Genomic DNA, 271834 nt, shown 5'->3' on the forward strand with positions numbered 1-271834 from the left:
TTCTTTATTTTTGCATCCAGTAGTCCGACCTCCCACTTCTCCGACTTAAGTAGCCCTAACCCTTAACCTTACCCTAAACCTAACCTTAACACTGTAGAATGGGTAGTCGGAGAAATGAGCCGTCGGACTTTTGGGCAGTCGGACTGACGTATGCTCCCCTACAACAAAGCCAGCGAGAAAGCAATTCATGGAGTGGTGGATAGTCTAAAGCTGTTTAATTTAGGTAGAAATGTAGCATAGTTGAGCTAAAAATCTTTAACACCTATTTTGCAAACAAGAAAACAAGGCAGTACTTTTACTGACTGCCAACAGCTAGCTTATCCTTAGCTCTCCTGCATGCAGCCAACAACAGCAGCTTTCCTTCCTCACAGCATCCACAGAACAGAGAACATGTAAATATACCTTCAGAGCTAAAGGGAGTCAAAACTCTCAGACTATTGACCACCAGAGCTGTTCTATCTGTAATTGTAGGTTAATGCAGGTTACAGTCTACTGTATACTACACACTCTGTAAGTTTTGTCTGCCTTTGGCCCAGTAAACTGTTGTACTCTTCCTCTGTCACGGGAGTCTGCTTGGATCCAACTAAAATTTCCTCAACCACTGTGTCTTTTTCCGGTTTGTGCTAAAATGGCTATGTGATTTTGTTTTTTTTTCTCTCTCCCCCACTTTTCCTCACTGAAATCACCACAGAGCTTTTTAGAAGCACCACTCCGTAAGCTGATCCAAGTGCGGCTCATCCCTGCACGCCCAGAGGATCATCACCATCCTCACCAGTCGAATCCAAAACAGCAAATAACACAAGTCACTTCTAAGACTAAAACATTCACACTGCACTTTGCATTTCCTTAAACAGCAGTGACAGCAATGTTATCTGTTATAATGGTCCAATTTTAGCATTTTTTTTCACCAGCCTGCCCACACTTGTTTACTTAGCTTGCAGCTGGTCTCCTCTCACATTCACATCATATCGGGGGAAGCAGAAGCATGGACTTTTCATTGTGACAGCTTGAAAGCGTTCCTGTGTTTCGCTCATTTGAACACCCACATCAGAAATCATTTTTTATGTATGAGTTTTGTGTATGAAATCAAATCTAAATGAACTAGACATCTTTTGATTATTTGGCTGAGAGTGAACACGACAGATGATTGTGATTTGGCTTTGACTGCCAACATTTTTTGATTCCCTGTACTCCTGGTAACAGACATCCATTATTTTTCATGCCAAACGACGTTATTCTCAAAAGTAATGTCCATTCACCCATTTGTTACAGCTTTCCTTATTAACTTCACTTATGTGATTATGTGCTCCGCTAATATGGCATATTGAAGTTTGTGGCTTAATGAGAGTCTTCTCAGTAGATTCAGTAGACTACAACCAAGGCCATTACGGTTTTTGCCATGTCTGTGGTAATTATTTTTTGAGGAGAGAAGTAATGACATTAGCTCGTGTTGACTACGGTATATTCACCTCACGTTTACAAAAAGCTAGTAGTCACGTCCGGATAATGTGTTTTAATGTTGGTTACGTTTGGAGAAAAGATGCTGAATATCCACAGAGTGATGGATTATGTTTCTGGCCATGTGAAACATTCATGTCACTAAACTTATAATAAACATATAGGCAAGAATGAAAAATGTGAAAGCCTGTATTTCATGACAAACATAGGGAAGGGATCTGAGTTTTGTGTGCAGCAATGTTATGACCAAAACATCACACAGCATAAACAGGGTTCTTATACATAAATGTAATATGATTTTGTCAGGCTAGAGGAGGACTTTCATAAAGGAGCGTGTGATGGCAGGGAATTTTTTGTGACGACGCGGCGGTTGTGCAGCGCTCATTAGTTTGTCAGGTAACGCGTTCCCTGTGGGGATGTGGCAGCCGCCTCCTGCATTGCTAAGTGAAGCGCTGACAGCTGTGACATCAAATCACTGTTTGAAAGCGTAACTCATCGCTACGACATTGTGTCATCATAAAAAGGAGGCCATACCTGCTAGTCTTGGTGCAACAAGCCTCACAATGTGACAGCCAGCTGCACCAATCTGCAGCATGAAAGAGGTGGGTGGCAGGTGGGGGCTAAAGGATCTGCGGCATTGAGAGGTAGCGGGTTGGGGGGGTGGAGGACAAGAATGAGAGGTAAGATGCACAGGGAATAGGAGTGGAGGATGTGGGAGGGCAGCGTTGAGTTTGAAGTATTACATGGAACAGGGGAATGAAGACATGAGAGGAGAGGAAAAACAAAGGAGAGAGGGGGGGAAATGGCTCTGAGAGAAACAGAAGGGGTTAAAGCGGAGAAAACAGATGGATGAGGGAAAAAAATCTGTCTGAAGTTTGAACAGGCAGATTTCTGTAATCTCATCTAAAACAAACGCTATTTGAAATGAATATTTGAAATATCTATCTGTATTCATTCACATTCAGCCACAAAACGCCGGGACCGGCAGCGTATCATGACAATCTTCAACACTTTGTCCGATCACAGGCTTCGGCAGGAATTCAAAAGGAGCTGGCTGTGATCTGGTAAACACGGATCAATGCCAGATCTCACCCGAACCATCCAGATGGCCGCTGGTGCATTTTGATTCCTTAAATGCTCCAAAAACAGAGATTTATCAATTTGCACCGTGACACTTGTGGCGTCTACCTATTTGGTGCTGAAAAAGGAAAATGTCAAGGGAATGTGTTTTTTCTTTTTTAAAGCGAAATTAGTACAAACTCCTAGGTGATACAACTGCGACACCGATTCAGAAAAAAGGTGCAAATACAAGATGTACTCCTCTGCTGTTATGTCCTACAGCTTGTTCTTGACATGTGACTTTCAAAGAGAACAAGTTTTCATATGAAGTCAGCACAGTGATTTTGACAAGCTGAGACTCCAGCTCGGAGTGTGCGGTCTAGCTTCTCTAGCTGCTGCGTTACTGGAAAGCGTGTGGTTGGCTTGTCTGAACGGTTACAAAACAGCAGGGGGTGCCAGGCGATACCCTTGGGTGCTTTGCCTTGCCACCCCCCAATTTCTGCACGTTCACTGCTGAGCTCATTCAGTCAAGTCAAATAATGGCCACCGTTTTGAAGTCAAGAATAGGACTTCTTGTGTTGACAGAACTTTTTTTTTTAAAGACTTTGATTCACCAGCTTGTCATGTCAAGTCAAACACATTATTCTCTCCAGATGAATTTGAAGTATCATCCTGATAGAGAGACAAGACAGACACACTCATCTGCAGCTACCCTCAGGATTTTTTCCCCCCTTGAGTATAAAAGCATTTTCCCACATCTTCCAGTTCGTTGAAAATGTTTCTAAGGCTCGGTACATCATGCAGTGCTGTGTATTTGAATATTGTTCAAACATGCTGTTGCCCCAGTGCAACAGTTGTGAGTGTGTGTATGTGTGTGAGAGAGAGTTGCAGCAGAAGGTGTATTTCAGAGCTCACATACCAAACAAGGCATACAGGTGGTGAAATAACAAACCTGCTTGATGAATAAAAGTCTGTTTACAGAAGCATTAGATTCTTCATCATAATGGCTGATCCACATCCAGCCAAAGAGATTTGAAGCCAGGCCTGCTCTCATCCAAAGCCAGCAGAGGATTTCACTGCAAATTGATGTGGTCCCTTTTACAATGTCCCAGCCTGAGCACTGATAGAGCCCCAATAAATCAAGGCAATCACAAGGAGATGTTGGAAAGGCTTTGCAGTAAATCCCGCTGGGATCATAAATGTACAGCATCTAAATGTGTCTGTCCACACTACCTGTCCCTCTGTGTTTCACAGCCTTGTCCCTTTTTTTGTTGTTGTTGTTGTTTTTGTTGTCCTTTTTCGTTTCTTCGTTTCCTCCGTGATTTTGAACACCCACATGTCAACATTGATCCTATTCCATTTCGGATGTGTGCTTTCATTTTAAATGTTCACTAGCTTCCTGGATGAGTCTGCCAAACTTCTAATGGAAACCAGAAACAGCAAAGTCATTCATAGTAAAGGGATTAGAGTGCACAGTATTACACATCATTGGTTCTGGCTCTCCACAACCATTTGTTGCACTTGTCACTTGTGGGACTTATTCCACTTTGACACTGTGGTTGGTGCAGTGCACAGATTTATAGAGGAAGCATACTCAAGTAGCCACCTTGCAAAAATTCACGACTGAGAATCTATTTTTTTTTTTTTAAACTTATACATATCTTGACTATTTTTTCACAATTGAGCCAACATTTGCTACAGTTACATTCTGAATGTAATCTTACATCTTACAGATTCATGAAAGCGGATAAGGAAAACTGTTGACCTTGGTGACCAGCAACTGATTGGTTGGACAGACCAAGATGCTGAGATGTGCACAGACAATGCAGCCATACTTTGCAAAGGGTTCTCACCGATGCTGCAAAAGGTAAATGCTGCGGCTTTCAATTGTGCTCAAGAATGCATCACCCTACACAAAGGACATGCAGTGGCCTTCAGACTCAGCTTCTGAAGCCTATGTGTCAATGGTCACATGGAAGACATGCACCTCATATAATTTCTATTGGTAGAATACACATTGGACGTCCTTCATCACCTGATATGAACTCAAGTCTGGTTTATGAGTGTCATGCTTAAAGCAGAAGTAAGCGGAATGTTTGTGTTAAGTCTTAAATAGTTATATCTTCCGACAGCAATCACTTATATAGAGTGTTTGGTCTGAAACACGGGTCTGTCAGTCACTCTGCTCTGCTGTAAGCCGAGGAGAAAACTTTCCTTGTATCCTACAACCTTTATCCAATGAGGAGAGAGAACAGCATAAAGGGGCGGTCCTCTCATGTGCATGTGGTGACGTAGGGACGAGGGCGGGGACTGCTAACTCCATCGGCTGACAGGAAGTTAGCCAAAACGACCGGATCGCTTACTTCTGCTTTAATTATCAGAAAACCAGTTTAGATAAGTGATACTTCAGTCAAAAGCAGAAAATTAGTCATGTGAAGATGCAGTTTTAGCAGAAAAAGTCTGTGGTTGCTGAAGTGTTAAGTTTATATTAGCAGGTACGATGACTTACAGTTACTTGTCATGGAGGTGCCACCTTCAATTCATTGCTGGACGGGCTACAAAGGACCCCGAGCAGTCAGCAAGAATTACAGCGACAGAGAGTTTTTGTGAAAAGCTGAAAAAGCAGTGCGCTTCTTTCACTCGTCTATTTTTATAAATAAATTGTTCCTTTAGATCACAGAGCTCCCCTGAGCGACACCCCCTCATGGAGATGACCTACGCCTGATGAAATATTCCAGACAGTTTTAGCACCTCTAGCCTTCACTGTGAATCACCGCAGTCAGCATTTACCAGGATGTCCTGCTGTGGGGGCCGACTGCCAAGTACATTTAACACCATATCGATGATATTGTGTGTATTCCTATATAAGCGACGAATGCAGGTGTTTTGCTACCCTCCACCTGGATGCCTAAAGGTGTAGTAATGTCAGTGCTGTGTTGTTAACGGACATGTTTTTCCTGTCAAATGAGATTGTTTCACCCGAGTCTGCTCCACATCTGGAGTTAATGGTGGTGTGTGGTGCTTCTCCTGACCAGCAGATGGAGAAGTTTTATGGACTTTTTTGGGATCCTCCAGCACCCCCACACCCACACCCACCCCAGTCCCTCCCCCTGTCTGCCTCATGTTGCCCCTGATGAAAGGAGTTCCTGCACAAACTTCATTCCACTCCACATAGGGAGAACACATGTTGGAGACTTAGCACAGACAGAGCAGAGAGAGAGAGAAAAGGGAAACAAAGCACTAGATAGAGTTTTCTCTCTTGTTGGATTACTTATCTCAAGTCAGGGTCTTCATGTGTTCACATCTCTGTGTCAAAGTATATGAATGTGAGAGTATAGATGTGATTGTAACTTCTTACAGACATGGATACATCCTCTGCTGTGACATCCCTTCTCCTGGCCTTCCTTCTTTCGTTTCATCTGCACTGCCACCTTCTTGTTCGGGCCGCAATGGACTCCTGCTACGACGAGGAGGGCGCCCTGAGCCGGTGCATGCCCAGGTTTGAAAACGTCGCCTTCAATCGCACCGTGGAGGTGTCAAACGTGTGCGGCTCCCCACCTGAGGACTACTGCATGCAGACCGGCTCGACGCGCTCGTGCCACTACTGTGACGCACAGGACCCAGAGCTGAGCCACAACGCCAGCCAGCTGACAGACTTCAACAGGAACGAGGAACCCACATGGTGGCAGAGCCAGTCCATGTACTATGGTATCCAGCACCCCAATTCTGTCAATCTCACCCTCCACCTGGGTAAGAGCACACATCCTTAATTCATCCACCTGAATTCTTCAGTTTGATCTCAGTTGTGCTCTCTCTATTCTGATAATGTTACATAGTATAATGCGCTGTTGCTTTTTAACCTGCACAATAGCTTTTTATGTGCACTGCATCCGCTGTGTCCAGGAATAGACTATGAGGGTCATTTTTGTGGAATTTAAATGTCATCAGTTTTTCCACTTTTATGTTTGTTTGAGTGTTTTGTTTCGTGTGCTGCAAGGCCATTGATAGGGAAACAACCTGTAATGCAAAACAGATGTCCGGCTCTGAGCTGTCTTCATAAAAAAAAACCTTTGGCCCAGACATGGCTTATGTGTGAGTGCATAACCACAAGGGTATGTCTGAGAATTTGGTTGGATTTAAAGGGGATGAGGAGGGCACACAGTTGTATCTAACATGCCCAGATAGCAAGCAAGTGATGGCCCACGTTTACTTTCATCCAGCCCACATACTGCCATGGAGCATTGGAGAGGAACCCATCCAAATCCTGCTGCCACAACACAGTCACAACCTCCAGCTGCTGAGGCTTTTTTAAGGTGATGATTTGACGGCCATGACATACAGCCATTATTAAAAAAAACCTGTCTGCAGCATGACTAATGCTAAACCATGGCCCCAAATCAACATTTGTTTAACGTCTATGTCACTAAGATACCAATCCAGCAAACATACAGCAGTACAGCTGATTGTAAATGACAGAGAGGCTGCTTAGTATTTGCTGATAAATCCCAGGTAATAAGCTGCTGCCAACCTGCAGAAACAGCCTCAAGTTTGACAGCAATGAGTCATTGATAAGGAAACGTGGTCCAACTGAAGTTAGTCGGATATTTACATAAAATGCAGTTGGAATTTAGAAGATATTTACTTTATATTAACAACCTCCAGCCAGAGTTTTTTTTTTTTTTTTGCACAGCCATGCAGGTATTTGGTCAGCAGATCTACTGTCACTAGAAGTTATGCTCTTTTCCCCTTCACCTGGATGAAAGTTTTCTCAGAACTTTTGGAGAGAAATCCCTTGTGGTCAAACACCTTCAGTTTGTACAGTTACTGTCAAAGTCAATTGCAGTCAAAAAAAAAAAGAAAAAACTTTAAAAATAGATCTGTGTTTTCTAAAAGAACAATGAGATAGCACTTGAAAAGCTTTATGCAGGTGAAACATTTATATCGCCTGTCCAGTGTTAAGGATGAAGACGAAGGTCGAGGCGCTTATTATCACACAAGATCATTTTTGGAGATAGAGGTCAGTAAGATGAATAAAATGAGAAAACTACCACCAGGAACGTAACTTCACTTGATTTGTGCTTCGAATTGAACATCAGCCTCCACAGTTCAAAGCAATAGCCATGCACCACGTTCACTACACTGCATTATTTCAATGCTAGTAAGACAATTTTAAGGATTTCCTCCTTCACACACACTCTTCTCCCTTGAGAAAATGCATTAGCCTCACTTTTTTGTGCACTGCGTACATATTTGCATTTGAAGACATTCCTCATTTTACAAAATTTTATGAGATCAGCTTGAGCCATTAGCATCATTATCCCATTACCATGCTGTGGGAAACGGCTGGAATAAGTAACAGAGCACATTTTTCACTTTAACTGAATTAAATTGTGGCGATTAATGTTACAAAGAATTAATACAAGTCTTTCTATGAAATTACCTTTTCCACTTTCATTTATTTGCTGAGCTGTGTTTGGGTGGGAATGTGCTGCTGGTGTGTGTATGTGTGTGTCGGCAACAGTGGTTTTCTTATCGACAAGGGGCCCCCTACAAAACTATCGCTCTGGGCCTCCTTTATTATTGGACTACATTTAATTAATATTTTTAATAAAGTGAATTTATTCTCAGTTTGAAGAGGCTGAAAACAGCAGTTCCCTTGCTGTTTACTCTCTTGTCTTTCCTTTTATACACACTCCTCTTCTCTGGCTCTGCAAACGACAAATAGCATAATGTCTAAATACTGAATATAGAACTGAATCAAGACAAGTCGGCGGCGACTTTCCTGTATTGTGCCAGAGGCAGATTGCAACCAAAACAGCACACCCACAACAAATGAACCTACACAGTCAACAATTACTGCTCTGTTTAATCTTAGAAAGGATATAATACATTTCAAGAAATGCTCTTATTGGTTTTCATGACAAGAATGAAATAAGATGATCATATTGAATGATAAATTGACTGTTCAGAAAATGAATATGAACCCAGTGATTGAGAAGTATGGTATGTAAATCGACTCCAAAGGAGTTGACACTTACTAGAGTTTAGGTAATCCATCACGGCGAACATTATTAACGCCTTCATTTTCTCAAAGTTGTGTGACTATGCGGTAGGCTAATGTAATTGAAAGTTGGTTGATAGCTATAGATAAATTGCTGAAGTGGTTATTTTCACGTGGTGGTGGAAAACCCCTTCAACTCATGCTTTAAATACAGGAAGTACGGTATAGGCTAGATAAAAATGAGTTCACTCCAGTGATAAAAAAGAAAAAAAGATTGCCAATAGCTTTTACCAGAATTAAGTTGAGTTTCATGCAAGTAGCCTAGTTAAAAGGATAGTTCAACATCTTGGCAAATTCACCTATTACCTTTAATTATCGGTGCATGTTGTTTTGAGATCCCTAAGCAGCTCAGCGAACACAATGGAGGTGAACGGTAGGCTACAGGTCCTCTGTCCCTCATCAGACTTATCAAATAGGCTACACAATCCAACAACTCCAAAACACTCTCATGGACAAGTTGTGACCTGCACATTCACCATGCTATGAAATAATAATGTATCATTGCGAGACTGAGTTGTTTTCGAGGCAAATGCAGCCGGAACTACATTCCAGATTCCAGAGACGGCTGCTGGGTGGAGTGATTTCAAAAGTAGGCCTACAAGTAGTTCCGAGTATTTGCTTCATGTGTTGCTAATGTTACATAATTATATGATTATTTCATAGTGTGGCAAATGTGCAGGTCACAACTTCTCCACAAGGGGGTTTTGGAGTTGTTGGATAATTGTGTGTAGCCTATTTGATGAGTTTTGAGGGACAGAGGACCTGTAGCTACCGTTCACCTCCAGTGTGTTCGCTGAGCAGCTCGAGTCTCTTCCTCGCGGATCTCAAAACAACATGCACTGATAATTAAAGGTAGGCCTAATGAACCGACTGCCATGATGACTGACTACATGGATTATGGCAAATAGGCGAATTTGCCAAAAATGTTGAACTATGCCTTTAAAAGGGATTTTAAGTGATTTTACCTGTACTGCGGTAACTCTTTTGGCCACAAGTGGGCGGTGAAAACAAGCGCCAATGCTCCCAACGCAGCACTCGACATAGCGACGTAAAAAAGTTAAAATAGCTAACTTAGTAGCACGCAGTTCGTTAGCTTAACCTCACACACGCAGCAGACACCGGAGAAAAAACACTGTGGAGGAAAGTTTCCGGCCTTCTTTGCAAATGTAAGTCGACATTTTCCTCCTCGTTGTTGTGTGTTTGCTTCGTTATCCCCCTGAGGGAGCGACCCAGCTGTTAGCCGCTAACTGCTAACTGCTAACTGCTAACTGCTGTGTGGATGCTGAGGGTAGAGATGTCAACAGTGAGTTTTTGAGGATTGCTTAGATTAGATTAGAAGCTCGACTGTGCAATAACACTCAACAGAGCAGAGGGGAAACTTTAGAGTGAGGTTGTAATTCTCGGTGGGCTTGTACTTTTATCCACTGTTGTTATGAAAAATATTGATTATGGCAACTTGAATTGTGGTTAGAATCACCTTCTGCATCCTCCTTGGAGAAAAAAACAGCACTAAAAATTAAATTGATGGTAATTTTCAGTTTTATTAATCAACTTGAGACAAAGTGCAGCAGACAGAATCAAACAGCATTTGGGGGTAAATATCAAATTAAGAGCTTAAAAACAAGTCTCCAGGTAGCTACATACCTGAACATAGCTTTTCCAAGTGCTTGACATTAGTCTTGATAGAGAGTTTGCCTTGGTTCCTCTGAGGGTTGAGGGTGTCTCAGTGTCCTCTACCTGATCATATATCCCCAGACTGACTCTAGGGTGATGAGACAATCTGCTGCAGGGCTGCCAGTCCTTCTTGTCACTTGTTTTAGGACCCTGACTGTGTTTTTGGGGGCCTGTTGGCTGTTGCTGCCCCACTGCAGAATCAATGAGGGGGCCGATCAGATGCCTCCCCCATCTGATACAAGAGCTACCATTACGTACCTTGAGTCTATGCGTAGTATCGAGTGTGTGTCTGTTTTAACTTCCAAAGGATCAGGCGAGGGAGGGAGGCAGTCCCTTTTCAAAACCTGAAATTTTCTTGACAGGTCAGATCTCCTCCTCCGATAGTGGGTGCATCCCCCCCACCCCCCTTCAAAAAGCTTGGCTTCAAAGGAACAAGAGGCAGGGACAACATGATGACAGAAGTTGAAAATGTCAGCGCTTCTTTGACCACAGATGAACCGTCACATCACGTGCTATATGAAAGCAGGAAGTGCCTGTGTTAAATGTACAATATTGATTTCCAATAGCGAGCAGATGTTTGGCTGTGTTTTGAAGCTTAGTTGTTTATAATCTCCGGCTATAGTTGTTGTTTTCGGAGAGAAAGGTGCTGCTGCTTGCTGCAGAGGCACTGCTTGCTGCAGAGGTATGTCTTGTGTGTGTTGTCTGGACGGTTTGTTATTCTTCCAACAAACTGAACTCCCACAAGCCTGTCTCGCTCAGACTAAATTGACCTTTGCTCCCTTTCTGCTCTGCTCCCAAACACGTGTTTGTCTTTACCCCGTGCCGTCGGATTATTCTACCTGGGCTGAGTGATTTCTTTTTTAAAAAGAAGCATGATAAATGTTTTCATAACACATCATTTCATGCAACAGAATATCCTCCAGTGCTGTCATATGTGTGTGTGTGTGTCTTCCTTCCTTATGGGCCATATGAAAGCTCTTCGATCCATCTGGGCTCCTGGTGGGGGGTGCCTTTCCACAGTCCCTGCTTTCTTTTGCCTCTCCAAACAAAACAACCTCTCTCTAAAGGGAATACAGGCAAATGCTGGGATGATAAACACAGCAGTAGGATGGAGGGACGCATATTGCAGCCAGGTCAGAATGGGTCCGTGGAAGAGTAGAAAGAGGAGGGGGGGAGCCGGCCTGCTTCAAGGGGAGTAAACAAAACATAATGAGGAAGAAGGGAGAGGGGGGTGAGTAAGAAAAAAAAGTAGAAAATGCTGGGTGGTGTGCTGGTGAGGAATTGGGGTCAGGTTTTTCCCACAAAGACTTGGTAAAGAAACACACACACATGGATGTCTACAGCTGGTTCTCATTCAGCGCCGTCAAAGAAAAGCAACATCCTGTCTCCGATGTAAAACAATGATAAAAGTCTGCCACAGTTGGCATGACGCTCTCTCTCACAGCCGGATTATCGGTTTGCATATGAGACGGAGACGCTGTTCTCTCTCTGTGAGGAGAGCAAGAATTCATTTTTTTAAACTTGCAAGATTAGAGGAGATAAATCCACTCATCTGTGTGTTTGCCCATCACAAATATCCCAGCTTGAAGTAAACAGACTGTAAATATTGAGTCTGAAGCACAAGTGGTGAGTTTAGTCTGAGGAGCGCGTCTACGTCTGGTCGGACCAGAGCAGCTGTGTTACGGTGACACGGAGAACGCAGAGCGGGTCAGGCGCTGGTCTAGTGCACCTCCCTGAAGTGCTCTATGTCCAAACAACCCCCCATTTTTTTTATTACTGCGTCTGTCTGTGCACGATGTGAAGAGCTTCGCTTTGATTTGTGATGTCACAAAATTCCGCCTCAGCCCTGTAAAGTCGCACACGGCTGTTTTTTTTTTTTTTTTACTGGGTTTCCAAACTTGCCTTTAATTTTCAGAGCTCAAAGAGAAGCCACTGCTTCAAACTGAGATATCCAAGCTGCGAACATGAACGTGTGAATTCTCTCTTTTAGGTTTTTTTTTTCCCCCCTCTTTCTACTCGTGTGTTACTTAGCTTTGTTAAAAATCCAGGTTGAAACCCCCCTTCTGTTATGCTTATATTAAACCACTGTATGCTCTCATGAAAGAGAAAGAAACACGAATCATTAAACATTCTGCATAAAAACATACAAATATCCTCTGCAATTAGTCTGCAGCTCGTCACGGGGGATATCTAACAAATGTTTCATCTTCTGCTTCTTTTATGTTTTTTGCCTCAGTCTCAGCAGGGCTGAGCTCACCTCACGCAGGGAGTAAATGAAAGCTAAATGATCTTAGGGCTCCTAAAGGAAGGATACCATTAGAGTTTGCTGTAGAGAGATGAGAGACAATGAGGCCTGTTTCTGACTTGGCAGAAAAAAAGCAACAGATGTCATTATGGCAGCACCAGAGGATGGCATCCCTCTATGAATGTGCAGAGTGGCAGAGACATGGTATCTAATGATGTAGAAAAAAAAAAATCCCCACGAGCGTTGCATTGAAGAAGGCTGCTAAAGAGAGTTTCTACATGTTACCTCTGATATTTGCTTCTCAACACGACTTCAGTTCGTCTCAGCTCAGTTAATCCCCCTCTTTTTCAAGCTGGCGCTCTCTGAATGTGTGCAGTGCACGCCGGCACGCGTGTGCTCGGGAAGTGGAACTCTGCAAGTGTCTCTGATACGACTCCAGGATTACTGTTTGTGGTGTCCACAGTGAGCAAACAACGGGAGGAAATGACACCACTCAATCATCAAGCGGCATCGATTCTCTATTTGCCTTGAGATTAGGGAAGATGTCGACTTTCTTACAAAACCAAATAAGGATGCTTCAGTTTCCCCCCACACAGGAGGAATCGTGTTGAAAAATGACACCATCAAGAGTATACAGTTCCCTAACGTGGTTTATTCTCAGTTAATTTAACATTTACCCAGGCAATCCTGAAATTGATGCATAAATCTTAACTGCAACAGCGAAAATATAATGTGAACAAATTATGATTTCCATTATCAGATTGGGGGCGGATGTGTTGTTAATTTATGTATTTTGATGTAAATAAATTCATCTAAATAGTTTCTCACATACAGTATATGTGCACGAGTTTGAAAAGTAATGTCAAGGAGAGAAAGGTTCGACCTGGATGACTCGTGCCGCTGCTTATTATGCATCTTCAGAAAGTATTTTACAGACATTTCCTCTGTTACAGTGCAACACCAATTACACTGCAACTTAGTCTGATCTGCTAAATCCCCACCGCACCCCCCCCAACACCGACCCAAATGGAAATCCGGGTACATCTCCTCATTTGCTCCATATCCTGCAGATGCACAGATTGTGCTCTGAATCCCATTTTCCTTTTTCACAGATTGAAGTCAAATCACTGTTTTAGGGGAGAGGGGGAGAGAGGGAGGGAGGGAGGGAGGGGGTACAAATCTATGAAAAGTCTTTCTTGCCATCTCTTCCTCTCCGTTCTTCGCCGTGCCCCCGAACGGCACTAAAGCCTCACCTCAGGTTGCTTTCTTATCGCGTCTCGACTGTTGCATCAGGCCGCGTTTTTACAGGCTCTGTTCCCTTTTGTGAGTTAATATAAGAAACAAGACTTATTTGACTCTTTCCCTTTGACCTATGCTTCACTTCTGAGGTTCATTATGATCTGGATAATGAGAAAATAATCCTGGGTATTCTTCTGCTCCTGCAGGAATGACATTCATTTACCCTGCATAGAGACTCAGGAAATTAAGCCTATCCCCCATTGTTTTCCTTCCGTCTATAATGCAATTATGTCAGTTTTTTTTTCCTAGGCTCCTGGGCCCTCAACTATCACCCCACAGTATTTGTCTCTTACATAAGCAGCCCCCATCTAACTGTTGACTACAATGGATGCCGTCCCTGACAGTAATTCTTTTCACTGATTCCATTCAGAGCTAATCATGTCTTGTTCTCCACAGGGAAGGCCTTTGAGATAACCTACGTACGACTCAAGTTCTACACCAGCCGGCCGGAGAGCTTCGCCATCTACAAGCGCACCGAGGAGAGCGGGCCCTGGCTGCCGTACCAATACTACAGCGCGTCTTGCAGGAAGACCTATGGGAAGGACGCTAAAGGCTACATCCGCCCAGGAGATGACGAGAGGACCGCTTCGTGCACGGACGAGTTCAGCGACATCTCCCCCCTCAGTGGAGGAAACGTGGCCTTCTCCACCCTGGAGGGACGGCCCAGCGCCTACAACTTTGACCAAAGCGTGGTCTTGCAGGTGAGGCTACATTTTGTTGCGTATTATTATTTACGCATATGTATTTTTTAAATTGATTTTATTTACTTTCCTCTTCACATTTTGGTCGATGTGGCACTTTTATTTGAGTTGCTTTTCTGCAGAAAGCATCTTGACTAACTAAAAAGCATAAAAACACTCCATTAACACAGAGTTGAACTGTGGCAAATTAAAAAATGAGTCGTTTAAAAAAACACCCTTTTTTTCTAACAGGACCAAAACACAGATCTTTATAAAGATTAAACCTGAAAAAAAACATTGAACTGTTTACTTCTTTTTAACACCTGTTGTTTGTCTTTTTCAAGCCCTTCACAATAATCCATAACGGGTGATAGATCTCGCTCGTGTTGACCTTTTACTATATTTTCCCATCAATTCGTGGAAAAGGATTCTGTCTTAGTTTGATGGTGTGAAAAACTTTTCTTCAAAAACCACTGATTATATATCTCTAGACACAACACACACATAGCACATAGTTGTAGCTGCGCTTTGTAACTGAAGTCTATATCTCCATGTAAAGCTCCCGGTCAGACCCCCATAGGGTTGGGTGGGGTGGGGGTGGGGGGAAGGGGGGACCCAACCCTCCACACTGCACAACATTTTCACATAAACAAACATACTGTAGCCGTACAGATGCTATGACTTTTTCAAAGCCGCTGAAGGGAGTCTAATGTTATGTTTAGCTCTGATTAACATTGATGAGGTCTTGAGAGGGCTGTGCTGAATTAATGGCAGCCTCTTGGGGGGAGGAGGGGGGGGTGAGTATGGGAGGGGTGGGCACAATAAACCGTGGCTAAAAATGGGTAAATAAAGCACTTAATGCAGCCACTCCTTCCCCTCTGACGGGGCTGTGAGCAGTGAGCACACACACATGCATCTGTCCATGCATGTTCTCTGCATCGCTGGAAAACTGGAAGAGACTTCGCTAAATATTAATGATTTCTCAGAGCGTCTTAACTGTTGAGACTGTGTGTGTGTGTACAACTCCCATATTGGGAATTTACATGCTTAATGCAGGTCTCAGTGATGCCTGCAGCAACTTGTAATGGACCAAAATACAGATGGAACCTCGTCATGACAGTTTAAGTAAGTTGGCTAATTAGGGCAGAGAACTTACAGGGACATCTATGTCATGATGCAAAATATATTAATCATAAGCAATATCTCCATGTCTGTGCATGAGACATGTGTGTACGTGGACAGAAACAGTAAATTAGGATTTTGAAAATCAGATTTCTTGTTTCTATTGACTAAGGAAATCTATTTGCAGCAGATTTTCAGCCACCGAACAAAATCTATATCAATATTCAGTCACTTGCTGATGTCTCACTTTCTTTAGTTCAAATTTGTAGAGTGTAGAGTTTAATGATTTTATTGCTGTGTGCTAATCATGCTAATTTGATTTGCCAAGTGGAGAAACTTTTGGACGGAAAAGTTATTTCTACCTGGATTAGATTTGGAAGTACTTTATTAATCCCTTGGGAGGGGAAATTAAATGTCACCTCCACACAAAGACAGCCAAAAACACGCATCAAGGGAACATATACAGACTCAGGCAGGGAGAGATAAGTGCAAAGCATCGCATCAACATCACACAAACAACCCACAGCACTCAGCAGTCAACAACAATGTTCATTTAAAAACCTCACTGGAGGAATTAAGGACCTTCTAAATCTTTCTGAGGAGCATCTTGGCATCACTAGTCGGGCACTAAAGGAGCTCTTCAGTTCGCTAAAGACGTCATACAGTTGGTGTTCCTTATTGTGCAGGATGCTCCAGGGCCCAGTGCCACCTTTTTGATTGAAATTTCTTTACTTGGATTAACAAACATGTTCTCAACAATACAAAACAAAGAAACAAAAAAACAGTCCACAACAATAAAAAAAGGACAAACCACAGTTAACATAATGACATTGGAACAATACAACCGTAAGAAGAAGGCCACAATGGCCGACACTGAGACTGAGATAACGGTATAATGATTACTTTCAATACACCAACTCAAAAAGAACATACAGCTTCAATGAAAACAGGAGCAGGTCACCATGAGGTGAGAAGACAGAGCATGTTTGAAGATACCAGAAGAGGAACTGGATCTGATATTAGCAGGAAGGTTATTCCAATCTGCTGGTGCTTTAAACATAAAGGATCTTCTACCAATGACGCCTGAAATAGAGCAGGGGGAGAAACATGCAGTAAAGGACACATAGACCCAGGAGCCCAACTACATTTTTGAAAGGAAGAAAGTTTTGCTTTTTTCTCCCACACACACCCTGCAGTGGTTGGGGGTGTATGGTGAACATGCAGATGACTGTACAGGACATTGTTTAACATTGGGAATCTCATCCTGAGTCCATCAACACTAAGTCATGAGTTAAATATTGATAAGATATCCTGTTTTGTGCCTCCAGTCATCGTGGAATTAATAATATTTAGCCAACAAAACTCTCTTTCCTTGACCTTTACTTGACTTGATTGTTGCCACGTTGCTGTCAAACAAAGCGGCAACAATACCATAAAACAAGCCGTTTATAGGGCCAAACATAAATGACCCCAGCAGGAGGAATGTGATGAACAAACCTCATTCAAAATCTAATTTATCGTCCTTTAGTGGAAGTCCTACTTAATCAGATCCACGGGATGTGGACGACATCCTGGCCTCCCACTGGTTGAGTGTTTTCACTCTGCATTTTTATTCTTTCCGCTGTCCCTTACACTCGCTGCTATTTTTATTTCCTGCCACTACAACAACACCACCACCACCACGAATCCTTACCCCTTCAGTGGACTACGTGTGTTTTCTCTCGTTATTGGAGAGGTTTACTCTGCAGTGGTCAGTTCACAGTAATGCCCCGCACCTGCTATAGGCAAAATGCTCCTATGACAGTGACGCTGTTGTCTGACCTCCCTCCTGAAACACTGTGTAGAAACAAGTCTGGAAAAGCAAGACGAGGAAGCTGTCCTCCTCCACATCATTAAATTAGAAGAGTACGGCTGTCTTTTGGAGGATAGTGTGGAAGATATGCGGTGCATCCCTGCATAACCACAACCGGCTCCAACCTATATTAAAGAAGACATCTTCCCAAATTTAATAATGTAAGAATGAGGGGAATTTTTTAGAGTAGGCTACGTGCAACGCCCGGCGTGCCCATGCATTTGCTGTTTAGCGTAAATGAATGCTCTGAACCAATTTCAGCCGATTTTTCTATAACAAACACAAACCCCAATATTTCCTCCCAGCTCTCGCTTTGTGTTTTGAAACATGTTGTGTTTCAAATCTCCGAGCAGCACACACAGTGAGAAACTGCTGAAGCCTGACTGCAGCAGAGAAATGGCTTTTTGTTCATCACGCTGGTGGATCTGAATAGTAGTTGATTCATCCCCCAAAACAAAATAGATTCATTTGTGAATAGCGGTTGTTTTTAGTAAAGCTAGGGTTTGAAATAAAATGAAATTATGAGTAAAAGTAACTTTATTTGTCAAATATTGACTTTTGTAGAAAAATAAATCAGATGTTTCTAAAATATTGTATAATTTCATTTGACTTTGAGCTACGTATGGTATCTCTGCCTGCACAAATACCTTACCCCTATCCCCCTTCCACCCCTAACACACGCATGCTTTCTTCGCCGGATGCCGTCTCCTCATAAACCCCCCGCAACACCACCACCACCACCATCTCCCTCGCTCTTCAACCACGGCACTTTAAATGGGTGACATATCTGCAACCTCCTGCCGAGCAGAAAAAGGAGACAGCCGTCCCCAAGAGTGATCCCATTTTAAACTGTGGATGGGAGGATGGAGGGAAGACAGAAGTGGTGAAGCCACATCAGCTCTCAAGCATATGCTAAGCTGCACTGAGCAGCAGGATAAAGACATTTTCTCCTCATCTCTGCTATGCGAGGTCCCCGTGCATCTGCAAGCAAGTGAAAATAGAAAATAAAATGCACTATTGGATTAGCTTTTGCGCTGCTGCGAGTTGGACACATTGTGTGGCAGGCTGCTGTCAGTAAGACGACATACAGCCGCATGAAAGAGGAATCTGCAAGCAGGACTGAATTTGGCTCCTGAGCTCCAGAGTCCAGAGATTTCTCTCCGTCTGTCTCACAAGGACAACAAAGACAGGAGGGTGAATCTAAAAAAATACATTTCTGTGGTTTAGCAATGGCCACTAAACACATACCCAATAAATAAAAACACCTCTGGAAGTTTCCACAAGTGATCGTTTCTCTCCACCCCATTATTCTCTGATTCATCCCTTTTCCTCCTGTAAAACTTTGCTTCACCTCCTGCACTGGTGGTTCTACATTTTTTTTGCATGAGAGCAGTTTTAAAGTGCTTACAAGAAAAGGTAGCTGCAGCCCCAGTTTTCTAGTTCAGAGATTATTAAACTGTCCCTTTCTGATTAATCTCTTCACACTAGCCCTTTACCACTGTGCTATTTCGGCCCCCTCAGTCTCCCTGTTATATAAATGCGGTCTCTAGCAGGCTGGGACAACAGCAAGCCAGAGTCTAGGTTTGTAGGACACAAAGGATTGAGCCTGGTCTGCAGAAATCTGGTGAAGGAGAGCATTATGTTTTGTAGTTGGAAACACATGCTCCATGCATGAACAGAGTGTTTTCTCCCTCACCATGACAGGATTATGCGGGATTAAGGAATTAAGGCACTAAGGATTATGAGAAAGAGGCATGGCAAGAAACAGGTAGCCTGAGAGTCAACAATAGCTTGATAGGAAGAAAGGGCATTGTGGTCAGGGTGGTGGAGGCTGGGCTGTATATTTAATGACCCGGGTTCAGTTTCAAGTCATAGTAGGAGAAAAACATTCTGTAATAAAACTTCTTGTCCAAAAACTTCCCCAAAACTTTAACAGGATGTTTAATCGAAGTTTATATTTAATGTTTTGCTCATTTTGTCATATTTTTTGTTTGTGCTGCTGTCATAACTCAGTGGAGGTGGCATGTGATTCCTTTCCGTCCCCAAGACTTCGATTTCATCTTATTTTTAGCCCGTGAGTGGTAGAGTCTCCTGATGTGATAATCACATTGTGTGGTGCAGTGTGTTTTATTCTAACTTCTGAGGTGTTATTACGCCTCAGGTGTAACAGGAAATTATGCAAAAACAATTGTATTAACTTTAGTCATCCTTTCAACTTTTGCTGAAGCACCGTTATCAGGCCAAATACCTGAAACATTAACAGCTGTACTTTTTTTTTTGATACTAATAACCACATGTTAGCAGCATGCTGACATGCTCCATTAACACTTAACATGTTCAACATAAACGGCAGCAAGTTGTCACTGCAGTGGTGAACCTGTCACCTGCAGATTATGGTGGCCCCTGAGGACAAACATGAATTACAGTGAAAACACAAATAATAAGGAAAGAAAAAGTGACACCTTTTCAATACAAATAAGGAAATCACAGCAAGAACTGCTACACCAGAACAACTCAACCAGAAGGGTTAGATAGATGCTTTATTGTCCCAGAGGGAAATTTTTTTCTCACATGTGACACACAGTACACGACAATATGCACACCACAAAAAACATAAAACCCACCAGACACATTATCACACACTTATGAAGAGGGGTCTGTACAACAGGTTACAGTGGGAGTTTGTTGAGTGCAGATATGGAGAAATGTTACAGAAATGTAATGTTTTATGTAATCAACCCAAATCCTTTTAGAGAGTTTTTGATGTCTCTTCAGGAGAGAATATATATGCTCAGTTCATCTAACAGTGTCTGTTTGGAAATTGTGTCCATTGTTGAATGAAGATGTGGTGACCTGTCTGGCGGCTGAAACCAACGGTCGTCTCAGCATCTTGCAGAACGGCTCTTGAGGTGACTGATGGGTCATTGTACACACTGAAGACGGTTCACACATATATCACTGAGCTCGTTGGTAATTTAAGGCTCTGTTGTTTGTTTGTCATGTTTAGAAAATGTTCTAACTCATGAGAAATAAAATTTGGTCTAAGAGTTGTTGAAATAGGATATATGGTGCTGCCAATGTGATAATGAATCCAGCTTTATTGGCCACTGTGGCCACTTTGCTTTTGTGTGATTTCCAGATGAACTAAATGAACATAAACACATGAGACACTATATTTCTGATCATAATCTCACCGTCAATTATTACACAGTAACGTTGCTGCTTATCTTAAATGAGCCCGTCACTGCCCCCTCTGGTCCCAGAGCACTTCTGGTGTAAGCAATTTCTGTTTCTGTTTTATTATTTGTCGCATTTTTGGATCTGGTTCACATTTCCCTTTACGCCTGCGGTGCTCTGACTGTTGCCTTTGTTTCAGTGTTTGTGGTAGTTTGTAATTTGGAGCACATTTCCCTTGATGTGTGTTCTCACGCTTGTCAATGTCTAGTCTTTATCAGCCAACGACTCCAAGGCTGAACTTTTGACCGGATAGTTTGATTTAACATCTTCAAAAAAAAAAAAAAAACTTCTGATGAAAATCTGATAAAAAAATTATACTCAATCCTTTACTGAATCTCACTGAGTACAAGATGTCTTTTTGCAATAGAGACCTGACTGCAGCATTCATGACAATGTGATAGACGACAGGGAGTTTGGATTAGAGTTCTCACTTGCAAACCTATCACTGTCTTTTGTTCTGGCCGCTCAGAGCGGCAGCGCTGTGCCGATAAATACCCATATGACTCAAACATTTGAACTGGTTTCAGGTTTCAGAAGACTCATCCAAAAAGTCCTCCGTCTATTTATTTAGGAGAGCTCGATTCCCAACAGTGCGTCTGCGGTCTGTTCCTCAGTCAACATATCTGTGTGATCATTCCTGCTGTTTGGTGTATGGAACCACTGCGACCAGCTGGATGGGAAAATCAATCGATTAATACATTGTTTAGTGTGTGGGGAGACGCTCGGCAGTGTTCAGACAGGAAAAAAAAAACATTAAAAAAAAAACAACTAAGTCGGTATACATATGTCAGTCAGTGCTGACTTATTGGTTCCCTGCCTGTTTCATCCATCCCTGAAGAGTAAATCTTCCTTGAGAAAAAAGATAAAATAAGATGACATAAAATACTATCATGAAGAGCTGAATAATTTATTTTCTGTATATGAATTAATTAAGAGCTCTATCAAAACTCACTGTCAGATTTCATACTATCAGATGTGAAAACGTGCTTTTGCACATAAAATAATTATGAATTGGAAAAAAAAGATTAAATTTAGAGTGAAGTAAAGTTAACACCGGTTTTACGGAAGATAGTCTTAATTATTGTGTATAATTATTAATGAATGACTGACCTCTGCTGTGGGAATTTTCTGTATGAAAGAATCTCTTTACTGATAAGTTATTATGCTGCTTTGCTTCAGTTGAATAAAAAATAATCACATCTTTATTTGTACTGCTAAATAGTTGTTTTCTCTGCACTTTAATTCAACAATTTAAGCCTTTAACTGATGTGCCATAAAACACAAGCTGGGTCTTTCGCTCTTTTCTTTTTTACCCACCTCTCACCATTTCCAAAACAGCGTAAATACCAGCAGCTACTGTAATTTGTCTTTAACCTATTGAAGCTGTAGACATTTTTATCTTCCTGCTGACGCCATGCCACAAACATGACGCCTTCGTACGGGCGCACGAATGGCCTTTATTTACATTAAATCCTGACTTACTAATGGTGCTGCTGGCTGTATTTCAGTATGTTTTGGTTGACATCGACCCACTGATTTTAAAGCTGTGGGGGATCAATATGAGCCAAGAATACATAGATTGGGTGGCAAATCTCTCAACAGAGCTGCCAAACACCTCTCTCCTTTCGCCCCACTGCTCCCTCTCGGCCTTCCTCTTAAACAACAAGATGAGAAGACCCATAATTGACTGTGATCTCTTCTCCCATTAGAATAAAAGGCGGATCAATTGCACCATTTCTTTCATTAAATCTCTCATTCCCCCTCTATTTTAAGGGTGATGGGAGAGATGGGTATAGTGAGCACAGACAGAAACACACCAGCCATCCTCTTTGAAGCGCAAAACAAAGTGAGGGGAATGCAAAAGAGTGTTGGTTTTCCACACAGTGAATCTTAACAATAAAAGATGAGGGCTACTCTTCTTTAATGGTGACAACAGCATACTGGATCCTGCTTGAGCTGCAAATACAAGAAAAACCAGAAGAAGATGGACAACTCGATACAAAGCAGTAGAGATGATAGCAGCACTAAAAAAAAATGCCATTCTCACATCAGCACCACTTATTGAACACGAGATGAAGGGCATGAAAAAAGGAGGGAGAGAAGGGCAGCAGGGAGGGGAGTGCATACAAGCTATTTGTTTTAGATAATAAAGCAACCCCTTGCAAAAATCCAAAAAGCCCTTTCCCTCTGTTCTGTAAATAGTTAAGAGTTTACTTTAAGTCTCCAGGATAATTCTCCCAGTTTCAGTGCTGCTTTTTCAGGGAGTCCTGGATACACAGAGTATATTAGAAACAAACAATGAAATAATAAGACACTTGACGCACATCAAATACATGGTCCTGGCGACCAGATTCTAGTTTCCATTTCTGTTTCACCATCGCACTGTTTTTGCTATTATCACTGGAACACCAGGGACGGGTGGTGAAGGCCACCTTGATCTACAAAGACCTTCTCTATTGTGTTATACTGCAGCACTGATGGGATCTAGGCAGCTTTACAGTAATCGTATCAAGAAGATGGGCACTGTAAATGATGATGATGACTTTACTCATTACACGTCTCCACTCTACCTATTGCAGTCAAACCAGCAACAGAGTGATTTTTTATTTTAACATGGACCTTGGTCTTATCTTAACTTCCACCGTAGGCAAGGATCAGACCAAAGTATGCAAACGAGAAGCTTGCAGATATTAATCCCATGGCTAAATGTCAAGGAGTTTCTGGTGCTTCAAAAAAAAAATTAAAGCCAAGGAGCATGGATTTTAGTTTTTTGAGGGATTAGGAATAGCTCATTAACTTTAAACCTACATTTTCTGGATCTTGCACCAGGGCTTCCTGACATTTGTCTGTCGTTTTCTTTGAGGAGTATAACACTGTATCATCCGCATACGCATGGATTCTGCACTTTGTTAGCTGTGATTGAAAGACATTTGGTATATACAGAACGGTCCAAGAATGGTTCTGAGGTATGTCATAGCTACGCAGGGCATTGTGAAAATGAAAATACAATGTTTTCCTTGTATATAACGGACAAACTATATCAGTTCAAAGCAGATCTTAGCTTTTTTTGTCACTAAAGTCAGATTTTGTTTTGTCTGTTTAATATTTTGCACCTCTTAAATGGGACATATTATGGAAATATCACTTTTTGAATGGCTCCTTAACACATATTTGGGTGTTTGTCGTGCCTTCAGGCCCCCCAAAATGTGAGAATTGACAAAAATATCTGTAATGTGCAGGCTCCCGAGGTTGAAATCCACGTGGTTTTACAAGCTGTTCCCTCAGTTGTCTTCCAGTAATGTCACTAGGATTTGAATTTTGCAATACCTCCCCTACTTGGGACCGGTAGAAGGGGCAGTGACAGGCACTGAAACCAGCCGTTCTGAACAGGGCTGTTCAGTATGAAAAGAGCTGTGATGTTTGATCCTTGGGGTATTTTGACCAAAGCATGTCACAGATATGTCTTTAAGACACCTGGGAACTATTTTAATTTGTGGAAAGGGGGCATAATATGTCTCCTTTAAGAGAAATCCATTTTGTGTGAGATGTAGTTCTTGAATAACGTGACTCCTAGAAAAGGCAACAAGACACTCTGATCATGTCTTAGTCTCCTGAGAGTTTAGTGAATCCTGCGCGTATTAGTTTACACATCAAGTGCACATCTGTTGTCATCTCTAGCTGAATCTGGTTAATTTTGATAAACAGCACTTTGCCAGCAATCACACTCCCTGAAGAAGCCCTTTATCATCACACACCTCTTCATTAAGCGAGACCTTCTTGGTATGAATATGATTATACCGCCATATGCAGGGGATATTGGCTGAGGGGAGGCTGATATGGGAGAAGGCTAATAAATGGAGGATAGGTGTCATGGCTTTATCACCTTTATGGCTCTCTCTTCTACTTCCAGTCAGTCGCATGTAATGCCTCTTCTTTGTCATTAGTGTGAGTCGCCCTTTTCTCATGCCAAACCCTGGTAAAAGACCCTGAGAGAACACTGTGTGATCCCCAGTGGTTAGCTGACATGGATTGAACTCTTTTATTCTGCAAAATGCAAACCCTAAAGAGCTCTTTCTTGCACAAGCGGAGGAGAAGCGGGAAAAGATCTCAGCCTTGTGATTGTAATCAGTGATTGGCTTCTATGAAAACACAGCTATAAAACAAGCCTTAATCTCTGATGTTGTGAATGCCGTTGCTCAGGCAGAAAGTGTTTTTCATAAAGTTGATGTAATCAGAGTAAATGCCCCGAGCACTTTCTACACAGTTTTTATTTTATTTTATTTTATTTTTCTGAGTTGTTTGTAACAATATTGCATTTCTCTAGACATGAGCAGTGATCCAGCTAATGCAGTAAAATCATACCTCGGAGGTATGATTTTGATTTTGAGGTATGACATATGAGGCCGTAGCCAAACATATTTTATCTGTCTGTCAGCGTTTGTTTTTTTTTATCATCAGGACATTTCAACCCGTGACAGTTTATGCAACCACAAGACAAGCGATGCATTTTAAATCCAACATCTTCATCAGCGAAGCGAGCGGTCTTGAACAAGTCCTGATGCACATACTGTTCATTAAGCCGAAGAGCCACTTCTACTTATAATGACATGTTTTGAAAAACCGCCGCAGTGACAGATAATCGTGTCCAAAGAGCACTTAAAGAAATCTTTATTCCTAGAAATCACAAATCAATTGGCTTCTCTTACAGCGAGGTAAAGACTGGGCATTTGTGTCAGGGGTTAAAATCCCACTCTTTACACACAAGATTGTCAACAGAGCATAAAATGATCCCTGTTCCTCTCCGTGGGATGTCAGTTTGCCATTTCCTCTGCATATGGCTCATACGGAGCTATGCATATTTTATGAGGCTTAAAACAGGAATTGCATCCTGCCTGTTTTATTAGCATTTTAATCCCTTTGCAGATTTGCTACTTGTGCCTCAGTGTGAGGAGCGCGTACTTTCAATGAGAAACTTCACACGCTTCATCTACTGCTTTTAAAATATATCTCCTTGTCATACTGCGAGGTCAAAGCAAAATTACATTGGGTGGTGGTGGGTTGGGAGGGTGAGGGAGGACAGACGACGAATGACACTTAAATGTGCAGGTGTTTTTGTCTCTCATGTCTGTGTCATCTGCATAAAAATAGTGTTGTGTGTTATACGAGTGATCCAGTGCATTGCGTTATGTTCACTTGCCGAATGATTTTGATTTGGAATAAACAACAGTCACCTTGTAACGTGGCATTTGGATGCTTTCTCCAAAGTAATGGCTTACTTCAAAGAGGCCTCTGTTGTCAAGTTTGTAAAAGCTCTCTTTTTTCAATAATCAGGAAGGAGATGAAAGCCGCTGTATGAATTCAAATTTAATTTGTTCAGTCATCCATTAAAACGGTTTGTCTGTCTCCCCTGCCACCAGTCCGTCCTCTCGCTCTCTCTCTCTCACAGCCGCCCGCACGGCCTCTCTCACTCTCTCACTCTCTAGAAATCTGTGTGGCAAATTGCAGCTCCAGCATTGAATGACAATGAGTAAAAGGGGGAAAAATACATATTGAGGGCACAGTGAACTTAAGCAATTATATTAAAAAGTTATTAACTTTGGAATGAGGGACACAGCTCTCTTTCCCGTCACTGCCTGCCTGCAGCCGGAGGCTTCAGAGTTCAGGGAAACGTAGTGAACCAGTGTGAAGAGAAGAGGGGGGAGGAAGGAAAACATACAGGGCAGGAAGAGACAAGAGAGATTTTCTAGGCGAGGGTGAAGGTTTGTCAGCTCCTGAGTGGAGATAACCTTTAAAAACAGTGTTTGATATCATCAGGGACTTGATGTACATCTGCCGACTCGTGAACCCACTCATTTGATCATTAGGTCCGTTATTGTCTGAAGCAAAGGACTGGCTCGTTGCCACGACTCTCGACGCCGCTGCCGATCCCTAAGTCAGCATCATTGTAGTATTGTGAGCCCAAATTCCAAGGGAGAGAGAATCAAAGTTAATTAAGCTTTTGCTGTGGTTTGCACAAATAATAAGTAATGGGCTGACTACTAATTAACCCTAAGAAACTACTTCCTTTCAGTGCAGTAAGTGATATTTGCAACTATGTCTGCTTTTCCTTCCACAATTAGCGCTGTTCCACCAAGCATAACTAATAGCTCTTCCATATGATAATGGTCTCGTACTCTATGATAAATGGAAAAGGCAGCGTTGTTGCGTTTAAGGCGCGTGAGAATTTTTGAATCGCTAACAACGCATTTAAAACATTTGTCATCCATGTGTGCGTGTGTGTGTATGTGTGTTAAAGAAAGAGAGCCGGATGCAGCGCGGCGACGTGGTACCGGTGTCCACGAGGTCGCCTCATTAGTAGAGACATGAATCTCATGCATTTTAACTGTAATGATCATCAGTTTGTGCTAATCATTCATTTAATAATTTAACTAAAGGGCAGGTCATGTCAGTTAATGTCCTTATCTTGTTATGCATCGGAAACATTGAATTTCAATTGATCACACAGAAAGAAAGATTGACTCGCCCTGAGTTTTGTGCAGATGTTTGCGGTTCCCAGTGGATTCTGGTCTTGTGATCCCCTGACTTTTCCTCCAGTCGGTGGTGGTAGTCAGTGCCATTAGCAGGTTTTTTTTTTTTTTTTTGTGCCTCGAACTGAAAGTCTCAATGTCTATTAGATGGATCGACTTGAATCTCGGTGATATTCGTGCTCCCTAGAGTCCCGCTTAGGACGGCTTGTAATAATCTTGGTGATCCTCTGATGCACTAAGCTGAAGCTCTGACTTTGTGGTATCATGTTGATGATGTTGTTACCATGGTCACAGTTTGCCTGCTTCCGCTGATTACCCTTGAGTGGGCACCTTGTAAATAACCGTGAAAAAGGCCGACATGGCCTAACCCGGTCTGCCTTGTCATTGAACAACGCTTTGAGGACGAGCCGGTCGAGCCTTTTGTCCTTTATGATGTTATCACCACAGTGTTTTACACTTGCGTCAGCTAGTTTGAATCTTTTAGGGGGCAAACTGAAGTCAGAGAAATGAAGATACAGTATGTATTAGTCTTTACACAAATACCAGTCCACAATCTTCCCCCCAAATCAGATTCAAATTTCAAATGCTTCTTATGTTAAAGGGATAGTTCAACATTTTGGCAAATTGGCCCATTGCCATAATTGCTATAGTCATAGCAGTAGGTTCGTTACCTTTAATTGTCGGTGTAAGCTATTTTTAGAACGGCGGAGTGAAGCAGCAGGCTGCTCAGAGCTATGCTATGGAGGCTAAGGGAATTTCTTGGTTTCCCTCATCAAACTCATCAAATACACAATCCAACAACTCCAAAACGCTCTCGTGGACAAGTTGTGAGCTGCACATTCACCACGCTATGAGATAATAACGGAACGTTACGAGACGGAGCCGTTTAAGAGGTAAATTCATGCAAAACTGCTGATGCGCGTTGTGTTCAGGGATAGTTTTTCAGCAAGCAGACTCTGTATTTACCCTGTATTTACCTCGAAAACGGCTCAGTTTCGTAACGTTCCATTATTATCTCATAGCATGGTGATTGTGCAGGTCACAACTTGTCCACCACAGCGTTTTGGAGTTTTCGGATTTTTTATTTGATGAGTTTGATGAGGGAAACCAAGAATTTCCTTTAGCCTCCATAGCGTAGCTCTGAGCAGCCTGCTGGTTCGCTCCGCCGTTCTAAAAATAGCTTACACTGACAAATAAAGGTAACGAACCTACTGCTATGACTACAGCGATTATGGCAATGGGCCAATTTGCCAAAATGTTGAACTATCCCTTTAAATATTCAAATTATATTTGAATTTTTAATGTGTTTTTTTTTCTTTTTAGTTCATTATATACACCTATACCAGCTTATTATTACGTCCTGCGTCCACTAAAGGGCATTCCAAATCTGTTATGTAACATTTGCAACACACTTAAGTTTTACCAACTCAATATAAAACTTCAAGCAGAGAAATCGAAATATTATAAGTAGTGGTGCAACGGATCACAGTTGATCCGTGATCGGCACATAAGTGATCCACAGATCGATCGATAAAAAGAAAAAAAGGTGTGCGACTGTGCGTGTAGTGTGGGAACATGTAGACACGCCGTCCCAGCCGAATAAACGGGCAATTACAAAAACTCTGCTCGTAAATTTGAAGCTGCAGCTCTACGTCGTGCACAACAACAACTAAATTGTTTGTTTTATCAACATCTTTACTTCCTGAAGTCGCAACGCACAACGTTAATTTGCGTTGATGTGGAAGGCACACGTTCGAACGTCAGTTTTCACCTTCGAATGTTCTCATTTTGAAAATAATTTGAATTCTGTTCGAAGAGCGAAGTTCGATCTGACAGCCCTAGTCAACTGTACGTCTACCTCTTTGCTTCCCACAACATTGCTGCTCTCTTTTTCTGTTTATGTATTTCCTACACTGATTGAACACCCCTCTTATTGTGCATGGGGAATGCACCATAATTATGAGGACATTATGAAGACATTATGCTCACTTTGATTGTATTCTAGGAGAGCAGGCTCTGAGATTACCCAACACTGGGCGGAAAAGTGTGTGCAATCAAACAGAAGACAAATATGAAGACATAAATTGAGCATGTTGTACAGGTCGAGAATCATTTCTTATCCCATGTGCATTCTCTCGGTTTGTTGTGACCACATCTCTCCTCTGGAAAGTTAAACCACTGTATCTTTTTTTCCCCCTCTCCATTGTCTTTAACCTTAATGCCCCTCATTTTACCTTAATTTGTTACCTTGCAGCTAAGTCTCCCTCCTGAAAGTTCTCAGCTCCGCTCATAAACCATAGATTATGTCATGTTCAGATAAGTGCAACGCAAAATGAAAAAAAAGAGCGTCTAACTGCAGTGCATCAGGGTCATTCACTGTTGTCCAAACCCCATTAGCCAGCGGAGTCATGTCAAGGAGGGGCAAAGTCGATAAGCAAGTGCCGGAACAATAGCCAAGAACAGCCAACTGCACTCAATTCTGCAACACTGTAGTTACGGTTACTACAGAAAAGCAGCTCTATAGCCCTCAATGGGCTGCCAAGGCACAGAACTGTCTGCAAATCCTGAAGTGCACTCCAGTCGGGGAGGGAGGGGAGAGAGGGGGGAGAGTGGAGGTAAAGCTGGCAGAGGGAGAGGAGGGAAAATAAAGAGGCAAGCTATAAGGTAAAGTGAAAGGGCATTTTGGGTAAGAATACCAAAGGTGGGATGAGTCAGAGCTGCAGAACAGACAGATTTTTTTGCTGAAGGGGAGCCAACATTCAGTCTAGATAAACCGAAGAAAAATCCATATCTTCTTACAAAGGCTTGTTAATTAGATATTTCTGTACAGTGTCGCTGATTACACGTTGCCGACTCGGCTCTGGAAAAAAAGTCTTCTTGTTAGACTTAGACGGACAAAGCTTTTCCCACAGGTGGCACTGAAAGGCGGTAGTCACGCTGACAACCGTCCACATATGGGTTAAACCAATCAGGAACATGTGTAACGCATTCGCACCAGATGTTCCAATACGGGGCTGTGACCTCTCGATGCCCCGGCAGGACGCCTCTTGGAAGTGCAGGCACAGACCAGGCAGGTGGTCTGAATCACCAGGACCCTCGCCTTTGAAACAAGAGGACGGCGGTTGTGCTGACAGATCAAAAAAAAGCCCCTAAGAAGCACCTCTTCTTCTTCTCCTCCTGGCTCCAAGTTACCAGCTCAGTTCTGAACTTTTACAGCAGTGCTATTTTTAAGCAGAGACAGAGATCATGTGTGGTACCTGTGAAGAAACCCTGGGAGGACTCAGCTGTGTCATCTTTGTTATATTTCTTGCTACTAACCAATTAAGCCTTTTTTCCTCGTTTGCTGAACAGAGTAAAACTCTCTTACAATAGGTGGTTTAACTGTAATGACGCCGGAGAAAGGAAGTGTCATTACATTGGCTCATTGTGCACTATATGCATATTTTTATATTGTTTTGTATCTTAAAGGAAAATAAGCAGTTACTTCCAGCTCCAGAGAGCTAGATTGTTTTCTGTCTTTTGGCTTTAGTATGAAAATCAACAATGGGAGTTTTAAAGCTTGTTTGAGATTTGTAATGGGTTGAATTCAGCCACTTTAGCTGTTGTCATGGCATGATAATGCAGTTGTCTGCAGGGACTGTTTACAATTTTTTTTGTGTATTATTTTCCCCCTACACTCAAGAGCACAAGCTGCAACAAAAACAGCCACCTTTTTTTAAATTCATTTTCTTGTTCTTTGTATCTTTCTCACAACATCCTTGTTTGTTTATTTCTTGGAAATGCATAAAGCAAGAAACAGGCGTAGCAAACCGGCAGTTAACGTCGGAAGTATCCCTAAATGCCCTACTTCATTTTCAGAATGGGTGCTGCTTTCGGCTGTGTTTCCGCATTAACAGTACTAACTTTTACAAACACGTAAGCAGGACTATTTGTTCGCTGTGATAGATTGACTCTTTGAAGTGAGGGGCGGAAGAAAAACAGTAAGAAACAGTGTCGGGGGAGGAACAAAATCAGAAAGATTAATCATCTGCGGAACATGAATGTCCATCATCTAGAACCGTACTGTTAACTCATTGAGTGCCAAAAACGTAATTTTACGATTTTTAAATTACGAAAATAGACGCTCTAACACACCTTATGTGTGAATTTGGGAACTCTATGATGAACAAAACTGAAATAGATGACGATCATCTCATGAAAACTCACGATCTGGACATTTTATCATAATTTGGCTTTTGATGGTTGATGCATTGGGTCGAATCAGTGGCGCGCATGCAACCCTCTGCACCAAACATTGCTGAATAAAACTGTCCATATCTTTAAATCCACTACTAGTTAGTGAGCACGTTCAGCTTCAATCCTGACGTCATTTGTGTCCATATGCTTTATGCAAAATATCTGAGAAAAAAGAGCACAGCCGCTCCACTTTCACTCGCGATGCTCCCGCAGCTTGGAGCTGAACAGGAAGGGATCTCGGCCGGCTGCTCAGCCAGCAGTCCCGCCCAGTCTAGCAGTAGTTGTGTTAATATTGTTGTTTTGTAGCACCCCCCCCCCCCCATGGTGGTTTTGTGAATAGAACAACAATGTCTATCTTACACAAGCCCTTTGACCCAGAAATGTAAGTGTCAGAAGAGCGACAGGCACCAACGGCGCATATTTCATAAAAGATGCTGTATCTCCATTTCTAGAAAACAAGCAGGGATTTTTATGAAAACTGGCCACTGTTTAGCTTGGGGTTGCTCAGGAACAAAGGCATGTAGAAATAAATGGTATGTCCCCATTGGAAGCAGAAAGTTTCACCTTTCAAACGAGCCATAGTATTTGTCCATATAGCTATAATATAGAATACCCTGTGGCAATACAAAAATCATCAACAATGTTAAAATATATATGCTAAATTGTTGGCATCTGGATTAAAGCTTTGAAAAACAGAGCAGCACTCAATGAGTTAACATGGCAGAGGTATATCGTAATGTGTATGCCAACAGGGTAAAATATTTGTATACTATATTTCAACGGGCTGAAATAGGTAGAAGCCAGTCTCACCTGATAGGTGGTATTTGCTGGGCTTTAGCACTACAAAGACAAACTATAGCGCCTGAGAAAACCATGACTGAATGAACTCATCACACATGTTTTTAGTCTGAGGCCCATCCGCCGCGGTCTCTTTCTCTCCCATTGCCACACTTCAAAGACACCTCTGGGGAGAATCTTCAAAACGTACAGCATTACAAGCTTTTGCAGGACTGCCACAGAGTCCCAAACCAGCCAAGAAACAGACAGAAAGTTTCTCTCCAGCTATTTGTTTTAAAGTTGGTTCACAGGTAAGAGATTCCTCATGTCATTTGTTCTCCCTTTACCTGGCCTCGCTTTTATCTTCCACCCACTATTGCGCTTCCCGTTTGCTTTTCCTCTGTTTGTGTTATCCCTCTTCACTTTCTTCTCCCACTCTTCATCCTGTCTTTACCTTTGCAGTGGGCTCAAACAGAGGAGCTTAAATCATATCAGGGATAGGAGCTTTGCCAAGTGCCATCCATTATACCGAAGCGGTGCTGCACTGTTGTCTCTTTTCTCATGTGTTTTTTTTTCAAATTTTGGCTTTTGTCTCCATTAATCCCCCTCTTTCCTCACCCTTCTTTCTGACATTAACTCAATTTCCTACACCATACTCATTATCTCCCCATTACATCTGCTCCTTTCCCCTGCCGTAACACCGTCACCCCCGTCTCCGTTGAAAAACACCAACTCTCCACTCCAACTTTTTCTTTTCTTTACTGTGTCTTTTTTTGTTTGCTATCTTTACAAATCGCTTGCTTCCCTGGTCTCTCTTCATTAATGCCCACTTTCTGTTCTTCTCACTCCTACTTCCTGTCTCCTATACCTTTCCGTCTCCAGGAGCAACAGCCAGCCAGCCAAACACACTGCCCCCCTCTGGCTCGCTTTCATTCCAATTTTGTAAAGTGGCTGACATCAAAAGGTGTTTTCTAACGTCCCTCTCACCATGCTGGTCCTTTCTTCTTCCCATCCTTTTTTTTTTTTTCTTCTTCTTCTTTTCCAGGAATGGGTGACAGCCACTGACCTGCTCATCTCTTTGGACAGGCTTAACACCTTTGGAGACGAGTTCTTCAAGGATGCCAAAGTGTTGCGCTCCTACTTCTATGCCATCTCCGATTTCTCTGTGGGTGGCAGGTAAGAGCCACCAGAACACGTGGCCTCTAGGGCAGCAACCTTTCTGAAATGTTACCACTGAATCACTTTAGAGTTTTGACCTTGAGGTTTGCCCCATGAGACGGCGGGTGAGTTGAAAACCAAAAAAAAAAAAAGTTTTTGTGATGTTGAAGGGTACTTTAGTGTATTTTTTTTTCTACCAGATACATTCACTGTTTGCCAATGAGTTTGCAGATGCTGTGTATTAAAGATAAAAATGTCCTTGTTATATTGATAGGAAAACATTTTCAGGAAGAATCGTCTTCCCTTCAAAGTACATTTGATAGTATATATTTGCTCTATATATACACAGTCGTTAGTGAGACAGCTGTTTGCAGAGCTGATAAAAAGAAATAAAAAAAAGCACCGTGCTGCCTGTCAGGTTGCCATCAGATAGGGTAAACCGAGATATTCCTCCGTCCTCCTTCCACTTCTTTTGGTTTATAACTCAAAGTAATGAGAGAGGACGTGACGCCAAAGGCCAGGCTGCACCTTCCCGCTGCAGATAGGAGTGGACAATTAAGCAGTTGAGATGAAGCCTTCAGAAAGAATATAAACTTGATCCGACATCTGTCATAAACACTTAGGATCACCGCGGCGGCATGACAAATTACCCATCAATGTCACAGCACCTTGGGAAGAGGCCCACATCATGACAACATGTTAGCTTTGTACCAGTGCTTTCAGTGAAAATACACATGCCTTCACACCGCCAGTGCTCCACCCCCCCCGTGATTTACTCTTCACCACTGATGCTGTGAAAGGCTCCATGTGATTTGCTGCAGCGTAACCCAAAGTAGAAATAAACGCCCTTGAATTATGGTGGTAATAATCATCACATATATAAAAAATATAAAAATGCTGTTTATGCATCTGTTTCGTTCTAGTGTAACATGAGGCCTTAACATATTGCATATCGCTTTTTTTCTACTGCGCATATGCTGCCTGTACAGCTTAGGTCAACCCCTGTGTATCATATTGCGTTATAATTATCACCGAACAGATAAAGTTTACTCCAGCTGATGTGTGGATTCAAAGCTGCGCTTGGTTGTTGTTGTCTTGATGACAACAGAAATAACTGGGTCTGAGCTTCAGGCCAGAGGAATAAGTCTGGATGCGGGACAGCTGGCTAAATCTGACAGAGCCTGCCACTCAGGGCTCATGTCCCCCCTATCACTGCCACTCGACAGAAGCAGCGACACTGCCAGGAAGCGGTGCACACACCCAGCGAGGCATAGCTGCTACCGCGCTTTATAGGAAATGATAGGCTTTCTATATTCAGAGGGAAAGGAGGAGAATGGTGTTATGAGAATGAAACTATATTGATGTGGATGCACAAAAAGGATATTTAGATCACTAAACATTGTTTAGGTTTAATCCAAATGCACATATTAAGATTCATATAGATATTGCACATGCTTGTTGCTGCTTCTAATAGTCTGGGGCAGTGTGAGCGTATTAGCGCTGACAGCACAGATGAATAGCGCAGTTGTTGAAGGGGAATGAAAACCCCACCTCATCTCAGGCCATGTTTATTTCTGTGAAAGATAATAGGAAGTGACAACTCCTTACAGTGGAAATACCTTCTCACTTTACCCTCTCGTCCGCCTTCTGCTGCAGACACGGCGCACATAAGCATGTCTACAGTCGAGTCAGCGCGTCAGAGAGGGAGAGCGTATATAGGAAAAGTTGTACTCGCAGCCCCCCCTTTTACATAACTATCTGTCAATGTTTCCCTTAGGTGTAAGTGTCACGGTCACGCCAGCGAGTGTGTTGAGGGGGAACATGGTGGTCTGGTCTGTTCCTGCCAACATCACACAGTGGGAGTGGACTGCCAGAGATGTCACCCCTTTTACCAGGACAGACCCTGGGCCAGGGCCACTGGGGACTCCGCCAACGAGTGTCTGAGTGAGTAGCCTTGCCTCTGGGCCGCTGTCACAAACCCATCAGGTGCAGCCTTCTGCAAAAAAAAAAAAAAAAAAAAAAATCCACAGGGCAGTGTTGAATTCAAGTGACAATCTCAGGCTGTCGTTGGTCCCGAAACATCCATCAGTGCAGCACCTTTCATCTGCCCCCCTTTTAAAAGTTTGATTTCCTCACATGGAGCTTTTGCATTAGCCGCAGTGAGAGAGCGGATACTACAGCTTCCATTACTGTGGAGACGAAAAGATTACAGTCAGGAACAGCATGGCAGAGCAGCAACTGATTGATTCTCATTATGCTGTAAATTGAAAGGTATTGTATTATGCTGAACTGAGCCTCACACAAGTGTTTTTTACCATTTACCTCCCACCACATCTCAGGTATCGCTTATTTAAGTAGAATCCAGCAATAATGGAATGAATGTTGTGGCAGCGCTGCAGAATAAAGCCCATAAATATTCTAAAAACATTGCTAATAACAGCTCACTGCGTCTGCGTGTGTGTGTGCACTGTATGTAAATCTGCACTTATTAACATACGTTTGTGTTTCTGTATGTGTGAATTAGCATGAGCATTATCAGGTTTGGCTCATCACTCTGCACTTTTACTGAATGCTGTCGAGGATGAAATGTAATTGGCTGAGGGATAAAAACCATAAAGGAGAGCGCCTCGCAAATTGTTTTTGTTTTTTCTTCTTCTTCTTTCTTTCTTTTTTTTTTTTTTGCTGAATTCTATTAAGCCGTGAGCTTGTTTTAATTACTCTTACTCATGGTTCCAAGCAGATGGTGTCTTAAATAGAGTACTGTGCCCAACTTAATCAATGCAGTATATTAATAAATAAACGCACGCCATATAAAAGAGACACGGAATGTGGAAGCGGTAAAATGAATGCACTGTGTAATTGCACGTCTCTATCTGGCTTGGAGCTCACTCTGCCACACCAACCTTTCCTATTTCCTCCATCATAATATTCTCACTGTGTTTGGGCAAAAATATTTTGACAAAGACATAATTTTATTTGCTGATGATTACAATCAGCAAATCTGCGTGAGCGTAATTAGATACATGAAATACACCAAGTGGTAAAATGTAAACTAAATGAAAAGCCTGTGTGTGTGTGTGTGTGTGTGTGTGTGTGTGTGAGAGAGAGAGAGTGTGTGTGTGAATATGTAGAGCCTATAAACAGCAGAAATTGTGTTATTTCCATGTTTTAAAATAATCTACGGTAATAATCTATGCTTCTACATTCATGCCATTGATGGAATACAGGTCTCCAGACTAACTCTTTTGACTAGGAGCACAGTGGCCCCTAACTTAAAATTTTAGGAGCGCAAGCAGAAAATTTAGGGCCGCACACCGAAATCGACTTGCAAAGTAAATTTGCACATTTCCTCTCATTTTCACTGTATTACTGATAAATACTGCATAAATGCAGAAACTATAATGTTTTAAATTCACATTTTATTGTGCAACAGTTTAAATATTGAAAATATAAAGTTAATGTTTAGGCTGCACTGACCAATAACAGAACAAGTAGACACACCACTTGTGGTAAACTCATCCTAGAACAGACCCCCCCCCCCCCCCCCCCCAAGGTGCCTGTGTAGGCCAGCCCTTGTTGGCCTCCTTGTCTGCTGACCCTGACTCGTCGACACCCCCCCCCCCCCCCAACCTCCTCCGCACGGCCAAAAAAAAAAGGGACCTAACGATCAACAATCAATCAATCATTTCCGAGCCTAGTCTGTGCAGCCCGTTCTGCTTCGTTGCCTTGTGACGATTTGAGTACCGCTGCCGAGAACGCGAGCATATTATGGGATGTTTAAGGTTTGTAGCGAGCCGTCGAAAAAAAAAAAGGAGGTGACACAGCACACACACACGCAGGTCACCGGTCTGTGTGTCTCCTGCTGTTTCACACGGAGCTGCGCTGTGGAAAGACGTCTCCTCCGCTCCGAGATGTAGAGAAGAGAAACACACGCTTCTTTTCACACATTAGCCAATCACAGTGGTCATTAAAAAAAAAAAAAAATCGGCAAATTTACTGGTCGCACATGCGCGAGTAGATGAAAAATTTACTCGCACTGTATCAAATTTTAGTCGCAAAATGCGACCATTTAGTCGCAGTCTGGAGCCCTGGAATATGAATTAAAATGGTTAATTTGCTTTGCGAATTATTACCTGGTTAACATAGGATTAAAAAAATGTCATAGAGCACAGTCTAGCGTCGGATCTAACTACATAATCATGCCATGGTTCGGGTATTTTGTAGTGTTAAACAGTTTTGGATCAAACAACATGTTTTTTTGCTGTATTTTAAAATCATTTTTCGATCGAGCCTCGAACTTTCAAACCTTTTACAAGAATCTGTGGTGGTTCCCTTGGGGTGAGCCATAGGGAGGCAGACGATAGGTATCATCAAGTCTGTTAGAAAATACAAACACTCTGAAACCTTCCTGAGACGACGCGAGGCAGAGAGGAGCGTAGTAGTCGCCAAGCACCGCTAATGACTGGAGAAAAAAAAAGAAAAAAAGTTTTCCCCTCCAAGGCAGCCGGGGCATAAAGATGCACATATGCCCATATGCATCTTAAACTCCAATCTCTACTCTTATTACACCTGACATAGAAGTATGAGTCATTCTATTTATTAAAGTAATCGGTTACTCGAGTAAGACCAGGTTAGGTTACTCGATAAGAAAATTACTCGAAATGCCCATGCCTACTCTGTACAGTGTATGGGGCACCTGCTCAACCCAGTGAGCTATACGAAGTCCCAAGCTTTCCACTCTTTTTCTCTGTTTTGGTGTATTTGTGTGGCAGTTTTACAGCACCACTACAGGCCTGGCATATGAACGACAGCGTATTGAGTCGCTGTCAGTTAGCAGGGCGCCTATTTAAGCAAGAGACACAGGAGCTCTGTATATAGTACACCTGAATATTTGTTACCGTATTTATCATCCATCCATCCATCATCATCACAATATTGAACAGTGTCATCATTGCACATTTTACTGATATCGTGCAGGCCTGGTTAATATCATCTCATCAGTCGTATCCTGTTTCTACTTCTAAAATCTAAATAAATAGGACACTGCATTGTTGTACCAAACAGTACGTACACATACTGTTATTGTTGTGACTGCAGAGATTTTACACAATGTCAAGCTGGTCGTTCTACCTCTCTGCTTACTTACTAGTTATGGAAGAGATGTCTTCATTTGCACACATACGGGGCTGAGCTGTCAGAGGTCTCAGGTTTGAAATATTTGTGGGCTTGAGGCGGCTGAGACAACTTGTACCAGCGCTTTTTGCTGCCTGCGACTGTAGACTGCACTGAAATAAGAGAAAATGGGTAAGATGCATTTTCAAGATATACAATAAAGGTCTAATCCAGGGGTTTTCATGTTCCCTCAAGGAGCATGATCCCAAGCTTTGCAGGAACTAAGAGACACAAGATTTACATTGCCTACAGTGTATCCGCCTGCCACTTGTTCCCAGCGCTGTAGCATGTGATTGTGATCTGTTATGAGTCAGTTTTGAACTGGGAGAAAGAAATAAAAAAATCCTGGAACCAAAGAACATAAAAGCAGAGGTAGGCAGGTCTCATGTGACACGTACATTGTGTATTTCATTATTCGGTGTGTAACACAGCAGCTGAGGAAAATGAATAATTACGACAAAAGAGGAGCTTAATGCAGTAGTTTTGTCTTCAGCTGTAGTTTAAGACTCCACTCTCTGTGGGAAATGCTCAGTTTTATCAAGTAAATTGTATTTTTTAGTCGTTGTGATTAACTTGAGGTGTTTTCTTTAAGCGCTGCATGTCACACACTGGCAACAAGATAACACCTCACATTGTGTGTTTTTTTTCTCTTTCATTCTCAGCTCTCCTGGTAATCGCAAAGATCAAAAGTGTGAGATTAGCATTGGTGTAACAAGTATCTGGAGTGAAAGAATATATTGCTTCTCTTGTAGCATGACCTTTTACTTCTTTATGAGGATATGTAAAAACACTATTATTACCACAGCTTTGAAGTGGGTGGAAAAAAAACAGCAATATTACTAATGCCGTGTCATTTTCATAATGGAGATGGTCAGTGCTGTGAGACCTTTAAGACTTGCACATTGACATACAATTAGCAGGTAATAGGTGAAGATTTCACATGAACAGGGTCGGTCACTGCACTGACGTTGTGAATGCCACTTAAGACTTACTTTATTCTTTATGTTTTTTGTATAGTATAGTATGTATATCTGCCGTCAAACACTCTCCCTCCCTTCCTCTGTTTCCCTCTGTTTCCCTCTGTTCAGTGTTAACCAGTGTTCATTTAACCGGACAGGTGGAGGTGAAAGCATCTTAGCGGAACAAACAAAAAAAAGAGTAGCACTGTCTCTGGCAATCCAGGTCACTGCTGCCCTCTGCTCCCACCAACCCTCTCCACAGTCAGCTTTTGGGGTTCAGTCTTTTTAAAACAAGACTCGGTGTGTAAAGTTCACAACCTGCCAAACTGTTGATCAAGCTGCTGGAAAAATAAAAAGCAGTGAGTTGACTTTAAGGCGACGCCTCTAAAAGTACTAATTAAGTGCTAGTTTGTGCAATTACTCCCCCTCTGACACAGCCAGGCTCATGGATTCACAGTGTTTCCAGCTGTTGTGCTAAGCTAAGTTAGCCTGGTGCTGACCTGAGACTGTTACGGCAGAAGAGCACATGAACATTCAGTAGTGAGATATCTTTTTACAGTGCAGGGCACAGAAAAATAAATTATATTTTTTTTTAAATTGCAATTCATGTCATAAAGAATGTAATACAATTATAATTGTTATAGTCTAAACCTTTTAACCAGAGATATTCCAGTTAGGCAGCACCTAATTCACAAACACTTTGCAGCATCAACTCCAATTACTGTGATGCAAAAGAAAAAAAAAAACATTGTGAAATGAAAACAAAACACGTGCAGTGAAATGATATTGGCTGTGTATGATGACCGCTGCCTGTGCTGATGGAAACCAACCATTTTCCAACAAATCTGGCAAAAAATGCTAATAATAACAACGATGATAAGTCTCACTTTAGCAGGGAGAATAAACTATAACAGACTCTTGACCTTTGGAGGGTTAGAAAACCATGAAACTCAACAATATGAGCATAATTAAGATAAACCCTGAACTGTACAAAATAAAACAAAGTCTTTTGCCTCTTTACCTCGCCAATTTTAAATCCTTTTTCACCGTGCTCTTACTGTGCATGCAGTAAATCTAACAGTGAGGATTTAAAACTTACTTCTGAAATTAATTCTTTTCCACACAATTAGCCCTCTGCATCATTTTACACCTTCAGCCTCGTAAAACCAGCTGCGAGTACACTGCTTGAAAAATTGGGTTTTTTATCACAGTCAATGCAGCATGTGTTTGGATATTTATAACTGTAGGCAACTGATATGACTCAAGCATCAAATTTCTCAGTTGGCGAATGACAATCTGCATCAACCAGGATGCCTGAAATAGCAGCGAACACGTGCAGCAATTCAAACATATTAATGTAAAACCCAGCGGTGACCCTTGATGGAAGATGTCAGTATAATGTCTCGGTCAATGAGGCATAATAATATATTCATCCTATATGCAATGCCGTAGATAGAAGACAGAGAGTGGTTCCGTCATGTTCTTCTACTAAATACCACATGACGGTAACATTTATAGCCACTTCCTGCCATTAATGTGAAGCTTTGAGAACAGAAGGTTGGTTGACAGCAAAACAAGATATATTACTGACCCTCAGATAAAAATAAACCCCATTACTGACGTCCTTTTACAATGAAAACACAACTCTGTCTTGATTGAAATTATTGTAATTCAAGGAAATGATATGTATAGCTTTATGGGGGGTTTTGAATGAGTTTACATACATTTTTTTTATGTGCAATTTCAGTATCAGTCAAGGTTGTTTGTCAAAAGTGAATATTGGACTGCTGATTTGTTTGCTTGCTGTTTGCTTTGTGGTCTTAAAATAGGTGTGGAGAAATATGCAAAGGGCTGTTGTACAGGAGATGCTGTTGTGTGTGTGTGTGTGTGTGTAATGGGATGTCATTCTCATCAAGATTCTCCCCCTCTGAGACTGAAATCATTTATAGCCCGAGCAGGTTGCTGCAGGTCTTCATAATTTTTGTTGTTTGCTTGATGTTGTCATCAGCGTAGCCTGAGGCTGTTCCAGTAGGTAGACACTTTAAATCCTTTCTCTGCCACTGATTTAAGGTTGAAGGCTGCAGTTGTAGATGGGAGGCTGTGATCATTTTCTTGGATATCAGTAACACGGTTCATAATACTGTAGATAAATCAGATACTTATCATCTAAGCCTCCTGGCAGTACTCCTACTATGAAATAAGATAGATATACAAGTAGATTTAGGCCTAAAATCTGTTTAATCTCTTGTGTTTGCTTGGTATGCTTCTGCACTGGCAACAGCCAGGGCCAGAGGCATTATTTTGTGAGCTCGCCCATCTATCCGTCCCATTTTCTTTGAGAACGCCATGTTTTGGGAACACCTTGAGGGAATTTGGCAAAGTCCGTTTGGATTCAGGGATGAACTGATTAGAATTTGGTGATTAAAGATGAAAGAAACACAAAACTTAGCTGTGACTCCCACTTTCTTTATCAGCAACTTCACCACCCAATCCCATTACCAATGGATCTCCATATAATAGGTACAGGATACAAGGAACTAAAGTTAAAGGGATAGTTCAACATTTTGGCAAATCGGCCCATTGCTATAATCCCTGATTTAAAACAGACTTGCAGAAGATGAGTAAGGAACTGTAACAGTTTTGGTGATTTCAGTGCGTCGTTGGAGAGACACTCAATGCCCGGGGCTTTTCTCAGTTTAGCGCACTGTTGAATTGTGTATTTGATGAGTTTGATGAGGGAAACCAAGAAATCCCATTAGCCTCCGTAGCGTAGCTCTGAGCAGCTCACGGCTCTGCTCCGCCGTTCTAAAAATACGTAGCTTGCACCGACAATTAAAGGTAACGAACCTACTCCTAAATGTATAGGGATTATGGCAATGAGTCAATTTGCCAAAATGTTAAACTATCCCTTTAAGCAATTCACAAATTCAAATGTTGATTATTGCATCTCCTTGAATCTGCCATCGTTTGCCAAAATAGCACCGTCTGAAATAACAGCGCCTCCAGCACCAACCATGACCTCTCAGTCTCAACCAGTTCTGTCAATGTACTGTAAGTGGTAATCCAACCAAGGTTTTGTAAACAAATGCAAGAGCCACCATCTTTGTGGGAGATTATGTTTATTGAAACATGTTGATTTTGATGCAGAGGTGTCGTTTTAAGCGTGGCATGGTGGGAGAGCATGGCACAGATAGATCCACTGCAGAATGAGTCGCACAAATCTCAACCCAGCAGCCCAGAAGCCTCACATCTGTGAATCCCTACATCATTCATCATTCATATATCACAACACACCATGTATATATTTAAAGCATGGTTGTACAACAGCGATGCACCAGCAGCCTCACACACACCATCAATTTTAATTTTTTTTTCAATGTAAGTGAAATTCAAAATGACCTTTACCACTGCAATAATGATTTATCTGTGTATCGTTCAGACCCATTCCCATCACACATGTTTTGTATAAGAAGCTGTAGTTTAGCTGATTTCAAAGGAACACAGAAATCAATCCAATCTTCTTGTCAAAGTGGAAAAAATTTATTTCAGCATCAAACACTGACTGAAAGCTCCTCCCAAAAAATCAGAGATAAGGAAACGCCGTCCTAAACTGGTGATTTGCCTTTTTTTTTTTCCTTCATTCGAGCTGCAATTTTTTTTTCCTGTTGAGTCAGAGGCGATCAGTTCTCCAAGGCGCTCAGCATTCTCTTGAGTGAAAGTGGGAAGTTTTAAGCCTGGGAAGAAAAAAAAAGAGAAAAACATTCACATTTAGCTGTATTTAATTATATTTCAGACCAGTATGGCTCAGAGCGAAATGTGCAGAACTCTGCGTTTATTTCCATAAGAACACTTAAGCAGCGTCTGCTCGGAGCTAATAGCTGTGATATTTTTCCACATTCCTACAAATTTCAGAGCAGGAAAGGCAAGTTGGGTTTGAACCATTAAAATAATGATTTCTTCTGGTCTTCTATGGAGTTGGGATTCAGCTCATGTTCTTAGTAGGTTATTCAGGTTCACTTTGACTGAATCAATTTTCTTGTTCCTTACATCAGTGGAAACCAACCTTGTAGCGATCGTGTTGTAGCTCTTGTAAATCACCCTCCCGTGTGTCTATTATGCTCAGTTCTTCGATTAAGGTGAGAGGAAAAGGAAATTGTTTTGCTTCGAACATAAACTTTAATTGCACCACACTGGACAGAGAGACTCCTCTATTGATATGAGAGTCTGAAAATAAACACTTTTCACTTCAATAATTGTTGTTGAGTAACATGGTGATTCAGCCTTAATAGGAGTATCAGCTTGTGTAAACTCGTCAGATAAAGTGACAGGAAAAGTCACAGCAGAGGTAATTTGGGAAAACAAACCCAACTTTGCATGTTTTTCTCTATTAAAGTGTAAGAGTTACAATTTGTAGTAATTAAAGTGAGTTAGTAATTAAAACCCCAGGTCAAATTAGTAACCTAGCTTAGATCAAAGAGCCTGAAAAAGCCTGTTTGTAGTCATTACACAGAACAACATTGCCAGTAGAGTACAGTACAGTGTATGACACAACAGTAGAAGCTGCCTTATCTTAAAACAGCTTTTGTTTTAATGGCTGATTCATCACCTTGTTCTTCTGACAAGACTGCTAAATGCTAACAGCTAATTAGTTCTAGGAAAAGTTGAGAATATTGATGAACATTATTTTCATTCTCTAATCTTTAGTGCAGTTTTTGTTTTTGTTTGTAATGGGTTGGCTATGACTTCTCCTTTAATCCCAGCTAAATATTTCCTCTAAAATGAATCTGTTCCCATGTTGCATTTACAAGGCAAGGCGAGGCAAGTTTATTTGTATAGCCCATTGTTACAAACAGTGTGTCTCAAAGGGCTTTACACAGCATCTTAACAACATCCTCTGCCCTTAGACCCTCACATCATCTGAGAACAAAACCCTAGGAGGGGGGGGACGACATAGTGACAGAGGCAGACATGTAAAGTCATACATGTTGTGTACAGACAAGAAAACATGGAATATGAAATAACATTGGAAAGAAGCAAGTGATGCAGTCAGACCTACTGTATGTTTATACAGATTAATGTAAAATAATTATCTTTTCCTTACATAATGCTAATTATAAACTGTTAACATAGTCCCACTTAATTTTCCTTTCAGGGGTCCTTTTCCCCTTTTGCCTAAACTGTTTCATGGTTGAGTGAGTCCACATGAGTGTACACTGGGGGACAATGTCTTTTCATTGATTATAATCAATAATACATCTCCATGGTAAAGGCACTGCACCTGTACATTCACAGACAAAGTAGTTTGCGGCTCATTCACCACCAACCTCATGTACCACCAGAGCCGGTTCAGACCTCCATGGGGCCCTAGGCAAAATTTTGCTAAGGGGCCCTCCTAACTGAACTCCACTCGCACCTGACACCCAGTGCTTCCGCGCATCCCCCCTTTAAACATAGGCTATTGCACTGTTGGTCTAACTAAGAATAAATTCAGAACAAATCAAATTGTGTGTGAACAAACAATCATACAGTCTTAAATGTTGGGCATGTAAACATGTTAATGTTTGTAATAACTCACCATTAAATAAAAGTAAAATATAGATACGGCTACTATTAATTCAGCTCCATAAAATTGCTGCACTCTACTTTCATTTACTTCAAATGTAGGTTTAAAAAAATGTAGGTAATTATTTAAATTATTATTTATTATATATTATTACCATTGTCATAATAGTTCACAAGTTTTATTTATTCACTAATCTGCATCTACAATTTAGCTATTCAGGCAAACAAAATTCAATCTTAGTCAATATTTATCCATTACTTTCCATTTTGTATGAGTGCAGTTGTAACTACACTACAAATAAAATTATAGAGGCCAGCAAGATGCACACAGAGACCGGGGTTCACCCAGGGCCCACCGCTCTGTTAATGCAGGTCAAACACGGGCTAGTCCCTCCCACTCTCCCACCCGGAGAGGAGAGTTACCTGACTGCTGTTCCTGCAGGTCATTGTCAGCTGTTTCTTCCTCCTTTTTTCATTCCCCGAGGGATAACTCCGCTTCATCGTGACGTTTTTAACGCTGTCTTGCTAGGCTGGATCAGGCTGTATGCGCTGGGAATCTGGCACACCTGCGCGACGGACGGTCACGTCGTCAGGTTTTGTTTTGTTTTGTTTTTTTCCCCGCGGGGCCTCTATCAGTTTGCGGGGCCCTACGCAACGTGCGTAGTGTGCGTATTGGGTGAACCGGTACTGTGTACCACCAGCCCTATGATTAACAACCCACTGTTCCCACTGTTGCACTTCTGCTCTATTATATTCATAGTTTATTATTATAACACATGAACACTCGATACATGGGTTCAGGTGACTTTAAAAATCTCCATAAGATACTGTACAGCTTTTAGTGTGTTTAGATTAATGTGAGAAAGCTGACAAGTGTATAACTGCATAACATCTATGTTGTTTTAAGTATAAAAACTGCAGTGTGCTGGACTTCATTTCGTTCATGCAGATCATTTAAAAACTTGAAATCATAGTGACTTTAACCAATGAGCTGAATGAAAGTCCTGCTAAGCCGTTTGGATTAATTGCATCAAACAAAGTTAATTAAGGAACAGTGTTGTCTAATTAGCATACGTCCCATCATGCATCGTAATTGAATTAAAATGCTCTTTCTTCTGGTTTGATCAGCGATACGTGGTCGAGGCTTGTCTGGTTTTATATATTCTCACGTTGAAGATGATTCCTCTGAAGTCACTTGTGTTGTGAGCAGCCCAGACATCATCGTATCCCTGTCTCAGTCCTGATGGCAGCAGAAGTTGTTGTGGTTATGTAAACATATGAGTAAATGGCCCTGATACTCCCACAAACCCTTGCAGTGACAGTAGCTGTGTACGTAAGCATGTAGAGCCTGTCAGCATAACAGAGCAGTTGCTAATTATTTTCTCTTTGCAATATTAAACTGTAAAAAAAAAAAAAAAAAATGAAAGATTAGAAAAAATATATAAGATAACAAGACTCTGTTCTGCATAAATCACCGTCTCACACATTCCTTTAGCATGAGTGGAAAGGAGAATTACACAATTATGAGGATTGCACAGTCTTAAACCCCCCTGGTGCTGTAAACAGTGTTGATGGACGACTGAGATGAGGATTGCAGAAGCTAGCTTTTTGGAAGACAAAAAAAAAAAAAATCACATTTGAACCTGAAAGGCTGAAAAATGTGTGAGCCATGCGGAGGTCAGATGTGTTTGTAAAGCTACACTAAAGGTCGTACAGATATATATGTGCAGCGCAGTCCCTCATGGAGCGGTTTCTTATCACTGCTGATGTTCTACTCTCCGCGCTAGTCCGACATCCCATTCGTCTGGCAAATTAGATGTAAAAATGAGAAATCATTGTGCCTGCAGGGGGTTGTGCTCCCTGTCTGCGGCGTCTTCTGCAACACTACTAAGAAACTATTCATACAAAGGGCATAAGACAATAAGATGTTGGATTGCATCACCTCAGAGGTGCAGCGGCAAAACCCCGCTTGACCTCGCAGAACCGAGCATCGCTGCTGAAAGACGACTGGAGCCGAGTTCAGTGAATTTGCCGACATGATTCGATCAGGAAAACTTAGTGTAGCTTCATTTGTCACTGATGTTTTTTCTTTTTTTCTTTTCTTTTTAATTTCACAGCCTTCATTGACCGCTGAGCTTGCACAAGTCCAGGCTTTTTGCTGCCGCCAACATCCAAGTAGATAAAAAATTGTTCGGTTTCAATCTGAGACAAACATGAAAATATTTTCTCATGTCTGTCATCGTCTATTGCAATTTACATGGTAATTATGTACAATTATGTTCTCTTCATGTTTGACATGTGTTGTACAAGACAGAATGTGGTTTTAATGTCCTTTGATCAAATATTTCATAACACTCAAGATTGATGTTGAACATTCAGGGGGTTGGGGGAGCCGCGGTCTCAGGGTTATTATCCATCTTGTGAGAATTAAACCAGCCTAACTTTTTTATTGCTGGCATGATCACTCCATCATGATCGGACCCAAATATTTCTGTGTTCATTCTGGGATTTAAGTGTCTGTGCACTAGTAAAACCCACTGGAGACAAAGAGGAACATGGCTTTCACTGTACACTCAGGCTAATCTTCTATAAGACAAAGCCCCAAGGAGCAACATGAGGGCAATGTCCACGCCTAAATGGGCATGGTATGCAAATGGGGGGAGAATTTAAAAAAAAAACCCTCAGAAGCCTTCAGCAGGAGTCTGAAGAGCAGCAGGACCGGCCCCCCCAAGAGAGGTTAGTGCCACTGGCTCTTAGTTCATCCCTTTTTATGCAGCAAGTTTTTTGTAATGGATTCGTCCACCGAGAGTAAAGTTGGTCAGACTCTAATGAAGGCTTATTCAAATGGGTTAAGATGGAGGCTGACCTTTTACTTTTCTTGACTTACTGTACTGACTGCAGTTACCACATGTATGACAATAGATAATGAGTTTGTTGCTATGCGTAACAGACAGGTTGTCACCATAGACACCGACACTGTCTCCTGGAAATATTTCTTTAGATAAATAAATGTAATTGCTGCTTGTGGGAGGTTTGTTGTACAGTGAATGAAGGGTGTTTGTACTTTGACCCCTTGTTCCACCAGTCTTTTGCAGTCCAAACTGCTGCTTTGGCTGTGATATATTAATGTGTGTGAATGGAGGAATTCATTTTGTATTGTAAAATGCTTTGAGTGGAAAAGCTAGGGCTGTTCTGACTTTAAACTTGAGGTCTTATTCTTCTTCTGTAGAAAACACCCTAGGGTTTATGACGTCATCAAACGTCATAAGCGGGAGACGGGGGTACACCATCCGTCTACTTTTTCAGCATGTTTAAAAAATAACAAATAAAATCATATCATCCAGGAACTTGCTCAATAGTTTCGGCTAATGAACCTTGTCTTAAAATGACAGATCACCCGAAACGAATAAACGATAGCGATGACGTCAGTAAACATCTGTTGTTGTTGACAGTGTGTGCGATGTGACTTGAGCGTGTCTCTAGGCCTGTTTTGTTGTAATGAGTAGTATGTGTGCTAATGAGAAAAAAGCAGTCCAGCACACATCTTTGTAGCTACTTAGCTATAGTTTACATAACTGACAAACTTTACATTTTTATATGCTTTTTTTTATGACAGCATAAACCATGTCTCCCTCCCACTAAAAAATTGCCACTACACCACTGAAGCACTCATTTTCATAGTTCATTCATTTATTAATTTAACCCAAACTATAACTAACAATTTTCTCTAATCATAATTTAAAGGAGACATATTATGCCCCCTTTCCACAAATTAAAATAGTTCCCATGTGTCTTAAAGACATATCTGTGACATGCTTCGGTCAAAATACCCCAAGAATCAAACATCACAGCTCTGTTCATCGTTCAGAGCGGCTGGTATCAGTGCCTGTCCCTTTAAATGCAAATGACACTGCTCGCCCTGCCCCACCCCTTCTACCAGTCCCAGGTAGGGGTGGTATTATGCAATTTCGAAACCTAATTACATCACTGGAAGACAACTAAGGGAACTCATCCACTCATAAAACCACATGAATTTCAACCTAGGGAGCCTGCACATTACAGATATTTTTGTCAATTCTCACATTTTGGGGGCCGGAAGGCAAGACACACACCCAAATATATGTTAAAGAGCTTTCAAAAAGTGATATTTCCACAATATGTCCCCTTTAAGGGTTGTTATTGTTGCCCTTCCACCATAACAGACCTGGTGTAAAGATGCTCTTTTTCGTTTTACCTACAAACACGTCCCTGTGTCTTTGTAATTGAGAAACATAGCAGTGCACTAGTGGTGAGCTGCAGCCTTTACAGTACAGTATATTCCCAGTGTGAAGTATTCTTCCTGTAATCCTCTCTTCAGTGACGGTCATCTGAAACTGTACGAGGCGTAGTGTTTGAGGAGGTGTCTCCATCAATCACAGCAGAGAGTCCTTTGTGTAGTATTGCACCGAGCGTGGAGCTGTGTCAGCCTTCGTACCTGCATGGAGCCTCCACAGTGGCAGTGATGCACATGCTGTGTGGTCACCGGGACGGGGTCGAGGAAAGCAGCATGTGGAAGAGGTGGTTGTGGGCGGACAGACCTATAAATATGATCAAGATGGCCGAACACGTGCTATACAAAGCTGTGTGTAGTGGTCCTTGTGTTAAACTTGTTGAACAAAACAGCTTTAAGTGATTTGCTCTGTCTCACTTCCACTCATTTTGTGTGTGTGCGTGCGTGTGTGTGTGGACTGCTTGTGGCAGTCTTCATCCCACATACACACACCACCTTTAAACTGTTCTGCTGCTCTTAGTAATCACATCTTTACCGAGGTGGAAAACAAGCAGCGGCTCTGTAACATGCTTATGATAGTGTGTGTGTGTGTGTTTGATGTGTATTCATTCAAGACAGGAGGTTGACACGGCCAACATGGCATCAACATCAAAGGCTTCTGATGTACACCATCGCATTTTAAAGAATGCATATATATAGGTATATTTTAAAAATACATATAAAACAAAGTTGGATTGACATTTTAAAGTCCTGACAACCAAATCAAATAGCAAAATTATAGCAAAAAAAGAAAAAAAAATGTTATATAAAAATCAGGTACCAAAACAGGAGCAGTAAGTAATTAAAACATCAGCAAATATAAATTTGAACTTGCTGAAAGAGATCAGAAACCAGATGTTCAATTTGCTCTGAAACTCATTTCAGGATGATGAACCATAATTAAACAAACTCATTTCTCCACTTCAGTTCACACATGAAGAAGCTTTTCGACAAAACCTATTGAAAAGACCAGAAGTCACAAGAGTGAAATATCATTTTCAGATAATTGTTCACTTTAAGAGGGATGGCCTCTGACTCATATATGCTCCTCCACATTTAAGGGATAGTTCAACATTTTGGCAAATTGGCCCATTGCCATAATCCCTATAGTCATAGCAGTAGGTTCGTTACCTTTAATTGTCGGTGCAAGCTATTTTTAGAACGGCAGAGCAGAACCGCCAGCTGCTCAGAGCTACGCTATGGAGGCTAATGGGATTTCTTGGTTTCCCGCATCAAACTCATCAAAAACACAATCCAACAACTCCAAAATGCTGTCATGGACAAATTGTGACCTTCACATTCACCACGGCAATTTTTTGGCAAGCGGTCTCTGCATTTGCCTCTAAAACAACTCATCTTGTAACAGTCTGTTATTATCTCATAGCGTGGTGAATGTGCAGGTCGCAACTTGTCCATGACAGCGTTTTGGAGTTGTTGGATCGTGTATTTGATGAGTTTGATGAGGGAAACCAAGAAATCCCATTAGCCTCCATAGCGTAGCTCTGAGCAGCTCGCGGCTCTGCTCCGCCGTTCTAAAATAGCTTGCACCGACAAATAAAGGTAACGAATCTACTCCTTAAACTATAGGAATTATGTAGCCTCGTAAACCAGCCTCTCACGGAAATGCATTTCATTTCATTTCTCGGGAGAGTCTGGCCTCATTCCCCCTGTAAGCGTTTGGGGTGGGCGGGAGCTGGGCGGGAGTAGTAGCGTTGACAGACAACCCCATTCAGCCAATCAGCAAGTTGGTGTAGTGACGGGGCGTTGCACCAGTCGGTCCCTGATTGGCCAACGTGCTGTGTCAATCACAGCGGTGGCGCTGATTGGCTCGGCCTTCTGAGGGTTTCAGGCCAAACGCTTACAGCAGGGATGAGGCCAGACTCTCCCTCGGAATGAAATGAAATGCATTTCCACGAGAGGCTGGTTTACGAGGCTAGGAATTATGGGCCAATTTGCCAAAAATTGAACTATCTATCCCTTTAACAATATACCATACGTCACGGGCTTCTTCATATTTAGAGAGATGTTATCAGAGTCAGCTTTGCACCTCGAAAAAAGACAACACAAAGGCTCGGGCAGTTGTTGACACTCCTGCTACCTGGCTAGCAGCTAGCCTGGCCAGCAGTGGCAGCACAGCTAGCTGGCAGCGATACAGCCAGGGTTGTGTGGATGTGTGCTGGAAAGTGGAGCCAGGCCCCTCGGTCGTCTGTGTGTTCTAGTCGCCCGCCAGCGGCAATCAGAGTCATGCTGTAGCAGCCTTTCTGTGTGGAGTGTCAGGTTTTTTCAGATTCTGTTGGCCCGTGGGCAGAGGGACGGCAGATGTGATAACAAGGGACTCAGCATTTGTCAAATGATGCATGTTGTGTTCAGGAAGGCTACTCCTAGCAGTGGCGGCTGGTTCCCGCAGTGTCCTCCTCCTTTTTCATCCCTCTCACCTACCAGTTCATGAACAGGATGCTTAAAGCTGCAGCGATCAATATTTTCATATCAACAATGGGTCAGATTATTACCATGTGTGATGTGTGAGGAAGCGCTTGTTGTGAAAAAAAAGCCACAGAGAGCGATCACACGACTGTGCAGTGCGGCTCAGTTCAGCTCAATGTCTTAGTTTTAAGGCCCATGACTTCATTGTTGTGGCTCATACTCACTTGATCATATTCAGATGCAGAGTGCAAGCTAAAAAACTAATAAATCACAAAGAAAAACAAGTGTTTACTCAATAAAAAACAATTTGTCACAGTATTTGTTTTTGTACATGAGCCAAATCTCTCATATTCTGTATTTAACACATGTACAAATAAAAGAAAAAGAAGAAAGAAAAAAAAACTGTTTATTTATATAGCACATTTCCTGCCAAGGGCAACTCAACAAGCTTCACAACCAAAATACAAAAAATACAACACAAATAAGCAAAGCAAATAGATTGTACAGTTCTATACAGATAAAACACAGATATAAACATAAAATGTAAGTGTAAAACCAGACTGTACAGTAGTTTGAAGCATGAAATATTCATTAAACACCCTCCTATGATGAGAATTCAAATGTAGCATAGCCGAATATTCTTCCATAGTTGAAACCATGTCTGGAGAGAAACTTTAACTGTGCTTTAATAGCTGAGCTCTAGTGCCTCTCATTACTGTAACATGTTACTGTAAGGCATAACACTGCTGCCCAGCACCTAAAAACAGAAAGTAAGAGTTAGCAGGTGAACACAGTGGAGCAGTGAGAAGCTGGAGAGCCAGATAACTTCCCTCAGGAGACGGTGGAGATCAGAAGAGAGGTAAAAGAAAGGGAATATTATTGGACTCAGATTCATCAGGTTACATGACTCCATATAAATGTTTTATGCAATGCTTATGCAAATAGTGTTTGCTATTATGTTTGCTATAGAGGCAGGGTAATTACCAAAAGGTTACAGCCTGTGTGGATCTGTATTTACTCATTAGAATTTCATTTATGCAAAATTAGTTGAAGGCAAATGAAACGCATAACTCTTTAAGTTTTTTCACGACCAGTCCCAAGTCTGTACAATAGGTTTCAAAGCAACCGGTGATCCTTTTTCTTTCTTTTTTTTCAACTTTTTAAATAAGGTGAACCCTGTTGAGACTCTTTATTAACAGGAAGAAATAATCATATAGTTATTGCCAGCACAGCAGACAGCTTGATTCATAATAAAATGGGCAATTTCACCTAAATCCCCCCTTAGGGTAACTGGTAAACTAAGGAGGGATTTGATGTGAGGGGTATGAGAGCTGTGATGGTGTGTTATCAGCTGAGTAATTTGCTCTTGTATAAACATGAATTACTGTTATCTAAGTGCCCCCTGACAGCCGATTGGCTCCTCATTAGGCCTGTGTGAAATGAGATTAGCAACGAGCCTCTAAATTATGATCCAATCCCAGAACGCATAATCTCTCACACATATACCCTCCCTCTCCGTCTCTCCCCTTTTGTCTATTTCTGTCTTCTCGCTTTTTGTACCTCTTCTGCCTACTTCTCCCTTCCCCTCTCCCCTCCTCTCCCCTCTCCTCCCACCACCCCTGTGGCTGCTCTTTCCTCGTCTCTCCTCACTTGACCTCTTGCTCTCCTTCCCCCTCCTTCGCTCACACACACACACACAGAGTGCAACTGCAGCGGGAGATCAGAGCAGTGCGTCTTCGACATGGAGCAGTACCGCAGCACCGGCAGTGGGGGGCGCTGCCTGAGCTGCAGAGACAACACCGCCGGGCCCCACTGCGAGCGCTGCAGAGAGAACCACCACAGGACGTCTCCGGAGCAGCGCTGCCTTCCCTGCAACTGCAACGTCAATGGTAAACAGCAGACACAGAAAAAAAAAAACCTTAATTGTTTTGATAATAACTTAAGAGCCCTAATTATAATCCACGCCAACGTTATTACTCACTACTTTTGTCTTCTCTGGTATGAGCAAATTTAATTATGGTTCAATTGGAAAGCTGTATTGGCAACAATAAGGCACCATAAGTAAGATTTAAGCTACAGACCAAATGAAAAAAAAAGGGACTCCAAAGATTAATTGTTGCAAATGTTATGGCCAAATGTTTTTAAATCATTAACAACACTGCTTTAATATTTAGTCTAACTCATCGACTGCTCAGCTGCCAAACCTTGTCTAAAAGTAGAATCTTTTCTAATCCATTATTTATACAATCTTGTTCCGCTCATGTCTTACGCATCTCATCAGATTCATCCTCGCTGTAGCTTCCCAAATGACCATTAAAGAAATCCATGACTTTCCTCAGCCGCACGCTGTTGTAAATTGATCCCGTTGACTCACCGAATGTTATCAGCGAAAGAGGCTCATTCCCGTTCATTAACCACAGCCTAATTTTGGGTGAAGGGACATTAAATGTTTGGCCTCCTAATTACGCCGTCCTCAGAGTAAAGAAGAGAGAGAACCAGTGGGAGAAATGAACAAATATACATTAGCTATCTTTTTCCTCGGACTGTCCTAAATAGCGTAAGGTGATTGCACAGAGCTGTTGAAGTCCATTATATTGATCAAAGGTTACAGCAGACTCCATCAGCCTTCCCTTTTCTCTCTCAGCTGGTCTTTTCTCTCCATTAACTAGAGATAGAGTCTACCAGCGTACAGTATATGGTTCAAGGTAATAGGCTACAGTATGGTTATCTCTGGGTTCCGGTACAGGCCGTTCTGTTATCCACACCACGGACAAATTATTAATGATACATATTGACTCATTTCATGTAATTTACGAATAACATTTCACGGCTTCTGAAGTAGTCGATTTTCTTGAAATAGTCCTCTTCTTTCTCTTTTTTGTCCTTCTTCCATTTGTATACCCTTTACCATCTATTTTCTCCTTTTCTTCCCCGCACGATCCATCTGCTGTCCCTTTCAGGCTCGGTGAGTCTGCAGTGTGATGCGGAGGGAAGGTGTGCGTGTCGTGCCGGCGTGACAGGGGAGAAGTGTGACACGTGTCAGGCCGGCTTCCACTCGCTCGGTCCCGGCGGCTGCAGGTGAGCAACACGCACGTTCGTGAAAAAAAAACAAAAAAAACACAGACGCACTGACGCTACTGACACGCAGGGAGGGCGCACACACAAATAACAAGACAATAACAGGTTTAAAAATAAACCAAAAGACGTGGCAAAGAGATTCAGAGAAAGGAAGAAAAGATGTAAGTAGTCCAGTGAAACAGATAGATAAATAAATCTTCCCTGTTTTGCAGTAAACACCTAACTTTCCCCGAGTCTGAATCCATCAAACTACAAAGCAGCGGTAAACAAGAGGATTCTCATTTCTCAATGTGACGCCACTGTGAATTAGTGGCCTTCTTATCAGTGGGCACCAGGATGTGCCAAATACAGTATGAGAGTTAGAACCGCTCTAACAGCACAGACTGCTGTAATTTCCCACACGGAAACATGAACTGTGGGTAAATCAACGTTTCGATTCAATCAAGATTTCAGCAAACATTTCAGTCTGACTCAGTACACCGTCATTTCATCTCTGAAATTCCCACATCCTCCCTGACGTCCTTGGTCATAATGAACATATTTTCAGAGTCCTTTGATCAATATTCATCTCTTTACTACAAATAATGCCCATTACATCCATCCCATCTGACAAGATAGCAGGACAGTGTTCACCATCACCCAATCAGATCAATGCCCATGAATCCACACTGCTTTTTATTTGTCTGTATTGAATGAAGCAAACTTGACATATGATTGTTTTATTATGTAAATCTGTATTGTTTGCATTTCATTTCTAATGCAAACATTTGTGCTAAACATTTAAGGTAATCCATAAGTTGGCAGTAGTAACTGGTTTATTATCTCAAATACATTTTATTGTACTACAAATAAGAAATTAGCTGTAGATCAAGATTTATGTATTGTGAGGTTTAACTGTGACAAACACACAGTGGCGTTGCCGTGGCCTCCAGCTGCTGAACGCTGTGGAGCACTTAGCAGCTAAAAACTAAGACAATTATTTGCACCAGAAGTTGATGGAAAACAAAAACAGAGAATAATCCACTTGCATAGGTAAAGCCACCAAAATCAGAGCCAAATGAATGCTATCATCTTCTGAACTTTTACATAGTTAAAATTTTAAAATTTGTTTGTTAGATTTGGCCTTAGAATCCAAATCTTTTGAAAAAAAGTTGTTTTTCCACATCAGAACAAACTTTTCTTTATACTTGTACAACCGTTTTGTTTGTATCACAGAGGTTTGACCTCAGTTCATTTCCATTATCACAATAGTTTAAAGCAGAACAATGCAAGTCGGCCGGAAATAGCTCGCTCCTTCGTTGGTTTCTCTTTTTTTCCCTCTCCGGAGCTCCCCCACAGTTCTGGGAGGCACATGTCACTGTCGTAAAAAAAAAAAACTCGCCGCCGCCACCTCCTCCACCCCCCCTACAGTGCTTGTGTTTACTGCTGTTTGCTAAGCCCTGCTAACACCGAGCTAACGCTAACGCTATGCTAACACGGAGCTAACGCTAACACGGAGCTAACGCTAACACGGAGCTAACGCTAATACAGCCACACACAGGCACAAAGACACAAAGACACAAAGACACAGACATACACACACAGGAATAAAGGTTCCAAAACGCGAAGGTGTGTGTGTGTGTCATGATGTATTACATTATCTTATAAAGACCCATGGTGTGTGTATCTGTGTTAGCATTAGCTCCCCGTTAGCCACAAGCTGAACTTCATCAGTAAACATTTCATGTTTCCATGGTTTCCTCCGACTTTCCGAACTCAAACCAATCACGATTCGTGACATGCATGACGTCATGTGCGTTCTTATCTCGTACTGCCGTAAGGCAGTTTCTCGCGATACTTCTATCCATTGACGAGATTTGTAACACCGAGACGGACGACTGATCTTGCAAGTGCGGTTTTCAGCCAGTGGGGGGGTGAGCGCATTGGCCTAGACCCCATTCACTTCATAACAGGTCACTCAACCATCACAGTGACTCTGAGCCACAATAATTACAGCCCAAATCCTGCATAGTTCCGCTTTAAATTTATTTCATTATTAGATATATTACACAGAATTATAGGGTTTAAGATCCCTGTTAGCTGCAGCAACAATTACATTTACAGAAACATTCTAAAAGCAAAAAAACAAAAGAATCAAAAACATCAATACATTACCATTATAAAGACTAAACTAAAAACAATGTGAGGTTTTTGCTTGATCTTAGGGAAGGAAAGCTAACCTCATCACAACAGATCCCACCCTGGCGAACAAAACCACTTATATAAGAACACATTCATTCCCATAGCTACAAATATCTTATGTACTCTGATGCACTATACCACTTTACACACTTTACTTTTTTATGCTGGTTCTTATATTTGCTTTTAGGAATATACACTTTCTATTGTTTGTTTTTGTGTGTGAGTGTTGCTGATTGTTTTATCTACCGGCAGCGTCAAAGAAAATGTCCTGTCAACAGTAAAGTTTTCTGACTCTGACGTAAATCAGACCACCACTTCTTTGTTATTGTGATGTTAAACCAACACAGACCTGCTGCTGGTCGCTCTGAAATACACACAGCTCCAACTTTTTTTTCTTTGCTGTGTGTGAATCCCCCTCCTGCTGCATGTTGTCAATGTTGCGGCCGGTCGGCCGGCGGTTCTGACCAACAGGAGAGCCAGATCTGGCGTTTGAAGATTACTTATGTACCATGTGGTCTCCTCTGTTACCATGGTGACTGGATCCGGCCTCGGTTGCCTTCAGAAAACTTCAGAGACGAGCTTTAGCTGCAGCCAAACCTCAAGGAGAAAAACCTAGCCTCAAAAACTTCTCTTCATGGTATAATTGAATGCTTAATGATTTGTATCCTAAGGTTGCTTTCTCTGACCAAAGTCCCCATAGACTATTCATAGATCATTGACGGTTCAAATTAGCAATACTTTTTTCTAATTCATGAATGACATTGTGGTTGTTGTCGGTAAATGTTTCCACTTCCACGTTTGGTGTTTTCTCTCAGACAAATTAATTACTGATTGGAAAAATATCTCACAGTTGTCAGATTGAGCGGCTGATTACATAATTGAGTCGGCGGCGCTCTGAATAACAGCAAAATAGAAGAACATTTATTGAAGTATTGTTTTTCTGCGTTTGTGCTCGGCTCTGATTTTCATTGCCTCATTATGCTACAGAAGTAAGCTCAGTGGGTTAAACTGATTTTGACGATATCCGCAGTTGCTTTCTTTTCTAAGATATGAGAGTGATTTACGTCTGGAGGCTTTGCACACTGACTTACGTGGTTGGGGTGGTTTTTTTTTCTGCGTCCTTTGTTTTGCCGCGTGCCGATCTGCCACCTTCATTTTGATGATGAAAAGAAAATTCCAACTTTCTCTGACCCAAGCACTCTACTACTAAGTGTGTGAGCAAATTGGGCAGCATTTAAATGCATATTGTAGTGTATGTGTGTGCGAGAGAAGTATGTTGTAGTATTTATATTCATAAGAAGTCCAAGCTGGCTCTCCCTGACCCCCTCCACCTGCCTAGGGAATGCTAAGTTGTGTTGGTGCTGAATCGCATATCAATGACTGTTTGGTGTTAATATTATTTCTACCACAGCGTAACTGTGCATACTGTGACAACAGGTAGCGCGCTGACTGCTAAACAGACACTTAGTTTTAGCTTTGATAAACAATATGGATGAAAAGTTTTGATATTTATTCTTAAACATTTTTTTTTTTACATGAATAATGCATCTAATGACGACACGTAGTGTGAGAAGGATCACTCATCGTCATGACCCCACAGACAATTACCTAACTCTGCAGGTTCCCCCGGCTCTGCTGCGCTTTTTAGCATCTCTCTGCTAATTGTTTAGATTTTTTTCCAACCGCCCCAACTTCACCGTTCAGGTTCACTCTCACTGCTCTCGTTAAGTGTTGTTTCCAGGCAGCTAATAGCTCGAAAAAAAACCCATTATACTCCACTCCCTGTCCAGCAGCAAAGTTAGTGAGTAGCTTGCAAACTTAGTGGAACATTTAAGGAGACACTAGGTAAAGATAAAGAGACAGATATTTTTCCCAGGAGCTGTCGAGTTTACTCTGTACAAGAGTTCAAGAAGAGTTCAAGAGTTCAAGATTTCTTTTTGTCATTATGCACACACAATAAGATTTACTTTGATTCCTCTTGGCATTTACATATACATGAGTTACTCCATACCTGATTGGGAGTTGTTAGCATATTTGGCTTAATACGGTACATGAGAACATGTCACTGCTGTTTTAACACCTTATTTCCACCACCCAAAACTTGCTAAAAACATGAATGAATTTAGTTTTAGCGCTGTATATGGCATGGCACTCATTTAAATGCTTGGAAATTCAAAATTTCAACCATTATTGAGGTTATTAAAAGAGTTATTTTCAAAATGTTTCTGCAAATCAAGGTCACTAAAGTAACTATGTCATTCTTCACCCTTTAAAGGCACCGATAATACTTTTTCCAATTAAGTTAAAGGAATATTTATGAATATGGTACATCAAAATTTGCAGAAAAAATTGCAAAAATACTTTTTCTTTAGTACTTTGATTAAACTTAAATAATTTATTTTATCTGTCAAAAATAAGTTACCTAATGTGGTCACTTGCTCAATAAAGGGTTAAAGCAGTTGTTTCTAAGTTTTGTGTTTGCTACACGGCCAAGAACTGGTAATGTTGACTCTACCTAAGTCAGTTAGCCTCAGCTCGTCTTGTGACTTTCCAATAACGACTCAATGTAGTTTCAAATCTCCTCTTAAGACATAGCACTGCCCAGAGGTGGAATCACAGGCTCTTATTGTACTCTATAGATAATGATCGCTGAAGTTCTTATCAAGGGAAAATCACCACCTGCTTTTGCCAAGCAACCTTGTTCGACTGCAGAGAAAACTTACAAACAGCCTCTTTAAAGTGATGTTCAAGAAAGCGATAGCTCCAATGAATAAGATCCTAAATTAAGCCGCTCATTTTGTATAAGTAACGAATGCATAAATCAATATGTGCAATACTGTAATTGAATGTTACTTAAATGTACTACTCTCTACAATGGTTTTTCAGCACATATGTGTATTAGGCCGGGAGCCAGGTCCACCCCTCAGGATGTTTTTTGCTACCTTTTTTTCACTATTATTTCTTGTTATCCCATACATTGGGCCATCACAAGTTGATAACCTCCACCCCCAGCAAGGGGCCGTTTGGCCCCAGGGGCCAAAAAACCCCCTTTTTGGGAAAAGCTTCTGGCGAAATTATGTAATGCCATATATTAGGGTACAGCAACTGCATACATGGTCAGATAACTCTGAAATTGTGCATAGTGTATCCTGACACATAGGGGAAACTATCAGAATAATATTCTGGGGCTTACTGCCTTTCTATTTTCAAATATCACCCTCAGTTTATCCCAAAAGACAAAAAAATGTGTTTCCGCCTGACAAATTGTCATCAAATGTGATCATTTTCAAGCATTTTATTACACATATCACTGCCTTAGATGGATATGAAAAACTTCCCACATTTGTAAGCCTCAATTTAAGCCCAAGATGACCTTTCTATCTCGAAGATTACACCTGCTATGACCAAAGTCTTCCAGTGTCCTACCTCAAATCAGAGAAAACGGAACTTTCAGCATTACCATTCCAAATGGGATTAAGCATGATTTCTTGCACATAAACTGTATCTTAAACAAGATTGGAGACTTAAGTTGTAGGCTACTACTATACCATCTGAAGTTAATTACATGAAAAGTGAATAATGTTACACCCCCAGGTGGAACAGGGTATCAGGGTACAATATAAAAGTAAATGCTAACCGATTTACACACACCAACACACTAACCAACCGACACACTTTAACCAACCAACTAGTCTATGGGCCAGACCAGATTTTGGTACCACTCAGGTGGCAAAATCTAGTAACATTTTTTGAAAAGGTACATGTCCATAGATTATATTTTGGTATGATAACCCATCCTAAGTGGTAGCTTTATGACAGTTATCAGCTCATAAAGTTATCAACCCCCTGCAATAAATAGGACTCTGAACGCAGGGGGCATATCTTGTTTTGTGCTCATTTTCAGACCGTTACTCATATGTTATGAGGGCATGTTTGGTAGCATTTTAAGGTGTACAATCCTAGCTTTCATTTAGACCACGTTTTGGGCCTATCTAAAAAAAAAATAAGGTTCACATGGTCAAAGGTCAATCTATCTCAACAACTATTTTTCCACTATTTTCGCCTAAACAGTCTTTTTTATAGCACTGTGAAATGTAGGAACAGCACTGACACAAATAACAAAAACTGAAATACTCACAGGACTGTAACAATTCAGGAAATGTATAATCTTCCCATAATTTCCTACTATGAGGGATGATTATGGGTCTTAAAGTGGAACATCGGCCCAGGCGAGAATTGTCAATAACTGCTTATTCCTCTGTATTTCTCAAAGAGTTTTTAAGTTTTCTATATATCTTTGCCCTAATTATCATCGTCATCATGATTATAGTCCAGAGTTAAGGCAACTTCTTCATCCTCCTCCACCCTCTGATTTGTGCATGTTTGCATATTTCTGCATCTACTCCTCCCAATATTTTGCACGTTCTGGCAGAAACGCCCATATTTGCATATTCATTAAGGCAAACACGCTAAATGGATTGCACGTGCAATTTTGACCGTTTGAGAGATGCAATCCTCAGTGCGCCCGGTTAGTAGATCAGCTTCAGCATCTGTTTGCGCGTGCAATCAAGTTTGCACGCACAAACACGTTTTAATACACACAAACCTTTAGTAGATCCGGCCCATAGTCAGAAGTTAGTGCTTATACAGTAGCTCTGTACACTGAACATAAGAGTGGTTAAGAGCTTTTCAAAGTGACTGACCACAAGTCATTGACCACTGGGGGGGCACACAGGGTGGCCAATCAGATTTTGTGGGGGGACAGGTGCCCCTCCATGCCACCATGGCAGACCCGCCCCTGGGTGTGGCAGGAGAAGTCTGGAAGCCTACAGGTCGTTGTATGTGGTTGAAGGGTCTGATGGCGCTGAGTCCAGGCCAAATTTACCCCCAGGGGACAGTAAAGTATATCTACAGTATCTATCTATCTATCAACCAGGAGTTGTTGAAGGTCAACCAGTGTGGTTGTGTTGGTCACTGTAGCATGTACAGCAACTCCCAAGCTGATCCCACAAGAGTTCAATTGGGTTGAGGTCTGGACGCCAATCAGGTACCAGTCATACACCTGTGACTGAAACACACATGGCAGCACTTGGAGCTCAGTACAAGAGTGAATACCCACAGGAGGATATTGCAGTGGATTTTGGTGTTTTTGGGGGGCGCTACCCACTCATCCTGACATCCCAACTCTTCTTAAAGAATTAACCTCAACCTGCGTGCTTGATCCCATCCCATCTAGCTTCATGAATAACTGTCTCTTTATCATCACTCCTCTCATCACTTCAATTATCAACACCTCCCTCACCTCAGGCTTTGTCCCTCCCTCAATGAAGCTGTTGTCACCCCCATCCTGATGAAACCTGGCCTCAGTCCCAACATCATGAACAATTTCAATCTCAAACCTTCCATTTTTCTCTAAAATACTTGAACGTGTCATTTATGCCCAACTGAAAGCCCATCTCAGCTAACAACCTATTTGAACCATTTCAATTTGGATTCCATAGACAACATACAGGCAGCTCTTTAAAATCACCAATGACATCCTCCTCGCCTCAGACTCCGACCACCTCACCATCCTCATCCTTCTCGACCTCACCGCAGCCTTCGACAGTCACTCCATCCTCCTCTCCAATCTTTCCTCCACCCTAAACATCACTGGAACTGCACTCTCTTGAATTCAGTCATATCTCCTCCTCTACAGGTGTCCCAAGGTGTCCCCCAGAGTTCAGGGTTTGGTCCCCTCCTCTTCATCCTGTACTTGCTAGCATCATCCATCGTCAAGGTCTCTAGTTTCACTGTTGCGCCAATGACATCCAGCTTTACATTTCTACAAAATCCATCACTACTACCAGCCACACCACTCTCATCTCCTGCCTCAACAATATTAAATCATGGATGCAACACTACTTTCTGAAACTTAACTATGACAAATCAGATATTCTTCATTGATCCCAAATCTCTCACTAAATCTACGGACAACTTCACCCTTTCCATTGACAACATCTCCCTAACTCCCTTCCTCCCACATCCATTGTTGTCCAACGTTGGAATTTCCTTTGACAGCACCCTCTCCTATGATCGTTACATCACCCAGATAGCCCGGACTGCCTTCTTTCACTTTCAAAACATTGCCTGATTTCATCCCTCCCTTCGTCCTAACCGTCTCTGCTGCTGAAACCTGTCACCACCAGACTTGATTACTGCAACAGCATCTTTTATGGCCTCTCATCCAGAACCCTCAATAAACTCCAGTATATCCAGAATTCTGCTGCCTACCTGCTCACTCATACTTGTCCCCATGACCACATCACCCCCGTCCTCCAAAACCTTCACTGGCTTCCTGTTTCTTACCGTATACAGTTTAAAATCCTTCTTCTCACATTTAAAGCACTCCATAGCCTGACTTCCTCCTACATCACTGACCTCCGCTCCTCGACCCCCACTCTCCTAACCGCTGCCTCCACTCCTTCGATGCCAACCTCCTGTACTACGCCCCATGAACTGGAACTCTCTCCCCAAATCCATCTGCAACTGCACCAACCTGTCCACCTTTAAGACCCTTATCAAAGTCTTTGAAGCGCTTTAAAATAAAATGTATTATTATTATTTAGCTGTAATGCTCAATCCCAGTCCAACCTTGTCATAAAGGTGACTTATCAGACTTTCCAACAATAATTGCTTAGATTTATTTATCGCTTTTTGGCACTCAAAGCACTTTTACACAGTAACGGTGGCGATACACTGTAAGCTACAATTGTAGCCACAGCTGTCCTGGGGCAGACTGACAGATGTGTGGCTGCCAATGTGCACCAAACAGCCCCCCTGACCACCACCAAACATGCATACACATCACACGAGGCAAGGTGGATAAGATATCTACGTCTACAACAGCGACTGGGACGGGGCGGAATTCGAACCTCTGGTTATTGGACGACCCACTCTACCTCTTTAGCCACTGTCATCCCAATATAAAATACAACACCAGCTGTATGTGAAATAATTGACAGAAATAACATAATAACAACAATTGTCAAGCTATGTTGTCCCACTATAAGGTTAATTGAGCCACCTAGAAGGAATGAACAAAATTAGCTAAGCAAATAAATTACATTATACTGTATCTGATAGAGACAATCCCAATATGTATTGAAAACAGGTATAGCCTATGTCTAGAAAAGGCTATTTATAACTCATTTATCAATTATTATTTAAAGAGCTAGGATGCTCAAACCTACAAAGCTACATACTTTGGACTGATGATGATGATGATGATTAGGGTAAAGATGTAAAGAGAGTGCACAAAAATGTGCAAACTGCAAACATGCACAAATCAGAGGGTGGAGGAGGATGAAGAAGTTGCCTTAACTCTGGACTATAATCATGATGACGATGATAATTAGGGCAAAGATATATAGAAAACTTAAAAACTCTTTGAGAAATACAGAGGAATAAGCAGTTATTGACAATTCTCGCCTGGGCCCATGTTCCACTTTAAGACCCATAATCATCCCTCATAGTAGGAAATTATGGGAAGATTATACATTTCCTGAATTGTTACAGTCCTGTGAGTATTTCAGTTTTTGTTATTTGTGTCAGTGCTGTTCCTACATTTCACAGTGCTATAAAAAAGACTGTTTAGGCGAAAATAGTGGAAAAATAGTTGTTGAGATAGATTGACCTTTGACCATGTGAACCTTATTTTTTTTTTAGATAGGCCCAAAACGTGGTCTAAATGAAAGCTAGGATTGTACACCTTAAAATGCTACCAAACATGCCCTCATAACATATGAGTAACGGTCTGAAAATGAGCACAAAACAAGATATGCCCCCTGCGTTCAGAGTCCTATTTATTGCAGGGGGTTGATAACTTTATGAGCTGATAACTGTCATAAAGCTACCACTTAGGATGGGTTATCATACCAAAATATAATCTATGGACATGTACCTTTTCAAAAAATGTTACTAGATTTTGCCACCCTGAGTGGTACCAAAATCTGGTCTGGCCCATAGACTAGTTGGTTGGTTAAAGTGTGTCGGTTGGTTAGTGTGTTGGTGTGTGTAAATCGGTTAGCATTTACTTTTATATTGTACCCTGATACCCTGTTCCACCTGGGGGTGTAACATTATTCACTTTTCATGTAATTAACTTCAGATGGTATAGTAGTAGCCTACAACTTAAGTCTCCAATCTTGTTTAAGATACAGTTTATGTGCAAGAAATCATGCTTAATCCCATTTGGAATGGTAATGCTGAAAGTTCCGTTTTCTCTGATTTGAGGTAGGACACTGGAAGACTTTGGTCATAGCAGGTGTAATCTTCGAGATAGAAAGGTCATCTTGGGCTTAAATTGAGGCTTACAAATGTGGGAAGTTTTTCATATCCATCTAAGGCAGTGATATGTGTAATAAAATGCTTGAAAATGATCACATTTGATGACAATTTGTCAGGCGGAAACACATTTTTTTGTCTTTTGGGATAAACTGAGGGTGATATTTGAAAATAGAAAGGCAGTAAGCCCCAGAATATTATTCTGATAGTTTCCCCTATGTGTCAGGATACACTATGCACAATTTCAGAGTTATCTGACCATGTATGCAGTTGCTGTACCCTAATATATGGCATTACATAATTTCGCCAGAAGCTTTTCCCAAAAAGGGGGTTTTTTGGCCCCTGGGGCCAAACGGCCCCTTGCTGGGGGTGGAGGTTATCAACTTGTGATGGCCCAATGTATGGGATAACAAGAAATAATAGTGAAAAAAAGGTAGCAAAAAACATCCTGAGGGGTGGACCTGGCTCCCGGCCTATATGTGTACACACTTGTCAACATGTATGCACACTCACACATACACACATACACACATTTTTCTCTCATTCAAGCAGCAAAATCTGCCTGTTGAGTTGAGGTGTGAATTACTCAGACCACTGGAGCAGAACCAAGCAGCGACGGCTTGCCTGAGGATAATTGAATTATTCGTAATAGCACGTCATTAAAAAGTAGATTCTGTGTTACAGTTTCAAACAAAAGTAATCAATCAATGAAGGTGATCAAACGCATTTCAACATAATCCAGGACCCCGCTGACCCGCGTTACCTTCTCACTGGCTTTTATCAAGGTTGTTTTCGGCGCAGCCTCTGAATTTTGCATGATGGATTGTGTGCTATCAAGCATCTCGCTGTTGATCATTTTTAACAAGAAACACTTGTTGCGTTTTTAATTCAGCGTGAGGATGACACAAACACATTGTCAGGGTCAGCTCAGTTGTTTTGGAGGCCCAGGTAGGTTCAAACCTCAAGACAAGACAAGACAAGACAAGGATCCCTGTTGTTGAAGAGTCCTTGAGCAAGACACCCCACCGGGTTGTAGAGTTGCTGTGGCGGAGCTGACCATCTGTGATGTGGGGGTGGGGGGTTGGGGCCTGCAAACAGAGAATACCCGGCCTTATGCATAACATTAACTTGTCCTTGTCTTAGATATTCTTGGTTCTTCTCTCACAACAACCCCACACACCCACACACACACACACACACACACACACACACACACCTGCACTTGATTCAAATCTCTCATCTTCACATCACACTCTGCTTCCAGGCCGTGTGAGTGTGACCCCAGCGGGAGCGTGGACCACTGCTCTCCTCTGGATGGACGCTGTCACTGCAAGCCCAACGTGGAGGGACAGGCCTGTGACAGGTGCGTTATAACCATAAGCTCGTCGCTTGCGTCATCAATGTGCGTATATGACCTGTGGTTACCTAGGCAACTGCACAGTGGAACAATTGGAAGACAGTACAAGTGTTTCATCTATTTTTTTTCCTTTTTTCTTAACAGAATCTAATGGTTTTGATCATGTCTTTTTGTTTTAATCACTTTGATTAGTACTCCTAGATTCAGTATTCATGTCTAATTTGTTTATTTAAATTATGAATAAAGTGTATCACACCCAGTGGGTCCTACAGGTGCAGCAGAAAGACAAAAAGAAAAATGATTTGGGGATTATTTGTTGAAAAATGTTGAGACTATCCATCATTTTGACTCCTTGGACGGCGGCTGTGACTGTTACAATATGTCAATAACCAAGTCTGTGCTTCTCCCTGTCTGTTTCTATCTTGTTCTCTCTGGGATGCAGGATCAAACAGATAAACTCACTGTGACATTAGCAATACACACAGCCCCAGGTCTCCAACTACTGAATAATTCTGTGCTCCCTGTTTGTTGACTTTTTTTTTTTTTTTTCTTTTTTTTTTGCTGATTTCATGGCTCGTTGAGCAGGCCCCTCTCCTGTGTAATGTGACTAGTGTAGTGGCTGATTTTTAGCAGTGTTCCCCTTCCCACCCATATGCCAGCTAGTGTCTGTAGGTCAGAGCTCAGGGTCTCTGCAGCTGAGCTCCATTCGGTCTGTTCCTCCTTAACTCCGCAGTCTGCAGCAGCGACCGGCATCCCCCCCCCCCACACGACTGCTGCAGCGAGAACAACTTAAAGAGATTAGTGAGAATAACACCACGCCGGCGAGGATGTGGCAAATAGCTGCACTGAAACGTGTGTGCAGGATCTGCATGTTAATAACTTTTTTAATGCATGAGACTTTATGTGTGTGTGTGTGTGTGTGTGTGTGTGTGTGTGTGTGTGTTCCTTACAGATGCAAGCCTGGCTTTTTCAACTTAGAACAAGAAAACCCAGCGGGCTGCCAAGCTTGTTTTTGCTTCGGCCACTCCCTGGCCTGCTCGTCGTCGGGTCACTACGCCGCTGTCAACATCACCTCTGACTTTATCGAAGGTATAATGTCACAGGCTCGGCAGCCATTAGTCAGGTCCTGTTGTTAATGAGACACTGAGATGAAATTAACAAGACCGGTAATGTTTCTTTTGTTCCCTCTGAATGATCGTCCTCATAAATCAGGAGACAGCATTAATCAGAGAGTAAAACAGTCTGGACACATTCCCAATTAAAACACAAACACTTATACACATATTTATCACATACAGGCTGATGTTCATTGATTTGAAAAGAAAAAAGGATCAGTGATTCATGTCTTGACGTGTCCTCTTTAACCTCCAGATCAGGACGGCTGGGTGGGAGAGTTCACTGGGGGGCAGGAGCATCCCCTGCTGTGGAAGGAAGGTGAAGTCTACCTGCTGCCTCTTAGTGAGGAAGACGTCGGCTTCTACAAAGCTCCCGGTGAGTCGAGAAGAAAAATTAACAGCGAATTTGAATTGGATAGATGAGGACAAATCATTCCCTCAGCTCGGGTCAAACAGATGGGTCACAACCCCCACAAGAAGACGACGTGCGAGTGTTTCCAACATTTGTGCAATTAGCCGATAAATCTGCATTTGTTTCTCTTCTAGCAAATATGTAAATTATATTAGTGTTCGTAGAGCATCTGTAATAACCAAAGCTTGTTCCTGTTGTTCCTGACTGAGATTAATCATGGTCTTTGGCAGTCGGTCATACGGCGGTTATTCTGACACCATTTCTTCCAGGCCCTTATCAGAGCCATTAGAAGATAAGGGAATAATCTGGCCCAGCTACAGGACTTAGGGGCCATTTCTATCAGCTGCCCCTGCAGCAAATGCCTGATGGAATTGGATGTCTTGGCCATGCTGGAGAAGCAACAAAGTGAAAATTGGCTTGGTTTCTTCTTGTCCTGCACTAAGTCGGTTCTAGGCATCAACTCGCATTCCCCTTTTGGCCGCCGCGCAGTGAAGTCCTCCAGCCAGAAGCAAAACAGGAGCAATCTCATTAACTCCACATCCTGGAGGTTTTAATGCCCCAAAACGCGCAGCGATCACAAAGAACGACTCCATTTGGAGGCATCCTTTTTTTAGAACGATGACATGCTCGCAGCTGAAAAGAGGATGTGGCAAAGCCTGGTGGTCAGGCATAATTTGCAGAGTGTCATTAATGAATGCACAGCTAGACGAGCAGAAGTTGTGTGTGTATATACACGTGACACGAGCACAAGACCATAATGAACACTTTGCATGCTCTTCCATATATATGTAATTATAAATGTACATAGTTAATAATGTGTTTTTTTTAAGTTGCTTTCTTCTTCACAGAGTCTATGGTGATGTCTCTGTAGGCCACACAGATTAGTGGCCCAACTGGCCAAGAGCAGCTTTGTGGCAGGCTGCTTATCTACTTCGCCCAGTGCTTGTTTATGTTGTTTCTCCACATAATAAATGCACAAATCTATTGCCTTGCCATCCCTATTAATGATCTCATTTTCTCTCGCCTCTTTCTTTTCCTTTTTTTTTTCCTGTAGTGGTGCATGTGTATAGTTACTTTAAAGATTAGACCGGAGCGGCAGAGGCTTTGGAAGTATAGCTCTGGAATTCTCCCTCACGCCGCCGCCGCTGCTCTTTTTCGCTTTTAACTCTGAAATCCCCTCCACTGTGTTCCTCAACAAAGTAAAGAGATAATTCTGAGTGACAGCTCCATGTCAAACATCATACGAACCGCAACGCCTGTGATTCCCATGAACGCATTTGTCCCTGTACAGTAGTTTGTCGTGGGCTTAAGCCGCCACATAGAGGGACGGGATTCAATCATCGATTTTTTTCTTTTCTTTTCTGAGTGTTTGGGAATCTGCGTTGCTCACCTGGCTTCAGAAATATTAGCTGATGTCACAGACTCAGGGAGACAGAGAGAGAGAGAAAGCCAGATGTGAAAGGAAATAAGGCGAGGCAATGGATTCCTCTTGACAGCGAGGCCGGTGTTGTGCCTACGTCAGTCAGGCAAGTCGGAGTTGCTCCCTCTTCTTCCTGTGTCTTCCCTTCACCACCAGTGTGTCAAGTGATAAATCTATGTAGGTAGGTTCGTGCGAATGCGAACGCCAATGTTTATGTGCATGCTCCTGGGAACACTCCTGATCCTGGACATCTGCTTGACGGTTGACACAGGCGGAGTTCGAGTCCCCGCGGTGACTCGACAGCCTGAACACTTGAGCGCAGCTGCCAGGAACTATCATAGACAAACATGAAGTACCTCCCTAAACAGTTGCTTTGACCTGCCTCCAACGACCGTGGTCACCACTTGAATCTGCTGGACAGTAACCGCAGCGCTCTTGGCTGAGCCGGCGCTTCACGCTGAAGGGGACTTCATCGAACATGAATCCTTAGAGCCATCTGTTGGGGAGCTGGGAATGTTGATCCTTTTCCGTATGTGCTGCACAGGCCAACCTGCTAAGCCCGGAGCAGCAGGGAGACTGAAAGAATTAAAAAAAAAGAGGAAAAAGCAGGAGAAGAAGAAGAAGAAGGGAAAAAAGACAGAATTTTAATGAAATAACCCTCTAGTAGAAGGCAAGACAGCAGCATATGGCTGCTCTTGTGTTCAGCTGGAGAGCAGAGGAGGGAAGGCAGAGCAAAGATCCACGAGAGCAGCTCCCGGCTACCTGTCACTCCGATTCAAGCGGCAATTGCTGCTTCACACAACCTGAGTGCTACCTGCATGCAGGCCTGCATGTAATCCAGTCTGGAGGCCTTGTCAACTGGAAGGATTCAGCAAAACAGAAAGGAGACGCACCAAAGGGAAATGAGAAAATTGAGTGGGTTAGGATCAGAGCTGGAGGAAGGGAGAGAATAAAAACCTGGAATATGGAGCGCCGGGGAAAATAATCTGGGGTGAAGTCAGCTGGCTCAGAGTGGAAGAGGAAAGAGTTTGATATGCTTTAGTCGACACAAACTCAGGTGTGCAATGGTTTATCAGGTTATATTTTGAGGTCTCTTCATATTGCTACATAGCCTACCTTAGCATTAACATTATCTTGAAGAGAAGTTGCAAGTTCAGCATCAAACTTCATTCCTCTCTCCAGCAGTGGGAAGCAACTTCAGTGTTAAAGAGACCCAGAGGAGTTTGCTTTTGGTTGTAAAAGAGTCTCATATTAATGTGGATGAATCTGTTACCCACACTTGTTAATGGGTCCATTTTCGATAAATATATCTTGGTCTTTATAGTTATTTTGATATTATTTAGTGGTTGACGCCCAGCATTTCCTAGTTTCAGTTTCCCGGCCGCCGAATCACTGTTTATGGTCGGAACTACGACGGTATCTGATCGTCTTCGAACCTGATTAATGAAAACATTCTTGGCAAATATTTTCGCTTTTGTGCGTCTTGCAAGAATTTCACTGTGCGCGCGGAGGCTCACAGGAAATGTAGTGTGAAAACACTTTACTCTCTGAAACTCCTCACAGTCCCTTTAACTCTTGTCTATTCTTCTACTGAAGTTAGTCATCAAGAGAGCTTTCCACAGTTCGTCTCATCACTTCCCAAACAAAGCGCTGCTCAGGTGATAATCACTGCCACTCGCTCCTGACGAGACACCACAGTTTTTGGCAGAGAAAAGTTATTTACACCCCCCTTAATTACATGAATGTCAAATTCCTGCGTAACTGTGTTTTAATTGTCAAGACAAGTTAAAACAATCACAGACATAACAACTTTATGAAACCTCTCCTCATAAGCTTTAGTTATGACTGAACTTTTGACTTGCACCTGTGGCAGCGCGCCCACGCCAACAAAGCACTTTGAGGTCTACACACACACACACCCTCTATTAAAAGAACAGTATGACTCCCTCATTTGCATTTGGGCCAAACCTCTTTTGTGTGGGTTGGACGAGGACCCTCAGAGCCGAGACCAGTCCTCAGAGCTGATCTCTGCTCCCACTCCATTCCTAGTTCACTCTGCTCTGCACTCCACCCTCCCTCCTCCGTTACCTACAGTTTCGTAGGCGCTCTGCATATGCATGTGTGTATATGTCCTGTATATTGCTCCGGCATTGCCCTTGAATATGAATGAAACTTCATGAAGTATAATGAGATTTCGGGTCACGTATGCCTGTGTGACTGCAGGCGGTGCAGTGTTCAGTGTCCTGACAGTATTGGACCTGTTAAAAAAGTTTAAAGTTTGTCTGTCCAGTCTTTGCCCTCAGACTGTCTGCACGGTGGTCGATGTTAGAGCCTCAGTGGGACTTTGAGTTTGTGTGAGGCGGCTGCGATTTAATTGAAATGGAGTTTATTTAATTTGGTTTGAGCAAAATCTAAACCCCGGATTGATCGTGAACTCCTCCACCGCTCCCCAAAAGTTATACAGGCATCTATCACTTGTCGGGATGGCAGCTCTCTGTGTTATTGGGTGGGAGTCAACAGCAGTGCACTCAGTGGACTTCAGACCGATCATAGAAAGAGAAGGGAAATAGAGCAGCACAGACTGATGCATTGGATCATTTCTCTTCTATTCCTCCATATGTTTATTCAAGTAAATGCATCTTTTATTTGGACTAACCCTGGACTGCAGCATTTGAATTTATCACCAATTAGATTGTTGATATTTTTTCACTTTTAAGAGCCCAAGCTGTCATTTTAAAGGAGTTAGGTTTAGTCCAAACAGCAGTCGCAAACCCAAAGATCTTCACTGTGCAATAATAAGCCGACAGCAAACAACAACTGGAGAAGCTCAAAGCAGAGGATGCTTTGTATTTTGCCTAAACATCTTTAGAGTAACCACAGTAACCACCTACCTCCGCCTCTAAAGCCTCATAAAAATATCATATTCTGTTATTTTAATCTGTGCAAAAAAACCCAAAGAGCAAAGACGGCAAGTTTATACATACCGGTGTGACTATGTTAGGCACACTGAGTACCCCTGTCTCTAACAATTTATTTTTTCTTCTGGTTTAACACATAGGATATGACCCTAGGAGGTGCTTGTTGGCAGGTTCCCACCCTTTGATAGAGCCAGGCTAACACTGTTTTCCTGCTTCCTGACTGCATGCTAATCTAAACTGATGACACTGAAGTGAACTAACTCAAAACAGTGTGAATCTCAGTGTTTTGTGTGGAGGAGGTACAGTACATCCTCACCCAGCTTGCACACTGTGGTATATTTAGAGATTGCTAAACTTTTTTTTTAAAAGAAATTCTCTTTCTTATTTGTCACATGAATTAAAATAATGAATATAAATCCATAGCAATGCACGGACAGCAGATCAGACTTACACATGAATAATCCTTTCATTGTTTCTTATAGTGATTCATTGCTTTAGCGAGGGGGGCCTGCCAGTGGGCCCCGTTCTTGGATGGTCTATTAGGGTTGTGAGTAATTATTGCTTTGGTGCTTCTGTCCTCACAGACAGAAAGAAAGAACATCCCGGAAACCACACTGACGCGTAACAGAGCCCGGCAGGGAGGCTTCACCTGAAACATAACCAGTCGCAACCATAAGGGAGCAGTTTAGGAGAGAATATTAGCTTAGTCACACAATAGTATTACTGGGCTCATTACCCACCGTTATGCAAGGAATACACAGTATATATTTCCTATTAATCATTTCAAAAGTAATATCTGTTGACTCTTATTTTCCGTGAACACGAGTTTCTTGCATTATTCATTATTACAGTGCGTCACTCCCCAAATATACGTAATTGCCTCTTCTCTGCTCCCCCCAAAAAAAATAGTGGCTCTGCTCAGACTGTTTTCATTTATAAACTTAATGCTACAATGATCATCTGCTGGCAGATGCTGTTCTGTTGAGTGCAGCTTAAGTAGCTTGTGTGTGTGTGTGTGTGCGTGTCTGAGTGACTGAGTGCAGAGGCCAGATTTTATCAACAGCGACTCAGAGACGAGGGCACAGAGATGATGTCTTAAGTTATTTTGCACAAAGTCAAAAATATAACTGAATGCATCAATAAAGAATTCACTTAGTTAAATAATAAAAGTGGCAGAGTAGATATGAAGCTTAATGTCTTTCTTTTAAATCCAACTTTGTCTATATTTAATAAATAAAACCTTGAGGTTTTTATGCTCCTATTTATCTACTTGTCTTTCACTTGCTCTCTCCCACTTATTGTTTCACCTATTTTTTTGTTTTTGTGGTGCAAGTTTGAGTAATGTTACTCATCTCTCTCTGTCTTCCAAATGAATAAAAGTGCTTATAATTCATACACTGTGTGGACAACCTGCAAACTCTGGTAGCAGTAATGTTGACCACAGTGTTTGAGCTGACAACTTAGAACAAAAACCACAAACAGCATGTTACATGAAGTAAGAAAAATGTTTTTTTAGTTTTTGTTAAATCTGTCATAAAATTCAGGCTTTGTTTAGCTCCAGTCAATGCATCCTATTTACAATGGGCCTAAATTTTCCCTGGTAGTATGAACTGCAGCTTGTCAAACGGAGGAGTGCGTATTGATCGGGCTTTTCATTTAGAACCCACAGCCTTTACATAGCAGTTTTGTTTTTCCACTGGTGAAGATGTTTAGATGTGAGAGGGGCTCATTGAAAGCATTCCTGTCTAAGTGGTGACGGATTTAATCTAAGCCTCTTCTCTTCCAGAGTGGGTGATCTATTTATTTATATATTTTTTTATTCCCTGTCATCAATATATATTGATTGAGAAACTAGACTGAGATCTGTGACAGCTCATTTCACTTGAGAAAGTGTTTTGTCTTTCACTGGCGATGATTGGTGACTGGCAAGCCGCTCCCCTTGCTCCTGATTGGCTGTAATTATCTATTTCTATTGATTCTGAAGTCACATTAACATGAATAATAGCTTATTGGAGAAAGAACAGAAAGTGCTATTGATCTGTCATGTAATTGAAGCCTTTCCTCTTTCATCACCGCCTGCTTTTCATTTCTACAAATACTGATCCCGGCGCTGAATGATGAACATAAAGAACTCTGTCTTCATACAGTATATCCTCGCAATAGAAATGAAATGGTTTAGAAAAGAAATGTGACAGACGCAGAGTGTTTCATGGCGTAGAACTGCTCAACTTCCGAGTTTGGTTAAAGCTGGCAGCTTGTTAGACAGAAAGAGATATTAATATTTAAAAAAAAAGATATAAAGTAAACGTCTCATTGTATGAAAAAAGATACGTTATAAACCAGGTTTAGGTTCAATATTAATACCATGGAAGTGTCAACATCACAATATACAGATAAATGCACACATATTCAGAAACTGAGTTTTTAACCAACGCCTCTGTAACTTTGTGATGTCACAACGAAGCTATCCCCTAAGCCCCGCCCACCTGTACTCACCCTTCCAGTCTTGTAGGATTTAGTTGCTCAGAATATACAATTGAGATCTGCTAGGACTTAATTAAACCACTCAGAAAACAGTTGGCCAATCAGAAGAGAGGCTAACAACCTTCTCTCCTCTGATTGGCCCACAGACCTGTTGTTACTAGAGCTCCAGAGAGAAGCCGAGAGAAGAGATATAAAACTGTACTAAGATGGTTTTTGGTTTTTATTACCACACATTTATCACCTAACACTTTAAATAAAGCACAGAGAAGTGTAAAACGCGAGACCTTTAACTGCTCTACACTGGTGCCAAACATTAAGCAAGAGTCACTCCTGCTGGAAAAAGGAGCTGAAAGATAAATAAATACTGTTATGTATCAGACCATGAAATTATGAAACAGGTTAGACTTCTTCAGATGTAATGCTTTTTACCCAAAAAAAAAGAAACAAGTTATTAGTTTTACACATCATTTAGCACATTAACAACAGCAGCGAACAAACCGTTGATGCAGAGTTTCATAAAAGTTTGGTCTTTAGCAAAGTGTTGCAGGTCAAATAAAGCCATTGATTGATTTGGCTGCAGATGTCACAGTGAGAGTGGGCTGTAGAGACACGGAGGGATGCAGCGTAGATGATAATGGGGGGGGGTGCTGTCGGCTGAGCGAGATATTAGACGCTCAGACAGTCGAACTGCTCTGAATGACGCCAGAGGCCCCTCACAAGCAAAATCACCCACTCAAGTCCTTAGCCCTCCCAACCCCCAGAAGAGCTCAGGATGTACTTCACACACGATTACGCTCAAAAACAAGGTGGCAACCAAGCATGCAACCTGTCAGTTTTGCCCACTCACTCACCCAGAGCTGGCAGAGAATGGCGGTGTGGTTGGTTGTTTTTTATAGAAATTGTTATGATTTGTTCATTTCGAGATCATAACAACTGATGCTTTCTGTAATAGCATTGTTTACATTTTTCATATTCCCATACTGAGAGTGGGTGAAGCTCCTGTCTGTTTTTTTTTTAATATCAGAAGTAAGTGTGTGTTTCTTCTCCTTTCAGACAGTTTTTAAGGGGTTAGGGGAGATGGGGAGAGGGGGGGGTAAGATCTTTGAAGTCCTGTTAATGTGCTGTAATGAGCTAGAGATGAGAGGGGGAGGTAATTACGCACAGACTCCTGCCGTGCTCTGTGTGGGCTCAAAAAGCCTGAGCCCTATGCCCTCGCAAATGCAGATAGAAAGAGGAAAGAGCAGGGAGAATATATCTAAATGTGCACAAAATAAATTCATCTCCCACCACCACCGCCACTACCACACACACACATGCCTACATACAGCTCCATGTCTGTGTGTGTGTGTACACTCCTCGGATTGCAGAGAGTTGGCTGAGACTTTAATAATAAGGCTGACTCCTCTTTTTCTCCTCCTCCATTAGAGAAATTCCTGGGTCACCGATCCCACAGCTACGGCCAGCTCCTCTCCATCACCTTCACCTCGGAGACCCCCGAGCTGCTCCCCGACCGCGTCACCCTGCTCCTCCAAGGCTCTGGAGTCACCCTGGCTGCCGACCTCTCGCCGCAACCGGTGCTTGACCGTGACCCCGGCCTCGCTCCGCGGCACTCCTTCATTGTCAGGTAGGAAGGATGCAGCCGTGTGTGTTTTGTGTAGCTGTTGTTGTTTTTCTGCTTGTTTAACTTGTGTCTCTGTGGAAAATACCAAAGCTTCTATCCGAATGTGTGTGCATAAGAAAAAGGATGTTGGGAATGTTTGTTTTCCCGCTGCGCTTATGAATCTCCCCGCTGCCTGCCTCTGACTCGTCCTTGTTACAATATATATAGAGTCTGCAGAGTACAGACTATCCAGGACACCCATGTACTGATTACACCTCACCCACATTGACTGTGACTGTGCTGTCATGGTCCCAGAAGAATGTCGGGCTGTGAGTGCGGTGATGAGCCAGCTCCCCCATGCGCTGGCTGTCATGTAGATGTGGCAGGTACAGGGGCAGCGGCATTACATTTCCATTTTTTTTTACATATTACGCATTTAGCAGATGGTCTCAACCCGGAGTGATGTGAAAATGTGCGCGGCAGTGGGAAAAGTCAGCGAAACCACAAGGAAATGATCCTAAAGCGAAGCAACAGGCAAATTTGCACACAGCTGACACATTTCCTTGTGGGGGCTTAAATTGATGATCATGAAACGGTGCTGGTGCAGTGGTAAGCAGTGTTGTCTCGCAGGTTTAAACCTGGCAGCCAGCTCAGGCCTTTCCCTATGCGGTTCCTGCATGGGTTTTCTCCCAAAAACAAAGACATGCAGGTAAGATTAATTAACGGCTGTGACTCTGAACAGGTGGGTCCTCATTGTTGGCAAGGACTCAACAACCAGCGCTCCATGACTCCTAAAGATAAGCAGTATAGGTGAAGGAACGAATGAATGGATGATAAACGGTAAGTAAGGAAGGACATATTCCCATGTGATCTTCAAAAATAGAAAAAGCCTACTTCTTCAGCAGATAAAGCTGCCGAAGCTGTGCGATATTTTTACTGAAGTGGGGCGGTCACTCCACTGTCAGGCCGCAGGAGGCAGAGGAAGGGAGGAGGGGGAGGAGGAGGAGGAGGACGAGGGGGTGTGTTGACCATGTCGTAGCCAGGGAAAGAAGCGCTTAAATGGATCATAGCGACGACATGCCGAGCGCTAAATGGAGTGCAAGGTGGGTCTGTGGACTGAGGGGAGTGGTCTCTATTCAGCCAAATATGCCAATACCACGGTTTCATATTGGAGACACAGTTAGCAGATCAAATGAAACTTTATTGAAACATTGAAGATGGAAGGTTGAACCAGTTTTTATTCAGACAAAATGTAGACTTGTTTTTTCAAAATGCAGATAATGCTTTATTATATTATTATTTTAGGAACATAAAACAGTATTCTCTATTTCTTTTCTGGCAGCTAAACTTCTGAACGTACATATGGGGAATAGAAATGGCAAGGCTACTATTACTACCAGATACAGATAGTAGTTCTGGATCACACCCGTAATAGGCATCAAACGTGTAAAGGCACACATGTACTGTGTGTAGAGTTTAGTGTGAAATCACAGGTCTGTTCTCATAGTTAGATGGTGAGAAGGTATTGTTTGTGATGGTATTCCTAAGGGGGAGTTACAGTGTGTGTGTGTGTGTGTGAGAGAGAGAGAGTGGTGAGTTTGCTTTTAAGGGTGACCAGAGCTCTGCAGAAACGTACTCTGCATGCATACAGTATGGCAGGGGCAGCAGCTGCAGCCCACATGCCAGGATTCAGCTCGGCGATTTTCTGACTTAATGGCAAAGTTAAGTTTGAACTAAATATTTAGTTTTTTTTATCTCTGACTCCACGAGTCAAAGTATCTTTGACCAGCCGCAGCACTTTGCTGTTAACAGCTGCAGTTTTAAATGAGCTTTTACACATGTGAGTATTATGCACACCTAACTGTACTCTATGCACTTGTGTACTTTTAATAATCAACTCATATTCATACACCTCCAGTGTCATATGCACAGAAACGTACACACATATAAATATAAACCTGCAGAGCAATTTGCTTTCCATGCATATTTTTTATTTGTTTTACCGGTGCCTCATGTGGCGAGGCCCAGTGAGTCTTCTCATTATTATTTTAGACCTCGCCGGTATAGGTGCAGTATGATGTTTATTATAATTTGAGGACAAGTGCACCTCTGTGAATGCTGCTGCAATCAGAGGCTGGATATTGTGATAAAGATAACAATCAACTTCAAGCTGCGACACAGTTCCTGTCACACAGAGCCGGTGGTGTTTACATTACGTGTAGCTGGCTGTCTGCTGTTTGTTTCTTGGTGTCGACTGTTGATTTTATTAACTTGTGCACGTGTCGTTCGATATGATTTGTTAATGTTGTAGACAGTTGATGAGCACCAGTATTAAGGAGCTGAGAGTCAAAGAACTGGTTTATTCTTGTGCCAACCGACAGTGTTTCTACTGCATCATATCTGTAATTTTACATGTTTCTAGTCCATGTTGAGACATTTTTTGTGTTTTTAACCTATAGCTGCATGGATACAGTTCAGTTAAAGGAGAGGTTTACAATTCCCCCTCTTCTTATGAAGAGATCCCTGCATGTATCTGGGACAGGCCTCATTATTTGTCATAAAAACTCAGCATTATTAATTTGATAAATATGTCGGTAACACTTTGACACCTATCTCTATAACGCATTATAACCATACTTATAATGAGTTATAATTCAGTTATAGCACTGTCTAACTGTAGTTATAAACACTCATAAATGATCATAATGCTTTATAACAATAATCATAACACACTATAAAGCATTTTATCATGACTTATAAGGTCGTTGTAATTGTTAATAACTCGCTGACAATGCCTACATCGATAATGCATTATAAATATAGTTATAATAATTGGCTTATAAGTGTGTATAACTAGCTTTATAAACACTCATAAATTATTATAAGGCTTTATATCAATAGGCATAACACATTATATGTAGAGAGTGCTATAACTGCATTATAACTCATAAGTACGGTTATAATGCGTTATAGAGATAGGCGTCAAATAAAGTGTTACCAATATGTTTGACTGACTCAGACTGCTGAAGGCGTTGCTTTTGACTTTGGCTCAACTTTAAAACACATTTTTTCTCATAACAAGGACTGTGGGTTTTGTCCTTCATCACTTAGACTGGAGTCAAGATAAGAAGTGAAAAAAAAAAATCACATTGACCAATAAGCGTTTCACAGACTTCCATAAACTGAGCCATTGCGCCACGCTTTTTGATAAAATCAGCCCTTCCCTTCTGGTCGTTCAAACCCAAAAAAAGCAGATTGTGCAAGAACATTTATTTGCTTCCTTCAGTTTATTTACCATTTTATGTTCTCAGGTCAGTTCAGTTGATATTGAGCCTCAGCCAAATGTACGATTGTGCAACCAGCGCTCCCCTCAGCTGGAAAGCGTCTACCAGATCTTTCATCTCTCATTAGACCTCCAGTGAGTGGTTCTCCTGGCTCCACTTTGCTTCTCATGCTTCACGGTAAAGTGGTCAATCCAGAGGTGGGAGCGACGGTTGCACCCTGATGTGACAGTTTTGTGGGGAAGCGGTCATGTAATCAGGCACATTGTTGTGGAGAGGTCTCATTAGGGGCTGTCAGACCCGGGGGGGAGTGGGTGCAGTTGGCCTGGTCTCCACGTTGAACCTGGAAGCAGCAGCAGCAACAACAACAACAACAACAAAAAACACTCACTCTATTTTTGTTCTCTTCCTCCACTTGGCCTGGCGTCTTGTAGCCAGTAATCCTTCTCATCCCACTCAGCACCTCCTTCATACTGTTTTGTTGCAATTTGTCTTCAGCTCTGCTGGTGTGTTTCTATCTTTAATTCTCCTCCTTCAGCACCCGCAGACCAACTTCTTCCCTGTAGCCAGCGCTGGAAGCCCCTTTTCTTATTCTGCTTCTTCCCTAAAAAGGGATTTAATTTCTTTGTTTTCCAGGGTTTGTTTAAAGTGAATGGAAGAAAACAGCAAACTGTTTAATGTAATTTAAGAATCCACATGGACATTGACATGTTATCCAGCGGGGAAGCCTTTGCATTGTCCTCTCCATTGTGTGCTGTTCCAGTCCATTAGTCCAAAACAGCTCTGTAGAGCCTCCACATACTTCTGGGATCATTGCTGAATATCAACAGGCCCGGCCCACCGCTGAAAGGTTTCTATAAAAGCAGCGGTACTGTATGTTAAGTTTTGTTGTTGTAGAAGTTGTAGACAAGGTGTTCTTGTTGCTTGTGTGGAAGTTGCAGGTTGCAGCAAACTAATTCAGATGGGGGATGATTAAAGCATGAGCAGTGAGCGAGTGAGACTCCTGAGTGAGGAAAAGGTCTGACTTGATGAATGTGGTGAAGAGGAAGCCTGCAGGGTCAGGGTGTGATTGCAGCGAAGGCTCCACAGAGCAGCCGGTTGTCTAGAATAATACTACGATTGTTGGGGAGTTTGGGCAGGAGTCAATATACCCCAGCTTTTGTCTGCGGCGGCAGAAAACAGAATTTGACAAAGGACAGGTCAGTCCTGTTGAAATTGGTTTTTGTGTGCTGGATAAAAGGAGAGATTCCTACTTGAACTGAAGCATCAGGTGATGGAAGAGAGAGTGAGAGCGGTACTGACGGAGCGTTGAGGTGCGATGGACAAAATCTGTCTCTACATTAATGTATAAGTATGTATCACTCAGATCCTACATTTAAGCAAATCCTTTCTCTATATTCCTCTGTATCCTTTTGTGGTTTGTATTTTTGATCACCACACAAAAATGAACACCAGGCAGGGCCGACAGACACACAATGGATTGCTTTCATTCAGACTGTTTGTGTTTTAGGCAAGGTTTGGTGATATTGAGATAAACCATTTGTCCTTTTTAAAAATGAATATTTGGATGCCATTGACATTTGGGTGTCTTGACAACTGCCTTCAAGTTAAATGCAAATAAGTCAGAGGCTCTTATAATTCAAGCAGTGTGTTGCACCATCAAGTGTTTGTTCTCAGTGTAATGGACGTAATGAAATTTCACTGTCTCCGTTTTGATAACCATTGTCAACCTTGAGGAGCATCGCTAAATTAAGACATGTGGTAACCAAGGCTGAGATGAAGATATTTAATCATGTAGGATATTTTTTCTCTTTAACCTGTTTGAACCAAACTCATTTGAACCATCTACAAACTGTCAAAATTGCAGCTGCTGGTCTTTTCACTAGAAATAATAAGAGATCACATCACTGCAATCTTATCCTCTATCGATTGGCCTCCAATTCATCTCCACATCCATTTTTAAATTACAGGAGCTCTGCATGGTCAATTACTGACCTTCTTTCTTACATGACCAATCAGGCTCTTATTCTTTTGAACAGACGTCCCTCAAACCCATTATAAAGTATAAAGGTTATCAAGTTTTTCCAGCTCTACTCTAGGAACACTCTTCTCAGTATTGTTTGCAATCTCCAGACTCGCTATGAAATGTTCATGAAGCAGCTGGAAAGCTTTTTATTCACACAAGCTTTTGGTTAGCCTGTCTGAATAGCTCCTCCACTTCAATTTATTGCTTCATACATACCTATTCCCCTGTCTTTATTTGGGATTTTTACTTTTTTTTATTTATATAAAGCACTATAATCTGTTATCAGTCAATGGTGCTGTACAAATAAACTAAACTCACTTACCGATTTGCTTCTTCATGTACAACAGCTGGGCACAGCATCCTAAAGTCTTGTCTTCACTGCGAGGTTGCCAGGTTTGGTACCATAGGGTCAAACCCTGTCCTCACTGATGTGTCTCTCAGCCTGTGCTGCACAGACGTACGGGTCAAACGATAAGAGCTCTGTCAGGCTTTATCTAGAAAGGTGTATTTGTAGGTCCAATTATTTGGAAGCTTCCCAGGTGTCCATACTGGGCTGTCAGTGACAGTTTGAAAAGCTTCTCAAAGTGTGGCAGAAAATAAATGTAGTTTCAACTCAGAAGACACCATCTGCAGCACTGAGCATCCTATAACATACTTGGCTGCAGCGATCCACTTAAACCGAGTCAAGATGTATCACATTAGTCGTCATCAGTTATCGTCATCAGTCTCTTAAGCTGTAACGGGGGAAAAGCATCTCCGCGGTAGAAGTAGTTGTAACCAAGCACAGACTCCATAATGTGAATTTATTCGCTTGGAAGATTATCTGATAGTTGTCCATCATGTGTCGAAGTGGAAAATCATAATTCATACTGATAATAAAACATATCAAAGTTTACCAATGGAATGAACACCTTGGATGCCGCCTTCATTGATGATAGATATTTCTACCCCTCAAGTGGAGCCCGTAGTGTTGTGTGTTCATGTCAGGGGTATGGGTATTGGATGAAGGGGAACGGCTGAAGAGAAGAGGGTAACACAGTCTTTTAAATGAAGATTTTTTATGACCACACTGCAAAGGAAGGAGTATGACAGATTTCCTCGAAGACACCAGCAAGATGGCTGCACAAGCAACCAAAGAAAGATAATAAGAAACATACGTAAATAAGGAATTTAAAATAAGGACACAATCTTGTGTCCATATATTATGACACAGGTCTTCATAGAAAGGTTTTCAAAATTCTAGTCTGGTGTTTGTTACATTCGCTAATGTTGCGGTACATTGTTTAGCTGATTTGCACACCAGTCTGTAGGGGTGTAACGGTATATGTATTCGTCCCGTGCCGTCACGGTACGGGGGTCACGGTTCGGTGCACACAGTCACACGACGAATACGTCTGAATGAATATTAAAAAAAAAAAAAAAAAAAAGTCGAGTCCTCACTCGAATCCAGGTGGCGGTAATGAGCCTCGAAGCTGCCTGCAGCCGTCATAGCAGACGAAGAAGAGAAGTGATGAGAGAGTGAAGTTAGAGGAGGAGAGCTGTCTGCTTCATTCATGTCACTGTGGCTTCTCAATGAAACAAACGGCGGCGGCGGCGGCGGCTCGCGACCATAATACATCCATGCTCGCGACTGGTCCACCGGACAAAGTCCGTCGGCAATGTTTCACGGATGCGTGGTGAGTCGCTAGAAACGCATCAAACACGTAGCGCATGTTCAACCCGATATGTCAATCACTGGTGCAAGGAAAAAGACAAGTTGTGTGCAACAACTTATCCCGCAGCTTTTAAGCCTCTTGACATGAACACAGACAGGTGAGGAGAAAAGGAGACCGCACACTATAATCAGACACATTTTGTCTGATGAAGGGCTGACGCCCGAAACGTGTGAGTGACATTAAACTGTCACGGGAGCTTTTAACTAGTGTGTGGTCTCCTTTTTTCCTTACCTGTGTCTTTCTTGGTGGTCCAGCACCTAGTCTTCAGTTTTTTGGGGGATGTCCGTGTAGCTGCCTAATATGTTTTATGAACACAGGCAGGACCAGAAACATCACCAAAGTAACTGCTAGTCTAATTTAACTGTGTAAACCAACATTGATGTCAGTTTATTGTTTTGTTTTTTTAATAATATTTTTTTAATAATAATAATAATTTAATAATTCGAATAATAGTTGCCAGTTGTCAAGTGCACGTTTTTTTCCCTCTAGAATTAATGAATGGCATTATAACACTCCTAATGCACTTGTTTTATTTTGTATTCTTTTTTCTTTTAACTTTTATAACACAAGACAGATTTTAGTTTTACATTCAATTAGTGTCTGTTGTACCGAAACCGTACCGAACCGTGACCCCTGAACCGAGGTACGTACCGAACCGTGACTTTTGTGTACCGTTACACCCCTACCAGTCTGGCATTTGTATGTATTTTCATGTCTGATGCAGCAGATGATGTTTGAACTTTAACTTAGGTCAAAAACTGCAGTAAAGAGGGTGAACTTTATTAACACGTCTTGTCTGATATCAAGGCATCATGACGCACATAATGATCTATTAGAGTACAGTCGCGGTGTCTCAATTTGTGGGAGAACATCTCTGCCTTTACCACTTGCTAAAGAGTGGCAAGGGCTAAATGGTGAGGGTAAGTGATGGAGTATGAATGAGAAATGTGATTAGGCCTTGGTTCTGGTTCCTGTGCATCAGCCTATTGCTTGAGGCTGTTTTTGAGTTTTAAGATTAAGATACTTTATTGATCCCAGACTGGGGAATTTCTGTGTTACAGCAGCAGGCAAATGACACAGAATGCAAATAGAAACAAGAAGAGAACGAAATAAAATAGAAACACAATTTTTGAATAACAATATGCATAATGTAATGTAATGGAGGAGTAATGGTTGAGTAATATGTGCAAGTGAAGAGGACACTATCTTACCTGCTCCATCAGTGGATCCAGCCCAGGGACTGGGACAGAAATTGGGACACAGTTTGGGTCTCTCCGTCCCCCTCATAGCCTTCCACTGCACGCTCCGGTGTGTGTGCTCCAGTAATGAGTCTCCCCTCGGCACCAGGAGCCCGGGCTGAAGGTGCTCTGCGGTTCCCTCACTGAGAAGCACTGGAGCTTGTGCGGAGTGCGGACAGAGACTGTCATTAAATGTTCCTCTCTGGAGAAGTTCTCTCCAGATCTCATTACACTTCTCAGGTACATGCACAGATGCACCTCAGTGCCGTGCTTTGTGTCAGTCCTTCTTACTCGCCTCTCTGTCTCTTTCTGCTTCCCTCCGTCACACACACACATACACACTCACAAATGCAGACATGTCAAGAATTGGAGCGAGCTGTGGCCATCTGGCAGTGTGATTTGCAACAATCAAGCGAAACATATTCATCAAAAATAATCATGTTTCGAAAAAATGGAATAAGTGTTTCATTAAAGGCATTTGACAGTATAAATAAACATGAACAGCAACACACACACATATTTCTCGACTGGCAGCATCTGCATTCATAGGTGGTAAATATGGCAGCCTGTTAAATGCCGATGTGTTCCCACCTGGTGCGAAGATCACTTCAGAATCAGATGAAGGAGAAATACATCATAGCAGAGGGGATTGATGAGAGGAGGTGAATGGTTTTTATAAGGAGGCATCCACTCTCTGATGCTCTCCCCCTCTGTTCACTCTCTGTTCCCTGGGAACCAGTAGGCAGGGACGTTTTATTGCCTCCCTTGTTGCTGCATGAGTACATCTGCCATGCCTTGTAAGCATATTTATGCCAAAAGTCGCCCTTCGCATGCTTTTTTTTTTTACAATCGACTGATAAACCTCCGTCGTGCAGTGATTCACCGGCGATCAGCTGCTCGACATTCAAACGGCCAAAAGGAAGCGACTTTAAAAAAGCAGCACATTCAGCACAGCACTAGTGGTGGTGTTGGTGTTGGTGTGGTCCACCTGGCACTGAGCTCATTCCTGTCAGGCTTTCAAAGTTCACTGACTTTGATCATTGATCATGGTGTGCCAAATTGAGTGAACACACACCAGACTTTGCTGCCATGAAAAATGAGAAAGAAAAAAAATCTTGCTATAGGTGACTGAGTAATGCAAGAAGACACATGGGTTTACAATGTGCTTGCAGGAAGCCTGTGGTTTATTTATGATTTCTAATAACCCTTGCAGTGCCGGACCGAAAGCTCCATAGTACGCTCTCCAGGATAACCACACAGTACTGTAGATGTTGGGGATTTAAATTTTTCTTAGATATATGAATAACAGCATCTCAGATCTATGGATTATATACTGTACTTGTAGAAAATCACAGTGACATGCTAATTAGGAAATGTTTTGTTGTTTCAGGCAGCAGCTGTGGGCCTGCCACAGCTTCGCGCCAGTTAGTGTTTGATTGATAAAAATCAACGATGATGAAAAACCATTGATGATTAACAAACAATTACTTTTGTGTTCATTGGTCTCTCTATCTTTTTGGGAGATATGCAGTCTTCATCCTCTGTAATGTGATTTTGTTCCAAGTAATGAAACAAATTGGTGGTATTACCTCAGGTCACTATGCATGTTGCATTCTGGGCCGAAAAGGGGGGAAAAGGAGAAGGATTCTAGGGACCCATGATTAAGAGAGGCCCCCTAGAATACTGACAAAAAATAATATGACACTAAATTATTAACTAACTTATAATCACAAATATATTTTATTTACAATGTACTAGTAACAATAACCAGAACCAGCCCCAGTGCTGTCAGATAAGAACAAAAAAACAATACACACAAAAGATATAAAAGATGAATCTATTATTATGGAAAAGATTAATTAAAATGAATGAAATAAAAATCGCTCTGAACAATTTTAATGGTTTAAAAAGCATCTAAACTTTATAGTGTGTCAGTGTTGCAGCAAAGAAATGGATCTAAATGAATTCCATTGTATTCAGAGTGCTCAGTGCTTCCCCTACTTGTCAACTGTCATGTTGTTGTTTTTTTCACAAATATGGAAATGATAGTTAAAAATACCATCAAAATGTATCGTTATATGTAAAATAGCATAAAAAATTTTCACCAGCTTCCCTACTGATCAGTCACAACTAACCCGTTCGAGTACAACAACAACATAACCTTATGAATGGATGGTTCACACATGTCCAGCGTTTCCAGAAATCTCAGTTTTAGAAGCTGGAAAACGGACGGAGTCGAGTGGATGCCGGCGTGCACGTACTGTAGCAAATATGATGTATTTTAAAACGGATCAGAGTGGACGTTGCCTGAGGCTCGGTGTTTGCACTTGTGTCGTCCAACTTTGCTTGGAGTGAACGCAGACTAATAGCAGTTGGCACGTGACTGAGCACGAGGTTGTAATTTTTTAAAGGGGGGGAGGGTTCATGAACGCGTTGCATTAACCCTGAACCAAATTAACCAACATGAACAAGACATACGTCGGTGAGAGGTTCAAAATGTCTCTTTTCATACGTTTCCGCGGTTAATTGCTCAGCCCTGGTCCCTGTGCATGTTTTATTTGTGTAACTCACCTTCTTTCTTTTTTTTTTTTAATTTTACAATCACTTACATGCTTACTTACCCTCTTACTGCCTTATCTTGTCTTTTTTTCTCCTTCTCCGTCTTTCACACACCATTTATATCTTGCTCTCTTGCTCTCACCTCGTATCTTTATCTCTGTTCTCCCTCAGAAGGTACTTGTGTGTGTGTGTGTGAGTGCATGTGCATGTGTATGTGTTTGCATGTGTGTGTCCAGTATTCTTGTGGGCTTTTCTCTCCTGATGATCTCCACTCATCCTCCGCGGAGCAGGCTTAATTACAGTGTGGCTCTCCGCGCTCTGCTTGGTGCTGATTAAAAGGGACACTGATGCTCCATAGGGAAAGCATGACTGGGAGTTTGTTCACTTTCATGCACACTCTGCTTATCGCTGTCTGACCAGCTCCATTACCATGGCTTTGAGGCCCAGTTTGTAATTGCCTCTCTTTATTACTGTGCCTACATGTCAGGCCAGGGAACAAGGACCCATCGCTTCAATGGAGAGTCTGTGTGGCAAGCCAGGAATGCACACACTCACACATACAGTGTACTCACATATGCACTGATACGGTATACACAGTGTAAATGGGAATATAAAACACAAGCTGTGCACAAAATAAAACATTCTGGAAACGAGGCGGAGTCATGCTGAGAACATTTGACCTAATAAGATAGAGGCCAATGAACACATGCATAGTAAAAGCCCGACTTTGGCTGATAATGGTCAAACATATTAAAGATTTATACTTTATTCTTGGAGTGTCCTTTAATTGCAAGGTTTAAATATGGTAATTGGAAACCACTTTCAAATACAGTATCCTTTTTAAATGCGGTTGAAACAGTGGTGCTAAGGGAAAAGTCAAGGGTTCATCATCTAAGGATCATGCATGTATACAGGATATAGAAGCTTATAATCATATATCCCATAGTTTCTGTTTGACTTTGGACAAAGAAGAGGGCACTCATCATCATTCTTATAGTTACAACTAGGGATGTCACGATTACTTGTTTTCACAATTAATCGCTGTATGAAACGCTACAATTATTTAATCGTAAAGGTTCCTAAATATCGTCACTTTCCAGAAATGTCATAACCATGACGGCAGATCAGCGCAACGCATATGGAACGAAATCAAAGTTACACAACAACCGCGTGTGCACTGAACTGGTAGCAATTTCAATGTTAGCGCATCATTTGTAAGAAAAAAAAACAATAAAAAAATTCAAACATTTGAATATTTCAAACATTTCTGGAATTAAAGGGATAGTTCACCCTAGAATGATATTTCGCTCATTATCTACTCACCCTCATGTTGACTAAGGGCTGGAAGAACTTTCAGAGTCCACCGTCCCTTCTCTGAGTTACAGGGGGTCTTGACGTAGCAGTGCATTTCAATGCAACGGTTGTAAAGGGACACCAGATCTCTTCGTAAAAAAACACACACAAAAAAACATCCTGAATAAGTCCACATTCCAAGCATGTTTGTAGCATTAGCTCCTAGTGTTGTTGTCCGGTCTTCCGCTGCCAGCGCGCATGCGCAAGGTTCGCACTGCTACTGAGACCGACTAAGACTCGAGTCGGTGTCAGTGCGAACCTTGCGCATGCGCGCTGGCAGCGGAAGACCGGACAACAGACACTCCGGAGCTAATGCTACAAACATGCTTGGAATGTGGACTTTTTTTTTTTTTTTCGGGACAATTACGCAATTTGGGGCTTCAGCACAAGACGGACATTACATACGAGCAGCATGGAGGTATTTGGATGTTTTTTTGTGTGTGTTTTTTTACGAAGAGCTCTGGTGTCCCTTTACAACCGTTGCATTGAAATGCACTGCTACGTCAAGACCCCCTGTAACTCAGAGAAGGGACGGTGGACTCTGAAAGTTCTTCCAGCCCTTAGTCAACATGAGGGTGAGTAGATAATGAGCGAAATATCATTCTAGGGTGAACTATCCCTTTAATAATTGGTCCTATATTAATAGATACTTAAAATATTTTGTTTATACAATTAATAATGTGACTATATTTGATTTTACACATTCATATTGTTGTAAAATTCTTTAATATAATGATCGTGATAATCATGATTATTTCTCTATAATCGTGACATCCCTAGTTGCAACCCATAAACCCACTTGGATCAATACCCATTTATTGGCTCACTAGAAATAAATATATAACGAGAACCCCATTAACGGTTTGAGAGTGTTACCTTGTAAATTGTTCTGCTGTTCACACAATATTTTCGTAACATAGCATCACCTGCTTTGGCGCTGACTCGGCACCTGTCACCAAGATGGAAAGAGCGCATGATGCCCGGAGTAAAACGGGCAGATGTCAGCTGCACAGCCCGGCCTCGCAGAACATCCTTCAGCAGATGGCAGAGCTCAGTGATCAAGACCCTGAATATGTGTTGGAGTCAGCACATTTAATTTTTTTTTTTCTCTCCTCCCTCTGCTGGTCATGCTCTGGATAGTCTACCACGGGGAAGTGAAGCACATGTGTGGCACAGCGTTTCATATCTTCTTAATTACCAGTGGGGAGAAATAAAACTGCTTAAAGAAAATAATAAAAAAAACACTGCAGCAATTGTTCATGGATTCAGCACACAAGCAAATTTACAGTTTGGATTTTTATGCCTTCATAATGTGATGTTTTCACTGTTTAATCAGAGTTTATTTGCATTTGAATGCAGCGCACAAACACACTGCAAATGATGTGTTTCTTTTCTCTTCTCTTCGTTTCACAGGCTCCATGAAAATGAGATGAGATTTAAACCTCAGTTGTCTGCCTTTGAGTTCCAGAGGCTGCTTTACAACCTGACCGCTGTCAGGATCAGCAACGCTGGAGGACAAAACTGTAAGTGTGTGTTGTTATTAAAGTGTGCAACACAATTAGCTTGGGATCTGTTGCAGTTGTTATTTTAAGACTTGCTTTTTCTTTTAACCTGAATACCACATTCTGCACTGACAGCACAGAAGAAATCCGTCTTGTATACACCTGAGGAGCACGGCTGCTTGTACTGTACCGTATGAACGTATTTAATAGAAAAAAAACAATAGTATGTCATATTACAGTTGAAAACGTGGTCATTTTTAAGTTAAACTAGTAAAAGCACCACAGAAAAACTCCAAACGTTCACATTTCTATCAATAAAATATATTTCCAACACACAGCACACAAAGTTGCACCAAACAGACTTGCAGAAACAAAGTCAGTGTTTGTATTCAGGGAATAGTTCACCAGTTCCAAATCTGGCTTAGCTGAAAACGGGACATTTATTCCCAGATGTTTGTAACAACTTCTTGAAATCCTCCGTCTTATTTTTTATCGTGTTCTTCCTTCCCCCCTTGCTATCTGATAGTCTGCATAGTGAAGTACAGGCAGGATCTGAGAGGCATTACGGCGGATTAGAGCACCAAGAAGACAGAACAGCTGGCCAAAATCACCAGCTCCCTCACACTAACTTACTCCATTTTAATTAGTTGCAGGCAGCGCGGGCAATGTGACACACACACACACACAGACACACACACAGTTTTGCAGCTCTGCGACGTTGCATTTGCACATGGAGGGAAAAGCAGCGGCACAGAAGTTTGCAGAGGCACAGTCATGCATATTCCATCAAAACTGTTTCCAGTAAGCACCCACCCACCCACCCTCATGAGCGTGCAAACAGAGTCAAGCACACAGTTTACACTGAATCCATTGCACATCACAGGGGAGAGAGTCTTAATGATTTGTGTAAGGTCTCAAACTCGTTCTCAAACAGTGTAAGACGTGCCTTATCGCTGCGGGCTGCGTGGCAAACTTTAATATCAAAATCCCATAAAGCTCTCCTCTCATCTTATTCCTCCCTCCGTTCTCCTTTCCTCCTCAAATGTCTGTCTGCACTGCGGAGACACTATTATACCAGAAGTGTATTATTTAATGACGGTATTGTCTTTACACTGTAAAGGCGTTTTGCAGCAGGCACACCACTGAAGGCCTTTCATTTTCTCTGCCGCTAAAAAAAAAATAAAAAAAATGTTGAACAGAGAGCAGAGTCGTATTTGAAGTTTTGAGAGAAAGCGGCGGCTTAAAGACTTAATGTACAGGTGGAGACCTGAATCATCAGCGTGGGCAGCATCGGGCCATTAAAGGGAAATAAAATCTCAACTGGTCTGACAAGGTTTCTTGGAGAAAAAGGATTGATGGAGTGGACTTGCGCAGCGTGACTTAAAACCGAAATGTTTTTAATTAACTGAAATATGGGTTCAGTGTCTGAAAAGTGTTTTAATTGCACATTTTCCCCCGTTGAATGAGCTAATAGAATTCAGGAGGTAAGAGGAGAGTGGAGGGTAGAGGCCAGGCCGAGTGCTGGAGAGGGAAGAGGACAGGCATGCCTACTGATTATCCCTCAGAGGTGCAAATGAACTGGGTTTCATCACCGCTGAAGGAATGGCTGGATCATGACTTGTTAGAAGTCAAGGTCCATCCTCTCCTCTGGTTCCTCCACTCACATTTCCCTCATTATGCAGCGGCTCATTCACACTTGGTTTATTTCTTATCTGACAAAGCTACATAGTAAAACGTGCACAGCATGTTACATCTATCTATCTATCTATCTATCTATCTATCTATCTATCTATCTATCTATCTATCTATCTATCTATCTATCTATCTATCTATCTATCTATCTATCTATCTATCTATCTATCTATCTATCTCTATCTATCTATCTATCTATCTATCTATCTATCTATCTATCTATCTATCTGTCTATATCTATCTATCTATCTATCTATATGTATGTGTATATATATCTATCTGTCTATATCTATCTATCTATCTATCTATCTATCTATCTATCTATCTATATGTATGTGTATATATATCTATCTGTCTATATCTATCTATCTATCTATCTATCTATCTATCTATCTGTCTATATCTATCTATCTATCTATCTATCTATATGTATGTGTATATATATCTATCTATCTATCTATATGTGTATGTATATACAGTATATATACATACAGTATATATATATATACAGTATGTATATATCTATATGTATATGTATATACAGTATATATACATACAGTATACAGGTAATACTCAGAAAATTAGAATATCGTGAAAAAGTTCATTCATTTAAGTAATTCAACTTAAAAGGTGAAATGAATATATATATATATATATATATATATATATATATTAAACTTACATAAAATGGAAACACACAACACATTATACAAAATAATACATATAAACAAAGTACGAGATAAATAGACTTTTAAAAAAACTATAAAAATCAATCCAGTTTATTTCTAAAAGGAGTTAAAAGATAGATCGGGGGGGGGGGTCTAATATAGGAATTGCAATGGACTATCTATCTGTCCATCCGTCCATCCTGTGCTGTCAAAGAGCGGGAACTAAAGTCATTTTGTGTTCAGTGGCTGTGGTTCAGAGTAAAGGGTGAGAGGGATTTGGTGGTTCAGGATGGTCTGTCCCCATCACTATTCATGAGACGAGAGTGGGCTCTGGAAACCTCACAGGAGCTGCACGTCTGACATACCTCCACCGAGTCTCCTGTCTCCTTTTCTTCTCGTCTTGCTCTGCTGCAGTGATTTATTCATTTGCTATATCAAAGATTCCCTCGGTGACGAGTGTAGGTGTGTGTGTGTGTGTGGGCCCAGTGCTTGTGCGTGTGCAAGTGAGCATTAAGTGTGGCATTTATGGGCATGTGGGTGGAGGAATCTGCTATTGTGTGTGCGTGTGCGTGTGTGAATGGATGTGGGTGTGGGTGTGTGTCAGACTGTAAACACAGGCCAGAACCTATAATGAGACAGGGAGGGAGGGGATCGCACTGCAACAAATGCTAATAACCCACTTACACACACACACACACAAACACACACACACACTTTCCCCACTCCCTCCAGAGAAAAGCAGGTGCCTCAAACACTTCAGAGGCCTCTGAAGCAACAATTATCAGTTTACTCCCGGCCGCAATAAGCATTTATTTTATGACAAAACGCTCTCCCTCTTCCTCTTCCTCCCCAGACACCTCCCAGCTCGCAGGTGTAACCCTGACCTCCGCTTTAATCTCCTCCGGTCCCACCAACGCTCCCGCTCCGTGGGTGGAATTCTGCTCCTGTCCCCCGGGCTTCGCGGGCCAGTTCTGCGAGCGCTGCGCCCCAGGATTCACTCGGGAGCTCCCCCAGAGAGGACCGCTCTCCTCCTGCATCCCCTGCAACTGCCACAACCACGGCAGCTGCCACCCAGAGACAGGTAATAATAAATGAGACGTTTACTTCAATTTTTTTTTTTACTCAAACACAACTGTTTTACTCAAATAATAAATCTGGGAAGTGTCAGGAAGGGGCATGATGGCTTTGGTGCCACTTCACTGACAACCAATCAGCAATGTTTCTGTTTCAGTGACTCTTACTGAAGGAGAGGAGACTGAGCAAGCCAGGGAAAAAAAGTAAATTCATAAATCAACTGCAGTAAATTTTATATCTAAAGGAGAACTTCGCCAATTTTTCACAACATGCCAAAGTCAGCGGACGAGTCATCGGGAGAGGGGGAGGGCGGGGAGGGGGGGTTGCTGCTCAGCCGCGTCTTTGGCTTTGGAGGAACTTTGTCAAGTCGACGAGGTTCATGCCAGAAAGTCAAAACCAAACAACCGTGGGTGTCTCGCATCAGATTAAATCTCTTGTTTGAAGGATTAGTGCACAGTATTGGATTCATGGTCAATGCACAGAATGCGTAACCTTTACAAAGTCAGCTCTGTTGTTGAGGTGTCCAGCGAAGTTAAAGGGGACACATTATGGAAATATCACTTTTTGAAGTTGCGTTTGTCTTGCCTTCCAGCCCCCAAAATGTGAGAACTGACAAAAAAAATCTGTAATTTTTTAGGCTCCCGAGGTTGAAATCCATGTGGTTTTTTCAAGATGTTCCCTCGGTTGTCTGACAATGATGTCATTAGTTTTCTAATTTTCATAATACCACCCCTACCTGTTAGGGCAAGCAGTGGCTCATTTGCATTTAAAGGGACAGGCACCGAAAACCAGACGATCTGAACGGGACTATTTTGAGTGGATGAAAAAAGTGCTGTGATGTTTGACCATTGAGGTATTTTGACTAAAGCATGTCACAGATATGTCTTTAAGACTATTTTAATTTGTGGAAAAGGGGCATAATATGTCTCCTTTAAAGGAATTGTTCCTTTTTTTTATGAGGTGCTTTGATTACGGGACAGATGGGGAAAAACATGAACATAGTGGGACATAGAAGACAACTTATTACAAGAAATTGAGAAGACGACTTCGACAAAATAACAAAGACAAGGGTTGTGATGTTAGTGTGTTGTACATAAATTCTGGTGGAAGGTGCATATATGTATGTGAGTATGTGTGTGTTAATGAATATGTGCGTGTGTTGGAAGGAAAGGAAGGAATCGTTCCTATCGCCACCATCCTAACTTGAACATATGCAGCAACAAAAGATGCCCATCAAAGTGGCATGATGGGAAGTGAAGGATCCAGCATTTTTACCTATTTGACCTATAATAGAAACTATAAGTGAGCAGACAGCAGCTACAGGTGCATCAACTTGCTCGGTCCCACCTCCATGCCGGTAATAAATGGTAAATGCGCTGCACTTATACAACTCTTTCCCTGTCTCATTGACCACTCGAAGCACTTCACAGTACTTACCGCATTCACTCACATTATTCATACATCAGTGATGGAGCAGCCATTAGGGGCAGTGTGATGTCGGGTATCTTGCTTGAGGACACTCCGACATGCGGCCGGGGAGGAGCCGGGTGATCGAAAACCACCCAGCGTCTGATTAGCGGCTGACCACCTCCTCCTGCAGCTGCTTCAGTACAATGCTGAAGTGCTGGAGTGAAACAGTCTTTTTGAACTGAATGAAATATGTGAAGTTGTAAAGAAACCTTTAAATTCCTACATAACACGGCTTTAGAAACTTAAAGAGAGTTTTTCACAAAGCGATTTCATAAGTCACTGCTCAATACTGCTGCTGCTCTTGGCTCTCGGCCCTGACAACACGGTTTGCTTCTTGTTAACGGAGCTATTTAGACCAGCACTGTGGCATTATGGAGTATGCAACAGATCTGAGCCGGTAGTTAGGCAATAAAGCCGTCGGTCTCTGTGAGGCATCGAGCCAGCGTAACATGAGATGAGGGATCATCAGAGGTTGTTGAGACAATGTTTTCTGTCACCGAGCCTCTGAGAGAGCGAGGAGGGAACAGAAAGATGCAGGCTGTTTGACTGAAGCATTTTTTTTCCTTCTGTCTTTTCTAGAATTGACATTCAGTCATCATTGCTTCAAGGGAACATAAGTCAGTTGTCCCTCGGGGGCATTGGCAAGCTATCACTCAAAGTGAGAACTGGATGGCTGTGCTAACACGGCGGCATCTTCATCTCACGCAGCTAATCTTCATAACAACTGCTTAAACTACAAGCGCGACTTCTTAACGCACCTGACGTCTTTTTTTAATGGGAGATGAGAACGGCAGCTGCGTTATCCCATCAGCTTTGCATCCCCGTGAATGACAGAAGTGAGAAAACAGGCAGCTGTTAAGTCTGCAAACAAATCATCTAAACCTCCATGCAGTTTATTTAGGTTGTGTGTCTGCAAGGGTGAGTCCTCAGCAGGCTATCTCCCCCTCGCAGCCTTTAAAACAAGGCGTCTCCGTCTCTCACCACGAGCAGACAACGATCCCATTCAGAGTACCAACCTCCATCTTTTATCTTTCCTCAATCTCTCTTCCTCTCCATCTCCCTCTCCTACCCTCTCCGACTTAAAGTCTCTGAGATCTGACCTAGTTAGGAGATGCCTGAAGCTTTGGCTGAGAGTGTGAGTTATGTTTGTGACTCCCTGTGTGTTTATATGAGTGTGTGTGTGTCTGTGTGTGTGTGTGTCTGCGGTCCGGAAGCAAGTCTGGTATCACTGCCTGCCTGCCTCCCCCCTAATTAGACTTGTTAACCGCCTCTTGGCTAATGATGTCTAATTTGCTTGCAGATTTCCTGTGTCTCTTATGTCTCTTCTCAATCTGGATGTCTCTCTCTGTCTCACGCACACACACACCCACACACACACACACACACACTCTCTGCCTCCTCTTGTTCCCCAGACTCCCTAGTCAGCCTCTTGCTTGCTATCTTCTGCTTCCTCCTTCCTCAGCTTGGATTGCACCTGCTCTCCCCAGTCACCTTGACTTTGTTTTTAGCATCCTTACCTTGACTCCCTTCTGTGCTCGCTCTCGCTCTCCTCTCAAGTTTCCGCTCCCTGGTTATCTCCCTGACTTTTCGTAGGTGGATTTCCTTCGTATTGATATCTCACCCAAGAGTCGTACAGTGGGGATTCTTGCGATGTTTAATGTGTAAGAACAGGATTTAGTGTCAACAGTGAAACCTGAAAGGAAAAGTCTTGATAGCTAGATTAGTGCATACTGTATGTGTCTACAGAGATTTAAAGTGTCAGATCCGGAAGTCTTCTGGGCGGCCTCAATACAACAGAAAAAAAAAAAAAAACTCCCATCATTCAATAATGAACTTGTTTAACTGTTAAACATCAAAGCAGCTTTGGTTCACACTGCGCAGGTCGGGCTTTGCAGCATTTAGCATCGTAATAGAGTTCACACCTGACAAGTCCCCACAGGCAGTGGGGATTCACACACACACACACACACACACACACACACACACACACACACGCTCGCTTTTCAGGATGTTTAAAAAAATATATTTTTAGTGCCAATGCAAATGATGAATGAGTGTTAAATATGGAACGCGATGTGTCCTCTGAGTCACGGATCAGAAATTCCTTGTGCACTGTGTCCTTTGGCACCGAGGCACTCTGGGTTGAATAGCATTAAACGACTATCAGAGAAGAGAAGCTAGTTAAAATTAGCCTTTATTTTTCAACCGGAGGATGGCATGTCATCTTCTGAAGGCCTGCTGGCTTCACTTTAATAAAAAAAAGAAAGAAAGAAAAGGGGCGAAGCAAACACACAGCAGAAGCTCTCCATAAATCCATAAGTTCAGGTCAAGGGGAACTATCAAAGTAAGTCGATTAGCGACACCCTGTTCATCATTTGTCACCAGGAGGGCGGACCAACCTGCTGTTTCTCCTATCAGAATCTTAATTGCTGTATAATTACCTAACGATTTGTATCATCGTGCAGGGTGTGCCCACAGACAGAATTGGGATGGAGTTTATTCACTGGCTGTCGAGGGAAGCTGCAGCCAATGGTGCTTCATAATCATGATTTATTAACACTCTCTCAGTCGCGCCGCTTCTATTTGCTGTAGCGCAACACAACAGATTGGAAATGTTAATATTTGTGGTGGAACAAGCAAATTGCGATTTTTCTGCCGAGTGCTGGCGCTGCAGGGCTGATGAAGTCAAACATATGTCCTTTGTATGCCAAAAAAAAAAGAAGAAAAAAGTGTCTTCCACAGCTGTGTGGACATAACTTTGATTTCAGTGTATCACAACACTGGGTGTGCACTGTGCACTCTGTTAATTGCATGCACACCATCCATAAAAACAAGCAGAGGCCATAATTTATAAGCTCAAGGGAGGGTGGTGAGGAAGAAGAGAGATGATTGTAATGTATAGATAAAACGGAGACACTCAATTTTCTCCGCAGCCCACACTGTAGGCGAGCGCTCATTAATCACCTAAACAAATGAAACACATGATGCTCTCGATAGTGCACTCTCTGCTGGATACCACGGAGCTTCCGAGCTGCTTCTGTCGGCCCCGGCGTCCTAATAGACCTGTGTTAGTCCGCGGTGGTGCGCCGCACATTAGACGTCATCTGTCTTCAGAGAAACTATGCCATCTGGGAGAGGTCGTCGTCTGTTCCGACTGATATGAGACTCGGGGAAATGGATGTAACGCGACGCTCCTCAAAGTCACATCACTGGTCGTGAGGAAGCTCTGTGCAACCTGGGAAAGTAGTTGTGCAATGTGCTTTTTATCAGAGAAAATTCATTCAAGCGATAATGTTGTTTCAAACTGGGGGTATATGGAGTCTAAACGACGTGGGTGTTTGATGAAAAGTGTTTGATCTGAGTATCAATCTGTCAATGGCTGGAGACTTTAAGAGATTAACATTGAGAAAGTACAGTCCAGCTCAGATGCAACGTCTTTAAATGTAAAATATCTTTTAAATCTGTTTCTTAAATTGAAGATTTCTACTTTTAACATTTAATATCGCCACTACGTGATTAGTTTTTTCTATAGGTTTCTTATCTTTCTTGCTGCTCTTACTGTAGGCGAGGAGCAACTTCCTCATTCTCATTCTCTTTGGCAATCCACCAAGTTTGTTATGCTAAATTATTCTTGTCTAAACTAATTTCACCCAGGGAAAAGGTTGAAACCTTTTCAAATCAGCCATCTCTGACAGTGTGGCTAGAAGCAGACAGTGTGTGCACATTGTCTATCTTTGTGTGTTTATTTTCGTGTAAAATAAATGCACTGGTTGTGAGGAGATAAGTAAAGCATACTGAATGGGATCAGCAGGAGAAATTACATGGTAAGATTCATTCTAACTGACTACATCTGTCTTTTTGCTCCTTCTCACTTCCCTCTTCCCCTCACTGTCGCTCCTCATATCCCATCGCGCTGATACGGGCCAGACATCTCAGGGCTTAGCCTGCAACAAATACAACCCACCAGAGAGATTAGGGGGTTGAATAAGCCAGCGCTAGAGCCAGCTTCACTCCCCATCACTTTGTCTGCCTCAACTTTCTCCCATAGATTTTTCTAACTAATGACCTTAGAGAGCTGAAGATGGCATTTAAGCAGGCATTTGGGAAAAGCACGCCCTGGCTTCCTCCGTCTCATTCTGAAGCGCTCCTTTTGTTGGTAAACACTGACTCACAGTCTCCTCCATTTTACCCTGGCATTCTAACGAGTATTGTAATGAGCAGCATGTTTGGTCATTTCTTCATCTGTACCCTAATTGATGCAAAGAGACAGGTACTCTGGGTGATGGCCTGGCCTTTATTAGGCTGACTTCAGTGTATTTTTGCTGCAGGAGCCCCTGGTGGTCCGTTTTCCCCTTCACGGACCAAGACCAACAAAAGCCTCCGTTTTCTTGACCTCCACCAACAGACTGCAGTGGGCGTGACATTTAGCTATGCAAAAACCACTGTGCATTATTCAAAAATTTGGCCCCGCACAAATGTCAAAGTGAGAAACAAGCATATGCTGTTACGAAAGAGAACAGAAAGACCTTATTTATATGTGGAGTCGTTTGCAGAGCAGATGCACATGCAGCATTCAGGTACTTGGAGTCAGCAGAATGCAGCTAACTCCTTTATGGATGGCCTCCTTCATCGCCGCAAGGTTATATAGCTAGATCTAAAGTGAGTGGTGAAAACATGTGGTTTGACTGGACGTCTATATATTGAATTGGATGGTCCCAGTGCAGTCTGTCTGTTAATGTGGATCCAGCACACACAGATCACTTAGATCCACATCGATCCGCTGCTTCGAAATCTTTAACACTTTAAAGCGCATCGCATCATAAGGCGGCATGATGGGCTTTTGAGCAGCAGATATATTGGGGAAAAAAAGGATGTGCAGTTAAAGCGTTTTTAACCTAATTAATGTGTGGTTGCTCATTAATAATGTGTCATTGATAAGGAGAGGAGAAAATTAATCAAATGATTCCCTCGGTTTGGTTCGCTGGAACAGAAAAGCACCAGTGTTGCCTTTGATTGCGTGCGGCTTTTCAAAATCAAAAAATATTAAATTACAGTTTTGTGCTAAATTAGCTTACTATTGTGTATGCTAATTATAGCCTATTGCATTATGTAGCAGTGCTTATGGTTGAAGATAATGGGGAGAGGCACTGAGACAGAGACAGAGAGTCTCTCTACAATAAGTATTGTATCATCATGAATAGGCTGCATTTAGACTCTTTTGACCCACTTACAGTAGAATTAAAGTATTAGTATTAAATCTGTATCAGTGATTTAAAGGAGTCTATGGCGAGGCTAGCAGCTCTGTGAAGCTGCACTTAGGAACAGTGGCCTTCAGAGCTAAATGCTAATATGAGCATGCTAATATACAAAAAACATGTTGATGTGTAGCATATATTTTACAATGTTTACATTGTTAGTTAAAGGTGTTCAGAAAAGAAAATTGAATTTGATCCCACTATGTGTCTTAAAATTAGTGTAATCACTCATCTATCAGACGTTGTAGCCCAAACTATTTTCAAGTAAATCCAGGGTGAAAGTGGGGTAGTTTTTTGCATTGGATAATGCAGGCGCGGGATTTATGCGCCCCGGTGTTCACGATTCATCAGCCAATGATATCAGGATCCGTCATCCATCAAGCAAACGTCTGAGAAAAACCAGGAAGCTTTGATAGCGAGTAGTAGCAGATCCCTACGGTCCATCACTTAGCCTAGCTAGCTAAGTTAGCAAGCTATAGCCTACGAGCTAACAGTAAGCTATACTCATGCGCGTACACACCCACACCGAGCTGGACAACATCCAATCAAATTCCTTCGAAACACTGTGTCCAACCCGGTCCCGTCCCCAAACAATGAATATCCCGCCCACTTGATAACGCCCAATCAAATTCGTTTTCCTTACTCGGGTAAACTCGTGTGGAAACTCGTAGTAGGCTATTACAGGCATTTATCATTATAATCTGAGTTAAACTGTCACCCAGTGATGGAGCTAAATGAAAAGTGAGTTACCACAGTTTCTCCTGAGGGGGAACATAAATGTCTGCACTAAATTTCATAGCAAATTATTCAACGTTTATCAAAATATTTCACTCAAAAACACAAAGGACAGCCCCATAGTGCCACTTTTGCCACTCAGTGTTGAGTGGCTTATCTCAATCACCTGGGAACCGTGAAAGTCTGCACAAAATTTGAGGCCAATCCACGTCCGAGATGTTGAGATATTTTACAGGGAATGTGACAAATGTGACCTGCTGCTAAGAGGAGATAAAAAAGTGAGGTCATCTCCACTGTGAGGAGGACTCCTCTGACCACCGTGACCTCTGTCACCACAGATCCAGCAGCTTGACTAAAAAGGACCCGAAAGTAAGAAGTATTTTCATCTCTGCCGACTCGAGTCAGTGCCATGACACCTGTCACAAGTGCAATTTCATTTCCCGGGGAAAAGTCTCACCCTGGGGCCTCATTTATCATTGTGGATACACGCTTTTTTACACGCTCTTTCCCCCATTTTGTGCGTACGCACTTTTCTCCGCCTAATTTGGGATCTATCAAACCAAAACTTGTCGGGAGTAAGTGCAAAAATTTACGACCAGTCCGACCATGGCGTACCGGCATTTACACGCTTTTTGAAGAACAGGAGGAATTGGCGACACCGCTGCAGAGTCAGAGAACTGCAGTGTGAGAGGGAGAGAGGAGCGCGGACACTGTTTGAAGTGTTGAAGTAGCAAGTGGTGGTGATGATGACCCCCCCCACCACCACCACCACCACCACCACCGCACACGTGTTGACGTCGGCACTTTACATGAAAAGCACAGCGACTCAGATTTTTTCCCCTGTGCATTTACACTAGTTTGCTCCTAAATACTGGCTTTATAAAACGAATTTCGTTTTCTTTTGATATCATATTGATATTTTCACCCTGCATGTAGGCTACACCTCTTCCACAACCAGTCTGTCCAGTCTGGAAAATAATTTCTGCGACGTGCCTGTGTTAAGTAGCCAGACTGGACACACACAAGCAAGCAGCAAGCACAATAATGTCGGCGCAAATCAAAGCAAATGAGAAAACATGATCGATATTTTTTGTGTGAATATTTATTGTATTTAACAAAAATGGGTGCTGCCCAACATCATTTTAGGAAAAGTCACAGACTGGTGGACTTCAATGTTTTTTTTTTTTTTTTTAATATATAGCTATGCACAAATGAAAATCAAAGTCGTCCAGTGAACGGCAGTGGGGGGTTAGTGGAAAGGGGTGCAAAGTAGTACTGACTGGCAGTGGAAACCCTGCTTTAAATTATTATGACATAATCTAAAATAAGGGGCAGAATAAATATGATTCTTCTTCTTTCTGTTCTGTTTCATTTAGATTTGGGAGTTTTTTGTATTTATTGTAGCCTTTCAATGCAAGATGATGTTTCTGACTGATATTGCCGTGTTACCGTGTATCTCGCTTTCAGAGAAATTCCGCTTCTGTCTCCGCTCTCCGTCCGTCTGTTGTCTTCACCGTCTTCCACTGACGTCATTCCACACGTTTCCAGAGTGCACATGGCTACTTAATATGCACGTAACTGATTTGCATTGACCACATATGGTTGTATGGGGCCGTTTAGGGGGCTGGGTATGAGGCGTGTTCTCATCCACGCTTTTCTCAGGTCCGTGTGATCTATCAAGGGAAATACCGTGCAGCCGTGTGTACGCGGAGTTTGATAGATCTGAAAAGAGTGTATATTTTTTGGTCGTACGCACATTTTGCCTTTCCGTCGTACTGAAAATTTAAGAGGACTTTTACACGCTCTTTGATAAATGAGGCCCCTGGTTGTTAAATGAACTGAATAAAAGTGTAAAAGTATTCAAACACAATCAATCAACTCAGAGGCTTCCTGCATCAATCTGATGAGTGCGTTGACATTTGATCAGAGTAAAATACACAATAACTGGTTTATATAGCTGCTCCATAGCATTTCAGTGACCCAGAACTGTGGCAAGACAACATGAGCTACAGCCTCTGCTGCTAGAGTTCCCATCCCTGATACCCGAGGGCCTTGGCCATAACAATTTGGCTGACAGCCTCTGTACACAAAACAGGAATTGATGCATTTATTTTCCACAGTCAGACTATGACAAAACATATTTCCCCAGTCATCCATATTGTGCACATTATGTATGGGGGTGGACAGAATATACAGCCCCTCCTCTTTTTCTTTCAACATCCTCCCTCCATCCTCTCTCTCTCTGCTGCAGTAAGTCCAGTCGTTCAGACCCCTCTGACTCGCCACATCTGCAGCGGGCAGCCGGCGCTGGCAGCCTATCTGTGTTAAATTAGAGAGTAACATCACCATCAAACAGTCCTGCAGCAGATTTACCCCAACTTCTACCCTGAAGGCCCCCGAAGCTGCAGACACAATTTTCTCTCTCTGTGTATGTATGTGTGTGTGTGTGTGTCTCTCTCTCTCTTTCTGCCTCTCTTTCTTTCTGTCCTGTTTGCTTCTCTCCTTCATTAAAACAGGGTGTTCACATGCATTAGTAAATAGAGTTCCTTAGCCTCGAGCCTTTTAATGTTCCAGTGGGCTAAAGAGACAACCCTCTTGGAAAATAAGGAGGTCTTGAAAAGCTCATGTTTTTTGACATCACATCCTTGTTGTAATTTTGCTTTTATTACGCAGAGAGGCTCAAGAGTAGTCTAGACTTATTTTGTCACAGTTTTCTTTTCTTTTTCTTTTTTTTAATGCACCGCTTTTAAAGGCGTTTGTTCTTGTTGTGTGCAAAGTGCAAAAGTGGCACATACAGTCACATCATTTATGCAGCCACATGTTGCTTTTGAACTCGTGTGACTTTCATTATTTACGTCTACAGTATCTCTGGGGTTTGCACGTCATCAAAGACCCCACATGTTGCCCCCCGCACCCCACCCCCTCCTCCTCCAGAGAGACCTCCCAAGACGGTTGCTGAGTGACATGTGGTGATCTTTAGAAACTCAATTTGGTCAGTAAATAAATCTGGAGGGTTTGAGGGCAAGAATGTAATAACAGGAGAGAGGCACGCTCTGATCTCCCTCTAAACAAAAACATACTTATTTAAAAATCAATTTCTCCGTGGATTTTTTTCCTTTCCCCATTTTTTTTACGCGCATCTGGCGTTAAAGCTATTACAGGCTTCTGAAAACAGTCATATCCACTATCTTGGGAAAGAGGCGCTCTTCACAGTTGCTGGAGAGGAACACTGAATGATGCAGTATTAGCACGCTGAATAAGAATGTGAGAAAAGGTGGACCGCTAAAGCACCTGTCTTTTCATTCTCTCTGTAGTGCCTGTCCGTGCCTCTGCAGCTCTCACGGACTGATGTATTCCAATGTATTCCTGTCCTCCACAAGTGGCTACCTTAATGAAGTGCATTAGGCCTGAATGTGTGTGTATTTCTGTGGAGAGAGTACAATGAGGAGCACAGTGGAGGGATGAGGTACAGGTAGAATGAGCAGCGGTAAATAGGAGCTCTTTGGAGAGTGATGTGTGTATGATAGACTCAGACTGCTTGTGTTTCCCATACAGAAAATACTTTGCTTCGCCATCGCAGAACAGACAAGCAGGTTCAAGCACAGAGCGGCGAGCTGGAGTGTGTAGTGGCTGGAAAAAGGGAGGGAGGGAGGGAGGGGGGGGGGGGGGTGTTGCAGGATAGTTGGATTGTGTGGATCTGTCAAAGTGTGCAACTCCAGTGGGAGCGTCAAAAGAAATCCCAATTCATTAAGGCGGCGCAATGAACGGTCATTGATTCATTGATAAAATGATTCCGCGCTGGGTGTTATGAAGTAATGATGATTAGCGTGACGACGAGGAACACCAGCGCGCCCCGGCGACCGGCGCTCCTGCCATTCGGCGGCGGGATTTTGTGATGCATGCCGTTAGCTTTTCGGAGGAGCCGATTGGAATGATAATAGTGTCAAGGAGGCCCTCGGTGGCTCCACTGCCTCATATCACGCTCAGTCATCTTCACACTCAGTAAAGTCAGCACATTTCTGCTGCCATTAAATTTACTATGGCTCATTGGGGATTGACACTGCACACCATCAGTGTCATTGTAATGCCTTGTGAAATTCGAGAAAGATTCACTTCTTTATGCGAGGAACAATCATTATTACCAAATACTCATACAGTGCTCGATAGTCATGTATTATTCACCTCAGCTCGACGAAGAACTAATGATTTTTATGCAGAAGTCTATACTTCATCAGGCAATTGGATAATTGTTCCTACTAATGGCTGTGTGATCAATTTATCTTAACTGTGGTTATATTATTCTATCTCATACACTTGACTTGCAGTGCCGGAGTTAACGCAGCTTCATTTAGATGTTCACGCTTAAAGCCTTAAAGGAATAGTTCACCAAAAAACGATTTCTTTTTTTTCACCCTCATGCTGATTATTACTCCGGATTCGTTTTTTATTCCTCAAGTGCATCTTTAGACCCGGGAGGGGGGTTCGTAGTCCAACGAAAACTTTATATGAGATTAATAGGGCCCGACACAAAAACATCCATAAAACTACACAAAAACCATTTAATATTCCTCCACACTGCTCGTCCACTGCAATCCAATTGTCCTGAGGGGATATAGTCCAGAGTTTTCTCGAAACGACGTCATTTAGGACATTTTTACAGCCTAAACAGTCCTGTATTGGAATTGCCTGGGACGCACTCCCGCGTTCACGTGATGCATGTGTGTATCGTGCCAGACACAAACAGGTCCATAAAACTACGCAAAAACCTTGTAATATTCCTCCACACCGCTCGGCCGCGGCAATCCAAGTGTCTTGAAGGGATATAGTCCAGACACGTCCGCGTGCATTGCGTGCACCAGGCAAATTCAATACAGGACTGTTTAGGCTGTAAAAATGTCCTAAATTACGTCGTTTCGAGTAAACTCTGGACTATATCCCTTCAGGACACTTGGATTGCAGTGGAGTAGCAGTAAGGGGGAATATTAAATGGTTTTTGTGTAGTTTTGTGGATGTTTTTGTGTCGGGCCCTATTTTTTTTGGACTACGAACCGGCCTCCCGGGTCTCCAGATGCACTTTGAGGAATAAAAAACTACTCTGGAGCATGAGCATGAGGGTGAGTCATTAATGACTGAATTTCATTTTTTGGTGAACTATTCCTTTAATTGGTATTTCTTTCTAGATTTGATTTTCTTATGTAGCCATTCACATTATCTTTTAAATTTAGGCCAATATCAGACTCGACTATAATGTGAACAGGTCAACACCCTAATGTGACCTACATGTGCAACAAGACATCACGTGCAGCAGCACGGTGTTTACGGAAGTTAATCGAGGAGAAGAAGTCGGGAATAACAAACATGGAGGCCACAGATGTGAGCGTCGATGGTTTGATCTTTAGGTTATCGTGCTGTCGGAGCAGGTGAACATGGAAGAAGATGAACTTATAGTGTAATTATGGCTTTTTGTGGAGATTTTGAGAAGAAGATCTGAATCCATGCGATTTCTTCTGTCCACACCGTCATTAATAATGGGATCTGGGTCACACAGGCAGGAGGAGAATCTGATTCAGGCTTCTCGTGGCCTGCTGTGTGAACTTAGCCTTTGTGATGGGAGTCGGTGGTTGTCAGTGACCTCATAACAACAGGCAAGTGTTTTCTTTACTCCAGCATTCAGTGGTGTGAGTTGGTTTTAAAATGCACATGGGGAAGAAGAGCTCCTCTCTGAATCACACCGTAGGCTAGGAGGGAGTGATGGGAAATTTTAATGAGGACTGTACAAGCTGAATCCTGGCAGATTATTCGCTATATGTATCGAGATCTTATTTGTGTTTTCTAGAAGAAATCTGCAAAGTTATTGTTGGCAACAGATGCTGAAGTCATTTAAGAAAGTTTTGAGATTTATTTAAATTAAAAAAAAACAAAAAACAAGAAATGATTCAAATTAGTGTAAGCCGCCTGACACGGATGCGCTCGGTGAATACCAAGAGCAAAAAACATCATGCGGTGCAAAGGAATGCTAAATATCTTCTTGCAGTTGCACACCACAAAACAACAGCAGCAATTATTTTGTTACGGATTAAAATGCATAAACGGTGATTAAAAATTTAATGAATATCTGCTCGTTGTGATCTTACCATGAATTTAGTTGGGTCGGTTTTTTTTCTCTCTCTCTTTGTGATTTTCCAAGAACGTTAAGACTTATTACTTTGTGCTGCTCTTAAAGCTTTAGTCAGTCAGTTATTAAATTAGAATGCCACATTATATTATGTCACATTCTGACTGTTTCATTTCAGAGGGTGCTGTTGCACAAATTGAGCCTGCACCAGAGGAGGTTGTGTGTGTCTGTGTGTGTTTGTGTGTCCTATCATCTCGGCTCATGACGTTGGAGCCACAGCTGGTCACTGAACTTGCAGCAGGGAGACGCTGGCGGTTTCAATCTAGATCTTTTTGTTGTTGTTGTTGTTTTTACAGTTTCACTATCCACTCATACACAATGTCAGTTTCCTCGCTGTTGTGTGGTATTTTCTCTGATTATCATGTTGTATTATTCAACTCTTGCCCGTAGCGTACTGGATTTGAAATATTGCACACAAGAGGACTGGGAAAATCTGCTCAATATAAACTTGAGCAGGATTCATGTGGGATTCGGTTCCTGTACGTGTGTATCAACACATGTTGCACGTGAACGAATCCTGCGAGTTTGTTTTTTGTTTTTTTTCCGAGGCGTTCAAAAACAACGGGTTTCTTTTTGAGGACATCACAGAATTGGTAATCTCTCCCATTGGTGAGGGAATAGCTTTACTTCTTGAAGGTCTTTCGGACTGCGTATGGCTCCGATGTTTCCCAAAGCAATTATAGTTGGGGTGAATTTAGTTGTCTTCTGCTCTCCATGGTGGGCTGTGGGGAATGTTTCTCCTGCAGGGTTGGGCTGTGGAGTGGAGTGGGTTTGTATTGTATGGAGGAGCTGCAGCCATGGTCAGAGACACAGCGCACTCTGCTGGAGACGAGGCGAACACCACCTTCTGTTGTTTATTTGTATCAGAACCAAAGTGTGAAAAACACCCAGAAAAAAAAAAAAAAAAAAGACCTGACATATATAAACAGGTGTGTGTGTGTAACAGCAGCAGTGTGTAATTGTTGCACTCTCCTCTCTCTCTTCTCTCTCTGTGTCTGTGTGTGTGTGTGTTTCAGGTGCGTGTGAGTGCTCAGACTTCACCACTGGGATGACCTGCGAGCGCTGCCTGGACGGTTACTATGGCAACCCCTTGATTGGCACGCCCGGTGATTGTCAGGCTTGCCCTTGCCCGGACCGTACCAGCTGTGCCCAAATCGCACAGACAGGACAGGTAGTCTGCACCAACTGCCCGGTCGGACAGCAAGGTGAGACGAACCACTGACAGTTACAATCATTTTTTTTATTTATTTTTTTTTTCTGGCACATACCTCCAGTCAATAATAAGCTTTGAATCTCGAGATGCTGAAGCGACTCGTGGCGCTTTAATGCAGCTTTCGTTTGCAGTGGACTGTCATTGTGCAATGCAGCCCTGAACATCCAGACGCTTCCAGCATGAGTTTTTAATGTAGTGATAACAGACACTGGGGCGAGATGGGACTGACCTCCGACAGAGTCCCCGGCTCAGTCATCCATCTAATTCCTGCTCATCTCTTTCACCTTTCGCCCTCCCCTTGTGTAGGGACGCGCTGTCAGATGTGCGAGGACGGTTACTATGGTGACCCGCTGGGACAATCCGGGGCAGTTCGACCGTGCGCGAGATGCGACTGCAACGGCAACGTGGACTTCAACGCGCTGGGAGTGTGCGACCATGTCACCGGCCGATGTCGAAAGTGCCTCGGACACACGGAGGGCTTCCACTGCGAGCGCTGCCAGCAGGGTTACTACGGCGACGCCCTGAACCAGACAGCTGCCCAAAAGTGCAAGGGTGAGTAACTGAGACGCATAAACAGATACAGAAGTACAGCAAGTGTGTAGAAATAAAGAAACAAATAGAAAGTAGTAGAAATTCATCAATAAATGTAAAAATACAGCATTTTTCTTGTATTATTTATGGAATAAATTGTACTTTTGTCATTTTATATCATTTATATCTGTCACTTTATTCAATATTATGTACAGAAGAAGATATTTTGTTGCTTTAAAACAATGTTGCACTTTTACTTGTGCAGGACGATGCCATTTTTGTGCAAAATTTGAAGCTAGAAAAGAAGAAGAATTTTTAGTGTTTCTGTGCAGAAGATGTGGCCATATAAGCAGGATTTACTTTAATGACTGTCCAATTAGGGTCCAAAAACTAAACCTGCATAAATGTGGTGTCTAAACTTGAAACCTCCAGTGAATAAACACTGTGAATGCACTTTAAAGTGAAGAGGGAGATAGCTTTTGCCCAGTAATTAAAGTTTTTAGATTGACAATAATTCCATATTTGCATATTTTGGACTCAGTGAGGAAGAAGGAGCATTTAAACATGGTCATTTAACTTTATTATAGAGAACTCATCATTTACAAATGGAGTATTTTATATGTTTTAAGTAAACAAAGGGTGTTTTTAAGGATCCTTAAACGCGCACTCAACACGATGACACGCCATCTGAAATCCTCTCAGGATTCAGATTGATCCGTTGTTATAAATAACCAGCGGAGTCAAGTGATAGTCCAAAGAATATTCAGGATAAATTCCACGGAGAACCGCGCGGCCCTGGGTTCAGCTTTTTTAAATGAACCCGGTGAGCGTAGCATTGAAATGGACTTGACTAATCAATTCAGGAGTTCAGATTCGACAGGTGTAGCACTCCGGAGTGATGAAAGAGCAAAAGCTGAGAACGCGGCGAGCAAATGGTTGTGAGTCAGACAGATAGTGACAAAAGAAAGAAAAGGAAGGCGAGAATCACAGGGTTGGGTGAAGGCCTAAAGTGAATGAAACCCAGATAAAGTTACAAAATGCAGACAGAGACCCAAAGAGTAATGGCAGTGATGGGTTCATCCTTTGATTTTCTTATAATACTTCAGTTCCACCTCAGAGCCCAGGGTTGTACTTAACTGAACAATGTGAGAGAGGGATCCATGAGTCTCCTTGGCACTTTCTGCCATTTATTCCCGTTTCCTCCCCCCGTCTCCCTCCCCCCGAAGCGCTCAAATCATTGAAAAAGTCCTCCAAGCCTTGGGGGTAAAATCTAAGATATTAACAGTGTTTGTTTTAATTATGAATCTGTTTTATTTGTTCTCCCTAGCCTGCAGCTGCAATCCTGCTGGAACCTCTGGGCATGCAAATGAATGCCACTCTCAGACAGGAAATTGCAGATGCCTCAGTCACGTGACCGGGCGCGACTGCAGTTATTGTGAAGTCGGCTTCTTCAACCTTCAACCGGGTTTAGGATGCGAAAGGTACACAACACAACGTCGTGTCCTCCCCCGGTGCAACACAGATGATAACTGAGCCCACAACAAAACTTGAATGTGTTATTGAGATATTGTTTTCTCTCTCCCCTCCCTCAGGTGCAAGTGCAATCCAATCGGCTCATCGTCCGCCACGTGCCACCCAATCACAGGACAGTGTGTGTGTCGCTCGGGGGTGGAGGGGACACTGTGTGATGTTTGTCGCGTGGGCTTCTTTGGATTCTCGTCACAAGGTTGCAGAGGTGAGGGAGTTTGCTTTTTTTTTTTTTTTTTTTGAAATTATCTTTTTATTTGGAAAGGCAAGTTTCCATCACATACATTAATTACAGCCTTATAGTCATTCAAGGACAGAAGAAAGGATGGATGCAGAAAGTTTGAGTGATTATGTCCGTACTGCCCTTCTGGGATTTTCTTTTACGGACCACTAATTATTCCACATGAGTGCCTTTTTAACTTTTTAAAATGTTTATCTCTGTCCCTCCGCTTGTCTCCCATGTCCTTGTGCTCTCTCATCCCACTGTCCTTCGTCCTCTCCTCCAGCCTGTAACTGTGACCCTATGGGCTCCGTCTCCATGCAGTGTCACAGCAACGGCACCTGCCAGTGTCGCGAGGGCTTCGTCGGGTACAAGTGTGACAAATGCGAGTTGAACTATTTCCACAACAGAGCCACACACCAGTGTGAGGAGTGTCCTGTTTGCTACGGCCTTGTCAAGAAACAGGTGAGTTCATCCATCCAGTGGGTTTGTTGTGTGTCTGTGGTGAAGGACAAAATCAGGAATTTCAAACAAAGTGACTTAAAATATACTTGGGAATTTATCAAACTGTTATCAAACTGTATCAAACCTAATCTAATCAATCACATATTTACTCACTACAAAGGTAATTACATAACTTTACTAATTAGTCAAAAACAAAAATGATGAACCCCACACGTCACTCCATCTTTAAAGGGATAGTTCAACATTCTGGCAAATTGGCCCATTGGCATAATCCCTATAGTTTTAGCAGTAGGTTCGTTACCTTTAATTGTTGGTGCAAGCTATTTTTAGAACGGCGGAGCAGAACCGCGAGCTGCTCAGAGCTACGCTACGGAGGCTCATGGGATTTCTTGGTTTCCCTCATCAAACTCATCAAATACACAATCCAACAACTCCAAAACGCTCTGGTGGACAAGTTGTGACCTGCACAGTCGCCACACTATGAGATAATAACAACGGTACGAGACAGAGTTGTTTTCGAAGTAAATTCATGCAAAACCACTGATAGGCATTCCCGTTGGGGGCAGTTTTCCGGTAAGCAGTCGAGAACAACTCTGTTCCGTTATTATTTCATAGCGTGGTGAATGTGCAGGTCACAACTTGTCCACCAGAGTGTTTTGGAGTTGTTGGATTGTGTATTTGATGAGTTTGATGAGGGACAACCAAGAAATCCCATGAGCCTCCGTAGCGTAGCTCTGAGCAGCTCACGGCTCTGCTCCGCCGTTCTAAAAATAGCTTGCACCGACAATTAAAGGTAACAGACCTACTGCTATGACTATAGGGATTATGGCAATGGGCCAATTTGCCAAAATGTTGAACTATCCCTTTAAACGGAGATGACCAGCTAAAGGTAGCTTAATGTTATATTACTATCACTATTCAGTATTACATATCATCAGTTGCTAATGTTAGCTCAACAGCTAAGAAGACACAATACGTAAATACAACTTCAGAGTTACCAGGAGTCACATTACTCCTCTTGTGCTAACTAATTGGGCTGCGCAATTAATCAATATATAATCAATTCACACTGTGGCTCAGAGCAATATCCAAATCACAGGAGCTGCAGACTGAGACGCTGCACAGATGCTCCGGCCTAAAAATAATACGCACATGTTTGTTTGGTAGAAGACTTTATGCAAATCACATCCTATCATGCAGATGTATTAACTAACAAATTGATAAACAAGATTATTGACTGTTTGTGTGTTTATCAGCTAACTGATCATTTATTTTCAGCACAAACCATTTCACTCCTCACATGTAAAGACATACTGTATGTAACAACAGCTGTCAGATTCCCTTTGAGGTGTAATAGGTGAAAAAAGGTTTGGCATTTTACAGACTACCACCCTTAAGTGAAGCGTCAGTATAAAAATTGTGAGTACACTGAGTACGCTGCTGTTAAATATGCTGCCTTTGGTTTCTCTGTGTTCCTCTTTAGGGGTATCAGCGTGGCTCTGCTGCACATATTGTTGCACATGTCCATATAAATGTTTTTGCAAACCGACATCGAGTACGGATTGTGTCTTAGCTCTCGCCATTATGAGGTGCAATTTGTTCTCGAAATAGCACATTCCTCCAGCACATCCTGCCTTTGTAGACCCTTGTGACAGCCATATGGCTCCTTTGTATTTGTAGATTGCAAGTAAACAGTGGATGTGCAGTGAAACAGAAAGAGACATTTGCCCTAATGATCTCCTGTGCAGCTCCTTTCTGTCCCTTTAGATTTGTTGCAACCCACATCCGCATGCTAAGGTACCGCGTCCCGGGATTCACCTTCTGAGGCCAATCCAATACCGTGTTCTGTCTTTTCTCTGTATATATTCTTGTTCCAGGTGAAGTGGCTGTGTGATCTCTCCGGACCAGCTTGTAGCTGCGTGAATGCACGCTGTGATTTCCACAGTGTTAGCAATTCAGTGAACATCCCGAGCCTTGTCTGCTCTGAACACCTGCAATTACTCTCACTGTCCTCAGTCTCCCCCAAGCTCTCCCTCTCTGCCTCTCCCCGCTCCCTCTATATCTTTCTGCTCACATTTTCCTCTGGCTTAGGCACAGGAAAAGGGGAAAAAAAAGGCTAACAAGCACCAAATAAAAAAGGGAGAAGGTTGAAAAAGACAGAGATGTGTGATCGATGATCAAGAAAGGTATTAGAGAGAAAACCAAGAAGCGGCAGCAAAATAAAGAATGGGGTAAGATAATGAAAAAGATGCACGGTGCTTGGCAAGAATGAATCACTGCAGAGAGGGGACATTGTTTTTTTTAAATATAAAAACCAATGTGTTTGGAATGACTGGGCTGAAGATATGAGCTCATTAACACCTTGTTTGCTAACTAATGAGATCAGCAGCCGCCGATCCGCCACCTAATAGAAAGCACACGCCGCCAGGAAACAAACACGTATGCGGCATCGCGTGCAAAACATGGCTCTCACTCTGAAAAAGAGGTGCGATCACAGCGGGGATTACAGGCTCTTTTTATATGGTCTGGACCATTTAAGTGCCAGGGTCAACAAATTGGTGTGAATCACAACACCTTGATTCCATTTTGAGCCCTGGACCTCCATTCTCTCAGAAGTCTAATCTAGTTATCTCTTGAAAAGCCCTTTCCCACCTCGGCCGCATGCTATGCAGAGAACAGAGTGAGTGGATGTGGATATGAAAACCGCATTCTATCCTTATCCTGTTGTTTATATTCATTTATTCATTGCTTTTGTTGAAATACTACATTTTGATGTTATGGTGTACCAAGAATCAGCATCCTATCTCAATCCCTGTGTCTGAATAAATAAATACAGATCTTTTTTTTCAGATTTTTTTTTTTTTTTTGGGTGGGGGGGATTGTTTGTAGTTGAAATCCAAAAAAAAAAAAAAAAAACTGTATTCTCATTGACACTGTCAGTGATAAATCTTGGTGCTATTACAGGCGGAAAAGCTGAGGACTCGCCTGCAGGATTTGGAGAAGCTCCTGGCTCACTTTGATTGCCGAGGTAGATTTGGGAAGCAGCACCACCTGCTGAAGTATCACATGGCCAGGCTTTACGAGCATGAGCACCAGAGGGAGGATACTCTGCCCAATGCTCTGGAGGATTTTCTGGCCTTCCAAGGTAACAGCAGCACAGGAGCCAAGATAATTCCACTTTGGCCTGTCACTCCTTTTAATGTTTCCTCTGTGGTCATGACATCTGAGGAGCCGCTCGCTTGGCAGGCAGCCGTCTCGCTTTTGTTGAAACCCGAAGCTCCTTCGCCACGTTGCCATTGTTGAGCACTGTGTTTTCACATTTTGGCTGCGAGATGCTAACATGCCATATCGGTGCATACAAAGACCGGCGAGCGTGGCGAAGAAATTTGACGTGAAACCGCCCCCGGCGTTCTGCAAAAAATGGTTCTCTGGCTCGGTCTCTGTGTGTGTCTTTTTTTTTTCGGTGTGCCACTGTTGCAGACGCAGCACAACAAAGCGATTAAATCAGGAAGCGGGCAACAATACAAACCTCTCCCAATTACTTTAACACAATGCTGATATATCGTCATTATCTTTGGAGGGGAAAGGGCTTACAGGCTCAGCTGCACAGGCCAAATGGAGACAAATCATAACAATATAGAACAAGGCGCCGTGTGACCAACTTAATCCCTATTTATATGACAGGCAGCGCATCTCTAATCCCTGGTTTATTATGATTATAGTTGCAATCACGATAACGGTTGTCTAACAATACCCCTCCCAACACCCACATACTTATACACACACACACACACACACACACACACCCTCAGTTACCAGCCGTGCTCTTTGAGACATTGGGTGGCCCAATAATGATTTAATGAGTCCTTGGGAGTGACAGGGCTCACACACCGCACACTGCGGCACGCACACACACAAACTTGTTATCTCTCATTTTATAAGACACAAAGACAAAGAAGAAAAGTATGTAAATGAAGCAGCAAACATCCAGACACATTGTGCTAATTGTATCAGCTCCGCACTCACTGTGCAGCCAGATCAGAGTCACAACAGCTCACAGCACCAAGTCAGACTGTGACAACAGTGTTAACATCTGGACAGTTCCACATGGGTTTGTTTTTTTTTTCCGCCCTTGTTCTTTTTTTTATGACAACAAACAGATAAACAGGAAGGATAAGAGTGTGAATTCCTGCAGTAACTGAGAAAGAGAATCATTGAAATGCTGCTTACGAGCTGCGAAGACGTGGAGGAAGAATAATATCCTCTGCGAAATAATCCATGAAGGTCTTAATGTGGTTTTATTTGCTTTGTGCTCTTTTGTTCTTTCAGAGGCACGAGAGGCCTTCATAAAACAATTTTCCCTGCTGGAAGCTTCCACAGGCACACTCCTCGCCCAGCTGCATGGCATTACAGCTACTTTTAACTGCAGCATCAGTGCAGAGGGGAAGGAGGAGAGGAAGGACGAAGTGTGTCAAACCTTCGAAGACACTGCGACGGTGATCAGAGCGTCTCAGCAGCAGCTGAAGCAGGCAACTCTGGACCTGGACAGCATGGTACACAAATGAAACGCACTCAAAGTCCACAAATTTGTGTTAATTGTCTTATGTGGTTTGCAGATGTTCCAGGTGTCAGAATCAAGAATCAGAATGTATTTATTTGTCGTTGCACAACAGCACAACGAGATTAAAAGCTATAAACCTTCAAGTGCGACCACACATAGAAACAAAACGGACAATAAACAGTAACACAACAATCAACAATCCACAATTATGATCCTGAGTATGTGTATGGATAAAGTGACAGTGCAAGTGCATTGATGACTAACAGGGTAAAATATGAGAATATAAAAAAAGTAAATAAATAAGAGCTATGTATATAATGAATATAGCCATAGGCTGTCAGTTCATATTTGCATTCAGTATTGTGATGGCTTTGTGATAAAAGCTGTTCTTCAGTCTGTTTGTTTTGGTCTTGATGCACCTGTAGCGCCGACCAGAGGGAAGCAGGTTGAAAAGGTGGTCGGCCTGGGTGTAGCTCTGTTTGAGCAGCGGGAGGTGTAGATGGACGGTATGGTACGGTGGCCCTGAAATGCTCAAAACACACAAACGCTCTATAGATAAAGAAAACATGTTCAACTTGACGGCGCCTGTGCTGCAAAAAACTCACTATCTGGGGACACAAAAAAGTGACAGACCCAGCTAAAGGCTAATGCTAAGCTGACAGTACATATCTGAAATAATGGGGGGCAACTAACATCCCACCAGTCCGACATAGGCCTCTAATTGTCTAAATGGCAACACTATTCCCATTATATATTATATTATATATACCATTTCCACATGTGGTTTTATAATATCAAATATATATCAAATGTCCCATCATTCCGACAATTTTTGCCTCCTATGGTGGGAATGACGGTATTTTTTTCTTTTTTTAAACATCCTGCCTTTCCAACAATTCCTTTAATAGCCTATTTTTTTCTCTAAAATATTTTTGCACTGGTTGGGCTTAGGCAATGATGAAAGGAGTTTAGTAAGAAGACCAGGTAGAGGCTAGACAGGCCAGATAGATAGAGAGAGTCCAGATAAGCAGGAGGGAGTCACCTGTTGAGTAATGCACATTTCCTTATATTGAAAGCCTTGTCTTGTCGGTGGTATGTTGGAATAGCGGTGTGTCAGAATGGTGGTCTGTCTAAATGGTCGTATGTCGGAGTGGTGGGATGTCGGAATGACAGCATGTAACCGAAATAATACCTGAGTCATCTGAGATTGAAGTTTTACCAAAGCCAACAAACTCCGTCTCTGTAGCCGTCTTCATAACTTCTAACGTCAAAAAGGACTGAACTGAAGCTCGTCCGTCACCTTTCTGTGCCCCCACTGTCCCCAGAAACATTTCAGTTGTGTTGTGTTGTATTGTATTGTCAAATTGATGAAGCTGTTTTATAAATTCGCAATTTGCATGTGTTTTCCAGGGCCACAGTAGGACAGTTGCAAAAACACTCTATTTATTTTGTTCCTTTGCCTTTGTTATGAGAAGCTGCTCTTTACCACTGGGGCTTCTTTGTGTAGATCGACAAAGATCCCTCAAAGCAAAACAATGTTTCTTTCCCACCTTCACACCAGCACCAGCACCACCAGCAGCACCTCCTCCTCCTCCCCCCTCCCTCTGAGTGGCAAACTGAAACCCAACGTTTGATGGACGCTAAAATTAACAACTTGTTCTTCACCCACCGCGAGGCTTTTCCACTGTCTCTCCACGACGCTCGCAGGAATCTATTATGGATACTGCTGCCACGTTATTTAGGTTCTGGGAGATGAGAGAAGTTGTTTTGCCAGTATATAGCTTTCTCTCTATTTCTGATTGTGTGTATGTGTGTGTGCAGAACTACCTCTGTAGCCCTTATCACTTGGGTAAGCCTGAAGCCGCTGCAATTTAATTCCATATTAATAAGAAGAGCAGCCCACCCCACCGCACCTCCCTAAAAAAAATGAAGAAAAAATGCTGCTGTGTCAATTGCTGATTTAGTTTTCCCATTTTTATTTGCATTTTCTCAAATTAAATGTCACTCGGGGACGGATACTGCATTCGACTGTGTACACATTACATTTATCAGGACCAAACTTCAGGGGATTTATTTAGAGGGAGGTTTTACCACACGCCCCCGCTTTGAACACTTTTTGATTACATATATTTAAGTGGAGAGGTGCATTAGATGAGTTTTTATGGTTTGTTAGCAAAGCCCAGACCAGCAGCATTCGGAGACAGACCCATCCATGACTGCTTTTTTTCTGGACTGTGCCCAGATTTGTCGAAAAAGCCTTCACACGGATCCAAAATTCTCTGAGCAAAGAGAGAGAGAGAGGAAAAAAAAGAACTCTCCAGTCAGCTGAAGTGTGAAATCTCTTAATTATTAGATGGAGACTTTGGTTCACATGATTTAATTAAACATGTCAAAATGGTGTGAAGTCTCTTCAAGGCCTGAAACCTGCTTTCCCCCTCTGCCTTTTTTCATAGATTATTCCTTTTGAGACGGTGTCAGGACCCAACAAATGGAACATGATGGTCAATGACTCGCAGGTCCTAATGGAAAGGTAAGAAGACGTGATCGCCAGCCACGGACTCTTGAGTGGTCAAGTCTAAGGAAATATCACCGTGGAGACATTTCCTTTGAGCTTCGTAACATTGTGCTCAGGCCTCAGTGCATCAATGCCCTCGGCTGCTCGGAGAACGCAGCGTTATTATGTGGTAGTTACAGAAATCTGCAGTGGAGAGGCAGCGAGGGGAAGTCATCGATGCTGAAATCCATTTCATCTCTCCTTAGGCAGTTGTAATGGTCTGTTATGTTCCTCGCTCCCCCCCCCCCCGCCCCTCCCTTCCTTTCACTTTGTCTTCCCTTATTTTATTTTATTTTTTTCTCCCCCCTCCTCCCCTCCAGTCACAGGGAAGCAGCGGACCACATTGAGGCCGTAGCCAGCAGGGCAGTAAGAGCTTCAAAGCAGACCTTTGGTTTCCTGATGGATCTACTGCAGGACAACTCCACTGAGGAGTACATCAGGAGCCTAACGGAGCAGTGAGTGCAAACAAAAAAAAAAAAATCAACCCAAACACACGCCCCCACAGACAAGCACAAGCAGAAAGAATGTTTCCCTTTCTCATAAAGCATCCTTTATTGCGAAATCCCAACAAGCTGCATGACTCCCTGGATTATAGTGCTTTTGCAGTATTTCTAACAAAGTGCACCTATCCCTGTATTACAGCTGAAGGTCCTCTTCTTCACAGCAGCCTCTTAAAGCACATTGGAGTTTAGGAGTAAGACATTTAGCCACAGGGGGACGGCTTCTCTCCACTGTAAGCCTATTGCTTTCTTGGATTTGCCGCACGCTCGCTGCATCTCCTAGCGTGTGATTGCTCTGAGGATTATCCTGAATGCTAGACTGAATGATGCAAAAAGCCCTCCGGTGGCCATGATGAGAGCAAGAAGCGAGGAACTCGAAATTGATTACCCCCTCCTCCTAACAGTAGTCAGCTCGGTTCAGGACAGTTCTGTTAATCTTCGGAGCTCCGCCGTACGACGACACTGTATGCATGCACGTGTGTGTGTGTGTGTGTGTTTGTGTCACTTTAGAGGATGTGAATTGAGCGCAGATGGGTGGCATAAAATTGCATTTCCCACACATAGTGTATTTCCCCATGTGGTGGTGCTTAAGAAAATCAATTACACTCTGGTGATAGGACAGAAAAATGACAACAGTATTCAAGACGTCAGTAACAATGGCTCTGCACTACGACGAGTGGAGGAGACTGTTGACACCAGACGCGCTTATTTTTTATTACTACTTATTTTATGTTGTATATTTATATTCAGTGGCAGCAAGACAGAAGTAGTGAGACATGACTTTCAAACTATTGAAATCTGAAAAAAAAGAAAAGAAAAAAGATTCCTCCTTCCAATGTGATTAATCTTTCCATGATGACCTGGGCTTATTTTATGACACTAAAGAGGAGAACTTCCCTCTGGGTTTACAGCTGTTAAACTGCTCTAAACAGCTCTAAACTGTATATAAAGTAGTTGAAACTGGTCCCATATTGATCAGCAACTGTAGTAAAATGCATCAATGCATCAGTATGAGCCATTTAATTATATAATATACTGTATGATAAAACAACTTTTTATATTGTTGTTAGTTAATTATATACAGTAAATGTTTCTTCTTTCATGGGCAGTTGACATCCCACCTCCTTTAAGTCATATTTGTACTCTTAAAGGGATAGTTCAGCATTGGCCATTGCCATAATCCCTATAGTCATAGCAGTAGGTTTGTTTCCTTTATTTGTCGATGCAAGCTATTTTTAGAACGGCGGAGCAGAGCCGCGAGCTGCTCAGAGCTACGCTATGGAAGCTAATGGGATTTCTTGGTTTCCCTCATCAAACTCATCAAATATACAATCCAACAACTCCAAAACGCTCTGGTGGACAAGTTGTGACCTGCACATTCATCACGCTATTAGATAATAACAGAACGTTACGAGACGGAGTTGTTTTAGAGGTAAATTCATGCAAAACCGATGATGCGCGTTTCCATCAGGGGCAGTTTTTCGGCAAGCAGTCTCTGTATTTGCGTTCTAAAAATAGCTTGCACCGACAATTAAAGGTAACGAACCTACTGATATGACTATAGGGATTATGGCAATGGGCCAATTTGCCAAAATGTTGAGCTATCCCTTTAACATAACTGTAAACCTTGTTTACATGTCAATATGTGGTGAATAATGACTGAAGTGTTAAGGTTAGGGTTAGGGTTAAATGTCAATACCATTAGTATGGGTATTTCCACCTTTGAACTGCAGTGAAGTCAATACAGCCAGTGATCCATATGTCACAAACAGAAGAAAGCAAAGGAACAAGAGTTTGCATTAGCACAACCACTAACAGTCAGTTAAAGACCAGTTACAAGCAAACAAACAACATAAACAAATGCTCAATGTGCTAATTCTTCTAAATTGTGTCTTAGACGCTGATGTTTGTGCACAATTTACTCCTATTGTCTATGTCTCAGAAGCCGAGTCTCTCCAGTTTTCCAACAACCATCCTGAGAAGCTCTTCCACCTGCCAGTGTAGCATAAGCAGCAGTGGTGCCAGGTGCACACGAGGCCTGATCCATTTATGAGGCAAAAACGATGTTAAACAATACAAGAGAGCATTTTTACATGTCCGGAGAGTAGCGTTTAATTAAGTAGTTTCAGTGGCCTTTATTCAAGCAGACATTAGCCATATGGGTCGCTGTGAAAGGCGCTCATACAGTAGACAGCCTGTTAGTTATTCATGAATGTGCCTTTTTGCAATAGCCACGTCTCGAGCACACAAAAAAAATACTTCAAAGCACAATATTGCAACATCCTGGTATTCTACCGAACATATTAAATTAATTATTGTTAAAATGAATTATTTCTTGCGGCCCAAGAGAACAGCGTGTGCTCATTGTGTGTGTGTGTGTGTGTGTGTGCAGTATTTGAAGTGACAAAGTACTGTGATTTTTCAGGAGATCTGTTCTGTTAAGGTAAAAAAAAAAACACAATAGATATCATTACAGCTGTGGAGGTGTTAAAAATGACACTTCAACATCCGCACTGCACTGCCCGGCGTACACCTTCCTTTCAAGAATTCATGAAAAGTGTGATACGTCCTATTGTGTTGTTTTAAATGAGTCTAATCTGAGATATGAAAATGAGTAATATGACATATACTGTATGTGATGCTAATGAGTCTGCAGCATAAGATCTCCTGTCATCATCGGAGCACTAAATCAAATGACAGCCTGATATAAGTGTATTGTTTTGTTTTTTTAAGATGTTTTTTTATGTTTTAACTACTTTTTCTCTGTTTCCTTATCCCTGTAATCTCAGAATTACACAAATGCAGCAGCAGAAGGAGAATCTGACAGCGCAGGTGAACGAGACCGTGGCCCAGCAGCTGGCCCTGGAGGAGGAGGCTGCTGGTTTAAAGCTTGCCCTGGGTAACATCACATCATCCTTATATCAGCTGGCTCTGACAGATGCCAGCCCATCGCCAGCGCCCGACCAAACACAGCTCAACCGAACGCATCCCACTAACCACACAAGAGAGGTCAGTTTGGACAGCACCTGCAGGGAAACGAGTGGAATCTGAAGTATTATTATCTCACATTGTGGGCCAATGAGTGACTCATTTAGTCTAATTAGAGCCGGTGTGATAGCTGCACATTTTTATATAAGAAACCACTTCGGGTCATTCAACAGGGATCATGCAGAGATACAAGCGTCTCTCATTTGTGAAGAGTGGGCAGTTCACTCCAGTTCATTTTTTTCCTTGGTTTAACATTTGGAAAGGCTGCCTTTAGAGGGGAGGGGAGGGGGCACTGAGTTGGCACAGGAGAAGAGATGCTGGCAGGGTCTGCTCCTCATGGGGGTACATGTTGTTCCAGAGGAGGACGATTAACCACTGCAGTGTCTCTGGGCAGACAACACACTGTAAAACGACACAGAAACAGGCCAATGTGCCCCCTCAAAATAGCAGCAGTAAAAAGGGTTTCACAAGACAGAAGAGTGAAAACAAATTGATGCTGTTTTCACCAAAGCTTGAGCTGAGTTTGAGTGTTTTTTTGTCCCTGCTTCCTGTTTAGTTTGGTGCGGAGCTGCGCCGACGGACAGAAGAGCTGGAGCGGCAGATTCAGACCAAAGATGAGCGGATCAGTGAGATCAGAGAAGGGATGGAGTCAATGAAACGGGCTGTCAACAAGAGCCTGGAGACGATGGGTGACAACAGTGAGGTGACGACAATTACTGTCACAATTTTCCTTTCTAATGCTGAATGTAAAGACAAGCAATTTCCTCAGATTTTGCATTAAAAATCCATTTGGATGCTCAGGGGTCAAGGGTCAAGGTTACACAAAACAAGTTCCATTCACATATTATCAAACAATTTTTTTTTAACATATATTTTTGGGCCTTTTTTGCCTTTATTTGATTGTATAGTTGAGAGAAACAGGAAATGGGGAGGCAGAGAGAGGGGGAATGACATTCAGTAAAGGGCAGCCTGATGCGGGATTCGAACCGCGGCTGACTGCAGTGAGGACTGTAGCCTCTGCATATGGGGCACCTGCTCTACCTGCTGCTCCACACAACACCCCATTATCATACAATTTGACACAGTTAAGGGTAAAATGAAGAAGTGTTGAATTTATATGCAAACCTTTGGTTAGCATCATTGTGACATCACAATGTGCAGCAGAAACACCACTGGTCATTACTCAAAACTACAATTTAGAAACAGAGGGAGATTTTTATTGCTAACTATCAATGCTAACATGCTTACACACTGAACTAAGATAGTTAACAAGGAATTATGTAAGTCTGGCCTTTTTTTGCTAACCTTCCTCTCAGCCATGTGCATTTGTTTACAACGAAGCAGGCGAGGATTCAATCAATAGAGTGGTACATAACGTTATATATCATATACAATGTTACAAATTTATATTTGTGTAGTTTAATCCATCATAAACAAGACATTATGGTCTACGGGGCACATTTGTGTCACGGTGCGCAGAGACGAGAGCTGGGACAGCGGCTCTGATCTTCCAAAGGTGCTACTGTATAAGGCAGAGCGCCTCCATTCTCCCTTGTAACAAGTTAAGCCATTTATCAAACCATCACAATTACTCCAAAGCTGTTTAATTAAGGTAAAAATGTAGCATGGTTAAGCTACAAATCCTGCATAGTTTCTCTTTAACACGATTAAAAAACATCAGTATTGACATTTTCAGCGTGTTAGCATGCTGGCGTTAGCTTTTAGCTCAAATTCACTTCTGTTTTCCAAGTGCAGCTTCACAGCCGCCACCATGACTGTGCAAACACCCCCAGTTTACTCAACATTCAATATTTGGATATTGTTTGAGCAGACCTGGCTCCACTGAAGTCATGTTTCTTTTTTCTAAAGTTTCAAGCTCGAGCTGAAGAGGCAAAGGTTGCAGCCTTGTCAGCCGTGGTGTCGGGGAAAGAGGTGGAATCAGAGGCCATTACCCTCCACAGAGAACTAGGAAGTGAGTCTGCATCCAGCCTGTTTATCCTCTTCTACTCTCTTCGCTGACTCTGTAGCATTATTGTTTTCGTTGAAAGTCTGACTGAATTATTCCACTCAAAATGAAATGTCAAGCACCGAAAGACCAAAAACAAACAGAAACAGAGCTGCACACTCAAGTATCACTAATGATAAACATGTCGCCGCTATTGTGATGTTCTGACCCACTTGTCATGTATTGAATGCAGCCACAGCTTATGTGGAAAATATGAGAGGAATGTTTTGAGAATTTTTAACACCATAAAGTTCATGAGCGAAAATGCCGGTTGTTTATAGCAACATGAAAAGAATCTGAAGTAGTTTTTGTTTGCTCAGACTTTCAATGAAACAGCAAAGCAAAGAGCAAAACAGAATAAAGCAGATGTTGAATAATGAAAATATGAATGTTGATCCAATGTCAACGTAGCTTTTTAAAATTCAGCCCAACGCTGATTCTGTCTCGTCTCCAATCCCCCGCTTTCTTTCGCTATATCTGGACTCAGACATGGTGAGGGAGTGGCCCCGTCGACAGGCCCAGACCAAGGCTGTGATGAAGAAGGAGAAACCCCTGGGGGAAAAGGTCCTGGCCGATGTCAGGAGGAAGCTCTCGCAGATCGAGAAGATGCTGGAACCAGTCGTGGAAACCGCCAGCCTGGCCACCAACGCCACGAAGGAGCTGGAACGGGCAGCACAAACTTTAGCAAAGGTATGAGTGTTTGCTTTAAGGGGATGGCGTTGTCATTTTGCAGCACCGTCAGTCACTCTGGTCCAGACTGAAATATCTCAACAAATATTTGAAGGATTGCAAAGAAATTTTTTGCAAGAACCATAGTAATTTAAGGGAAAGCTTCACTTCCCACTTGTTCCTCCGTAAGGTTTACCTTTGTTTTTTGTGTTATTTGGGGAGCTGCTGTTGAATCAATAGCAATGACATTTTGTACAAATGACACACGTGATCCACACAAGATGAATCCTAATTACTTTGTTGATCCATGCAGGTTAAATTTCCATTTATGCAATGAAATATCACTGCCATGGATCTCCATGACATTTCAGTCACTCATGTACTGAATGTTCGTAATTGCTTAACTTTTCATTTAGCGCATCATCAACTTTAGCTTTTTCTGTCATTTATTTTAACACCTTTAAACTGAGGATATTCCCATCAGCCTCAGCCCAGTTAGTATGGAAACGGTTCACATTATATATACTATATCTGCTAAATATCAGCATGTTAGCATTTATCTCAGGATACTGTGTAGCTTCAGAGAGCCTCCAGCAATAAACTTGCTTCATTTAAGAGTCAATTGCCTTTTATCTCTCCTTCTTTCTTGGTGTGTGCAGGAATCCAAGGCCACTCTGACCCAGGCCAAACACACCAGGACTGCGTCAGCTCACCTCAGCTCCCATATAGACTCTGCTTTACAACAGTTGGCTGAACACGAGACGCTAACTGACACAGCAAAATCCCAAATCACCTCGGAGGTACAGCCACATAACACGTTTTGAAAGGCAGAATCTATGAATATTGATCCGCGCTTCCTGTGTGCGCATCTTAAAAGAAGGTTCCTAGTCCGTGTCTTCCTCTTGTTTCCCAGCCCGACGTGTCCCTGACCAGCGTAAAGAAAGACGTGGAAGCAGCCAAGCTCCAATTAGAGGCCTATTCTGTCACACTAACTGACCTAATCAGCAAGATTGGTAAGTCACTCTCTTATAGATGATTTCCACTATGGCCACTTTTTAGTCTTGTGTCCATAAAAAGTCATAAATCTTCATTATACCTTAAATGTCACATCGCTGAAGAGCTCTGTGCTTTTTAATGCCTCATTTAACATGGAAATATTTCCCAGATTTTTATCCCCATGATAAAGGAAGACTAACTTGTTCAAAGGGCCCAGCAGTGTTTTCTAGTGGGCAAATTTTTAAGTGTATTAAAACAATTCAGTTGTACTGTATATCTCTGACTTATTATAATCAGGTCTTTTCATTCAAGTACAGTCCCTGTTTAGCTTGGTAGCGAGGGATCTGGTACTTTGCACCCAGTGTGTTAACATCAGACATCAAGGATAATGACCAAATCACTATAATTAGGTCATCATGGAGGCTGATCCAACGTGTGAATCACTCATTGCCATTTGCAAGCCACAGAAAAAAAAAAAAAACAGAAACTCATGATGCCCCCCCTTTCTCCATCCATCCATCCCCTCTCTCTTTTCCCCTCCGTGGTCCAGATGCCAACGTGCCGCTGGAGCGCTTCGACCGGATCTTAAACGCGACGGCGCGTCGTCTGAGCATGCTCCGCGGCAGCGTGGAGAGCCCGACGCTGGGCTCCAAGATCCAGAAGCTGCAGTCGGCCGCCAAGGAGCAGCAGAGCCGGCTGGTCCTCATCGAACAGGACATACAGGAGATCAGGGAGGAGAGAGACAGTCTCAGGGACATTACCTTAAACTTGCCTGAGTCCTGCCCCCAGGCCACAGGTACGGGTAAGGGGTAAGATGGAGAGTGCAGATGACGGGGATCCAGTCGGTGATAAGACAGCTCAATGTCAGGAAATGTCTTGCAGGATTTTGTTAACAAAAGAGTCTGGGCTTTTTTTTTTTTTTTCTTTTTTTTTTTTTCAAAACAGTCAGTGATATCCTCTTTATATTCTTCCTCTTTCCACCTTTAGCCCAGAGGTACAATTTACCACCACAGTGCATTGACACACACACATTTCCACCAAAAGCCACAGCTTTCTACCCTGTCTCCCATGATTTATACCTAGTCTTCCTTTTTGTTTTCTTTTCTTACTTTCTTTTTTTTCCCACCAATTTTTTTTCTCCCACTTTTTTTCTTTTCAGCAACGGCATCCAAACTTTAATTTCATCATGAATAATACTCAGCCGTTCTGAACTGCTGGAGTGCGCTGTCAAGTTTAAAATAATGCTGATTTTCCTTTGCGGGGGTAAAAGGTGTGTCTGAGTGCGCGTCCGTACTGACACATTCATTTACACTTGAGCTCTTTTTCATCAACCAGGCTTAATTAACAATTAGTCCTCTTGGCCTCAGTGAGGTTCAGGTGAGGCTTCAACAGCACACGACCTGTGTTCAGGATTCTTACAGTGCCTACCTCCCTGTTTTTGTAGTTTCTCTGTGTTTCTGTCTCTGTCACTGGGTGATGATGCTCACACCTGCCTTGTCTTTGGGGTCACAGTTGGTCACACTGTCTGGATCTAGGTGATCAAAGTGTAAAAGCAAATGCCAATCAGTGGTTTACAAATATGTTAATTACAGGGCCTGTGAAGTGATGAGATATCTAAATATATTGTACCAGACACATTTTTCTGTTCTTAAAAATGCTGAATAACTCATTAGGCATCAGACAACAGACAACCAGTTACACATCTGCATCTACTCATAGTAATTCTAACCATATTTAGAGTATTTAAGTTTCAAATAGAAACCGTTATACAGTGAAGTGCACTTAAAGGAGTCATTTTGCCGACCAGAATGTTTTTAGTAGACACCAATGCAATTTACAATGGATGTGGTGGAGCTACTCTCAGCAGATGAAAGGCTTCAAATTGTAGTGGGTGGTTCAAGGAACACTCAGAAAAACAAAAAACAATAAAAGAAGAATCCAGTCCTTGGGAAAAAAAAAAAAAAACATGATTGTTGTTTGTGAATTTTTCAACAGTCAATTTAAATTTGTATTTGCACCTATCATGGGTATCATTTTGTTTGTATTATACTGTATATATTGTATTCCTTTTGAAGTTAGCATGCTAACCAGCTAGCCCAGGTCCATCTTTCCATTCTCCAAAGCAGAGACCAACTTATAACCTTTTGTCTTGAAAACATAAGAAAGAAAATTTCAAACGTTTCCTGTATCTCCATTGAACAGCCATAGTGAAATCAATATAGGATGTTGGATGGTTGGATGGATGGAGTGCTCAACCCTAAAACCGCTGTAAATATAATTTTTCATCTGTTAGATCAACCAAATGTTGTACAAGAAACAGACAAGCTCCCTTTGAACCCTCCAACAAGATAATCAATTTTGCAATTTTGGAAAAGAACCATAATTACGACCAGTATTCCAGTTTTTGAAGGAGAACATTCATGGGAATCCGTCATGTGGATAAATTGCAGCTCAAAGTTTTGGAAATTAGTAGTAATTTTCACTCAATTTAGCGGCTCAGTAGAGATAAGTGTCATTACCATATGAAAATGAAATCGAAATTCATGACTGTTGAAAGCGTGTAGATAGGGAATAACCACAGAGTCATTACTTTATTAGAATATTCATGTTTCATATTAGCACTGAATATTGCAGGATTGTTTCCGACCGGGTGAAGTAATAATAGCCGTGTTCAGGTGAGTTGTAATGCGAGTAATTTCTGATTTAATATCCAACAATCAAAATAATACATGAAAGTAATATATTTTTTAATATGACATCTGATATTGGCTGGAGTTTTTGATGGTTTCGTGATCACGGGTGCTGGTGCAAATCACAGCACGAGTCATATTCAGTTCTTCATCTGCTTCATCCACATTAAACACAGTAGTGCAGAACAGCATTTTCAATTTATAGAAATATATATATATTTTAAAACACACATGCCGTTGCACAGGGTTGGTTTTAACAAACACGAGATGAAACATCATAAAGTAGACAATTAGAATCTGGTATTCATGTTTTTACACCAGACCTGTTACTTGCACTTCTTGGTGATGGTGTTAAAAAGGTGGTAAAAAAAACATGAAGAAACTCTTTGAAACAAAGTGTTTGTCTCAGAGAGTCACAGAGACTTGAGAAGACTTTGTTTTGTTTTTTTTAAATGAAAGTTGGAGAAGAAAGACGGGAGCATGAGAGGAACACTCACTTCACTACAGTATGATCTCACTTTTTTCTTTTTCTTTTTTTGCCTGTTATTGAGCAGCTCGCCTCCGTCACCTCTTTCCCTCACCTGTTGTAGGGAGGCTCCCTGTTCCTGTTGATTTCAAACCATCTCTTTCACCTTTATTCTTTAATGAGCACACTTTTGTCTTTCCAGTGTAAACATCAGCCGTTTCATTGTAGCGTTGCCTCAGAAGATGGGGAATTTCCTAAACGCTGAAAATCATTTTCAAGAAACAGGATTGTCGTCTCTCGTCTCTGATCCTTGGATACTGAATTGTATATTCTCTGATATACAGTATATACACTGTATGAGGCATTCAATGTCAGTTTTATTGGGTATTAGACAATATACAGTACATATATTTTCTATATGAAATATGTTCCGTGTTTTGTTTTGTTTTATTTTATATATATAATATAAATATAAATCCTCCCAAATGACTGATATCACCAAGCCTGAATGGCATGCTGTTAGGTTGCTTCCATCATCCTTCTGTTTTATTAGTTTCAGATGAAGGAAAGGAAAATTTAGAAGCGAAACAGGCCCTTCAAAATGCAGCTATATTATATTAATTATTTGTATTGTGATTTTGTAGCTGCTTGTTTAACCGTGTCCTCCTTGTCCACCCTGTGGCTGCATGTGAAGGGCTTATATGCAGGTTACAAGGATGATGGCACTTGATTTACATCAGGTACTAGTGGTATTTATAAATGAGAGCCCTTGATTTCAGATAAAAGGAGGAATCTCTAACAGCAGCCAGTGATTGAGCTCAGTCGAGACTGTGCGTCCCTGGTAGATTTCATCAGCTTTTAGCTAGCTAGCAAAAAAAAAAGAGAAAAAAAGTAATGGAAGTAATGTTACTTCCATGTGTTGGTTAAAAATGCATTCTGCTATTGACTTTTAAAAGTTTCCAGCTAACTCCAGAGCATTTTTTAAATAAATGTGAACATGCATTTGATGGCTACATAACATACATGACATCATGCTAAATAAGGGCTAAAGCTGCATGCCCCTGGCAAAAAAAAAGTCAGCAACCTTATATACCAGTAGATTATTCATATAAAGACATGGAGCTTACATACTTTTCACTTTTTACATTACAAGGAAAGGCTTTCAGTACGAGGACTAGCACGACATTGCAGTTTGTCCCGGGGGGTTGTGCTAAGGATAGATTATCAGAATAAAGAACAATGTGCCTTATTAATTCCCTCCCTCCCTCCAAAAAAAAAAAACATCAGTGTCAAATTAGCTGCATTAAAATCCACAAAAAGCTGGTAAATCCACCAAAATATAGTACAGGCCGACATGGTCTGAGCAGGCAACACAAGTGCAAATCCTTAACATCAAAGATAGTTGCTGACATACACCCCACTGTGCCTCTCGTCCCATTTCACAGCTTGTCTTCAAATGAGTTCGGGAAAGGAAACTAAATATGTTTTGCGCGCCCCTCCCCCCCCCTTAAAAAAAAAGAAGGAAAAAAAAACCATCTTCACTTTTTCTCCGCAAAATCCTGCCAGAAAAGTCGAATTCAAGAGCTGCCGTCTCCCTTGTCTCTTCACTTGCTTTGGCATCAAGCCTCCACATGGCAGCTGGGAGTTTGAGAGTGTTGTAAGTATGATGTATAGATTAAACAGGCGCACAACAGGGGGGAAAATGAATGAGCTCTCATGTTCAAAGAAATCTCACACAGGCATTCGGCATTCAAACTTTTTTTTCCCAGTAAACTGTGATAACTTATAAATGCAGAAATGGTTCTGTATGTTTCTGATAACTGCAGCATCTTTGCCAACCCGCTACGCAGTTTTGTTGAAATAAAAAAAAAAAAAAAATACAACAATCTGCCCTATTTTCTATCAGACTGCACAGCATCTGTACTCCACACATGCTACGCTAAATCACCTGTGTCATTATCATCTGCTGCACCAAAAGCTGTGCCAAGATGCAGCTACTGTATACATGAACTGGTAGAGGGAGTCTTAGAAAAACACAGCTATTCTTCCTCTAAACATAAAAATTCAGCGTTCAAGTCGGCCCATTGTTTTAATAAAGGAGAAGTCGGGCTGCAGCGTGACAAGACTGGAAATGAATCCGCTCGCAGCGTTGCAACAAGTGGAATCATTCAAGTTAAAACTATAAAGAAAAAGGTTTTTGCATGATGAAATAATTGTAACCTCATTTACAATCACACCTCATGCCTCCAGTGCTGTTGGATTTCCCACTGAAGAACATACTGTGGGTCCTGTTGGGAATTGTTGAGCCTTAACCGAACCCAAATTAATTATGAAAGCTATGGATATGCAGAGAGCCGCCGATGTCTGTCTTCAATGGAGGGAAGATGCTTAAAAGAACTGGCAGATGAAACGGGATTTAGATCAAAAATAATAAAGACGAAAACAAATCTTTTTTTTTTGTGGTAAACAAGTTACATATGGTCCCAAATTGACTCCACAGGGAAGTCTTCAAAAACACAGAAGAGCCTACGGTGCACATGGATGATTGACGGGAAAGCCAGCCAATAATTTACCTTGTATTGCACTAAAAACATGTTTTTCTTTACCTCATCTTATGTACTGGAACCTAAAATTATTGATTTCCTGTCCTCTTGAAAACAAAAAAACACCACTGACGCACCATCACCTTAGCATCACCATGACGACCATGTTGGCTTTGAGTTTATACATTATATTCATGTGGATTCATGTTCCTTTCCACCTGATGATCAATTATTTGCTGTCCATTTCTGGTATCCTCCGACTCTAGAGGGGGAAAAAAATAAATCCAACTTAACCTATACCCAAAGTGCCATCTATGGTGTTAGGGTCAGTTTTGACCCGTGTTTTAAATCAGCTCTAAAATACACTAAAAACATTCAAACATTTTTTTTTCATCCAATCTGTTTTTCTTACATTATTAAGCTTTCTTGCCCATGAAAAGGTTGGTTTTGCACTTATGATTTCAGTTTTAACTCTCATTCTTGTTCTTATCGTTATAACCGGATCAAAATTGACCCTAACACCACAAATGTCGTAATCTTAACCAGAGCATTTTAGAAATGTGTGGGAAAAAAGTTCTATTTGTTTAAATAGAGGTTCCTGACAAAGTCAAAAGGCCTTGATGCTATAAACTAGGTACTTTCTATGCATTTAAAACCTGAAAACGGGTCATTGGTAACCCCCAACACAGATGATAGACAAGCTGTCCAAGAAACTGTAATAAATGTGTGTAAAAATAACTTCAGCCTTATGCTCAAAAGAAAAAAAATGTAAAGTAATAATTTGTTTGTCTGACTCTTGACAAGAAAAACACAAAGTTTCTCCAAAACAATCAATAAATCAAACTTAACCTATACCAAAGTGCTTAACAGATGATAGATAAGCTGTCCATGAAATTGGGATACATATGAGCTGTAAAAATAACTTCAGCCTTATGCACAAAGAAAAACAATGTAAAGTAATAATATGTCTGTCTGGCTCTTGACAAGAAACACACCAAGTATTTAGCAACCTGTCACCAAAGTGCAATGTGACAACATAACACACAGCAATTTGATTTATTATTAATATAAAAATATGATTGGTGCAGCTTTTAAGAGAAGCTATTCAAGACGAACATGGTATGAAAGAGTCCTAAGACGTAAAAGCCACTCAAGACACTAATGACACAGATTGTTATAACTGTTAAGAAGGAGAAGTTATATTAAGTCTCCAACACACAAAGTGCAGATAATTATGCACTTACAAGGTAAGTACGTGAACTTTTCTCTACCTGTTTTGACCTTTAATGGTTTTCTAGGTCCTGAAATTGTCTTGAGTGCCGTCAAGCTGTCATGTGGCTCTAATTCTGACATGCGTTTGTGTTATTTTTGGCTAAACCTAATTTGGAAAATACATATGGTTTCAAATGTTGTTTGAAGAAAATTGGCTCTGGCTGACTGATGTGTAATAATTATCCTCTCTAACACAGGCAGGTAGATGATCAGGCAAAAACTCTCCTCTGGCTTTTATCACATATTTTCTCATTTATTTTTTATCAATTTATAAATGGAATTCATTTTGAGCTCCATGGGGGTCACTGCCCCAAATGTAAGCGATATCATGTTTTCTTCTCTCTCTTTTTTTTTTTTTGTAAAAGCAGTCATGCAAATATAATTGTACTTGGGAGAAATATTCACTTGCGTGATAGTGACAGGGAGTTTGTGAAATCTCAGAGGTGGCACGGCTTTTTTTAGGCGAGGCTCAACCCACTCGATACATCTGAAGGTATCTTTTTACCACATTCTCCTGCTGTGGAAAGATGAGTCATAGCTGAGGGATAATTACAATATTCATCAATTGTAATGTTTATGGATGTGTTCAAATATATTTTTAAAGGTCCAAGGTACAGAATCTGAAGCTACTGTAAATACCCTGATGTTAAAGATCTCGACTGTTGTGAGCTGCTTCCCTTTCTTTTCACTGTAATCCAACATTATCATGTTTTGTATTAAAGGTCCAGTGAGACGCTGCAGATGTTTTATCAGTCTGTGGTGGCGAGTGTGCTGTTCGGTGCTGCAGTCTGCTGGGGAGGCAGCATCAGACACAAGGATGCAAGGAGGCTGGACAAATTAGTTAGGAAAGCTGCTCTGTGGTTGGAGACGGGTTGGACTCACTGGGGAGGGTGGTGGAGAGATGAACACTGAAGATGTGAGAGGCCATTCTGGGCAAATCAGATCATCCACTTACTGTAATACCTTGATGGATAAAAAAACAGCAGAATCCTCTCTTCTTGCTGCAAGACGGAGAGGTAAGATCCTTCATACAGCCATCTGGCCTTTAATTATTCTGCAAATGGTAGATGAGCTGACAGACAAATGAATGTAACCTCTTGCCGTACAGTAGGCTACAAACATAATAAAGTTTGAAACAAAAAAACATGTTTAGCAGAAGAGAAAACTTGCGGATAACCATCATTGAAGGGCTGAAAGTTTTCAAATAAGAATTGATTGACTTTGTATGTATTGTCTGACAGGAGCAGAAATCCAGTGATGCATTGGACATGTTAAAGTGAAAAACTATTTCCCCAAGATGTTAAAAGAACCAAAAACCAAAGAACCGCATGACATTCAACTAAAAAAAAACTAAACTAATTAAATCCTAAACGCAAAACAAGACACATTACCACAATTTAAAAAAGGAAAAGTAATAATATGACAACTTAAGTAAAAGTGTCAGCCTCTATAAAGAAAAGAAAGGAAGAAAGCTTTTCCACAGCATGGTTCCCTCTGGCTGCACTATTAACTTAAATACATACTGGCCCTGCTATTACAGTTATGATGATTATGGACCATTGTTACCTGAGAACATGCAATTCAACTGGTAGCAGCCAAGTCTGGTAGTAGTGCTGAGTTTTTTCTCCACCTTTACTTTATTTTTATTGTGTTTTTGTCGTATTTTATGTCAACTACCGATGGATAAAACTGTTACTTCGGTGGGAAGAGGAGTTTGTTCAGGAGAGGAGCTTCTTTCATTGAAAACGGAGCGAGTCTGGAGGATGCCTCTGTGTCCTCGCTGAGATGCAGAGGTGTTTTTGTGGTTGCTGTGCTGCTGCTGGTGCAAAGGTGAAGGCTTGGGAGTGGAGATGTAGGTAGGCTACTGTTGTAGGTCCCTTCTGTCGTCAGTCATCATGGGAAATATCAACTCTCTGCCCAACCAGGGTGATGCAGAGCTGGAGATATGGAGATAATCATAACAATCCGACCAAGTGTACATCGCACCCATGGCAACTGCTGAGGTTACATGTGAAGTTCTCCATGTAGTCGTTGCTAGGATACAGACTAAACATCCCGAAGCACTTTTATTATATCAGGAGACTTCTGAGTTCAGTCGTGTTTCCCTGATGGACTCAACTGGTTGATGTGGTGGAGAGATGCACACTGAAGATGATAGAGATCATTCTGAACAACTCTACTTCATAACACCTTGATGAAAGGTGGAAGAAAACAGAGGTGGTGGATGGAGAGAAAGCAATAGAAGATATTTTGTACCTTCAGCCATTTTTAATTCTTCTGCAAATGGTAGATGAGCTCCCTTTGGTGATTAATAAAGTAAATCATATGCTTACAGTTTTGAAGGACATAGGCATTGATAACACTGAACATACAGTATATAGCCTAGTACAGCAAACTATTATTCCTCTCTGAACACCTGCCTAGCCTGTTGAATTCACCACGACCAACATTAGATTGTGGGGATGCATTTACTGTAATAAGCAGTGGGTAATATGAATTCGCATCACCTACCATTTATTCCCATAATTAGCTGTCAAACCACTGTAGCAAGCAGAACATGCAGCATCAAAATGACACTGTGTCAATGGTGACACACGTTTGTTGTTGGCATGGGGTTGGCATGAATGTGTGTGTGTGTGTATGAAAGGGTGAATGTGGCAAAAACAGTGTAAAGCACTGAGTGGTTTGAGCTACAGTATATACTGTAAGTGCAAGTCCATTTACCACAATAGCTCACAGTACTTAGTTAAAATGGGTAGCTGCCTTACAATATATGAAAAATAGGCTGTAATATTATTACTGTAGTGATAGGCTAAGTACTGTTAGTCAGTGAAAGGAGGGTCTGTTCTGTTTCAAACCACAATTGCAGCTGCATTGTCAGTAAATGTTTTTTTTTTTTTTTTTTTTAAGAAAGAAAGAAAAAAAATTGTTAATGCTTCTGTAGAAATGAACCCAGTGGGAGCGTAGGAAAAATGTACTGTGTCCTGAAGTGAGGTCGTGTGCTGCTCCACAGGAGAGTGGACAGAGAGAAATGACAAAAGCTCCCACTTGTAACAAGAAATGATCTGTCCTCTAAATAGAAGACGACGTGCTTGTGTCACAGCGTGAGGAAAGTGTACTGCCATGTGACAACAACACAAAAAAGTGGTCAAGCACAATGAAATACCTCAATTACCAGAATCCATGGACATCAACAAGTTATTAGACGCCCTGAAGAGAGGACATGTGGTAGTGCTGGACCTCAGGCTGGGCCTCGACTGGAATTTATTTAGCCTATGTTTTTTTTTTTTTTTTTTTTTTTTTATTCACACAGATTCCCAGTGATATCTGGCCGTAGTTTTGGCTCAGAGAAGATAATTGTCCTCTGCAGAAATTGTGTGATTTTTACTTTCAGCTGTGTGTGTTTTCTGGGTCATAAAATCGGCACCATCTTTTAGACAGACTCGGCAAACCGACCCAAGGACAGCTGTGTAGTGCGACAACAACATGATGGAGCAGCGTTCACTTCTGACTCCCAAAATAATATCTCCATTATGCCTTGCAAATTGCCAGTGATGGAGTCAGGTCATAAACAACATTTGCGGAGCTTCTGTTGAAAGTGGAAGAAACCAAGAGATGCTGAACAGAAACTGGAGCCGAGTTGTTTTTCTCTCAGACAGGTAAGCGCAGTTTACCTTATCAAGGATTTGTTGCTATCAGGGGAACTTGTGTCACCACAATAACTCGACCATGAGAAAAGGAAAAAAAAAATAGCACATTGAAGGTCTGAGCCCTAAAAAGACAAAAGCCCAACTCGTTCATTATGCATTTTACAGAGCTAATGGGTACGCTTGTAGCACTGCTTCATTGTGATCAAGGACTTTCTGCATGCTGTCTTCTTTATTTAATTCTCTAAATACAATATACTGCAAAAACAGAGAGAAAATACCATTTACTATATTTAGGGAGAAATGGAAATCGCTCTGTGTTTTTCACGAGGCTGCAATGAACTTTAATCATTCACAGTTAGAGATCCTGTGTAGCCGTGTGCAGGATGTTGGTTTGGGTTAAGCCACTTGGAATAAGTGATCTGACGCCACCTGTGAATAAATCACCAAAAAAAGCAGCAGAATGAGCCTCCTACCAGCTCCCTGCTGACTGGATCACTGTGTCCTGAGTGTTTCAGCCTCTTTTAGCCAACTGTCCTGGTTTTACAACCTCTATACTGTTTCGGCTCGTTCACCACCAAGGCCTCGTTCATTGCTGCCGTAATTTTTTTGGCAGCAGCTGGCAGCTTTGTATCAGTGAGAAAGCTCGAAAAACTAACTGTACATTGTCTGCTTAGCAGCAAACCACAGATAGACAAAACAATTAGCTGGTGAACAGAGCGGAGCAGAGCGACTGAAGAGCCAGAGATTTCCCTCCTGAGTTAGTGGAAACCAAAGTAAAGTGAAAAAGAGAATATTGGATAAGATACACAGCTCCAATGTGCCCAATATGCTTGCAGTTCAAACTGTGTGCACACTATATATGTATATGTTCTGTTGACAAGTACTTGTTGATGCCAAGAGGCAGGTTTCAGATTGTAATGTTTAATGCCATAGTTGCAACTAAGTGTAACCGATGTTGTTCTGTGACCTGCTCTGAGCGGGTTTCGAACCCGGGTCTCCTGCACCACAAGTGACGATGCTAACCGTTTCGCCAAGAGGTTAGTGACCACTTGACAAGTGGAAAAAAGACTTTGGTCGAAACGTCTGTGCTTGCCTGTCCTGCAATAAAGAATTTTCAAAGGGATATTGAGAGTGTGCTGGCTGTTTTCTCCCCTTCTCAGTCTGCTGCCGTAGCCGTGCACCTCCTTAAGATTTATCCTTTTATTTTTTGGGGTGAGCGCTTGCTTCTTCCTCCCATGCCATGTAGTTGCAACTAAGTGTAACTGATGTTGTTTTGTGACCTGCTCTGAGCGGGTTTCGAACCCGGGTCTCCTGCACCGCGGGCGACGATGCTAACCGTTTCACCAAGAGATCAATGACCACTTGGCAAGTGGGTTAGCACATCTTTTATGGGTGAGTGAGTTTAACTTCTCCTCACTGGTTCCTCGTGACTGTGACTATACCCGTGGACATCCGTTACACTCACCCCCCCAAACTCACTCCACCCATCCGGGTCCAGGCACCAATGTGACCAATGTTGTTCTGTGACCTGCCCTGAGCGACGATGCTAACCATTTCGCCAAGAGGTCAATGACCACTTGGCAAGTGGTTAGCACGTCTTTTATGAGTGAGTGAGTTTAACTTCAGTACTGCTAACCGCCACACGTCGCCACTTCTCCTCACTGGTACCTCGTGACTGTGACTATACCTGCGGACATCCGTTACACTAAGTTAAAAAGAGAATATTGGACAAGATACACAGCTCCAATGTTGCAGTTCAAACTGTGTGCACACTATATATGTATGTTGTGTTGACAGGTACTTGTTGATCCCAAGAGGCAGGTTTCAGATTGTAGCGTTTAATGCCATGTAGTTGCAACTAAGCAACTAACCTCTATGTAAATACACAGCCCTCTTGTACCTCACCAAACAACAAAATGCTCTCACAATATGGAAATTGAATTGTCTGTATATTTCATTATACAGTTGGAAGAAGAAAGCTTTGACTTGGCCCTCCTGTCTCCCACTCTGCTGTGCCCGGCTCACCACTCTCTCCAGCTGCTTGGGCACGCCAGGCAAATAAAGAAAAGATACACATGAGGTGAATAAAAATGGTAATACCCACTTCAAACACCTCTTCCCGCTAATCCCTACATGCTCTCAACCTTCACACAGCGAAAGTGTACCGCTGACACCTGGGCACTGACACTACCCACTCAGTCAGGCTTTCTGAAACAGACTGAGGAGGAAAGGAAGGAGATAATCCACTCGGAAGAAGAAGAAAAAGAAAAGGAAAAAAAGACAACACCCTGCATCAGTCTGCACTTTTGCACAGCACATGTCCTTTTCCACAGATAAAAGTACTTTACAAAAGCATCCGCCCATCAATCAGGTTGTATTGTTGCCTGCTGACATCACCTGCCAAATGTTCTACAAATGGTCCAATCTCGTTCTTCCTCCTCCTTCTGCTACAGTAAGTGGACTATGTGGATACGCAATCGCACGGGGGAATGACACGTGACTGTAACTGTCATTCCTCCTTTTCTCTCTTGTCAAGTGGAAACCTTTGAATTTGATAACAATGCACTTTTTGCAGTAATATTTCATGAGCCGATCCATGAACACAGAGACATGCACATGCAAATCACAGTGCAGCGCTGCCCTGGGAGGGAAAAATATCAAACAATTTAAAGTGAGCAGGATGTGATCACAGAGCTTATTGAATACATTTGTGGTGTTTCGTGTGTACAGCAAAAGGATGAAGCTGGGGGTGTTGAAACGGATGTGAAATGTGCATCGAATTCACACATATGCACAATCACTGGACGTTCCTGACAAGCATCATGTGTCTTCACATAGTTACCATTGACAGTTGGGATACCACAACAGCTACATACTGTATCTTTAAACAATAAGTTTTAATGTTACATGAGAAAATGGGTTTGAGATGAAAAAAAAAAAACATAACTTCACCAAATCTGATTTTTAAAGAAAGCCAGAGAGAGCTGCAGTTACATTAGACTCACTGTGGAGAGAGCATTGTACTGGATGTGCAAGTTGTGAAGAAGCTTTTTTTTAATGTAACACTGGACCACAAAAATATAATGTTGATATAGGTAACACTCAGTTATTACTGTGCTTAAGTAGCTGGACCAACTAACACGCAATAAAGTCCATTAGTTGCACCTTTGCTAATGTGTATTTGTTTATGCTGTGTATAAATAAATTCACTCTGCAAATGCTAAGCTCCACACAGGTGGACCCGGAGGCTGGTGAACAGGTGGCAGGTGACTGTGGGACCTTGTGTCACTAAGCATAGAGAGTCAGGGCTCTGAAGTGAGTGTTCAGGATTCATTTTAGCTAAATCTATTTGGGATGCATTTTGTTTTTGAGTTGACTGTACCTCCACGGTCCCATTCTGGAGAATGCAACATCAAAATAAAGGCTTCAACTAGTTTCTTAAAATATGGCCCAAAAATGAACCATTTGGAAGTTGACTCACTGTTATAGGTCAAACGTCACTGTGACCTCACAAAACACTTTTTTTGGCTATATCTCATGAATGAATCTGCTAATGACACATTTTAACACAGTTTAAAGGGATAGTTCAACATTTTGGCCCATTGCCATACTCCCTAAGACAATAAGGAGTAGGTTTGTTACCTTTAATTGTCGATGCAAGCTATTTTTAGAACGGCGGAGCAGAGTCGCGAGCTGCTCAGAGCTATGCTACAGAGGCTAATGGGATTTCTTGGTTTCCCTCATCAAACTCATCAAATAAATACACAATCCAACAACTCTAAAACGCTCTGGTGGACAAGTTGTGACCTGCACATTCACCACGCTGTGAGATAATAATGTAATGTTACGAGACAGAGTTGTTTTTGAGGCAAATGCAGAGACTGCTTGCAGAAAAACTGCCCCAAAATATTGAACTATCCCTTTAAAATGATGGAGTGATGAGGTTTTATTGTGGCTTGCCTGGTTATACGGACCCAAGGCAGTAATTCTACTCATAACTATTGTTATCATGATGATCTCAGTACAGTAAAGAGTACTTGAGAACATGTTTACACAATCCTGCGAGGAACTGCAAGAAAAAAAAAGAAGCGTTTTACTGGCATCATCAGCTTTTCAGTTCCCAGTGCAGTGGTCAGTGATTACATCCTGTTCTTTACATGCTGTACTTTTCAGGAGAATTGTTGAATACATTTATACGAGCGCATACAAGGTCAGCGGGGCTGTTGTACTGCTGTAGATTATGCCAGCCCACACTTGGATGGCACATTACAATGGCAGCATTAGCAACGAGAGTGTAACCAAGGTCACAAATTGGACAAAATACAGTGGTCTGAGCATGACTTACAATTAAGGACGAAAGCTAGTGCAGAGAATTGTGTGTCTGCAGTGTTGTACATTTAGCTCCAGTGTGTTGCAGAGCCACAGGGGTCACCAGCCTCAGTAAGAGCACCATTCCCCAGACTGCCTCCAAAACAAACCGTGGCCCTGGTGTGTTTATTCTGGGCACGATTCTTTTTTACTCACTCCTCATCTGATACCAGTTCGCCTCAGGTGTCCCTAACAGGAGCTCATGTTCCTGAAAACATCGCTCCCAGTGAGGGTCAGTGAGGCACACGCTCAGGCTCCACCACAATAAGGCTGCAATTCAAGAAGCGACTCAACAAAAAAGGCGGTTTATTCACAAGTGATGGCTAGAGGGATCACACAACTGACCTCAGTTAAGGGCAATGGCTGCAGTAATACACACTTTGTATGGGACCATGGGGGTGCACAGAGAGCCGAATGCACAAAGTAAAACACTTGGTTTACAGGTCAGTCTTAAGTCCGACACTCACCCGGAGCCACAGGCTTTAGAAGAAACCAAAACATTGTGCACATAAGCAGGAACAAGCAGATTCTACCAAGAGGCGGCTGATTTCACTGCCTGATAGACCGAAGGCTTCGGTCATTCAGAAAGACATATAGCGTCCAGTTGTTTTTCCATCAAACCGGTCCTCGTTTATCAACATGTCCATAAAAATGTCCAATTTGCTAATATTTGCCGTGTATTCATCACTTTACTCTGTGATGTTTCCATCATACGTTTGTAGAACACCCACTAACACGTTCCCATATGGGAAATCCTGTCAAAGCAGAAAAATGAGTTCTCTGAGGCGAAGACAATCCCGAAACCATGATAAACAATTATTATTTAGTAGCTGACATAATGAGGTTTTCAGGCAGGGCTGTCCCGCTTTCACCCATTGCTGCATTTACCTGGACCAAAGACCATGGATAGATGGATGGATGGGTAGATAGATACTGGCACATTTGCCAGTGGCAGTGATCGAATTAGTACAATTATCATTATTTCATGCATGGATCGTGTAAAATTATTATATGATACCTTAAAGATAAAGATAATTAATGTTGTTGATAACTTTAAGCAGCACATCAGTCATTGTTTAATCGTTAATGAGAGACTTAACTATAAAAACAGCAAGGCCTATTAGTTAATTTCCTGCTATATTGACTGATATTGAATCATTATGTACATTATGACTCTAATTTATAAATAACGTGATAAGAAAATATATGAGTCTAATTATCTGCTTTGTGTTTATGCTACCTGTTCATATTAATCCTGCCAGTTCTGATTAATTTCCTGGTCATAATTTAAGATGTTTAAAAGTAAGTGTAAGCTCTTATGATTGAAGTATAAACATGTGACCCACAGTCAAGTTTCATACTTCAGCTCTCGCATCCACTTAAAGTACTTAACAGCTGTGAACCATAAATAGGTCTGGATTATCGCAGAGAGCCTTGACATTACTTTGAAACTCATCTTTTTAATGCACAGGTTCGTTTGGGTGAAAATTCATGTCTGAAAGTTGTTTTTTTTCTTCTTCTTCCACAGTGCGATGGACTTGTGGTGTTTTGATTTAGGGGAAATATTAACTATATTTCCTGACATTCATCTTTGTGAGCTCAGCGTGAAACTTGGTGAACTAAGTCCCTTACTCTAGCAAGTATACTGTATATGCTTAGGAGACTATTAGCTGACTGCTGCAGATTTGGCTGGCCTTTATACTCCTTATGATTAACTCTGGTTTTGTGATGCCAATACCACTGACTTTTATTCCTCCCTTGTATTCAGCCTCCAGCTTCTACAACAACACCGAGGTGCCACCTATAGACACCTGTATGGGATAAAAAGGGTGAAGCCTGGGTGACTATATATGTTTAAATCAGTATCAGACTGAAGTGGGTTTAAAAATGCTCATCCGTATTCCTCTCTGCTCCCGTGATTCCTGTTTTTCTTTAATGGAGGGATCGTTTAATATTTGCAATAATTTTTGTGTCTGATTTCCTTTCACCTGCTGAATTTGAAATGAAGTACCGCATGGAGTAGGCTGCAGACATGGTCCCACATTCACAGAGGCAGTGGTGGCGGCGGCGGTGTGAATCAATGCTGCCCCCATGTGGTGTACATGACCATCAATAATAGCCTCTAACTGCCTGGCACAAAAACGACTAAAAACATCGGCTTTGTTTGTCATTGTTTCCGTCGTCAGCCAGTGTGTCACTGAGACTTTGATATGCTTGACTGGAGTGTTCTGCTTGTGTAGCCTCTGCTCTAATGATGGTATGATTACCAAAGATTAGCAGCAAACAGCAATTATGATGGATGTCTTTAAGGACATGCTGCAGAGCTTCCACTGTCCTGTCCTCATTATCCCCTCCCTGCTCCTGTTTCACCTCGTCATCCCGTGTCACAGCATCACATACACACACACACACACGCTATTTTCTGCTGTGTATCTGTCCACACATGCTCACAAAAAGCCCCTCTTTTTTTCCCCCCCAGTGTCCTTGTTTTACTCCCCATCATGAACAACCTTGAATAAACTACACAGCTCCTGGATAGTAATCGAGAAACATTGGCTGCTTGTTATAGCTATGCCAGAAACAGACAGTGAGCTGTTGTTTACAGTGTCATAGTGTGACCTGTGTGGAGAGGCATAATTACTGTAATAAATAATTAATAAAAAATAATAATAATAAAAATACCAATTTCCACTCTCCAGCTCTTCCATCATCTGATTTCCAGTGGCATCTCCTCCATGTCAAGAAAGCTATTGAATCTATTCGGCTTAATCACCCCAGGAGCTGCTAATCTATATGCAGCCATAATCAATCACTGATATAATCACCGCTCTATAAATCATTATCGCTGATTATCTGCCACTTACAACCTCCTTTTTCTTGTAGTAGCCTATTTCTGAATGAGCATCGGTTTCTCTGCAGTTGCCCAAAAAGCCAATTTCCACCATCATACATGCTGCCATGCCCCCCCAACCACCTCCTCCCCCTCCCCATCTCATCCCCCCGCTGTCACATCATCAAGCCTGATTCTCCTAAGCTTGTCTGACATCAAATTGCAAAATGTTTTTCACCCTCTGCTTCTTTTCAAACATTTGAACGCACCACAACAAAACAACTTTCCCCATTTCTCCTCACACAATCGCCTGTCAGATCCAATATGTCTGCTCTGCCTGAAACACAAGTCTCAGCTGTCTCTTCACACCGCTGGAGCTCTTTCATTCTCTGCAGCCCTCGCCCGCCGCTACCTCTGACTCTTTGAACCACCAGATGTTCATTGTTGACCTGGCGATCTCAGGGGAATTCCAAGGAACAACAACATGGGGCATGTGATGTGAAACTCACCAGTGGTGCAACCGGACTCACACGGTTAACTGTGGCAGGAAAAAAGAAAAAATCTCTTCCTGAGCCAATATATTTAAGTATATTTGTGTGTTTTTCTTGTCGTCAGCAAATCTGATGCAAAGATCAGAAACAACAATGCAGTAGTCCGGCTCTGAAGAAGTCATTCCCTGCAATTTCTGTGCTGCTCTATGCTGTGACAGCAGTTTAGATGCTAATCTAAGATGTTAAAGTTAAAGGTCCAGTGTGTAATATTTGTCAAGGTTTATTGGCAAAATCTGAATATACTACCCATGAATATATTTGTGTAAGTGAGTGTATAATCGCTATAAAATAATACAAATAGCAAGGGTCTTGACTCTTGCTTAGAGAGTGTCGCCATCTTGCGCTGCCATGTTTGTACAGCAGCCCGAACGGAAAATCCAGCCAGCCAGAGAGCACGTTTTGCGTTCATAAATGAACCAACTAAGGAGAATAAAACAGCAGACATCGTAAAATGGTTTAGATCTTACGTAACATCATCATACTCTCAGTCGTGGTAAACAAGTTTTTTTGTCCTCGGAGGCCACTGTCACTTTACCGACGGGAGGGGTGAGTGTGGGCGAGCGAAACTAGAATCTGAACGCTGGATGTCATGGTTTTCACCCATTTTACACACTGGACCTTTACTGTAAACACAAAGCAAATACTATGTCTGCCAAACATTCAGCTAGCCTACATGTTTGCATTGTGGTTGTATGTTGGCATAGATAGATAGATAGATAGATAGATAGATAGATAGATAGATAGATAGATAGATAGATAGATAGATAGATAGATAGATAGATAGATAGATAGATAGATAGATAGATAGATAGATAGATAGATAGATAGATAGATAGATAGATAGAAATAGCATGTCTGCTGTCGGCATAGTAAGCCAAGGTGCTTATCACCGTAAATCTCATTGTGAGCATGTCAGCATGCTATCATTGTTGTAAATGTGCTGATGTTAGCATTTAACTAATTAGTGCCTCAAAGACCCCTAATACTTTTTTCCTATAGAATGCCGTATGTCAAACTTGTAGTTTTAGAGGACAAAGATACTTTTGCCCATTTATGCTAATAACAGGAAATTATATGTTATCTATTAATTACCTATAGCCTATATGAAGAATCTGCTGTCAAAAATTGTGACTGTATTATCCCACTTCCTTTTATAGTTCATATTTGAGAAAGCAACCTCAGAGTTTCAAAAGAACTAAATCAGCAATTTCCTGACTAGATTAAGTTCAGACTTTACATAATCACATGCAGAGCATTGTGACTTGCAGTTCAATGTCTCAGCCTCAGTTTTATCAGCAACAAGCTCAGACAAGGCTGATCCAGGGGTCTCAGTGAGATCAGTTTCTCTCTTCCACTGGAGAGAAAAGGTTTTAAGCAAAACACCACGGAGGCGCTTGTTTGAAGAGTCAGTGTGTCAGCAACATGTGCTACACAACGTTCAAGGAGAATACAGATGTAGGCCACACATCTCCGAACATCAACAAAAGTATTAGATCACTTGAAAATCACTGGGAGGGCAAAATATTATAATTTGAAAGTGCTTTGCAGTCTGTTCGATTTCATCCCAGACTGTGGTCTTGCCAAGGTCATGATTTATTTAAAACCAGGCAATCCCTATGATCAGAATTAATGAAGGTAAAAAAAAAAACACAGTAGATAAGCTCCCAGAGTAGAGTCTTGTAGATTAATAGGATGCAGTCTAGTCTCTCTAGCTGTTAGAAAAGAAGACCAGTAGACCTTGTCATGTAAATCAGGCTGGTGAAGTGAAGTGTCTCCTGTAATAAAATTCAAGGAACTGTGGTAAATTCAATAAAATGACTTTTAAGTATGCTCCTATAAAACACTCAAAATGTGTTTTTGTCATTTTTGGCGTTAGGCTGCTCATCCACAGAGACAAAAGTTACAACTCTGTGCCTGAGTATAAAATGTTATGAATAAAAATGTTGTCACATTAATAGGTAGATATGATTTCTGACACCACATTTTTCTGTTGTTTTATTTAAATAGCTACTGTTCTGTTTTGTTTCTGTATCAGCTCATGATGCCTCTTCTGGAGTGACAACCCGGGCCACGGGCCTCATGTTTTCAGGTTGTCTGTCCGTCTCAGTCTTATCAGTGCTCAATAGTCACAGTAAACAACTGGAGGGGATTCCTTCAGAGTTGGTCCAAACCTTGACTTGAGCTCAAGGATGAACTGATTTCATTTTATCAAAGGTTAAGTTTACGTGACCCCAAAAAACACAATTATGGCCTTGTGAACAGAGTATTTCAGGAACTCATCAAGAGCCCAAATGTGCAGTTGAACTCAAGGAAGAACTGATTAGATTTTGATGGCCAATGGTCAAAGGTCAAGGTCACAAAATATGTTTTTATCACCTTGAATGTGATATCTCAAGACCGTGTTGAGGGAATTTCTTCAGAATTGGCACAAACATTCACTTGGACTCAAGGATGAAGTGATTAGTATTTGGATTTCAAAGGTCAAAAGTCATGGCCAAAGTGACCTCACAGAGTTTTTTCAATATCAATAAGGCAGAACTCACCTCTTGACCTGGCATAGCCTACCACTCGAGAGATGTTACTGTAACTTCCTGGTTGAGTGTGGTCCTCTTTAGCATCAAGATGTCCAAATTATTGCCCGTATTATAGTGTCGCACCATATGACGCCCACTTTGCGGAGAAAATGTATTTGGCCAAAACTTGTTTGGACATTATGCACAGACATCAACTCTTTCTGTGGGCTTTAAAACACCTAATTATTTAATATACATTGTAGAATTATCAAATATTCATCATTTCTTTGGAAATATACTCTTATTATTAAGGTCACACATATGCCAGACAGTCACACCATATGACATTTTTGATGTTTGGATCGAAATTCTGTGCAGAAATCTTAATACACCAACAACAACTTTAGTATCTTATCAGAGGAACAACATTTACCTATATATTCTTTAAAAATATGATTTTTTTTTTTATCAGTATGTGACACCCAGACAGTCAGAATTGCGTTATTTGTCAACCACCCAAATGTCTAATAGGATAAAATGTATTAGTAAGTATTGACATGAGGTCAGCTTCACCCTGACATCATGATGTTCTGCAAAACAGGAACAGACTGTGCAGAGCAATTGTGATTATATTTCTTGCAATTTGTCTGGTTGGTGGAGGCATAGGACTGCGAGGCAGCTAATTCCAGTTTTGACTAAAGAATTAAGAAACACAGTGATGCCAGATAAAGGCCTTGCCCTCAGCCAGACTTTTGTGTGTTTTCACAGAAGCAAAACCATTTACACAAATCCTTTTTGTAGTTCTTGAATTTCAATATTGATTTTGCTACATGTGGGATCTAATATTAACTTTGAATTATCATATTTAAATTATTTGCTACCTAATTAACGAGGTGGGACTGTGCCACTCCTTAAAAAATTAACATGCGATGCCCTGAAAGTGTGAATTAGCAGCAACAAGTCAAGCTTATCGGGGGAGAGGCTAATAGTGCAGGAGAGCTCACAGTTACACCCTGACAGGCTTTCACAATGCTTACATTATTAAACAATTAATGAACATGACACCCCCTAAGACACTGAGGCTGAGAGCCATTAGGGGAAAAAATCCAATAAACCAAAAATAAAAAGTCTGCTCAGACATGAACCGCTATCAGACTTGTGTTCAGTGCTTTCTCAGTATCTCTTGTGGCTAAAAGCTTTAGTTGCCCTGAGACTGGCATGATAAAATGCCTTTAACATAGTTATTTTCTTCCTGAGTTATGATGCAGTCGTTTCTATAATGAGCTTTTTACACTGTTAGTATTTCTCGTATTGTGAAACCAAGATAACATTTGATATTCTAGTTGGCTTTACTGTGACTCTGAAGCTCTTATTTTTGATCATGATTATTTTGATTATTTATTTATTTATTTTGAGTAACAAATTAACAGTTTAATCTGTGAAAAGTTAGCAAAATGAAATGTCCAACATGACTTTGAAACAATTTATCAAAATAATTGGCAATTATTTTTCTGTCGTTTTTTTTTTTTTTTTTAATTTCTGAAGTTTTTCTAATGATGCACATATTGTTCCACTTTAAGAGGCATGAAGCCTCCACTGGGGGCAATCTGGGGCATAATGATTCAAATCCAATCATAATCAAATAGAGAGTGGAATATTTATGAGGGTGAGGGCTCTGGACAAAAAGAGTGAGTCATCATCAAAAGGCATCATGAGGATCATTTTCGGTTCAGCTGCATGTGAAAACGAGTCACAGCAGTTCACTGATGTTATCAATGCTAATGTCTAAATTTTCAGATTTTTGCTGTGATTTCCTTTAATACTTGAAATTCTAACCCCTTAATGGAAGCATATTTGCAAATCTATCAGTAAAAATTCAAATCGACTGAACATTAATTCAACTGCAATCATGTGATAATTTAGAATAATTAATTAATCTTCTGTGTTCTGCTTCTAATTTTCCAGTATCATAGTCCAGTGAAGACTTTCGGCATGAATAGGTTTTAATTTCAGAATCCTAATAAAACAAACTGTAAAATTGAAACCGAGGAAGCCAGTGTGGAAAATGTACTAGACACACATAACAACTACATTATGTATTACTCCATATACACAACTACATAAGCGTTGGCAGTAACTTGCTGTTACTGTAAATCGACAATAAACATAAAGCCTGCTTTTAACACCATGTTAGATGTTGAATTCAATAGAGATTAAATCAACTGTCCAGCAACAACTAAGAAGAAAACAAATGTAGTAAAATCATAGTTGTAATAATCACAAACTTATTATGCAGTTTTTATGTAGAACCCAAATCAAACCAAAGAACCAAACATATTTACAATAACTGACCACAAGGAGGTGACAGACTACCATTAATGATGTAGCCACACAACTTGACCACATTTCACTGGTAAGTGACCACCTGTTCAATAATAAAACTGATTCCTGAGTAAGTGGTAGAAGTTATTTGAGATTGACTTTATTGATGGAGTTTCTGGGAATGTATTTTTTGGAGTGGAATACAAAGAAGAAAAACTTATAAAAACTCCATGGCTTGTTTATTTCATTGTTAGTTTATTAATATAGACTATACAGTATATCACATGGTGTTTATTCGTAAACTGAACCTGAGACGCTGTGTAGCCTATTGGTACAAATTAGTCGGTGCCCAGTCCTATATTATTTATATGAAAAATGAGGATTTGTTTCAGTTTTTGTTTTAACTGGAATGTGTTTCTTCTGTGGGTGGCTTTAATGCATAGAAATTAACCGTGTGGTCCATCCATCTCTGCCCTGTATTGTCTGGGTCACATCCTCATTATGTGCAGTTTCCTCACACGCCACATGATGGTAAGCGATAGTAAAAAAAACAAAACAAAAAAAAACGTATTCCAAGAGCATCATTCACCGATGAGGATAGTGTTTTTGCACTGTGATACCGGAAAGCAACGTTTTTGCCTTCAAAATAAAAGCGTATCTTTTTTTATTGGGTCCTGAAACTACCACTAGATAGAGAAACAAATGCCAATAACGTTTATAAACATTTATATTTGAAATTAAAGTGACGTATAAAGGGCAAAGTCAACATTCTTGACAAATCTAAGGATCAGTTTTGTACGTTCAAGGTCTTATTTTGAAAGTCCTGACCGGATGTCCACTTCTGAAATGCGTCCGTCTTGACACCGGTGCTGCCGTAGTGGACCACACTGAGCCCAATCTCTCACGGAGACGAGGAGTATCGCCCCGGCGGACCGTTGCGGCAGCCTTCTGGCTCTGATAAATATATTTTTTTAATTTGCTGGATTTATACCACACAGAGAAATTCCAGGATGCCTTCAAATCAAAACGTCCAAGGTAAATAAAGAAAACAATCAGCGGTTTTACAGTGTGTATTTTAATAATGTCTATCGCTAGCTAAAGCTTTGAATCTGTACAATAGAGCATCAGCAGCAGCAGCAGCAGGCCAACCGGCCACCGTCCAAGCTAAGCCTGTGTGGATAATAACAAGCTAGCTTTTAAATAACAATAAAATAAAATAAAATAATTTTCTCTTTCAGGAGGGAAAGCATTTGGACTGTTAAAGGAGCAGCAGAGGCAAAAACTGGAAGAAATAAACAAGGTACGTACGTTTACTTTATTTGTTTCCAACGTCTCTAACGTAACGGCACCTCAGGGAATTTGAATTTAATTAGCTCGCGCACACTTGACTTGGCATTGGCCTTGTTCTCGAACGTCACGTCACGTTGATGTTTCAAGGCAGTTGGATGAAACCACCTCGGCGCTGCTGCCGCTGTGAATAATGAATTGAATTCAACCAGTGCCCCGCACACTTCATTGTAGTTGACCATCGCTATGCTGCCGTTGATGCATTTTATCGATTTTCCCCTGCAGTCTCTCGTGGCACTCACTACTTGTTGAATGGCTGCATGCTGTCACACTCATCTCTGTCTCCCCTGCTGGTGTTTCCCTCTGACCTCATCAGATCGATTCATAAGTTCAATTAAAAACGCCATCTCTAAAATGTGTACAGTATATCTGCCTGGAAAACAGGTGTCTGGATGAGCGCTTTGTCTTAAAGGGATAGTTCAACATTTTGGCAAATTCGCCTATTGCTATAATCCCTTTAGTCATAGGAGTAGATTCATTGCGGTGAATTATCGGTGCATGTTGTTTTGAGATAAGTGGGGCAGAGACGTGAGCTGCTCAGCCAGCACAATGAAGGTGAATGGTATAGGTCCTCTTGTCCCTCAAAACTCATCAAATACTCAGTCCATCAACTCCAAAATGCTCTCGTGAACAAGTTGTGATCTGCACATTCACCACGCTATGAAATAATAATGTAACATTAGGAGACAAGAGTTGTTTTCGAGGCAAATGCGTAGCCGGAACTACATTACAGACACCGCTGCTGGGCGGAGTGATTTCAAAGTGCAAGTAGTTCTGAGTATTTGCTTCATGTGTCGTAATGTTACATAATTATACATGATTATTTTATAGCGTTTTGAGGGACAGTGGACCTGTAGCGTTCACCTCCATTATGTTCGCTGAGCAGCTCGCATCTCTGCCCCGCAGATCTCAAAACAACATGCACCGATAATTAAAGGCAATAAACCTACTCCTATGACTATATGGCAATAGACGAATTTGCCAAAATGTTGAACTATCCCTTTAACATTATGCCTTGTTTGGTCAGACAACTGTAGTAGTTCCCACAGATTAACTAGTTGTCTGTATAATCTCTGTTTCCCTCCTTTGGCTGCACGCCTGTCATCAGCTGCCGGCTGCTTGGGGCCACATGAAAACCAGGTCGCGGCAAGAGGGCAGCCGGGAGCGCCTGTGTCATCTCCGTGCAAACGCTCCCTGTTCTCTCGTGGAGATTTATCTGGTGTTTTCATATCCTGCATTGCTCATTAGAGAAATGAGAAGAGAGAAATTACCCCAGATTCCTAAGAGGCCAGATCTAAAAATAACAATTGTTCTGTGATTAAATCCAGGGATTTTTATACACTGTCATCCACTTGCTTATGTTAACATGGGTGTATTCGCATTAGTTGATCCTGCAGGAATGAAACCTCAGATCTTAGCGCTGTTACACTTCTGAGATGGATATACAATCTCATACAGTTAGTCATTGATTAGTCATTGTTAGTCATTGTTATTAGTCACAATTTTTGAAGCAAGGATGCTGGTTTCAGCTTCTGGTCACAGTTTGTACATTTTGTATAATAATGGATAGTTTTTTTGGGTTGTGAGTCATTAGTTGGACAAAACAAGACATGTGATTTGGCTTTAAGTGTTTGTGGTGGACATTTTTATGGACCTATCAATTAGCAGAGAAAGTGATTGGTTGATCATTAAAGAATGACGCTATTAGAGCCCCACACCATAGGGCTGATGTGAAATTCAAGTACACCACTGCTAGGGATGTGTTTTCAAAAAGTGTAAACAAAGAGGTTACAAGTTATTCCTGAACTGTAAATATGTCCTTATTTGTGAAAAAGCAACTAGAAGTTTGAGAATCTCTTACCAGAAATGTTCATTTGCAATGTGGGATGCAGATCTGACCTCAGCGACCTAAAAAATCCTTGCTATAGAGTTGCAATTGCAAGCTCCAGAGATTAGTAGGTTGGCAGAAAATGAATCAGCAACTATTTATAATCATGTTCAGTCACTTTGAGCTGAATAGTTTCTTTACTGTGAGGATTATTTTTCCTTCTTTTACGTTCTATATCACTGTAACTGACTCATATCTGGGTTCTGACGTTTTACAGGCAAAACAGTGGATTGAGATTAATCATAATCGAAGCCTGAAAATATGCACAAACTCTGACTTTCCAGCCAGAGGTGATACATTGCACTCTGTTCGACCTCGGTTTTGTGAAACATTTCTCCGTACGTGATGTCAGCCTGGATGCCTTGTAACACTGGCACTGCACTTGTTCAAATACACTTGCATATTGTCGTCGGAGATGCCGTGACAGCGAGAGGAGAGAACATTCCTGTGTGTGGAGGCTGCAGCAGCAGCACAGCTGAGTCAGGTGTCCCTGATAAACATCCACTTGTGCTGTTTATCCTTTCTCGCCCCTTAATTACAGCCTTGACAGACACATGGAGGTCACGTCAGAGAACAACCGCGCTCCCTGTCTCCTCTGCTCTCTCTTCTTTTCGTGAAGATTGAAGCTGACTCCCACATGGCAGATTGCGTCATTATAATTTCATTAGAATAGCTCCCTCCAGGCTCTTTTCCTTTACACCCTTGTGAGGTGCTCCACTTAACGAACACAGTGATAAGTAATGACAATCCAGGGGGAAGAACATCTTAAGATTGTGAATCATCACTTTGAAGTTTTAAGTTTTTTTTGATACATTTGACAGAGCACAATCAGCTTAAGGAACTTAATACTATAATTTGTGTGAGGGGCTTCACTCCTCTTTGATTTTGTTTCATATAACACTGATGGAGTTTCTTAGATGATGGGGCTCGGGAGTCGTTTAACGGGGGGTTTCGGTTTCTTTTAAAGCCTGTAGAACTTGTTTCACCTGTAGTCATCATCCTCATCCTCCTCTCTCTCTCCTCCTCTTCAGGAATACCTGGAAGACCAGAAATACAGGGATGAAGAAGACCTGGCCGAAAAATTGGAAGGTCTCAAAAGTAAGCACATCCACCCACCCCTCCCTTCCCCTCCCCTCCCCTCAGAGTGTGTTGGTATCTACTGTTGCGTGATTTGGCTTTCTGTGGGTGTGACTGCCTCTTCCAAGCTTTTGTTCTTACTCTCAGTGTTTGTTTATTTGTTAGTAGTCCGCACATACACACACACACACACACTCAGTAAGTCTTCAGTATCTTGTTTTTCTCTGTGGGAAAAGACTGACTGCTGTGAATTCTAAGAGGTTTGCAAGAGGCCAAGTCCTCAGTGGCCTTGGAGGAATGTGCTGGGGCGTTCCTCTGCTTGTTGTTACAAAATTCAGAACTTTGCTGGGTAAACTCTTTTCCTCCTGAGAGCAGGAGAAACACTGCTGCTGCTGCTAATTACAAGAATAAAATTGCATGATTTATCAAAGACCTCCTCCTCCCCCACCCACTCCCATTGCAAACATGTACTGTATGCTCTGTGTGCATGTACACAGCTTTGTTTCCCTTTTTCTGGCGATGGGAGTGTTTTTTTGGGGGGGGGTTTTACCTACGGTTTAACCAGCAGCATTACAACATAAGGCTGTTTATTCTAGCAGGGGGCATGAGTCTTGAAATGAGAAATATGCTCCACTGTCCTACTTAAATCTTTGCTCGCTGGAGGAAATGGAGCAGTAATATATAAACAGAAAGGCGACCCAACACCCAGGTCCTGGGAGGATTGCTGTCGCTATCTAAACACTGCGCTTTCAACCACCAATCAAACTGCAACTCACGACCCGAAAACTTTTAAACATGCCCCCATTTACTTTCTCCTGGAAGTTTTCGGAGAGTTCAGCTCATATATTGAAACTTTTCTCTGTTATGTTTATTAATAATTACAAAACTATTAATCGTCCAAGCATAACGATTTAAAAAGGGATATTTCACAGCATCACAGCCAAACCCAGTATGTTATTGTCAACTTACCCAACCAACCTTATACTTGAAATAAGAAGAACCTCCTGTAACAGAAGGAATTAATTCATTTTTTATGAGAGGAGCTTAAAAGCTAAATGTCCCACATTGGCTTGTAACGCTTTGTTCTTACAAACGCCACAGAAAAACACCAGGGCAGAGACCGAAACGGTGCCATCCCACACACCGGAGAGCTAAACTAATGTCAAAAAATCAAAAAACATTGCTGTTTATGTTTATGAATCGATTTTGAATTGGCGCCAGCAGCAGAATCCCGATCCTAATCATGTGATTTAATTTTTTCGCACCTCTAACATAAGCAGAGGTTTCAGGGGAAGCAGAAGTGATGCTGCGTCTCACAGCAGATGAATGAGGCCGTTGTTCAAATCATCGACAGTAACTGCATTGATTACGCAGCACGACATATCGGGATGTGTCTAATTCAGCTCAGTAGGTGATTTATTGACGGATCACATCGCACGTTCAGTTTGTGGTAATTAATTACCAGAGGGAGTCTCAATGTCAGGGACTTGATAACAGCTCAGGTTGTCACAAACAGGTGGTCCTTATGTTGGAGTTGGATGCTGGACAGTTACCACCATCAGCGCTGCTTAACGCCTCCGCCAACCAGTTTCCTGTGCGAAACCCTGACATCAATCAAAACCATTTCAGATTCATTCCTTTGTGTTGTTTGTGTCCAGATGTGCAGCTCCATCTGCCTGTGTCATATTGTCCGTTAGAAAGATTTGGGGATAACACAGAGTTGTTTAAAGTGTTTTATAGCTGAGTAATGACTACACAGCGTTTTTTGTTTTGTTTTTTTTGTTCTATCTGAGGACAGATGGGAAATGGGACGGAAATCAGCTTGTTTTTAGAGTGAACAGAAGCCTGCAGTGAAGCTTTTATCTGCCCTCAGGGTCAGAGTCTTTTTAAAGGATGGGCAAATTCCTAACTTATCTTTGGCCAAAGTGGCAGAGGAAGCAATCATCCACTATTTCCAACTATTTTATCGGGAAGTTTCTTTTTCTTTTTCTTTTTTTTAGTGGTAAAGTCCCCTCAGAAGTGGCTGTCGGACAAACTCACTATCAGACAACAGGACTCTGTCCACCAAAGAGGAGTTAAAAACAAAAAAACAAAAGAAATGGATCATAATGGAGAGGGAGAAATGGCTGGGGGGTTCATAAGTTGATGGTACTGTCAGTAGATGAAGGAATGTAGGTCAGGAGGAAACGCCTAAGACTTCAGTTTTGTTCAGTTGAGCCGTTTTCTGTGGCTGCAGATGATCAACAGGCTGCACTACGACAAGTGGCCCACTCAAGGACTGTTCTGTGTGTGTTTGTGTGTGTGTGTGTAGAGGCCCACTCCTCAGAGTTTACGAACAGGGTTAGCATTGTCCTGTCCCACTCCCCATGGGTTCACACAGTTAACACAGTTCCTTCTCTCCCTCTCTCTCTCTCTCTCTCTCTCTCTCTCTCTCTCTTTCACACACACACACAGAGCTTCTATTGTGGGACAGAAATAGCAAGTGTAATCTGACTAAAGTGGTCTTCTAGAGAAAAGAGAGCGAAGAAATTTAGGGAGACGCGGGAAAAAATGTCTGCTTTTGGACTTGTGTAAAAAAGCAGCAGCCACTTCAGCAGCGTGTTAATTATGAGCTTTTATGAGGGAAGTGCTTAATAATTACTGTTTAAATACAAATCTGCCTGTTATTTTAAAAACTCTCTTCGTCAGACAAGATGCTACAGGCAATAATTAGGACTCTCTTCCACTTGTGCAAATTGTGTCTAAAAGGAAAATATAACACAAACAACTCTAAAAATCATGAATTAAAATAGAAGAAAACTGAAGCTATGCTGGATGCTATTAAAGGAATATTTCCACATTGTGGTGCACAAGAAAAATACTAACACATTAAAGAATACAAGACAGGTGTAAAACGCCTAACTTGTATCCATATGATTTTCTTCAAAGTGTGTTTTAATAAGCATCAGAGGGGTTTTCCGTCTGTGGCCAGACGAGAAGGATCAGATTTAATCTGAGGGACTCTGAGGGTAAAACCGAGTATGTGAGCTTCACAATGTTCAGCCTGAGCCTCTTTGTTTTCCTTCCTGATTGCTGTGTTTGAACTTTAAGTTCTCTTTTAACTTCCTGACCCTCTCACTATTAATCTGTCTCGCTTGTCCGCCCCACTCAGCTGCCCTTTGCCTGCTTTCGACTAACAGGCAGACAAAACACACACACTCATACACACCTGTCATTATCATCTGCTTGTGTCTTTCCTCCTGCCAGCCCAGCTGTCAGCAGATTGTAAGACAGTGAGATCAGTGGATGGTGTGTGTGTGTTCACCATTTTGTAGAGGCCAGCCGGGGGCCTGCTGTTTGTGAAAGTGTTACACTAGGTGTGGTGTGTGTGTGTGATGACAATGAGAGTGAATTATCTCTGTTAGTAATCATCTCCTTTGTGTGTATGTGTGTGTTTTTTGCAGATAAATATTCTGAGTTTGACCTGAACGACCAAGGAGAGATCGGTGAGTAATGGCCCCGCACTAAAACACCAAAACACCAACTGCAGCCCAGATAACAACTGTCAGCTGACCCCATGTGCTGTGTTGACATGAGCGAACAGTAATTAATACTGGGCGTGTATTGTCTGAGCAGAGTGAGCACCGGGTTCAAACAGGCTCATGTGTCGTTGTTTGTGTCCTGGATGTAAAGTGAGACCGCACAGTTCACCGGTGTGAACGGCCGTTAATTTCTGAACAGATGTGAAGCGGACTGTGGTGATGCAGGAGTCAGACAGGAGATGTGGCCTCTGTCTAGATTAAGACAGACTAGCAGCATGGCTGGAGGGACGGTCCAGACTTTATTCTTTATTATGATCCGCTTTACTGTAGCTACAGCAGGGCTGCAGCTGTTCTTCCCTTTCAAAATGACACTGTACAAAATATGACACAATACAAACCAGCCAATAGAGGCTCCAATAAATGAAAAAAGGAGGAAAGGAAATAAATAGGAATAAAAAGAAAAACAAAACACAGTAGTTAAAACTAAACAGAAACACTGCAACAGAATAAAGTCCTAACAGCAGTCCAATCAGCTGTCCATTTCAAATTGTCCCATCTGGACTTTTCCAACTTGTTTTACACAACTTATTCACTTCATACAAAAGAGATCCATCTATTCAGCAGTCCTTTTATCCGACATCAGCACAACAGACAACCACGCAATTTCCGCAGACTGTTCAAGAAATCTCTATTTTGATAACCAATTGTTATTCATACTTTTTCAGCAGATGTTGTTTAGCTAATAGTTTGAATTTACTTACAACAGCTTAAACAGTTACAACAGCTTCTGAATGAATTGCATTCAATTACATGCTGATATCCACGATGCAGATCTGATACTTTATGCTCATATACCTTCAGATGATCATACCTTCAAAACTAATGACTTTCCCATCATCATGTTAGTGCTACTCAGAAAATGTTGGCATGCTTACACAGATGCTAACATCATGTGAACATGGTAAACATACCGATTAGCATTGACATTTTGAGCAGGATAGTGTGCTGATGTTAGCGTTTATCTCAAAGCATTAGTAATATTAATATACACAGCTTAACATCATATATGATATATAACGTTATCTACCACTTTATTGATTGATTTCTTGCTGGCTTTGTTATAAACAAATGCACATGGCCGAGAGGAGGGTTAGCAGCAATACAGCGGAAAAGCAACCAGACTTACATAGTTCCTCCTTAACTACTTTAAGAGGTTGAAAGTTCCTTCTTGAGTAAACTGAACTTCATGTGCAAAGTGCTTTGCTAAGTATTAAGGATATAGTAAACAAACATGTCAATGATATTAAAGTTTCCTTACAGAGGCTTCCTTAGTGAGAAATCCAGATTTATATTGTGATTGATAGATAAAAATCACCTTCTCCCACCTAACTACTGTATGTGATCTGTGCCTTTTCTCAGACATGATGGGTCTGAAGCGGATGATGGAGAAGCTGGGCGTGCCCAAGACCCACTTAGAGTTGAAAAAAATGATTGTGGAGGTGACGGGCGGCAGCAGCAGCAACACCATCGACTACAGAGACTTTGTCAAGATGATGCTGGGCAAACGTTCAGCTGTGCTCAAACTGTAAGTGACACACCCCCTCTTCTTTTTCTAACGTATACACAGACTTAGCTGCTCGTGTGTGAGTGTGTGTGAGTGTGAGTAAACCATCTGCTGCTGCATTGTGTGTGTACTCACGCGTCCTGAGAGAGGATATGAATCGTGTGCTGTGTCAGCCAATTGTTTCCTCTCGCAGCAGGGGGGTTTGGGGATGACCAGAGATGACGTCACAACCTACATGCTGCTGCATTAGCTGTTAATCGCCATGGCAACGAAACCCATCTATGTAGCCTATCCATAGTCAACCCATCCTTATCCTTAGCCAGGATCATGTGCTTAGGTAACTGATTATAGGCTGATTAACCACTGATTGTCACGTATGGCCGGCAAAAAACACCAAAACATCAGTTTCTGTCAATAAAACTCATCCTGCGCTCTTTTTCTGTCATGTTTATGGATGTATATGTGTGTATATTGGAGGTATTTCTTTCAGTGGCCCCTGGTGGTGCAGGATGACGTATCTAAGGCTGCTTTCAAAAGGCTCGGTGTAGCCGGTGTAAGCCTTTTAAAGCAGTCTTGCTGTGGGTCAGACCGCAGGAGCCAGGAGTGTATTGGCTGCTGCATGTCAGCTCTGCTGGATTAAGCTGGCTAGACCATTCAGTAGATAAAACCTCATAATCCCAAAAAACACCAAGCATAGAGAAAATTCATAACTCTTCCTCCTTTGCCCTCAACTATTTCTCGAAAGTGTATCGCATAATCCCTCTGCTGCTATTTATAAATCTCTCATAACCTCGCTGCCTCCATCGTCCACTCGGTTGCATTTTATTAAAACCGTTTCCATCCTCTGGAGAAAAGATGCTTTGAGTTATTTCCACCAGGAGGATGAAAGTCATATGATCATATTTTGTCAGTTTTAACACGCTAATATCTCCATAATGCTAATTTTATTAAGAATGGTGAATGGTGACTTTGCAAAATATTTATTCAGTTTCACTGTGCAGAAAAGCTGCAGATTAAGATTTAAATCAAAAACAGGGAGGTGTTTATTTGGCTGCTTGTTCTCATTTTGTAATGTTTTTTTAATATAAACCCATTGGTCACAGTGTTAAAACCGTCAAACTCACAAATACCCACCTACCTAATCACTGCCCCCTACTTTCTGATAAACGCCTCTGTTGTGTTGCTGCTGTTTTTGTCTCCAGAGAGCGGGGGGGAGGGAGAGGAGGGGCTGGTGGTAAAGGAGGGGAGGGGGGGTAAAAAACAGCTTTAGAATAGAGTTATTCAGAGAGTTTGGCAGCACAACAATTGATTTTAGTTGCAATTGCAGGAAAATGATTGAGGTCAGACTCAACAATTAAACTCTTTGAATCAAGTTACTATTAGTGCAGTGCACAAGTGCAAAAGGTCAGTCGTTCTATTCTATTCTATTCTATTCACTAAAGATTTTAATCTAGCACACGGCCCTTGAAGATCTAATATTGTATTTTAGAGGCTGGGTAACAAGAGGCAGCAGCTGTGGTTGACCTCGACTAGAAGGCTGCTGCTGCTGTTGTTGTTTTTGAGGCTTCACACCAAATAAAATAAAACTTTTTTTTTTTTTTTTGCCCCAAAACAGGATTATGTATGTGTGTATATTTGTCAGACTTTCACACAATAACAAGATTAAATCAGGCAATCACTTCATCTATTAAGCTCTTCTGTCTACCAGGAGTAGATTAACCTGATTTGGCAACATGCTTCAAATCCTAACTGGTTGTTTATCACTTTATTACAATAATTTAATCAACATATCTTTTTTTTTTAATTGGATCAATCATTGATGAATGGTACTTGATTGATTTGACCATCAGTGGTGGCCTGACCCACTTCATGGTTCAACTTGGAGTGCAGCAGGTTATCAGTAGTGTGAGGAGAGCGCTGTGCCAGAGAGATGTGCCAGAGTTTGAATCGCTGAGTGCCGGTTTTGTCGTCAGGATCATTACTCCTTATGGGCTTAGCGGGGCTTTGCAGAGTTTTCCAAAAAAGGAAATTAAAGACAGGCATTTGCTCTGAATAGCTCCTGTCAGATCCCTCACTCTACTGTGTGTGGACTGGACCACTATTCCCCTCAGACCCTTTGTGGTTTCCCCTCCATTCCTTTCCTTTTCACTTACTGCCCAGCGTGTTCATACCCAGACTGTAACTGTGTCTGTGTGTATCTGATTATCACTCCTCAATCACACACCCTGTGTTCACTGTTTATACTTCTCCTCTGTTTCACCACGGTCCAGCCCTGTCTTCTTAATTTATGTTTACATTCTGCCGCCGAACCAAATCTCCCTGTCTCCATCGCTGCCTTAGATCGCTCAGAAGGAGCTCCAACTGAAACTATCAGTGCGTTTATCTATTAGTCATCTTACAGACAATTAACTATGCTGATGGATTTAGAAACATCAAACGTGACTCAATCCCTGTGACACGCTGGCAAAGAGCTGCTGCTTTGCTTTGACTCATGTCATAATGAATTAATCATGTCAGTGTTTTTGTGCCGTTGTTGGTCACGCAAAAATAATTTGAAGACAAGAACTTTGTGTGGACGAAACTGAAATATTTTTTTATTCACTGACAGTTTTTAGAGACTTTTAATTGAGAAAATAATCATTATAAAAATTTAGTTGGAGATCTACTTTCAGTTAAATCACATTTTTACATACCACACCAAATGAAAATCTGTCATGTGTGACTTTTTCATCCTAAAAAGAAGAAGGTGACTCGCCACACTGTATGCTCCCAAAGTTGACAAAAATTTATTAGAGGACTACATAAAAACGAGACAACGTTTTAAGCATTGTGCTCTTCTTCAGGTCAAAAACTGACTTTTTCATCCTGTCAGTAGTTTCCAATTTCATTCAGTATGTCACTGGGTCACAATCACAAAAAAATCTATAGAATTCATTTAAAAACGACACATTCACTGGTTTATTCTGTGTTGTATGTTTCTAAATACTGACTTTGTTCTGTTGTTTCTTGGTTCGTCTCTCCACAGAGTCCTGCTCTTTGAAGACAAAGCCAACGGCGCTCCCTGCAAACCAGACGGACCCCCTCCAAAGCGGGACATTGCTAGCCTGCCTTAAGCGTAGATCTCAGCCTCCGGACCTGTAAGAGAGGAGCAGAGGGGCCGTCAGCGGTCGCCTGGAATTGAACCGTTTTCATAACATGTGGAGTGTCGTATTAGTGTGGGACCAGTGATTGAGGATGTTATTTTTGTGAATATACGGTTTGTGCAAGGTGTCTGTTATTTGGAAGACTGAGACCACAACTCACTAAATGATGTTTGACTGTGAATATTATTATTATTATTATTATTATTATTATTATTCATCCCTTTTTTCCTTCAATAAGATGTAGCATTGGTAGTTGTACATGTAATCTGCTTGATAAATTACATTTTTGTAGTAAGTGTTTCATGGTTATATTTTAAGGGAAGACTCAAAATTCTCCTGAGGTAGATTTTTTTTTTTTCCCCAACGCCCCTTGTTTCTTTTTTCATATTTGGGACACCATTTATTTTAATAATGTGAGAGTAGAATGCTTTTTGAATAAGCACAAGGAAAAGAAGCAGATCTTCCACCACATTTCTTTATTGCACTGTCCTCAGTGGTCTTGAATGGATTCCTGCCAGGCTAATCTTGGTCTGCGTCTCTCTTTAGATCAGGTGCCAGAGATTACAAACCCAGCCCATTTCCTCTGGGTCAAAGTCACCGGCCCTTGGCGCCGAAATACTGATCTGGAATCAGTAAATAGGTTAACATGGCAACCTCATGATCTGAAAAAAAAAAAGCAAAAACAAATAAAAAAAAACATTTTTGTAGATGATAGGTGTTAAATATTTACAGTGGTTTACAGAGAGAGGAATAGAAGATCATGTTGACCATGAGACTTTCAGTTTCAGTACGTGGCTCGAGGAGCAGCAGAACTTGACTCTTGACTCGCTTTTAGATCTGTAAGGTTAAGCACATGTTAGATTTGGAAGGAGTGTGATTTACACACAAGCACACAAGCAGAACAAATGTACATAATATACTACACACAGTACAATCATATTCTTTCCAAGTGCCTCAACATGCAGATACTGTAGAGCTTAAACACGCAGATTGAAAAACGGAGGGAGTGCACACAGGTGTTCAGTTCCAGCAGTCTTCTTTAGCTTACTAATTCCAGAAAACCATGAAATAATGCTCTTTGGTATTTGGTAAGGGCGTTTGTTGATGTTTGTTATATTGTTGTGGTTTTTATTATTGGCTTCCACACATTCTGAGTGAGTGAAGTGCACACGTGATGTTTTTTTTTGTGTGTGTGTAGTTTCTATGTTTTCCCTTTTCTTATTTTATTTTATTTTTTATTTCACTGCTTCGTTGAACCTGTTTATTGGGTGATTTTAACTCTTTAGGTTTTCCTATATTTGTCTTGCAGTTCACATATGTGTTATTAATTGCCCCCCCTGAATATTTGTTTTCCATCAGCCAGCCATCTGTCTCTGTTCAACTGGGTTCATTGTCCTGTGAATTCTGTAAATTTGTGCCTCAGCGTTTGTCTCCACTTTTTAAAAAAACGTTTTCCTGTAACTCACACTATTTACTGTGAATTTGCTACTTGTAGTAGTTTTTAACACACACAACATATTTTAAACCATTTTGCTTTCAGTCTGATAGATATATCACAATCTTTTTTTTTTTTTTAGTGTTGATAAGATGCACATTGCTTGCAGACACCAAAGGAATTAAAACTCTTACACTGGCCTGTTTAAGTTTTGATTGGTTCATTGCAGTAGTGGGGATTGGATGGGTCGGTGGGTGGGGGGTGAGGTCTCTGTTGAACTGATTTAATGATTCTGTGTTTGTCAGAAATAGCTAACTACAGGCAGACTGAGAGACAGAGATTAGATGCAGTGATGTTATTTGCTGCAGCCTCTGGTTGTTTACGCTGAAAGGTTAAATTGGTTATCTTTCCAGATAGGGAGGGGGTTTAAATAAAGGATCCATATGTTGGAAAAGACCTGATTGCAACACACTTGCCTTTCAGCGCTGATAAACGTGGGGGTCAAACCTTTGCAATGATCAGCTCTGCAGTCGGAACAAGTCTGACACTCAGTTCAGTTTCACATGATCATCTTCCACAAAATAAACAGTGTGTAAGAATCTTTGGCTGTATTGTATCTACTAGATGTGTGTGTTTTCATCCCATTTGTTTTTTTTCTTGTCATTGGATTTTCATGTCACATTATGTATGTGCAGCTATATTACATACTCTTCAGCAATAAACATTTTCTTGAGCAAAAGTAAATAACTTAACAGCGCAAACAGTCTCTTACGTAAAATGGGCTTGATTAAGGCCATTTGTGTTGTATTGGGAGTCGCCTGGGTGTGCAATAGTTTAGGGGATAATAAGCAATACTTTAACAAGCGTGCTAACATGCGGAGCCAGCAGGATTATAATAAGCACCTATGTAATTAAAATGATTATCACTGTCCCATGTAATGAACTGCCTGGAGCTTAGGTAGTCACTGTGGGAGAAGTAACAAGAGTTGTGTAGTCAGAGAGTCCCGTTGTGTTATCTGGTGTGGTGCTGCCACATGCAGGCTTCTCTCAGTAATACCCTTAACTTCATTATCTCACCGTCTTCTCCCTCTCACACCATCCTTTTTTTTTTCTGTCGGTGTTTCAGCTCAACCTACACCCACTTCGTTCTTGTCACTGACTGACTCACTTGTTGTGAGTATAGTTTTGATTAATCACAGGTTATTGCAGGGTCAAGACCCATAATTCAAAAGTTGTATCGTTCTGCACCCATTATAAGTAATTGTCAGAGGCTGACGTGAAAGTGATGAATGTAACACTTCATCATCCCTCACGTCTCCTCTCTTGCTGAGACGCTTCCATCTACTGGACAGTCAAAGTCACCACATGAGTGAGACGTGTGACTGGTAATAGGAAAGTGATAGACTGCTCAACGAAGTGAAGGTGAAGCACGGCCTTAAATGGATCCATGAAAAGTAAGGAAGCACATTTTCTGATAATTGAAGTCACCTTTTGAGTGGTAATGTGGCACCGTCTTCTGCAGACTGGTGATATGAAACCCAAAGTGATAAAAATCCAGCTGGATTTGGAGGGCCTCTTTAAGATCACCATCAGCAATTTAATACAATTTTAAGAATTTAAGTACAGCAGCAGCTCTTAAAAGGATATGCCTGTTTGAGAAAGGACATAATTATTCGGATAAAGTTGTATGAGAGTATAAATGTGTGTCACAGTCAAATTTATCATGTGCATCTTGGACTTTAAAGACTAAAAAGTAGAAGATTTTGAAAGAAGCTGGCTTTTTGGAAATGATGAAAGACTTTGAGTTGCATTATGGGAAATGTAGGAAGCTGTAGTTCGATCTTAGAGAAATGGCATTTCTGTGTAGCCTGAACTAACCATGGCTGAACTAGTCAAGTTGTCCACCTTTTTAGGGCACCACTAATCTAATTTGGCTTGTAATAAATAGCTATTTATACTCTGAGTGACTTTTCAACCCATTAGTGTTTGAATTCTTCCACCTCATTTAACCTTTGGCCTTCTTCCAATAGCAAAGACAAAAAAAACACTGTAACAGTGTATGTAGTAGTGGCTGTGCAGTTACTTTATATCAAGGGATCTTGGATACACTGTCACTGAGTAGCTCACTCAGTAATTTATTGATCAGCTATCAAGAACACCAGAAGCAGCTGCAGGGTCCACAAGCAACCACAAGGTGTCACCACTGAAAAGACTTTGGTTGATTACCGTACATACAAAAGAGTAGAGCTGGCTTGTTAGAATGTGTGCAGCTAATGAGAAGACAAAGAAACTAATTTACAGACATGAGCCAGAACTGAAAACACTTGATTAAAATTACAGTGCGTGCTGTGTTTAAAGACCCAAGGATTTCTGATTGTTTGAGATGGGGAGAGACTGTGTTCAAAAAGTTGTAATTTTAAAACTATCCTTTAAATCGCAATGCACATGCAGAGAACAGCAGCACACACACACAAGCAAAGGGAAACACCAAGTGTCAGTGACAAGGAGTTTGGGGACTAACTGTTAATTCCTGCAGGATGTCTAATGGGAGTCATGGTAACTGTTGACCAGGCCATTCATTCTTCAATAATCACTCACTACACTGACTGAGTGAGACTTGTATTTGTTTGGCCCGTACTTTTTTAGTTACACTTTGGGTTTGCAGCTTGAAGTTTTTTAGTTGCCCTTCGAGGTACATTAACTTGTGCTTTGGGGTGTGATTCAGGGTTGTACTGTATATGAGGGTGTTTGTTCAGTGCTATTATTCATCTCAATGTGTTCAGAAGTTTGGGTGATCCATTATTGTCACTTAGCAGCTCCTCACGTCTCCCGACCACTTCATTGTTATTCACAAAGTGTCTATGAGGATTCCAAGTCTCTCACGTCATCAGATACAGTAAGACTGGCTCTGTTCAAAGTCAAGAGTGGTCACTGGGACAGACTGCAGGCAGGGGAAGGTGCGGCAAGGTTCACAACTCACACAAGCACCAGAGGTGTTCACATCTGTCTTACATGACACATCTGTTCACACTTGTCCAGCTGATATATGAGCCTAAGCCTGAGTTAATCTGCATTCCTGATACTTTCTTGCACACACTTTGCAGCACCCAAAGACTTATCCTTTGTAATTTTTGAATAATCAGTGCAGTAAATTGCCGTCATAATCGCATAGTTTTGAGACCAAGTGTTTAAGCAAATCAGAGGATTGATGACGTTAAATGCAGGAAATGAGATTAGTGAGACAGGAGAAAAAAGCAGCATATCTGACACTAATGTTGCACAGCCAATTGGGCGTATAATGTAATGCATTACACAAAATCTAGGAAATGAGTAATGTGCCTGGGATAAAGGTCGCCCACTGAGGCGTCATCATTTAGCTGGCTGTGTATCCGATTAACTGTGTATACAGCTATGCAAATACACAATTTTATTCTCATCTGGGCCTTATTGAGACACATGGTGACAGCATTTCCATTCTGGCACCTTCACTTTCAAACAGATTCACACAAACAAGGTCTTCTCTGTCTGGTTTGGTCTGGTTTTCTCTGCTTTTTAGTTGTGGAAAACACATGCAAACTCATCAGTTTTGAGAACAAGTGCACATTCACAGGACATGGAAGATCAGGTTTGGGCATGTGATGATTTTATGGGGGTCTGGGAAATTTTTCAGTGCTGCTTTAGTAAAGTTACACTTAAGTTCATCATGATTACAATTAGTCTTTTTGGAATAAAGTGAATGCACATGCTGCTTGTATAGCATAATAACTATTTTTTTATCTGAAATCTTTGCTGAAAATTTGTCATATATCACCATGTAAGCAATAGTTGTCAGATTTATGTCATCATAGTGGTATCTGAGTCACAAAAAGATAGTTTCTTATCTTATATGATAATTATTATATAATAATTTGGGCTCTGGAGATACTGTTCAGTGTTTTAAGATTTGAGATCAACATTTATTTCAGGAAGCTTTGTAAATAAGATTGTCTAACGGGGCGTGGGATGTATTTTAAACTGAGAAAAACCACATTGCATGACCACAGAACCAGGCTCCCATGGATAGGAATGCACTAACCTTTTTGTTGTTGTTGAAAAATACATACTCTCAATGAGGATGATAATAATACTGGTGAAAAATTAAGTGCAAAAAACATTTAGGGGGATTCAAGAAGGAAAACAAAAACCACCAACAGATAAGGTACGAAGGAATTGGGCATTTTAATTCAACATAAATCAGCAGCGAAATGATAAAGAAAAGGGTTTTATAAATTTAGAATAACAAAAAAATGTGCGAAGTCCAGGCTTAATTTCTTGGCATATTTGCTTTCTATTATTTAAGAGACAAAAAACCCCAAAACAAGAACCAGGCTCCCATGGGGTAGAAGGAAATGCACTGACTTTTTTATTGAGCAATTGAAAAATACATACATAAGTGTGTATGTGTATGAGAGTGGCCCACTTTTTCGAGTCCATAATAAAGATTATTATAGGCCTACTCTCAATGAGAATGATAATGCAGTACAGTATAAAAGTGCAAAAACATTTAGGGGATTCAGGAAGGAAGACACAGCAAAACAAAACAAAACAAAACAACACCAAAAAGTAACAGATAAGGTGCGAAAGAACATAAATCGTAGCAGCGAAATGATAATGAAAAGGAATTATAGAGTTAGAATAACAAAGAAATGTGCGAAGTCTAGGCTTAATTTCTTGGCATATTTTGCTTTCTATTATTTAAGAGACAAAAAAACCCAAAACAAACTTAAATTCATTAACAAAACCAGGGGAAGGACAGTTTGCAGTTGGGAAATGCACTACCAGTGTTTACTGTAATTCCGGAGTTTCCCGAGCGCACCTGAACGCAGCATACTACGTCGCTTACGCTTTTGACAAATCGCACGGTAGCCGCGGCGCCTCCCTCCCACCTCCCTCCGCACGCACGGAGCTGAGCCGCCGCCGCCGCCGCCGCCGGAGTGGAGAGAGACGCACACAGCGGAGTTCGGTCCATCTCTGCCCCGCAGCTTGCTAACCTCGCTGCAAGGCCACTGCGGGAAGATGGCGACGGAAAAAGCCCCGAAACATGAAGGAAGAGTTAAAATTGGACATTACATTCTCGGAGACACGCTCGGAGTCGGGACCTTTGGAAAGGTTAAAGGTACGTCTTGACTGACTGTCTGGTCTTGGCGTTTGTGCATAGCGGAAAAAAATGGTGGCTATGGGAACTGTTAGCCTAGCTGCTAATTTAGCATGCTAACAAGGCTAACTTGTCGCAAACGCTTGTAGGAAGGATAGCACACTTGTTGTCCCCCTTTTAGTTAATCCCAACTTCTTCTGGCTAACATGACGTTTTTTCGGAGGTGGGTAGAGCTCCAGTTGTCTTTTACACAGCCTTCAAGCGCAAATTTTACGACATTAATTCATATTTTACCACAGATATTTCTGTCTGTTGCGTTGTGAGCTAGTAGCCAGAGAGCCACAAGTCGCCTGTCAAGCAAGACAGACACCGGGAAGTAAAAACCCTCCTGCTTGGCTGGCTGGGGGTCGCCTTAACTGGGTCTTCCCTCTTTCTTTCTTTTTTTTAACATAATATATGAAAGTTTTGGAGCTCGACACTATTTCTGATCTAAACTCTTCCGCATTTTAAGTTGTGCTTGACATCCTATAGAGGCAACTGTAATGCCTTTTTAGATGTGCTTGCTGAGAGGGAGTTGGACAAACCCACCCCAATCTACGCCCAGTGTTGTGAATGCAAAGGGCGGTACTGTGAAGTACTATGTCAATATAGAGCTTTGCTTGTACACGTATTGGATTAAAAATACCTATTAGGGGTTTAGAAAACGTCTTTATCTATATAATCACATAGCTTTTATTGTGTTCGTTCATAATGGATTAAAAGACTTCACCTTCTTCTATAGGCTGCCACAGCATTGCCTCTGTGGTCTCGAAGGACCATAAATAGTCCCAACATAGTCATACCCAAAGTGAACCCTCCCCCCCAAAAAGAAGAAAAACAAAACAGCCTTTTACTTTTTGTTTACAGTCGGTTAATGCCCAGTGAGTCATCTCACTCTCTGCTGCTGCTGCTGCTGCTGCTGCACTCAGTTTTTTCTTGTAGTTATTGAGAGGAAGAAGAGAGTCACAGAGCAGTGGGGTTTCAGAGATTTAGTTAATACTTTACTACCAGCACAACTGGCAAATCAATAACAACTGCTTACTGACTCACATATGCAAGAGTGTTGTGTTGTGTTGTGCTTTGCCCACCTTCCAGTGAGATGTTAGGGCTTGTTTCTCTCCAGGGAGAGCCTTGTTTAATATGTTTTGGTTATGTTTGCATACTTTTTTCCTGGCTGCACCGCCGCTGTTTGCCGTGCTGGGCAACATCAGCTACGCTTATTTTAACCTTCACTGACAGATTGTATCTTCATCTCTTCAACACCAGCTAAACCATGTCCCAAAAGATGAAAACAAAATTCGGTGTGAATTAAGATAACATCTCAGGGTCCTATGTTAAAGGTTACAGCTGTATAGATGTCAGTGTTTTGCAGATGCACCGGTGGCTTTCTCAAACACCATCTTTTAGTATTTAAAGTTGCTATTATCAATATTTTATACCAACAACAGATTTAATGGCAACCTGTATGGGAAAAAGGGACTATTAGAGCGTATTATCACTTAATTTTATTGTTCCTCTTATCTCTAGAAAGCATTTTAATACCTTTCAGCACATTGTTTTGGTTCCTCTTTCATGCACTCAATGGCAAACTAACAAAGGTAGCTATCAGCTTGTAGTGAAACACATTCCCTTAGACCAGACCTGAGCCAAATAAAGTGCCAAATATTAGACATGCATTCATCAGGTGGACACAGAGGCACTTCTATGGATTAATGCTTATGTTTCCCAGTATGAAGAAGGAACTGCTGGCTTACAAGTTCACAATATCAACTCTAATGGGTGGTCATAAGTCAATGGTTTGTTGACAGCCTGTTTATGCTGCCCCCAAGTGTCCAAAGAAATCAGTTGATGCAGATTTAAAACCATGATTTTTTTGATGATGAGTTTTGCATTTTATGAGTTTTTTTCTCTCTCATTGTAGTAGTCATTCTCTCCTTTTAATTTGTGGTATTATGCTGTCACTCATGAGCTCTTATCCTCTTTATCCCGCAGTGGGCCAACATGAGCTGACCAAACACCAAGTGGCGGTGAAGATCTTGAACCGGCAGAAGATCCGCAGTTTGGACGTGGTGGGAAAGATTCGCCGGGAGATCCAGAACCTCAAGCTTTTCAGGCATCCTCACATAATTAAACTGTAAGTCCTAGATTACACCCTGCTCGCTGCTCCATAATCCCCCCGCCACCACATTAATGCCACCCACTGAGCTATTTCCAGGCTTTAATGGTGTGTTTTAGAATACATCCATCTAGGACAATATCTGTCTGACCCAGTCTCCTCTTCCTGTCAGCACTCTGCCCATTCTACATTATTGCCTGTTTTGTTTATCACCTCTGTTGAACTTTCGGTTTTTAATGTACACTAGTGCTTTGTCAATGTCTTCTGTTAATCTCTATCTATTTTAATGGCTACGTGTAGTGTTGTCGTTGCACTTCAGCAGAAAGGAAGTTTATATTTGTGACAAGAAATGCATTACCTGTCATTATTCAAATGGATAATAGCACTGTTGATAATATCTGCAAGTGCTGATACAGTTAGAGAAGAAGCTGTGTTTTGAATGAGTCATTGTTTAAATTTGCATATATAATCTGAGTGGCCAGTGCTGCTGCTGCTGCTGCTGCTGCTTTAATGCACAGGTGCATCGAGCAGCGACAGTAACCACTATTAACAAGAAAAAGACACTCCCTTTGGTAACAAAAATGTTGTTGTGGTACATTGTTGCGAAAAAAAAAGATCTAAAAGGAAAAATTGAGGTACTTCCTGTTGTGTGTGTGAATCCTCATAGTCTGCTAGGGAGTCATTAAACTGACCAGCAGGTGTGGCTAATTTCTTGAAATATGTCATGCATGCACAAGAATGTAAACACTGCGTTGCCAGTGTGTGTGTGTGTTTGAGAGAGTGAGAGATAAAGATGCCATCTAGGACAGGGTGCACAAACATCGAGGAAGAGGAAACGGCATATAGTGTGTCTAATCCGAATCATGTCTCTATTTAATAGAGGTGGAACAATGTAACACAATCCTGTCTTGTCTTGTGTGCAGAAGGTTTTAACAACTGTGACACTCGAGGTGAGGAGTTTAGTCACCGTCTGTCACATCTGCTGAAAACTTTGCGATGATGAAACTCAGAGATGCATTAGCTCACGTACGCTGTAGCAGAGCCATTATTGCTCTTACCTTCAGACAGACGTGGCTGTTTTGTGATTAATGGACCTGAGCTGAGGCCGGTGCATGGGAGATAATGGAGACAGGATGTTTTCCAACAGTATATTTAAGAGGATGTTTCTAAATATTCTCTATTGCTGAACATGGAGGCTTTCTGGGAGAGGGTAGTGGTGGTTGTTGCTTGCCAAGAATTCAGTACAAATGTTTATGATCTGCCCTCTGAGCAGCATTACATCTTCAAAACAGGCTGGATCAAACTGTCTGGCTTGGACTAGCTGCTTTGCATGCTAACTGCTAAGAAAAAAGTGATAGAAAGTGAGGCAAATCAGTAGTTGAAACAGGAAGGTGGCTCTTAATGGGTGATGAAATGAAGTTTGACACTGACCTCTGTCTCTTTGTCTTTGCCGTGGTGCTTCTGTTATTCAATATTTTAAAAACTTGCTGCAGTGTGGTTTGTGCGAGGCCGACAGGAATGTTATTTGTCCTGGTAGCTTATCTTGCTGTTTGATGTGAAAAATGATAATCAGGGGTGAGAAATGCGGATAATCGTGTGCAAGTGTATCCACATCTTTATTGCTAGTGTAAACAGACGTAGGTGTGCTAGGGTTGTAAAGTCTATTATACAGTCAGTGCTTTTATTTAGGAACTGTTTCTGCATTTTGTGTTAAGTTCTGCCATTTTACCAGAGATAGAGGCACTTTTATCATGGGTTGAGGTGGGTTTTATCTTGGCAATAATGAGACACTGAGAACACAAACACATGTCCGCCATCCACTTTTGATGTAACTATGTTAAATCCAGGAAATTTAGGAACAAACATTCATATTTTTGTATTTTCTTTATATTTCTTTGCAATTGGTTGTCCTTGTTTTGTGTACCTATCAGCCACCTGTTGATGATCCCACTGATTCCAGCTTTGTGTTCACTCCTACAGGTATCAGGTTATCAGCACTCCGACAGATATCTTCATGGTGATGGAGTACGTCTCAGGAGGAGAGCTCTTCGACTACATCTGTAAAAATGGAAAGGTAATAACACTGATACTAGAAAATGTCTGTGTCTGTCTGTCTGTCTGTGTCCTTCTGCTTTGTGATATAGCCTATGTTTTATAGATATATAGTCAGTTGTCCAGAGGATCGAAGTGCATAATGTGCTTGCCAGGCTTTGGTGTTGTGTGTATATATATGATAATTTTTGAACTATGTAAACCAAAAACCGACAGTAATAGGAGAAGATATCAAAATACAACAAGTGCTGCCTGGTCAGCTGTGATGTGCTAACTGAGTGTCAGAGAGGATCGCACCTAACGGACAGTTTCTGCTCCGCAGTTGGATGAAAAGGAGAGTCGCCGGCTGTTCCAGCAGATTATTTCAGCGGTCGACTACTGCCACAGACACATGGTGGTGCACCGAGACCTCAAGCCTGAGAACGTGCTGCTCGACGCGCACATGAACGCCAAGATCGCCGACTTTGGTAAGTGTGTCACTTATAGTCTTGAGCTGTGGAGTCGTAGCAAGTGATGTTATTCTAATATGGAAAACAGGGATTTGTTCAGTAGCTCTAAATTAAATTTTTAGATTTGCTCCAGCAGAGAGCAGTGTTCATATGCATGGACTTGACTCACTGACAGATGAGAATCATGAATGTAAACAGTCTGGCTTCTGAAAATCTGATATTCACGTTGTTTAAGGAAGGAGGTGCTTGTTAAACTTCAAGGAACACACACAGTGAATGTTGATATAACTGATTCTTTACAAGAAAACTCTGCAGGCCATTGTTAAACCTAAATCTTGCTAAGTATACATGCAGAACTTGTTTTCAAGCTCAGAATTTCACCTTAGGTTACTTTACATTAAGTTCTGCGTGTCTCTTACCTTTAGCTGGTTCCCTTAAAACACACCTATTTACTGAATTTATCTGGAATTTATGTCATTTCACTGTGACTCATCCTTGTTTTTGCAAAAAAAAAGAGAAAAAGGCTCTGAGCTGGAAGGCCGAGCTGCAGCTGCAGCGACCGGACCACAGACATTATGAGAACATAGTGGAAATAGCATTGGTTCTACCATATAATTTCACAAATGGGACTAAATAAATTGGCTCTATCTGAGTAGCACCACGTTGCAGAGTTGGAGCACTTGTCCTCATGACATGAAATGATGGATGAATGTTTAAGTGGGGGAGCAGCTATAAAAACCTCAGCTTCAGCCATGCCATCAAGAGAGCGATCCAAGTGTCGTTACTCCAATCCACGTGTTTGTGCTCTAACTGTAAAATACTGTGCAGGTTTGTCAAACATGATGTCAGACGGAGAGTTCCTGCGAACGAGCTGCGGTTCTCCGAATTATGCTGCTCCTGAGGTCATCTCAGGAAGGTAAGGTCAATCTTTTCATTGAGCGTTTTCCAAATGTAATATTCAGACATGTTGCCAACCTAGGATGCGTTTGCTGTCATGATTTATGGTTTGTTTCTTTTTATTTTGTCCTCAGGTTATATGCTGGTCCAGAGGTGGATATCTGGAGCAGTGGGGTCATTCTCTATGCCTTGTTGTGTGGGACACTTCCCTTCGATGACGACCACGTGCCAACGCTCTTCAAGAAGATCTGTGATGGGATCTTTTTCACGCCGCAGTATCTGAACCCTTCAGTAATAAGCCTCCTTAAGCACATGCTGCAGGTGGACCCCATGAAACGAGCCACTATCAAAGAGATCCGGTGAGAGAGCTGAGATTTAATTACAAAGTCAAATTGTGGTCGTGAACATATAATCTTTTTTTGTTTAAGGTGGGTTGTTTTTTGAAGGCAAGAGTAAACTGAATGTGTTGAAATAATGTTATTAATGGTTTTGTGCGTTCGTGTCTGGTTTGTTACAACCAAAATAAAATAATGTCTCCCCACACAGAGAGGACGACTGGTTCAAAGAGGACCTGCCTAAGTACTTGTTTCCCGAGGACCCCTCCTACAGCAACAACATGATTGACGACGAGGCCCTGAAGGAAGTGTGTGAGAAGTTTGAGTGCACGGAGGAGGAGGTCTTGGCCTGCATATACAGTCGCAACCACCAGGACCCGCTGGCCGTGGCCTACCACCTCATCATTGACAATCGTCGCATCATGAGCGAAGCCAAGGACTTCTACTTGGCGTCCAGCCCTCCTGACTCTTTTCTAGACGACCAGCACCTGACCTCATCCGGTGCGGCCGTGGCCGGCATCATCAAGCCCCACCCCGAGCGCGTACCCTTCCTCGTGGCGGAGACTCCTCCCAGACCTCGGCACACGCTGGACGAACTGAACCCCCAGAAGTCCAAACACCAGGGCGTGAGGCGGGCCAAGTGGCACCTGGGTATCCGCAGCCAGAGTAGACCCAACGATATCATGTCGGAAGTGTGTCGTGCCATGAAACAGCTGGATTACGAGTGGAAGGTAAGGAAGAAACAGAGGAGAAAATAGGCTGATAGTGATAGTGTTTAATATGCTGTTGTAAAATTAACAGATGCATTCTTTGTATCTTTACTCTTCACCCCCTTTCAGGTTGTGAATCCATATTATTTACGTGTGAGAAGGAAGAATCCTATTACTGGCATGCAAACCAAGATGAGCCTTCAACTCTACCAGGTGGACAGTAGAACCTACCTCCTCGACTTCCGTAGCATAGACGGTAAGTTTCACTTTAATTTCCTAAAATGTGCATGAAAACACTACGTTTACATGCACAGCTTAATCGAGCTACACTCAAAATTCGATTTTGGCGTCTAATAGGACTCCTGTCCTTGTCCCAGTTTTACATGCAACTGAGAAAATCGAATAACTGACGGGAACATGTCCTACTCGTCAACACCAGGTGGCGATTATGCGTCGTTTCATGCGGCCAACCCTACCGTGTACACATTTAAACTGAAAGCATTGCACAGTTTACACGTGTACATATTTTAGTACACGTTCACATCCCTAGTCGGATTAAGGCAATAATTCGGTTTTCTCAAGTGTCATGTAAACGTACTGACTGATAAATGAATGATTTTGCTCATATAATTAACCCAAAATAGGTGAATTAGTCACACAGGATTCATACCACTAGACATTGTGGTCGGCCCTGAATGCAGCTCCTTGTATCTCGGTGGTGTTTACCTGGATTCTGTCCTGTGGTACACAGCGTCAGTGCACACTTCATAAATGATTGACTCAGCGTTGAGGGCTGCAGTCTGTGGAGGCGCTCAGCGGTACCTCAAAGGAAAACATGAGATAAGAGTGAGTGTAGCACAGGAATGCTGTGTAAAGGGTATGACACTAAAAATTTGACTTTGGGTCAAAGCAAAGTCAGTCACAGGTTCAGCTGAAGACGGTAAGTATGGAATATGATTTATGACAATAAAATCAAAGGCTGATTGTTAAGACTTTGTATTAATGTCATGTACACTAAATAAAATTTAAATCTTTTTAATCAGTAGGAGTAAAAAAAACATCCTTTCCAAACCTATACATACCATGTAGCCAATGATTTGGACTGACACAAGAGTTTGTTTGTTATTTTGGATGTGAACAGTGTAGAAAAACCTGTTGTGTCTTGTATCACTCAGATGATATGTTGGAGACAAAATCTGGAACTGCTACCCCTCTCCGCTCTGGGTCTGTGGGCAACTACCGCACCACTATTAAGAACGATGTAGACGGGGCCGAGGCTCCGCCTACACCTATCGCCGCGCACCCCACCCCCAAGGCAGCAGAAGGCTCGTTAGCTTCGTCGTTGACCTCATCGATCGACTCGACGGGCGGGGGCGACAACGCGTCTGTCCCCCGACCAGGGAGCCACACCATCGAGTTCTTTGAGATGTGCGCAAATCTTATTAAACTACTTGCACGATAACTTGCAAAACAATCGCTAGCCTTTTTTTCCTCTCCGAGTGTCTTTATAGCAATAAGCATGCAACCGATTCATGGCTCAATTCATCCCGGCTGAGGATGAAGTGATTGTTCCATGGCACTGATGCAGGTTGGTGTTCCCTAAGCTGAAGGGATGTAATTCTGAGCTGACAGGGGACGTACGGGGTTATTGGAAAAGAAGAATGAATGACAAGCTACTTAATAGCTAGGACAGAACAACATTTTAGGATCGGGGGTGGGTGGGGTTATAATATTCTGATCAACTTAATAGCAAAATGTCCACATCCCACCTACACATATACGCGCAAGTGATTACACTGAATTTTCTGTACTGTAGCCAGTGAGCACTGCTTTCCAGTACAGAGATAGAGACCAAGTTTTTGCCTGCACAGAAGGAAGCCGCCACGCGTACGCTGAGGGTCGGCCAGCCAGCCAGCCAGCCAGCCAGCCGGCAGAGGTGGCGGTCGGAGGTAGGATAGGATGCAGGAAGCACTTTTGCACAAGTTTCTTTTATTTCCTGCTGCTCTTGTTTTTCTCTCAGTGGGGATCAGAGAAGTGGTGCAGATGTGTCGGGGGTGCTGCACTGGCTATAGCTAGGGTTGTCATTCCCCCATCACATTCATTGGACTACAAGAAGTGCAATGTCCCCTGTATTTCTGTCTTGCGTCAGGGATAAAAGAATGCTTCATCACATTTATGTTTGGTTTTCTTTTTTTTTTTTTGTGAATTTGAGTTGTCAGAGACTAAATTTTCATGGTTTTGTCCTTGTTGTAAAAAATTGTTTGAATTTGTCTGTCCCCAACATTTTTATATATAAAGACGTGAATATATTTATCAGTTAAGTGGACAGAGTGTTGGTTCTATTGGAAATGTTTTTTTTTCTCTTGCATTAAGATCTATTGCTGGATGGTATACTTTCCATTTTTTTTACTGTCTTGTTTTTAAATCAATATCACAGTTTTGTTTCCTTCAATCACAATTACTCTGATACTTGATTGTCTTTCCAGATAAATATAGCCTGCTTTTACCATTTAAGATATTTTGCCATGACGGTCAAAATCTAGAAATATCATTTTCAGTGTCGCATATTAAAATGACAAGTTGATTTTGACTTTTTGTTGTATCTTCTCTATATATTTTTTTAGATTAATGATTAGGATTTGAGAATGATTACTGAGTGAAAATGCCTTTTGCCTACATTCAATTTGTAAATGCCAATCCATCACAAGTGTATAGGCCTCAGGGCTCAATTTGAAAATGAGAAGTAGCAGTTACATGCAGTGCATGGACAGTGTCCATTGGCAGGAGAATACAACCAAAATATTGTCTTTTGCTTTTTTTTGTGGTTATGTTTGCTTTGATTGCCCACACATTCCCTTGAAGATGGACCCTGAAAAAAAAAAGGTTATCTTATGTTTAAACCAGAAATTGACTTGTGAGCTTGTAATCATTAAGTCCTGTGAGGTAGGTCACAATTCTGACAAACGGACAAAAACATCCCATAAGGATTAAGACCATAAAATGTGGCTGATTTATACTTGATAAAAACCGTCAAACAGAACCAGATGGTTATAATCTCACAAAGTCTTTTGATATGTCTTTAATCATAAGTATGAGGCGTCTCCCTCCATTTCCTGTCTAAAGTCTTAAAAGTTTTAAGTGGTGTCTGTTGTTTGGCTGCCTTATTATCAGTACTGTTAATCTGTTTTTATGTCGGTAAATCTTGGAATTCAGTGCTGATCAGAATTATTGACACCTTGTTTTGCAATTTTAAGGGTAAGGGTCCACAAATGGCGTTGTCACTGTTGGTAATTCACAAAATCTATTGGTTAGAAAACCCACAATGTTGACAATGGAGAAAAATAAGGAAAATTCTTAATCTGCAAAAATTAAGATAAACAACTTGCCAAAACTAGTTTAGACTTCAATTACTGCTACCAACGTATAAATCATGGTCATATGAGAAAAAAACCAAACTGAAATGATGAATTGGTTTCTTATCTCATCATCTTCATTTTTGTCTTTAGTAAATTAAAGCAGGTTTTTAAAAAAACTTTGCATGTTGTCATTGTAGTATCAGACAGGTTTACTTTACTTTTTACTAAGAGGTGTCAACATTTGCTGAGATCTGGGTTTCCAGTGTTCAGTGTGCTCTCCACAGCTTTAAAAACCTAAAATATCTCATTTGTATAAACAATTTTACATTTCAGAGATGTAATACAACAAAAACAATTGCTAAGAGTGACAATAATTGTGATCATCTTGTCTCCTTGCTGTCCTGCAGGGAAGGCTTGGACTGAAATATTTAGTTAATGTTTGACATTTATGTCTCATTTTAAACTAGAGTTTATGACATATAGTGAACATGTTTTAAAAAAAAAAAAACGCACACCATGGTCCTGGAAACATATTGTAAAACTAAAAATGTTTAGTTTTAAAGGGATGTTGCAAGTTCTGTTTACAAAACCTGTCATGGCTCACATGACGGCTTTTGTGGGAAAGATGAATGTGTGAAACGGTGACCTTTTTGACAGCTCATGGAGAAGTTTCCTATTGGACTGTTGGCAGGTAATTTCTGTCAGTCTCTCTGTTTGAACTGCTTCAAAGAAATATATTGTTCTATTTTTGTTTGCTGTGTAAAGGGACCCTACCAGATTGACCAGTGTAAATCTGAATGGACAGTATTGAAATCATTTGTATACACAACTGCCTAATAAACTGCTAAATTGCACACAATTCTGCTGACGCCTCTCTTTATGTCTCTAGAGTTTCGATAGATTCTGTGAAAAAGTCTTATCAATTAGAAATGTAGCAATTTTACACCACAGTAGCATTAAAGAAATTCAGTGTTACTGTTACTGCTTTTACTAATTCCAAATCAATAATGTCAATTTGAAAGAAGGGTTTGTGATGAGAAAATTGCTAATTAAAAAGTCAGATTGGCTGGTACATAAATTATACACGAATATGTGGAAAAATTCCCACCTCTTACCATCCAGGGGATTAAAATGAATATGAGAAGTGTCACACAGCATTACAGGATTCTAGTGTTAAGAAATTAGGGTTGTGTGTCTTTAAGTGAACACCACCGTTTCCGGGTCATGCTGCATTCATGTAATATTAGCAAAATGGGAATTTTAAAAAAGTGTCATTCTGACATGGGCGTGTCCACGTATTGTTTCTACGTGGTTAGCTCTTGTACGAATCTAATCTATTTTATGGTCACGGCACACCAATAATGAACATCGTTAAACAAGATTTAAAAAAAAACAATACGGCTCAGTGTTTGGATTAATTAGTGTGAATTGCAGCAATATTTAAACTGGTATTCACTGGTATCAGAAATGACTATCAACGGTGTTGCATTACAAGTCATTTTTCCAACAGGTTGTCAACACGTATGTCTCTTTTCTCCACGTAGGAGACATTCCCGCTGGATACATTTTAAGGAATTAGTCCTGAAATTTTCGAGTGGTCGAAATTACGATTTAAATGCCACAACCTGAACGCGGCAAGAAGGGTCAACAAATATGGCTAACTACTAGCTTCCGATAGCTCGTCCAGTTATTGCTCACGGCCTGTATGTGCGTATACAATAACCCCCCACCTTCTTCAAATGACAATATATGAAATATTGTCAAAATGAAATTATTTTAGTGCTAACAGTAACGTGTTAATTCTCTGAAACGTAACATAACGGGGTTTGCTATCCAGCTACGATAGCTAACGTTAGCTAGCGTCGTTGCTGTTGTTGTGACAGGGTTTGTTTTGTTTATAGGCTATAGGTGAATCTATGAAGCTAACTTATCATGTGTCATGTTTTTTAACAATATAAACATCTAAGTAAAAAGCAGCCGTGCTAAACCTTTGCCGTATACACTGCTGTGTAGTAAGTTAAGTACCTTGTGAAGTTTATGCTAAACTAATTTGTATTCTAATATTTTCAAAATAAAAGCAGGCAGGATGGCTTCATTTGGCTGGAAGAGGAAAGCTGGGGAGAAGGTGTCGAAGTCAGTGGTGCAGCAGTTTGAGGCTGAAGCTGAGAAGGCTGAGGATGAGAGACCACCAGGGCTGGATGCGGACGAGGATGATGAGGATGTCGACTGGCTGCAAGCCATCAAACGACGGCGGCAGGTCCTACTGGAGGACTGTGCAGCCAAGAGCAAGAGGCTGAAGGATGAGGGTGCACTGCTGGCTCAAGAGGGCAGGTGGGTAGTACGAGCCTGAGGGGAGGGGAGATGCTCAAAGCAGCCAGCACTGTGCACTGTGCACATGTGCATTGTTGTAGAAATAACACACACACACAGAGACATGCAAACATTAAATACTGAGTCCATTTTGTAACCAATGCAAACTATTAATTGGTGTCTGTTTGACAGGATTAGTGAGGATTATATATCTCAATCATTGGGAAAAAAATTAACAATGCACTGTTGTAAACATGGGCACTGGATGTTTACTCAGCTGTGGGTTTAACAAAACCGACCAGTGCTGAACAAACAAGCTGTATGTGCACACACATTTATCTCCTTTCAAAGACATTTTCCAGCACTTTGTGTCTGCTTTACATCAAGCGGGATTACAAGTTGAATCCTCTATTGTACGACACATTGCTTCCTACCTTGAGTATTTATGTGGGCCGATGCATTGGATGTCAGTGTTTTAACCTTTGTTCTACCTGTGCTGCATGCTCAGACACACGGTCCATATAATAGATGTGTTTATATAAAGAGTAATTAGAAGTAGCTCAACTAATGCAAATAATGATGTGTGTTACCAGAAATTGTCCAGAAGAGGGCGCCATTGTACAGAGCATACATATTATTTAGCTCCATCTGAGCTTAAAGTTTCCTCTCTTTTTTTTATGTCCCTTGATATTGATATTATTTCTGTGTAAGCACTAGTTAGAAGTATTGCAATAATCTGTTTTTTGCATTTCAAATCCCAATTATCTTTTGTTCCTCATAAAAAGAAATCACTTATTCAAAAGAAATAACTTTGATTGTGATGGAAACGGCCCTATTTGTACTTTGTGAAAAATAAGAGCACAGAGCATTTTGATTAAAAAAACTAAACAAACTTTTCAATTAAATTAAAAGGACATATTTTGCAGTGAAACACTCATTACAGCCACGATCTCTTCTTGTAGCTTCCGGAAAAAACCTCACGAAGAGTTTATGTTATGTTGAATGATGGTAACCACACATTTGAGTCATGTCATGAGTATTATTTATCTCTCATCATGACACACCAAAAAAGACACCGACCGAAGGCTGATTGAGCTTCCTGTGTATGTTGTGTATTTTTAGACTTCAGTGTTAAAAGACACACTCTCATCTTTCAGTATTTTCTTTACCTGACATGTCTTCCCCTGAGAATTGGCATTTTAACCCACATAACAATCACGTGGGGGAGGATGAGGAGGACAGAGGATGTAACGCTGTTGCCCGTAGTGACGGCACGTAATTGTATTTTCGAGGAGAAAGTGGATCTTGCCGGGGAAATGATGCCTTACTGCCGCGGTAATGGCTGCTCGGAGGTCTGAGCTGGTGTCTGGTTGTGGAGGGTGGATGTGAGCTAGGAGTTGTTGTTCTTTTTTTTTACCTCCTCTTAACGTTGTTGACCTCTGATGTCAGTCTGTCATTATTACCGTTGTTTAGATGGTTCTGATGTCAGTGAAGGCCTCATCTAGTACCTGCATGTGGTCCGCTTGCGTCACTTCGTGCGCTGATAGGCTTTACTTGCCTTTCGGCTGTTTTTCTGCATTTTTGAGGTCAGACGATATTGTTTTATCTTGAATTCATCAAGTTAGAGTTAGACACAGTTTCCCGCACTCCCTCAATTACTAATGTTTTACTAAGCATGGTCAATATTCAACCGGTGCTGGCAGGGCCAATTTATAAACCTCACTTAACATCTGGCCTGTTGAACAGTGCAGGAAAATATGAGAAATTCCCCATGGACGCAGTAATATTTATACAACACTGCTCAAAATAACATGTTTTATAATTGTGCATATTGCTGCCATGCACAGTCGACACTTAATAAGGATGACAGACTGTCTCGTTATATTTGTGCATGCATGAATGGACCGCTTGACATTTTTATTGATGAGCTGCAGCGATGAAATGAAAACAAAACAAAAAGTCATTGTCTGAGTGACAAATGATCGGTTGAAAAAACCCAAACAAACTTAATAAGACGTGGACTGCACATTCACTTGTCGATACGGTCGGCCTATAACTTGTTACCTGGGCTACCTTTGAAATTAAAGACCTGAGGCTTCAAAACATTTGAAATGTCACCTCACAAAGACGCTGGCAAGGCTCAACAGGCATGTGAAGGTCAGACAAAAGATGACTGACAGCGCGCATCTTCATTTAAACATCAGGCAGAGAAAACACGCCAGTTGTTTTGGAGACAAGGATGGAAAAATCAGACCATGCAGTTGTAGAACTGGGCCTCATTTTATATCATGAATGGCCCAATTTTTCTTTTTTGTGTGTGTGTGTGTGTGTGTGTGTGTGTGTGTGTGTGTGTGTGTGTGGAGGTGTGGGAGTTGTGAGGCATTTCACATCATCATCCAAATACTCCACATAGTTTTCTGATTTCTCTGGCTTCCAGCTGCCGCGCTGAGTCAGTTCTGTGACTTGGCATTCGTGGGCCTTTTTTAGCATCTTCCACGAGGCTTCATGAGGTTTTTCTGGTTTACATTAAAGGGATAGTTCAACATTCTGGCAAACTGGCCCATTGCCATAATCCCTATAGTCATAGCAGTAGGTTTGTTACCTTTAATTGTCGGTGCAAGCTATTTTTAGAACGGCGGAGCAGAGCTACGCTACGGAGGCTAATGGGATTTCTTGGTTTCCCTCATCAAACTCATCAAAAACACAATCCAACAACTCCAAAACGCTCTCGTGGACAAGTTGTGACCTGTACATTCACCACGCTGTGAGATAATAACATAACGTTACGAGACGGAGTTATTTTCGAGGTAAATACAGAGAAAAACGGTCCCTGAAGGCAACGCGCATCAGCGGTTTTGCATGAATTTACCCCGAAAACGACTCTGTCTCATAATGTTCCATTATCTCACAGCGTGGTGAATGTGCAGGTCACAACTTGTCCATCAGAGCGTTTTGGAGTTGTTGGATTGTGTATTTGATGCCAAAAAATCCCATGAGCCTCCGTAGCATAGCTCTGAGCAGTTCTAAAACGAAAAAAAGAACTGTTCTAAAAATAGCTTGCACCGACAATTAAAGGTAACGAACCTACTGCTATGACTATAGGGATTATGGCAATGGGCCAATTTACCAAAATGTTAACTATCCCTTTAAGCCAGTTGGTTTACTGTGTAATAGCATTTTTACCTCCTTTGTGAGATACTTCCTATTGTAATTATATAATCAAGTTCTTTTGCATTTAAACCACCTAAGACACCTAACCTTCTGCTTTCCCAGACTTCCTTCTGTAATTTGTGAATTCAAGTTCCTTTACACTTGACCATCTGTGATGCCCAACTTCCCACTTCCTAATTCACACTCAAACCCCTTTGTATTTTAAATTGTATCTCCTGACTCCATACCTCGGGAGACCGGTGAAGATGCCTTCAAAGACAAAGGTGTGAAAAGACAATCAGGGAAGGGGCCGGCTACAGGACACAAACATACCCCAGAGGTGGACCTTCCCTCAGCTATAAATGTATAGGTTTTCCCCATGTTCGGGGTCTTTCTTCATTTTGAACCGCTCGCATGTTGATTGACCTTTTCTTTGCAAAGAAAATAAAACTCGGTCGACCGGCAAGAAGTCTCTATTTCATTCTTCACCAAAGCAGAAAAATTTCCACGACAACTGCTATAAGTGTTATCATAACCATGCGCCTGGGATGTTTCCAGCAGTGTGTTAAGTGGTCGTAATGCCCCAATACTGTACGTTTTTTCAGCCCTAAAACATGCTCGAGTCTGTTTCGTATTTGTTCACTCTCTCTTCAAACCAAACACAAGGTTGCACTTACGTCTGCAGCCTATTTTTGTTCAAACTTTATTTCTTTCTTTTTTTTCTCCCCTCCTCTCTTGACGTATGTTCAGAGTTGATACACAACAGTAAGGGAGTCATTTTTAGCTCTCAGGCTTCATGTGGTGTATGTTGGTTATTGCTTAATTTCCTCACATGATTTTGCAGTGTCATTTGCCTCATCTGTTGGTAAGATTTCGTCACTGCTCTGGTTCCATTTCCTCACTCGGTCTGAGCCTTTTGCCTTTTGTCAGACTCTATTGTAGTTCTGAGTTCAGTCTCTGGTTGTTAATGCTCTCATTGTGTGACTTTTTCAAACTTTTTTTTAAATTGCTGTTCAATTTGTCCGGATGTCCGTCTCCATAATCCTACGAAAAGACGTAGACGTGACGGCCGTGTTCTCAAACCTAGGATTTTATCTCCTAATCTTTCCAAATCTTCATCTTGATCAGGAAATGATTCTTGAGTCAATATTGACTTGAGAAGGAGGAGGAGAGGGAGGTTGTCCACGAGCGAGCGCCGGCGGGAACATCACGGGTTCACTTCGCTCAGTGCGTTACCTGCTTTTTGCTGTAAACCTAAACAACTGTTACCTCTAGTAAACAAATTTATGCAAAGCAGATCATCAGGAGGCAGCAGGCGGCCGTGATGCTCGGAGCGCTGACATTTAAACTAAGTTCTGCCCAAATTTTATGCAAATCCCGTTTGTGTTTTTAGCCTGAGAAGGTGCTGGTCACCACCTTCTGTGCAAGGCTAGTTCAGATAAGAAACTGATTGATGCTATTCATTCCTGTGGACCTGTGTGTGTGTGTGTTTAACCTGCAGAAGTCTTTGTGTGCTCGGTGCCGCCTCTCTGTTAACCAGATGGACAGGTGTTGTGCGGTACATTTGGAGCTTTACAGCTTCAAGCAGCCTATATTAACAGCATATTGTAGCTCTTCTCCTCCCCCCTCTCTCTCTATTTACAAGCCTGTATAACAAAGACCAATCAGCTCTGCTCAGAAATCTTTACGTTAATGAAAACCAGAAGTCACTGTCGTGCAGAGTAGCATGGGAATCCCCGCTCTTGAGAAGTTGTATGGCAGTGATTGAGACATATCTCCAGTTAAATGAGTGCCTTTTAAACAAGAAACAGCAGGAGGGGGGGGACATGTTGGACAAACATACATGGCCTTATGTGAGGTTACATAACGTCGGATCTTAGGGTGGAGACAATTGAAGTCCAGTTTCACTTCTTTATGTGATTGTCTTTCTGAGTCAGGCATTAAACCTCACCCAAAGTCAATACATGGACGTGATTAGCTCAATGTAGGGCAACATGTCCGTGCAGGGCCTTGATACTGTTGGGTAACTTTATACCGCACTGTAGCATCCATGGGGGTATTAATAGTTTGCATGTGCAGCTATTCAGTAATACGTGTAGTCCAGGTTGTAGTTTCCTTATGTGAAAGTAATGAATTCTCACGAGAGGTTCAATTACAGCGTGTATGTTTTTCTTAGGCACTGGGAGGCCGTGAAGAAGTGGGACGAGGCCATTCAGCTGACCCCAGACAACCCAGAGCTGTATGAGATGAAGTCACAGGTAATTTTCTTATTTCCCGCTCACATTATACACTGCCTGTCCCAAAAAAAAGTCACAGCTTGAATTTAACTTAGCTAATAGGTAAGAGCCTCCCATTGGATAATTACTGCAAGGATGATAATGATTCTAACCCTAACTCATTTCTTGAACAACAATGTTGGAAGACACATCCTGTGCTCGTAGAGAAGATGTTAATCGGCTTCAGAAGGGTCCAATTATTGGCATCAAGCAAATAAAACATCTAAGGAAATTGCTGAGACTAATAAAATTGGGTTAAGAACTGTCCAAACGCATTACTAAAGACTGAAAGGATAGTGGGGAACCATCATCTTCAAGGACAAAATGTGGTCCAATGTGACCACAGAGTCCAGACCTTCACCCCACTGAGAATCATTGAAAAATGAAGGCAACTCTGGATGGAAATAAATGTTGTGACATTGCATAAGCTTATTGAAACGATGCCATAGCGAATGCGCGCTGTAATCAAAGCTAAAGGCGGTGCAACGAAATGTGTGTGACTTTTTTTTTTTGGGACGGGCAGTGTATCTGATACTCTTTTTCCTTCATGCATAACAGAGGAGTACAACGCTGATTTAACCAGTACATTCCCAATGCGTATAACATTGTTTGACTCATAATGGAAGAGGTGGAGAATAGAGGGTCAAAATCAGTGAAGCACAGCCAGAAATCTGCAGCTGTGAAACAACTTGACCATCAACTGTGGAGGCAAATTTCAAGTGATATCTGTAACCGATGTTTGACCGCTTTAACAGTCGAAAGTTGGTTGATTATTAACAAATGCACTAAACACAGCGGATGTCGCAGGTAATAAAACCATCATTTAACAACTGATGTAACCTCTGTTTGCTGAGTAAATCGTGAATTCGAACAACAAACACAGAATTATTTAATCTGCAAATTAAACAATACAAATGAATGACTTCATTTAAACGGTACACAGCTTCCTCTCCTGCCCAAATGTAGACAAAGACCAAACTTTTTAAACCGCCAATTGTTGAGCAATGTGGTCAAGACGGTCTGTGACTATGTCTATGACCCACCGCTTCCTCATTCAGTAGAAGGGACTGGGAGTCGTAAATGTGATGCCTCTAACAGCTGTCACCACAGTTTGGGGGGTGGGGAGGGTGCAGTTACACATCTGTATGATCTGACAGGGGTTTTGTGAATTAAAGAAATCATTGCCAACAGTTGTGTTTTTGCACTTCTGTGGTTCCTTCTCAGCCATCACAGCCACATACATCCTCCTGTCAGCTGCTGCCACTGTGGTATGCTTTTAAAGTGAGATAAGTGATATCAGTGGGGTGGTGATGACAACGCCGAACCTCTGCTCTACGTCTCCAACAGCTTCTAAGTGGCTCTGCTTTTTTTTTTTTTTTTTAGCTCAGTTTACTTCCTCTTCTATTCAGCCCATACCTCTGTGTGTTTACATCTTTTTTTAATGTCCCTTTTACTCTGTTGTTCCTCGGCCCCCGCGCCTCTTTTTCCTCTTGACATTTTCAGTAAATTGTTCCCATATATGTGGGACGAGCAGGAAAGCCGGAGGAGTTAGTCAAAACCTCCATTACTCCTTATTCATTTACTACAAACAAACACAATAAAGTTGCTCCGTATCGCCATAACCATTCACATCAGATGGAGTATTGTGTGCCTAATGTAATATAATCCATTCAAGGATATTTGAGAAGGAAATCATTAGAGGAGCAGGCCTGGAGTCAGAACGCAACCACAATTGTTCGTTTTTTTTTTGTTTTTTTTTTCCCCATGCCATTACTGACATGAGTAAGCACAGCCTCCTTTTTTTCCCATTTGCTCAGATTCATCTTCGGCGTGTGGAGCTGCAGCACGTCGGGCCTGTTGCCGTCCATTATCAGTGTTGATGTTATTAGGCTGTAAATAGGCTGGATCTCATTCTCATCACATCCCCCTATTATCTTGTCCAGATGATGAGGAGCGGTTACGCTGATCCTGCTTATTTACTTCCCCTCATCACTTCCCTCCTGTTAATGGCAGTCCTGTTTTACCTAATCTGACCAGCTCAGCTCATAATGGACCCGCTGTTCACTCTGGAGGAAATTGGCGCTGGGGGTAAAACTGTCACCACACCTACCCGGATTATATATTACTGATTATATTAATGATTTCTAGAGAAGTGTTTTTTTTTCTTCCTCAGGTTCATTATTAAATCAGTTGGAGATTTAGTGATAAAGTCTTGAGGTCAACTGAGGGAACTTCAGCTTTAAAGGGATAGTTCAACATTTTGGCCCATTGCCATAATCCCTATAGTCATAGCAGTAGGTTCGTTACCTTTAATTGTCGGTGCAAGCTATTTTTAGAACGGCAGAGCAGAGCGGCGAGCTGCTCAGAGCTACGCTACGGAGGATAAATGGGATTTCTTGGTTTCCCTCATCAGACTCATCAAATACACAATCCAACAACTCCACAACGCTCTGGTGGACAAGTTGTGACCTGCACATTCACCACGCTATGAGATAATAATGAAACGTTACAGACAGAGTTGTTATAGAGGTAAATTCATGCAAAACCGCTGATGCGTGTTGCTTTCAGGGACAGTTTTTCAGCAAGCAGTCTCTGTATTTACCTCTAAAACAACTCCGTCTTGTAACGTTTCGTTATTATCTCATAGCGTGGTGAATGTGCAGGTCACAACTTGTCCACGAGAGCGTTTTGGAGTTGTTGGATTGTGTATTTGATGAGTTTGATGAGGGAAACCAAGAAATCCCATTAGCCTCCGTAGCGTAGCTCTGAGCAGTTCTAAAAATAGCTTGCACCGACAAATAAAGGTAACGAACCTACTGCTATGACTATAGGGATTATGACAATGGGCCAATTTGCCAAAATGTTGAACTATCCCTTTAAAAATGAACGTCTAAGTTAACAGGTGGAGGCATTCATGCTATTATTGGCCTGTGTATCAAGTGTAGTTATTTAGACGATGATACAAGCTTCTGCCTCTGGTCACCTCAGACCCACTGCTCTTTGACAACGGTTTATTCAGTCAGACATAAACAAAACAGACGCCTTAGATTCCCAGTATAGACCGTGTTCTGAAACGACCACAACACACTTTCAGTCTTGCACCTCCTCTGCAGGAATGAAAGTGTGTCAGAGTTGCTCTGTCAAAGTTGACTCACATTAGAAAATCGTGTACCTAGTCTTCAGTGTATGATCTCCTAGCTGACTGGCAGCAATACAGAGATTTCCTGGCACTTATGTTACAACTGCAGGAACCTGCACTGCTCCAGACAATAAAAACCTCCCGACGCTGCCAATGATTAATATTAATAATCTGTGAAAAGTACGTTTTTTTTTGTTTTTCGCAAGTTGTTTATGCAGATCAGTTTCCCATCACAAAGCAAGTTTAAAAAAAATTCTGTATAAAGATTTAATGCATGAATGGACTTAATGTCCTAAGATGATTCACAAGAGTCCGTGAGGTTGAAGAGGTTAATGAGTTCAGTGCGACTCTGTTAAATGTGAGCATTGATAAGTGAATAAGTAAATTACAGAGAATAATCGTGGCTGTGCAGTTGTTCTGTCCTGTCCTGTGCTGTTCTGTGCAGTTCGATCAAACAGCCAATGAGTCACTCATTGGTTATGATTCATCTCTCAATTAATAGTTTTGGTTTGTATCATGTACAAAAAAACATTTTAAAAAAACATGCTCATAACAGGTTAGTTGAGTTCAAAGTGATTAACAGTGGTGTGTTGTTCAGGGCTGTAACTAGGTTATTTATTGTTTATTATTCTACCAGTTATTTTCTTGATTTATCTTTGGGTTTATAGAAAGTTAGTGAAATGTCAAACAATTTGTACAACCCAATGACGTCAGGAACATGTCACCACAGAATCGATTGTAGAAAATAAATCATCATTGCTTTAGTGCTGATTTTACCATTTACTGCTTCCAAAAAATCAAATCAAAACCCAAAGATATTCCAATTATATTGATGTTAAATAAATATTTTATAATAAAAATATTGTTTTTTTATATACAGTATATATTTAGCTCAAGAAATTACAAATCAGAAACTTTCTTTTCTTTCTCACTGACTCACTTCTTAGACAAAACAACACTGCATCTGCATGTGCTGCACAGTCCTAAGTTGCTATTTTGTTTATTGTTTCCTTTCTTGTTTTGCTCACATACATCACATGTTGACGAGATGTTACTCCAGATGTCACTTGTGCTTTGAGGGAAACATCAGCTGCAGACCACCACTGACTCTCTTCCATTAGATAATCATTATGTCAGACTGTTGTAATCATATTTTTCATGTAGTGTTTTAACAAAGGGAACACCCCGTCCCCCTTGTTGTCCGTTGCTCACCACAGAAAGTCTCAAAGTCTCGTGTCCTCCACCACAGGTACTGACCATCCTGCAGGAAGTGTTCCCGGCCGTGAAAGCCGCGGAGATGGCCGTCAAGTTTCGACCGCTGTGGTGGGAGGGCTGGCAGACTCTGGGCCGTGCGCAGCTCAACCTGGGAGAGCTGGACCTGGTGCGTATGACTGGTAACAAACTCCAAATGACAAGAAAGTAGAAACTAGGGCGTGGGAAACTTACTGTACTGCACAACTGCAAACAAACACTCAAGTAGCTGCTGGAAGACTTTAGTCAGAGTCGAGGAAGAAGAGACGCGATAGGAAGAAACAACACAACCTGGAAAAAAGCAATTACATAACATTGTTTATTAATTGCAGATGATGGTGTGTTAGCTGTGTCCTCTGTGGTGACTAAAGCCCAGTGCATGTTTCTAAAAAAGGCTCTTTTTTTTTTTTACACAGCCGAAGCTAATTCCAAATACAAGCCGGCACATAGAGACAGCACCAGTAGTCAATCAGATGCGATGTTTAACGACTGAAGACTCGCTAATGGCCTTTGTCGGGTTGGAGTTTGCAATAAAAAACTACACCCGTCTGAGTATCTGTCTCTAAATCAGCGGCGTCTTGGTTTTTGAAGAGCCGTTGAGATTCTTCAGTTATCTGTTTACTACTTCTTGCATACTCCCTCCCTGCGTCTGAAGTCGAAGTGCCTCCCTCAGAGCACGCCCAGACGCCCGGGGCCTTGCACGATTGCTTAAATTGCCCCAGAACACGTCGGGACCTGTGGATGCGCAAAAAAAACCCCATTGGGATCACAGTTGCACTGCTTCTCCCCCTCCACCGTGTATTTAGAGCGAAGCAAACAAGGCTGAACTAAGAAGCCTTTCAGTTAATGGCACCGTGTGTCGCTCCTACATGTCCCGGAGCGACAGACCTGTCCTACGGCACCAGAAGCAACAATGGGAAGTGTTGAAAGTTACCCGAGACAGAACTAAACCAAATATAGACACACCTCCCTTCTATAATGAAGCTATTGGGAAGGAAGGGAAAGAAAAAAAACACAACGTCTATTTTTAGCGAGACTTGTTCGGTCGAGTTTTAGGGCTTCGTGTGCATCAACATGTTCGAGTGGTGCCTGTTTGTGCAAATGTAAAGTGCAGTCATTTCCCTCGTTTTGCTCTTCTCAACAGTCTCATCTTTTCTTTGCATCCTTTAATTTCTCACTTCATGAAAAACGGAAAGTACCCAAATAAAACAGGCTGATAAGTCTCGGTGTTTTCAAAATATTGGATGCTTGCTGACATGGACACAACCTTGCAGGATGACGGCTCGGGTGCACATTTATCTTCTGGTTGTCATTTTGTTGTTAATATGCCCGCTGTGGCGTCCGTCTGTTGAAGGATTGTTTTTAGTCTGAGAGACTCTGGACGGTTTCATTTGTCAAACTCTATTATGGTCCATTAGTCAAAGACTTTCAGTTGAACTTGACTGTGCAGGTTATTTCAGTTCCAGGTGGGGAACGTTAAGTAAGCGCTGTGCAAGAGAGAGAGAGATGAAAAAAATACATATCTGTTTATTTTCACATTGACAAAGAAAATACTCGGAGCAGAAAATGAACTGAACGATTTCTTTGCGGTGCAGTAACACGTTTCTGTTTTGTTAAAGCAGTTATTAGTGGCCAAGGCAAACAAATGGGGAAAAACCAGAGTTTGTTATTGTTCTGATTATTACACGTTTGACGTTTGATACCTCAGCAGAACTTAACATAAAATTCAAACCCCAGCTCGGCTACAAGACTTTGTTCCAGGACCGACACTGGACTAGATTTTCATAAGAGGTGTGACTCATTGTGTCGCTGGGAACAGGTGCAACCTCTGTTTCCCATACATTAATATATTTATGGCAGCGTGTCAACATCAAAAAAGAAAGAGAGGGGCTGTAGAAACTAATAAAAGCTGTTGAAAAGCTGATAGACCTTAATAACCTTTCTAAAGGTCAAAAATGAAGGATGTTAAGTTGTTTAAATTTAAAATGAATCATTTATCACACCAGGAGACGGTGCAGGAGGGACAGAACCAGAGAAACGTGTTCTCGCTCATGTGCTCCAGTTTAAAGTCAAGCTGCTGCACTTTGCACAAACTGTTCACAATAATGTAGAAACCTCAGTTCTTGACATTTTAAATATTTGCAATAGAGCACAGTATTATTTTATGATTAACTTCTACTTTCTTCTCATTTGTTGCTCTTAAAGGGATAAAGAGGTACAAGATCCATAGGAGGGGCATGAATTGGATGATAGAGTTTTGTTTTTTTGTTTTTTTCCAAATTGACATGTAGTTTCCAACTCTTTATTGCCCAACAAAGACATAAAAATGACAGAGAAGCAAGATGCAGAAAGTCAGTGTTTGTTCTCGGTCCTTGCCTTAGTTTACAGTCTACATCTCTGTCCAGATGACGTAAACACGGCCTAACCCTAAATCTTGTGTTTCTTGGCAAAATTCAAAAACCGGCATTTCCAAATCATCAAGATAAATGTTTTGACTGGGACCATCCCAGACCTGGGGGGTATCCTGCACAGAGGAGGGAGGCAACAGAGCAACCAAAAAAAGTCACTTAGTAAATCACGTGAACCTCCCACTGACTCTTTTTCAGCCACTTCAACCAACATGGGAATATGTTTGATATTAGGACCCATAAACAACAAGAGGCCGTTTGTATTTCTACTCAATGGGACAATAACTTTCAAATCGATTGTGAACATGCACAGTCAGCGAGGAGGTATTGATGACTTCTTAATGAAGCAGTAAATCTGACTGAGCCGTTAGCTGCACTGATGTGGTGTCATATCGTTAATCTGTGAGAGTAATGATGAACCCATAAACCAACCTGGAGGATGCTGTCAGATGCTATAAACTCTTCTTTACTGACAGACTGAATTCAGACCTCCTGTTTTTTTTACTGCCCATGAAATTGTGTGTTTAAATCCAGTGGTGGACAGTAACAGAGTAAATTTACTTGAGTACTGTACTGAAGTACATATTCAGAGGATTTGTACTTTACTTGAGTATTAGATTTCTTTGGTACTTATTACTCTTACTTGAATACATTTCCAAGACAAATATTTTTACTTTTACTCGATACTTTGTTACTTTCAGGTCTGCTCTTTTTTTTTCTCTCTTTCTAAAATCCTATTGGACACAAGCTGTGTTTGTCAAAGAAGGAAACCCTAACCCCTAAAAGCAGCACATCAGTGCAGCTGGTTTCAAAGAGTTAATTCTCAGAAACAAGAGTTAAAAGCTCCTTAAATTCATTTAGAAAAAATTATAGTAATTCATTGGTGTGAAAAATAAGAAATTTACTCTTACTTTTACTTAAAGTAAATTTAGAAGCATGTACTTTTGGATACTTAAGTTACCTTTAGAAGCAAGTACTTTTTTACTCTTACTCGAGTAACATGTCGACTGAGCTACTTTTACTTGTAACGGAGTAAATTTTGACCAGTAGTATTTGTACTCTTACTCAAGTACTGGGGTCGAGTACTCTGTCCATCTCTGTTTAAATCCTAAGCTGATGTCGACACTCTCCCTGCAGGCTGTCAGGTCTTTCCAGGTTGCGATCCACCTGTGTCCGTCGGAGCGCAGCCTGTGGCAGGAGGATCTGGTGTGGGCTTCCAGGTTACGGAAGCAGCATTTAGCGACCAAGGAGAAGATCCGGCAGGAGGAGGAGACCAAAAACCAGATCCTGAACGCCCCCGAGCTGGAGCAGGATTATGATTTTGAGTCCGACGAGGTGCTGGCTGCCTGCGTGGCCGTTGCTGAGCGACAGGCCCGTTTTGAGGAGCTGAAGAGGACGTCGGTGGTCGTAGACTGTGACGGGAATATTAAGACTGTAGTCTCTGGAGAAGGAGGAGAAGGAGGATCAGGGGACGCAGCCACGCCATCAGCTGAACAGTTTGTTAAAGCACGAGGACTTTGAACCGGTCTCAGCGCGAAGCGATCGTCCCTGTTCTATGTTTTTAGGACTCGACTTGATTATTTATAGAAAATAAAACCCAAAACGAGAACTGAAAACTTCCAGGCAAGAGGTGTAAAACAAGTTGAATACAGTTGTTTTGTTTCGTGTTAAATGTGCATGCAAAGTTTTGACATGTGTACACAAAGATTAAAGATATTTTCAAAAATATATTCTGCCTCATTTAGTCTCAGTCGGTTGCAGAAACCAAAAATAACAGCTAGAGAGTCACATTTCAGTGAGTAAACATTAACCCGTCCAACAGAGACTGGGAGGTTAGCAAAGATGCATCAAGATAAAGCTAGTACAAATGTTAACATCTTACTGTTATGTTTTGTATTAATTTGTTTATTATAAATTATAAACTTCCAAAACAACACTGAGCTGATTAGCTAATAGCTAATGTACTTTGAGGCTACAGTATAATCTGCTCTCTGACACTTATAGGACATCACATCTATCAGACGAGACGATCTCTGGAGCTTTTAATGAGAATAAAAACAGGATTTCAAACAAGGTTGAACAATGAATCTAAATGTTGCTGAAATCGCAATATGGTGTGCAAGTGCAATATCCAAGATTGTAGGAGCTGAAAGTTTCTAAGTCTGCGAAAATGTATCATAACATACCATTATAAATGGTGGATTATAGCACAAAACCCCATGACTCATCACTGTCTCAGTATCTGAAACATGCACTCTGGTGTTTTTGCAAAATGTTCAGCCCTGATTATTATGTGGTTGAAGTTTTTCATTTATAATCATTAAATTAAAACTCAATTTACATAAAACGTATAGATAATAAAGGGCTGTTTGCTCTGTGTTAGATAAAATAAATTAATCCGTCAAAACTGAAAATCTTTAAAGGATTAAGCTACAAAGTCTGAAATAAATTAGTAAAAGTTGTTCACTGCTGGGAAATGGTCATCAAACAGGAAACACACACTGATGGCTAAATGTTTGTGAGATGTCAGTGTGTACAACTGTGTTTGTGTGACAGGTCAGGTTTCAATTAGTCATTGAGTGAATACACGTGAATCAAGTGCGTGATAGTTTGCTGTGTTTCCTGTATTTATCTTTACTTGGTAACTGTTTGACTCTGTGTTATTGTGAAGTTACGAGCTTTCTGGAAATGAACCTGTAAGATAATGTATCAGGCTGAACAACAAGTGTTGCTATTATTATAAGTAAGCCATTAAGTAGAAGGAGACAAGAGATGACAGAAGGTCACTGAAGTACCTGCAGACCATCTGTGTCTGAGCACATCTCACTGCAGTGCTTGCACTTTTCAGAAAAACAAAAAACTGTCAAGTAATAATGAAAACTAACATGACGTTCTTCATCAGACAGGACAGGAAATGCCGGCACCAAATGTACAAGGGCAGCTCCTCAGGTCAAGACAAACAGGTACAGTACAGACTGGGTGCATTTGTGCTGTGTGTTGCACAAGTGAGCAAATAAGAGCGAGCACATATCTGTTGTCTTAAGAGTGATAAGCTGTTGAATTTGATCTTGAAAATAAATTTGATTTGAAAACTAGATGGAAGTGGGGGGGTTTCTAAGAACAGCAACTTCAGAATGAAACTCCCTATAAGACAATGTGTACTTTCAGACAAACCGCAAGCCTCAGCTGCAGCAGCAAAGAAAACCACAGGCTCAAGCTTTTGCATCATTTGAAAATGCAGAGACCAGTTATTGGAGCAAAGGTGAGCTGCACTAACCGCATGCTGTGTATCTGTGAAGTAGCGGTAGAAAAGCAGGTAACAAGGTTCCTGCTAAAAAATTATAATAATAAACAATGGAGCCCTTCCCTTAATTCTTAAAGAGAACAAATTTCTACAAATTGTTTTAAATTAAAAACAGAAAAATCATGATTGCATAAGTCTCACCTGTGACACGCCCAAATCATTGCTGGTGCAGTTTTTTCTGGAAGTTGCATAATAAAGTAAATGGAGGTCACCTGTGTATAATCAGGGTGTGTCGGGTGATTTTAGTGTTGGTTCACCTGTATCTTTACGGTCCAACTGGAAGTCAGTCACTTGGTCAGCTCTATGAAAACTAGACGCAAACTGTCTACACCTACTTTACCGTTGCTAGACGACAAACCATGGTTATAGTTCCCAATGTTAGTTTAGTAAATCCTCTTAACAACTTATTCCAAACTATTAAATGAGGACTCTCCTCTGTCTTGGCTTGTTCCACATCTTCATGTTTTTCTAGTATATCATCAACTCTTGGATGCCTTGACATTTTGGTAGAGATGTTGATGTTCCCCAGAGGATTTACAGACTTTGGTAATCTGATGTTTCCTCCAGCCACACCAGCAGGTTGGCATTGCTCTCAATCAAACATCCTGTCAACTGTACTGGATGGATTACCATGAACTCTGGTACAGTAAAGGCAAGACAAGGCAAGGCAATTTTATTTGTATAGCCCGTTTTTACAAACAGTTTGTCTCAAAGGGCTTTACATGGCATCATAACAACATCCTCTGCCCTTAGAGCCTCACATCCACTGAGGAAAAACTCCATAGAAAACCCTTTTAACAGGGAAAAATCTGAGAAACCTCAGGGTGAGCAACAGAGGAGGGATCCCTCACCCAGGATGGACAGACGTGCAATAGATGTTGTTACAGACAAGAAAACAGTTCATAACAGAGAATGTGGGAAACATGGAAATGTTAACAACAGCTGAAGGAGGAAGCTTCTGGTAGGCAAGGGAGGCAGGGAGAGCAGGCCAGCTTAATGGGAGGACTGGATGGCAGACTGGTTCATAGGAAGGGAGGGCAGGCCGGTTTAACAGCAGGGGAAAGGGGGTGGGGACGATGCAGGCGGCGGTTGGTGCAGAGAGATGGAGCTCCGGTGGATCTGTGGAAACACAGAACATGTAGCCTACAGTAAAGAACATGAATGTTTGTGATTCTAGCGTCACCAAAAGGTAAAAAAAAAAAAGAAGCAACATTTTCTTCATGGATTGATGCAAAATTTGGTGCAGAGATGGTTCCCAGATGATGATGACTCTAGCTGATTTTGCTTTTCCTTCAACAACACCATTGGGTTCACATCTGATGTTTGATGGAAATACCTCAATAAGTACTGAATGCATTGTTATGAATAGGCCTAAAATGTGAAAAACGTGAAAAAATGTGGGTCTTGTCCTCCTTGGGATAAAGTAAAATCTTTGGAGATCCATTTTCAGTCCGTCCTAGTCAGGAGTGGATGATGGTGATTTTCACTTGACAAGATCGAGCTTTGGCCAGTTGATGCATTCACAAGACAAGAGACTATAATACCATCTGAGCAGTGCTATTATATGTCTTCAGGGCAGATTGGAGGCTACATTCAGTTGCTATAATGCAAAGTGACAAGATGGGTCATGGCTATTTGGTAGCGCGAGGAAAAGTGTGATAGAGACATGGGTTGAAAAACACTGATGTCCCTTTGCACTGCTGACAACGCTGCAACGTTTCTGGTATGCTAATGCTAATTTTGGCGGGGAGAATACGTCAGTCCGACCGCCCAAAAGTCTGACCGCCCATTTTTCCGACTACCCATGTTTCCGACTTATTCTAGAGGGTTATGGTTAGGTTTAGGGTTAAATGGGACGTTGGACAGACGCCATGCACCCAATGTTGGCTAGATAGAGCTGTTTAGATACATGCAAACCAACAATAACAAACTTGAGAACCAAACTTTGTGTTTTATCTAGTTTACTATGCTAGCACGGTAACGTGAGATGGTGAACACAGAGAAGAGTAGGCTACACCTGTTTAACATGAACGTTATAAGAAATTTACTGAGCCAGAAACAGCAGTAAATTCCTCTGTTAAATTCTCAGTGCTGTCTGTTTTCTGGACCTATTCACTGCTAATACCAACTGAACCTTTATCTGTTTTATCCTCATGTACTCTTAAGCTGTTAACTGAACCTTGCTCAAACAGCACAAATACTGTTGACGTTTAATATCAATCATCGCCTGGATTTCCCATCGCTCTGAACTCTGCTGCCGTGCTAAAAGGCAATGTTCTTTCTGAGTGGCACCTCCTAATACCCGATTGTTTCCACAGGCTTCTCATGGCAGGAATTTAAATCTCTAAAACAGCCTGGCCCATATACTGTCGTATGTTAGTGGCGTTAGCAGACGAGTTGGGGAAAGAAAGGGACAAGTTTCCAGGAAGAATCGTTTTTCTCTTTGCCCTCCGTTAAAATCCTATCACAACTGTTTCGTCAATCACTATTTCCTGTCTCCCAAGAGAGCTTTAACAGATTTCTCAGTCTGAGGTCACACGGCAACTTTTTAATGGCTTTTTTCTTTCTGGGAGGGAGGTGTTTTTTTTTGTTGGTTTTTTTTTTACTGCTCTGGGAAGGCTCTGGACACTGGCCACACTGGACCAGAAAACCGTCAGGGGTGAAGAAACGATCTTTCTGCAGGTGAGCGCCATCTGAGCTGGCGATTGGTTAGCAATGTTTTAGCCATCAGCTTCAGTTGTAGGAACAGATGAGATGGAGGAAAGCTGACCTGTGTTTTGTCAGCAGGCGTGGCTCTGACAGTGGCATGCTGGCAAAACAGATCATTATCGTAGAGCGTTTATTTGAAGATCGTCTTGAATAGCAGTAAGGATCTGTTTGAGTTATCCCTGCTGCGTCTGCTTTTACATTGAATTTAATTCAACCGTAAATTCAGTCAATTAGTGTTTTCATGAAGAGCTTTGCAGCATTTCTTTGCATGTTATCCTCCTCCAGCTGGTTTTCTTGCTCCGACTGATAACAATGGGACGACCATCACTTAATCCTCAAGGGATCAGTATTGAATTTTTGGTTTTTTCCATCTTCTACGGAGGACGGATCAATAATTCTTCTTCAGCAAAGATTAAGGGACGCGTGCTCCTAAAGGCCTCATTCATGTTGAATTGATTTTCCTAACCATAAAATGCACTTTCCACACGTATGCACAGTGGATTCAGATTCTTGCACTTTTTCCCCATTCGTTTGAATTGATTTTCCTCCTAATCGACACTCAGTATCCTACAGTATAGCGTATATTTTCACTGAAACAGAATTCAGATGGATTTAGTATTCAGACTGTTTACTCAAAACCTACGTGAAACACCTTTTTTTGTCATTGTTCTCTGTAGATTCTGTTAATCTCTGTCATGTTGTATTGGGACCATTTAATGGACAACTGCTCTCTGATCTCGTTAGAGCGGTTCAAGTCAGGGCATGTGTTGAGCACCAGGAGCCAGGATCATGGAGCATTGTCCCCAAACCGCTCCTGCATAGTTTTGGCTTTGTCCCTAAGGTCACCGACCTGTTGAAAGATGAACCTTCAGCCCAGTCTGAGGTGCTGAGTGCTCTGGACCAGGTTTCCATTGTTTGATGAGTAGAGGAAAGAATCGAAATGATTTTAGCTTAAGGCTGCGCGTCTGAATAGTTTCATAATGCACCACATGTAGGGCTGCAGGAATGCTTATTTACTTCTTTAATAAACTGATGAATCAGCATCAGGAATTAATGGGAAATTGTTTTTAAATTTCTCGTTTTGTCCAACCAACAGTCAGATACTGAGGAAAAAATAGCGAATCCACATTTCAGAGGTTGAAACTGGTGAATTCTTTTGGGCGTTTTTCTCAAAAATGAAACCTTTATCAACTATCCAAACTATTTCAGATTTTCTGTCCATCCACTGATTAATAAACCAATCATTTCAACTGTAAAGACTTCTTTCTCCTAGATACTGTACACATTTACAACCTATATTTAGCTCAATATCACACCAACACTGTTAAGTCTTCTGAAAAAAACAAAACAAAAAACAAAACAATGATTGAAATTTTTCATTTCAGTGAATAAACTTTTATTTTCAGTTTATTGATGTTTCTGGTACAACATTAATTTGTTCACAGAGTCGACATTTTCTGCTAAATTTGACGTTGAAGTTGCTGCTCTTTAAAAAACAAAAACAACATTGTGGTTTTGATATACAGTATATATCACTCTTGACAGAAACAACAGCATTACTGCTGCGTTAAACCAGAAAATCAATTTCAAGGAAAGGCAAAAACAACCACAAAGGAAGATCAATGTCTTCAATTTTCATTCCTCTTCTTAACTCCACATTAAAGTCTCATTAGATGAGAGCCATTTCACTTTACATTAAGGTAAAACAGGATGAATTTGGTTTAATCCTTGTAAAGTTAATGGGCTAAACAAGGTAAATTAAAGATTTTTACATCACTACATGACTTCAGGAGGCTTCCTAACACCCTCCAGTGTCTGAGCTGTGAAACCATCGCTGTTATAGCTGCCTTTTATTACGAAATACAGGGCATGATATGATTATATGATCCAAATTGTTTGCAAATGTTTCTGTGTACCAAAAAAAAAAAAAGAAAAAGAACAATCTTTGAACATATTCATCTTGTACCGATTTAAAATGACTCCAAACTATCTGGACCTTCTCACAGAGAAGACAATACAGTATCGTTTCATACTTAGAATAAATTAACATCAATGAACACTGTTCACATTTCAGATTTCAGAAAGTGCAACAAAAAGAGCTCCTCTACCACGTCTCCATGTCCTCTGTGGGTTTGTTGTTGTGACTGTGCTGAAGTGTATTTATTTAATGGCCTGGTGTTTGCGGTGAGCTATGACTGAGGAGTAATACATTATTATCAGGTGACTTGTTCAGTTATACATCTATCAAATGTCACTTTATGGATATCTACAGATACACGATCTGTGTGGATTACTGAGTCTTTCCCTCTGCAGTGGTTAGTTATTATATGCACTTCTCCTGTATGTTTGCAGTCTCGTCTGTGAAGGTCACATGCAGAGCCGGGTCCTTGGGGCACATTGGAAGCCCCGACATCGGCCCGCTTGGCGCCTTGTCCCCTAAATCGCTCTGTGGAAGTTCCCTCTGAGGCCCCTCGACCTCCCGGGGGCCCTGTAAGTGTAACGTCTGTGTCGTTGTCGTTGGACCCGAGCCCGACGACGGTGCCCCCGCTTGTAACGACCTCCCCGACCTCAGCGTGCTTTCCTCGGACGGGTACAGGAAGGTCTGCGAGGTGCTCACCATTTCCCGCAACTCCCGTGACACCAGCGACGGAGAGTCCCGGGACACGATGGAGGACGAGAGGCGGCCGTCGGCGCAGCGGAACTGGCTGCCGTCCCTCCGTCCCCTCCCGCCCATCTTGCAAAAAAGGCACTTGATTTTCTCCATCAGCTTGAGGACCACTGTCTTTCTGAGCAGGATGTAGATCCAAGGGTCCAGGATGGGGTTGACGGAGGCCATGCGGATGGCCAGCAGGTCGTCAGTCAGTCCAGAAGACGCCCTGTTCAGCTGGTTCACAAAGATCCTCAACTGAAACACAAGAGAGAGAGATGGCAGATGAATTTAGGAGCTTTAATGCGCCTCCACAGATGTCTGGTTGTCACATAAAGGAACAAGGAACAACATTTCAAAGGCAGAGACGTTGAGCAAGCCCAAACCTGCCTAGTACACCCCGTTTTCAGGGAATACAATGTTTTGTTTATTTTACATTTTCCTGAGAAGTTGGCATGGACAGGCCAAACCTAAAATGACATTTGGCTGAATGTAGCTGCTGCTGCGTGGCCCCATGCATTTGGCAAGAGGCCAATAAAAACACAAGTTCTCACTGTCATTCATCACAGTTGCCACCGGGTTTCCCCAGAGTCTCACAATAGTCATCATTTCACAGCAAAACACATAAAAGCGTTGATGTTTAACTTTAATTCAGGTTAAATTCACATTTTGCTCACTGCAATTCCTCCTCTGTGTGCCTGTCTGCTCACTGGGTTTATAAAAATCATTGTTTTGTACCAAAACAAGTTTCCAAAGTAAATGAAGTGCTTGTCTATACTTAATTTCATCTTTGAGCTGCAGTGCAGAGGAGGAACAGTAACACAAAGAGGTTATTTTGTACTAAAAAACAGGAAGGTTGGATGTTACTCATTTATTTTGTCACACTGTGTATTTATACACAGACGTGGAACGGTGAAGTTTGTGCTTCATCTCTTCCACAGGACACAAGTTGGGCATGAGGAACTGACATACAGATACCTGACTGAGGAATCCCAATCTATAATCAATAACTTTGACCCACTGATCATAGGGCTACTGCAGCGCGTGACACAGGGGACATCTCAGTCTGTGCGTAAACACATGTAGCCTATCTAGAGATGAACGTGCAAAACAGTCTTGGAGTTGTTTGCAAACAAACCACAGGAGATTTATCTGATCGACTCTCAGCGTCACCATCGTGTCCCACTGTGATGTGATCGAAACTCTGTACGTGCAGGTGAAAGGACAGGGAGCCACAACCCGCAGCACCGACACCTCAGAGACGTCTGTCACCGACCAGACACTTTACAGTAACCTGGATTATAGCCTGTTATTTAACAGCTGTGGCATTTTGTTGTTGCTCAGGAGAAAAAAAAACTTCCTTTGATGTTGTCACGTTTTGCTCTTGCGTCACAAAAAGGTGCACGGTCCTTTATTATAAACTTTAAATAAGTTAAATTGCATAGTTTTTGATGTATTCTGTTTATTCTAATGCATTTCATTCCCCATGGTGACTTTCCTACGCCTCAACTGTCCTTCGCGGTGCGTAAGTGTGACTCGCTCACTTTTTCCAGTACTCACCACTAAAGGTATGGAGCAGATGAGCACCACGGCGGAGGTGGCTATGAGCAGGATCACCATCTGGATCTCTGCTCCGGCCAGCCGCCCGATGCTCCGCCTGCGCCGCAGCTCCGCGATGCGCCGCTGGTCCGTGCCCAGCGACGTGCGGCGGATGAACCTCCTGTGCATCAGGATCAGCGCGCCGCACACCATCACGTTGCATACGACGGTGGCCAGCACCATGACAGAGTTCACACCCGCGTACATCAGGTTAAAAGTGGCCACGGTGGTCTGGTTGTTCTGCCAGTCTATGAAACACCAGGTCCGGGAGTTCTGCAGCTTCACGCTCCCGAAGCCCAGACTGGGCAGCGCGCAAAACACCACGTTGGAGATGTAGATGATCAACAGCGTGAGCGCGGCGAGTCTCTGGTTCACGTACTCGTTGTAGAAGTACGCGTGGTTTATGGCCAGGTATCTCTCCATCGACATGGCGAACACGATGCTGAGCTGCGCCAGGAAGAAGAAGAGCAGGATGAAGCCGGAGTACTGGCACAGCGGGTCGCCCCCCGGCCACGAGCCCTTCATGTAGGTAGCTATGGTGACGGGGCTGGCCAGCAGCGTGCCCAGCAGGTCCGTCACAGCCAGGCCGCACACCAGCGTGTAAAAAGTCGTCTCTTTCTGCTCCTTTCGCGATATCCGCAGCACCACGATGGCGATGACGTTCCCCACCACCCCGAAAATGAACATGATGGACGGGATGGTGGGGGGCTTAAACATCCCCGCTGTGCTGTTCATGCCTGCAGCCTCTCACTGTTCTCACACTACTACTAACTCACACGGACTCTCCTCTCGCTGCCGAAGTAGAGTGACACTTTCCATTAACGCGTATTCCCCTGCAGCTTCTCCAACAATAGTGAGCAAATCCATCGTCTCCAAATGTCTCTTTTACGCACGGGAGTAAAAATCCACATTATACGAATCCACGCGAGTCCAAAAAGCAAGAATCCACAGGAGATGTGACCCAACAGCTGAGGAGGAGGAGGTGGGTGGTTTGATGTTTAGAGACTTGCAATGCGAGCTGCAGCACCTCACGCTGTTTTCACACACTCACTTATACACACACACTCAACTGACAGGGAAGTTTGTTCTGGGGCCACTGGCGGCGGCTCCTCCTCTGCTCCGCGCTCAGCCAGTGACTCGCTCGCGCACCACAGTCGTCAGAGAGAGACGAGCGCGAGTGTGTGCTGTGCTGTGCTGTGCTGTGCTGTGCTGTGCTGTGCTGTGTGGGGTCACGGTCCCTGTTTCAGCTCTTCATCATCACTGAATTTCCCATAGCCAATAGGTGTAGGTTATATGCAACTCAGACAACATTCATTCATCACCATCCTCTTCCAGCTGACGGTGGTTTGGACAGAACCGTAGGTCAGCATGAAAGTTTATGGATGGAAAGTACATTTGCAGCAGTTATAGTTTGATTTCTTAACCCCAGAAGTTCATTTTTATACGTATTTCACAATATTTCAAAGGAAATTTGTTTTTATTTTTGTTTTGTTTTGCTTTTTTTTTGTTTTTTTGGTTATTATTGGTTATGGCGCCACATGTGTTTTACAGCCGTTGTTACTCATTTCTAATGAACATGTTTCACACAAATGAATTCAATACTTTATTGTCATTGGCATAATAACACATGGCACTGACATGTTGTTTGATCATCTCAAGTACTGGCATAGTATTAAAAGTTACTCCCAGATATCAAGATCAACTAAACAACGATACGGTGCAAGAGGCATGAAATGCAGCAGCGCAACATCCAAGTGCATCTTCTGTGTGCAAGAAGAATAGTATTTAATATATATATATTATGATGCATTTGCCCCCATAAAAACATTAAGTATAAATTCATTTCAGCCTGCTTCTTCTTCTAAAAAAAAAAAAACATTCCTGTCTGTTTCTAGTTAAATTCAATAGCTTGGCAACAGCAACAGGTTGTTTTAAGAAGCGCCTCCTGCTCGGGTTTAAGTTTCCACAGCTCCACTTCAACCAGTTACAGGAGTAAAAGACTGTTTAAACATCATGATTCATTCAGAGTTGCCCAATGATTCTTCTGTGTAAATGAAAAAAGGGAAATAAATTACAAGTGTTTATTACTGTAAAGATCTGTCACATCTCATCATTATTATGCAACTGTATAATATTGATGTTTCATACTGCCAGACTGAAATAAGTGTAGTAACCTACTCAAGTGCTGCACTTCTGGGTACCTGAGTTGAGTTTTTCCTATTCACCTCGACTCCATTCGATCTATTTCCTATATATGAGGCCACAGAAATAGCAGAAGAAGACAGAGAGTGTGCGTCAGTGACACTATTTTAGGAATGGTCTGCAGTAAAGTTGATTTGAGTAAAATCAAAGTGTTGTGTTATGTTCTATCGTGGATTTATTACTGCATTAACATCCTATCATAATGTTGTCTTGATGTGTATGGAGCCCCAAAACTGACAAAAAATGTAAAAAGTTATCAGGCCAGTTAAAAATACAGCTCAACACTTAACAGGAGGGGCAGGAACTTTGGATTCATTTTACACTGGTGTGTGTCTCCATAGCAAGAACCGCCCCCAAAGGACGAACTCTTGGAACTTCTACGGGGGCTAAAAAGTAGAAAGGTCGCGCACATCCAATTAAAAAGGTGCTGGCCTCAAACATAAATGTAAATTTTAAACTTTTAAACTAATACGGGGGCTAAATAAGTCCCCGCCCCAGGGTAGGTATTCAGAGTGGCCCGAAAAACTCCTGGGTCTGGCTTGAAGTTTACATTGTGCTGAAGCGTTTTCAGAACTCAACACAAGAAAAGTATTTGTAGAAAGCGTCTATACTACCACTGGAAAAACAACAACAAGAAGAAGCGCAGTAAAAAAAGACAAAATGTAAAAGCATTAAAAGTTGCCACAATGCTCGAGCAGAAAAAAAAAAGATTGCGCGATGATTGAAACTGTTGCACAATGATTACATCACCTCAAGAGTTGAGAGTGCAAGAGTCCAGTGGGTGAGAGGGCAGAGTGACAGGAACGTTCCTGTAAAGTCCCCCCGAACGCTTGCGGGCGCTCTGGTCGCTGGCATCGTGCCACCTGCCAGCTCTAGAAGGCTCTGGACGCTCGCATCGCAGCACCAGATGCTCTTCAACACCAGCGTTCATTGAAAATGAGGGGCTGCCGAAAAGGAACCTGGCTCAAGACCACCGCCGAACTCTGGTGAAGCTGATTGGCTCTACACACACAGCGACGCCGACGATCCTGTTGAGTGAGACCGGGCCTCGCCATGTAAGGGCAACAGGATAGGAAAGGTTACCACATTGCACCCACACACTTTCACACTCATGCATGCACTCACGTACACCACTGATTAAACCACATTAGTTCTGGTTTAGGTTTAACTTAAATATTTTCTTCATTAGGCTCCTGTGTGCATCTCCCCAAGACTGAGTTTTGCCAGTTTTGTGACTCCATACATCAGAGCTATTTCTAGTCATTTCATATACTGTATTCCTGGGCAGTTCTTTGCATATTGAATTATTGATAAGCAAAAGTGCACTAAAATAATATGAAATAGGCCTATCAAGATGCATATGGGAAACTTGAGCAACTTTATAAAAACGGTGCATTTCTTTTTTAATCAAACCAATGTGAGACCATTTTCAAGACTATTAATGTCTTCAGCACCAGTACTCATAATAATCATGTGGCCCGATATTTACATTCATGCTGATAATTTTATATAAAATCTAAACCATATTTAATTGAAACAAATTTTGTATTGAACAGAAGAACACAGCACAGAACCTGCTGAAGTCTCCTCCCACTGTTGACACTGGTGCAACCAAGTTTTTCAGATGGTTACACAAGCAGATACTTTTTTAAATATCTTAGAGTTATTGAATTACATTACATAAACCAAAGTGAGCAAGTGACATTTGCGGTTTAAAAAAAAAAAAAGTCACTGCAGCTGTGGTCTTGACTGGTCTTGGGAAAAAATCCAAAGTCCAGCTTGACCAAGACCGAGACAAGACCGAGACCGTGACAATGTCCAGACCGTTTTCAACACTACGTTGGATATTTCATTGTTAATACATCTGTGCATGTACTGCAGTAACATTTTCAGTGCAAGTCTTGTCGTTTCTATCTGAAACTGAAATTCATTGAGTTTCATTTCTGAGATGATGGTGAACCTCCAGAGAAAGAAGATATGAACCTGGGTCAGAGGGTCACAGAGGTGAGTTCCTGAGAACACGACAGTGAAGTTTTTTTTTTAACAACTGCACCCACACAGACACACACACTGCAAATGTTCGTGTACAAAAAGTGATGTGTACATTATGATTATCATCATTACTATCATCATATTGTTATTATTTTTGATGCTCAAGCTCCTCAAGGTCATTAAAGGGGTACATGCGTCATAACAGATGTACTTTTCAACTTGTGGTAACTGCACATCCTAACCACAGTTTCCAGGCTGTTAATATTCCACTGAGTCATTTCGACACATTGTTAAGCTACAAAGTATATATAATGTCTATAAAAAGTTAATACCGATTTGGTTTTTTTTTAACAAAGCATTGATTTGAGAAACTTTAAAATGAATCTAGAAGTTTTTAATTTAAAACTGTGTAGAAACACAAACACTGTGTCATCTTCAGTGTATGTCTGACATAGTTTGTTACATCTCTTCTTCTTCTTTTTGTGTCTTTATTCTGTTTTACTTGGCAGTCGGACTGTGATGACAGACAACAGCTGCAGCAGATAAATATCTAAATGTTTGTTAGGACACAAGTCAACAAGGAAGTTGACAGTGCTCTCACTGAATCAAACACAGAGTGACTATGACTAACAAGGCTTCTCTGTTATGCGAGGTGTGTAAACAAGAAGTTTTTAGTGCAGGATGTTAATGTTTGTACACTATACTACAAAGATGCACAGCGGTCTGTGGTGTTTGTTACGAGCGTGTCACGACTTCCACCAAAACACTGAGGAAACCTTCAGCGTGGTATCACTTCCTGTGATCTCGGGGTGAAGTTTCCCCCTTCGACATGTCAGTCTGAGAACTGAGAAATCATGGGTGACTTTGCCCTTAATATGACACAGTATCAGTTGGTAAATATGAGTTCAAATCAGTATAAATACAGCACAGTCTTCTCTCCTGGTGGAAGTCATGTGTCGGAAAGCAAATGCATTAACATATGGAGAATTAATATGGTCTGGCACTTGCAAAACTGTTTAAACCCTCATAATATTGTTGTTAATTCAAATGCTTCTGTATAATGTGAGAAGCAGATTAATGTTACAGTAGTGATCAATCTCTATTCTTCTACTTTTTCCTATGTAACTTTTGTGTGCATATATTATGAGCCTACACACAAGCGTGCAGTATATAAAAACATGGTATCACCGGGTGACCGAGGTGGCAGTCTAAAAATAACTGAGTGAGTACTGAGTTTTTTTGTTTTTTGTTTTTTTTGGGGAGGAAATAAGGTTTGAGAAAAAAGAATCGAAGGTTGCAGCACAGATCATGCATGAGAGAGATCCGTGCAACAACAGTGACAGTTTCTGTTTCAGTGTATGTGAGCGTTGTTGCTTTAAAAGCGACTCAGATCTGAGGCTACCCTTTAAATCTTTTCTTTCTTTCTTTCTTTTTTTTAACTGTACATTCATCACACTTTACATTTACCTGACAGGGCCTGTTGCTATAAAACTGCCATTAGATCAGCATTAAAGTAAACAGAAGCGTTGTCTTTAAAGTTTGTGACATTCCCATAGAGCCTTTGATTGAAATCCTGCCTGAACACGTTAACGGCTCTTTATTCCTTATTTCTGTAACATGTTTGTCATTAAGCAAAGGTCTATTTTTAGCTGCAGATAATGACAGTTTCTTGGGTTGTGCATGGTTTTGCCTTCAGGGCAGCAGCTACCTTACTTTCCCAAACAGAATGACCAACTCGTCAGTGCAGTCTGACTAAACACTTAATGTGGCTTTGGCACAACAATTAGAGTGGCAGCACAACTTTTAAACTGTTGAGACACGATGGCTGGCAACAGTATGTAATTGTAGACACCCCAGGGTGTAAAACCTGAATGCAAAACAAGTAGAGTGATGTAATCTCAGGGACATGTCTGCCGAGGCTCTCCCACAAATTGGTCAAATATTGAAGGAGGTATAAAATCTTAACATGCTACAGACACACAGTTAGATGGTTCACCTGCAAATTACTGGAATAAGCCTTAAAACATGCACACACAAAAAACAAACTAGAGTTACTGCTTCGTGCTTTGCGGCTGTCTGTCTCCATCCCTGTTTATCCAGAATCACATTAAATATTACATAACCATTTGTGCCAACATCCTATAAGATATTTTGCGTTCACAAAGACAAAGCTTTGTCTGGACTACGACTTGTAGAAAATCTTTTGGGTGGATGTAACAACCTGCAATTAGATGGGTGCACCTGTAATCAAAAGCAGAAGAAAGGGGCCACTGGCTCTATAACCTGAGATGGAGGAATTGTTCTCCAACCAGTTGGGCTGGTAGCAGAACATAAAACAATGCTGTTGTATTTAAAGTATGCTACACAGCACCTACAGCTCCCTCCTAGATTGAGCGTCACATTATAGGCTTATTTATTTGAGATGATGATGGTGCTCATGAGTAATTCTGTACAGCTTGGTTACCTTTCCTGAACAAAATGGTTTCATGATAATAATAAAAGCCTAGGGTTGGAGTTGGTTGAAGCCTGTGACATGTTTCTGGCCCATTTCCAAGAGATCTGGACCAAGAGATCAAAGCTGGTGTGTTCCTATTTCATGATTTTCTCTGTTCCTGAGAAGTTCTTTGACACGAAACCTGGAGACCGCAAATATGGACTGTAGTAATTAAATTGTATTTTCTACAGAAATTAAGTTAACATCTGCCGAACAGCCAAATTAGGAGTAAAAAACGTTCTTAGCTGAAGAGAGGAACGGGAAGGGATTCTCTCGAACTTATAGTGAAATGGAGGCGAATTTACCACATTTGCTCTGAGCATGAACAGCCAATCAGAGACAAGGCCTATAAGCCTATATCTGTCAGATCTCTCTCGGTCAAAATGTAGCATTCGGCTGGAATAAGTTGTGAGTTATTGCCTCATCTGTTTGCTTTTCATGCTTTCTCTTTGCTCACATGGACAATATTTAAATGCAGTTGGATGACAAGTTGGCAACACTGCTTGTTTACACCAGTGGGGAAATTGCAGCACTTAATTGGCCACAACTAGTATTGTAATTTAGTCAGTCAGTCAGTCAGTCAGTGACATTTGTGTTTATAGTGTTGCTGTTGCTGGTCCTGCTGGGGGTGGACTGGCTGGATGTTGTGAAGGGAAAATGTGTGGCAGAGCGCAGAGCTTTTTCTCGGGCGTGTGTGTGTTTGTGCTTTCGGACATTGTTTTTCAATTGTTTTCCAGTGAAGCAAAGAATTGATTTTAAAATTTTACTTATTGTTTTTAAAGCTCTGAATGGTGCAGCTCCGTCCTACATCTCTGACATGTTCACTGAATACACACCAGACAGATCCCTTTGGAATTCCCTACCACATGAACTCAGGTCTGCTACAAGAGTATCTTCTTTTAAAAGCAGACTAAAAACATTTCTTTTCTCACAAGCTTTTAGCTTATAACTGTTTTTAATTTGCAACATTTCCTTCTTTTTGTCTTTTTGCGCTTTTATGTATTTTACTACTCCTTATGTAATGTGGTGCTCTGTTTTGTTTTTGTGAAGCACACTGAGTTGGCGCTTGTCGCATGAAATGTGCTATATAAATAAAATTGTTGCTGTTGTTGTTGTTTTTATCTTCCCCCAAAAGCCAGTCCACCCATTGGTCCTGACTCCTGACAAAAATCATCTTTTATGTAGCCATATGTCAACATGAAAACACTTTAATTAAGTTTGTTTTATATTTATTTTTGTTTTTTATGAAATCCTTAATAACTCTAATAGCAATCAACATGAGGCATTGATTCAATATTTGAAGATAAACAGAAATTAAAACAGAAAACGAAACTGTACAAGAACAGAAGCTGCTGCTCCAGAGAGTCAATGCAAAGCACAGACAATGAAGATGCATGGAGAAGAGTGGTTGTACAATAAAGCAATAAAAGTTTATTCTTGTTGTCTTGTCACTGATAAGAAGACTTGTCCCAGCCTGGGAAAACCAGAGACATTTTTGAGCTCCCTAAGGAGGAATAAGCACGAAGCCGACCCTCCAACCTCCAACTTCCAACCCTTTCCTCATTTCAACTCAGGTCCAATTTGCAGAGTCGGGTCAAACACTCAGATTCTCTGGTAGTTCAGTCTTCCCCCAAGGGGTCTAATGAAAACACCGTTCACAATGGAAGAGGTTTTTCTGGCCCTCATTTGCCCGATTTCCTGAGTAACATTTTCAACTGATTTGGGATTAAAGAGAAAATCAAATATGAGCCAATATTTGCACACGTGTGCGTGCGTGTGCTCCCATGTCTCTCTGTGCCTGAGCGTGGATGTGCCAGTGTGGATCACATTCTCTGTATCTCACCTACAAGTGCAGATCTGTATTTTGTTGTTTATTTTACTGTTGCGGTTACTGACTGTGCATGTTTTGCTCTGACACCGTGTGGAGTGCCAGGAGTTTTGGAGCCTTATTAAAGTTTAAAGATACTCTTTGTTCTAAATAAGGGAACAGATCACTGAAAGGCAAGCCCCGATTTGTCCGTACTCCTCTGTCAATTGCTGCATTCCTTCAATCAGATTCAATAACACAAGTGACACTGAAAAATGAGACTTCATTGTCCTGATGCTGCCGATAAAGCCAAAGCGGACCAGCTGCATATTGTGGCCATGTCTTTTTTTTTATGTGTTTGCTCCAGAGAAAGTTCGGCTAATCACACATCCCACACAATCTTCCCATGTCATTAATAAGGAGTAACCCCCCCACCCTTCCCAGGGGAGTCAGGTCCCTCCCCTGCGCTTCTGTTAAAAAAGGCCTGGGTCAAAGGTGAAACTCGTGGGACAAATTCTCTATTTAACCCCAATGAAAACTCCCCATATTACATCAGCAGTGGGATGAGATATTGTGAAAGAAATTAAAAGGGAATTAATAAAAAGCTGACAGATGACTAGCGCAGAAAAGAAGAAGCTGCTCAGTGGCTGCAGCTTTAACATAATCAATATCCAAGTAACTATTCATATAATATCTACCCCACCACCCATTTAGATTTTTAACCAGTGCATAAACATTTGATACATGCATTGTTTACAACTTACAATTATGATTGCAATTCTGTACATGATTAAAATATATATTTCTAATTTATTGATCTTATATTTGATACTTATCATTAATTAAAATGGAGCACTGTAACATAATTACCTCAGGGGATTGATAAGTATTTTGTATAAACACATAATGAATGAGTAGAAAATATGTTTTTCATACTCTACGGTTTTAAACTCTGTGTGCTGTTTTATATCATTCAGTCAGAGAGCCGAGCTGCTTGACAACATTTATTTCCAAAGTAACTGCAACAGAAACAGCAATTGGAGACACTTAGAGTCAAGTTATTCACCATTTATGGAAAATGGTTGTACAGTTAAATTTAGATTTACAGCTCACAAAGAATCAGAGCAGCAACGAGGAGTCTGCTAAAGGTCCATATTGTTGCTAACAGGTATATAAAACGATAAAAACCCCCCAAAAAAATAAATAAAAGACAGCACCTGCAGTGGACGGAGCTGTTTCCTGCAAATAATGCTGAGCTAGCACATTAGCACGAGTACATAAGCGAGGTAATAGTAAGAAGTGACAGATGGTAATGGCCTGGCTGTAAACCTGCATGAGCTTGGTTTGGACGTGACTGGCTGAGGTGATGAACGACCCACTGATGGTGAAGATGGTTACTAAACACCTGCTGCCAATCAAGTGCCACGACAGCGCTCTGTCTGAACGAATGCTCTGCGTCAAACACACTTCATCATGTTTTGATGATTCTTTGAGTAAAGAGGCTTCACTATTTTGAATACCAAAGTTGTACATGTTGCACTGAAACGTGTCCCAACTCAAACTGAGCCGTACCGTTTCAAATGCGGCTGCACAGGGTGGGAGGACACAATCAGGTTGCTGAAGCCATATTTGAATGTAGTCAGAGCGAAATACTGTTCTGACCACAGTAGGATAATAATATTTAGATGTGGTTGCCCACAAAACGTCAGTTCCTTCATACAACACGTTAAAGAACTACATAGACAACTGTGTCATCTGCATAGGATGATGTCAGCGCATCGACCACATGTCAGTGTTGTTATTAAAGTGAGAAATTTATCATGACAACATCTCTCGCTCTCCGTCTCCTTGAGCAACAACACAGGAACGGAGATCTCATTTGATTACGCTACGAAGGCTCATGGGATTTCTTGGTTTCCCCTCATCAAATTCATCAAATACACAATCCAACAACTCCAAAACGCTCTGGTGGACAAGTTGTGACCTGCACATTCACCACGCTATGAGATAATAACACAACGTTACCAGGGAGAGTTGTTTTAGAGGTAAATGCAGAGACTGCTTGCCAAAAAAAACTGCCCCTGATAAGAAAGTGTGTTAGCAGTTTTGCATGAATTTACCTCTAAAACAACTCTGTCTGGTAACGTTCCGTTATTATCTCATAGCGTGGTGAATGTGCAGGTCACAACTTGTCCACAAGACTGTTTTGGAGTTGTCGGATTGTGTATTTGATGAGTTTGATGAGGGAAACCGACAAATTAAGGTAACGAACCTACTCCTAAAACTATAAGGATTATGGCAATGGGCCAATTTGCAAAAATGTTGCACTATCCCTTTAATCTCTTGCAGGTTGGGCACCCGAGGTCAATTCTCGACAGCCATGAGAAAAACATGTTGTGACTATAATGGATGTATACTCATGTAGGCCAAATAAGAAAAGTTAAGAAACAATATTTATAACAGTAGCTTATTTATAGAGCGTTTTTGTGAGTCTTGAACATGATTAATGACATTTAAATACAAATTCAAACTGGAGACTGGAGGCCGGTGTGTGATGAAGCCAAGTCTGCTGTGATGTGGGAGAACTTTGCTCTGGTCAGTTTTGAAAGAATTTGGAAAAAAATAAAAGCATGCACTTTTTTTTTCTGTGTTGCTAAAACTCAGAACGGTGCTAATTTATTCCTTAGTTGATAAAAAAAAAAAAAAAAAACATGACAGGACTTATCTCATGACATATTGCTCAAGAGTCGAGCCACAGTCTTAAGACAACCCAGATTTTTTGTGGTTGACTTTATGTTTGGAGTTCTGTCTTGACAGAGTTCAGTTTTTGGGAGTCAGTTATGAAACATGCAGTGTTTTACATCGTGTAAGCAGCTTTGCAGTGAAGACAATTTGCTGCTGTCAGTCGGCTTCATTCGCAGGAACAGCTGTGTATCGTCTGCATATATACACTGCACTGCACTGCACGTGAGCAAGCCTGCAACTTTCTGCATTGGTTCATATTGAAAAACAGTATCAATTATGTTCAGAAGACCATGTTTACTTCTTCTGAAACACTACATTAACTAACAACAATGGAGTTGCTAGGAAGTGGCCAAGGTGGTGGACACTGTATACAAACCCCTTACCACACCAGTGACTGAAGTTTGCACCATGAGATCTGTCTATGGTTTATAAAACGAAAACAGTTCTACGTTAGTGAAAGTTTGTGGGTTTTGGTTAAATGTGAATAAACACATCGGGTCTGTAGTCAAACCAGACCATGAGCTTACTCCCTTACTCTAACTAAGCCACTTTAAAAATCTGCAACCGCAACTGGATGCATTATTTGAACTAGGTTAGAGATGATGTCAACTTCCAGTTATTGTCGTCCTTCCTTATGTTGTTTTTGCAAATGAAAGGTCAATAATTAACCCGTACAGGTGTGATAACAAATCAGAAATCCACAGCCTGAGTTTTTTTTTTTCTTTTTTCTTCATGTATCTAAAACTGATTGTGTATCTAAGTGAAGGAAACAGCTGGAAAAACTGATGATGTTAATGTTTAACCTCCCTGAAACAGAACGTCCTCTCAAAGCCTGTTGTCTTACTAATATGTTATCATAAGAACTGAACTTGCAGGGATCACAAGCACAAGTGCACTAAGTCTTGTGTATGTAAACATTGCCAAGCTCATTATAAGATTATAAAATGTATTTGTTAAATGTGACTGATGGGTTGCAGGTTCCTGTCTATAGTTTTTTTTTTTTTTTTTTTAACGTCAAAGTAAAATCTAATTTCTTTCCAAAAAGTTCAGCTACTCAGTTACAGAAACTCCTGAACAGATGCAACGTTTCTCAGTTGTGACTAATGTCCTACTGGCACTGACTGAACATGCAGACTGTTCTGTACTGTGCTAACAACATGTGCTCAAACTGCAGACCACTGAGTTTTCTATTTGCCAGCTGCAGTGCGAAAAAGTGTGTGTGTGTGTTTGAAGATAAAGGCTCGGCAAGCCTGACTGTCACACATCTGACCCGCCACACAGCCGGATCCTTCCTGACTTCCTGGATGTTGTGAGAGGGAAAATGTGGGGCAGAGCGCTGAGCTTTTTCTCTGGCATCTTTCTCTATGTGTGTGTGTGTGTTTGTGCTTTCGGACATTGTTTTTTAATCTGCCCTCAAAAAGTTTTCCCTCTAAATCAGTACATTCATAAAGCAGCTCAGACACTTATCGCTATAATTATGTTCATCAGCTTGACACTCAGGTGCGGTTTTAACATAAGCTTTAGAGGAACAAGTCTCAACAGTTGCAAAATATTTCCCTCCGGCAGCTCGCAGAGCAAATATCAAGTGCTTCACATCCCACAGCTTTCACAGTATTTTTGTATGTGTGGGACACAGAAACGGCAAGATGCATGACAAGCCATGACCTTGCATGCACCTTTCCTATACGTGTATCCTATAAGGCTTATGCAAGTGACATTACCTGACCCAGTTCTTTACAGTGTTGAAGCATGGGGATTATTTTTGAATGGCATATCACTACAAAAGAGCACATCGCTTTAAGCAAATATTTTAAAGCGCAGCCACCCTAAGACAGCACGTGAATGCTTAATTTGTGGCATTTAATTGTCTCTTTCTGCAGCTAAATAGCAAACAGACTAGACCAGATGATGTGTCTATCTGGTAATGGTGGTGGTGGTGGTGGTGGTGGATTGGTTGTCCCTGCAGGTACCACCCCAGACATGACCCCACCCTGGTTATTATTAAAGACTCATGGGCGTGTTCAATGCATATTTTGTACAGGGATTTCCCCCCGCTTGTCCGTCAGCAGCAAAGATACCACCCATACACCACCCATAAAACTGAACGTAGCCTCCTCAACACCACCCACAGTTTTCTGCAGTTGTTAAGCTCAGAGCGAGCTGCTAAGCCGTCACCATCTTGGCAGTATATATGCATACATTCAGCCTCTCAATTATGCATAACTTTGTCCTAAATAAAGTTGTAAACAGGTCAGTTATGTAAAGAAAGAAAAAAACAGCAAAAAAAGTAAATTAAGATTAGAAAAGTTGGGCATTTTACCATAGGAGTCTATGGAGATTTACTTTTTTGGAGCAACCCCCAGGTGGCCTTTCAGGGAACTGCAGTTTTAAGCTCTTGAGCGTTGGCTTCATTTTTCATCCCTGGAGGTTGCCACTTGATACCTGCCCCAAACTGTCAAAGTCTCAGAGCTGTGATTAGAAGCCGTAACATAATTACTTAATTGCACATTTTTAATCCCTTACACTACTGGTACTGATAAAAGTAATCACGTTACCATGATAGGCTACTTGTGTTTGAGCACGATCCATATAAAATAGCTTATTTAACCACTAGTGATTATTTCACAAACACATCCTGGAGCTGGATTGGTTTAAAAGGTTACTGTGATCAAAATCATTAGCGCTTGTAAACTGGATGTCAGGTCTTAGGGCGAATTTCTTTCTCCGAGTGGAGCAACAGAAAGATTTATTCACAGAAATCAATCTGATGATCATTAGTCTTGAGCAGCAGGTACAGTACTGGCATCTGTTATGATATCAGTGCCACACCTGTCCTCTGCTGCATTCCTCCACGATAAATGTGCTCCGATTGGCTCTCCAAGAGAAAACGGCTCAAAATCGCAAAGTGGCAGTTTGCAAATATGCATGAATGTGTGCATAAGGGCAAGTCTGCATACTTGTTTGCATATTTGTTTCACCTTCTTGGGAAATGTATAGCTCCATTTGACGATTGCACTCACGTGCACATTTGCACATGCTGCACCGTCTCCGTCTCTCAGTCTTTACCTCACTATCTAACTACTGGGGAAATGTTTTCCACCCCTTTATCCCTCAGGTGTCTTACAAGTTACAAAACAAATACAGTACCATAACTGTTGCTACCTACTGGGACACAAAAGGATCTTTGTCCAAATAAATTGACGCTGATGCCAGATATAGGGCCGGAAAAAAAATAAAAAAAGTAATGACTTTAATTTCAGATTCTTCCAGAGCTTCCTCAGGCGTTTGTCTTTTCACACATTCATCGGTCGGCAAATAAAAATAATAGACTTTTATCGGGAAACAAGTTGTATGAAAGCAATGACATCAGTCTTTCCACTTTATTAGGCTGGTTCACTTTGTTTTGTTTTTCGGGGATTTTTGTGGTTTCTCTGAAGTGAGTGTGAACTACTGTATAGTTATCTCCTCCAGAAAACGATGTACTGAATCAAATCTAAGGAGGAATAATGAGCTACGCCTACAAGGATAAAAAAAAAAACACCTAACAAGATTTTCTTGCTTGAGACTTTGTCTTTCATGCAGAGAAGAGAGTTAGGGTGATGTAAATATTTATGACTGACTGGAGACTGCAGCCTGATTGAGACACTGGAACAAATATTAGATAAACAGATAAATGGGCATTTATTACTTGAAGTTGTATTAGGATATAATATGTGACGTCTTGAAGTCTTGAAAACAGTCATTATCTGAGAATGTAGAGATTTCCTAAATTAATTTGCATTTTAGACAAAGGTGAAGAAGACCCATGAAGATACTGCAATGCTCCTCAAACAAATATTACGTGAAAAAGCACAAGTCACATGTTTTCTGTATTTTTCTTTACACCATTTACACCATTGGACACTTATTTAGTTTCAAACAAGACACCTGATGACGAGTCAGCTTCCTGTATCTGTCTCACATGGGTTGTTGACTCCATTGGAGACGTGAACATGAGCACAGATTATGGTAAATTATTTTTGCCCCCATAGCCACTGACGTAAATATTGGAGTCATTTTTCACAAGCCACATGTCTTATGAACATTTTGACACGAAAATGGCAAATTTCAGACAGACAAATCAGGAGAAAAATAACTTTACTCAAGACCTGTCTTTGTGATGCTAAATGTAACTGTTAGCTGTGTTAATATCTAATGTTATATTAAGAAAATATAAGTGTCTCACTTTCTTCTACTGACAACTTTTATAAACCCACACACACGCCGACCATGCCCACTTAGGAGACAGGAAGTGTATACCATTTCTTATTATTAGAGCAACTTGTAATGAGCCATCTTGTCATGGTAGAGGATCTTTGGATGCATCCAGAGCTTCTGCACAGGTTTAATAGAAACTTGACTTATTCTGACATGTCCAACTCCTAATACTCACATATGGATGCAAATGCACTCATTGCCACCACAGCAAATTCCTCTTCTTTGACAAAACAATGTCAATATTGTTGTATGTGTGTGTGCGACGTGCGTGTCTGCGTGTGACAGGATGTGTCTGTATAGTGAGTTTTGCCCCGTCTGCTCATTGAGAGTTTATTGTTTATTGGAGCATGAAGGAAAAGTTCTGCTTCTCTCTGTGACTCTCTGGCCTCACATCCTGACACAGGTATGATCCTTGTCCATCTTTCCAGAGCTAAGTGTCCTCTGGACAGACATTCATCTTTGACACCCCATCAAACGAAAGGAAGGAGAGCGTGGGCCCTATCGCTCGCTCGCTCATTATTTTCCAGCTGTTTTCGTGTCACGGTTCAAATGCCATCAGTGAATTCCAGGTTTTTTTACCTTTATTCAACTTGCACAGAGTCGGTAAGTTCGATATAACAGATGCAACTGTTTTTTTAGGACTGTGTGGCTAAACAGAGGTGATCCATGTGCCGTTATTCAGTTTTATTGCACAAGCTGTTGACTCTAAGTCCATTATCAGTAAAAAGTGAGAGGAAAAAAAGAGCCAGAGGAGGAGGAGAGATCCAAGTTAGAGTGAAAATGCGGGAAAGGCAGAAGACAAATCACTGTCTGCTTACATTTGTCTGAAATTTACTGAGCTTTACAGGAAAAGTCAGCAAAATAATTTACTCTGCGCCAAAGAAAAACACTGCTCAGCCCATATACCACACGCCAAAGGAACTGGAGCCAGTTTGCTAAAAATTAAGTTTTTCTCATTCAGCAGATTTTTGCTGGAGAAATCCAGAGATTTTCCTGATTTTATGGTGACTTTATGTGAAATGCAGCTGTTACTTAATCTTTACTGCTCGAGAAAGACACCGAGCCAAGATATTACAAAACGAACACACAAAAAAGCAGTTGGTAGCCTGCAACAAAAAAAAAATTAATGTGTGACGTCAAGCAGCCATTTGTAGGCTAAGTTTGATGGGATGAGATTAGCTGATTAGTTTGCTGAGTAAATGTTGGCACTAGTTTCCACCACTGGACACAGTTCTTGGTCGGTAAAGTAAATACATTTGAAATGGCTGAAACTGCAATGTTTGCAATGACTGGTAAGCAAACAACTGTTAATGCTAATGTTGGCTAGTTAAATAGCACATGTAAGGCGCACCGCTTAAACGAATGCAAATCACATATTGACTCTCAGTACGGGTAGTAACAGTAACAGACATAATATTTGCCTCTTTAGCTACATGCTAATCTCTGTTTGCTTGCCGTTTGTCCCTTTGTTTGTCTGTGGAAATAATGGTACGTGCAACCAAACAAATTTCTATTTATAAGCCAGTTTAGTAAAAAATCGATTGTCCTGATTGTTTGATCAGTAAATACTGATATTGATATGTTAAACATGAGCATTACATAGTTTTAGTTTCAGCAATCCATCCTTTCAAAAAAAAAAAACTTATCTGGAGTTGAGGTCACACACAGACATCCCTCCACCCAGCAACACTTTCCACCTCCTCCCAGGGGACTGTGATCATTTTCCAGGGTAAATGAGGTAATGTAGCCCACCCCACCCCACCCCCACCCACCCCCCATTGTTCTTAGTAAATGCCCCATGTCCTACCAATGGGATGCTTCTGGAGAACCAACGATGACTGGCATCCAGGCGGCAGTAGGTGCTGGAACCACTTCAGCTGGCATCATTCGACACAAAGGAGCAGCGCCGACTTTAACCTGCAGCTTCCTCCAGATGTCTGAGTTTGATTTGTGTTGTTTTATCTGCATTGTGCGTTTCTGACGACAGATCGAGAGAGATTGTGAGCTTCCAAATGAGGTCAGACAGACGTTGTAACTGCAACACTGTGTGGGCGACAAGACATTTTTTTATTAATAAAACTTTTACTTCTTCATTATCAATTATTCACTCATGGGCTGTTGGTCAATACTGGACAGACATCTTCTTCAGCTAAAGGAAATGTGTATTAGCTTTACAAAAAATCCCGCATGTGACACACTGACCTGGATTTGGACCACAATGCATCACAAGATACATTTACATATCATATTTTTACAAACAGGTAGAAGAAAATGCTGCATCTGTGTTGGTAAATGCCGGAAACCAATCAACCTGTTATCTGTCATGACCCAGCGTCTTATGATTCACCTTATTGTGCTGATAGATAATAAGGCGTGGTTGCAGAACACACACCATCCGTGAAAGTGAGCTACTACGTATGTTACATCATTATGAGACAAATATGTGTGTGAATATGTGCCTGTGTCGTTTTCAGACTGGCACAGGGCTGTTGGGGCCTGCAAGCGTAGAGTGATGAAATATTTGTAAGAGAGAAACAAGGCACTTCCTGTTTGAGGCGGGCAGCTTGCACAGCCAGTTTCCTGAGTGTCCAGCGACCAGCACGGCCAGGTTGAGCTCAGAAGAGACAGGAACGCATGGTGGAGGTAAAGGTCGGGCCGAAAGTCATCCATCTTCATCACAGAGATGTAACAAAAACAAGCAAGTGGATTCATGGAAACAAGAGGGGCACCTGGTTTCACCATGTGACTGGCAGCCATGTGTGTCCTTAAAGGACAATTACAGGCAAATTCAACCAGTTTCAGAAAATTTTAGGTCTAAAAGAATGAATCTGAAGATTTTCATTTTAATTGCTCCTGTTATGCAGTAGTTTTTCTGTCCCCGCATCGCCACGGTCAGCAGCATAATGGGAGCAGACCGATCTTCCCTGTTTGGGCTGTTGACATCCCTCAAAATCGCACATTTTTACCACAGACAGCGTCAGATGGCTGTTCAAACACACACCGAGGGGTTTGTTTACTTCAAGAAAGTAAATAGAGCTGTAATAGAAAGTCTCACAAAGTCTCGTGTGAGAATCAAGTTGACACACTCAGTTTACAGGTAGAATAAACAATATCCAGACTTACTCTTACTGCTACAAAGACGTTGTGGTTCTGAGTTGATATCCCTTTGGAGGGAGCACTTCAGACGACCTGTAAACATATAGCCGTTAACTTGACTCTTACGCAAGACTTTGCGAGTTCAAACACATGCGCTATTTTTTTTTTTTGTATGTTTTGTTCCCCTCATTCTTACTGTCCTATGTCATATGTGTTGTCTGTCAATCAAAAAAAACTTGCTCGAAGAAAACAAACCCCTCTGTGTATGTTTGAATAGCCTGGAAAAATGTGCAGTTTTGAGGAATATAAACAGCCTAAACAGGGAAGATCGGTCTGCTCCCATTATACGCTGCCGTGGCGATACGGGTACAGACGAAAATCATCAGATTCCTTCTTTTAGAGCTAAAATAGGTTGGATTTGCTGCCAAAGGGAGAGCAGAGTAACTTCAAGGTCCATCAAGAAGCTCTGGTGTTGTTTCGAAACAAGACTCTCACCCTCTTGGTTGTAATCGCAACATTATAGTTTTTTTTTGTTGATGTTGTTTTTTTGGGAAATGTTTTGTTTCAAACATTCAGTATCTGCAAATCTACAGTTTCTGACTAATCAGGTCTGATTCAACAGGCACTTGGCCGACCTCCAGTCGTCTCACACTAGAGTGAGAATCTATAGCGCGGCCTCCTGAGATTAGATCTGCGTCGGATACGTTTACTGTAAGAGCTTACGTGACTGACTGAACGGATTATTGCAGCTTCAGTGTATTGATTTTTCCTTTTTAACCCCGAGATAAAACATAATAAGATCTGATAGATCTTTTTTTCGAACAGCAATGACACATTTTTTTATTATCAAGAGTCTGATTTGCCAAATGGTTTCACTGGTATAGTAACAACAATGTGAAGGACGAAGAATCGTCCAAACACCTGCCAACTATTTAAACTACAGTATGTGAAAGTGGCCTTTTCCCAACTGCTTCCTTAAAGGCTTTCCCAGATGTTTTCCTTGTAACAAACCAAACAATCTGCTTTGACACTATGATTTCTTTTGAATAATCCTGACATCCCAAAACTTCCTGTAACAACAACCTGAAGGAAACAGTTGGTTTGTTTTCAATGAAGAGTTTATGTTCCTTGGAATAGATAGAATAGATTTTTTCTTTAAGTTCTCCTCACCCCTGTCCTGAGTTTTTTCAGCAGGTGATCAGAGTCAGTCCATTGTTCACGGCTGTTGCATAAAGTCACTGTGAGCTGATTATACAGTAGGGATCTCTGTATGTGGATAGAAAATAGGTATTTACACACTGAGCATGATTTGGATTTTTTTTCCTCCATTGATTCAATATTTCTATATTGTCGTTTTTCTCGCACTACGAACATATAAAAAAGTTAAAATCTTTGTCACATTTACCCTCAAAACAAAAGTTTAATTGTGATATAAAGATAAAGTTGACTTATTGAACACATGAGCGTTGAATTTCTCAATCCACTTTCCAAAACTCCTTTGTCAGCAAAGGTGAGCCACTTTGTTGCTGCTCCTAAACCTGTCAGTTATCTCTGACCTCTCTCCGTGTTGTGACTCCAAACTGAGCATAGATCGACGATGATAAAGCACAAGCACAAAACTGGCTGAATAACACAAGAGAAAAAGGATAAACAGAGGTGAGTGAAGGTTTGATGGAGGGAGTTTTCTCCAGTTTGTTTTGCACAAGATCTTCTTCACCACAAAATGAGAAACTGTGCCGCTCAGTATTTTATCCGTGTCAACAAAGGAAGGTTAGTTTGACCATCAGAGATGTCAGTTCAACTTGTGGTTTACTCTCTTTATACATGTGATCTCGTAGATTTTTGTTGGTTAACATTTAAAACAGCAGATTTAATTCCGGTAGTAGGAGCCCAAAAGTGATACTAGAAACAAATTTAAAAGAGTAATTACATTTAATTTAAAAAAAAAATGAGAGCATGAAGAATTAAAAACTTTGCAGAAATAAGAATCATTACTAAGCAGAATAATATGGTTTTTGTTTTGTTTTGTTTAAAGCTCCGCCATCCTAGCCTCATAAACCAGCCTCTCGCGGAAATGCATTTCATTTCATTTCTCGGGAGAGTCTGGCCTCATCCCCCCTGTAAGTGTTTGGGGTGGGCGGGAGCTGGGCGGGAGTAGTAGCAAAGACGGTTTAATATCTTTGGTAGTAGCGTTGACAGACAACCCCATTCAGCCAATCAGCAAGTTGGTGTAGTGACGGGGCTTTGCACCAGTCGGTCCCTGATTGGCCAACGTGCTGTGTCAATCACAGCGGGCGACGCTGATTGGCTCGGCCTTCTGAGGGTTTCAGTCCAAACGCTTAGAATGGGGATGAGGCCAGACTCTCCCTCGGAATGAAATGAAATGCACTTCCACGAGAGGCTGGTTTACGAGGCTACCGCCATCCCTCACTACAGAGATATCTGAATGTGAGAATGAATGACTAATTAAAATGAGGAAACATGCAAAATAGATATACTATCTATCTGCATTAGCTCATCTATTTATAATTTGGACAAATTTTATACACAAATAAGGTAAACACCACCTTACAGCCTTTCCCATGCCCTACTTTCCTCATCCCCCGTGACTGAGTGTCTGTGTGTGGACTGTGCCATGATTTCCAATCCCTGGCCCTGGTTTGGTGATGTGGTACATTCCTGGAAACTGAGACATGCCTGTGCGGCTTGGGAATAGGTCTTGACGAGATCTCTTTTAATTGACTGATAGTTTAATGACATTATTTGTACACAAGGTTGTGTCCGACCAAACCAAGCGGGTTCTGTCTAAACATTCACGCACGTCACCGAGGTTTGTCCAAAAAGCTCAACCTCAAAAATCTAATATTCATGCTTTTTTTTTCTCTCTCTGCAGAGAGTAATGTGACAATAAATTCCTTTTCTTAAATTCTTCACATTGTTGACCTCTGCACTATCTCAACATGTTTCAAAATCCATAGCAATGATCCACAAGTCCCACAAGTGCTCCAGTAGCCCACTAACTGGAACTGGGATATAAACTTAATGGATCCTCAAATGAATTGAACTCTCAAAATACAAAGGAAGTAAAAAATTAGCTGCTGATTAGACCATCAGATAAAAGTGAGTTTCTTGTAAGAGGAATAGTCCCGGCACACACACACACAACATCCTGTTGTTGGTAGTTTTTTTGGAGAGAGCCTGGCCAAGTCTCTTCCTCCCTCTCTGCTTCCAGTCATCATGCTAAGCTAAGATAAGTTAAGTGCCGTTTGGCTCAGGTTTTATACTTTTGGCTCGCAGATACAAGAGCAACGTACATCCTCTCCAATCATCTAACCATTGGCATGAGGTGCACCGTCTTCCCACAGTGGCACAAAGTCATTTAGTCAGTTATTGTACTATTTAAAACATGCATGCATTGTTTCATGTTAGTGTTTGTGGTGTCTGTGTATTCTTGTCACCGTGTTATCTGTTTGGACCCCAGGTAGAATAGCTGAAGCTAATGGGGATTAAACTAACTAACTCTATGGTATACGAGCAGCAGGTAAATCTCAGTGGGCGTCTTCTTTGACAAACTGCTGTTCTGATATTGTGCCTTTAAAACATACGCGACAGACCCATATGGCCGTGACCACCCACTACTGTCCCTCGGAGTGAATCATTTTTAGGAATGTGCGTGTTTATTAGCAAGACTGCGACGGAAAAAACTGCTCCCCCGCGGGTCTTTGAACAGATTAATTGATAAGCCTGTCTTTATAAATGCTACAAACATTATAATACAATAATGGTTTGTTTGTAAAAATGAGTTGTCTGTGGGATTCATGCCTCGCGGCGATGAGGAATGATGGCCTAAACAGACCGCTTTGGTGGAATCATGAGACATAAACAAAATGGCATTTTAGTGTTGAACATAGACATAAAAAAAAGGATATGTCATTTCTTATAGGAAGCATTATGGGGGGGGAAAAAACCTTACTGTTGCCAAAGTTTGGATGACACAGTGGACACCACCCACATAACCTGTGAAACCACAAGTTGTGTTTTAGTACAGGCTGATAAAGCTTCAGTCAGGGCGTTTTCACACCTGCGGCTTGTTTGTTTTGTCCTGATTCACACGGTGAGTTTGTAAATATGATGAATCTTCTACTTGGTTAATTCCACTGAACCAAAATGCATCACTACTACAGACCATGTGAGAACATACACTCAGCTGATTGGTCAAAACCTGTGAGATCACCACTTGGTGGAGGGGGTTGCACGGAGTTCAGAGCTCATCTGGGTTCATCTGGGACCGAATCAAAACCACCTCGGTGCAAATGATGTAGTTCACACTCAAGCGCGACTACAGTTTTCACATCTACCTAAATGAATTAGAGTTTAGTCTGCAGCTGGACACACACACACACACTGTACGGTTTTAACCTGCTTTTTGAGCTGCATTACTTATTTTAGAGTTGGGCTGAATTTCAAAGTCCAATCATCTGCTCCCAAACTGCCGTTGGACGGTCGGATGAATTTCTGACATGTCAGGCTCTCGCACGATAGAAGCCAAACCACGAGTAGACTCCCCAACGTCAGAGTCTCTTTTTTTCTCTCTCACTCTCACTGCGCCTCTCACTGCACCGTGTGGCAAACACAACGTCTCAAACTGCCATGGTGTCAAGACACTGGACAGAAAATATATAAAGCCAGGTTGTGTGAGATGTGACAACAGCATGTTTGTGTCTTTGATGTTTCCTTCTCCTTCACTGACATTTGTCAGGGCTGATTTTTACAGGTGTAGTTGTTGTGCACTCAGGTCGTGAGCTTTTGCTTTACAATGCAGAGGTGTGAAAACACCCATAAACACAGATATGAGAGTGAAGTGTCATCAGTTCAGTCGTTTTTTCTTTCAGTGTGAAAACCTGACCTCACAGATACACAAGCTGGTACCAGTGACAAAAAACATGTACTTACTGTAATAATAAAATAGATGTTGAGTGGAATATCACTGTTGCAATCTGGTAAACTATGGTAAACTATGTTATAAATAATAAACAAGAAACATTAAAGGGATAGTTCACCCTCATTATCTACTCTCATGTCGACTAAAGGTTGGGAGAAGTTTCAGAGTCCTCCGTGCCTTCTCGGAGTTACAGCGGGGCTCGGGGCAGAACTGCACTGCCATATGACGGTAGCAAACGAGGCTCACTTTTCTTCGTCCAAAAAGACACACCAAAAAACATCCAAATACCCCCATACTGCTCGTCTGTAATGTCCCTCTTGTATTGAAGCCCCGACATGAGACATTGTTCCGGAAAAAATTAAATAAGTCAATATTTTAAGCTTGTTTGTAGCGGAAGCCCCCAGTGTCTCAGTTCACTGCTTTGCCTCTGTCAGTGCAAATCGCCCAGTTCACAGATGAGTCTGAAACTTCTCCCAACCCTTGGTCGACATGAGGGTGAGTAGATAATGAGTGAAATTTGAATTTTGGGTGAACTATCCCTTTAACAGACCCACACAGCACAGACCAGGAGCTTATCAGAAACAAAGACTTCATGAAATTGTATTCATTAATAGTCAACAGATGTCATTTCAGTCTGCAGATTACAAACCTCAGCTGCTGATTATCACTTTTACACACAGAGGAAAACACATGAGATAATCAGCTGGACAGATGTTATCACCAACAACCTTCCTGACACATGAGCTGTCCTATCACTTGGAGTTGCCAAAGCACAGACGCGTCTCAGGAGGCTGAGACGATCGGTGAGCCACTGATCGGGAAAAAAACAACAACAAACATTTCAACAGCTGGAACTTGTATCAACAAAGTAGGAAGTCGGAGAGATAGAGAGTTTGAGATAAGGAGGGGGGAGATAAAGGAAACATGAAACTATGTAGTAACAGAAATGTTTCAGTAATTGACACCATATTGGACGAGCTCGACTCGGTCTATTTCGCAGAATACAGCATTTTTAATTAAATAGGAATTTAAGGAACTTGCCCATTTAAACAATTCATCAGCAATTACCTTCATGCAGAAAGCGTTTTGTTTTCTTTCCTGAGTAACATGGAAACTGCCCACTGTTGAGCTAATTGTGGAAGGATGATGAAATACTTTGATTGTCTGGCAGCTTCGCATTGGGGCCAAAAAAAAGAAAAAGGCAGTGATTTACACACTGGTCTAACAGCAGTGTGATCAGTTGAGATTACAAAGGGAATTTCCTATACCTTTGATTTTTGATTGCATAAGTAGGACATGTGGCTATTTTGTCTGTTGAAACACTTGTTTTTTGGTGAGATGTGGTTTACATAGGAAGCAGCCATGATTCTCACATGTAGTTGTTCTTTTCTGCATCGAGACAGATGAAGGTCACGATAAAATCCTTCGACCTTTCGGTTCAAAAGAGTTTCTACCAGAGTTTCCACCGTTGACAACAATCTCTAGAGAAAAAACCGTCATTGAATTTTAGTGCATTCCACTGAGTAATAGTTATTTAGGTTGCTGTTGTATATTAGGCTTTACTGTAGGTGAGATTCATCTGCAAAATAGGAAGTAGTTCCGTTTTTCCTAGAATTTAAAACAGTGATAAGAAAAACAATTGTAGCAGAAATATGCAGTGCATTCGTCTTAATCTAAGAAATCAGAGGGAAACGTGTCTGTGATGTGACTCAGAGTCTAATCATCTGGCTAGTTATTCTTGAAGGCTAATGACATAACTGCCTCTTTGCTCAGGAAAGGTCATATCGGGTAAAACATGGCAGCAGTATCAACAACTACCTGACAACTGTTGCATACAGTAAGTCCCTCAAAAGTTGTTGTTGTTGTTGTCCTTCGTCATGTGAGGAAGCTACAGTTAGCCAGCATAGAAATAATAACACACTTCATCCACGTAAAACCACAATTTGTTGTGTTTACACAAAGGTTTTTGTACGGATTAAAGAATTAGGACTTGACATACTTAGTGTTTTACATTTTGGCCCCTTATAATAAAGTTCGACACCACTGCTGTAATGTGTATTGAGGTTGGTAGATATTGGCTATATTTTCATATACGTAACTGAAAAGTCTTATGTAATGTCTCTGTAATGCATTACATGAGTTTAATGAGTTTACCGCAAAATGTGTCGTGAATGGGAATCCTATCTTCTTAAGCAAAGATGTTAATAGTTTGGCTCTGAACAGGTTGCCAGATGCTTTCTGAGTTATATCATTTTTTGTAATTATTTGCAGTGTAGGCCTAATACTGTATAAATACAGTTAAATAAAAATGATGTCAACTATAAGAACCACTGGAAGGAGGAGATTTGGAGTAAGCCCTGTGGTGGAAATTTGCTGACATTAGTATTCTCCTTGTAATAAGTAGCAATGTAGTCTTTTGAAGTAGTTGTACTGTAGTTAAACCTTGCAGTAATCCTGTTAACTCTATCAGAGGAGAAATCTGTGTCCTGACTACAATAAACCTGGGGCGAGAGGAAGGACACCGTTTACGAACACATCCAGGTTGTAAATTCCTATAGGTAAAACAAAAACTGGGGGTGGCTGCAACACTATCTGGGGTTAGGCATCTGTTAAGTACTACAGTACATCCTGACTTGAAAGCTAAAAGTATTTGTAGTAATGAAGTAACCAGAGTCATAAAGTGGGGTATAAGAAGGGACTGCAATCTCTGTTCTGGGGACATTACTCTGTCTGACCTGCTATCTGCTGTGTAGTTCTGTCTTCTGATCCCTGGGTGCATGCTACTGCTCCACTCTTGCTCCAACTCAGAAGCTTTGTTCAAATTGAAAAGGATCACTACACCTTACTAAACACTAAACTTAGGAAGAGGTCAGAGGTCGCTACAGCTGAAATCCGGCACCTTGCCTTTGGCGGGTGAAGTAGGCAGGTATGAGGGAGTCCCTGAAGAGCAGCGTAGCCTACCGGAATGTGCTTTATCTGACCTCGATATTGTGAAGGATGGATTTCACTTTCTGTTTCAGTGCCCTGTGTATAATGAACTGAGGAAATCCATGTTTGAAAAAGTTCAGGTGAAGAACCCCGACTTATTTTGAATGTCTGAGTGTGATAAGTTGAGCTGGATCCATGTCCTATAGCCAGATTTATTGATAAAGCATGGACTCATAGATTACATCCTACATAATGCTACTTACTGTTATTGTTTTGGTTATTTAAAAGAAAAACAACTGCCTGTTAAAGCAGGATTTTTGTTGCATGAGTCTATGGACACATATCCTTGTTAGCTATCTTTGAATGTACTGTATGTATTTATATTGTTTAGTGTCTTGTAAGCCCATGTGGGCTGGGCAGAGTAATGTGGATGACACTTAAATAAACAAATCAATCAATCAGTTATCCTAGATGAAGTATGGCCAGTGATGAAATCATGCTGCAGACTGTCTCCGCTGTCTGTTGAGCTGCTGCTCCTCGTTTCCGTGGGAAAGGAGTCGGAGCCACGCAGCACTTTGAATGACCCTGACGAGACTACGTCTGTGATGGGGATGCGCGCTCTAGCTGTCCCCCCTCCTGACTGCATGGGGGACTCCAGGCCAAACAATCAGTGGTGCGATCCGTGGAAGATAAATGCTTTCCCAGAGAAAGTGGGGACATGTAATGCCCCTTCTAATACCAGGAGGAGGAGGAGTGGGGGGGGGGGGGCGGTGAAGCATGTTTGTCACCACGCGTGATGTGATGGAGAGAAAATCTGTGTGGGATCCCTTCTTTGGGTTGTCAGCTGAACACTTTGTTCCACCTCTGCAGCTGTCAGGAGGCGTTGAAGAAACCATGTGTAATAACACTGGAATGACGGACGAGGAGACAACTGTATTGTTTGAAAAAGAACAACCCCTTGAGTGCTGTAGGCTGTGTGTGTCCATACGGCGAAAACACAAAATCCAATGGGGAAGTGGTATCTCCTCCTGACTTTAGCTCTAGTTTTTCATTTCTGACTCTGTTTGACTTTTCCTGTTTGGTTTAATACAGACGGAAAGTGCACGACCACATGCAGCGTCTTCCTGGCAGTGATGTTTCAAACCCTCCTGCAGAGAAGTCAGTCACCCAGAGACCTGCATGGTTTTCATGTCTGGATACTAAGCAGCATATGCAACTAGAATAACTTATATTAAAAAGAAAAAAAAAAAACTTGCTCAAATTCAAAAAATGTTGCAGCTTTCATAGTCTGCTATCATCCATTTATAAATATTGTGATTCAAAGTTCATTTCTTGCCAAATAAATAAATGCTGAATGAAGCTGTGGTCACGCTGCGCACAGATAAACTGTTGTTTTTTTCAGAGGACATTACCAGTAATTATCTCTGCGGCTGCACTTGGTTTTATTTAAGACAGACCAAATGAGATGTGACATGAGATGTGATTTTTGAGGCTCTTCTTTGGGATCAATTTGACTAAACGCACATAGCAACCCACTTGCTCCCATGTAACAGTAACATGTCTGTTTGATTTTTTTTTATTTTTTTTTGTCTTGACGATTTCAGAAAGCAATTCCAAAACATTCCCAAGGATGCCTGTCCCCTGACATTTGAAAAGCAGGCCTTACTTGGTTTTATAAACACTCTGCCCCGAAAAAAAATGCTTCGGGCTTAGAGGGAGGATCAGCATAGTAACAAACTGGCATCCCTGTCGGGCATGAAGACAATAACACTGGCCAGGCCCGACCGTTGCTGCTGCTGCTGCTGCTACACTGAGCAGACTCGCCAGGCTCAGGGATCAGGTTGTGTTGACACGGTGGAGAAAGGAAGGTGAGAGAGAGAACAGACACACGTACAGAGACAATTAAATGCTGTAGAGAATATTAATAACACTGAAATACAAATTCAATCAAGCTATATGAGGATCCGGGCTGCACATTACGGGCACAAAGACCATAAAGGGAAACAGGGACCTGAAATGAAACATACAGTAGGCCAGGCCTACATGTCAGAAATCACAGCTGCTCGAATCAATATTCATGAGCCCTGCATACATTTAGTGAGTCTCATTTCCTTTTATATTGTACAAAGTATGATGATTTGAGAGAGGTATTATTTCATGACATCTGTGGACAAAACCCTGAAATATTTTGGTGCTCTGATGAGCAGAAGTTGGAGTGGTTGTTTAATTTCAGTGTGTTTAAGACTGGTAGTTTTATTTCTAAAGCCTGTTTCATTTGTTTAATTAATTTCTGATGATTTCCCTTGAACCTTGGCATTGTTTTACTTTTCTTTTTTTTGGATAATGGTTTCGAACCCCCTGGTCCCGTTTTCTTGGTGTCTTATAAGCCCATGCAGGCTGGGCATATAGAAGTATATGTATGGCACAACAATAAAAAGTCATTCATTCATTCATTTAGTGTTTGTAGCTCATTTTAGTTTAAATAAACTTGTGTAGGCCCCTAAGCTAAAGTCAATGAATGTTTCCAGCACCAATCTGCAGTTAGCGACTAGAATTTAGCAGCTAAATCCAGATGTTACCCTCTGGATTTGACTGAAACAGAGCAAAAAGAAGAAGTTTATAAGGTCAAAGGGTCGTTATAAATCTACATTAATTACATTGCAAGTTAAAGTTGGGTCTTGGTTGCACAGAAAAGTGTCAAAATATAATGAATTATTTTAAGAACAGATTGATTGGTTGTCTCTGCAGGACCTTTCCACCTCAGTCTGAGAGGTGAGGACCCGCTGAGTGAGTGAGTGGGGGGGCGCTGAAATCAGTGAAAACACGTTCAACTTTGAGCAGAGTCACAAGTTCAGACATCCGCTCCTTGATTTAGCTTCATGTTGCTTCGTTAGCAAAGTTTTGCTTGGCGAAGGAAAAAACATAATAATAAGAGTGGTACTTCCTTTATTGTTCCTCTGGGAAAAAAGGAACTGAAAACAGAAAAAAGTCAGCGACAGAGCCAGTGTGGTCGGTGAAGAATTAAATGTTTCATTGAGGACATGACACAGCAGAAAACTTTGTCTTACAGAAGATATGTAGAAATTTAGATTTTGGCGTATTTGTTTTAGTAAGTTGATAGATTCTTTTTTTTTTTTTTTTTTTAAGTATATTTTTTGGGCATTTATGCCTTTATAGATAGTACAGTTGAGACAGACAGGAAACGGGGAGGCAGAGAGAGGGGGGATGACATGCAGCAAATGGCACCCGACGCGGGACTCGAACCGGGGCCGACCGCAGCGAGGACTGTGCCTCTATACATGGGGCGCCCGCTCTAACCACTACGCCACGCGACGCCCCAGTAAGTTGATAGATTCTTGACAAGATTTCGGCTGCTAAACATTTGCAGCTATAACTACCAGGTTGTGCACTATGAATGGAGTTGATATGGAATTAAAAGCCATTACAGCGTGACTGTATTTATATATCAACTAAAATGTGACGCATCCATAACTGTTGGCTAAACAATGATTGGTTGACTATATACAGTATATATCCTAAATACTGTATAATTCATTTAGCGGTTGAGTTCATCTATTTCAGTGTGTGTATTATTTTATCGTGATTAATTGACTGTTGGTGCTGCTGTCGAAGTGATGGATGTTCGGGTTTTTCTGTCACGTGTCTTGTTGTGTGTTTGTCCAGGTCGCTCTGTGAAAACCTTTCAAGGGCATCGTATTCAGTAGAGGCCGTGACCAGAGAAACTCCACAGCTATCTTCAGCATCACGGTGCTGCATCAATGTGACTGGTGTGTGACGTCCGACTGGTGCCACCATTACTCAGTGAACAAACAACTAATCAGAGAAAAAGCTCCCTAGCTGCCTTATTCCAGTAAGAGTTATATTGTCTCTACTTTAACAATCAACAGAGAGCTGTGGATCTGTAAGTTCAGCCTGTTTCAGATGTACTTGTTAATTAAGACTAGGTTTTGACACCTGGAAACAGAGGATTTCACTCAAAAGTCTGTGTATACGATAAATATTATGACCTTCTACAGATGATGGCTCACAACTCTCAATAAAAATGTCCAAATTATACTTTGATATCTCTGATGCATTGGGAGTAAGTGATAAATGTGAATCTGTACTAAAGATCTCCGTATTTATGTGAATGAATAACAACAGAAATTTGCGTTTTAGCTTTGCTTAAAGGGATAGTTCACCCAAAACTCAAATTGCACTCATTATCTACTCACCCTCATGCCGACTAAGGGTTGGGAGAAGTTTCAGAGTTATCTGTGGCTTCTTTGAGTTACAGGGGGTCTCGGCGTAGCAGAGCATGTCCCCAAATTGGACAGACCAGGAAGAGGACGAGCTTCCGCTACAAACAAGCTTGAAATATAGACTTATTTAATTTTTTTCGGAACAATTTTGCATTTCGGGGCTTCAATACAAGACGGACATTACATACGAGCAGCATGGAGGTATTGTTGAATTGAATGTTTTTTGGTGTGTCTTTTTGTTACAAAGAAAAGTGGTATCCATTTCCAACCCTTATATGGACATGCACTGCTACGCCGAGACCCCCTGTAACTCAGAGAAGCCACGGATAACTCTGAAACTTCTCCCAGCCCTTAGTCGACATGAGAGTGAGTAGATAATAAGTGAAATTTGAATTTTGGGTGAACTATCCCTTTAAGCGCACACATCTTAAACGACATAGAGCTGTCGAAGTGTTTCTAATATTCACTTTTACGTCATTAAAGGCTGAACTAAACATTAAAAACACCTCAACGTATAACACTTAAACTCAAGGACAACAAGAATAAAACCAATGAGTGGACTTGTGTGTAAAAATGCACTATTTTTACTTATTTTACTGCAGCGACTATTAGTGCTGTGTAAATAAAGAAACCAACCAACCAGTCCCCCAAATACCATGAACCATTTCACAGTGCAGGTCAAAAGAAAGGCAGCCAGAAGCATGAGTGTTTGTGAGTTTGCCCCCATGTTGTGTGTGTGTGTATTTGGATAAGAGCTTTGGATGAACATCAGTCAACCTTTGAGTAGATACAGAGAAGGAGTCTGATAAGAACTGATCAAGCCTTTTAACTCTGAGGACCCAGAACAAAGACCCACAGAGCGGAGATCAGCACACGGACATGAGAGTTTTTCTCTGCACGAGACAAAATGTTTCTACTTCAAAAAAATAAAACTGAGGCTGAGAATGTACAGAAGTGACCACAGGAAAAACGCCGGGCTGATAAAAGAGAAGCTTTGGCCTTTTGCTGGGAATAGGGCAGGGAGGTTTTTTATTACGTTGTTATGTAACAGTTGAGTCGATCTATTATATCTTTAACATTACACTACAGTTGATGTTATCTGAACAGAATATCTAAGTGTACATGTCATTTCTCAAAACTTCTAACAGACTTTCACAATGCCAGTGATTGACAGAAAGCAAATGACTTAGCGAATTAAAAAGCAGTAGCGGGCACCAGTCAGTCAGTGCGTCGGTGTCATGTGGGCTGACAAGAGTCTGTAACATGTTGTCACAGTGTTTTCCTTCAGTTTACTTACATCGCTAAGCAGAGTTGGCTCGATTATCCGCTCCAGGGCACTGTGATGGTGTCGGGAAGGAGGGCGGCCATGTGTGATACTGTGCTGCAGGTGCCAAGTGTTTCCACTAAATGGTGCCGGTGGACTTAATGTAGCCCGATGTTGTCCTGATGCCCCTGGTTGAAATGGAAACGCTTGGCACAACGCAGCAACAGTGCACATGTGTACTATGTTCCCATAAACCACACATAAATATCCTAAATCCATCCATCATAGGCCAAAACACAATCAGCCCTAAATGCACAACAAACACAGTCCCAAATCTAACCATATTTTTTATTATTATTATATTTTATTTACTTTAATTCTAAGAGACATGTCTGTGCAAATTCTCATTTGTCCAGGCCAAAGGCCAGGATGAAGCCACTTGGATAAGGGGCGAATGTCCAGTTGACAGTTGACATTCAATTGCCTAGATAGACTTTAATTCTACTTTATCTTATTTTTATTCTGCTTTTATTTTAGTAATACGATTCTTATTCATCTTTGTCCTTTCCAACTCTTATGTTTATCACATTTGTTGTTCTTTTTTTGTTACCAATCAGGAGTTGTAACAAAGAAAAACTTCCCTTGTGGTTAAAGTAAATCTGATTATGACTCTGTTTCCTTAGAAATTAACCAGCACCTACTTAACTTAGCTTAGCTTAGCATAAAGACATGAAACATGAAGTGGTGGTCTGCCCACACACACACACACACACACGCAGTGCACTTACACCTACACTCCGAGTGCATTTTATCTGTATAATACCACTTCGAGACTATTCATAAGTCCCACAATGCATCATGGTTTACTGCCACTCAACTGTGCAGCTGTTGACAGTAGCACGTCAACGTGACTGATTTCAGTTCATTCAGTAGATTGGGGGGAGATTAGCTTTACGACGTGTTAAAGTGTGTGTTTGTATGTGAACGTATGTTTCATGTCCGAACACGGTGAAGCCTCCACTGATGATTATCTCTGTTACCGCATATCTGTCATTGTCCTACATAATTTAAAATGACATTACACCTTAAACATTTCATGCTATTTAGTTTTCATATGCAAAGTCTGTGCATCAGGTTAACCCGGTTTACCGCAGCCATCCAGCTCTAACAACTGGCAAACTTCCACACTGTCGTGGTCTGAGTGGGCACTGTATGTGGCAATTAACCAGGAATTTGGCACACATGCATTCACCTCACTGTTACAAATACCACAAGTGTGGGTATTGTGATGGACAGTTATGGAGAATAGAGCAGTTTCCTTTCCCTCTGCAGGTGTCACTTCCTCATGTGACGGTACCACAGCTCCACTCTCTGGTTGTGTTAATTACAAATAAAGGCCCACTGCAGAAAATTAAATACTAACCAGGCCTGATTATTTTATTCATTTAGCCTCTTTGAAAAGAGCCGACGCGCAGGTGACGGATGATAAATATCTATAGCGTTACGCAAAGACCAGACTTCACAGACTCTCCTCCTCTGTGTGAATTTCAGGCAGTGACAAGTTGAAGGCAGTTTGCATGTTGTAATGATGAAGGATTTTGCAAAAATGACACTGTTGACTCAGTGAGATGAAGCATAGCGATGGAAAGCTGAGTTCCTGCAGGTAGCTGGTAAAGGGGGCGGCACAAGGTAAGGAAAGTTCATGTAGCTTTAACTTCAACTCACACAAAGTTCAGGTAGAGGTTGCAGTGGTAAGAGCGCCCTCTGTGTGTAATTAACTTGAGTGACAAATGTGACTAGAGATGGGGTAATGATTCAAGTGTGAGCTCAGTGGAGTATTTGACATGTTTAACAATTATAAATGAGGTAATCAAAAAAAAAAAAGAAAAGGAAAAGTGCTGCAACATAACAACAAAGTATAGCTGCTTCCTTTAAACCACCATCATGAAACCATATTTTCCATAATGGAACAGATGCTGTTGTTTCAATGGGGATCTGTAAGTTTTCCTGTTGCTACATAGTTAACATGAGCATAAACATATTGATTTCAGCATCTAAACCTAGATCCTTTTCTTGACAACTTCTTCTGACGCTAGCATAATAACCTGCAAGTCACTGTCTGATAGCAAGTCACTGTAACTTGCAATCTGCCCTGACAAAGCACTGCACAAAGGATGTATTAGCACCTCAACAAAAATGGCTGCATCTACCAGCAAGAAAATGTACAAATAGTCCCTTTAAAAGCGGCATTTTCAACACTAGACCTTAACTTATTTTTGAGTATTTCATTGTGTGAGAGTATAAGCAGCTTTTATTTTTGTAAACAGTATTTTACCACCAATTAGAAATGCCTCTGTGAATACTTTTGTGAATACTCTTTTTATACAAACACGACTGTTTGAAACAAGTTCCAAATGTTTTTTTATATTCTGCAAGAAATAACCAAAAGAAATTTCAAGGTATATTATTTATTATTTATTGTCATTTTCCTGTGCAAGTGAACACTACAGTGAGTCCTTTATCTGTGTCATACAATCACCACAAGAGGGAGCTCTCAGTCCAACTTGAAGCAAAACCTCTCCTGCACTGTCATCTACAAGATGCTGAGCAGCTGACACTAAAACCAAACAGGTGACATTAGGAAATATTACTCCCTGATACTTTTGCTGCATCATCTGCAATTTTGCACCAGCGCGTCTCCACTGCAATGTACGTTTGCTTTGTTTTTTTTTATCTTAGTTGTGAAACCTCTCTCCTTAAAAGAGCTAATCTCTCCTGGGATCGTTACAAAAAAGCAATCTAACCTCACTACAGCCAGAAACACCCTTCCTTTCTCAGTCTCAGCAGGATATCACTTAGTAGAGTGTGGATTAGATGGTTATAGAGGGAAGGTATTGACTTGGTCTTTCTTCCCCTGGTAGTGCCAGACTATATGGCAAAGCTTTATTCTGAACTGAAAGCTCCTTCTATCAAATGTGGTGAACTTTAATAGAAATGTCTGTCTTTTTGTCTGCTACTTTCACCTATTTTTTTTGCAGCCATGCTCTGTGATTATATAAACATAGTGCTGCTTTGAGCTAAATGTCAATATCAGCTACCCATAGTTGTTAAAATGTTAATACATTTCACACCAACCTCACTGTGGCATTAAAACTCAGAAGATCATAAAAGTAATGTGGATACATCCACCGGAAACCGTGCATGTCTGATCTAAGATTTGTGGCAGCAGAGTATAGATGTACTGTAGATATAGATGTATCACTCAATCCTACAACTGTTGATCTTATAGAGGCCCTGAGGGATCATCACAGTCATTTGGATTAATTTCCTGGCGTACATGAAAAAGTATGGCAATCCATCCCATGATTGTTATAATATTTATCGTCTGGACCCAGACAGTGGCTTTACCAACATCCCCACAGCCGTGCTACTATAGCAAGGTTACCAATCCTAAATTCGGCTTCTGGTTAACCGTCTACAACAGGCAGCCGTGTTCTCCGAGTTCATCCGACTCAGACACAACAGGGTTCAGCTGGTTCAGACAGCCACACACACACACACACACACACACACACACACACACACACACACATATACACATACGCAGACACACCACTGCTGTGCACACAGTTAGCTTGTCTTTGTGTGTCGCATCCAGAAAAACAGGTCAGACATTGTTATTTTCTGCCTGGCATTTTAAAATATTCTCAGATCACAGATCACATGCAGGACAGAGGAGGAATCAATTAAAGGTGTATCTCAATAGATGATAAACCTAAATATAAATCCAGATTAAATATAGTATACATATACAAATAAATCTACTCCTGTGTATCATTCTATATAGTGTCATAACTGAGCGTGTAAAAACTCCCAGTGTGCTCATATGAACTGTGATTGATTGAACACTCTGCCTCACTTCCCCTCTGCTTCCCCGTCTCTGTCTCTCTCTCAGTCAATTGTATGTCCAGACACCCACCCACGCACTCACACACAAACACACACATACACACTCACACAAACACACTCATACAGGCTACAGTGACACATTGGTGTTGTCAGCTCAGCAGGGTGCCAACTGGCCCAGAGAAATACCACAGAGATACCAAGCAGGGAAGAGGTAGGGACTCCTCACGATGGATTTCAGTCTGTGCACCTGTGAGTCCCCGTCTAGGATTATATTTTGTCATTGTGCTTGTTTCAAGACCTCTCCTCATTAATCAATACAAAAACCTAGAAAACCTGCTCTTATTTCAGGTTCATTACATTTGTGTTGCATGTTTTCCACTGAATTTTACAGCACAAATACCCGTGTGTCTGCTCTCAGATTGTAATTCACAGAAAACTAAATCTGCATTGTAACTGATTATAACAGATAAATAAATATAGTGGAGTAGAAAGTGATCTCACCAATCGATTCCCAATCTAAATTTCCTTCCCTAAAAGAAAAAATATTCATTAATCAATGTAATATTACCATGAACAGTGAATCGACCTTCCTCAAGGTGAACAGTTTTAGTTTAGTCAACCACATGGCGCCTGTTGGCTGTGTCACTGCTGGTGGATGCTGAGACACCTACTGTAAATAAAATGTTTTTCATTTCAGCTGCTATGCTCAAGGTCCACTGCGATTTTGTAGCAATTACAGTGCATGGGATATTTAATTTTTTAATTAGGAAACTTAATTTATAATAATAATGATGATTATAATAGTTAACTGTATGCACATATGTGCTATTATGGACATAATGTGCCAACAGCAGCACCATGGCAATAAGGTCTTAATTGTGGCTTCGTGCCAAATCAGGGCAGATGGTTGTCTCCATGCCAACACATCATGAACACAAACCCTTTCATATCACATGCTATTATGTTGCTTTACAGGTCCTTGACATTAATCAAATGGATTTAGGGATATTTATTGTTCTCATTCAAAGCATGTCCAGTAAAAACAATAATAAAAAAAAATACTATAGAATAATGACAATTCTTTAAAAGTAGAACAAAGAATACAATCATAAAACAGGGAGTGTATCAACAATGAGAATGAAATAAAGGGATGAATTAAAAATGAGGTTTTTTTGAAGTGAGGGGCATGAACTAAAAAGGCTCCGTTAGCCCTTTGTGACAAGAGAGGAGACTACCAGGAGACCCCTGCCTGCCTCAGGATGTCAGGCTGCACTGCTGCTCACAAGGCATTAACAATTCAAGCAGGTGCTTGACTGTGCAAGCCTTAAAACTTAGTAACAAAATCTTAAAATCAATCTAAAGCCAATGTGATCCGATTCCCCTGACTTAGCTCTTTTTGATGAGCTAGTGGCCGGCGCGATAACCACTGCTGTTTGAGCCCAGAGCAAAGAGAATAACAACTAAAAATAGGGAATAAAAGCATGGACTACTTTTACAAAATCTGTAATATTGATTTAATGTTATCTACTGTGCTCATCTGACAAACTCTAGAAATGTGTTGGGGTCAAATAAGACTGAGTCAACCTAATTTGGATTGCAGAGGAACTGTAGGTGGCAAATAAAATATGATTATTCCATGTGTTTGTAGTATTTATGTTGTGAATCACTGTGATAGAGACTGTATATAGAGGAAATGGTTTTTCTATATATGTGTCACTAAAACAGGAGAAAATAATGGTGCATTTTCTCACCGTCGTGTCCACTCTGTGACACAGTGAATCACTATGACGGCACGGTCAGACCTGATTTTGCTTCTCATTCAATTCTAGGTGAAATGGGGCAAGACACATTCGCTTCCCATCAGAGAGAGTTGCTCTGATATATTGCACGTTTATATTTACAACCATGCAGTTTTTTTTCTTTTTTTGCTCTTTGTCAGCTTCAGAAACATTTAAAAATAAACACCAGCAGTCAATCACAGTCTTTGCTGTCCCCACAGGAATATACTGTATGTCTGTCCTCTTTACAACCCTGACATTTTTGAGGAGGCGTGCGTCAACAAAAGGTTTAGCTTCTGGAAACATGCATGTCACCACTTCAGGTTCAATGTAAACACTACATGAGTATAAAACCAGCTTTGACAACACAGTCTAGTTGTAATGTAACCAGATGAAATGACATGGAAGTAAAATATGTTCGTGAAATTATTTAAAATATAAGATGACCTAATATTGAGCCTTGGGGAACACCACAGAAGACGCGAGCAGCTATTAACATCTACAACATGACGTAAAACAAGAACCAATCAAGGGCCCGAGTCTAGAGACACTTTATCAACAAATGCAGATGTCAAATCAAGTTGGATCATTAATTACATTAGGTTTAACACTTAATATTTGCAGCATTTATGAGCTAAGCAACACTTCGATGGTTGAATTTCCAAGGCAATACAAAGACAAAGAGACAAAACTGAATGTTCATGTTGAGTCAGTCCACTGTAATATAACAACACTTTGTTAAAAGTTCATATTATTTGGTGTTAAAGAATACTGTTGTTACTATGTGTATTTCTCTCCCTTTTGTTTCCTTATATTACTGAATAAATCCCTTTGGCCTCCAGTCTCAGTCAGTGTATTATACAGTGTGTGTGTGTCATTTCTTTGTTGTTTTTCATAAGTGACCTGAGGCATCACAGGATTTGATGTTTTGTAAAACCCAGAAGGGTTTAAGGTTTTTGAATTATTAAAATCCTTCCACATGTGTTTTTGAACCGCCTGTCTACACACACAACACTGTCCGAACAAAATCCTTGCAGACCTATCCATGAAGACAAAAAACACAAACACACCCACACACGGACACACACATATGTCCATCTCATCCTTCTCTGTGTCTCTGAGACTTTTGGTTGCAGCCTGTTGTATTTTTAATGCCTTCCTTCTTTCCCAGCTGTGTATGATGAATGTTTGATACGACCTCCCATGGCCTGAGGAGAATATGACCAAGCCCCGACGCACCAGGCCACAAAGGCGCTGAAATATTCACACGGAGGAGCTGCTGAGTGGACTCCTGCTCCTGATAGCCTTTTAAAGTTAATAACACACCTGCAGTGACCCCATCCATGAGAGTGAATCACATCAATGAGGCTTTCCTGAGGGAACTCCAGCACGAAAGTCAGAATTGTGTATGTGTATGTGTGTGTGTGCGCATGTCCTTTTGTATCTACGCATCTTGTTGTGTCTCTGCCAAAAATCGGTTGTTCTTGCAGCAGTCGACCGCAGCTCTCGAGTCTGTCTGCTTTCACTCAGGGGTACTTTACACCTGCTAGATTGTTCTCCTCGGGAAATCTGAGCATATTTTTGTCACAAGATGTAAAAAGTAAAGCGTTTTTACTAACAAAACAAAACAACAAAAATCCAGAGCAGGGTCTGACATGACAGCAGAATCAGAGCGTACGCAAAGAACAAATGAAAGGATCAATGATCGGACTGAAAGTCAAAACTTTAATATTCCTATCTGAAGATGGAATAGCTAAATATTCACTGCCAACTCTATTTAACATCCACACAGACTACACACACACACACACACACACTGCATTTCCCTTGTATTAAAAATATGACTGACTGCAAATCCTGTGATCTGCCTTCCTTTCATTTCCTATTCATTTGTAGTTGCCCGTCTTTAACACCCTACACCCACCCCATCTTGTCTGATCTGTTATTTACTCCATATGAAAACTTGCTTCTTGTTAGTCAGAGACTTTTCACAATCAAAGGTGTTATCTTTTTTCTTTTCCAAAATGAATCTCTCAAAAGTGTCCGTTTAAACTGTGAGGGACCAACCTGCGTCAGATTAAAGATTCATATTCATGTCCATTTCTGGTTCTGGACGCTGGTTAGAGGCCAAAGACTTATGCATTTGTGGGTAAATGAGTAAAGACTGAAAACATCATAGGGACAATGTGTGGGGCCATTTTCTGACACTGATAGAGTTTTGTCTGTTGATGAAATACTAAAAAATTCAATTGTATTAGCCTACATTAAATAAAGCTTTATTCATGGCCCTAACTGAATGAGATTGAAGACGCCAAAGAGGGACCATGGCCTTGGCATGTTCCTCAGAGAGAAAATAGGGCAGATAACTGACCCCAGCAGTAATCTAACAGAAAGTCACTATGACACAGAGGGATTGACCATTAAAGGGATAGTTCAACATTTTGGCAAATTGGCCCATTGCCATAATCGCTATAGTCATAGCAGTAGGTTCATTACCTTTAATTGTAGGTGTAAGCTATTTTCAGTACGGCGGAGCGCAGCAGCTGGCTGCTCAGAGCTACGCTATGGAGGCTAACGGAATTTCTTGGTTTCCCTCATTAAACTCATCAAATTCAACATCCCAAAACTCCACAGCGCTTTTGTAGACAAGTTGTGACCTGCACAATCACCACGCTATGAGATAATGACGGAACGATACGAAACGGAGCCGTTTTCGAGGTAAATACAGGGTAAATACGGAGACTGCTTGCTGAAAAACTGTCCCTGAACGCAACGCGCATCAGCGGTTTTGTATGAATTTACCTCGAAAACGGCTCAGTTTCGTATCGTTCCGTCATTATCTCATAGCGTGGTGGTTGTGCAGCTCACAACTTGTCTACAAAAGCGCTGTGGAGTTTTGGGATTTTGTATTTGATGAGTTTAATGAAGGAAACCAAGAAATTCCCTTAGCCTCCATAGCGTAGCTCTGAGCAGCCTGCTGCTGCGCTCCGCTGTACTAAAAATAGCTTACACCTACAATTAAAGGTAACGAACCTACTGCTATGACTATAGCGATTATGGCAATGGGCCAATTTGCCAAAATGTTGAACTATCCCTTTAACTACACAAACTACCTATAGGGAAGTGAAATTATTCTCTAACAAAAGGGACTGACCTGCAAATTTGGTTCAACCTGCAATTGTTGTTGGTAAAAACTTGGTAGGACAGCCATGGTTTAGTCGGGTTTAGAGACAAAAACAACTTGGTTTAGGAAGAGACTGGATGTTGCAGTGGTTAGCCTAAACGTGAAATTAAAAACAAAACAGCAACGACTGTTGGGTTCAACCACGAAACAAACAAATATCCTATGTAGCTATTTGATTGTCATTCTTACTATGGCCACAAGAGGTCGCCTGATAATGAAATGAAACAGTGGGTCATAATAATCTGTTTGCTGCTTTCTTAGTTGTTAAAAAAAACATAATTATTTATACAATTTAACAGCATCTTTTGCGCTGCTTTATTTCTTGAAACCCCTGCTTTGTCGTGTTGTCTTTATTTTTAATTCGAAGCAGTAGAAAACTTCATAACACAGTTCAATTCGCTGGTTTTAGCCTACATGAAAAATTAAACCATAATTTAACTCTCTCAATTAATTCATTATTCCTCCTAAAGCCTGTGTTTCAGTCTTTGATTTAGTCTAAAATCCCTGCAGGCCTATTATTACGAAGTTTCCATGAACACTAATAGACTTCTTCATATCTTTAACAGAGAATTTAAAAAAAAAAATCAAGCTTTGAAGGGGATTTTTTTAAAAAAGATTTAATGCCAGCTTTTATAATCATTCGTGAATGATCAGCATTTTCTCCACGTTTAAAAGCTGTTGCTTGTGTGAGAACAACACAACGACTCATTTGTATTTGTAACAAGTAACTGATGAATATGTAGCTACAGTACAAAGCATCAAATCTCAGTGACTTCCGGAGGCGTTTGATTCGTTGCGGATGACATCAGCTGCGGAGTGAGTTTGCGAAAAAAAAAAAAAAAAAAAAAGCCCACCCCGGCGCCCTCTTCTCTCCCCGGTTACCGAATATGACACAATGTCTGCTGATATAAAAAGCTAGGGCCACTCCTATCGCGGCTCTACTTGCATGTCTGGAGATCGCTCCGGAGCTCTGCAGCGAATAAAGGGAGAGGAGGAGGCAGCAGCTGCTTGGGGATCCTGCAAGCGCGCACACACACTGGGAGAGAGACCGACAGACAGACACCGAGAGGACAGGACAGGACAGGATGGCCACCCTGGTTGAATCTGCGGATATGGAGACTTTAGGCGGTCAAACCAACACCGGGGCATCTCCGACATCCACCGGCCCCTCGCAGCACTTCAACGACGGCAAATTCTACCTGCTGGTGGTGATCGGGGAGATCATAACGGAGGATCACCTAAAGTGTGCCATTGCGGACATAGAGAAAGGTAAGATGGGGATTCACAGAGAGGAGAGGAGAGGAGGGGGGAGTGTATAGCAGGCCACCGAGTGTTGAACTTAACATCTTCTTAACAACTTAAACAGATGTAGGCTGTATTTTAGAAGTTGTGCTATAGCTTTATACGAGCCAATGCGGGCAGTCGATGCGATGCACCTGTTTGTTCTGATGAACTTTGCGCATGATGCGATTATGCAAATTTATTTTTTACGCATATGAATGAATGAATGGGCTAATTAACAAAATCCAAACCCTTAATTATTGGCTTAGTATCATAAGAATAAGTGGTGTTGTTGATAATAGGATTGTTGTATACAGCCCCTCCCAGTAACACGAGCCTCAGCAGCAGCAGCAGCAGCAGCAGCAGCCTGTCGCCAAACAGTCACACATCTTTTCACCCACAGGTGCCTTCCCTGTCACCCACCTACCCACTTCGTCTTTGGCTCATTAAGGTTGTTTTATCCCCCCCATCCCCTCCTCCTCTGTCATATTAACACCACCAGGCCCTGTTGTTGTGATCCTCCACACACGTGGGTTCCCTCTAATAAAGCTGACAACCCGTGATTCAGCATTGATTTCGGACTATGCGTCAACAATGCATCATATCGCGTTTCCTTGGCTTCTGGTGCAGCTGCGTCTTTCTCTCTTATTCAGGTGCGTCAGGCTTTTGTTTCAGGAGAGCGGAGGGTCCCACGCATCCAATCACAGAGACAATGAGGTTACAGGTTTCCCCTCCTCCTCATCCTCTGTTTGTGTTGCGGTGGGGGAGATTTGGTCACCAGTGATCGTGTATTTTTGAAGAGATTATATCACGATCACGACCACGGATCAGTAAATAAATAAAACCCCCGTCCTCCATCAGCATCATCATCATCAGCATCAGCATCAGCATCGTCCTGCATCCAGCGCTCTCATCCTACACCGGCTGGTGGGCGTGGCTCGGTCCGCACTGCGGTCCCTACGGAAAGCCACAAGGACCGATTTTCAAAGCGAGCGCAGGGCGTTTTTTAAAAAAAGAAAAAGAAAGAAAAAAAGAAAAAGAAAGAAACGCGAACAGCTGCTGTAGTGGCCTGCCTCCCTGGCCTGGATGCTCTGGTTGTGTGTGTGTGTATGTGCGTGTGTGTGAGAGAGAGAGGGAGAGACAGGAAACAGGGGCGATGAGAATATGGCGCAGTTATAGTGAGGGTGTAAAATTAAGCAACTGTTTCTAAATATACATAAAATGAATCAAGCTTCTAAGGAGAAAATAGATTTATATTTACCTTCATGTTGCTATACACTGACAAAAACAAGCTTAAATCATATGTGAGCTTTGTTAAAGGTCATAATGCTTCTGTAATTGACAGGTATAGGACTGTTTGTTTTGGTGTAGCCCACCACTTCCTTTTAGAAACATCCACCAACTGGAGATCAACCTGTTGGAGCCACAGTCCAGGTTATTTCCCCCATTAAATTAACAGTCAGTGGGGTTTTTGTTCGTATATAGGCAATATAACCTGAGTCTGATGATGATTTACTCTGTCTAGACTGACCACAAGGTTCATCAAGTGGCTGTTCATAGATAGTTTACTCAGTTAGGTAACGTTTTATTTAATAATTTAGCTTCTCATCCATGTTAGCTGAAAATGAAAGTGGGTTAAAAGTCCTATTACAATGTGTTATTATTATGCAGCTTGTTCCTGCACTGACTGATTGATTGGACAAAGAGAAACATTCATCATATTCACCACCGTCAATCAACCAGCCACGAGTGCCACACCCTTCGTTTCAGGTTTTACCCCCTTGGGTGAAATGTTTATCTTTTATGTGCAGAGAAGAAGACGTAATTCTCCGTTCAGGGTTATTTTCCCTTCATTCCCACTTATTCATGTCATCGCCTAACTTTGCAGAGGCCGTCATTAGTTCCTCCAGTCTGCGTAATCATGGAGAGTGGATGATGCCACCATGACTCAGCTCGGTGGAGGCTACCAGCGCGCCTGGCCCATGGCTAAACTCAGAGAGAGGCCGGGCTATAGATATTTCCTATTATAGATTTCTTTTCTCGTGCCAAACCGGTAACTAGTCTATACATGTTCACTCCAAGATTTTCCAATGAACTGGAGGTAAAGCATCAGTGAAATTGATGTGTGGGTGAGGATGAGACTTTTGTTAGACCTGTTGCCAAGTTCCCTCTGCAGTGTCGACTGTATTGATTCATTTCCAGGCAGCAGGTTTTTCTCTACTGATACTGTACCTGGCTTCCTTCCTTCCTTCTGCTTCTTCTCGCTCTCCGTATTTTCTTGTTGATGTTGATGTGTGTTTGTTTGTTTGTTTTTACCTCGCAGGGATCCGCTCATGGGACACCAACCTTATTGACTGTAACCTGGACCAGGAACTCAAGTTGTTTGTCTCCAGACACTCAGCACGATTCTCTGCAGACGTCAGAGGTAAAACTGGAAATAAAAGACATTTCTGCTGATGATGTCTTACTATGGCAGTCTGAGAATGCCTTAAATACATTCATAATAACTTAAGTTTATATAAACTCTTTCCCAGTGATGGAAGATCTATGCAGATTAAGATTAACGAACGAGATCATTATCTAAAATGACCTCTAATCACAGTTGAGTAAAACAAGGTTTAAAATGACTTAATCTGGGTAAATTAGACAAGACCATTTAAAAATTAAACTTGGTTTAGTAAAGCCAGTTTAATCAGTAAGGGAAAGTGAGCATATCTAAATAAAATCCCAATCATTGGGATATATATATATATATAAAAAAAATACTTGTCCTGCATCCAAAAGCGTCTAAATATTATTAACCAAATGTACCTACATTATTATGTTTAGTATGAAGTTGGTTAAATACTTAATCAAGTGATGGGTAAAGGTCTAAACCCTTAAAAACACATCTTTGTCTGTCACTAAATCCCCTAAACATTATTTTGCAGTGTGGTCCCAATACGTTTCACACAGATTAAAAATAAAGCACTTGAATTTCGCTGAACTGCTCCTTCTGGGTCTTTTCAGTGTTCATAGAAAGCTGCATTTCATTTTCCAGATTAAAAAAGAGCTCTTTGTAAGTTTTCATTGCTACATGCTCAGTGTTAGCATTAACTCACCAGTCAAGAAGAAACGCTGCAGCATCAAACCTCGTTCCTTCACTCACCGTCTCCTGTAGTAGAAAAGAAACACCATTGTTATCACTTGTCTCCATCCTGTCTTTTCTTCTACTGAAGTTAGCACGCTAAACCTGCTAGCCCCGGCATGTCTAATCACTTTACAATAGAGACTCACTGCAGCCTCCCATCCGCCTTAAAGACACGGCCCTGCTCAGAGGGCGTATTACAATATAAGCTCTTATCTTGCACATACATTTGCTACAATTGCTGAAGCTCAGAGTCACCACCAACATTATGACTAAGCAGCAGAGAACACTTACACAAATAGCACCTTACAAATAGTCACAGTTGCCATTTTAAAATCTGCGAAAATACTGTATGCAAAGTAACCTGTAACAGGAGTGAACTCGATTGCAGGTAATGGTTATAGTATTTTACTCAAGTACAGGTAAATGTACTTAGTTACACTCCACCGCTGCACCGTTTCACCAGCAAACTGCCATTTCACAGTCAGCGATAACTTCCCTGCAGTCAAGGATTTTATTACCTATCCCTTGATACTTATACTCCTCTCAGCATTTTGTTGGCATGGTGTTTTTATATCCGTATCGTTTGCAAGGTGAGGGAGTGGCTCCATTAAGGGAGGATTGGGGGCTGGGGGGGCAGATCCTGGGTGTCAGGACATGTGGTCTGTCAGTGGGCAGTATGGCCTTGACAGAGTCAGCAGCGGTGAAAGCCTCTGCTTGGCTCTGCTCCATATTGGATGTGACCAGCAGGGCTTCATATACTTCACAATAGATTGATTGCGGCTGGAGAGTAAATCAATTAATTCATTTTAATCCAATAATATTCCTATATCAAAATCTCATTATAGGCCCTCACAGAGGTAAAACACACTTTGGAAGGGGGGGGCTGGTTGCTGAAACATCGCGATTTATGTGCGATTGCATTCAAAAGGGACTTAAAAATCCCCGACCCCTTTCATCCCACCTTGTTTGTGCCAATTTCCCGTCCTCCATTATTCTCTCTCTCCCCCGTTCTTCCTCCTCCTGTGTGCTGTTGCCTTGCAACCTCAGCGCGAGATGCACAGTTGATTTGGGAGTAATTAGCAGAGGAGAATCCCCAGTGGCAAGTGTCTGTCCGCGAAAAATACAGGAGGGAGGAGAACAGAACAGAGAGAGGCCTCGTGGAAGAGGAGAGGGTGAGGGGGGAAAAAGACAGAGAACGAGGGGAAGGCAAACAAGGGAGGGGGTGAGGATGATGAAGCAGGACAGAGGAAAGCATACAGCGGGTTAGGAGGGAAAAAATAGGTTGTAGATAAGATAGATGAGTGTTAAAAAAAGCTGCAGCACAGACAAGAGACAGAAACGCAGAAATAATAAAGCCAAAGAGTCGATGGTGTATAAGAGTAAAGCTCTTATATCTTCTCTTATAGTTGTATGCCTCAGGCTTTTGCCTCGTCTCCCTCCCTCTCTCTCTCTGGGGAAGGATTTTCATTGTATTTTGAACTTTTAATACTTGAACTGCTTTATGAAGGGCTTCCTGGAAAACTCTTCATATCTGCTCTGACGACGACAGGGCTTTTATGTTCACACAAAAAAAAAGACAGCAACCTTGCACTGAGTCAGGGCTGTTCTTTTTACTGTAAGTCAGAAAGTGCTGAATTATCCTGACACCTCAGTATGAAACACCAAATGAGCAAGTATATGATTTGCTTTCTTGCCAAAAGTTACATATTAGATATTAGATCAATACCACTCTCGTATATCAACTTCAGTTATGACGCTACAGCCAGCAGTTAGCATAGCCTATCTTACACTTAGCTTAGCATAAACGGGGAGAACTGGCTAAAGTAACAAAATACCTACAACCCACCAGCACCTTTAAAGATAATCAATTAGTATGTTGTATCATTGTGTTCAATACAAGCAGAAATATCAATTGCACAAATCTGTACACATACATTATTGTATTGTAGACTAGAATAAGAATAAGAATGAGATTTATTATAAACATTAGCTGCAGTGACGTGAGTATCAATCATCACGTCGAACCCTTGTCAAGAAAATGAAAATGCCTATTTCCCAAAATGTGAAACATTAATTTAAGCCTGTGAAAATGTCAATTATCTCATCTGCTGACTTCAGGTGAGGTATAATTTCTTTGTTAGATAAACGGAATTATGTGTACGCTGAGTTTAGGGATCAGTGCTTACAGGCAAACACAAACCAGCAGGCGGTAATGCACTGAGGTGGACGAGTGCAATTATCTGTCTGCTTGATAGATGACTGGCCATCCATCACACTATCATAGAGCAGAGGAAGTCTGGACCCCACAGCGAGAAGGAGGAGGAGGATGAAAGAGGAGGGGAAAAAATGAGGGGGCCAGACAGGAGACCCCCAGTGTGTCTCTGATGGACATATGATACGTCTGCTTACATATAGATTTCCAAGCACTGAAGCCTAAAAAAAGCAGCTGGAGAGTTAAAAGGCCGTTTCTGAACCACAGAACCATTCAAGTCCGTCGTTTATCAGATCGTTGTAGACAATACTGCAGCTCATAATCAATACTACTTCGTTGACCTTGTGTTGATAAATATCTTGATATTCTCAACATGTTTTTTCACAAATACATGTTATCCTGTTGCCAATCTGCACCTGACTGCAAATCAGCTGATTGATTCATCAGTCACGTGTCAATTAAGCTCCACTTCCTCCTCGTGTTCATGAGAATTGAGAAAGACAAAGACTTTATCCTGTAGTGATTATTGTCTTTTTTTCTCCTCCACGCTGTCATTCAAAGTGGGGTTAAATGAAAATGTCATCGATCGGCATCAATACTAAACACAGGTGATTGACTGCTCTGTAACTCAGCAGACATAACAGCAGTGCCAGCGCCATTAGCTCTGTGCCCACTGCCCAGACATGTTACGTATGCTACGGTCTCTTTTCGGTCCAGTTGTGTGGGGACACGGGAGCGAGTGACATTGAAAGCTGTGCTCTGGGGGCCCTGCATCTTTGCTGCTGAAAGTCACTGGGGTCATTCGTTCGGTTGTGGTGGAAAAAGGAAACGACAGTAAACGAGAAAGGTGCTGACAACGACGACCGCAGGGAATCCACCTGATGAGATAAAAAATTATAATCCCTACGTGTAAAGGGATTTTCTGTCGTGCAAAAGGAAAGGAGGCGCTGAATTTAGTTGTTCCACTGATCTATTTTTGGTGCGGTGCCATCCACATTGATGTTCCCCCTGCCGCCTGGTTCTGTCTGTGGCAGACAGCCTATACCAGTCTTGCACTTTCTATTCAGCCAGAAGGAGAATGCTCATCGATGCATGTCACATTACCTCGGCTCCCGCTGAGACAGAGCTGCGCTGGGCATTAAGGATTTTTCTATCGATCAAGGTAATTGTCAGTGTCAGGCAAGCTCCAATGCACAATCTGTCATCTCTTTTGACATGTAAGCTTATACATAGAGCAATTTAGCAGGATGATTGTGATGATGGTGGTGGTGGTGGTGATGGTGTCTTCCTTTTGCTTCACTAGTTCTTAATGTGTAAGGAACCACTGTGCTTTCATGTTTCATCACATAAAAGGCCAGTCAGCAGGGCGTTACCCACAGATAAGAAAAAACAAGATGCTTTTCTATTACATTTGCAATTACAGATATAGCTTGTGTACAGTGGCTACGAGCCGGAAGAACAACAGACATTCATGATTGAATGTCCTCTCATTTCACAGACCACTGACAATGGTTTCCTCAGTCATTCATTCTGAGAGGAGCTCTGGTCGTCAGGTTATGACTGCCGCTGCCTCTCCAGAGCAGATCCTGGTCTGCCAGAGTCACCTGGGATTCAGATGATGCTGGTATTAGACACCAATCTCTGCCTCACACTATGGCCAAGGGCAAGTGCACAGGGAGCAGCAGGCTATTGCATGGACCTACTAAAAAATGTATTAATATAAGTCAAATAAAGGGACGATGTTTCAGTCTTTTCTTAAATCACAAACAGGATGTTCACTTCTGGACGTATTTCGGCTGTTTCTTTAATAGAGAAGAAGACTCACAGGCTAAATATTTCTATTTTCCATTAACTTATATTTGAGGCAATAACAGCTACAGACAGAAATCATGTGGCCCCTGTGTTTGTGAAAGCTTGTTAAATTGTAAAATTAAAAAGAAATTATCACAGGTGTCAAGATATTGAATTTATGTGAAAGCTCCAAATTAAAGTCGCACTATAGTCTCGCAGCACTTGTCCCTCCAGACAACTGGCTCCATAAAACAAATGGAGTGCAAATGGAAACTGCTATAAGGTTTCCAAGTGCCTGGGAAATAACTAAACCCAGAGTCATTATTTCTACCTTCAGTGAATTCCCCAGATTATTAGTGACTAACAGTCGTATATGGTATAGAAGGAGCCTCACTATTAACGGAGAATGAAAGAGTTTTCCATATGGAGTGGCAGCCCTTTGGGAGGAGGTAGCAGGGTTAATGGATATGTGCTCTATGATGCTATATGAAATATGTATGGAGTCAGAAAATTGCTGCAGTATCACGTCTCCAGGGACGAGACACACTCTGCCTTCAATAGTGAGCACTTCTCAATTTGAAGCTTATATTCCAACACCTCAATGCCCTTTCAATAAGAACATATACTCTTGTGTGTCTTATTGTCAGCATTTCCCATACTTTTACCAGAGGAAATTGATACACATTAACAAAATAAAAGATGTCTTTTTTCTATTGTCTCTGGGCGATTCATTGATTTCTGTGTTTAAAAAGAAATGAGAGAACAAGGAGAACAAACAAAGACGGATCATGCGGCTGAGTGACTGAAGCCTGGCGTGTTAGGATGAATAATAATGTCAGGGATACCCCGTGTGTGTGTGTGTGTGTCTGGCCAGCCCGGCCAGAGGATAACCCCCAATACAGAGAAACACACAGTGTGAGATCAAAGCCATTATCATAATCAATCATCCAAAACCAGGAATGATTGATTATGAGCCTGTCACTCTCCACCGTTTGCTTTCAGCTCATGGCAGACCACAACATTTCAGTCTCCATTTGACAGAAACCAAACAGTTATTGGCACCGTTGTCGGTCGTCTCATGGCAACTCAGGCTGACTAGAGATATCAAGCAGAGGTGAAACAACTAGTTGATTAGTTGAAAATGAATCTGCAAAACTGAAAAGAAAATACCTGCAGTTTGTTAATTTAAAAAAAAGGTCTGTTTTTCTTGAATCAAACTGAATATATTTAGGTTTTACTACAATAAGCAACAATAATGCATTGCAAAGTTTTGTCCTATAAGACATGTTACAACTAACATAAGGCTATTGTTTAATGACACTACAACAATATCATGTCATCATCCCAAAACCCAGCACCATGATGTTTTATAACAAAGAGGAATTTAATCCCAAACAGCTTTTACTGCAGAGCAGTGGTGGCCTGTGTAGTATAAGGAGACATCTCCAGAGATTTCATCCATCTAAGTGATGAAGAGCTCTACTCTACAGAGACCATTAACATTTACACAGCCATATTGGAACTGTCAGATCATCTGCTGTGATGAATTAGTTGAAAAATTTGAGCACTGCCCTTCATAGGAATCAGGGGAGTCGAGACTCATAAGGATTTTGCAATCAGTGATAATTGTCACTATCGTGGAGCCTTACAGCGTTTGAAGGACATATTAGGCATAAATCATATTACAAAATAAAGGAAGGAGCAATGTGTAATCTAGTACATTTATACAACTGAAGTTGACACAGTAGTCTGTGTTCAGGATGGACTGAATTATATCCACTCTTAATTAATCTGCTGATTGATTAATTGACCAAGTCTTTAAAATGTCAGAGAATACTCTGAGCTCATGGCTCATATATCCTTTTGTATAAAACCTGGGGATACTCAGTTAACTTTAAAATAAAGAAAAGCAGCAAATTTCAATTACTAAGCAACAGGAACTGAGGCACTTTGGGCTTTTTTCTGAGAAAATTCTGAAAATAGCTTTTGATTAATATCAGTTTTTAATTCCAAGAAGCACATTTAATTATTTGCAATTACCTTGTGAGAGAGTAAGTGAGTATATCAACAATATAATATCCAGACATGAAATTAAAAATAATCCTTTATCTTTATGTGATTTAATTTTGTGACTATGATCTTTTTTTTTTTTTAAACTGATCTTCTACCATTTTCTACTTTCTGCAGGGCAGAGAATTCTTCACCATAAAAGTAATGTCTTGGAGACGGTGGTACTCATCAACCCTTCAGATGATGCTGTCAGTACTGAGGTAAAATGATGATGAACATATTTTTTATTCTCTCTGTAACCTGGTAGTTCATCTTCTATTCTCCCATGAAATGAATTCAGAAATACATGAAAGAATACATCTATAAAGCAAGTTTTAATGGGATTATATTATTTAACCTTGACTGTTACGATTTATTTACCACTTTATGGCCAATTATTCACTCTGGTAATATGAATTGTCGTTTTTAGCTCTTGATTGGAATTTAAGAAAAGGAGTAACCAGTAGCTCAAGGGACAAGACTAATGTCTTGTTTACAGCTAAAATAACAAATGCTGAATTTTGACCTTTGTTATTTTATTGAAGCCTTTTTTTTAACATTTTGATGGGACGACAGAAATAGGAAGATCGGGAGCACGGATGACACAAGTTTTTCTCCTGTGTCAGTGCTCCTTTTCAGTGTTGTGTCCAGCCTCTGGCCATGTCTGCAGTCAAACCGTGCATTAATAATATCTCATAGCACAGCAGGATTGACCTGGCCAGCCGCCCAGAACAGCTGATGTTGCTGAAGTAGAAAAAAAAGACCAACGTAGAGACGGACAGGCAAAGAGATAGAAGGGATGACAGGAAACTTAGCAGAGTGGACAGCAAGTCAGCTAATTAGTTAATAGATGTGGGTAACATGACACTGGTGATATTTCAAATACACTAAATGATTAAGCTGATTGCTGCAGCAGTAGGGGTTTTTATTTCCTGTCTCTGTAGTCAGAGATATGAGGGTACCTCATTTGTATGGTATCTTCTTTCACTATTTCCCATCTGCTTTTAAAACTATCATAGGAAACATTATCATTTTCTTCTTTTAATTTCCAGGTGCGTTTGATGATCTCAGACACTGCAAGACACAAGCTGCTAGTTCTCTCTGGGCAATGCTCTGAAAACACTGGGGAGCTTATTCTTCAATCTGGATCCTTCTCTTTCTTCAATTTCATAGACATATTCACCGACCAAGAGGTGAGCAAAATAAGAGGAATAAATCTAAGTACATGAATGACCTTGTAATGTAGTTATGTTATTATTCCCAAAGGTTTAGAGGCAGATGTTGTTATGAAAAGAGTGAAATGGTGAAGCAAAATCTTAACTCTTTTCCATCTAGCTGTTTCACATCATTGCTTAAAATATTACATTTCTTGTTTTTCAAGGTAATTTGAATAAATAGCATTACATAATAGACAATAGAAGGAATTGTGAGTGTGTACACATGCTAAAGCTGTGATTGCAGAGCATTCTTTTGTTAATTTGATTGATTGTGGTTTACTAGAAATTAAGTTGCTTAATTTTCTCATGCCTAGATTGGTGAATTGCTCAGCACCATTCACCCAGCAAACAAAGCCAACCTTACACTCTTCTGCCCTGAACAAGGCGACTGGAAAAACTCAAACTTGGACAAACACAACCTGCAGGACTTCATTAACATGAAACTAAACTCCACTCTCATTCTCCCTGAAATGGAGGGCCTGTCAGAGTTCACAGAGTATTTATCTGAATCAGTGGAGATCCCATCTCCTTTTGACATGTTAGAGCCACCAACCTCAGGTGGATTCCTGAAACTCTCCAAACCATGCTGTTACATTTTCCCTGGTGGCCACGGTGACTCTGCTCTGTTTGCCGTAAATGGCTTCAACATGCTCATTAATGGTGGCTCAGACAGGAGGTCATGCTTCTGGAAGCTGGTGAGACATCTGGACCGGGTGGACTCCATCCTCCTGACGCACATCGGCGATGACAACCTGCCAGGCATCAATAGCATGCTGCAGAGAAAGATTGCAGAACTTGAGGAGGAACAGTCACAGGGTTCGACAGCCAACAGTGACTGGGTGAAAAACATGATTTCCCCAGATATTGGTGTTGTGTTTGTGAATCTTCCTGAAAACCTGGATAACCCTGAACCTAATTTCAGAGTACGGAAGAATGTTGAAGAGGCAGCATTCACTCAGCAGTTCCTCACCAAGCTAAATTTGAGGATGGAGCCTTTGCACAGACCTGTGGGAAACACTATAGAACCAATCATACTCTTTCAGAAGATGGGCGTCGGAAAGCTTGAGATGTATGTGCTCAATCCATCAAAGAATAGCAAGGAGATGCAACACTTCATGAAGCAATGGACCGGAAGTGAAAAAGACACAGCTTCTATTCTGCTGCCAAATGGAAAAGAGTCTGAGTTCCCTGTCTCTTACTTGACATCTATCTCTTCTCTCATTGTGTGGCATCCTGCAAATCCCTTAGATAAGGTTGTGCGTGTTCTCTTTCCTGGAAATGCAACCCAGCAGCACATCTTTGAAGGTTTAGAAAAGCTAAAGCACTTAGACTTCTTGAAGCAGTCGGTTGTCACTCAAAAAATATTGTCCTCTAATGTGCCGTCAACACCAACACTAAAGCAAGCCAAGATGAAACACAGAACAGACAGCAAAGAGAGTCTAAAGTCTACCCCAAAGCCATCACCAAGCAAGAGCATAAGGAAGGAATCAAAGGAGGAAACACCTGAAAAGGCGAAGGCAGAGGCAGAATCAGCTCATGAAAAAACACAAAAGACAGAGAAAAAAGAAAAGGTCTTGGTAAAAAAAGCAAAGGCACCTGAGAAAGAGTCAAAAACAAAGCCAGACCAAACGGTACAAACTGCAACTCCAGAAAAAAAGAAGTCTGAAATAAAACCCAAAGCAGAAAAGGAAAAGATCATTAAGAGGGAGACCAAAATGTCTGTGGAGAAGAAAAGGGTAGCAAAAGAAGTAGCAAAGAAAGATGATATACTCAAACAAGAAAATAAAAAAGAGGAGGCTAAGAAAATTATAAAGAAGGACATCAGGAGAGACTCACCCATGAAGGAGAAGAAAGAGGATAAGAAAGAGATGAAGAAAGATGTCAAAAAGCCCTCTAAAGACATAAAAAAGACCAGCGAAGAAAAGACTCTAGCACCAAAACCAAAACCCATGAAAAAAGATGATGCCTCAAGGAAAGATACAGGGACACTATCAAAGTTAAAAGGAAAGCCAAAGGTCACAAAGAAAGAGACAAAGGTGGATAGCAGCAAACTTGCAGCCAGTGTTGCTGCTGTTGTCGAAGAAGCCGAAGCAGTAAGATCTCTGATGTCCTCACCAGAGGACCTAACTAGAGACTTTGAGGAGCTCAAAGCTGAGGAGTTGGTGGAGGATGATGCAACAGTGCAACAAAATCAGGAAGAGGCTGTGATGATACACCGTGAAGAAATTGTACAGACCAAAGAGTCACCTGAGGCATTAGAATCTGTGGATGAGGGTATCGCCACAACAGAGGCTGAAGGAGACAGTGGAATAACGCCTGATGAACAAGTTCTCAAAGGAAAACTCAATGGAAGTGCAAGTGAGAAGTTTGAAGATGAGGGCACTGTAATGGAAGAGGCATCTGAGGGCGGAGATTATGAGGAGAAGGGGGAGACAGAGGAAGTTTATGAACCACAGAGAATGGAAACAGATAAAGACAAGCTTACTCCCAGTGAAGATGAACACTTAGCCAGACATGATGAAGTCAAACCAGAAGTCAAACCAGAAGAAGGTGTTAAAGACAACAATGTTGTAACTGATAAGAACCTAGAAGATCAACTCAGAATTGAAAGACAAACAGAGAAACAGAATGTGATTGTGTCGGCATCACCCAAAGTGTCCTCACCTGTTTCTCCAGCTGCATCTATCCATGATGAAAGGCTGCCTGTTGGCTTTGAGAGCTCCACAGCCTCAGATGATGAGAACCGGGATGAAGCCCCAGAAGAATACACTGTCACTTCGGGCTACACTCAGTCCATCATTGAGATCTCCAGTGTGCCTACTCCCATGGATGAGATGTTGACTCCTAGGGACATGATGAGTGACGAAACCATCAATGATGAGACTGAATCTCCTCCACAGGACAATGACAGGTTCGAGACAACAGCAGCTGTAGAGTATGATAGGAAGAAGCTTTCTCCTCTTCAGGATATGCCAGCGTTAGAACGCTCTCACAGTGATGCCACGGAAGGCCAGGACTACACCCACTCTGCCTCCACCATATCTCCACCTTCACCACTAGAGGAAGATAAATTCTGCAAGGATTTTACATCTTCAGCTTCAGGGAAGGCTGAAGGGGTTGACTCAGCTCAAGAGTCTTGTGAGAAGTACAGTGCAGACTCAGCCAGACTAGATTTAACCTCCACAACATCACCCCTTATTCGTTCTCCCTCAGTTGACCGCAAGGATTTGTCTGAATCTCCATCACTGTTTGCTGCTCCAATAGAGCTTTCCTCCACACTGGCAGGGTACAACAAAGCAAGAGTGGATGCCTCTATCAGCCCAGATGACAAAACACTGGAAGGAGGCAACTCTCCTCAGTCTTCTGGTCACACACCCTATTATCAGTCACCAGTAGATGAAAAAGCAGGAAGTCTACCACCTGTGTCAGATGCACAGGGTCCAATAATTGTAGAGGTCACGAGTGATAAAGAGGATACCTCCAACAGAGTTACCCCAGAGCCTGAAGAACCAGAACAAGAAAAGTGTTCCCCCGTAGAGAGGGCAATGTCCCCTCCAAAAAGTCCAACTCCAACTGAAGCTGATTCCCCAACAAAGAAGGATGAGTTATTGTTTGATGTAGATCAGAAGAAAACTGAAGAAAACGGTCAGTCAGTCTTATCCTCAGCACCACTGACCAGACATGAATCAGACACCAATCCTTTTACGGCATTCAAAGAAGAGAGTAAAATGTCCATCTCTGAGGGTACCACATCAGACAAGTCAGGAACCCCTCTGGAGGAAGTAGTAGCTGAAGACACATTTTCCCACTTAGCATCAGCATCCACAGCTTCCCTGGCCACCAGCTCCCTGCCAGAGCCAACCACCGACTCTCCTTCCCTTCATGCTGAGGTAGGTTCTCCTCACTCAACTGAAGTAGATGACTCACTGTCTGTCTCAGTGGTTCAGACCCCAACCACCTTCCAAGAGGCTGAGGGATCTCCATCCAAGGAGGATAGCCCCAGGCCCATGTCCATCTCCCCGGACATTTCACCAAAGTCAAAAAGCAGAATACCAACACAGGATACAAAATCCCCAGAGCACTCTACAATGTCAATAGAATTCGGTCAGGAGTCTCCTGACCATTCCTTAGCACTGGACTTTAGTAAACAATCCCCAGAGCACCCATCTTTGGGAAGCAGCTCCCGTGCTACAGAGAATGGCCCAACTGAGGTTGACTACAGCCCCTCAGATGGGACAGATGTAAGACCATCTGGAGAGCCTTGCCCCACAGTGGAGAAGCCTTTGCTTTTTGAAGAGACTGATTCGGCCCGAGCCACTTCTGCAACCCCATCAGATGCATCCCAATCCACTCCGTCTGTTACAACCCCATGCCAAATGACAGACATGCCACATGTGGCTGAGCAGACAGATAAGTCTCCAGTCACCCCCAAGGCATCTTCTCTCACCCACTCTCCACATTCCACCGAACCCTCCCCTGTGCTAGGAAGTCCCCCAGCCAAAGACAGCACCAGCCCAATTTCACCATCTGCGGAGAGCATTTCTAATAAATCTGACACACAGGAGAAATACGACAAGTCACCCTCACCTCCCAAAGCCACTTCCCCATCATCGTCTTTTGCCTTCTCAAAAGATGAGAAACCTTCCCCAATGAAGGAGACTAATCCCTTTAAATGTGAGGAATTTACACTTGTGGAAAAACCCGCTGTTAGCCCCAAACTTCCCTCCCCATCCTATCTACCTCTCTCTGATGTGTATAACTGCAACTCTGCTTGTGGCTCCAGGGACCCAGACTCCACAAGAAGGAGCCCCTCTGCTCCATCCAAGACAGATGTTGATCTCTGCCTAGTCACATCATGCGAGTACCGTCACCCCAAGACAGAACTCTCCCCTTCTTTCATCAACCCTAACCCATTAGAGTACTTCATTAATGAACAGAATGCCATGGATGAAGAGAGGCCTCTGACTAAGTCAGGAGGAGGACCACCACCTCCAGGTGGTAAACTTCCCTCCAAGCAATGTGACGAGACCCCACCTACATCCATCAGTGAATCTGTCCCCTCACAGACAGATTCAGATGTTCCACCAGGAACAGAGGAGTGCCCCTCCATTACAGCAGATGCTAACATTGACTCTGAAGACGACTCTGAGACTTTGCCCACTGACAGAACCCTGACCTACAGGCATGCAGATCCTCCCCCTGTGGCTCTCAGGGACTCTGCTCCATCCTCAGGCCACTATGATGTCTGCATGGTGGACCCAGAGGCTCTAAAAGCTGAAGAAAACCTCCACAATGCTAACACAGATGGAGGAGAAAAACTCAAGAAGAAAAAGTTCTCCAAAAAGTCATCATCACCAGCCAGGAAGACTGCTCTATCAAAAGTCAAGGACACAAAGACTGCCTCTCCAAAAAAGAGCATTGGAGAAGGGAAAGATGCCAAAAATGCAACTAATACATCTGCATCCAGAGGTGTGAAAAGTGCCACATCAGGTATGTGCAATGTATTCACTGTATCATACATTATACAGTAATACATAATTTTACTACTTAATATTTTCTTCTATTATCTGACAAAACATATGTTTTTGCCTCTTTTAGGCACTGGCAGTGGAAAGACATCAGGTGGAGCATCTCTGCCCAACTGTCCTCCTATGTACATGGATTTGGTTTACATCCCCAATCACTGCAGTGCCAAGAATGTAGATGCCGAGTTCTTCAAGCGAGTGCGCTCCTCATATTACGTGGTCAGTGGCAATGATCAGACAGCGCAGGAGCCTAGTAGGGCTGTTCTTGATGCTCTGCTGGAAGGAAAGGCCCAGTGGGGAAACAATATGCAGGTACGTTTTGAGTATTAATATGACATAGAAAATAAATTTTAAGCTCTAATTTGAAATGTTCACGCTTTTGTTAATGCTTTTATTATATTATGGATTAGTATCTCCATTTGCAGGTGCTAAAAGGGTTTGGGTGTATAAAGGTTATATTCAATAGATTAATTAGCTAAAAATGTCTTCTAATTTATTTGTATTCACAATGCAACTGCAGTATCATGTACCAGAATCAGATCAAAATATTTTTGGTTGAATGCATGAGTTCAGAAACCTCCCTCTCCTCTGATGTCAGGTCACTCTGATTCCAACCCATGACACTGATGTGATGAGGGAGTGGTACCAGGAGACCCATGACAAGCAGCAGGAGCTCAACATCATGGTCCTAGCCAGCAGCAGCACTGTCGTCATGCAGGATGAGTCCTTCCCGGCTTGTAAGATAGAGATGTAGGCCAGTCCCACAAGCGATATATGAATCAAGAGGCCTAGTGACTGATTCTGAGTTGGACCATTAATAGTAGAGGATAACAAATCCATGTAGCATAAAACGTAAGCAGACACTTAAACACTTAGATGCTAAAATGGTAGTTCTTGTGTACTAAACCCTGAAAAAACAAACATCTGCAATGAGGACTAACACTAGCTGAAGAACAACATTTTATTTATAAGGTATTACACCTTTTTTAGGTATAAACGGAAGGTTCTGGGAGGAAATGAGAAACCAGCCATGCCATGATTGTCCAACTATACTAACTCTAGCAAAGCTCAAATAATGATGTGCTCAGTTTCTTCTGCATCCCAAGATTAAAATATATGAGAGCTTTTAATTAATCTAATGGCTGTCAGGGAGTCTCTGCCTGTGGTATATATTCTTAAATAATGGCTGTTATCCACACCAAAGGATAAAACAATATGTTTTCTGTCATTGCCTTAGGGAATCAAAATGAATGTATAAGAACTGGTGCAACTAGCATGAGTAGGAAAACTCTACACAGAGGAGGTCATCAATAAAAGGACTGTTAAATGGTTACATAGTTGAATGATGGAAAATATGAATTAACTTGAAGGGATACTCAATACTGATTAGCATTAAGATGATGTCTGACTTCATATTCATCACTGGCGAGACAGAGTGCCCCTACCATTGTGAAGTGTTTCATATGTTTATAAGTTGCCTGGGTTTTAATCGATTTAATGTTGACTTCTTTTTTCTTCTTCTTCTTTCATCTGGTTTATGTTGCTGCTGATGTAAGAATATTAATTTATATGTTAAATTATTGTATGTGATTGTCCAGATCGCCTTTTACATTGTGCAACAGAAAGTTGCCACAGAGCGCTCTACCCTTGCCTTCGTCACATCTGTAAAATCGTATCATTTTCCACAATGTTGATGCTTGTTAGAGGCTTGCCTTTTGTTTTTGTTTTCTTTACTGATTATAAGTTATTTCAGAAAGGGAAAATCAGATCTTATTTCTATTACCCGTTTTTTATGTAATCATTGAGCTATGGGGGAGCTAGCCTTTTCCCGATGTAAAGCTGGTGAAGCAGGATATTTTCATAAACCTTAAAATGTCTTGTTTTTCTAAAGCATTGTACTATAATTATAAATAGCTTTGTGGCAGAAGGAATGGTTGAAAGACATGCATGAGTTATGAGGTATTAGGATTTTTTTCTTCTTCCTCTCTTCTTTAGGGGATTTTGCTTAGACTTGCATTAAGACCAACAGGGCTATATAGGCTGAATAAAAAAATCTGAGGAGCATTTTATGATTTCTGCAAGTTGTGCCATGACATTGTATATTACAGTAGCAGTTGCTTATGGCACTGTCTGACTGTAAAACCTGATTTTGGGTGCAGCACAGTGTAGATTTTCAGGTTGATGTGAGCATTTAGGGAGGCTGGAAACTTCTTGTGACATTTAAGAGTTTAAGACCTCTTTAGCCAGGATGAACAGGAAGCAGCTTCCAGGAGAGGCAAAGCCTTGAGAGGGGCAGCACACAGAGAGGAGTGAGAGTGACTCGTGTGTTTCAGATGAAAGTATGTAAAACAAAAACTAGACACTTTAAACACAAACATGACACACACCAAACTGACAGTAGAGAGGCCATAGACTAACACTGACAGGCCAGCTTCTGGAGAAATATTTAACAAATCGACACACAGCGATTACAGACTTTGCTATACTTCGGGTTATTAGATCAACTCACCAAACTCACCAGATCTTATTGAAATTATGTCAGGTGTTCATGATACCACTATACACCACTCTACCTGCTCGGAAACCTCAAACTAACATGACCACACTGTCATACAACAACAAACCTACAAACTCTGAACTGACATCTCTCTTGACCTGACATTTCTCTTTTCTCTGTCTTCTTTCTCTACACTTCCTCTATCCCTCTCTCTCTCTCTCTATCTCTCTCTTACTGTCTAGTTATCTCTGCCTTTTTCTCCTCATCTTTCTCTTGGGAGGACTTTAATAATGTTTGTCTGCAGCTGTGTGGTATATTTGTCTTGTGAACATGCATCCTCTCTGCCCCTTTTTCCCAAACTCATATATAACCTATAGCAATTAGTTTCAAGTGAGTATTCCTTAGTGCTTTCTGATGTTTGTGTGCAATATTTCCTCTACCCATATGGCGAATCTGATGTAAGAGGAACTACTACTGAAGAACAAACATTCAAAAAACCACAATAAAATCTGTTGTGAAAAATAGAAATCTGTGTTTTTCTTTTCTAAACTATTCATAGAGATAAGTTTTATTATCATATATTATAAATTAGAAAGGATGTTGCATTTTAAAAATCCCCAACAGAGAAAGACATGTCAACATTTCTCTTCATGTCTCTTGTCTGTTGGTATTTTGGTGATTAACATGTGTTTAGTGGTCACTGACACAACTGTACTTATGTTTGCTTTGTATTCTCTGTATAATCATGAACTACAGAACACAGGACAAACACTGTGTGGCCTCTGGGTGATAATTACAGACAGACAACCCGGAGTAGCAACAAATAAAATGTTCTAGTATAATGATAGACAACAGAGTGGTGACCAAGTTTATGTCATATGCTCACAGATGATTGGCTGTGGGTGACAATGTGGCCCCTAAGGAAAGTGGTCTGCTGAGAGCCAGACAGAATAGACAAGGAATTTTACATAGAGATGTGGTTTGGACAGAGACGAGGAAAATCTACCTACAATGAGGTGCAGTTCTTCATTAACTCCTGGGGCTAATTTATCCTCTGCATTGCATCCCAGCTATTTAGTTGCCCGTGGAGCAACTCATTAAACGGAATATTAGAGTATTGCTGAACAAGCATTATCTTTTGTTGTGGGTACCAAGAGGAAACACCTGCAGTAGCATTACTGTATAATATAATATACAGTAGACTAGCTGCAGTCAGCACAAGCTTGAACCCAGGTTCACACTGTAAAACAGCAGTGCTGAGCCACCACTGCTGCTAATTCAAAGGAAAGGTAGTAAAAAGTTAAATTAATCAAATGTATGCAGCTCATGACAAATTTAAAGATCACAAGGAGATCTAGAATATGAAACATGTCAGAAGGATGTGCGCAAAAATAATAATTCAGTGCGTATTTAGTTCTTCCAGTGTGTAGTCGACTGAGATCAGACTCCCCAGGGACACTGGCTGAGAATGAACAGAGCAAAGCAGGATAAGAGGACATGTCTCCACATTTCAGCATCCTTTTGTTGTACAGTGGGGGACCACGAGTCCACACAGTTAACGCCTCTCAGCAAGTGAACACTCAGCGGGTAAACCAGACTCTGAGAGACAAATTTGCAGCAAATATAACGCGCACTTGTGAGCGGAAAGCTTTTATAAATTCCCTTCCATATAGTATTACATTATTATTCACAAGCTATATGCAAATGAGAGAGCATCCCTAGTACGATTCATCCAAACCCAACACGCAGCCACAGGCGTTCATGATTTAGTAGGAAATCAGTCTCTGAGTGAGAGAATAGGCATGCATATAAATGTACATCATAAGCCTTGCAAAAGATGGGAGCCAGCCTATTTAATTGTCTTTCAAGGACAATGTCTTTATAACTATGGCACACAGGCCCACACAGTAATCAGCAGCAGCTGTTTTTTTCTGTGCCAAAACTGTTTCAGCAGGAACATTTATTAATGATGATGGGACACCCCGGGCACTTTCCAAAACTAAAAGGAAGGGCAGGCAGGGACAAATCAAAGAAGATGTAAGAGCTACTATCTGTAGGCAGAACCTGGCTGTTTGTCAAGGGAAATCAGAGGCTGAGTTCTAAAATAGACCATCCATAAATGTTATTGAATTATCTGCGTAACATCACACGAGCTGCCACCACAGAAAAACTCTCAACCTGTAGCTATAGATGCACAATGATGTGTGAGGAGAAAAAAAAAGACTTTTAAATTCTTGCAAACATACATACTGGTATGCACAGAGAGAGAGAGAGAGAGAGAGAGAGAGAGAGAGAAACCCTCCGAGACACATACACCTTCCAGGGTACCATGAATTATCCAAGGCCCTGCATCTGATTGGCTGAGCAAGCAATCTCAGCTGGATGGGCTGAGATCTTGTTGCCAAGGCAACAGTGGGGGATCCTCCCTGACCCAGCCCTATTTTCTTTCTGCAACATAGTCTATCTTAGGAGTTAATTCAAGAAGCATTGCATTTTTTTTTTTTACAACTTTCATACACCTGCAGGTTTAATTGTGTTCATAAGTCTTCACAGTTAAATCATATGTTACGAATATTTGATGGTGAGTTTGGCACATAGCCTACACACTGCACATTTGTGTTTATGAACTGTATTTCTGATAAAGACATTGTTTTGTTTTTTTTCTATCAGAATTTGCCATTCAGACAGTGCATTTAGATTAATCTAAAAAGCCTTCGAATATAATAAATCCATAACCCTCACAGGGGAAATCCTGTTTTCTAAGGATATAAGTCCTTGGTTATGTAATGCTGTGTAGGTCAGTGAGTACACTAACTAATGGTAGGGTTTAACTCTCACTGAGGCCACCTACACTATAGTAGAGGAGCAAATATAAAACCTCTGCTTGCATTTCTTTCAACAAAGAAAAATGATGTGTATAATCCTGAACAGTTTGGCTAAAATAACACACAATTGTGTACAAGTTAACGAGTTAATTTATTTCCCTGATTTAAACCTAATGCAATCCTATGCAACCATCCTGCAATAACTCAAATATTATTCAGTTTTTTGAACGTTTTAAATTAGTTGATTCAACTTTATTATCATTTTTTTGTTGACCTACATTGTGTTAAAATGGCAACGCCAATCATATCAATACTGGAGGCCTTGAAAATAATGCCTCTGTAGTGTAATTTAATAGGAAAAGGGTTTTGCTAGACAATGGCAGTGATAATTGTACAATAATATGTGAAACAGTACCAAAGCTTAAACAGTGTTGTTGTCATACAATTAATGAACAAAGACTGTGGTAATCAACAGCTTCAGTCATAAACATCTGCTAGGTCCAGTTTCTCAAATGTGAGGGTTTAACACTATTAAACTTAATAGTTACTACTTTTAACAATTTGTTGGATAAACCAAGACAACCAACTTAATACTTTACAAATTGTGAACACTTTTAACAGTTTTGTGTATTCAGTACCTGCAGCCATCTTCACATTCGTCACAGACAGACTCCTGAGGGACTTTGCTCGCATCTGACGGCCTCCCGTCACTCTCTTTATCCTTCTTCCTCCAAACACTGTGAGTTAAAAAACAATTTGAAATGTATAATTATCATCGTATATGTTCAACATTGCAGTAAGCCTTAAACGCACCAGGTAGGCTACAGAACAACAGCGCCACCGGCAGGTGAAACGATAAACACCTCTTTGACATCCATCTTGGCCAGACATTGTGCACCAAACACACCTCAGGCGATTAAAATAACACAAATTAAGAAAAGAAACAAAATCAACACATATCTGTGTCACCGAGTGAAAAGAATTGGCAAAAACAACAGATGTCCATTTAAAAACTTATTGAACTACTGCGCCGGTTCACTAGTGGCCGCCATGTTGGATCGTACCAACTGCAAACTGCGCATCACGCATTTAAAAATGGACAGTTCTAATATTTTTTGCACAAATTAAAGCAGTCATGAGATTAAAGTGTGGCTGTAATTGTTTTGTGACCATAGTTGATTATCCAGGGCAGTATTTCGCCTTTTAAACTTCTTCACCGTGTCCCAAAGAATCCCCCTTTGTTTTCATCGCGATGGTACAGTCAGTGGGCACTATGGCGCTGGGGAGATTTGGCAAATGTTGTCGGTCGTTGCTACGTGATCCATGTAAAGGAGCTTTTTTAAGTGTTTTACAGCCAGGTGGGGTTGAAAGCTGTACGGGAGGTAAGACAAGCAGAACTCCTTAAAATGCCCTTTGTCTGAAACACAGGTGTTTCAACAGATTGCTGAACAAGCAGTTAAAACTGTCTGCTTTACAGGCAGAGAGAAGAAGCTATGTTAGTAGCTTGTAACTGACCCACATGTTTACAAGGGTATTTGAACGTTACATTAAAACTGTATTGATGTTATGATGACTCCCTGGTTGTAAGTTGCTCCAACAGTTCTTACCTTGTAGATACCCCTAAAACTAGTTCTACCTGGGTACTATTTACTTGCAGAGATTGTAATGGCCACATGCTGATACATTTCAGGTACCTAGCTAAATAATTAAGCCATGAAGTTATGCTGTGATCAAGCCTAGAAGTCTTAGCAGAAAAGTGGCTTTACTCCCATTTTTACCAACTGTTAATTCCCCTAGTTATCAGACACCAAGCAATCACTGCTGCAGTCAGTGCTGAAATGATAAGTGGATTCACCCACAATCAGCTGACCACAAATAATTAATTGGCAAGACATTTAATAAATGGTAAATCATTTATCTCTGTCTAGAGACTCACTTTAGATTTAAATGTTCATTTTTTCTGGTCAGTACTTGCAGGGATTTAACATTAAGGCATGTTGACTTGGGATTCAGAGACTAATGGGCATGTTCACTATCTATTAATTGAATAATAAAGTAATTTGATGGTTGCAGGCAGCCTTACAACAGATGCATTTTTATAAGTACTTGCATCTGAAAATCTGTTGTCTCTGCAGCTAAGAGACATCTGTTGTCTGAGGATGTTATCAAACTTCAAGACTTTCAGCAAAGGAAGCTGGCCGTGGCTCACCTCATCACTGGGTCGAAAGGTGAAGTAACTCTTGTCACATGCACATAGGTGTTTATCAAAAATACACAAATGTTAACATTTTACCCACTTTTGTAGGGAACTATATTGAACTATTCAGCGATAAGCTACAGAGGAATGAGCTGATACTGAGAGATGAACTGAAGCTTCTCCTTCACCTGTGCCAGTCTGCAGATGACATGGTGATAGCCAGAGATGCCATCTACAAGTATGGCACCTTTTATTGACAGTTATGTGTGACACATCTGTGAATCTGTGCACGACCATTTGACTTTCACACACTTTAGAATCAATAAATTGGATTATACAAAATTGCATGGAGCAAAAAATGCCTTCAATGTATCAAGTATCTTAAAGCAGAAGTAAGTGATATATTTGTGTTAATATAAGTCTTAAATAGTTATATCTTCCGACAGCAATCACTTACATAGAGTGTTTGGTCTGAAACACGGGTCTGTCAGTCACTCTGCTCTGCTCTGAGCCGAAGAGAAAACATTTATCGTATCCTACAGTTTTTATCCAATGAGGAGAGAGAACGGCATGCAGGGCTGTGTGTGCAGCCAAGGGACGCCGTGAATGTGGCGACGTAGGGACGAGGACTGTTATGGTGCGTTCAAGGAAACTCGTATTTTTCCGACCGTGAAGTGGTACCAGTTTGATCTGGTACGAGTTCACCGGTCAGAAGTTACGAGTGGCCGTTATAGTGACTTTCACCGGTAAAACAGGTCGGAAAAACACGAGTGGGTTGCCTGGAACGCTACAAAGTCGTAAATTGTGACTTGAAGCTGTAATTTACGATTTCAAAAGCCTGCCTGGAACGCAGCATTAGCGAAAACGACCGGACCACTTACTTCTGCTTTAATTCTGTATATGTAATCTGTGACATCTCAAATCTTCTATTTGCACTCACCAGGTACCATGCAGAGAACCGAAACATGGCATATGGAGAGTTTAAGTTTGGTCCTCTCTTCATGAGACTGTGCTATGAGCTGGGTCTGGAGGACATGGCTGCTGCTACAGTAACAGATACGGTAAAAAAAAAAAAAAAAAAAAGACATGCTACTACTCTGTCTGGCCATTGACAAAATGTGTTGAATATACATATGAATAATGACATTTTCACATTTGTTTAAACAGAGAATGAAGGGATTTTTCAACGAGGCAACGTCCTTTAACATTGCCATAGACATGTTGTTCACAAAAGGCTGTTATCAAGGCAAGTGACTCATTTAACTTTCGAGCATCTTCGTTTTCTAAAATTATTATCATGCGTTTATAATGTTTCCATGTGTTGATTGTTGCAGATGCTCTGGAGTTACTGAGAACGATGAGGAACCAAGGTGTAATGTTCAACAAAGACACTCATACACTGGCAGCTGGCACCTGCTATAAGATGGTAAGAGTCAAATTATTAAATCCACAATTTTAGTTAAAGAAGAGTTTATGTCTGAGGATGTACCAGGTGTTTCGGTGTGATCTGATTTCCTGTTTTATGTTTTATGTCAGAACACAACAGACTCCTACAGGAACTGTCTCGCCCTGATAGAGGAGGGACAGTCGAAAGGGCACTTCATCCCCAGACATGCGTACTGCTTTGCGGCAGCATTAGCACTTAGGCAGGTTAGTTATATTTTTTTCTTTACTCTTCATTAAAAATATGTGGAGAGTATCTCATTGTCATCAACAATCTGTCTTTCTCTGTCTTTCCTGTTTCAGAGTGACACTGCAAAAGCACAGTCATTGTATTCACAAATTATGAACACAGACAGCAGATTGTGTCAAAATTTGAAAGTAAGTGTGCATCACGTAACTATATAAAACATTACTTATTTTTGCTCTTGGTCTTCATTTATTAATATTTTCTCCTTTATTGTGATTTTAGGTTGTAATACAAGCCACGTCAGGAGCAGTGAGAGAAGCTATTTCCACCCTCTCTGCAGCCGTGTTGCCTAAAAGACCTTTTTTTGTGAAGAAGCTTGACTTTTCACAGGAAGTGGTGAGTCAAACATCTGGCACAGATGTTACTCTATGACTGTTATAGTTCAATGCAGTTTATTTAAGTTTATTCTTTGAACAAAACAATGTAAAATCTAAGGTACCTTTACTCAGTTTGTTGATCTGGAGCATAATGAGCACTAATTCAAGGCTTTATGTAAATAGCTGTTAAAGAGTGGTCTCCCATTGACCTCTTTCACAGGTGGATTTGCTGCGCTTGCGGAGTGAGGACGGGCCGCACATGATGGAAGTGGAGCAGATAGTGACTCAGCTTGAACAAGCCGGTCAGGTGACTCAGCAGACCGTCGACGGCATGCTGTGTCACACACCCACCGGGAAGAGGAAACCAGCGCCAATACTGGAGGAGAGGAGGGTCAGCCGCCGGACTCTGAGGCCGCTACAGTCCACTCTGCTGTCAGAATGAGGAATCCTGCCTTAAGGGAAGGAGCTGGTTGCTTTAGCACGCACAGATTGACTGTCAGGATTATCTACCTCTAGACACGTCCTCCCCTGCAGTATGGACTTGCTATGCAACACTTCATGAAGTTCACGAGTTTGTGCAGCAGGAATTCAGTAATTTAAAAAACTGTCTAACAGGTATTTAATTTAATTGTAACGATAACTTGAGTGGTTTGGGAAGAATGTGTTGTATATAAAAGTGTGAATGAGTAATTAAAGATTCATTGGATGCGTGCGACAGTTACATTTCTTTGCTCTCTTTAATGTTTTCTCAGTTGACAACCGTGGCTGTTTTGATATTTCATTCATGCAATTTGCAAAGTATCAGCAGCCACCAGTTTTGTCTCTCTCGCATTGGAGTCACAGAGTAAAGCATCCTTTAAAAAAAACAAAAAAAACATAGTGATGTTTGGAAAGACTAGAAGTACTTTCAAGAAGCACTCAGAACAGCCCTGGGGGTATTTTCAGAATCACCGAAGACTCCTCTAGAGGAAACAAGGGTATCCCATCTTCCTCTTAGAGAACTCTTTTATCAAGTTGCACCAGTTTCCTGACTGAAACAAATACTTTAGTCAGATTTGTATGGTACAGAACAAAACATAAAACTTGTGTTATTCTGTATTGTATAGGATTTTATATATTTTTTCTGTGTATGTGCCATACAAAACAAGCAAAGACATGTAATATTCAGCTACATGGATAAAATGTAACTTCTCACTTCCTACTTTCAGGACAGTGGTGGGTGTTGTCAGACAACTTGAGCCTGTTATATGATTTTGTGAGTTGTTGCTTATCGACCCATGTAATGGTATGCATACAGGCACGTAATTTATACTGAGGCTTAAGTCACAATTTGCATTGATTTGAAAATATCAAAAAATCAGCCAAACACCAGCTGGGAGGCTTTAATCTGTGAACTGTGATAAGCACAAAATGTGTGTAGTCAATTAAATATTCACAGCAACCCCAGCTCACAGACACACGTGCAGATTTTTTTCCCCCTTGCTTTATTGACAACAAGATATGTGTATA

At 41.5% G+C, this 271834-nt stretch overlaps 7 protein-coding genes across 9 annotated transcripts; 6 read left to right on the plus strand and 1 right to left on the minus strand.

Moving 5' to 3' along the window:
* Positions 1 to 5679: 5679 nt before the first annotated feature.
* Positions 5680 to 127604, plus strand: lamc3 (laminin, gamma 3). Of its 2 annotated transcripts, XM_085793065.1 has the most exons (28): positions 5680 to 6267; positions 14193 to 14497; positions 33273 to 33403; positions 35163 to 35329; positions 53512 to 53700; positions 54772 to 54889; positions 66660 to 66758; positions 67705 to 67841; positions 68124 to 68243; positions 76527 to 76725; positions 90287 to 90396; positions 93589 to 93816; positions 108461 to 108649; positions 108964 to 109209; positions 110516 to 110669; positions 110781 to 110923; positions 111222 to 111400; positions 114365 to 114545; positions 115730 to 115953; positions 118415 to 118491; positions 118836 to 118970; positions 121805 to 122024; positions 122560 to 122706; positions 123873 to 123975; positions 124496 to 124698; positions 125337 to 125477; positions 125591 to 125690; positions 126224 to 127604. In XM_085793065.1, the coding sequence occupies exons 1-28, from the start codon at positions 5880 to 5882 to the stop codon at positions 126484 to 126486; spliced, it is 4896 nt and encodes a 1631-aa protein (XP_085649191.1). In that variant the 5' UTR covers positions 5680 to 5879; the 3' UTR covers positions 126487 to 127604. The 2 variants fall into 2 exon arrangements, with proteins under 2 accessions (XP_085649191.1, XP_085649192.1); XM_085793066.1 differs by lacking the exon at positions 5680 to 6267 and having other exon boundaries at positions 14365 to 14497; positions 33314 to 33403.
* Positions 127605 to 149740: 22136 nt separating this feature from the next.
* Positions 149741 to 163061, plus strand: aif1l (allograft inflammatory factor 1-like). The gene is made up of 6 exons (XM_085793071.1): positions 149741 to 149913; positions 150117 to 150178; positions 153145 to 153211; positions 156634 to 156675; positions 158131 to 158296; positions 161301 to 163061. The coding sequence occupies exons 1-6, from the start codon at positions 149889 to 149891 to the stop codon at positions 161386 to 161388; spliced, it is 450 nt and encodes a 149-aa protein (XP_085649197.1). The 5' UTR covers positions 149741 to 149888; the 3' UTR covers positions 161389 to 163061.
* A 4762-nt stretch (positions 163062 to 167823) lies between these two features.
* Positions 167824 to 178800, plus strand: prkaa1 (protein kinase, AMP-activated, alpha 1 catalytic subunit). The gene is made up of 9 exons (XM_085793062.1): positions 167824 to 168008; positions 170019 to 170160; positions 172123 to 172216; positions 172517 to 172661; positions 173472 to 173559; positions 173675 to 173899; positions 174087 to 174606; positions 174715 to 174841; positions 175761 to 178800. Exons 1-9 carry the CDS (start codon positions 167909 to 167911, stop codon positions 176045 to 176047), a joined length of 1728 nt encoding a protein of 575 aa, XP_085649188.1. The 5' UTR covers positions 167824 to 167908; the 3' UTR covers positions 176048 to 178800.
* Positions 178801 to 179579: 779 nt separating this feature from the next.
* Positions 179580 to 194203, plus strand: ttc33 (tetratricopeptide repeat domain 33). Of its 2 annotated transcripts, none has more exons than XM_085793064.1 (5): positions 179580 to 179648; positions 180020 to 180272; positions 185578 to 185659; positions 190066 to 190197; positions 193613 to 194203. In XM_085793064.1, the coding sequence occupies exons 2-5, from the start codon at positions 180028 to 180030 to the stop codon at positions 193994 to 193996; spliced, it is 843 nt and encodes a 280-aa protein (XP_085649190.1). In that variant the 5' UTR covers positions 179580 to 179648; positions 180020 to 180027; the 3' UTR covers positions 193997 to 194203. The 2 variants fall into 2 exon arrangements, with proteins under 2 accessions (XP_085649190.1, XP_085649189.1); XM_085793063.1 differs by having other exon boundaries at positions 179595 to 179648; positions 180027 to 180272.
* A 6202-nt stretch (positions 194204 to 200405) lies between these two features.
* On the minus strand, positions 200406 to 203799 carry ptger4b (prostaglandin E receptor 4 (subtype EP4) b). The gene is made up of 2 exons (XM_085793070.1): positions 202696 to 203799; positions 200406 to 201393 (listed from the first exon to the last, which is right to left on the minus strand). The coding sequence occupies exons 1-2, from the start codon at positions 203467 to 203469 to the stop codon at positions 200812 to 200814; spliced, it is 1356 nt and encodes a 451-aa protein (XP_085649196.1). The 5' UTR covers positions 203470 to 203799; the 3' UTR covers positions 200406 to 200811.
* A 40482-nt stretch (positions 203800 to 244281) lies between these two features.
* On the plus strand, positions 244282 to 263824 carry map1b (microtubule-associated protein 1B). The gene is made up of 7 exons (XM_085793072.1): positions 244282 to 244863; positions 247199 to 247300; positions 254196 to 254278; positions 255110 to 255250; positions 255589 to 260764; positions 260873 to 261111; positions 261398 to 263824. Exons 1-7 carry the CDS (start codon positions 244680 to 244682, stop codon positions 261551 to 261553), a joined length of 6081 nt encoding a protein of 2026 aa, XP_085649198.1. The 5' UTR covers positions 244282 to 244679; the 3' UTR covers positions 261554 to 263824.
* A 3539-nt stretch (positions 263825 to 267363) lies between these two features.
* On the plus strand, positions 267364 to 271046 carry ptcd2 (pentatricopeptide repeat domain 2). Its single transcript, XM_085793073.1, has 10 exons — positions 267364 to 267503; positions 268257 to 268349; positions 268427 to 268556; positions 269262 to 269379; positions 269486 to 269564; positions 269653 to 269744; positions 269855 to 269968; positions 270065 to 270139; positions 270231 to 270344; positions 270546 to 271046. Exons 1-10 carry the CDS (start codon positions 267374 to 267376, stop codon positions 270765 to 270767), a joined length of 1167 nt encoding a protein of 388 aa, XP_085649199.1. The 5' UTR covers positions 267364 to 267373; the 3' UTR covers positions 270768 to 271046.
* Positions 271047 to 271834: the final 788 nt, after the last annotated feature.

Source organism: Trachurus japonicus, chromosome 12 (assembly GCF_045865225.1).
Source record: "Trachurus japonicus isolate A0001 chromosome 12, Traja_1.0".
In the NCBI taxonomy this organism is placed as follows: Eukaryota; Metazoa; Chordata; class Actinopteri; order Carangiformes; family Carangidae; genus Trachurus; species Trachurus japonicus.

Coding starts and splice junctions, on each gene's coding strand:
- lamc3 (XM_085793065.1), top strand. CDS start 5,880: ATGGATACATCCTCTGCTGTGACATCCCTTCTCCTGGCCTTCCTTCTT. Junction 53,701..54,771: donor CTGCAACTGCAACGTCAATG/GTAAACAGCAGA, acceptor TGTCCCTTTCAG/GCTCGGTGAGTCTGCAGTGT. Junction 67,842..68,123: donor CACCTCTGACTTTATCGAAG/GTATAATGTCAC, acceptor TTTAACCTCCAG/ATCAGGACGGCTGGGTGGGA.
- aif1l (XM_085793071.1), top strand. CDS start 149,889: ATGCCTTCAAATCAAAACGTCCAAG. Junction 149,914..150,116: donor TTCAAATCAAAACGTCCAAG/GTAAATAAAGAA, acceptor TTTCTCTTTCAG/GAGGGAAAGCATTTGGACTG. Junction 150,179..153,144: donor AACTGGAAGAAATAAACAAG/GTACGTACGTTT, acceptor CCTCCTCTTCAG/GAATACCTGGAAGACCAGAA.
- prkaa1 (XM_085793062.1), top strand. CDS start 167,909: ATGGCGACGGAAAAAGCCCCGAAACATGAAGGAAGAGTTAAAATTGGA. Junction 172,662..173,471: donor CGCCAAGATCGCCGACTTTG/GTAAGTGTGTCA, acceptor AATACTGTGCAG/GTTTGTCAAACATGATGTCA. Junction 174,842..175,760: donor CGACTTCCGTAGCATAGACG/GTAAGTTTCACT, acceptor TGTATCACTCAG/ATGATATGTTGGAGACAAAA.
- ttc33 (XM_085793063.1), top strand. Junction 185,660..190,065: donor TGTATGAGATGAAGTCACAG/GTAATTTTCTTA, acceptor CCTCCACCACAG/GTACTGACCATCCTGCAGGA. Junction 190,198..193,612: donor ACCTGGGAGAGCTGGACCTG/GTGCGTATGACT, acceptor CTCTCCCTGCAG/GCTGTCAGGTCTTTCCAGGT.
- ptger4b (XM_085793070.1), bottom strand. CDS start 203,469: ATGAACAGCACAGCGGGGATGTTTAAGCCCCCCACCATCCCGTCCATC. Junction 201,394..202,695: donor TCTGCTCCATACCTTTAGTG/GTGAGTACTGGA, acceptor CTTGTGTTTCAG/TTGAGGATCTTTGTGAACCA.
- map1b (XM_085793072.1), top strand. CDS start 244,680: ATGGCCACCCTGGTTGAATCTGCGGATATGGAGACTTTAGGCGGTCAA. Junction 255,251..255,588: donor ACATATTCACCGACCAAGAG/GTGAGCAAAATA, acceptor TCTCATGCCTAG/ATTGGTGAATTGCTCAGCAC. Junction 260,765..260,872: donor TGTGAAAAGTGCCACATCAG/GTATGTGCAATG, acceptor TGCCTCTTTTAG/GCACTGGCAGTGGAAAGACA.
- ptcd2 (XM_085793073.1), top strand. CDS start 267,374: ATGGTACAGTCAGTGGGCACTATGGCGCTGGGGAGATTTGGCAAATGT. Junction 269,380..269,485: donor CTGCTACAGTAACAGATACG/GTAAAAAAAAAA, acceptor TTGTTTAAACAG/AGAATGAAGGGATTTTTCAA. Junction 270,345..270,545: donor TTGACTTTTCACAGGAAGTG/GTGAGTCAAACA, acceptor CCTCTTTCACAG/GTGGATTTGCTGCGCTTGCG.